The sequence below is a fragment of the Pavona decussata genome, unplaced genomic scaffold (genome assembly GCF_977016875.1).
Source record: "Pavona decussata unplaced genomic scaffold, jaPavDecu1.1 SCAFFOLD_198, whole genome shotgun sequence".
Classification (NCBI taxonomy): domain Eukaryota; kingdom Metazoa; phylum Cnidaria; class Anthozoa; order Scleractinia; family Agariciidae; genus Pavona; species Pavona decussata.
The window spans coordinates 1,763,183-2,051,540 of record NW_028145606.1 but is presented as its reverse complement, the minus strand read 5'-3'; the positions used below and the strand labels follow the sequence as shown (position 1 = coordinate 2,051,540).

The following is a 288,358-nucleotide window of genomic DNA, read 5'->3' as shown; positions in this document are numbered from 1 at the left end:
AGTCCGTCAAGACAACCATCGGCCGAAAAAATTGCCATCCGCCCCATAAGCTGCCGTGTGCAAGGTGTCAAATATTTCTTTGTTATTCTTAATGACCAAAAATTCCTTCAGCAACCATTTTTAAAGCCTGCTTAGAACTGGAGATTCTCGTCAAGAAATCGTTTATGTTCCGTTGACCTTCCGCCGTGATTAAACAATAAGATTGCGTTACAGAAACGCGCGCACATCCAGACGGGCTGGGGTGGGGGCGGGGAGGAAACAAAAATGGAACAGCTCCTTAATTTAAAAAAAAAAAAAGGGCCATTTAAGATTACTGTCAAAGCTATGTTGTGCATTTCGGGTATTGAATAGGAAACTGCTGTCCCAGAATAATGTGAAATTTGATAAGCCCCTGTGCTCTATTTCTTTGGTTGGGGCGTGGGAGGGGGGGGGGGGGGGAAGGCAAGTAAACACTAATTTACAGCATCAGTCGATCGTTGCTCTTCTGTTTAGGGTCCATACATGTTTACAACTATCCCAAGCTCACTGACAGCTATATATTTGTAATATTAGGTAACAGTGAGAAAGTTATATTCACCGGCACGTAAAATTAATATGAGGGTTTGTATGGGAATACATGCAAATAAACGGCTTACATAGAATTCCAATTAAAAGCGACTTACTTGCTTGTTATTTTGGGTGTGTGTGTATTACACTTGCCTGTTTGTGTTTTGGAACGTTGTCATAGCGACACTACTGCCGCTGAGGATCAAGCTGCCTACTCTTCAACCCGAACAAATATTCTCGAAACTGCCAGCTAATACACCCAATTGTTAATGTCTCATTCAGCATTTGTTCCTTTAATGCGCCAAACGGCTTTCAAACGCTAAGTGTAAATATGCTTCGCATGATGTGCGAATATTTTGATTTAGGTATTAACAAAAAGATTCCATTTTGCCGTGCCTCTGTACTCTGATAACGCACAGATGACGTCAAAACGTGGTGAGAGCAAAGAAGTACGCTACGAGCCGCAGGCGAGTAGCGTGACTGATGTTCTTACCACGTTTTGACGTCCTCTATGCTTTTTCAGAGTACAGACCCACGGCAAAATGGAATCTATTTGTTTTATACAATAACCAAGACATTTTAACACATTTCGTGAGCGAGCATCGCGTTGCCTGAGGTGAGTCAAAAAATTTTCCAGCAAACTCAGTTTTGGACTACTACACACATGCAATTGTGATCTTCTAAATTAGAGTATAATCCGAAAAAATTTCCCTAACAATATTGTCAAAACTAACCTTTATTCCAGAAGGAAATCCTGACCTCAAAATATTACTTCATGTAAGTCGCTTCACTGCAATTTGGAATCGATTAATCGCCATTACCGGATTTCTATCGGCGACATATTTCGACAAATATTTGCTTCCTTTTCACGTCACAACAAAGTTCTAGCTTTCCTATCCTGGTTGAGGTCACTCTCAACGGTCTTTGTCCAATTTTTTATTGAACAGTTTTCCTTTCCTGAGAAAATTTGCCTGTGTTTGTCCGCTACTCGCAAAAACAGTTTGCAAAACTTTGTTGACCAGTCGCTCTGGCTGGACTCTAGACTCTGATCATGTACGCCGGTCACACCACTCGATGACGTCAATCGTGCGTCTATACTCTAATCACACACTCCTCTAGACCAATCAAAACGCGAGTTTTACACAGTTCATAGTATAATTACAAATATCCCAAGATCGTGGAAAGCACCATACATGCAGCTGCTTAGCAATCTTGTGCAAACATGCAGCTGCGTTTCAAGAGGACATTAACTGCATGAGCCTCAGGCTCATGCAGTTATCTAATGCAAAAACAAAAGGGCAGCAATAAATATTTAAGGCATATGGGTTTTCAATAAAGAGGGTGGCAGAGGGGGAGGGGGAGTTTCAATCGCGCATCACGTTTAATGCTAAATTGAATCACGCAGCACTGAAAACCGTTTTAAAGCAATAACGCATCACGTAAGTAAGTGCACTAAGCTAATAATGTAAGATTCCAAACTATTCGAGGACGCATTATTGAAAATTGTATTGCATGCAACATCTTCTTAGATTGATTGCGTGTTAATTGATTTTGAGAGATATATGTATAAAAACGACTTACTTGTAGGAAAAAATGCTGAATGTACCCCGAAAGGTGAATCCTACGTTTTACTGTCTTATTCCCTTCTTGTCTATCGTGACTTTTAAGTCAAAGAAAGTTTACTTATCATGGAAATCTAATTGGTATATCACGCGTCGCGGCCCTATGCCCCACTGGGGGCTCAAAGGACTAAGGAGGGAGGGATATCACGCGTCACGCGTCACGCGCTCGTAAAAAAGAAAATCACGCATCTCGTTGTGATGTCAGTCACGCATCACGCACGGGTTCCATCACCCGTCACGCTGCTTATACGCGTCGCAAAAAAATCCTTTGCTACCCTCAATAAATGCCACTAACTATTAGCTGTTGTGCCCTATTTGTCAGTCGGTTGCGCTTCGTAACATTTGATAGCATTTCCAACGATGTTCAGATTTAGTAGTTTTTCTGGCTCCAAGTCCTCGTAATGGTAAACGCTATGACAACCTTCCAAAGCGCAAACAGGCAAGTGTAATACACACCAAAAAAACCAAGTAAGTAAGTCGCTTTTTATTGGAATTCTATGTAAGCCGTTTATTTGCATGTACTCCCATACAAACCCTCATATTAATTTTACGTGCCGGTGAATATAACTTTCTCACTGTTACCTAATCAGCTACAAATATATAGCTGTCAGTGAGCTTGGGATAGTTGTAAACATGTATGAACCACAAAGAGAAGACCAACGATTAACTGATGCTGTAAATTAGTGTTTTACTTGCCAACCCCCCTCCCCCTTCCCCCCCCCCCCCCCCCCCACACGCTCCAACCAAATAGACAGAGCACAGGGCTTATCATATTCCACATTATTCTAGGACAGCATTTCCTACTTAGTAACCAAAATGTATAACATACCTTTAATTGTAATCTTGAATGGCCCCCTTTTTTTTAAAATTAAGGAGCTGTTCCATTTTTGTATTATCCCCGCCCCCACCCCAGCCCGTCTGGATGTGCGCGCGTTTCTGTAACGCAATCTCATTGTTTAATCACGGCGGAAGGTCAACGGAACATAAACGATTTCTTGACGAGAATCTCCAGTTCAAAGCAGGCTTTAAAAATGGTTGCTGAAGGAATTTTTGGTCATTAAGGATAACACAGAAATATTTGACACCTTGCACACGGCAGCTTATGGAGCGGATGGCAATTTTTTCGACCGACGGTTCAGGGTTGTCCTGACGGACTTTGAAGAATTGAACTCAGTTTAACACCTGCAGTGTATTACAGTGATTTCGCACAACAAATCATCGAAAATGCGGCTATATCCGACTAAAACTATAATTTGATATATTTTGAAATATCCAGTTCTCGATATTTCACGAGGTAAGTGGAATTTATCATTAGTTTCTTAGTAAATCGTTATTTTCATGATGTTATGCTAATTACGAAGGCGGTGTTTGTTGACAAAAGTACAGTTAAAACTTCTTCTTTTATAATTTTCTCTTTTTAACTGCCCAAAAATTTTATTGCATATTCTTACAGACGAGACATTGCTCTTTAACCAGGATGCTGTTTTAGGATGCCAACTAATGTATCTTTAGCGATATTTTCCTTTAAAGTCGGCCATTTTTTTGGGCACCGGAAGAGTAGTTCAATAGGGAAGAAATTAAAAATTTTGTAAAAAAATCAGATTTCGATCAAATTCCCAAAAAAGCTTCTCAACACAACAACAAACTTTTGCTTGTCTCGAATAATGAGATTTTGTTCGGATTTGTAACGCTTTCTTTGTAAGGCAAATTCTTAAAAGTGTGGCCTAAAATGGCCGCTGAAAGCCCTCTCAGAGCGGTAAAACCAAGATGGTCGCACTACAGCTAAAATACGAATCGAACTTAGCTGAAAGTTATATTTATGTGAATCACTTGTATAGACCATTCTTCTGAGAAAGTTTGAGGGATTTCATTTTTTCTCGTCCAAACGACGATAGTCGATATTTACAGAGGACGGCTCTTAAGCATAATTAAAGAGGCTAGTGTAGCAACAAGCTATACAATATTCTTAAAACCGTCCCTGCTTATTGATATTTTCCATTGCTTGATTTGCCTGATTTTTTTGCATGTGGACTTACATGTAGCTTCTTCCAGCAAACGTTGACGTGATGTGTCATCTGCTGGTTTACACTTTCAATTTTGGAACACAAGTGGAAAATTTGTCATAACTACATGTATGATGCTTCATACAAAGGACAGAAAAGCTGAAAAATGCTTTCAATTTTTAAGGATACAGTATTTTTTAGATGATGTGGATTGGAAGTGCACACTACAGAGACGGTAAAAGTGAAGAACAGCTCACCTCCACCGACTGTCGGTCAACTGTTGGCCGACAGACTACCGACAGACTACCAACAGCTTACCAACAGCTTACCGACAGGTTACCAACAGTCGGTAACCTATGAAAAAAACTGTCGGCCGACAGTCGGCCGACAGTTGGCCAACTGTCGCCCGACTGTTGGCCAAGTGTCGGCCAACTGTCGCCCGACTGTCGGTCGACTGTCGGCCGACAGTCGACCGACAGTTGGCCAACAGTCGGTGGAGGTGAGCTGTTCTTCACTTTTACCACAGAGACAATAAGGAAATGCGCTGATCCCCTTTTGTTGTTTTCTTTCCAATTGCTGAAATCGAGCACTTTTGCTTCAAAAAGTGAAATTACTTAGACAAAGATAATACAAATGCAGGTGGATTAATTTCACCAGTTTTCATCTGCATCAGATCTACACTTCCACGTTTTCACATCCACATCTATCTGATGAATTCAACAACAGCATCCTATCGCAAAAAGTGTAATAAAATTATATTTATTGTGTCAGACTTAAAATTAAATGAGTCTGTAAGCCTATACATGTACATTGTTTATCACAAATAAGACTTTGTATGGGATTTTGTGAATTTCGTGGTGTGACAGTGGGAAACGGCTCCAGACAGAACAAACAAACAAAAAAGGAAAGATTCGGGATTCGTCTTAAATTCCTTGTCGTATGCTTTTCTATAGACATATATACGACCATGTATTTTAAACTAAACGTATTATATAAAGGAGTTGTACAGGCCTGCAAATGATCCCTGGACTGGAAATGATCCTTGGACGGGAAATGATCCCCAGACTGGACCGCAAATGATTTCCCCGATCGCCTCACCATGAATATAAAATGGAATGAACTCAAATTTGGACAGTGGATTTCAACTTTATACACTTCATTTTTTTCTTAATAACACCAGTTGTTATATTTTAACTATCTGCATGCAAATTTCACAACTTTAAAAATTACAATATAGCAGCACAGTACAACAGAACAATTTAAGGCTGGTTTCCATATGATCGCAGATCGCAATAAGGACTGCGATCGTCTGCGATCATAATAATGGAAACCAGCCTTTAGATAGAACATGGTTCTATCTTCCGCGATCGTCTGCGATTGCAGGATCGCAGACGATCACAGAAGTAGTTTCCATATGATCGCAGACGATCGCAGACCTTATTGCGATCTGCGATCCGCCATCATATGGAAACCAGCCTTTACCTATAAACTGTAACATACATGTATATGATTTACTAATATACCATTACAATGCCTAAAATGTGCAAGAATTCTATGAAACTCTTCCAAATCAAAGAGCGGGTCAGTTAAGACTTTCGCAAGTTTTTTTTTTTTCGAAGAAGAAAGGAGAATTGGTCAATGTGCTTCAGATGGTGGTCAAATCTCTCCTACTATCGTTGCCTTTATTCTTTATCCGATCTTAATCTTAAGCATAACATTTTAGCCGTGGTCGTCCAATACGCTATCATGTAACATGTTGATTTTGTCTTTTGTTTTTGTTTTGCCGTTGATTGGACTCCCAGTCTTTCTTTAATTTTTCTTACAAAACACACTGTCGTCGGCATAGAACTACAGAAGACCATAATGTCCCCCTCACAGACGCCTTGGGAATAGCTGTTAATTTTTTCCGCATTTTAGCAAATTTGATCTTCAGTAATTCGCCCTTCTCCATACTTCAATTTAATTTTTTTAGTACATCTGTTGTTTTTGCATCTATTTGCTGAAGGCTATGGAAGTTGCTTTGATGGACTTCATGGCCAACCAAAGAAATGCTGTCGAAATCAGCTTCTTCTTGACTACAGTATGTTCACTCCGGTAGATTACAGATAAGCCTTCTCCTAAGCTAGACACTGCACCGCGGCGACTGGAATATCAAAAAATGTTTACCAGCAGACCTAATAAGGCAACATAATAACCTCACTTGCAGGTAATGGACATCTGTCAAAGGTATGTCTCCCACCCACTAGGATTCACAAATTCTTTAAAGTGATTGCGTCCGGGATGGGAGTGGCTGGGTAATACTTCAGGGAGAACTCACTACATCAGTGCAAAACTGTGGTACTCTCTGAGGAGGCTTTCCCATTCGACTAAGTTGGTCTGTTCCAGTTAAGTATTTTTGAGTTGCACTGTCACAATTTGTTTCTTATCGTTCTTCCTATTTGAAAAAATGACGAATTTCATACTGATTAGTGCACATTTTAGGCATTGTAATGGTATAAGTAAATTATATACACAGGCATGTATGTTCCAGTTATAAGTAAAATTGTTCTGTTGCACTGAGCTGCTACATTATAATTTTCAAAGCTGTGAAATTTGCATGTAGCTAGTTTAATGTAACGACTGGTATTATCAAGAAAAAAAAATAAATGCAGTTAAATGCAATTTAACTAAAAATTTAATTTAAGAATTTAAAAGAAAAGCTGACATTCATTGGGTGGTCAGCGGCTTTTGGTAGGTGGCGCAAGCGTAGAGCACTGCATTGTGGTGGCATTTTTAAAGCGTGGTGGTGCATAGCAGACTTTTGTGGAGTTTCTTGTTGGATCATCTCGGTTTTTCTGCCCCTCCCTCCCTCTCCCCATGTTACCCCTTTTCCAGTGCTTACGCAGTGTGACGGGTGTCCAGATGACTCGGTGTGGGGGATCATAGCTGGGTTGTGGGGATTGCCGGCCATGGGAGCGTATTACTGTCTAGGGGCCGGATGGACACAACGAAGGCCCCTGGGACTTCCCGGGCACCCTTCTTCCACTCAGCTCAATGCAGTTGTTAAAGTGTATAATGTTGAAATCCATTTTCCAAATTTGAGTCTATTCCATTCTAAATTTATGGTATGGCGCTCGGAATCATTTGCAGTCTGATCTGGGGATCATTTCCCATCCGGGGATCATTTGCGGTTCAATTTGGGGATCATTTCCGGTCTGGAGATTATTTGCGGGCCTGCACAGAGTAAACAGTACCAGTCAAATAAAAACCGATGGTAGCAAAAGTGATCGATTAATATTGGAAATCGATGAAAATCACTGTTATTTAAGGACGGTGCCTACTAATACCCAAGTATTTTTGTGCGGCTTATGACTACGCGGGAAAAACAGATCTTAGCAAGGCCTCTTGGAATCCAAATTAAAAGAAAATTGGGGGTAACCACGCATTTTTCAGAGATAATTAAGCAATAATATCTCTAAAAGGAGCCAAAATATAAAGCAATGTATGGGATTTTTTCCTAAATTGAGGTTTAATTATCTCTGAAAAATGCATGGTTACCCCTAATTACCTTTTGAGATACCAAAAGCACTTGCTAAGTTCTGCTTTCTCCGTATAGTTTTAAACCGCGCAAAATTATCCCTGTATTAGTAGGCATCACCCATAGGAAACCCGAGTATCTCGAGATGTGCAGAACGTATGCGCAGTAACAATAGTAGGCACCGTCCTTAATTGATCTTTTTATTGATTACCGATGTAATGGATAATCAATGACAATCGATAATCACAAAAACTTGCGCAATTGATTGTCCATCAATTACCAACATCAATCCGGCCGACTTATTGACATCAATTGCCATTGTTGTCATCAACTGTCATCGATCAACGATTTCATCGATTGCCCAGGCCCTAAACCAAACTATAAAATTCTTACTGTTCTTGAATCTACATGTATTGTTACTTGCGTGTTGTCTAAGTTTGCATTATGTTGAAAATGTGATAATGTTACAGCCACACATTATTATCTGTAAAGTGATCACTTACAAGAGGTTGAAAACAAAGAAAAGGCCAAACTTTCTGCTAGATAAAAGTGGTCGGAGTCGCTTACATGTACAAAGGGTTCCAGCTAAACTTTGGAAACTTCTGGTATTTTAGAAAACTGGTTGCTTATGAGAAGTGGTTGCAAAGGGAGGTTCAACTGTAGTTACCCTAGGCTACTAAAATTTCATGGAAAGTTGTATCACTATAATTACATGTATGGCTTTGCTTTCCTCCTTTCTTTCCGTGGTGACTGCATGCACTGACTTATACTGAACATAATAGAGTAGGATTTAAAATAAAACACTTGGATCTTAACTCACCAAATTTGATATGTACATATACTATTCATTAGCCCTTTAGAGGAAAGAATTTTAAAACCCTCGCTGAATCTTTTTTGCACTCAATTGACCCGGTGTATAAGAAGTTTCATAATCAGGTCTTTGAACTGTTCTACATTTGTACAACACCAAGTACACGTCTTGAAGTTCTTCTAATGTTGATAATTAGATCAATTAAGCAAACGTAATGGAATCCGTCAAGCAGCCATCTCTCAATTAGTTGAAGTCCAAATTACAAGCCTTTCTTTTCTTGCAAGTCAAATCTACTTTGCTGCTCATGATAATTTGCATTATCATTAAGTTGTTTTTTTTTTTTTTTTTTTTTTTTTTACAGCTGTACATCCAGAATAACTACTGTAAATATGATTTACATGGTAGTGGCTTAAATGTTGCGCAGCCTACGTAAAATAGCCTTGTTATGTACCACATGTTTTTGTATCTGATCCTTAACATACAGGTACCAGTTACCCAGTTGCCAGTAATAACCAAATCTTCGCCTACAATATTAGTACAATTATGTCACTCTCAACTTAATGACATAAACTTCATTGGGTGTCAGTGCATGAACAGTATTAAGTCTCATCTGCTTGTGTACAATTATAAAATTAAACCTTTGGTGTACTATTCCTCTCACATTCAATTCTTATTTTACAATTATTTAACTGAAATTTATTGTTGTATAGATCTAGATATAATTCTTAGTCAAGTGTTTTTTTTTCATGAGCTGCCGGCTTGGGAGACTAGGCAACAACTCCCTACATTATTTTCTCAACTTTAATAAATAAAGTTACTTACTATTACTACTTATTCACAGTTGATAACTGTTGGCAGAATATTACTGTACTGGTATCAAAGAGGTCATGGGTCCATATCTGATTTCAGCATTTTTTTCAGCCTATCTTTTTGCAGGTGCTAATTAACTTTGTACACATTACTGCAATGGTCTCCCATTCATTAACTGATTACAGATTGATCGAGTATTTACATGTACACTGTTGTTCAAGAACATTTGAGGGATTATAAAAAAATATATTCAGTTAAAAAGTTATTCCAACATTATTGTTGCCTTGAAAATAGCCCATACAGCTGTTCTGAAACACATGTACATGAACATGTATGCCCAAGCTAAACCTGTGAAGTTGGTTTCCAAGTTTGTTGTGTGATTTGTATTAAGTACACATAAAAAAGGTCACAGCTTGCTAGACTTTCATGACTTTTTGACTACAGTCATGTATACTCCCCTCAACGTAAATTAGTCACTTTAGTGTGTCTTTTATTAACTTTAGAGGGTAAAATTGAGCCAAACCTTGGATGATTTTAGCAAGGCAAGACATTATTAGTAAACTATGCATGACTGACATGCCGATGCTTGACCTACTGAAATACGTTGGTCATTTTTTATAGCAATGGTGGCACATGCTTAACGTGACATCCATGTTTTTTTTATGCGAAGGTTTTTGTCGCGATGAAAGAAAACAAGTGAAAAAAAATATAAGAATATGGAAATGACAAAGAGAAACTTCTGTAGCTAACAGGTTACTCTGATCGAGTACAGATGTGCATACACACATCTTGAACACATACAGTACATGTAGTAAGCGCTAATGTACAGCTACTGTGATGTAAAAGTACATTGTATAGTAAAATTCAGCAATTCGTCCACTATAATTTTTAAATTGTAATCTCGAATTCATCCATCCGTGAATTTACAGATGTGTATTTTAACTAATTAAAAACAAAATTCAAAATGAGAAGAAATTTTACTTGGTTTTCAAGTTTTGTCCACAAACTCAATGTCGGGATATGCAAGAGCTAGCGCTATTACTAATTAAAAGGACTTGGTAGGAAGAGAACATGCATTGTATAAAAAGGTGTACTTAAAAACTCTCTCAGTGGTTATCCCTATTAATTTTACACTGTATTGTACTATTCTCAACATGTACTCTCCAATTACTACATGTACTATTAACACCCAGTAAACATTTAAGGAGCATGGCTACCAAATTTTAGTGTCACTTTGAAAAGCCTTTTTCTACATCTACAGATGAGTGTAGTCTGCCCAATATCATTACAGTAAAATCCGTATTAAGCAGATCCCTTGGATAAACATGCACGTGTAATAAACAAGGATATACATGTACATGAGGACTGTTTTGTGCAGTTCATCAGAACCTGTATAAAAGGGACACTGAATTAAGTGGACACTAGCAAGGGTCCCAAACATGTCCTCTTACATGTAATACAGGTTTCACTGCTATTTCTGGTGTATACTGATTCTGATTATGGAATTTTACTTTTATACATAAAAACAATTTCATCACTTTGAATGCTGTACTTGTTTCATTCTTAGATCAATCCTAGATGGTTAGTTCTTTGAAAAAAATATTTCCTCCAGAACTTTTGACTTACATACTATATACTACCTTATTTTGTGAAACAAAAATAACGTGTTTTATTCCCTGCCATTTTGATTTGCTGTTCAATAGAAAATGGTGCCAGAAAATAATAATTATTTGAAAGTGAAATCGCCGAAAATAATCTGGATGCTGTTGAAAAAATACATTGGTGTTATAATTTATTTCCCTAAAACTTAAAGGAATCATCAGGTTACACTGTATGTCATCAATTCCATCTCTTCTTTGAGTTCCAATAGAATACTGTATACTTGTGGAATACTATACTTGCGGCATAATAAACACTGACAAATTTTTCACGTCCATGTATCACAAAATAGGTTTATTTGTGAAGAAACACACTGAAGGAAAAGAGAAAGAGAGGGAAAAAAATGGTGGAGAAAGGCACACACAGGATTATACTGAGATCAATACATGTACATGAATAACTTAAAAGATCTGTCAGTGTCACTTTACATGTACATGTAGCAGTTTCCTCTAGAAAGATCACCTTTGAGGCACAGGTGTATTTCTAAATTTTGGCATTTGGAATACATGTAGACAGGAAAACCAACATGCCAATGCTCTATCATCTAGCGAGTCTAACCTACTAGTTATTGCAGATGTAAAACTACATGTTTGTTACTTTTTTGGTCAGCTGTAAATGGTTTGAACAGTTGAAGTGGTAAAAAAAGGCTTATTATTATGTACGTGTAATGTAAATGTCATTATAATTTTGGTAGAATTATGGGCTTTCCACTGTACATATGTGGCTAGATGTAATTTAGGCAAAGTTAACCTCGAAGCAATGCTGGTCAGCTGTTTTCCCCAACTATATTAGGGGTAGCCCGATGTCTCTAGCAGGGGCACCTCGTGACTTTTATACGCAGTTGCTTGCTTGCAGTTCTTCGCAAAGTGTTGTCTCAATTGCTTGCTGTTTGCGTGCCAGTTTGTGCTTTGTTTTTTCTGCTTGTACAATGACTGCTCGTCGAACCAACAACAGTTTGGCTGCTCATTTGGATGGGGAGAACTCGTCAGCGGATACCCTTCTGCCAACCGAGTCGCCAGGTCCTTCGTCGCTCGCTTCTGTGGCAAACACGGCGCCACAAACCTCTTCGACCGCTTCTGCTCCAGTTGTCACTGCTGGTGTCCACGATCCCGCGCTAATCGCGGCTATCGTCGATGCCGTGAAAGCCTCGTTAGCGGCAGAAAAAGATGCTGGTTCCAGTGCGAGCAATCTGCGTGGAAATGTTGCTAGCGCGGAGCCACAAGCAGTTTTGGGGGGCGTTCCCGCCCCATCGCCCAGCTTGTCACAGCAAACGGCGACCTTTCTCGTTTCTGGAGGCGCCTTTCCGGTGCAACAGGCGATATCCTCACCTTCAGCCACGCAAGGTAGGCCTAATTTTACTGTGCCATCCTTTGTTGCCACTTTTGCAACCCCGCGCTCGCCGATTTTAAGCACGTCGATCACGGCGGGCGCTTCTGTCCCGGTGCCACTCAGCGACAGCACGTTGGCTGCAAACCTGCCTTCGGGACCGCTACTCCAACAGCCGTTTGTTGTTGGCCCTGGTTTTTCGCCAATTCCGGCAAAAACGGTTAGCCAAATTGTTGCCGGCAAGTACGTGGATTTCGGGGATTTGCTGTCGGTTAACATCGTTCAGACTGAGCCGGAAACGCAAGCATTCCTGGACGGCCGGTTAGTGTTTTTGCCAAGCGCTAAAAAGCAACGTCGCCGCATCGAGGACATCGTGACCTGGTCCGAAGCCTTTACAATTTTTACGCTGATTCTGACGTCTTATTTTCCGCACCGGTGGAAAGATCTCACTTCTTACAAGCTTCTCATTCTGCGCACGTATCGCCAATTCAGTGGTCGTGTTTGGCTGGCCTACGATCAGGCCTTCCGCTAGCACGCTGCGGCTACGAAGCTCGTGGACTGGTCGACCATGAACGTTCAACTTTACAATTTTCACGCTGCTGGGGCCTCTGTGCGTTCTGGGTCTGGTGGCTCCTTGAGCGAACTGCCCGAACCATCGGGAGCTGACTCCTCCCAGGTCAGTTGCCGGTCTTGGAACAGAGGCCGCTGCTCGGCACAATTTGCTTCGTGTCGGTTTGCCCATCGCTGCAGCACCTGTGCAGGTTCCCACCGTGCCTCTGAATGCTCTCGTCGTTTTGACAAAACGTCGTCTTTCGATCGCAAACGTAGTTCGGCGTCTCCTCCTTCCGTGCCCTCGTCCACCTCGAAAACCAGGCGTTAATGGATGTGCCTTGTTAACGTTTAGTCATAGAAGTACTTCTTAAGTTGTGTTCCCCTTCTTTTTGTCAATAGTAGCTAGGTTGGGCCATATTTGCTGCAATAAAGTTGTCAAGTTGTTTGAGTTTGTGGTTTGTTGTTCATAGTTTTCTCTGTGGTTTGCCCCCCCTTTCCAGCCTGGCTTGGCCGTATTTTAAAATAGCCTTTTTTCTTCCCAGCTCATCCAGTCCTCCCTCCTGTCTCAGCAGTTAGCCCCCTTAAGGTGGAGGAGTTATCACAGGAATTGGCCAGTCATCCCGACCAGCTACAAGTTTCTTATGTCCTCCAGGGTCTCCAGCATGGCTTTCGGTTAGGCTTCCAATCAGCTCACAAGCTTAAGCCAGCTAAAAGAAACAAGCCTTCTGCTCTTCTCCATGCCCACGTCTTTGATGCATATCTGGCTAATGAAGTCTCCCTGGGCAGGGTTGCAGGCCCCTTCGCTTCCTCCCCTTTTCCTCGTTTGCATATTAGCAGTTTTGGGGTAATTCCAAAGAAGGGCCAGCCAGGCAAGTGGCGCTTGATAGTCGATTTGCCTTCCCCAGGGGGTGCTAGTGTTAACGACGGCATTGATCCTCAGGATTTTCTCTGCAGTATATTAAGGTTGATCAAGTTATTCGCATGGTCGCTCGTTATGGCCCAGGTGCCCTTATGGCAAAATTTGATGTGGAATCCGCTTATCGGAACATCCCAGTTCATCCAGATGACCGCTTCTTACTGGGCATGAGGTGACGTGGTCAGTTGTACGTTGATCTCTCGCTTCCTTTCGGTCTCCGTTCTGCACCATTTATTTTCAATTCGGTAGCTGATATGGTTGAATGGATCCTTCTCCATAAGCATCGCCTTTCCGATTTGTTACATTATTTGGATGACTTTATTACCGCAGGTCCTCCACAGTCCCCCCAGTGTGCTTATATTCTTTACACAGCAATCTCTGTTTGCCATCGGCTGGGGTTGCCTCTTCACGCTAACAAATGTGTGGGTCCAGCCACTTCTATGACTATCTTAGGAATTGAATTAGACTCGGTCAACCAAGTGGCCCGTCTTCCTGAGGACAAATTGCTTGCACTAAGGGAACTCATCCATTCGTGGATGCCCCGTCGCTGGTGCAGAAAGCGGGAATTGGAGTCCCTTATTGGCCATTTACACCATGCAGCTAAAGTAGTTTGGCCAGGGAGGGCCTTTCTCCGTCGGTTTATTGATCTACTGTGCTGCTTCCGTCACAAGGACCATCCTGTTCGGATTAACCAGGAATTTCGTCTTGACCTTCAGTGGTGGCAGCAGTTTCTCGCTTCTTGGCATGGCGTTGGGTTCTGGTTGTACCCTGGCATGTCTGCTGCCACAGATTTGGTGGTCACTTCGGATGCAGCAGGTGCGATTGGCTTTGGCGCCTATTCTCAAGGCCAGTGGTTTTATGGTGCCTGGTCAACGGCGCAGGCCAGGCAATCTATTGCATATCAAGAACTCTTCCCGTTAGTGATCGCTGCTCATCTTTGGGGATCGTTGTGGGCCAGGAAGCATGTCCTTTTTCGCTCAGACAACGAGGCTGTAGTCGCGATTCTCACGACCAGGACTTCGAAGGGTCCAGCTTTAATGCACCTTCTCCGTGATCTTCTGCTCTCGGCGGCGCGTTGGGGTTTTACTTTCACTGCTGCTCATGTTCCTGGGGTCGAGAACAAAATTGCTGATGCTATTTCTCGTTTCCGTTGGCAGGAATTCAGGCAACTGGCCCCGGAGGCTCATTCGTCCCCTTGTCCGATTCCGCAGCTCCTGTTGGACAGTTTAACACCTCCTCCCTAGAACAACGGTGCTTGCATTTCCTGGCCCAGGGTCTGGCTCCTTCCACCCGGAAAGCTTATGCGTCCGGTCAACGCAAGTTCGTGGAATTTTGCCGCCAAGCTGGAAAGCTTCACTCCAATGGCTCGCCTTGCCCAGCAGACGAGTGGACTTTATGTTTGTTCGTTTCATTTCTTGCAGATTCGATTCAGCACTCTTCTATTAAAGTTTATTTATCTGCAGTTCGCTCCTTGCAAATTGAGCAAGGTTTTCCTGATCCTCTGCTTAATTGCCTGCGGCTTCAACGAGTGTTGAGAGGGGTCAAGCGTTCCCAGGGTTCCCCGGCTGCTCAGCGCCTTCCGATTACTGACAGCCTTCTTTTGGTCATTCACCAGGCCTTGGATTTCAAGCTTTTTGACCATTGCGCCTTTTGGGCAGCCTGCATGCTGGGTTATTTTGGTTTTCTCCGTGCTGCTGAATTTACAGTCCCCAATTTAGCCAGCTTTTCTCCAGCTATTCATCTTTCAGTGGCTGACATCTCAGTGGATTCGCGCCAGTCGCCAACTTGCCTCCGTGTCAGGATAAAAGCTTCGAAAACGGATCCGTTCTGTCAAGGCTGCCACATCCATATTGGTTTGGGAAGGGCCCCCCTCTGCGCAGTTCACGCTTTGATGGCATACCTCTCCCTACGGGGAAAGGCCCCTGGCCCCTTGTTCCTTCTTGCAAGCGGTCAACCTCTGTCGCGCGCAATTTTGACCGATTGGCTGCGGCAAATTTTCTCTACCGCGGGAATTGAGGGCAATTTCTCCAGCCACAGCTTCCGTATTGGGGCAGCCACGGTAGCAGCTCGCAACGGCATTCCTGATCATCTGATTCAGGCTCTGGGACGTTGGACTAGCAACGCATACCAGCTTTATATTCGCACGCTGTCGGAGGCTCTTGCGGGCTTCTCTGGTCAGCTGGTTTGACATCGTGTGTCCTTGCCCTTGGTTCTCCACAGCTCCCTCTACGTTGCGGTCGAGTTTAGCACCAAATTGCTTGGGGCTTGCACTGCAGTGTTTTGGGTGTTGCTCTTACGGTCAGCTGCCTTCAATTGGTAAGTGTGTTTGTATTTGTCGATGCATGCTACGCTTGGTGCTTGGGGTTGTTGGAGTCGGAGTTTCCATTTCACCCTTGTTCGCTGGCCCCTCCTTTTTCAAGCACCAAGGAGATCCTGGTTGGGTGGGGGCCGCTCGCAGGGTTGCCATGGATACCTCCTCCTCATGCTAGAGCATTGCCCGGCTCCACCAACTTCAAAGGCACCAACTCCCAAGCTCATCTATTGGTGATGAGTTTAAATGTGGCTAAATGTAATTTAGGCAAAGTTAACCTCGAAGCAATGCTGGTCAGCTGTTTTCCCCAACTATATTAGGGGTAGCCCGATGTCTCTAGCAGGGGCACCTCGTGACTTTTATACGCAGTTGCTTGCTTGCAGTTCTTCGCAAAGTGTTGTCTCAATTGCTTGCTGTTTGCGTGCCAGTTTGTGCTTTGTTTTTTCCCATCCCATCCCTCCCTCTCGGTGGGGGCTAGGTAAGTATTGGGTCGGTAAGTATTCCACTGAACTGTTCAGTGTGACGGTGCTTGGTGGGGGCCGCTCGCAGGGTTGCCATGGATACCTCCTCCTCATGCTAGAGCATTGCCCGGCTCCACCAACTTCAAAGGCACCAACTCCCAAGCTCATCTATTGGTGATGAGTTTAAGTAGGTTTATTTCTTGTTGAAAAAGAGGGAAATTCAAGGTCAAGAAACCCAAATTTCTCTGTCACTGCATCAGCAAGAATGTTGATAAGGTAATTAGGCCATTGTAAATAGACTGGAGTGCTAGCACTTCCTCAGAAATGCTTGAAACATCAGCACTCAAATCACTTTACAGTGGACAAAATACATGTACAGCTGTACCTGTCTGTACATTATTAACTCTGGTCTGTTTATAAAACCAAGCAATTTCAAATAATTTTTTTGCTACAGCTGTACATGAGGGAGAATTTGCAAGGCTTACTTAGACAAAAAAAAAAAAGACTACATGTACATGACTGTACAATGTACATGCAAGCTCTTATACAAAACATGCAAATCAAAAGCACCAGAATAATGATAATAAGAACCCAAATTTAGTGTAAAGCCAGTCTTCTAACATTTAGAGGAAAAAAACACATTAATCTCTAGTGTGGTAACCATACAGGTCTAGTGAGCAATTATTATTTCAACTTTTCCACAAATACTACATACAGTACATGTACATCCCACATTCCCACAACAGCAACAAAAAATTTGAAAATTGAATTTTGACAGGTATCACGCTCTATACAAGACGGTTGGACCGTCTTTCGGTCTGTACAAAATGCAGACTGTAGACTGGGTAAAAAATGCAGACTGCAGACTACATGTAGACCGTATAAAAATGCAGACTGAGACCAAAACCGCGTCTTCGTCAAATACAGGATACATTTTGAATTTTTCAACTGACAGTGTAGCTTATGCTAGTGTCATACAATCGCCTTTCGAGATCATTTCCCATGAAATTAAATTCTTTTCGAAAAGCACCAACCTTAAAATAAACAACCCCAAAGCATGATGTAAGCAATCAGACGCGGACACATGACCTTTACTTCACACATGGTCGACCTCTTCGCCGTCTTTGCATCAACATGGCATTGGCAACATCGGTAAGTGACAATAAAATAATGTTTTTTGAATAAAATATGTATCCACGTATTGCTAGAATGCTGAAGGTATGCAATGTCTTTGACATTATTTATTCCAAGAAACTAGTTAAAATTTGTCGATTTCAAATTGCTTCCCCCCTCAGAAATCAAGTCTGTTTCCCTCATTATGATATGAAAACCGTCATGAGCGTCATTATGCGCCGATCAAATCGAAACTTCAACATCCCCCCCCCCTCCCCCCCGGGGCAAACCCCGGGCATTTAACTATTTTCTGTGCCCGGGAGTGGGGAATTTGACGGGTAAGGCCTTCCCAGGGGTGGGGAATTTGACCTTGCCTGGGTGGGGTGGGGAAAATTGAACTAGAAGTGTCAGGTTTCAAATCGCTTTTTTGGTGGGGCGCCGAAGTCGCTAACAGCTATAAACACGTTTTTGAACGAGATGGAAGAGTTAAAAGGAAGAGATACAGCATTACAAAAAAAGGTCTTCAAAAGTGAGAGTGTTTAAATATTAATTATTTTTATAGATTGTATATAAACGATGTAGATTTTTTATATAATGAGTCAAGCTACGACTTTGTCCCGCAGTGAATAGTGAAAGAAATAAACACTGTTGAATGGAAAACTGCTTTGGCTTAAATGGCAGAATATCCTGCCATTCGAACAACATTCTACGTAGCCGGCGAACTAATTAATATGTACAGTATTTCTAGTTTTTTAAACGATGTAGTTTTTTATGCAATGAGTCAAGCTGCGCCTTTCTCGGGCATTTGTGTCTGCAGAGGTTTTTAGAATAGCCATAAAACAGCAGTGAACAGTTAAAGAAAAAAACATTGTCGAATGAAAAACCGGCGCTTTGGCTTAAACTGCAGAATACCCTGCCACTCGAACAGTCTACGTAGCCGGCTAACTCATTTTAAATATGTTATTATGTATTTCTTGTTAAACAACCTTTGCCGTGTTTCGGAGTTAGAACAGCTTACACTTGCTGATTGACATTGTCCGACTTAATAAATGAATTTCCAATCATTAGTTTTAATCCAATCTTCAAAAGTTCAAATGCCCGGGGTTTGCCCGTGGGGATGTTGAAGTTTCGAGTTGATCGGCGCATTAGTTTTACAAACTAATGCAAAACGATTAAGCTCGAGTCTTTTTTGTGAAGAAAGGGCCTCAGGAAATAAAAGCTACCAAATCGAGATAAAGAAAACATACTGTTGAGAAATGGGTCAAAAACAAGGTCTGTTTCGTGGGAGATGATTTCGGAAATGTGATTGCGTGACACTAGGGTAAGTTGAAAATTGAAAATGTATCCTGTATTTGACGAAGAGGCGGTTTTGATCTCAGTCTGCATTTTATACCTAGTCTACATTTTATATTCAGTCTGCAGTCTGCAATCTGTAGTCTGCAGTCTGCATTTTATAAGTGACCGGACCGTCTTTACTATAATTATGGGGGACACCCAATCTATAAACAGGAATACCATGACTTTAATATGGCGGCTGGTGTCAGTGAACAGTCCAAATCAAGAAATGCCGATGAAAAAACTTAGCAAACATCCAGGAAGCCAATATTACTTGGATCTTACCTTAGGGATATACATCAGAACCGGCACAGCAACGGATGCAGCTACCATTGCCAATCCTTGCCTCGATAAAGCTTGCTTACAGAAGTCTGAGGAAAACGTGAACCGAAGCCGAACGGTGGCACGTTGTAAAAAAAAAAAATAATAACACACAGCTTTGGCTTCTCTGACGATGTAAAGCGAAAACCTTTCAAATCGGAACAAGGAAAGTACAAAATTCTTCTCTCCACATACGACTTGTCCCACAAAATCACAATCTCGTCCCCAGAGCCCGCGCACGTTTTAGGTCAGCGGTGGCCACACGTCCACGAGCTCTGGGCTAATCAGAAACCGGAAGCAGGGATCCTGCTTCCGGTTTAAAGGGGGATTCTGCTGACCGAGAGGAAGACAGCCTCTGGTAAAGAACATCAAAGGCCAAGAAAACGAGTGAAAAAGGTGACAACCTCCATCCCTCCCGTTTGTCAGTGATTGTCATTCATGTGAGACGTCCTTATTAACAAAACAACCAAAACAAAGGCTGCGTAAAATCTGGGTTTGTCGTCAATTTGCTTCTCTCAACCGCGACAAATTCATTTTGCACATTGACAGGTCGTTTTAGAAAAGCAAACATTTTCCATAGGCAGGGGCAAAAAAACATGTATAGGTTATGGCGATTAGAAACCATTTGTTGTACTATGCTCATTTGGAGTTAAATTAAGCTTGTTTTCGCCTGTAAAATGTAGTTTTTAACACTTTGAAATGGGGGTGAATATACGCAGTCTACGCAGTATGAGATAGCCAAGTTTTTTCATGACACTACGGTAAAGTTAATAGCGAAACGAAAATAGAGCCTGGTCGGAGGTTATATAAGCTTTAACCTAATTAACTAAAACAGGGTAAAGATTTTCAAACAACATTCGAGAAACTTCAGCAAGGCATCGTTCCTAACCTGATTGCCGTCGACGACAAATACCACCCATACCAACAAATGTTTACAAACGTAAGCTTAATTTTTTCCACCCATACCAACAAAGTAATCTTCAATAAATTCTGCTCCAGTCAGATCAACTCGCAGACTCCGCGGTGCCTAATGGATTACAAGTTTGCTTCTTTCAGTTCCTTTAACAGCACGAGAAAGGCTGTTAAACTCTTATCTGCTTTAGACAATGTTGAGAACGATTTTAAACGGCCAGCAATGACTATGAACCGCATTTCAGAGTCGATTATTTTTGGAGTTTTTCCGAAAATTGTCAGGTCCATCGTTAACCTCGACCGACGCAAGTGTCATACTGTCATTCAGCTTTGTCAAACGCTGCAACATATCGCAACGGTTTTCGCGCCTTTTCCGTTTAGTCATGTGATTTGACTTCTATCTTTTTCGTGTTTACTCACTGCAAAAAATAAGAAGCGTATGAAAATTTAGTTGCATTTTGATTCTATGGCGGTTTTTGCTTTGATATCTTTGACAGTCTATTTCTTGTCTTGTTTTGAAACCTCCGATTCAAAGACGCTTCCGGTAAAATGTAATATCCAATCAGATTTCGATTTGCTGGATTTTGACATTGATTAGCCCAGAGGTCTTGCTTCCTTGGTGCTGACCAAAAGGAACGCAGCCTCTGGGAACGAGATTGACAAAATCATTAGTTCATTGATTTCGTTTGCGCATGATCAATACCTACCCAGGTCCCCCCGGTCACAACGGCGAGCGCGAAACCAACCTCGTTCTCAGGGCCTTTTCCCTCAATCTCGTACCCAGAGTCCTCAGGCTTTTTGGTCAGCGGAGAGACTCTGGGATAATGGAATTTCTTATCCCAGAAAACGTGGGATTCCGGTCTTAGTGCGCATGCTTCTCTGCAAAACGGAAGTCAAATGTCCAAAAATGGCGGACATTGGAAGTGTTCGATAGAGCCAAAGTTGATTCTTACGCAAAATCAAAGGAACTGGATTTTTTTGAAGGAGAAATAATTTTCATTGGTTTTCTACAAGAGCGAGCGAAGGATGAAGTTTCTGAAGCTTTAGGAAAGTGTCTTTCTTTTATTGTATTTTGCATTCCATCGTGCATCTGTGTTAAAATGTCTTGTTCGGCGTGCATGATTTACCGCGCGCGGCAGCCGGCAGGTCAAGTGTGGGAAATGCTGTAGTTTCGAGATGGCTAGTAACACGGAGAAATTTCGCGTTTTCGAGCAAGCAATTTCCTTGACATTAAATGAACTAGGATTAGTAACGTTAAAAAAGGAACAAAGACAAGCAGTCGAAGCCATTGTTATGAACTGTAGAGACGTTCTTGGCGTGCTGCCGACGGGCTTCGGAAAGTCACTTATATACCAAGTTTTACCGGGAGTTTTCGATTTCATATCGGGTAGTTCTTGTAAGGATCGAGCGATCGTCTTAGTTGTTTCACCACTTAATGCCCTCATGCGGGATCAGATTTCTAAACTGAACGAGAGAGGGGTGTCTTCGTTGATGGTGCAGGGAAACTTAGTTCAGGTGGAAGATACCCGCGGCGAAGAATATCGTGCAAGTTTTCCAATGGATACATTAGAGGACCCCCGTTGTCGCTTATTATTTGTTCATCCTGAGGTGTGCGTGAATGACAAGAGGTTTTTTGCACCGCTTAAATCCTCAATTTTTCAAAGAAGAGTGAAATGCGTGGTTGTGGACGAAGCGCATCTCATCAAAGAATGGTAAGTCAATTTTGTTGGCTTTTATGAAAAAAATCAATCAATCAATCAATCAACGAATTAATAACAAGAAGAACAATAATAATATGAAAGAAACACGCTTTAATACAGTAAAATAATTAGAAATATAAGTTATAAAGGTGTGTTGTTATTATTCCACGGGTTTTGCATATTTTATGTTTGAAGTGATAAATTACCCTCAAGTCGCAATTAGCCGATTATAATCACCATAGAATTACCCTTAATTTCTCAATATATATCAGGCATTCAAAGATGGGTTTTGTCTATGATTTTGTGCAGGAAGGTCAACTACAACAGAGTTTCATTTTGGGCAATATCCCTTTGGAAGGCCTTACATGTGAATAAATATCACCTGAGATATTCAGGTTTAATTTAAATTTCCTTGGCAAAGCCTGAACTTCTGTCAAGAATTACATACGTACACACATACATACTTATTGGACAAATATGTAGTCCAGAATGTAAAATATGGCTGGCTAGCAGTTTTGCAGAGCCATCGGCAGCTTAGAAATTCAGCAAATAGGATTGTGTTTCACAAAATTTTCTGAGGCCTAAATTTTCAGGTAAAAAAATGCCGAAAACAGATAAACCTGTCTCAGCTTACACAAATATTCCTTAATAAGCTCTGAAACAATCTAAGAAAACATAAAATGAACTTTTCAAATATTTTGCTAATCAATTGCCCTAATCCTAAAGGAAATTACTTTTGTAAAATCCCAGTCCATTCTGTTTAAACAGCCAGACTTCTGAATAGTTTCTGTTCTCGTTGTAATAGAATAACATACATGCACGTACATTCACGTCTTCATTATACTTTGAAAAGTAACTCAATCAACATCAAGACTGGCTTTAATCTCGGACAAAAAAATAACAACCAGAAATTTTGTTTCTTTTGTTATGTATAGGAAAAGTTTTCGTCCCGCCTATGGAAAACTGGATGTTCTTAGCAGCCTTTTCCCAAACGTCCCTCATGTTGCCTTAACTGCCACTGCAACAAGAGCAACTCAGGAGTTTATAAAGGATTCTCTCAAACTTAATGAAGCTGTGGTGATTGAAGCCAATCCTGATCGCAAGAATATTTTTTATGAGAGTAAAGTTAGGCCATCAAGTGGTGAAGAAAAGGTGACTGCAGTGCTAGAACCTCTTGCAAAGGAGTTATTGGAGAAGAAAATAAACATGCCTCTGACTATTGTTTATGGCAGTCTTGCAACTTGTACAGATGCATTTATGTATTTTAGTCAATTTCTAGCTAAGTGTCAGTACTACCCTGCAGGTGCTGAACATGTATCAAAAAATCGCCTATTTGCACAATTTCATGCAGAATACCCACAACATGAAAAGGACCGTATTCTGGATGAAATTGTGCAAGGAGTGTGTAAAACTAGAGTTCTGTTTGTGACTGTTGCCTTTGGCATTGGTGTTGATGTACCTGATATCAGAAGGGTTATCCACATTGGAGTCCCGAGGACAATGGAAGAGTACTTTCAGGAGACTGGAAGAGCAGGAAGGGATGGGAAGGAGGCAGTTGCAACCTTATATTATAATGGTCGAGATATTGGCAAAGGGAAGAATCCAGTTGATGATGTCATGAGAGAGCTAGCCACTTCAAACAAGTGTAAACGAGGGATAATTCTATGTTATTTTGGACATGAACCTCCTGAGAGAAGCAATTTGCATTCATGTTGTGATTTCCACAAATCAGTATGTGAATGTGAAACTTGTTTGACAAGTCTCTCTGAGGGATTGGAGGGTTGTTCCATCAGTTCAGCTTCCTCAGGTGCCTTAATGATAGAATGTCCCTCAGATGAACAGCATGTGACTCAAAAACAAAAAGAAGGCATTCGCGCTGAACTTGAAGCACATCGTGTTTCATTGCAATTTGGAAAGTCGTGTGTAGGGGGTGTAACACTGTCAACAGGTTTCAGCCTTGAATTAATCAATCTCACCATTTTGCACTGTAATAAGCTTGACTCTATAGAAAAAGTTCAAGATCTTTTACCCACGTTTGGCAGAGAAAATGCTGAAGTTGTTTACAGTATTGTGTCAAAGTATATTTCATGATCATTGTAATGGAATTGTGATTACAGGCTATTATTAAATATGAAAGAAAAATACTATAAATTTAGAAAATAAGTTCTTGTCGTTTTTAACATACATTAGTTTAATCGATCATCCCAGATTTGGAGTAGCTGCATGCTTTCTGACTCTTGTTTTAGTAAGCCACTGATGTAAAAGTACAGGGTCACATTGCATTAGGGGCTTGTTTGAAAATTCTGTTGTATATTTATTATTAACACATTGAAGTGAACAAGGATTTGAAAGAATTTAGGCACTTGAAGTGGTATTTGAAGCCCAAAATTCTCACTGTACATGTATCTCCAGACTCCGGATGAAAATAATTGGTTTAGAACTTGGAGGTTTAAATTTACATTTTTTGTATTTTTCACATTGTAGTTTTAGACAATGTACCATAAAGTGTAGTGACAGCCCAGCTATATTTGTTTGTGCTCAAGGCAGAATCTGAGCATTGTCAATTCATAGATTACAGATGATGTCCTCATCATCAGAGTCTATTGATGAAACCTCATTTTCATCATCTTCACCATCTTCACCTTCACTGTCATCATTAACACAGGAACTTGCTGCAAGTTTCCTCTTGTGTTTTGTTAGCCACTGATCTAAGAGTACTGGGTCTAATTGGTCCAGCGGACTTTTAGTAATGTTTGGAAATGCACTGTGGTACCTGTGAGGTGTATATGTGAACGGCTTCAGTTTGCGCAATGACTCTACTACATCTTTCACATCTTCTCTGCAATCCCCATATGTGTGGGCGGTTGAGTCTTTAGAGATGTTACTCTCTTTATCAATCCTGTCTGCAATAACTTGCTGGCTGTAAGAAGTCGATGTGGATCGTGTCACCGCTTTCAAGGTTTTGTTTCCTCGCAGGTCATGAAGTGTTACCTTATGGTCCTTTACAATGTGTTCCTGTTTTAAGTCATTTGCATAGTTATTGCCTTCGCCCCCTTTAGGGTTAACAAACATACCATGGATTATTCTATGAGCCATCTTCGGTGTGTACAGAGCCCTACAATTTGTGATGAGGCGCATTGCTTCAAAGGCATACTTCTTCCCTCTCTTCCTTGATCGATTGAAGAGCATCAGTAGTTTCCAGTTCCTCATCATACGCTCACCATCCCCTTCCCTTTCTGTATCATCCATTTGCATCAGAAATACACCCAGCTGGATAACCTGTAGCCCATAATTAAATATTTGATCCTCACTGCTGCTTGGTGGAACGTCACTGACTGGAGAAGGCAAGTCAGGTTCATCTTCATGAGTTTCTTGTGGAGTGCATTCTGTGTGCTCAGCCTCTGTCTGAAAGCTGTTGACTGGGTGGGGAAGAACATGTTCAGCCCCCGGCGATACTTCTGCATTAGCAGCTTCTCCCCCAGAGGACCCAACAACCCTTAAAGGTTTGGCAGTTAATTCTCTTGGCCATAAGATGCGTTTTCCTTGAAGTGGTGGATTGGTTTTAAGCAGTGTCAGAATGACTTCTATCATTAAGCTTTCACAATTTTCACTGGCTTGATGACTGTTGTTTCCAGCAACTTTCCCAACTGCAAATGACTGCTTCCTATCTTGTGTTAAAAGGATAACACCATCTCCTGTTGGAAGAAATAATAAAAATCTTATTAGTAGTCACTTACACATAGAAAAAATGTAATTATCATAGCAACACGGACTGAATTGTAAATTTTATTACAAAAATTATTATAATTTTAAATGTTTTATCGATCTCTTACTGTCAATTGCCCCCTGAAATAACTATTGTTATAATAATGATAATGATAATGATAATGATAATGATAATGATAATGATAATGATAATGATAATGATAATGATAATATACCAACCCAAAATTGTGTCACTAAGCCTTTCTCCACTTCTCTGTAATAAACTCAGCCCTCTAATTAATAAGCCCCCTCCCCTTTTAAATTCTTCCCTGGAAGTTTTGATCATGTACATGTACATGTCATGCAAATAATGCTTGAAACATTTCTCCTTGACCTTCAGCTGTGAGGCTTCAACTGAATTAGATAAAACCTTCCTGTCTTTGACCCTCTCATTCTTAAATCACTGTTAGTAAAGCCAATTTATTGTTTAAAGCTTGCCAATTCACTTTTTTTTCTCGTTTCATCAGCTTTGTTACCTTGCTTGAAAGTATGGTGAGGGTCTGTTACAGCAACAAATGAAGCAAGTCCAAGAGTTTCTGCTGGGTTTCTGCTGACACTGGAGGGTTGGACAGGATGCTGAGCATCAGGGGGAACATCTTCTGGTACTGGTGTAGGTGGTGGCACACTAGAGTGGACTTGATTCAACATTACTGCAACAGACAAGTAATAGTAATTTGATTTTAACTGATAACTGTTTATACTTACAGATAAAGAAGTCATCATATAACTGTCAAATACAAGCTTGCACATTTTTTTATTTCAACAACAGCATATTTATTTGCTGTTGTCAAAATAAATTATTGCATTATTAAAATACATACCTCTCTGATTGTTTCTCTGTTCTGCCTTTTGCTATTGCTGAAGTCGCCACACCTTTTCGACATCAAACTCAGGGAGAACATATTCATCAACAAAAGTGCCAATGGTGTCATTCACAAATTTAGTTTTGCTTTCTTGGGAGGCATGCAGGCCTGGAACTTTGATGTTTGCAGGCTTTCCTTCTACTGTCTCCATACCAGACCACTCCATAAATGCTTCACAAAGATATGCCTTTGTGATTTCTGTCATGAATTCTGCAGCAGCTTTGTAGTTTTTCTTTGCATCAGCGTACACATTCCTTTTGCCAAGCTTTTGGCGAAACTGGTACAGAGTGCCAACATCTCGTGTGCTTTTTGTGCTGTACAGTTTCTCCCAGGCATACTAGAAATAAGATCAAGTAGTGTATAACAGTTTTTTAAATGCATTTCAATGCATGTTTTGTTTATTCAACTCAAATCCCAGTAGTGGGCAATAGTTATAACAAAATATTATTATAGTACCAAACTTTTTCACAGCACATGGAATGTGTAATTGTGACAACAGGTCATAAAAATTATAAGGTAGTGAGTTGTGTTTTGTTTTGTAAACAATTCGGCCTAACAAAAGAACATGAGATTACTGTATGGAGATTGGTAATCATCTGTAAATTGTTTAATGTGATTGTTGAGACACTGGTGATATCTTGTCTTTGAGATTACTTTAATAATGTTTTAATCAATTAATTTCTACAAAGTGCACATAATCTCCTTAGTCTGTTCTAACTTGTACATGTAATCAAGGTGGAAATGAATACTCTCTTATGTGAGTTCTCTTACAATTTTGGGTGTGTAGGAATCACAGGCAAGAGGTTAATACATTGAGGTTATTGTGTTCTGACATTATTTTGGCCATATTTTTAAAGAGGTATACACCTTGAATGAAGTAGAGGAGTTTTTGAGGATTTACTCGTTAAGAATAGAGTCTTTGGTAATGGGCACTAGTGATACCAGTGCAAATGTGGGAGGATAAAACCCTAACTTTATTTACAAGTATTAACCCAAAATGAATAAGAGAGAAAGGAAACCAGAATAATTTTTTCCCTGAAAAATGACAAATAGGGTCAACTAGTCATTATGTCCAGTATCTTTTTCATCGCACAAAACAACAGTATGTTGTAATAATGTTATAAAATTTATAGCTAGATTGAGACAGACATACAGTGTAAAAGAAATAAACCTACACACAAGAAGGACTGTTTGGCATGCCATACAGCTGGTGTTTCCACAATGTGTTCGAAGCGGTCGGTTCGGTAGTCACACCCTGCTCGAGTCTTCTTGGCACCTGTCACTCTCTCCCGTCCCAGGAGATCTCCAGCTAATGGAATGTGATGGTCCTTCAAGACCTGTGATGCATGCTCTGCCACTTCAGCTGCTGAAGCATTGGGAGGGGTTGGTACTTCATTCGGTTGTGACATGGACACTTTAACTAAAAGCTGCGTCAGATAGGTGAGGTACTGGCACACATCACCCAGTTTATTTTGATTGTATGGCACAACTGGTAAACTGATGATTTCTGACGGTTGTGTCATCTCTTTTGAGTAGTGGTGGGTGATGTGCTTTGGTACAACACTTTTAATAGACTTCAGGGAAGGGAAGTACTCAACCAATACTCTGCTAACTAGTGTGATGTAATCCCTTCTCTGATCTTGCAGCTCGCACTTTGACAACAGATAATTGCTATTGTCAAACTCCTTAATATCTCGGATGATTGGCACAGTGTCATTGAGACCTTTACTGGGCACTCTGTCAAAGGTAATGTACTGTGTGATCCAGTGCATGTCAGAGTTTTGGTGTCCCTTGACAATTATGTTGGCCAAAACCTGAAAATCAAAATTGTCAAATGTAACTCTTAATTCGAGCCCTTCCTTGACCTTTCCTCTGATGTGATCTATTAGGCCACCATCTAAGTCATCCAGCATATTCCGGAACGTTTGCCGGGACTGGGCCAAACCTAGTGAGCTGCATCGATCAAAGGTCTAGAACAAAAGAAATATACAAAATAATAATTTAGAATATTTTTTTATACCATCAGTTTCAAAACTTTATATAAGGATGTTTAAAATTATTTTTAAGTTGGCATAATAAGCAATAAGTCTAGTGATGTTTCTTTAAACCATGAAATAGGTTGTTCAGTTGAAAAATAGTTTGTTTGGGTCTAACGGCATTAGCTGTAAAACTTTGTTTCATGGTTTAAGTAAAATCACTGTCTGTGGAAATTTCATATTTCTGTTGTCTATTTAATAAATGAATTGTAAAGGGAAAGTTTGATTCTAGTGTCCTTTGTGTCAATCTTGTTATGATGTGTAGAAATGATAGAAGGGGTTTTAGTTCACTAATTGGGTAAAAAAGACTTGAATCCATCCTTTGCGTCAGCAAGTTTACCTTACGAGTGGAATGTCCAATACCAAGGATGAAGGTGATCACTTTCTGAACAAGGCTAAGCTCTCTCCACCTTGTATGCATCATCTGGCCATACGCCACACAAACTGGGGGTACTTGGTTTCCATTCTCATGTAAAACAGGTACACTCACAGTAGAAATGAAATCAAGCAAATCAGGGGCCCTCTCCTGCATTTCCTCAATAATGGCATCCCAACTTAATTCCTCAAGAGATGACTTCGTGTTGTTCCTCGGGACATGTAAGACAGAGGGACCATTGTTGCCTTGTTTTCGAACACAGAGGTCACGGCATTGCTCGTCTATTTGTTCCAAAAACTGGTACTTCAGGCATGATTTTACACTTGGTAACAGCATAACTGCTTTCGAAATCTCAACAGGAAGATTAGTTTTCAAGGCAACCCACAGTTTCCTTATCTCGTCCTCCTTCAATTGAGTATTTGCATGTTTTGTCAGCTGATGGAAAAAAAAAATTTTAGAAAAATTTAGAACGTTTTCACTTAAGTGTACAACACAACAGGGTACAATTTAACTTGAACTCAGGATACAATTACATTTTTGGCTACATGCAAAATCCAAGCAAAAACTTTTGTATTTTAAGACTTAGGGGGATGAATATTCCTCCCTTGGTTTCTTTTAAGCCTTCTCCTCACTATTTCAGTGTATTTATCTTTTGTTTGTTTGTTTGTTTGTTTGTGTATCTATGTGTGACTAATAAATAAATAAATATTAAATAAATAAGTAAATAAATGTGAAGATTTTAAAGTACCTCTGCATTTCGAAGTCCACTGAGCTTTCTTCAGTATCTCAACACCTGTTTTTTTATTGGTCAAGTTGGGTGGGTCATCACTGCCACTGTACATGTCTTGACTTTCTTGCAGAGAAGATGGCTGTAAGTAACAGACATCAAGTCTTCATTCTCAAGCCTCGACCATAACAGTAAACTTCAAATCTGTATTAGGATGTTATATTGTGCGGTTCCAGTAAATAAACATACTTCCCCTGATAATATTTTTTTGGTTTTGCAGCCTCCCCACCCCCCCCCCCCCACCTCTCCCCTTGGAAGCTTCATACTCTACTTTGCTTCTAAAAGTATGACTTTTAAGACACCCTCCCCCTAGGAATTTCCGATAACCTTCCATGGGGTGGGTAGGGATATTTTCTGGAACTGCACATTATATTTGAGATGAAAGGTCATGAAACGATTATCTGAAAGAAACCTCAACCATGGCTTCTTGCACTTCTTATTTTGATACAGTATTAAGTTAATATCTGAAACTTTAATAGGACAATCAACTGATTGTTGAGACTAATTGTAATTTTGCATGGAATGGAACAATGAGAAGAAAATACGACCACTGGGAAAAATGTTCCACACTCCACAATATAATTAATATAAGCTTAAGCTTAAAATAAAATAGATTACCTCCGTGTTTGGGTGGGAAGTATTATCTGAGTGGCTTGGCTTTGGCAGGATGGGTCGTGGCTGAAAAAGTGAAAGTTTCGCTCTTGTGTGGGACGTTTGCCCATCTAGTAGATGTCTTGAGCGTTTTACTTGAGGCATAACCGAAGGGGAAACGGCAGCCTGAGATGGGCTCCGCTCCCCAACAGATCTTTTCATCTCCAAATTTTCATCCAGGGAACCCCCGTCTACAGAACTTGCTTTACAGATGTTGGAGAACTTCTCTATTTTTTCTAATATACCTTTCACTTGTGAATAACAGGTTCGACATATTTTAGTAGAAACGACACCAATGTCCTCCTCTACCACATTAATGTTCCCATACTTTCGAACAGCGTCAACAATACCTTCTTCTACGGCTTTCTCTCCAAAAAGACTGATGTAATGATTTTTTTCTAAATCCAGTTTTTTACAACAGCGACAGTAATCAGGTTTAGCCGCTTGCATTTTACCTTGTTTACCGTCGAATGACGGTAGTGGTAAACTTAATTCCCGCGCTAAAACGGCTTCACGCCTGTCAGAGTCGGTTACAAACTCTTACACATAATTCAAAACCGGCCGTTTGATCTGGAGGTTTTTATTATTATTGGTTAATAGAAAATTGAAGCGATAAAAAATAAAATAAAATACACACACACACACACAAAAAAAAAATTACGAAACCCGAGTTTGACATTTCAAATCTCCCTCTAAAACAAGGAAGTTGGTCACCGAGTTTCCGGTTTTGTTAACTTCCGCGAATGACCACCGCACTTCCTGTCGGACTTCCATTGTTATGCAAAGGACCAATCAAAAAAATGATATTTTTCCATTATCCCAGAGTCTCTCCTGGCGCCGCCCCGCTGACCAAAAAGCCTGAGGACTCTGGGTACGAGATTGCTTTTCCCTAAATTAGAGATTTTCAACATTGAAATTATTCTCGCCATTTGCTCTTGTCATAGGAAAGCACAAGTTGCAAAAGAGAAAGTGCATTGAATTAACTCTTCTCTCGTCTAAATTCCGCAATTTTACCTCAGAATGGAGTCGTGACTAATGGTCCACTGTTACTGTACAGGTATGTGCCTTTCTTTCCAAGATCACAGAAAACGAGCAGTAAATAATATAAGTCGAAGAGCCGCAAACATAAGTAGCTAACAAGGAGGCTGGAATTCGCAATCCAGATGACTGGAATCCGGAATACAAAACCTCTAGGGGATTTCGCTACATCAGGCAAATTCCGTATTAGTGCTGATTGAAATAACCGCCTTACTCATGGAAAAAAAAAAAGTTAGTTCCCCCGTTACCTGAATAATTTTTTCCCAGTGTATAGCTTTCACGAACAGCAAAATGCGTCCCAAAGTCCTTTTTTATAACGGGTAAGTGCTCTTTGAACTTGATCTATCTTATGACGCTAGTCGCAGTTTGGCCTCACCTTTGACGTGTGTCAAACGTTTAAAGTCAGATTTTTTTTTGTCACATTTGATTTCACCTTCAGACAGATATTAAAAGTGTGTGAAGCCATCACAAATTTGACAACACGCCTAAAGTGAACGGGTAAAAAAAAAACGATATTAAATTATATTAGACATCAGCTTTGAAAGTATCAAAGGAATAGCAAAGCCGTTACATAGGATTTGTCGACTTTACCTTTGACGCACATCAAAGGTGCAGTCAAAGTTGCCTTGTGTCGTATTTCACTCCACCTTTGAAGAAAAATGGCTCTATATATTGTCTAAATTTTGACTTCACCTTTGATTCGCGACAAAGGTGACATTAAATTCACTTCACCTTTAATCGGTACATACCTAAGGTGAAGCGTATCCAATTTTTCGCAAGAACACACACAGCAGACTTGAAGGACTATGCATTTTGCGATTGAGCAAAAAAAAAAAAATACAAAAATATCTTCCTGTCCAATCAGGAGCCAGTATTATGCTGGCCTGTAAGGAGACTCTACCAGAGATCCTTCTTTCTGTTGGCCAAAGATTTTTCCTGCCCATTCGCTCATCTCCAATTTGTCCTCGTCCGGCACTGCTGCGAGGTGGGGGGAAGGGGGAGGGAGGAATTCTTGCCGCGACGACTTTGAAGCTCAGTAACAACTCTTTTTGTAATATTTAAGCATTTGAACAATTTATCTGGGAAATTTCATTTGGTCCTTTATTGTTTACTGCCTTTGATGTTACCATGGCAATCAATTTAAGAAAAAAACCCACTATAATTGAAAATAAGAACAAATTTATTTTTCTTATCGTAACTTTTATGTTTTTAGTTCATATTACTGTTCCTTTATTGGTTTTGATTACTTTCTTGATTACTTGATATGATTTGTCGAGATTCTCTCCGCCGAAAAATAAGAGAATCTCGACAGCTGGAAATACGTGTGCGTTCGCAGGCTAACTCAATCGAACCCAATCGTTCGATTGAGTTCGACTTAGTTCGATAAATGAAACGTTCGATTTGGCTCGAGTAGTTTCATCGATAGTTTCCCGTTTGGTTGTAGAGAAGTCTCTGTTTCAATTGAGCCAAGGGTAATTTTCACCGCTTGGCCTGTGACAGCAATGGTTGACTCTGGCTGAGATGTGCTTGAACTTTTTTTGGAAGTAGAATTGTTAACTTGTTAGTGCCACAAATCAGTCATGTCCAACACACACCACTTGTTCGAGTCTTTAAAGTGAAGATTACGCTGGTACGAGTCGTACGAATGGTGCAAGTGGTGAGTGTGATAAATGTCATGATCAGCCATAACAAGATTTCTACATTTGCCATGGCATAAGAGCTCATTCTCAAACTTATTAACAATTCATGAGGTGAAAACAAAGAAATCACTGCTGTGAAGGAGGTTTAGAAAAGTGATCTTAATTATCACAGAATTTGGTGAACTTTTGGTTTGAATTTCTCCAAGAATTATTAAGAGCAACTCTCTATAGGGACCGAGTGAGATTAAAAAAAATGTGGCACAAGGTTGGAAAAATGGACCCCTTGATATTTCGTCCAGAGATAACCTATGGTATGCTAAGAATCGTGATATAAGTTTTAGGTTCTAGAGGTTTTACATTTTTGAGAAAATTACAAAAAACCGTTGACAACCGGTGAAGCCGAGAAATCACAGGAATGAGGTCAAATTTCATGATCAGATAATCGAACTCGCGTGAAGGCGCATAGCAAATTATGTTTTTTTTAGTTTATACTGTTAATCAGGAGGTACTGCTAAGCTGCTTTGATGATAGTTTAGACTTACAATTGTAATTCCGAATTCCTGGGGAGCAAGCGAAGAGAACCGGAATTTGTAGACTTTGAAAATCAAAAATTCCATACCGTTTTCAAACATCTCAGAACATACTCGGTATTTAGTCTGAAATGTCAGCCGTCTCCTCTCCCCAACCCACAGGGGGCGCGGGAGAGAGAGACGGCTGACATTTCAGACTTACTCGGTATTATGTAGAATTCTTTCAAAATTCAATTCTAGCAAGTAAAAGAGCTGTTTGTGAACGTGATATAATTTTTTTCTTGGCAAAAGTTATTTGTGAGGCGAGCGGCCCCATGCAAGTTGACCCAATTTGACCTTTCGAAGAGATCTTGTTTAACCAGGAAATGTAAACAATTCTACTATCCTTAGCTCGCTTTCTGAGCAAACCATTGTAAAACCCTGCCATTTCCCATCAAAACTACCCAGTTAACCTGAGATAATACTTCGGTTACAGCTTACCTTCCAAATGGGTGTTTGAAGGCAAATAATTTTGATGTTCTTCGCTAATTTTCCCGTGTCTTGCTGCCGTGCTTAGCCACCGGCCTTTTCATCACTACGGCATTTTCTAAGCGTCACCTTTCTCTGGGTTGTGTAATATTTTTGCAGGACCTGGATCCATGTCTTGCACATGAAGCATCCTCTGGTTATCTACTGAGTTTTGTATTGAATATTTCTAATGAAAAGAGGCAAGAAAGTGAAGGAACTAATTACGCGGGATGCCCCGAGGGGGCATACCGTGTCTTAAAACGGGTCGATTTCTTTTTTACGCGGGATGCCCTGAGGGGGCATACCGTGTCTAAAAACGGGACGATTTCTTTTTCTTCGTCGTAGCTTCAAATCGGTACATTAATTTATTCATTAAACTCACCCCTCTCCTACTCGGGGTGTATTGTTCTGATTGTCTTCAATAAAGGCAGGCCAATCAAAATCCATTCTTGTCGCTTAATACCGTGAGGGAGGGGACCCACTCACCCTTACCTGTGTGACGTCGATGCATCATTTGATATATTTATTAATGACGGATTAAATAGTCGCGCCATATTGTTTTAACATGTTCTGGACTCAAGTGTGCCGTCAACGGAAATTTCACCATTTTGAAGCGGTAAATCGAAAGAATAACTTCTAAGAAGCACCCGACACGTAAAACGGTGGAAATTGTTTGACAGTCTTAGACCACGACGCGAGACTGAAAAGAGGTCATTGAGAAGCTTACGTTATCGTAATGGAATTTCACAAATTTTCCGTAGCCTCCCACGCAGACGTTCTTGGGGGTTCGTCACGCGTTCCTGCCCTAAGAACGTCAGCGTGGGAGGCTACGGAAAATTTGTGAAATTCCATTACGATAACGTAAGCTTCTCAATGACCTCTTTTCAGTCCCGCGTCGTGGTCTAAGACTGTCAAACAATTTCCACCGTTTTACGTGTCGGGTGCTTCTTAGAAGTTATTCTTTCGATTTACCGCTTCAAAATGGTGAAATTTCCGTTGACGGCACACTTGAGTCCAGAATTTCCGGTGATACTCTGAGTCGCGTAACACAAAGGAAACAATGTAACGCGATCGTCGTGATTTAAACTATTCCACTAGCAAGGATAGTCCTATCAATCGGCAAAGCATACAGTTGGAATAAATGAATCAGCCCCAGCATCACGCGTAATGCCAGTGTAGCAGGCATCTTGTTTTTTCTTCGTAGTGGCTACAAATCGGTACATTAATTTATTCATTAAACTCTCCCCTCTCCTACTCGGGATGTATTGTTCTGATTGTCTTCAACAAAGGCAGGCCAATCAAAATCCATTCTTGTCGCTTATATCGTGAGGGAGGGGACCCACTCACCCCTACCTGTGTGACGTCAATGCATCATTTGATATATTTATTAATGACGGATTAAATAGTCGCGCCATATCGTTTTAACATGTTCTGGACTCAAGTGTGCCGTTTTCAAACGGAAATTTCACCATTTTGAAGCGGTAAATCGAAAGAATAACTTCTAAGAAGCACCCGACACGTAAAACGGTGGAAATTGGTGAGTTCCTGGCGAAGGAATCGTGCTTTGTTTGACAGTCTTAGACCACGACGCGAGACTGAAAAGAGGTCATTGAGAAGCTTACGTTATCGTAATGGAATTTCACAAATTTTCCGTAGCCTCCCACGCAGACGTTCTTGGGGGTTCGTCACGCGTTCCTGCCCTAAGAACGTCTGCGTGGGAGGCTAAAATTTCCGGTGATACTCTGAGTCGCGTAACACAAAGGAAACAATGTAACGCGATCGTCGTGACTTAAACTATTCCACTAGCAAGGATAGTCTTATCAATCGGCAAAGCATACAGTTGGAATAAATGAATCAGCCCCAGCATCACGCGTAATGCCAGTGTAGCAGGCATCTTGTTGAACTGAAAAACAGAGGCAGTTCAATGTCACGCAATCTTTACATCCAAGTGATCACGTGCCGCAAATACATCCGCGTGGATATTTTTGTCTTGCTCTTGCTCATTTCTTCATTTTCTTCCTTACTAGCAGACAATGTTTTCCTTTTGATTTTCGTAACTTTTTTATTTGTAACCACAGGCCTATTTCGAAGGAGAGTTCTTTGTATGCAATACTTTGAGTCGGTGTATATGCACGCAACACATTTACTTTTCCCATTTATTTCGAGTGACTGTGCAACAAACTAGAAATCCTATCTAGTTTTAGCTCCAAAAGTCAAATGCCTGGGAAGGTCCATTGCTAATGATTTCCTAAAGCAGAAGAAAGGGAATAGTAATATATATCTGAAAAAGGGCTAGTTACTGGCCGCAAAGCGAGTTTTTGTAATTTGTATTAATTGTACTTACCAATTTGCCTATGGCACGTGTACACGCCAATGGGTCCCCTTCGTGGTGCATCTAACTTTTTAGGAGTTATATGTTCAACAAGATACCTTTTGATGCAGAATTAGACGCACGCTTTTATATGATTCTCCAAAACTATCCCTTTAGAAACTGAAAATAATTTGCTTTTGGGTTCGCACAAGACATGTTTCTTTTCGCACGAGCAAAGAGCACGTAAAACTGTTTTGAGAGTTGCCATCGAGAGAGATCTTTTTTTTAAGTTTAGAACCGATAATTACCGAACACAAATAGATCTGTGGCAAACGGTTTGTTTACCTCTACAAAAAAGATTCTAAATATAGAATTCTCACGGCGTTCGAGCTGTGATCTTCGATCGCTCGCCCGATAAGCGAAGCTAACACGCGCGAGGCTCCTAACTTTTTTTAAATTCGGCAAACCTTACTGAGCGGACAAACTCCACTGGATTAAAATCTTTACAACTTTACAAAGAAATGTACAGGAAAATGAGTTTAGGTCTTTTTAAGTGTATTGTATAACCTTGAGCGCTCACTTTGTCAAAAAAAAAAAATTGAAATCAAACATTATTTACAATTCGGCATTCCGAGTAATTAGGACGCATGTGTTTACTTCTGCCGAAATTGAGTCATCGGTTGAAAAATTTGAAGATGGAGAGAAATTGCTCGTTTCAGCGGCTAGTTGGTAGCCAAAGCGGTCAAAAGCAAATGACTCAATTTCGGCAGAAGTAAACACATGCGTCCTAATTACTGTTGCCGAATTGTAATTAATGTTTGATTTCAAAGGAATTTTTTTTTTTGACAAAGTGAGCGCTTAAGGTTATACAATGCACTTTAAAAAGACCTAAACTCATTTTCCTGCACATATCTTTGTAAGTTGAAAAGATTTTAAGCTAGTGGAGTTTGTCCGCGTAATAAGGTTTGCCGAATTTAAGAAAAAGTTAGGAGCCTCGCACGTGCTACGTAGCTTCGCTTATCGGGCGAACGACCAATAAGTGAGAATTCTATGAACCTTTTTAATAGAGGTAAACAAACCGTTTGCCACAGATCCCTCTCGATGGCAACTCTCAAAACAGTTTTACGTGCTCTTTACTCGTGCAAAAAGAAACATGTCTTGTACTGTGCGAACCCAAAAGCAAAATCATTTTCAGTTTCCAAAGGGATAGTTTTCGAGAATCATATGAAAGCGTGCGTCTACTTCTGCAGCAAAAGGCACCTTTACAGGGCTGTCAACCTCACACGTCTTCAAATATGGAGAATATGACTTCCCCGGACAGCAATAACACAGAGCCTTACAGAGGCGTCCCATCCAGGCCAAAGTCACGGGTTCAGTGAGCAGTGGGGGGGGGGGGGGGGGGGGGGGAGGACATTAAACACTAACAGAAACAACGCTAAACATTTTACATATTCTTGTCAGCAAATTCGAGTCTACGACAAATAGAAAACTTCGTCAATTATCAGGGAGATTACAGACATAAATCTGGAGACCAGAAGATACGGCTCAAAATCTGGAGATTACAGACATAAATCTGGAGACCGGGAGATAAGGTTCAAAATCTGGAGACTCCCGGATTATCCCGGAGAGTTGACAGCCCTGCCTTTTTGAAATAAATGTGATGCGGTATATTTCCAGCCTCGTGAATGAATGAGAATGATGAATTATTCTAGAAAGTGACACAGGCATACTCGGAAATAAGAAATCCGAGTGCTCCTATCAGGAGTCGAACCTAAGACCTTCCGATTAGTATTTCGGATGCTGCACCACTGAGCTACAGGAGACTCGTGGGAGCTAAGGCCATCAAACTAGGTTCACGGGAAAAACATCCTGCATACTGCTAGGATTTGAATGTCGAACGTGTCGTATATGAAATAAATGTGATGGTATATTTCCAGCCTGGTGAATGAATGAGAATGATAAATTATTCTAGAAAGTGACACAGGCATACTCGGAAAAAAGAAATCCGAGGAGCACTCAGATTTCTTTTTTGCGAGTGTGCCTGTGTCACTTTCTAGAACAATTCATCATTCTCAAAACGTACCTTGTCGAGCATAATCCTAAAAAAGTTAGATACGCCACGAAGGGGACCTATTTGCGTATTCACCTGCCATGGGCAAATCGGTAAATACAATTAATACAATTTACAAAAACTCGCTTTGCGGCCAGTAACTAGCCCTTTTTCAGATATATATTACTATTCCCTTTCTTCTGCTTTAGGAAATCATTAGCAATGGACCTTCCCAGGCATTTGACTTTTGGAGCTAAAACTAGATAGGATTTCTAGTTTGTTGCACAGTCACTCGAAATAAATGGGAAAAGTAAATGTGTTGCGTGCATATACACCGACTCAAAGTATTGCATACAAAGAACTCTCCTTCGAAATAGGCTTGTGCTTACAAATAAAAAAGTTACAAAAAATCAAAAGGAAAATATTGTATACTAGTAAAGAAGAAAATGAAGAAATGAGCAAGAGCAAGACAAAAATATCCACGCGGATGTATTTGCGGCACGTGATCACTTGGATGTAAAGATTGCGTGACATCGATCTGCCTCTGTTTTTCAGTTCAATTTAATAGTTCCTTCACATTCTTGCCTCTTTTCATTAGAAATATTCAATACAAAACTCAGTAGATAACCAGAGGATGCTTTATATGCAAGACATGGATCCAGGTCCTACAAAAATATTGGACAACCCAGAAAGAGGTGACGCTTAGAAAATGCCGTAGTGATGAAAAGGCCGGTGGCTAAGCACGGCAGCAAGACACGGGAAAATTAGCGAAGAACATCAAAATTATTTGCCTTCAAACACCCATTTGGAAGGTAAGCTGTAACCGAAGTATTATCTCAGGTTAACTGGGTAGTTTTAATGGGAAATGGCAGGGTTTTACAATGGTTTGCTCAGAAAGCGAGCTAAGGATAGTAGAATTGTTTACATTACCTGGTTAAACAAGATCTCTTCGAAAGGTCAAATTGGGTCAACTTGCATGGGGCCGCTCGCCTCACAAATAACTTTTGCCAAGAAAAAAATTATATCACGTTCACAAACAGCTCTTTTACTTGCTAGAATTGAATTTTGAAAGAATTCTACATAATACCGAGTATGTTTTGAGATATTTGAAAACGGTATGGAATTTTTGATTTTCAAAGTCTACAAATTTCGGTTCTCTTCGCTTGCTCTCCAGGAATTCGGAATTACAATTGTAAGTCTAAACCATCATCAAAGCAGCTTAGCAATACCTCCTAAATATAATTATAAACTAAGAAAAACCATAATTTGCTATGCGCCTTCACGCGAGTTCGATTATCTGATCATGAAATTTGACCTCATTCCTGTGATTTTTCGGCTTCACCGGTTGTCGACGGTTTTTCGTAATTTTCTCCAAAATGTAAAACTCTAGAACTTAAAACTTATATCACGATTCTTAGCATACCATAGGTTATCTCTGGACGAAATATCAAGGGGTCCATTTTTCCGACCTTGTGCCGCCCCTCACGCGGTGGTTAGGGAAAGTTGCTCTTAATAATTTGTTATGCACATAAAGGCAAATAAATGATGATGATGATGATGATGATGATGATGATGATGATAACTGCTTCGCAAACGTCATTGCAAGAACACTGACGGGTGGTTTGATACCAGCGTTATCAAACTCTATTTTTCATTTAATTTTGGTCTTGGGTACGCATTACCTAGATGTAAATTGATTAATAACTGAGAAATAGTTAAATTTGGCAGCGGCAATTTTTAAGAGGCTAATTCTCAGGAGCAGAATTTATTTTTATTGGTGTATTTTTCATGTTATTTTTTACATGGATTTAGAAACAGTGAAGCATTAGACTTACTACCAGGGTCATTTAAAATGTTTCAACAAGTGCTAATTTTTTGTTAAAATAGCAATGTGAGTGAACTCGAATTGCCTGCAAAATTGGATTTTAGTACTGAGAAGATGAGCAGTGGACTGAAGAATCATTTTAATTGTTTATTGAAACGGCACATTACTTTAAGCTACATGAGTCATTTGTTCAAACAATTTAGTCAGTATGGATAAGAAATGAAGAGATGAAAACAGCAGAAAATCTATATTACGTAGTCTGGCAGCCGTGAAGCATAGCACGCTGTTAGTAAGGATTGGGTGGACTTTGACTACGCTCCTAAAAGTCTGTTTGGGATGCAGCCTGTTCCAGGCTTTGATAGTGAGAATCCGGAAGAGGAAAATTGAGATGCAAGCAAACAATAAAGGCGAGAAGGACTCTCTCCCCAGTTCCTTCTCGTTTTATCTTGCTCGCAATATTTTCTTCGCCTTTGTTATCCGGGCGCATCGCAATTTTCTTTGCACCTCTCCCCGCTAACAGGCAATAAGATGTATTTATTACAATCAAAAATTTAAGTTTGTAAGAAAGTCTGAAAATTGGGTAACTTTTCCAAGGAGAGTTTTCGTGATGAATATTATATCTTTTGGTCTCCCAAACTCCGTTATAAGTAAAAAAATAATAGGAATAAAACAAGAACAGTCTGCCATGGCAGTATCGTAAACACCAAGGAGCAATAACATCCAGCCGGATATGTCAATGCCCATTTTCTCACTGTTGCCCTATTAAGTACCTACTGAACCAAGTGTCCCTCTTTACAATGATACCCAGGTGTAATGAATGTTGTTGCTGTACACCAGGTTAACCTGTTCTGTGAAGTCTCTAACCAGTCACCGTTTACAGCTCGAAGTATAACTTGGCTAGACAAGTCTGTGATTACTTCTTAGACCTCCTTCAAATGATCCCCCCCCCCCCCCCCCGGCTAAGTATCACAGTAAATTATTGCTGGTTGCGAGTGATGCCATTGGTGTTGCTCTTGTTGATTATATGCCAACTGCATTTTATAGTGTTGAACCCCAACGCAGTCCACCGAAATGTTCGGATGAGTTCTTGAATTTTGCATCTATTATGATTTTGATACATTGTTTTCCAATCGGAATGTGTCTGCCAGATATGTCTTATTTAATCTTTCTTTTGTCGTGGTCATCCTTCCCTTTCATATCTTTTTCTTTGGTATTTAGGTCTTGCCAAGGAAAGTGGGACTACCAGTTTTACAAATATTATTTGGGCGAGCAATGTTTTTGCAAGGTCCATATATAGAAGCTTGTGTAAGGAGTGATCTCATTACAATTTCCCCTCGTTAGGTTACCTGTGCAAACGTTCCTATATAAAAGGTTCCCAAATGTTACAATCAACAAGAAGCATGACGTGAAAGTTTGTATTCTAGTGCTAGATCTAGATAATCCGATTGTTTTTCCCCCATCATAATGGTCGATTGAAACCCAACAGGTTATGGTCCCAGTAGTGAACATCTTTCAGGATATGGAAGGCTTCTTTTCGAGGGAGTTGAACGTAAATACGAACAGTGGGAAGTTAAATTTCTTGGATACATGCGAATGCGAAAACTAAAATACACCATGTTAGCAGAGACCGAGGAAGGTCTAACTAAGAACGGAGAAGCTTTCGACGACCTGATTCAGTTTCTCGATGATAAAAGTCTTTCCCTCGTGATGAGAGATGCCGTAGATGATGGAAGAAAAGCATTGAATAGAAGATGCTAAGCCCATTATGCTGGTACGGGCAAGCCAAGAGTAGTCGCATTGTATGCTGAACTGACGTCGCTAGCAAAGGCAAATGAATCCGTGACTGACTATGTTATAACAACAGAGACTGCTGCTCGGCAGTCCTTAGAAGCGCAGGAGAAACCGTGACTGGTGGTCTTCTTATAGCCATGGTATTGAGGCGTTTTCCAGATGATCACAAACCGTTTCTTGTTGTTATTACCCAAAGCGAGAGGCAGCAAACATTCAGTAAGTTCATAGTCGCATTACAAGGTTTCCAAGACACAGAAGGAGCTAAAACAGCCACCGGAGATGACTCAATTATGAAGGCTACGAATAAGCATCTTTGTGAAATTTTGCTTGTCGAAGCCAAGAAAGTGTTACTCAACATCATAGTGATAAAGAAAAACCTCATTTGCATTTACTTTCAACACACTTTTACATTCGCGACTACAAAACTAGTTTCGTCAATAGACCTCGTCAGTTGGTAGCCACAGTTTGTTTTTAAAATACAGACGACTTCATATAATATAGCACGAGGAATAACCCTATCTAAGTAACTAAGTAACAATAACGCTATATGGATAGGGGGTTAAAAAAAAATGCAAAATACAAAATACAAAAACAACAAATAACAGCAAAATATATATATATATATATATAACAAAATGAAATAAAATCAAAAGATAGTCCAGTTCCTATTGTGCAATAGTCATATGAAGTAATGTTTGTAGCTTCTTTTCATGTTTGCGTGACAACAGCCCTTGGGATCCGGAAATACGTCCACTCGCCTTTCGTGTTGATCAATCGACCTTCGGTAACTTGATGAATGCTGACCGATTCAGCGATCTGTCCCAGCATCGCATCGTTTTGAAACATTCCTGTGACATTCATGATGAAGCCGGGGACGTCTCCCCCATGTTTGTCACAGGAGTGTCTCCACATCACTGACCCTTCTTCCCGCTGCTCCAGAGCACGTAAATGTTCCTTACCGCGAGTGTAAGCACTTCTAGATGTTTCCCCGATGTACTTATGGTGGCAAACCTGACATACCAGCTCATAAGTGACACCGGTAATGTGGCAAGATCCTTTTCCTCCAGTGCTGCAGACAAGACAGGTGATGTTGCGACAGTTCTTTTCCTTGAACGGGTCTGACCTCTGTAACATTCTCTTGAGGGTTATACCTGATTGCTCTACAACCTTGATCTTAAAAGACAAAACATGAAAAGAAGCTACAAACATTACTTCATATGACTATTGCACAATAGGAACTGGACTATCTTTTGATTTTATTTCATTTTGTTATATATATATATATATATTTTGCTGTTATTTGTTGTTTTTGTATTTTGTATTTTGCATTTTTTTTTAACCCCCTATCCATATAGCGTTATTGTTACTTAGTTACTTAGATAGGGTTATTCCTCGTGCTATATTATATGAAGTCGTCTGTATTTTAAAAACAAACTGTGGCTACCAACTGACGAGGTCTATTGACGAAACTAGTTTTGTAGTCGCGAATGTAAAAGTGTGTTGAAAGTAAATGCAAATGAGGTTTTTCCTTATCAACATGATACAAATAAGCACATTAAGTCTAACCAAAATGCGAAGGAAACCAAGAATGGTATCACCTGTTACAAACGTGGCTAATCAGGTCATATTGAATGCTAGTGTAAGAGAAAAAAAACTAAGACTGGACACTTGTGTAGCACTTGTCGTAGTAAGTCACAAAGTGACAGAACGCGTCGTCGCATGGCGAAGAACAGAGTAGACATGTACAAGATTAATCAGGCCTGTGAAACTGCAGATGATTCACATGTAATGAAGTAGAACACTTGTCCCCATTTGAACCCAACACTCATGCAGGCGAAGCAAATTCAAGAAAACCTAACACATTGCCGGAAGAAGAAGGCACATCATTGCTGATGAATCCAAGTTAGCCAAGTTTGACAACACGCTCAAGCCGGATAAACACTACATTGAACTAGCAAATGGATTGCGATCAGACAATGTTGCGCTCAAGAGAGGAGCCGTGAAAATAACCAGCAAGGATTCAACTGGAACACACACCAGGGCGACTCTAAAGAACGCTTTGTACATTTTATCATATCCTCAAGATATCTTTTTTGTCCAAGCTCCAACCGAGAGGGGTGCTAGTGTTACTTTCTAGCCGGATTCTGCTGAACTGATTTAGAAGGACGGTACTAAATTTAACATTGAGAAACATGGTACATTGTATTATGTAAGCACATATGGTGATTTGATTGATTCTGATTCTGCCAGCTACCACATGTGGTCTGAAGGACTGGCAAGAAATTCTGGGACACTAATTATGAGGACATTCTGAAATTAGAACATGCAGTAGATTGCATCTAGCTAAGTCAGAACAACACCAGTAAACCTAGCGATCGCGAGGTTTGTGTACTAGGGAAACTGACGCACAGTAGAAATAGGAAGCCTGATGCATGCCGACTGAATCATTGGAATAAATAAGTCTATGCTAACCTTGCTGGACCTGTTGATCCAGCCTCTAGAGAAGGTTATAGAGATTATTTAGCATTCACTGACGATTTCTGAAGAAATGAAGAAAGAATGAGAGTGACACCGTAGCTGCCACAGTGAGATTTCTAGCGGACTCGTCTCCATTTGCTAAGGTCAAATGCGTACGGTCTGACAACGGCGGGTAATTTACATCTCACGAGTTCTAGTCTCTTCTCAGAAATAACCAGATAAGGCAGGATACTTCTGCGCCTTATTCCCCTCATCAAAATGAGGCTGCTAAGTGCCACTGGAGAACTGTGTTTGAGATGGGTAGATACAGAGCAGTTTAACTAAAGAGTTTTGGACATATGCAGTCATGGCAGCTGCATACACGCAAAATAGGTGCCCTAGGAATCGTCTGTAGAAAACACCCTATTCTGCTTTGACAGGCTGCAAGCCTAACTTGTGGGGTTTCTGGCTCTGAGTGCTATACTTACAGGCGGAAGAAGCAGAAATTAGACCACAGGTATTTTCGTCAGGTATTACAAGGGGATCCCTTCTTACTTAGTGTATTTCGCAGGTATTGGCAAAGTATTGAAATCCAGGCAAAAGTTCCTCATTTGTAAAAAGAAAGTTCCCGGATATTACATCAAAAAGATAGCATGGCGTGAAAGTTTGTATTCTAGTGCTAGACAATCCGATTGTTTTCTTCCACCATGAACTCCGAGCCACTGAGTGCTGCCGCTCAGAAACAAAGTAAAATTAGATTTTACTGTCAGATTAGTAAAATATTGTTAATGGAACGTGGCTCGCGTGCGCAACTTGTTCTCAGCGAGCTATTCATGGCGGATCGCTTTCAGTGGAGCTACTGTGTAGTCATGCTTCTAAGGTCAGCACAATCAATAGTTTCGTTGTAGCTTAGCTCACAACATTATGGTTTTGTCGTTCTTAGCTTACTGTAACATTTATTTGCATTGGCCGAAAGTATTAAGGCCTCATTCATAACTTGATAAGTACACGTGTAAAGCCAAGCCGCTGTATAGTACAGCTTAAACTACTGGCTAAGTAAGCAGACACTTGCTAGAATCCCAAGCAAACTGTTCAAGGTTCAATTCGCAGTTCTGTTGTGCAGTGTAGTCAGTATTTGCTGTCAATTTGTCAAATGTTTTTCCCCTCCCACCCTTCCATTTGGAGATGGGTTGTTTGCGTTCCTTGCTTTAATAAACAAGGGTCACTCCCGCGTGGTGCGCTTAAGTCTGCACAAGCGACTTCCCCTAAGCTTGTTCACGTCTTTGCTTTTGTTTGTCGCCTGCTAACCAATACTCTTGTCCGATCCAACACGTGCTGTCTGCCATTCAGCTCGTAGTGCTGGGGGGATAAGTGAGGTTGTTTTTGTCACGCAAACCGGAAGTCGCATTGACTAACCTACTGCAAGGCAGTGTTCCCCTCAATAACGCCATTTTGAGTCGTCATCTTGTTTGTTAAGCATTTCGCGCATTCCTTTAGTGCATATTGCTGTTGCGGTACGTTCATCGAGAACAGTGACATTAAATGTTTTAAAGAGAAATTCCCCTTAAACAAGATAAGTTATGCGTAGAAAACATTTTGTGGCTAGAGTGAATTTTCGAAAGCAAAACTGGCAGTAGTTCAGCGATCAGTCATTTCAGTTCCAAGTCTTTTCACAGTGTATTGTATCCTGCTTGTTTTCGTCACGTGTCCAGGGGTAAACAGAAAAAAAATGATAACATTAAATATGTAAACTTTCACAAACGCCCATATAATTATGTGTTCAAATCTTGATCTCGAAGACTTGTGGTAGTCACAGGCAAAAGAACGTTTCATTTTGCTTTTAAGAGCCTCATATTTCACAGTGTTCTCTTTCAAGGCTAAACTTCATTTTCTTCAGCTAAATAAGCCTCACTTACAGAGTATCCAGCTTAGGATTGTTGTCAAATATCCCAGGAGGCAATTCTTGAAGTTCATTACCTTCCAACCATCTATACAAAAGAAAATAAATAAATAAAATAAAATAAAATAAAATAAGGCCAAGGTAGCAGTAAGGTCCATAAACCTTTTTGGAGTTGGAATATCTGATGAAGGATGGGAGTGTCTGAAAGAGTTGTTGCATCTGGCACCTACCAAACCTGCTTTGCTTTTCCAAACAGTGCTGTTAGAGCTACTTTCCTTACAAAAAACATACAAGTGACTGATGGAATGAGAAATACACCTCGGAAATAATGTTTTGTACATTTAACTGTTCCAGTTCAACAGCTTTTTTGTAAAGTTAATTGTCGCATTATCTCCTATCGTAAACTAAAAACTTTGTTCAGTAATATAAAGGTGTCCTGGTCGATACATTGGGGAAAAACGTTACGCGTTGTTAAAAATGCATTATATTTTTGATGTCGATATTTTGTTAATTTTGGAAAGTTAGGACTATTAATGTGGCGTAAATTTGGTTTTGCATGCCTCGTTGGGAGATGAGAAATTTGTTTTCATTGTTTGTTTGTTTGTCTTTTGTTTTTGTGTTTTTTTTTTGTTAATCATAACCAAAAATTGGGCTTTGAAGCGAAACCCTGTCCAAAGGTTTTCTAGAGAATTCTCGGGATCATAAATAAATAAAACAACAAAATTAGGAAGGAAGACATCGAATAATAAATGCCAAAAAAGTAGTAGTTAAATTAGAAAGACTTGTTTGGTTTTTGATGATTAGGTATCTTATTGATGGTATTGTCTCCGTCCCACTAGTGTTCATAAAAATTAATGTTCTGTAATGTAAGAAGGGCCTAACTTACAGAGTTGCCAAATTGGTATTGTTGTCAAACATTCCTCGCGACAAGTACCTCAATTCGTTGTTGGACAAGAACCTGTCAAAAATATGTATTTCAGTTTGAGCAGGGAAAATATGTTGCTTTTTAATTATCAGCTAAAGGAGAATTGTTAAGTACATCCACCTAAAACAAATTTTCTGATCAATAGTACCCGCCGTCAAAATACATAAGTTTGTTTGAGATTAACGGTTTTGAGTTATAATAAGCCATGATCAGTACCAATTGTTTCAAGCCTCTAATTATTCTCATTAAAAAAAATACAAAATGACTTAAGATTTCAACCTCGTTTAACTCATTGCCGGAAAAACGCAAGTTTATACACTTTGAATTAGACAAGGAAATCTTTGAACGTTTACTTACAGACCCCACAGGTCAGCTTTATCATCGAGGTATTCTGGAGGCACGTTCCCTGTACCATATTGCCCCTCTAACAAATCATAAAGCAGTTCCTCACGACGTAAACTATCAAGATATAATCGGAAGACGATCAGTGCGGTTGTTGCTAATTATTATATATAATTATCAATTATTCAGGGATCATTTTAAAGATAAAAAAGGTATGTCGACTTACGGCCGTCCCAGGTCAGTGTTTTTACCAAAAACACCTGGAGGCAAGTCCACTAGCTGGTTGTTATTCAAATTCCTATCATAGATATAATCTTAAATTAAAATGCAGTTGTTTCCAAATGTAAATTTTCTAAACAGATAGCATTCAGCTCTTCTTTTTATATTACAGTCGAACCTGTATATAACGGCCCTGTATTAAAAGTCCCGATTGTTCGCTCATACAAACGCTGTATTTGTTACCTGTATAAGGCGGCCACCTTCGTTAAGCGGCTGTGACCACCCTGTAGCAGTCTTATGTTTGTCTTTCTTTGTTACTTTTACCTGTATTAAGCGGCCGCCCTTGAATGGAAACTAAGCCATATGTTATTTTATGCGGTATTTTACTGTGTTAAAAATGCTATCCAGCCTGTAAGCTGATACTCGGCCGTTTAAGGTGGCCGAACACAGTTTGCGCGCAATCTACACATTCTGTTAGGTGATGCTATTAAGCGCGCGCTAGGGTTGTGGTAAGCAAATTACTATCGATCCCTCGATTTTATACCAAATGGATCACAAAGGTAATTTTTGCTCTTAAAATAACTTAGTTTCTCGTTTGTGAATCCTTCTTCATTTATCGCCGAACAAAGAAAGTGAGTTCACAATGAGCTAAGCCTTTTTGTACGCTTTTCATCTTTGCTGAGAAAACCTAATATTTAAAAGCTACGCATGCGCATTTGAGCAAAAAATTGCGACTGGTTGTTTTAATGGAAATGAACTGCTTTCTAAGGAACCGCTCGTAGTTTTCTAAAAGCGTAACTTGCCTACCAACTAAAAACAAAATCTAACAGAGGGTATCTTCAAAAAACATTAAAGTGCAAAACCAACATTTACAGGAGATCTGTCTGTTAAAATTACATGGAAGCAGCGCCACTATGTCAGTATTTTGTGAGTTTTTCTGGATACAAAAAATGGAAAAAATCTAACGAGTGCATTTTCTAAAAATTAAGAAAAACCATTATTTGTGGACAGTTAAAACTTGCTGTGTTGCCATGGCAACGGCACCTTGCTCAACAAGAAGTATCAAAATTTATTCCTTCTTAGTTAATCTTGCACCATACTTATTTCGGGTACTCAGAAGTACGTAGTTTTCAAATAACGTTTACTAACACCTGTGTACTGGATAACTGTGTTCAGCCACCTTAATAACGCTTTTCAGACGTCTGCAATGTGCTGAACTACGGTACCATATCACGAACGCTAAAAACATTGAGCATTGAGAGTAACAACTATGAAATGACGGAATGAGATATTTTGTTGTGAACTGTAAGTCATAGAAATAGAGCACTGTATACCGTAGAAGAGTAGAGGACAATTTATTTCATAGTACTTTTACACAATGTTATGGACATTATACCGTTAAGTTACAAATTGGCACTAAACTTTGTTTAGTATTGATTGCTTGAAAGAGTGTTGATTGTCCTATAAATATTGTTTCCTTGCATGGAGTGCTTTTGTATGACACGCCTTTAAAATTGACATTAGACAATGCTCAGAGAGTATTTTTTAGTGATCCTGTATTAAGCGGCCAGGGCTGAGTTGCTCGAAGCAGGGTTAGCGCTAACCATTGGTTAAGAGGTATTGAAACCTATAGGTTGTCATGGCATTTAACCCGGGTTAGCGCTAACCATGCTTCGAGCAACTGGGCCCCGTTCCTCAAGTCCCGAGGGTGGCCGTTATATACAAGTTCGACTCTAGGTGGTTTGCTTTTGTTTTTTTTTTTTGTTTTTTTTACAGTAGCAGAAGAATAGAATTAATAATCAAAATAAACGTTTCCCATAAGTAACTTTACGAATATTGTTTCTTTCTGAAGAAGATCATTGTTTGTTTAGCAAAAAATTAAAAGCAAAATTTTGAAAGTTCTGTGTTTTCTCAGTAAACATAGTCTTTTGATCTTTTATTTTTATATTCTTCTTATTTCTTTAGCCCTTCACTGGAGCAACAACGTTAAACCGCCAGAATAGTATCAAATGCCATTTTTTTATTGCATGATTAGTCATTTTGTAACAACGCACCTCTTTTTCAGATAAAGAAAAAAAAAGAAAGAAATTACTTACAGGCTTCTCAGTTGCATATTGCGGTCAAAAATCCCCGAAGGCAAGGTCCTCAGCTCATTGTCACTCAAGTTTCTAAAGAAAAACAAATTAAGCTTTCTAACCAATATATATATATATACAACTGATTAATACTATGAAACAGCTTCCTAAATAACCGATAACCCTTATTCGGCACGAAAACATAATTGCACGAATAGTTGTCTGCGGTCATTTTTTGTTCCAAGAAGGAAACAGCTTTCCAGAGTGAGGCTCGAAGAAAACTACGAGGTTCAAGGGAAACAGATGATGTCTGCGGACTAATATCCGTGCAGTTTCTTAAAGCCAAATAAAATCAAATTGCTAATTGTCTTTAGAACCTGATTATTTTCAATGACAGCATTCACAGGATCCTTCCTGTCAGACCGGCTGGGTTGTTTGTCTTTTAGTGTTTTCCATCACAGTAACCACAAGCTTGTCGTTGTCCTCTCGTTTGTATTGATTGGAATTGAAAACCCTCTACCATCTTGAAGTTTTAAACGAAATTTTTCCGTTAAATTGACGCAACACAGTAACTGCTTTAAAAACTGATAAATTATCTCTTGGGAAATTTTGCAAATATGTCATTTAATTGTTCTCCCAGTTTCTTATTTTTCAATCTCTCTCTTAGGGACTTTTTTTATTAATGTTAGTTCTAGGTACTCACATCACAATCAGGTCTTCGTTATGATCGAAAATTCCTTCACGCAAATACTTTAAATCGTTGTTATTCAACTTCCTACCAAACAAAAAACAGCACGGGACCATTGCATTACTTCTTTCTAACAAGAAGCTAAACTGTGGTAACAGATTCCTTCAGAATCCATATCCACCCGACAGTTTTGAATAAACAAGGAAAAAGGCCAGTCCAAGAATAGTAATCATCGCAGAACCAAGGTTTGGTTCATGCAAAATTTAATGAACAAGACGATCTAAGATCGTAATTCGGGCTATAGGTAGGCGTGCTGTTACGAATGTTGATCATTTATGGTGCGCAGTGGTTCTTAAAAGAAATACTTTTTGAGGTACCAAGGTCCTGGCTTGAAAATGTTTTTCACCCCTAGGAGGTACCAATTCTAAAACAACACACCATCATATCTTTTTGGCTCAATACCCTAAAACGTATCACAGAAGCTGCTGCCGTGGACCTTTTGAGGTTGAACAGCCAAGAGGTACCTAAAAGGTACGACGAGCACCCCAGTCCTTTTTATTAAAGGAGTCCCCCCTTCCCAGGGGTGATATGTACAGGCCAATAGATGCATGTGTGAAAAAAAATATTATGAAACTGTAATTGTACTGATATATATTTTATCGTGAAAACATTGCTTATTTGAACTGACCGACAGATGAAAGTGAAAGCTACTCGGTAATCGTATTGAAGTTGATCTGAGACATAATTTTATTCTACTTAGCTGAAACGCCGCGGTCCGCAGTCCCGTAGTGGATGCAAATTAGATGACAGCGGGACTGCGGTGGCAAGTTTTTAAGTTCTAGATTTTAGTGGCCGAGTATTCTAGAATCTAGCCGCTGAAACAACGTTTAGAAAAGTTAAATTTCGGTATGGTAACATAAACATATTACTTAATACTGTCAACGAGGTTTGACATGTCGGGAAAATTAACCCAACAGTCAACGCGTGGGAACAGCGTCCTCTGATTAGTTGACATTCTTGGAGGTATTTATGGCGAGCCAGAGAACGAGGGCTTTCATAAACAAAATTTGGATTACTTAAGATTTCAAGTTTAAGGAAACAATAAACAAGGTTAAAATAAACGTATGAATGTCTGATATCAATGTCTGATAAAGAAATATACTCAAAAATACAATGGCGAAAAACTCCCATTTACTACAATGAAATCAAGCAAAAGAAATGCCGAATACAGTGTTTGTGTTATTGACACGCAATTTAATACCTTTTGTTGTCAAAATAACTTCACATAGCTTGTCCTCATCTATTTCTTCTATGGTATCCGCTTCATTGTTATCTTCGTTGTACTTTTCAATAATACCTTCCAATGTGGAAGTTAACAATGAATACCATGTGGTTTGGTCACCTTCTTTGACCGAAATACGTGCTGTCTTAATTTTCGTAGAATTCTTGATGAAAAATCGTAACTGTTCATACATCTGAGCATTCGCGAATTTTCCTGAGATTGGACCTTCTTGGAGCAAGTCACGCAGTTGTAAAACACCATTATGTCTACGCTTTGGATGTTGTCACAGGTTACTTCGTTTGTTTTGAGTTCGTCTTCCGCGTGTTTGATTTGTTGTTCAGAGATGTCCGGCAGATTTTCAGTTAATTTGTTAAAGACGGTATCTATCACTGACGGTAAGTATTTTACGCCTTTAAACTGTGTGCTGACCACTGGTGTTTCGTTGTTATCGGTGGCATGGTTGATTTGCGTACCTGCGTTCACCCGTCCGTTCACCCAAAATTACATCTTCTTCTGTTGCGTGGTAGGAAAATTTGGTTAGTTTGCATGGTGTGCCACTTTCGGCTTTGATTTCCACATTGGCTTTATGTTTTCTCTGTGAAAAGCACATCATTTGTTAACATATTCGACATGGCCGCCATCGACTTCGGCATAATGGAAAGAAGGTTGCGCCTTTATGCGTGTCTGCGGTATTCCCCATTGCACGTGACGGAGCTTTGAGCAATCTCGTACCCAGAGTCTTCAGGCTTTTTGGTCAGCGGGGCAACGCCGGGAAGACTCTGGGGACATCGAATTTTATTACCGCAGGATTTCTGCGGTAAAACAATGGAAATCGTTACGGAACAGCCAATCAAAAAAATTGAATTTTTTCGATGTCCCCAGAGTCTTCCCGGCGTTGCCCCGCTGACCAAAAAGCCTGAAGACTCTGGGTACGAGATTGAGCTTTGAGGAGAAATACGAGGGTAAACCTATAGTCGGTTTGCCCGACTAATAAGATACAATATTTGAACTGTATTCCAGAGTCATAGTCATGTCGTGTCACAAGGATGTTACACTTTTTAGCAGTATTTATACCTAAGATAATTAGCAAATGGTAATTGATTTTCTTGCTGAGATTTGTGTAATGTTAGGACAGGGATTAATCATTGCTTAAGCTTTCTATAGTTGTTGTAATGCCGGGCCCGGCTATCACAGTTAGTTTTTGTCACACGGTGTTGTGTTTTTTGCCACGGCTATTTGGTTTTTTGGTTCTCTAGTAATCGTTGTAGCGTGTTATAGAGTTATGCAACGAGTCACATTGAATTGTATGTAAATCACGGCTGTGTTTTTGCAAATGCTTCGCTCCACTGTTATAGTGCTTTTGAATTATGGGTGCTCAGTGATTTCCTCCCTTTGTTTACAGCAGTGCATCGACTGTGTTTTAAATTTACCATTTAATGAGAGACAATGTTTAGTTCAAGCTAAACAAGGTTTTTATGCCATAAAAAGTCATAAAATTTAAGACAAAAAGCATCAGTGTACGTTTTTTTTTTTTCTTAAAAGGTCTTACAGGCAGCTTTTTGTGTATGGGTAAAAACAAAACGTCCAATTTAAATCCTAGGTACGGCCCTGTTCGTATCTTTTGATGTATAATATCATTATGACCGAATTAGAGGAACAGTTCGTTACTAAATTGATTTTTGATGGCACAATTAAGTTCTATATACAGTACATATGTTGACGACACGCTTATTTTGCTGAAGCGCTCTGACGTTAACCAAGTCCTTAACAAGCCAGGAGCCCATTACTCTAATGGGCTCCTGACAAGCTTAATTCTGATTCGACTAGAATTTACGGTTTACTGTAGATACTTTTCTTGATCATAAAGTGCATTTTCTAGACCTTCTAATCAATAAAAATATTATAAGGGAACCCATACTGGTCAGTATATTTCGATTTAAGCTTCACACTTTGGCGTTTAAAGACCGCTTGGTAAAACCTTTGTTTTCAAGAGCGGTTAAAATTTGTAGTAATTCTAAGCTTTTCCAGAACCAAGTCAAAAGGATCAACAAATTTTATCTTGGAAGGGATTCCTTGAGAGAGTACAAAAGTCCATTCTCAATCGCCTTAAGAGGCTCGCAGCAGTTTTACTGGACTTAGGGTGGAGGTTTTTAAATTACAATCTCGCATACAAGATAAACTTTTATTTCCTTCATACTACATCATCATTTCAACATTTGATCAAAGTTAATTTTCTCATCAGTTTGCAGGCAACAGCTATTACCATAGCAACGGAAGCGCATAGCCTCTCATTTTAAACATTGTCGATGATCTCGAAATCTAGTATGGGGGTAAATTCACTCGCATCAGTAAACTCTCTGAGTTTGATGCACTTAATTTGATTGATAGATAAAACAAGACACTTTATAACGAAACTTTAGGAATTTAAACTACTCCACCTACTAGACAATTTGCAGGCGAAATTAGAAAAAAATCGGTTAGAGCGTTTCCAGGTAAATAATGAATTAATTTTTACGGGATGATTTTGTTTATTTTCGTATTTTTTACCAATATCTCTGGCAAAATAAAACTTGACGCTTTGTCTTTTCTGTTAAAAGGTCTTTCCTCATAGCAAAACATTCTAAATGTATATTGAGCTTCATGGGTGTCCTCGATTAAATTAAGATATTTATGTTTGAAAACATTTAAAATAAAACACAGGTGAATGAAAAAGTTCCTATTTTGCATAAATCGAGATATCTTTAACATGCCCACGCAGATTTTTATGTTGAATTGCAAGCGGTTAGAGGAAGAATTGTTTTCGATATTCACGCAAGTTTTACCTGGGCTCAACTGAGAACCGAAACCGGCGTTAGATAAGAAGGCTGAATCTTGCTCAAGTTTCAGTCGTCATTCGCTTTCAGTTCTTCGAACAAGAGTTTTAGTTTGTTTGCCCCGGCCTTTTTCACTGCTATTCACGTTCTGTGAATTTTTATGATTATGTGAAGTCGTGTAAAACTTAAAATTAACATAAATATATGCTTCTGCTTCTCTTGCACGACTACACGCAATCATAAATATTCACAGCACGCGAATAGCAGTGAAATAGACCGGGACAAACAAAATAAAACTCTTGTTCGAAAAAGTGAATAACGACTGAAACTTGACCAAGATTCAGCTTTCTTATGTAACACCGATTTCGGTTCTTGGGTCTGAAATTTGCGTGGATATCAAAAAGAATTCTTACTTACTCTGGAAAAAATTATCATAACTTGGTCGCATAGGTGAAAGCCTGATTAACAAATCTATCAAGAAATTGAATAGGTTATTTAACGATAATGTTAAGTTTTTAACAGTTTATTCTACTTCCACGCTTTCTCATTATTGTTTCAACAAGGATCCAGTTCCTTTTTTTGCTGAAAGCTACATTTAATGTTATTTAAAGATTAACATGTCCTGTGTGTGTGTGCAACATTATATTGGCAAAACAGATCGTTCCTTAGCTTTTCGGTTTCGTGAACATACCACCAAACTTGAACAACCTATGTTCAGACACTTTTTATATTGTGATAGATTTAAAGAATTATTATTATTATTATTATTATTATTATTATTATTATTATTATTATTATTATTTTTAATTTTATTATTATCATTATTATTATTATTATTATTATTATTATTATTATTATTATTATTATTATTTTTGGCTTGCCTGATTTCACCAATTTTTGTATTGATATCTGTTTTAAGTACCATATTTACCAGTCAGTTTACAATAACTGTGAATAATAGATCTTTAAATGACAATTGGTCACAGCTTGGTTTTCTAGAAGCTTTGTACATAAAGAACTTGAAGCCTACAATTAATGAAGGCCTTCAAGCCTTCGTAGAATTAGACTTGTTCTAATAACTTTATTCATTGGTACCATATGCTAATTGTCTTAGGTATAAATACTGCTAGTGGAACATCCTTGTGACACGACATGATTATGACTCTGGAATACAGTTGAAATATTTATCTTCTTCATTAAAATTTTGCATAAACCAAAACTTGGTTCTGCAATGATTTCTATTCTCGGAGTCGCCTTTTTTCTAGATTCCGTCAGGCTCCAGTATTTTTTTTTTTTTGCTCGAGTAGCTGAAGTAACAAATATAGTTTTCTGACAAGTTCGAAAACATGTACCCGTAATATTTAGCCGGGCATCACCCTATTTTTACCACTGTCGACCCGGTTTTAAAATTTAATGCCGATCGGACTGCGAAAATAAAGATGATATAAAATAATAATAATAATAAGAATAATAATAATAATAATAATAATAGGAAACAGTAATTGTAGTCTGAAAGCAGGAAAAGATGGATGGATGTTGTGGTCAGCAGCCAAACGATGTAATAAAAACGAACAAAAATTTGTCAGTTGTCAGTAAAACCGAAGGTGACAACACTCTGAAAAGGTAAAGCATTGTCATATGTTGAAGGATCTCCTCTGCTAAATGCTGATCTCTTTGAACTTATCAGAGAAAACCAAGTTATGAATTCCTTTTCACTAAAAAATTTATACTTACGTTTTCGCATTTTTCATGGTTTTTAAAGACAGTTCGGCGCGTATACCTTTATTTACATTTTTTTGCTGTCTTTCGAAGGAAAACTTAACGATCCCATGAAAGAATTGATAGTAAAAGGTTGCTAGATCCGAAACTAAGTAGCGAGTGGTGATGCTTTTACTATTTACGGCCGGTAAAATACGTTCTCAATTCCAAATTCAAATAAAAAGCTAACTTGGCTTATAACCACCAAATGTTAAATCCTAATGACCCTAAATGGGAGGTCTGCCTTGTCTGTAAAATGTGGGCATTTTGCAACTGACACAGTAATGTAAAGGGCCGAAATGATATGGAATTTTGGTTGTAGCATTGAAATGAAGTGAGATACAGTAAGTTCAAGAATTGACAAAAAAAACCCCAGTATTTTCACTTCTAACGTTTATTTTTTTTTCCACGATTTGTTCGTCACAACCTGTAAATGAATCAGCCAGCGCGACTCATAGGATGTATCAAAACATAAGTCTCAAAACATTACCATTCGTGGTCACGTTATCAGGTTTGAAGGTCTGTCATAAAAGATTTATTTCCTGTGTTCGATTCATTGAGCAAACTTTGACGCAGTGAAGAAAGTGGACTGAGTGGTTTGGATTCTTGCCGAATACGGTACGGTTGGGCCGCCGTTTATTGTCGATGCTGTTTTTAGAGTTTAGGCTGGTTGGTCGGTCGGAATAAAAATAAACTTATGAAAAAAAAGATAAATAAATAAACGAACAACAATAGGTAGTGCAGGAGAGAGAGAGGGGAGGGGGGGGGGGGACTAAGGAGGGGGAGAAGGAGGTAGTGAGAAACCGGGAGACCGGGAGACACAGTAACTTAAAATGGTTACTAGGGAACAACGAAGACGCCATTAAGTATGCTTACTACTGTCTATAGATGATTACGGGCGTATGTTTTCACAATTTTCATGGTATTCGGAGCATATATCTTGCAACACAGTTAGCTACCTTGTTCAAAAGGAAGCACCCAAAATAAACAATCCCCTGAAATTATTGATACTTTCGATGTTTACGGTAAAATAATTCTGGGTTTTCAATTCTACACTAAAACTGAAATGACTCAACTGTGTAGCTTTAAGCTGTTGCTGAGATCGGAAACATTATGATAATATCACTGTCGTTCGTTTGTTTGTTTGTTTATTTTTTTTTTTAGAAAATCTGGTCTGTTGGGCAACGGAAAACGAAAAAAAAGGGGGATGATCTTAAGGACGGTGCCTACTATTGTTACTGCGCGTACGTTCTGCGCATCGCGAGATACTCTGGTTTCCTATGGGTGGTGCCTACTAATACAGGAATATTTTTGCACGGTTTAAAACTATACGGAGAAAGCAGAACTTACCAAGTGCTTTTGGTATCTCATAAAAAAATTGGGGGTAACCATGCATTTTTCAGAGATAATTAAGCCTCAATTTAGGAAAAAATCCCATACATTGCTTTACATTGCTTTTATATTTTCTTTTTTTAGAGATATTAATGTTTAATTAACTCTGAAAAATGCGTGGTTACCCCCAATTTTCTTTTTGGATTCCAATAGGCCTTCCTAAGATCTGCTTTTCCCGCATAGTCATAAGCCGCACAAAAATACTTCGGTATTAGTAGGCACCGTCCTTAAATGCGACATGGTCGATTGTTGAGTTTTTAATCTACTTTCGACTTTTTTGCGTCTAAATCACCTTCTTACCCGTATAAAAATATATATATACAAGCTGTTTATGTAAAGCCGCTACAATGTATACTTTTCATACTGGAATGAAAGTCGATCTCATCAGAATCTTAGTTGACAGAACCCACAATATTAACCATACGTGGCTAGACCTTTGATGAAGACAACATGCTGATACATGACCTACGAAATAGTGTTTTTGTTCATTTTATTAAACCACGAGGGTCATCAAACTCAGAACTCAGATTTCCCGACATAGAACTCCGACTCTGCTGCCGCAAAATTCTCTCACCTCGGCCCCTGTTTTAAAGTAGCACAGAACAGAACACGTAAACTGCTTAAATGTTATGGTACTTAGACCTTGCGCCAATTAAACTCTCTTCACTTGCTGTTCGTTTAATGTCATTTCGATCAACGGTATAAGGCTCCGTATGTTGTTGAAAGAAGCTGAAATTCATATTGTGTGTCCTACTATCACAGCGGAAAATTAAAAATACGAGGAGCTCAGAATCCTACGGGCTCATAAAAGATTGTAAGCATTTCATGAGATTAAGGTGGCTGAACACAGTTTGCGCGCTCTTTACAGATTCTGTAAGTGATGCTATTAAGCGCGCGCTAGGGTTGTGGTACGCAAATACGGCGGTCGATAAAGTGATCCCTCAATTTTACATGAAATGGATAATAAAGTTAAGTTTTGATCCTAAATAACTAAGTTTCTCGTTTCTGGACTCTTTTTCTTTTCTTTCCGAGCAAAAAAGTCATTCACCAAGACCTTTTGCATGCTTTTCATCTTTGCCATGAAACCTAATTAAAGCCACGCATGCGCATTTGACCAAAAAATTGTGACTGGTTGTTTTCGTGGAAATGAACTGTTTTCTAAGGAACTGCTCATTAGAATTCCCTGAAATTTGGCATGAAAATAGTTCCCTAAAAGCGTAACTCACCTACAAAGAGAAACCTAAATCTAACAGAGGGTATCTTCACAAAACATTAAAATGCAAAATCAATATCTACAGGAGATCTCTCTGTTAAAATTACATGAAAATAGTGCAACTGTATCAGTGTTTTGTGAGTTGTTCTGGATACAAAAAATGGAAAAAATCTAATGAGTACATTTTCTAAAAATAAAGAAAACCTACTATTTATGGACGTTTAATAGTTCGCTGCGTTGCCATGGAAACGATACTTAGCTCAACAAGACGTACGAAAATACATTCTTTCTTAGTTGGTCTTACACCATACCAATTTTGGGTGTCCAGAAATACATAGTTTCCAAATAACGTCTTCTAACATCTGTACACTAAAAAAACTGTATTCGGCCACCTTAATTACTGCACCGTGGCGTAAGCCAACTGAAGTGAATAGTGGTAGCCGTAAAGCAGTACTCCGGCATTAAACTATACTCTACAACTAAAGATTCGTGGACGCCATGCGGGAATAAAGTGTGACCTGAAAGGTATAAAACATTGTTCGCATTGTGTTTGGTTGGCTCAGAACTCGAAATAATTATAAATCGTATTAAACAAGAAAGATTAAGGTCTAATAAGGGGCATTTCCGCATTCTCCGCCGCTTAGCCGTTCTCCTCAGCAAAACTGAGCTCCTCGAATAGCTATATAATTTTTAAAGAAAGTTTTAATTTTGAAAATTGGTTGGGGCCTTTGGAGTGGCTGGCGTTTGGCTATTGAAGGCCAAAATAAGAAAAAAAAGGTGAAAAGGAATAACTTTATGTCCGTTACTTCGGGAATCGAACGCTGTACTTTCCGCTTGTGAGTCCACGCATCAAACCACTACGCCGCTACGCCTAACTATCTGGCACCCGTGGCGCTAAGATTTTAACGGTCAGATGACTTCGGACTGTTAAAGAAGAATAAGCGAATAAGTGTTCTATAGGCTATTTCTTTTAATTTCGAACTCCAGTTCTTCGTAAATGAAACTAATGTTGCGTTCGATTGACTGTATTCCGGAATAGGAACAAGCGGAATAGCTGTTAAATTTTTTCTTTTAAGTAATTTGAGAAGACATTTCGGTAATTATTCGCTTACACATGATATAATTTAAGAGCCATCTCGTACTCTAGTAACTCCTAAAACCTCTTAGGAGGGATTTCTTGTCATTGTTGCATGCATTCCTATACCGGAACAGGGTCAGTCGAACGCACCCTAAAGTTTCAAATGACACAACCCAACTCCCATCCCGTCCTAGAAAATTCGTTGAAGCTTGCAAATACAGCCGTACAGGCTTAACATGAATTAATCTACAGCCGAATACAAATCGAGACAAATGTAAAGCCTTTTTTCCATTATTCTTTGCTGTTGTCGTGGGCTCAGAATGTGTAACAACACATAGTAAGGCCACGAGAACTTTAAAATGCAAAAATTAGTGGATTTTATCCATTTTGGCGGACGAATGTTGTTTGTAATCTTAAAAAAAAATGCCCGTTTTCCCTTTTAAATATAAATATCTCGGTTTTTTATGAAACGTCACGGCTGAGGAACCGATTTCCATTTCAAAGTTAAAATCGTTGGTTATTGATAAAGCCTCACGGCTGAGAACCCAAGATTTTACCTATCTACAATCACTTATCCACCTCCCATAGTTTCATTGCACGGGATCCTACAGTCTTTTAATTTAATCTGAATCCAGCTTAAAACTCAGCGAATACTGCTATTTTTATAGTATGCTAGAGTAGAATGCACTAGTATTAACTAGAGTGCCAAAACATCCAGTGCCAGATCGCTGGTTATTTCTTACCAAACACATTTGCCAAAGAGATCACCCATACTTGCTAACGATACGTAATTACTGCAAGTAGGAAGAATATTTTGTTGGTAGCAATAATAAGAAAACACTAAAAGGTGTTGAGGCAGTAAGGGCCCGGTTACATGGCGAGGTTTTAGTAATAATAAAACATTATATTAGTCAGTAAAACAGCAATGGACCAAGGTTGAGTGGCTCTTGGGAGTATCACGCCATCTTTTTTGCACTGATAACACTGGATGTCTTCCCTGATAAGTGCATCACTTTCCACTTTTTTTCTTTTTTTTTAACATCTCTTTATTAAAATTTACCCGAAAATCGACTTTTTATTACAATTTAATAAACTTCATACAGCTCCTCCGGTGGGATTTTACATATTATGTCGGCATAGTTTTAATTAAGTATAATAGTGAGGCAAACGAATCTGGTATAACCCCATAATAGTAGTTAGAAAACTGCCAGATCTGGGGGTGGATAATTGTCTCCTCACTTAGCAGTGACTTTTTAAAATGGTGACTCCAGTTCTTCTTGCTGATGCAGTCCTCTCCTGCTGTATCAGAGCAAATTTTATATATATATTTTTTCATTACTAGAAAACTCGTTCCATGCTTACCAATATAGAAAATCATGCGAACATAATGAACTATAATAGTGACGGCTTTTCAGCATAAAAGTGACATTTTGTTTGCACCAAACATATGCATAATAGTAAAAAAATACGAACATAATAATAATTTAAGCATTACTTAAGCATTTCATTTCATCTCATTTCATTTATCGCAAAAGTTGATCAGATTCCATGAGCAGAAATGAACGAGAAATTTTGAATCGCTTGTTATTGTCGTTTTTCAGTGCATTACTGTATTGTTTCTGTATGAAATCCTCACTGAGTTGAAAAAAGTTACGGTACCAGAGCAGAGCGAGGCTTGGATTGGAACAGGTAAGGGTCGGCAGTAACCAGTTTTGAGCTCCATGAAACACTCTGTTCACAGCTTTTACGTCCATTAATTTACGATAAAGGATCTATCTCAGACATCTGGTCCATCAGCGCATGTTTTCATGTTTCCCTTTTGTTCACTCCTGAATAAATTTGTCACGTATTTTCCAAGTTATGATGGAGTAGTATCAGGGATTCATAACGCTATACGTGTTGTGGGCGCAATGGCGCATTCAGTGTCATACCGTATTTTTTGTTTGAACAGTTAATGTATGAGCTAGAAATTGAGCAACATTTCAAAACTATTAATACTTATTTCAGTTGGACTTTGCCAATTTCGTTCTCCGTCTCTATTAAACTATCTGATCTTTGATAAGATCACATTTCTGTAATAAAAAACTCCCACTTACAGCTCGAGCAAATATCTCTGATGATCAAAAATTCCTGAGGTCAAATTCTCCAATTGATTGTTATCCAAGTGCCTGAAAAAAAAAAAGGAACACATCGTAGCAAAAAACTATCAGTATATTGAATATAACTATTGTTAGCATAGTCATTATCTTTTATCATTATCATTTTCATTATAACTGTTATTAATCGATTAGGTAATGATAGACATTTTTGCTCCTTTTTTGTTTCATCGTTCGTTTCTGGTAGCATTTACGTTTCGTTTGCTTTGGAAGGGCCTCACTCACAGCTTTCGCAGCCATCTGTTGTTGTTGAACACTCCATTTGGCAAGGTTTCTAACTCGTTGTTGCCCAAGAACCTACAAACAAATAATAGCGTAGCCGTCGATAAAACCAGAAACATGGAACATTCCGGGACATTCCGGAACATCTCCGGAACATGAAAAAAAAAACATTGATAAATTTATAAATTAAGATACAAAATAATAAATAAGCATATAAATAAATAAATAAATAAATAAATAAATAAATAAATAAATAAATAAATAACAATAAATGAAAAAATGAAAAAAAAATAGGTGTGTTTATATTTATATATTTAAATAAAATGAAGTTACATTGTATCCGAAAGAAATTCATATAAGAAGAAGTACGGAGTAGGTGGGACGGTAGGATAAATTGGGTGTTGTAACTGACCACACTGAATGAAGGCGCAAGTACTTTCCGGCCGTTTGCGTCACGTGTTTATCGTCGCATAGTTTGTTTTGTTAGCACTTATCCACTGAATAGTAATTTATCCGGTGGATAGGGTTATCCACCCCTTGAACAACAGGGCCGTGAAGTTTACAAAGCTGTTCTCTAACTTATAACTATTTTTTTATGTGAACAAAGTTTCCTATTTGGCCTGCTTTGTTCTTAAGATAAAATCCATTCAAAAAAAAGCACGGAAGGCCAGAGAAGTGTTCGTGGCTTTCGTTCGAGAAACGGGTCCACGCTCCCAAACTTTAGTTCCAAGCGAGCAACAAAGGAGTGTATTGGGTTTTTTTAGTGACTGGAGTTTTGTTTTAGGGGTTGTTTTTTGAGCTGTGCACCCGTTAAAGATATCTCCATGAGAACAAGAACAAGAAAAAGAGAGTAGCCTGAAGAAGAGTGCTCAGAAGAAGATCACAAAACCCTTTCATCTGTAACAATGAAATTCATTTACTAACATTCCGTTTCATGAAACATTGTTTTCAGTCAGAAGTACATACGACATATTTTGTACTGCTGGGCAGACGAGTCACCTATACCTTAGATATGGAGCATCCGAAGCAGAAGTCATAGGTTCATGCTATGATAGATTCGTTTCCGACTGTCTTTCTGGGAATATATATATGTGCGTAACACTGACTGAAAACATACATCTTACAATATGCTGGTTAGCAAAACTCCCTCAAAATTTAAAACAGTTAAATTACAAGCTGGTTTTATGATCACATTTCGACTCGCCGTTCAAGAGAGCAAGAGCAAGCAGTGGTACTTTCACTAGACATCAGATAATCAAAGAAATTCTTGGTAGTTACATATAGACACCAGGGGCATATATTATAAGATCCTTTTTGGGGTTTGAAATTAGCACTCAGGGATTTTGGGGGGTCGAAATTTCTAGCGAACTTTTTTCGGATGGAAAGATTATGTATGAAACATTTTTGTGGCGAAAATATATTTTATTGGGTTACATTCTGGGCCTCTAAACTATTTTGAGTCCAGATTACCAAATAGTATTTTTAGGGCGTAAAAAAGGACCTCGCACAAACAATCCCCAACCCCCCCCCCCCCCCCCCTAACGTGCCAGCTACTTTTTCGCTCTTTATCTCGTTGAAAAGATGCAATTTTCGACTCTAGAAATCACTTTTTTCGTTTTTCTTTTTACGTACTTACGATAAGATCATCTTTTCGTACTGGTAGTGCAAATCGACAACCTAATTTCGTAGGGGGCAGTTGGCAAGAATATTGGTGAAAAGTGGTCGGATAAATATTCCGCTGTACTTGTGTGATTCGTACAAATCGGCAACCTTTCAATAGCACCTTTTAAATGTGTTGCCTTAAAAAAAATTGTTTGTTAACAATCTTTAATTAACATAATTGCCTGTAGCAGGCTAATCCGGTAATGGGCGTTCAGAACACGGATGCTCAGGCGAAGGTGAAAATAAAGTAAAATGAAAACAAAATTAACTTGATAACGATCAAACTATCCACGCACGCGGCATACAAAATCGAGTCCCCAAAATCTGACACATTTCAAGGATAGCGAGTTAATTAACTTGTTAACGAACGAACTACTAATACATTCGTTCATCTAATAATGAACAAATCATCATATTATAAATACTTGAATGAAACACTGTAACAGAGTCAGCATATACGGAAGAGGGGGACAAAGCATTCTAAACTGGGACAGAAGACCTATGCGCGTTAATTAACGTTAGACGAAAAACGTTGAAAGTGGAATGGATGCTGCGTACTAGCTTACGTGTCTCCAGGTCTTGCCACGCCAAGTTTGATATCATTGTATAAACACTACTGATTCGACGATAGTCGTTACAAACAAAGCGTGTCGCGGGACGCTGTACGGATTCCAAACAGTTGATATCTTTCTTTGTGTATGGAGACCAGGCGACGGAACCGTATTTACACACTGGACGGACCAGGGTCAAATAGGCCCGTCCTTTGACAACATGACAACAGAGATCCTTCTACGTGTCTCCAGGTCTTGCCACGCCAAGTTTGATATCATGGCATAAACACTACTGATTCGACGATAGTCGTTACAAACAAAGTGTGTTGCGCAACGCTGGACAGATTCCAAACAGTTGATATCTGTCTTTGGGTATGGAGACCAGGCGACGGAACCGTATTCACACACTGGACGGACCAGGGTCAAATAGGCCCGTCCTTTGACAACAGGACTACAGGGCACCATATTCCTTTGAAGTACGTCTAAAATCTTATTCGCTTTCTTTTTCACCTCTACAGCCTGCTTATAGTCCAATTGAGTGAGCTGGTAATGTAGACCCCTCAATATTTCTGGAACGTGACTCCCTCCAAAGGAGTGTTACTCAGCGTGTGCGAGTATGATGATGGCTGGCGCTTAAGGGTGATGGACATGATGTAGCATTTAATAGGGGCAAAGTTCATTTGTCACATATCCACCCATTCATAAAACTGCAACAGGTTCTGCTGAAGCGTATCGTGGTCAGCCGAGGACTCAACATGGCGCGGTAGTGCACACTGTCATCCGCAAATAACTTAACACTCGATGATACTACCGAGGTTAGATCGTTAATAAAGAGAAGGAACAAGATCGGCCCCAGAGCAGTGCCCTGGAGGACATCAGATAGTACAGGTGACTACTTAGATGATGAACCATTTACCATTACACGTTGTCTTCTACCAGTAAGAAAATCCCCAATCCAGTTATTAAACTTCCCAAAAATGCCATTTAATTTGGCCTTAAGGAGAGGCCTTTCATGAGGCACAGTGCCAAAGACCTTTGCCAAGTCAAGAAAGACGACCTGATCATGTATGTTAAGAATGCTCGCCCGCTCATGAATGACCGTAATTAATTGGGTCTCACACAAAAGTCCTTATTGGAAGCCGTGCCTGGTGCTAAGAGATGACTGAGTTTCCACTAAGATGGGTACAAATTTGCTTGCAAATAATGTGTTCCATGGACTTTGCGATAACAGGCCTGTAATTCTTAGGATCAGCGGAATGACCGCTTTTTAAGATGACAGTGATGTTTTCATCCTTCCAGGCAGAGGGTAGAGCGCCGTCATCAAATGATTGTTGGAAGAGTGAAACAAGGATAGAGACCAACTCGAATGCAGACTCCTTAAGAACACGACCAGGACTTTGATCAGGCCCACAAGCTTTGTAGTCTATTGTAGTCAATAGTCTGTTGTTAAGAAACAACAGTTATGATGAATCATAACTTTAAGTACAGCCTCGTGAATTTCCCCTTAGAATGATTTACCTGTTATCTGTTTTATTGTACCTCAGACACCAGCCAAACAAAAACTGTCAATTTCTTTTGGTGAGTGAAATGGTACGCTCAGTTGCGTCCATGTCAATTTAGATACCAAACTTCTTACGACGAAAATCATTTGTTCTCTGATCTTAACCTTACGCCGCATGCTTAGCGGGCGGAAAGAGGTTTTTTAATTAATTAATTAATTAATTAATTTATTTATTTATTTATTTTGCAATACTAAATAACTACTTAAAATACTAACAATACTTGCACTACTGACAGTGCTTACTACGCGTACAATACTTACAATGCTTACACTAAACAATACTTACAATACCTACATTACTGGCAGTATTCTAGCGGGGAGGGGGGGGGGGGGAAGTTATGTTTTTCGTTCTTCTTTAAAATGTCTATGTAGCTTGAGGTTGGTTTCGACCAAGAAAGGCCTAATCTTGTTTTGGTATTGGTTTGTTCGATCGTTACGATGTCAATTTAGCCCCATACCACTGAAGATGGTAACTTGTATATATTTTGACTTCGATTTAATTAAGCATTTCGGTTTCGCATTTAATCGCCGAACATGCTGCACAATAATGTTGTTTTACTGTCATTATTGTCGCCATTGTTAAACTTAATTGATTAGTCCCGGTTGTCTATCTGATTCAGACAAAATATGAACTAAGCAGTGGTTGTCTTTAGAGGCGACAAATTGTTCTCTTTAATTTCGAAGAGTTTATGGTGGTCTTGTTTTTCTTCTACTTTGTCGAGTAACGACACACGGGATATTAGTTACTATTATTAATACAGTATAATTTATGCCTTATGCCCATTACCTAGTAGGATTGGTTTTATAAACACCTTTACAAGCGTTGAAACTGAGGAAAAATGAATCTTGGATATGTAAATCAGGCCCCTTTCCTGAAAATACTAGATTACGCTTTTCTCGATTCTCAGTGGTTGAATGGTAAAAACGCACTTTTTCCAAAAGGTCTTGTTCCCAAAAATTGAGAGCTTTGTTATTAATTAAATTTTTTTTAAAAGAAAATGAGTGCAAATAGGTGATGAAGCAATGTCACCCAACGACCCCGACCTTTCTCAGTCGGATCAAAATTTATTTTAGGTATCCTTGCTAAAAAAAATTATCCGCATCCACTTTAATAACCTACAGGCTTTACGTAAACACATAATGTATTCTGGATCAAGTAATCCCTCCTTTTGCAGATTCTGTACAGCCTTGTCACGTAATTCTCTGTTGAAATTTTTTCCCAGCCCAGAAAGTAAGTTGCCGTCAAGGAAATTCAAAAATGCAAATATATCAAGCTGGACTGGGCTTTAGCACTAGAACTTCATGTTGTTGAAAACTGAGTGAAATACACTTCAAATGTCCCCTAAATATGTTGATTTCAGTGTGAAGTATCTACCTACACCCCTCCCCTCTCCCCTCGCCCCAAACCCCTGAAAAAGGAATGAAGTAAAAAAACAAATATTGAAGTTAAGAAGAAAAAAAAATGGGAAAAAAAGAAGGGTTTACCACATGTGAATAACTACCCAGTACTCTCGTAACTGCTAGTAGACTGGAACCGACAACTAATCAGCAGCCCTAAGTGACGCTACCTCATGTACTAGGGTCATGCAGTACTTTTCAACGGGAGATTGTTTGACAACAATTCAACTGCTTTGGTTCAGCGTTGGCTAAAGGTTCATTTTATTCGGCATATTGGCTGTGTTCAGTTTAAGTTGTTAGCTGAGTTCAGTTGATGCTGCAAGTGGTATTCTTTCAAGGTTCTCGATTTCTTTGAACGCATTTTCATTCACCAGTTATGATTTTCTGTAGATTCTAGATTATATAACGGTAGAAATGTAGTAAATCTTTCATTCTTTCAGAATTAAAAGGAAAGTGTCTTGATTCTGCTAAGCATCACAGCAAACAAAATAGACTAGCACACCTGTTTGTTGCGTTTTGTTTCGTAATTTTAACGCTTTGTTTTCTTTTCTTTTGTTTCCTTGTTTGTTTGTTAGTTTGTTTTTTGGCAGATATTCACAGCAATAGAACTGTTATCGATAATAATTCTAAAATGCTGTTTGCGGCGAAAAACCATACTGAACAGTTTGTTTATAGCGCAGTAAGACAGAAACAAAAAGGAAAATATTCTTAAATTTAGCGTTGTCTACACGAAAACCAACTCTTGTGCTCCTGTGCTACAAATCGAGGCTTGCGTTATCGCTGCGTTTGGACGCCATTACATTAAATTATTAAAGTAATGCCTTACTCCGTGGTGGATTTACGCGAAGAACCCGGGAGACCCTACCTCCAGCCCCCACCACCCTCCCCACCCCCATATTTTTGACAAACACCGACGCCCGTAGGACCGAGGCACATATAAATTTCTTTTCACGAAGATAAGCAAATCAATCGTTTGAGAGCGGGGCCGCCCCCACAGTACCCATAGAAGGTCTGGATTCGCCACTGTTACTAACCTCACTCGCCCTGGACCATACTGGGGTATACAAAATTTCTCATTGTCAGGAAATGCCAGTTTTTATTAATGTACATTTATCGCCAAAATGTATTAAATGGTAAAGGTATTATATAGTGCATTTTCTATATACATATTTCAAACGCGGCGTCCATTACTTCAGTGCAAGGGTGAGATCGGACATCAGCATAAATAGGCGCCGCTGGCAGCCGCAATCAGTAGCGACCTCACCCAACCCACCCAGCCAATGAATCATGAAATAGCACAAAGACCAGTCTGAGCACACCGGGAACTCCATGCCCTACTCTTTGTAATTAGTGTATGGGCTCTTTAACGTCCCACAGGGTTATGAACATTAAAGTGTTGTGAGACATGGCCTACGGTTTATCGTCCTTATCCGAGAAGACTAGAACGTCTAACCATTTGCAGATTAACTCGGATGCTGAACTTATAACTATTTCTTTTGTGCATATAATATTCAGCAATTACTCTAAAATTGAAAGTTCCCACACGCTGTAAGTTATGCAAATATGTTAGTTTTTGCTGTTAAACTGCACAAATATCAATGTTAAATTTATGTTATGAAAAGGATATATCTATAAATATTTTTTTTAAACAATAAATTGAGAAAGAAAGCGTTATTTGAGTTGTTATATCTAAAACTCCTGGTGTTCATATTATTTTGAATTCCACAAGTTCAGTTTCTGCCTCCATCGTCTCTTCTCTCGGAATTATGGGATTACTATTGATATTTTACAACAGAAGGGTTTCACTTACAGCCACTCCAGCCATGTATTGTTATCAAAGACACCCTGGGGCAGGTCCTTCAACTGGTTGTTTTCCAAGTGCCTAACAACAAATAACCATAACTTGGTGTTATTTTAAACTTCTACATGAAAAGATTTTTAATTACTAGATAAAACACGCGAATCGTATCGTTTAAAAAATATATTTTTTTTTCTTATAAAGCCTAGTTTGCACATGTCGAAAAAATCCCAGACGATCGGGGGCTGTTTCCCGACCGTTCCAGATTTTACCGAGATATCGGGGAATTTGAGGTACTCAGTCGCTGACAGACGCCATTTTTATTTGTCAGGGGGAAGTAGGAACCGGGAGCAAAGCAATCTAGAGGATCACGGGTAACGAGCTAAAACTATCGCCAACGTCCCCGACAGTACAAATTTGAGTTTTGGTATGTCGGGAATGATCGCCGACCATCGCAGAAATCTGGGACGCGTCGTGAAAATAGAAACACTCCCGATTTTCACAATTTGTCTGCGACCATCCCAGACGACCAGGGATGTCTATGATTTCCAGTTTTCATTAGTCGGGAAACTCAGGGACGGTCGGGAAACAGTGAAATCCACGGTCGTCTGGGATTTTCCCGGCATATGTAAACTAAGCTTTAAAGCCGTATTGGCAATTCGCGCAATCTCACGAAAAGACCAGTTCTGATTATAAGTGCAAATCTACGGCGTAAAATTTCTTCATAAATACGACTAGCATGCGACATAGTACTGTAATCATATTACTTCTAATTTTAAAATCATATCCTTGTTCCGACTTCATGGCCGTGGGCAATTAAGCCTCTAGACCGTAAAGAGGAGCGGGCGGGGGCGGGGGCGACTTTGAACCTGAACAACTTTTTTAATATTTGAACAAACTCCATGAAACTAAAAGTAATTATATTAGCCGTAGTCATTACATCAGCAATACTACGGATACTTCAAGGACTTTTTTTTTTTTGCCGGTAACAACATATCTAATTTGTTTTTTAAGCAAGTCAGAACCAGCTGAAAGTAAAAGAAAGTAGACAAGCTGAGTTATTTCAAACAACGCTTGTTCGGGCCGACAGAACACAAAATAACATGCTAAACGATTCGAGCTGTTTAGCTGCTTGAAGGAAAACTTGACCTCAAAACGAATACACTTTGACACGGTAGAGGCTTTGGCTTTGAAGTAGGTCTTGTCAAATCGTATGCAGAATTGCGTAAGACAATGTCAGAGAAATAATTATATTATCTCTTTTATCTCGCTTTCAGCTGTATTCTTTCTTATTAGCAGTGCTGCATTTAACATAAAAAAAGGCACAATGAAACAGACCACAAAAGAAACTGATAGAAACTTCCTGCATGTTTCATGTAAACATTCATGCCGATCTGAAGTCTCTTAGCAGGTCTCATGTAATCGCGTCATACTTTCAGACCGGGCTCATATGTACTTAATCGTACCAGTCCGAGTCGTACTAGCCCCAGTTGTTCAAAGGCCGGATAACTTTTTCCAGTGGATAAGTCACTATCCGACAGTTTCAATCTGTGCAAAGATTTCAGTATTTCCTCTTGTACAAGCGAATATGAACACTCTAACCACAGCTTAGTTTGGGAGTGTACGAAAACCTTGGACAACATTTAACGTGAAGTATTTTTTAGACCCTGAAAAGCGCCTTATCCACCGGATAAAGTTATCCGGCCTTTGAACAACTGGAGCCTGGTCTCGTGTAGTCAGGGCCTGAGACTAAAGTGGGCTAAAGAGTTTAGGGGGTACGGCAGACACAACGCCCGTTCCAAAGGTTTTCAAAGAAGAGCCACCTTTCCGCGTAAAGTCTCGCAAAACATCGTCAATTGGACTCCTCAAGTTGTGTACAGACGGTTCAACGGTTTTTGATCAACAAATGTTTTGACTGCTATTTAGCAAATGTTGAACAGTGAATCATGTCATGTTAAATGCTAACGTTGAAACAAGTTATTCAACAGTTTGAACAGAAATTGAGCAGGGTAATTCTATTTTGTTCAACAACGGCAACATTCAACGTGTTGAATGGCAAAAGAAAACAAGCAATTTATCACGATGAATAAAAAGTCTAAACATTGTTCACCACTTGTTAACCAAGAAATGGTTTAACGCTGTTAAACCTAGCTTGCGTGGCAGTCCTTTCCTCTCCAAGCGAGTGCAATAAACGAACTAAAGCTTCTGAGGAGAAGGAGCAGAAAAACACGGAGGAGCGGGGGAGGTGAGAGCGAAAAATCAGCCTAGAAAAAACGGGAAGAAAGGAACTCGGAACTTGATCGGTCTTTTGACGCTCGTTCGTAGGCCTTGTGAACTTATTTAACGCTGTCAAATTTATTTCTCAGCGCCTTTCAACCATGATAAAAGTATATGCAAAGACGTTTGTATCTTTGACTTCGCTTTCGAAGCGTTTGAAAGGTTTAGTCAATGTTCCTCACATTTGACCTCACCTTTGATAGATGTTAAAATTGTGGTAAATCCACCACAACTTTAAACATTTTTTTGAAGTACTTCTTAGGTGAGCGGAATCAAGGATAGAATCATATTCGACCTCACCCTTGAGAAGAATCAATTGAATAACAACCCATGCTACGTCTCCACTTAAAAGCGTTAATAAGAACCCATTTTAAATTACTGTTCTGTGGTGTGGCATTTCTAGAGCAAACATTGCTCTAACAAATTGCACTCGTTTCATTTTTATAATAACGTTCGAGGCCGAGATACAGTAAACTCAAACTTAAGAACATACTATAAGACCATTTCCCAGGCTGAGAGTCAGTACTAGTTAAGAACAATGTGGGAGCAGGGATGGCACAGTGGTGAGAGCACTTGCCTCCCACCATTGTGGCCCGGATTCGATTCCCGGACTCGACGTCATATGTGGGTTGAGTTTGTTGTTGGTTCTCGTCCTGCTCCGAGAGGTTTTTCTCCGGGTATTCCGGTTTTCCTCCTGCAAAAACCAACATTTCCAAATTCCAATTCGATCTGGAATCCGAGGGCCACAGGTTTGTCAGTCATCAGACTGTTAAGTGTTACCCTCGTTAAACAAAGTTGATTTATTTTATTTATTTAACTTTTTTTTTTTTGAACAAATCTTTTTTTAAAATGAACAGTAAAAACACGGATAAAATAACAGAAGTAAAACTTCATTTTACACAGTCCAATTAACCCAAATGATAGGTGTCTTGGTCCCGGGTAGCCTTCCACGCAGGCGTACCTCCAATACGAGACGAGTCCCCTAAAAACGCCTGCGTGGGAGGCTAGGTCCCGTGGTCTTCGACACGTCCCCACAGATTTATTTTAATACTATAATAGGTAACTTAAGAACATCGTAAGAACTTTTCAAGGTCAAATTACCAAAAACATATCGATAATAATATTAAAATAAATAAGAACGTTCTGCCTCAACTCCTAAATTAGGCGTTATTATATAAAAATAGAGTGCAGACTCGGTGAATAAGCCGTATATCACGGTCTTATACTAACTGTTTTCAGTTAATTTTCTTCAGTTTAACAAATACCCGGAATACTTGAAAGATATGTTTAGTTTGCGCTCCAGTAAGATATTTTATCTCTTCCTAAAGTAGCTATTCAGCAGCTAAATAGGTCTTATCAAGGTTTTCGACGCCATTTTGACGAGTAGGCAAACACGTCTGAAATTACAGTGTTTGTATGGGAATCCGATGTTAAATAATTTTCATAAAACATCGCTTCTGAAAAATTCATGAATTGGAAACTTTTGGCACTAGTAAAAGGATTTTAAGAAAAAAAAATTGGAGGGATGTAGGTGTGCCAGAAAGCGTCCAGTCGTGTTTTGAACTTTCCATACATTTGTCTGTATTTTTTCCCGCGAACTATTTTTAGTAGCAGTTCACGGCTGGTTCGCTGTACAGACAAATGTATGGAAAATTCAAAACACAACTGGACGCTTTCTAGCACAGCTACATCCCTCCAATTTTTTTTCTTAAAATCCTTTTACTAATGCTAAAAGTTTCCAATTCATGAATTTTTCAGAAGCGTTGTTTATGAAAATTATTTGACATCGGATTTCCATACAAACACTGTTATTTCTGACGTGTTTGCCTACTCGTCAAAATGGCGTCGAAAACCGTGATAAGGCCTATGCTGGAACGCACTTCCTGTCACTTAAGCTTGTTCCAAACGTCGTGCTACGGCCGTGCCGAACTTAAATCAATTTGACACGGCAGTGGTTTCAAACGTCGAATTTAATTTAGTCGCGCCAAATTCTAAAATACAGAAATGCGTAAAACGAGCAAATTAACATAAAATACATTAAAATAATTTATGAATTTAGTTCGGCAAATCAATAACACGCCCGGTTTGAAACCAAGTAGCGCTACTGGCGTGCGGCACGACAGGGCCTACCGTGCGAAATAGTTGTGCCGAACTTAATCCTGCCTACCGAACTAATTGGTTTCAAACGTCGCGCTACTGCCGTGTTCAAGTCGAATTAAATTCTTGAATTTAGTTGGGCACGACAGTAGCGCGACGTTTGGAACAGGCCTAACAGAACCCCCTCAAATTCCAATAACTGATTCTGTCCTATAATATACTGTATAAACATTATCTAGAAAGATTTGTGACTCTTTGTCGTAAGAAATCTTGATAATGTTAATATTAAAGGACCTTTTAAACGGTTTCAACATTTTCTTTAACATGCGTTCAATACTGTTGTTTAACCAAATGTCGGGAGCGTTTGAACCGGGTCGTTCAACATTGTTGAAAACGTAAAAAACATTGAAAGCTTGTTGAAAATGTTTCGGATATAGAGAACCGGGAGGAAACTGAAATTCTATCCCTGAGCAAGTGTAAACTACAAGTTTTTAGGCATATTTTCAAGATACAAAGAGGAAAGGTAATTTATTATAACGGGTCTTTCGTTGGCTTTTTTTCCAACACGGTTCAATGTAAAATCAGGCGTCTTACTCAGCGATTTTGCAACAATCTTGAGATTACACGTTTGTTGGTTTTACCTCCCTATAAATTAAGGAATTTGTTCAGTGCGAAAGAGAGTACACCCAAGTTACTGCGATCTCATGTTGGTTGCTGTGTCAAGCTGTGGTGCCTGTTATGTCGTCGAGACTAACCGGCATCTCGCTACACGAATCCAAGAGAACCTTTCCACTAACAAGAATTCCCACATTTTACAACACCTTGAAAGCTAGGAAAACTTTATGTTCTGAAAATTGTATTTCCATCTTGGAAACCGCCTCCCTCAAAATCAACGACGCCTTACATATTCATTGGGACCACACCAAACAGGCAAAGTTTTCATGTAAATCTTTCAATAACCACATGTATTTAGTTTTGTTTGTCTACTCGGTATGGATTTTTTGTTCCGTTCCTTATTATCGTCACGCCGTAATTAGCTATATAGATACTTTTCTAATCAAGCTGTGGGTTCTGTACTGAGAGAAGGATGAAGTTTCATCCGAAACATGCTTACTATAAAAAATGGTAACCTTCATAAAAGTTATTTCCTTCTTGCTCGCTGCACGGAATTTATGTTTTACTGATTTAGAGGTTGGACCCTTTTTAATCACATTATGTCAAAACGTATGCATTTAAGCCAAGTAAAATTAGCTTGGGCTTGAATTATGCGGCCTTCTCCGCTGCTTTGCTAGTACAGTCTTTTATCTGGAAAAGAAAAGAGTTTATGCTGGTTAGGTATAGCAATACTGTACAGCCCTCTCAAAATGTTGTGCTGTGGGGTCTTGAGTAAAGTTAATGTGAAACTGAAGTGAGAAATCGTCATCTGTGGGGCGTCTGAAAAATGTTGGCTGCCAATACAATTTGAGAGTGCTAGTTATGAGTTGTTAATACCAAAATACTTAGACAAGAGAAAATGAAGCAAAACTGACTGACAATGTGATATTGTACTTCAAAACTAAATGAGCATGACTGGTTAATATAACTGGATTGTAATCATTCAATGAAAATGAAAGGTACAGCTGTACATGTTTTGTTGCTTATTCTGACCCTACTGCAACTGTCCTTGTGTATCTGTCTTGGTCGTATATTGTTAAAATACAGTAAAACCTCTACGAAGAACCCCCTCTAATAAGCCCCTTATTTGTACATGTAGGTAAAATTAAAGAAGCACTTCAAAATAAGGTGTACCAATTTTCAAAAAAAGCCCCCTCCCCCCCCCCCCCAACATACACACACACCCTGTTTTTGAGTCCTGAAAATAAATACCTCCCCCCCCTCCTGGGTGGGGCCTAATAGAGCTGTTACTGTTGTGGATGTACATGTAGCTCCAGAGTAGTGATAAATGCAGTCCAAATTTGATTATCTAGATTATTCAATTCTATTGGCTGCCAATTTTGTCATGAATGTTATAGTAGGTTGCCACAATCATAGACCATAGTCTTAATTTTGAAAAACTACTGTTAAGGACGATGTCTACTTTTGTTACTGCACATAATTATGTTCTGCGCATCTTGAGATACTGAACTTAGCAAGTACTCTTGATAATTATCCAAAAATAAATTTGGTTGGTAACCATGCATTTTTCAGAGATAATAAAGCTTCAATTTTGAAAAAAATCCACACATTGCTTCATGTATTTTACTGTTTTTTAGAATAATTGTTGCTTACCGGTAATATCTCTGACAAATGCGTGGTTGCCAACCAAATATTCTTTTTTGATTTCAGTAGCCCTTGCTGAGAATAGAGATCTGCTTTCTCGAATACAGTCATAAACCACACAAAAATACTTCGGTATTAGTAGGCACCGTCCTTAAACATCGAAAGCTGAAATTAAAAGGCACTTGTTAAAGGCTGGCCGTCAGAAATATTGACCCAGTTGAAGTAATGCACCTCAAAGAATGACGGACGTACTCTGCTACATGTACATGTACGTTCTATTTTATTCTTTCAAACAAACTAACTTGCTTCAACATTTTAGCCATTCAGCTGTATCACGTAATAAATAAACACTTGTGGTGACGTTTGTAGCAAGATCAACTCTTTCCGAACATTTTTTCATAGATTATTTTGTGTAGGTTTCCACCAAAAAGGTGATTCAATGTTGCTTACATAATCTTTCTTTCACTTGTTCGACCCTTAATGTTACATATTTAGGTCTCCTTTAATATTCTCAAACTCATTAATAATTCATCAAGAGAAAACAAAGAAAATCACCACGGTGACCGTGGTTTGGACATGTGATTTCAATTACCATAAAATTTTGCCAACTTTGGCCTTGAATTTCTCCAAGAATTATTGATCATTTGAGAAGCCATATCAAACACTCGAAAGTGTGTTTCATCAAATATCCAAACACGTCGAAGTCGTTTAAAAAAAAACTCGGCTACGCCTCGTTTATTCAACCTGCTTCTCATTGTTTGGATATCTGATGAAACACACCTTCTCGTGTTTGATATATTACTTCAAACACTCAATTACATGTATCCCTGGCCTGAACTATTCCTCCAAGACCAGATGAGTTCGGACAATCCAGGTTCAACTATAATAAAAACTGTAAAACAAAGATTTTCTTACAAAATATTAATAACAAAATATAAATAAGGAAATATAATAACAAAAACAAAAAAACATAACAACATGTAATAACAACAACAGTAGTAACCTGTAGTTACAACAACACTTGGAGTTCTTCTTAAACAAGGGCACCTTTCATTAGTGAAAGAAAATAATTATGAGTTTCTCCTGGTAATAAAGGGCATGACTAGCAAAGCAACAAAAATTGAATATTTTGTGCATTCTTAGACCTCTGTTACTGAATCTCAGTTTGATGCTGATGCCAACCATCAACCTTAAGTGATAAGTAATAAAAATTTTTACACTTGTTTTCAGAAAAAAAATTACTGTGTGATGTTGAGATTCATCTTGAAAATAGAGTATGTGCAATATGGGTACCATTATGAATCTGCCAATTATTTACCTTGCAATCCACCCAACCAACTTTACATGGAAAAAGCGCAGACTGTTTAGCTTGTAATTACTTTAGAGAAGAAACCGGAAGATTTCTTACCTCCTTGGATGCAATTTTTTTGTTGTAGCAATGTCACTGATTTCTAAAAATATATTTGACCTTGGCACTTAAGTTTAATAAGTTTGACATGATTTTATACGCCTTATTCATGGAAATAGAGTTGCAAACAGGCATTTTATAAACTGAATGACTTTCCAGGAGGATTGCCTCCGTTTGTTCCTATTGCCGAAGCCAATTGGATTAAAATGTTCTGTTTACCGAGTAAGCTGCAGGTTTATAAACACTCGAATTAAGAAAATCATAATTATTGCTATACTGTCAAAGGTTAGATGTCATTAAATGCCATGATGGTGCCATGGATTGGATCAGTGTTATTCTGAAAGTGATAATAAGCTACATGTATCACCTCCAGAACGTCTTTAATTTCCGGGCTCTTCATCTGTACTTCTACATGTATACAGTCATTTCAACTAACGTTGTCGGTTCAAAGCATGAAGCTAAAAGACAAGACCGAAAATTTACGTGGGATTATCATGAATAAATTCATCAAAATCAGTCATGCCTGGAGAAAACAATAGGTTGTAATTAGCAGTACAATGACCTGCACGTGCAGGGATGATTTTGATGAAATTATTCATAAAAAATAACCCCAACAAAACATTGCGGTCTTGTCTTTTAGCTTTATTTTGATCCGACAACATTAATTGAAATAGCTGTATGGACTATGAAGGACCCTTAAGATTACTGTTTATCATTCTTATAGAGTATTATGTTATGGACTACAACTATGCAATGTTGACGGATTTAATAGTCAAGTTCTGAGTTGTGTTGAACCTCATTATGAAAGCGAGGCTAGGTCCAAAAAGTTTCTTGCAAAAATTATTTTTGTTTGCATACTAGCTGTACATAATTATAAGAATGAAAACTACTTTTCCTACACATAATAAAAACTGTATTCATAAAGGCTTGCTCTCAAAATTAGGTTCAAAGCAACTCAGAAATGGCCTATTGTTTGAGTGTTCCAGCTGCATCTCCTAGAGGAGTTCAGAAATGCGAACCAAACCCTTGACTTTCACTCGATGAGACTTTTACACAAAGCACTAAAGACAATTCAAGCACTTTGTGGGCTTAATATCTTTTGCTAGGCATAAAGATATTAAAATATATTGGAGCAAGAGAAATCAATAGGCTCCGATAGTTGCCTAATCTGATTTTCTTTGAATAAATTATACAAAGATTTTCAGGCTGAAGCAGGAATATTCTGATAAAACAATAAGACTGCAAGACTGAACAATAAGAAATCACATCATAAGAAGCGTTTCACAACAATAACAAGTGCACATGAGGCCTTCTGGCTGAAGATGGGCCTTAAGAAATGTTTTTATCATGTTAAATTGTTGCTATGGTAACCTATGAAGTGGAAAAAAACTACAAATTTATTCATCAATTATTTTAAAAACAAGGCATTTGTTTGATACAATATACCATTATGTATATCGATAAAGAGCATTGATACATCGAATTATAAGTACTGGAAAGTATTGAAACTGGTACCAGGCACCTTACATGTAAATCCTACTGTAGAGAAATTTGGATTTGAAGCCCAAATCATTCATTGATGCCCATTTGTGATACGAGCTAAGCATTATTGACTCAAAACACTAGTTACAATGTAGAAGTTTTGCAACATCCTTTCAATTATTCCTTTCTTACATGTAGCTAAGGATTTAAGCATAATTAAAGAGGCTAGTGTAGCAACAAGCTATACAATATTCTTAAAACCGTCCCTGCTTATTGATATTTTCCATTGATTGATTTGCCTGATTTTTTTGCATGTGGACTTACATGTAGCTTCTTCCAGCAAACGTTGATGTGATGTGTCATCTGCTGGTTTACACTTTCAATTTTGGAACACAAGTGGAAAATTTGTCATAACTACATGTATGATGCTTCATACAAAGGACAGAAAAGCTGAAAAATGCTTTCAATTTTTAAGGATACAGTATTTTTTAGATGATGTGGATTGGAAGTGCACACTACAGAGACAATAAGGAAATGCGCTGATCCCCTCTTGCTGTTTTCCTGCCAATTGCTGAAATCGAGCACTTTTGCTTCAAAAAGTGAAATTACTTAGACAAAGATAATACAAATGCAGGTGGATTAATTTCACCAGTTTTCATCTGCATCAGATCTACACTTCCACGTTTTCACATCCACATGTATCTGATGAATTCACAGAATATATTGACCTTCAACAACAGCATCCTATCGCAAAAAGTGTAATAAAATTATATTTATTGTGTCAGACTTAAAATTAAATGAGTCTGTAAGCCTATACATGTACATTGTTTATCACAAATAAGACTTTGTATGGGATTTTGTGAGTTTCTTGGTGTGACAGTGGGAAACGGCTCCAGACAGAACAAACAAACAAAAAAGGAAAGATTCGGGATTCGTCTTAAATTCCTTGTCGTATGCTTTTCTATAGACATATATACGACCATGTATTTTAAACTAAACGTATTATATAAAGGAGTTGTACAGGCCTGCAAATGATCCCTGGACCGGAAATGATCCTTGGACGGGAAATGATCCCCAGACTGGACCGCAAATGATTTCCCCGATCGCCTCACCATGAATATAAAATGGAATGAACTCAAATTTGGACAGTGCATTTCAACTTTATACACTTCATTTTTTTCTTAATAACACCAGTTGTTATATTTTAACTATCTGCATGCAAATTTCACAACTTTAAAAATTACAATATAGCAGCACAGTACAACAGAACAATTTAAGGCTGGTTTCCATATGATCGCAGATTGCAGATCGCAATAAGGACTACGATCGTCTGCGATCATAATAATGGAAACCAGCCTTTAGATAGAACATGGTTCTATCTTCCGCGATCGTCTGCGATCACAGGATCGCAGACGATCGCAGAAGTAGTTTCCATATGATTGCAGATGATCGCAGACCTTATTGCGATCTGCGATCCGCGATCATATGGAAACCAGCCTTTACCTATAAACTGTAACATACATGTATATGATTTACTAATATACCATTAGAATGCCTAAAATGTGCAAGAATTCTATGAAACTCTTCCAAATCAAAGAGCGGGTCAGTTAAGACTTTCGCAAGTTTTTTTTTTTTCGAAGAAGAAAGGAGAATTGGTCAATGTGCTTCAGATGGTGGTCAAATCTCTCCTACTATCGTTGCCTTTATTCTTTATCCGATCTTAATCTTAAGCATAACATTTTAGCCGTGGTCGTCCAATACGCTATCATGTAACATGTTGATTTTGTCTTTTGTTTTTGTTTTGCCGTTGATTGGACTCCCAGTCTTTCTTTAATTTTTTTTACAAAACACACTGTCGTCGGCATAGAACTACAGAAGACCATAATGTCCCCCTCACAGACGCCTTGGGAATAGCTGTTAATTTTTTCCGCATTTTAGCAAATTTGATCTTCAGTAATTCGCCCTTCTCAATACTTCAATTTAATTTTTTTAGTACATCTGTTGTTTTTGCATCTATTTGCTGAAGGCTATGGAAGTTGCTTTGATGGACTTCATGGCCAACCAAAGAAATGCTGTCGAAATCAGCTTCTTCTTGACTACAGTATGTTCACTCCGGTAGATTACAGATAAGCCTTCTCCTAAGCTAGACACTGCACCGCGGCGACTGGAATATCAAAAAATGTTTACCAGCAGACCTAATAAGGCAACATAATCACCTCACTTGCAGGTAATGGACATCTGTCAAAGGTATGTCTCCCACCCACTAGGGTTCACAAATTCTCTAAAGTGATTGCGTCCGGGATGGGAGTGGCTGGGTAATACTTCAGGGAGAACTCACTACATCAGTGCAAAACTGTGGTACTCTCTGAGGAGGCTTTCCCATTCGACTAAGTTGGTCTGTTCCAGTTAAGTATTTTTGAGTTGCACTGTCAAAATTTGTTTCCTATCGTTCTTCCTATTTGAAAAAATGACGAATTTCATACTGATTAGAGCACATTTTAGGCATTGTAATGGTATAAGTAAATTATATACACAGGCATGTATGTTCCAGTTATAAGTAAAATTGTTCTGTTGCACTGAGCTGCTACATTATAATTTTTAAAGTTGTGAAATTTGCATGTAGCTAGTTTAATGTAACGACTGGTATTATCAAGAAAAAAAAATAAATGCAGTTAAATGCAATTTAACTAAAAATTTAATTTAAGAATTTAAAAGAAAAGCTGACATTCATTGGGCGGTCAACGGCTTTTGGTAGGTGGCGCAAGCGCAGAGCACCGCATTGTGGTGGCATTTTTAAAGCGTGGTGGTGCATAGCAGACTTTTGTGGAGTTTCTTGTTGGATCATCTCGGTTTTTCTGCCCCTCCCTCCCTCTCCCCATGTTACCCCTTTTCCAGTGCTTACGCAGTGTGACGGGTGTCCAGATGACTCGGTGTGGGGGATCATAGCTGGGTTGTGGGGATTGCCGGCCATGGGAGCGTATTACTGTCTAGGGGCCGGATGGACACAACGAAGGCCCCTGGGACTTCCCGGGCACCCTTCTTCCACTCAGCTTAATGCAGTTGTTAAAGTGTATAATGTTGAAATCCATTTTCCAAATTTGAGTCTATTCCATTCTAAATTTATGGTATGGCGCTCGCAATCATTTGCAGTCTGATCTGGGGATCATTTCCCATCCGGGGATCATTTGCGGTTCAATTTGGGGATCATTTCCGGTCTGGAGATCATTAATTTTGCGGGCCTGCACAGAGTAAACAGTACCAGTCAAATAAAAACCGATGGTAGCAAAAGTGGTCGATTAATATTGGAAATCGATGAAAATCACTGTTATTTAAGGACGGTGCCTACTAATACCCAAGTATTTTTGTGCGGCTTATGACTACGCGGGAAAAACAGATCTTAGCAAGGCCTCTTGGAATCCAAATTAAAAGAAAATTGGGGGTAACCACGCATTTTTCAGAGATAATTAAGCAATAATATCTCTAAAAGGAGCCAAAATATAAAGCAATGTATGGGATTTTTTCCTAAATTGAAGTTTAATTATCTCTGAAAAATGCATGGTTACCCCTAATTACCTTTTGAGATACACTTGCTAAGTTCTGCTTTCTCCGTATAGTTTTAAACCGCGCAAAATTATCCCTGTATTAGTAGGCACCACCCATAGGAAACCCGAGTATCTCGAGATGTGCAGAACGTATGCGCAGTAACAATAGTAGGCACCGTCCTTAATTGATCTTTTTATTGATTACCAGTGTAATGGATAATCAATGACAATCGATAATCACAAAAACTTGCGCAATTGATTGTCCATCAATTACCAACATCAATACGGCCGACTTATTGACATCAATTGCCATTGTTGTCATCAACTGTCATCGATCAACGATTTCACCGATTGCCCAGGCCCTAAACCAAACTATAAAATTCTTACTGTTCTTGAATCTACATGTATTGTTACTTGTGTGTTGTCTAAGTTTGCATTATGTTGAAAATGTGATAATGTTACAGCCACACATTATTATCTGTAAAGTGATCACTTACAGGAGGTTGAAAACAAAGAAAAGGCCAAACTTTCTGCTACATAAAAGTGGTCGGAGTCGCTTACATGTACAAAGGGTTCCAGCTAAACTTTGGAAACTTCTGGTATTTTAGAAAACTGGTTGCTTATGAGAAGTGGTTGCAAAGGGAGGTTCAACTGTAGTTACCCTAGGCTACTAAAATTTCATGGAAAGTTGCATCACTATAATTACATGTACAGGTGTATGGCTTTGCTTTCCTCCTTTCTTTCCGTGGTGACTGCATGCACTGACTTATACTGAACATAATAGAGTAGGATTTAAAATAAAACACTTGGACCTTAACTCACCAAATTTGATATGTACATAATTATACTATTCATTAGCCCTTTAGAGGAAAAATTTTAAAACCCTCGCTGAATCTTTTTTGCACTTAATTGACCCGGTGTATAAGAAGTTTCATAATCAGGTCTTTGAACTGTTCTACATTTGTACAACACCAAGTACACGTCTTGAAGTTCTTCTAATGTTGATAATTAGATCAATTAAGCAAACGTAATGGAATCCGTCAAGCAGCCATCTCTCAATGACAATTAGTTGAAGTCCAAATTACAAGCCTTTCTTTTCTTGCAAGTCAAATCTACTTTGCTGCTCATGATAATTTGCATTATCATTAAGTTGTTTTTTTTTTGTTTTTTTTTTTTTTTACAGCTGTACATCCAGAATAACTACTGTAAATATGATTTACATGGTAGTGGCTTAAATGTTGCGCAGCCTACGTAAAATAGCCTTGTTATGTACCACACGTTTTTGTATCTGATCCTTAACATACAGGTACCAGTTACCCAGTTGCCAGTAATAACCAAATCTTCGCCTACAATATTAGTACAATTATGTCACTCTCAACTTAATGATATAAACTTCATTGAGTGTCAGTGCATGAACAGTATTAAGTCTCATCTGCTTGTGTACAATTATAAAATTAAACCTTTGTTGTACTATTCCTCTCACATTCAATTCTTATCAATTCTTATTTTACAATTATTTAACTGAAATTTATTGTTGTATAGATCTAGATATAGTTCTTAGTCAAGTGTTTTTTTTTCATGAGCTGCCGCCTTGGGAGACTAGGCAACAACTCCCTACATTATTTTCTCAACTTTAATAAATAAAGTTACTTACTATTACTACTTATTTACAGTTGATAACTGTTGGCAGAATATTACTGTACTGGTATCAAAGAGGTCATGGGTCCATATCTGATTTCAGCATTTTTTTCAGCCTATCTTTTTGCAGGTGCTAATTAACTTTGTACACATTACTGCAATGGTCTCCCATTCATTAACTGATTACAGATTGATCGAGTATTTACATGTACACTGTTGTTCAAGAACATTTGAGGGATTATAAAAAAATATATTCAGTTAAAAAGTTATTCCAACATTATTGTTGCCTTGAAAATAGCCCATACAGCTGTTCTGAAACACATGTACATGAACATGTATGCCCAAGCTAAACCTGTGAAGTTGGTTTCCAAGTTTGTTGTGTGATTTGTATTAAGTACACATAAAAAAGGTCACAGCTTGCTAGCCTTTCATGACTTTTTGTACTACAGTCATGTATACTCCCCTCAACGTAAATTAGTCACTTTAGTGTGTCTTTTATTAACTTTAGAGGGTAAAATTGAGCCAAACCTTGGATGATTTTAGCAAGGCAAGACATTATTAGTAAACTATGCATGACTGACATGCCGATGCTTGACCTAATGAAATATGTTGGTCATTTTTTATAGCAATGGTGGCACATGCTCAACATGACATCTATGTTTTGTTATGCAAAGGTTTTTGTCGCGATGAAAGAAAACAGAAGTGAAAAAAAATATAAGAATATGGAAATGACAAAGAGAAACTTCTGTAGCTAACAGGTTACTCTGATCGGGTACAGATGTGCATACACACATCTTGAACACATACGGTACATGTAGTAAGCGCTAATGTACAGCTACTGTGATGTAAAAGTACATTGTATAGTAAAATTCAGCAATTCGTCCACTATAATTTTTAAATTGTAATCTCGAATCCATCCATCCGTGAATTTACAGATGTGTATTTTAACTAATTAAAAGCAAAATTCAAAATGAGAAGAAATTTTACTTGGTTTTCAAGTTTTGTCCACAAACTCAATGTCGGGATATGCAAGAGCTAGCGCTATTACTAATTAAAAGGACTTGGTAGGAAGAGAACATGCATTGTATAAAAAGGTGTACTTAAAAACTCTCTCAGTGGTTATCCCTATTAATTTTACACTGTATTGTACTGTTGTCAACATGTACTCTCCAATTACTACATGTACTATTAACACCCAGTAAACATTTAAGGAGCATGGCTACCAAATGTTAGTGTCACTTTGAAAAGCCTTTTTCTACATCTACAGATGAGTGTAGTCTGCCCAATATCATTACAGTAAAATCCGTATTAAGCAGATCCCTTGGATAAACATGCACATGTAATAAACAAGGATATACATGTACATGTGGACTGTTTTGTGCAGTTCATCAAAACCTGTATAAAAGGGACACTGAATTAAGTGGACACTAGCAAGGGTCCCAAACATGCCCCCTTAATACAGGTTTCACTGCTATATATGGTGTATACTGATTCTGATTATGGAATTTTACTTTTATACATAAAAACAATTTCATCACTTTGAATGCTGTACTTGTTTCATTCTTAGATCAATCCTAGATGGTTAGTTCTTTGAAAAAAATATTTCCTCCAGAACTTTTGACTTACATACTATATACTACCTTATTTTGTGAAAAAAAAAAAAAAAACGTGTTTTATTCCCTGCCATTTTGATTTGCTGTTCAATAGAAAATGGTGCCAGAAAATAATAATTATTTGAAAGTGAAATCGCCGAAAATAATCTGGATGCTGTTGAAAAAATACATTGGTGTTATAATTTATTTCCCTAAAACTTAAAGGAATCATCAGGTTACACTGTATGTCATCAATTCCATCTCTTCTTTGAGTTCCAATAGAATACTGTATACTTGTGGAATACTATACTTGCGGCATAATAAACACTGACAAATTTTTCACGTCCATGTATCACAAAATAGGTTTATTTGTGAAGAAACACACTGAAGGAAAAGAGAAAGAGAGGGAAAAAAATGGTGGAGAAAGGCACACACAGGATTATACTGAGATCAATACATGTACATGAATAACTTAAAAGATCTGTCAGTGTGACTTCACATGTACATGTAGCAGTTTCCTCTAGAAAGATCACCTTTGAGGCACAGGTGTATTTCTAAATTTTGGCATTTGGAATACATGTAGACAGGAAAACCAACATGTCAATGCTCTATCATCTAGCGAGTCTAACCTACTAGTTATTGCAGATGTAAAACTACATGTTTGTTACTTTTTTGGTCAGCTGTAAATGGTTTGAACAGTTGAAGTGGTAAACAAGGCTTATTATTATATGTACGTGTAATGTAAATGTCATTATAATTTTGGTAGAATTATGGGCTTTCCACAAGTACATGTTGTTTTATTTCTTGTTGAAAAAGAGGGAAATTCAAGGTCAAGAAACCCAAATTTCTCTGTCACTGCATCAGCAAGTATGTTGATAAAGTAATTAGGCCATTGTAAATAGACTGGAGTACTAGCACTTCCTCAGAAATGCTTGAAACATCAGCACTCAAATCACTTTACAGTGGACAAAATACATGTACAGCTGTACCTGTACATTATTAACTCTGGTCTGTTTATAAAACCAAGCAATTTCAAATAAATTTTTTGCTACAGCTGTACATGTCCACGAGGGATAATTTGCACGGCTTACTTAGAAAAAAAAGAGACTACATATACATGACTGTACATGGAAGCTCTCATACAAAACATGCAAATCAAAAGCACCAGAATAATGATAATAAGAACCCAAATTTAGTGTAAAGCCAGTCTTCTAACATTTAGAGGAAAAAAACACATCAATCTCTAGTGTGGTAACCATACAGGTCTAGTGAGCAATTATTATTTCAACTTTTCCACAAATACTACATACAGTACATGTACATTTACATCCCACATTCCCACAACAGCAACAAAAAATTTGAAAATTGAATTTTGACAGGTATCATGCTCTATTCAAGACGGTTGGACCGTCTTTTGGTCTGTACAAAATGCAGACTGTAGACTGGGTATAAAATGCAGACTGCAGACTACATGTAGACCATATAAAAATGCAGACTGAGACCAAAACCGCGTCTTCGTCAAATACAGGATACATTTTGAATTTTTCAACTGACAGTGTAACTTATGCTAGTGTCATACAATCGCCTTTCGAGATCATTTCCCATGAAATTGATTCTTTTCGAAAAGCACCAACCTTAAAATAAACAACCCCAAAGCATGATGTAAGCAATCAGACGCGGACACATGACCTTTACTTCACACATGGTCGGCCTCTTCGCCGTCTTTGCATCAACATGGCATTGGCAACATCAGTAAGTGACAATAAAATAATGTTTTTTGAATAAAATATGTATCCACGTATTGCTAGAATGCTGAAGGTATGCAATGTCTTTGACATTATTTATTCAAAGAAACTAGTTAAAATTTGTCGATTTCAAATTGCTTCCCCCCTCAGAAATCAAGTCTGTTTCCCTCATTATGATATGAAAACCGTCATGGGCGTCATTATGCGCTGATCAAATCGAAACTTCAACATCCCCCCCCACCCCATCCCCGGGCAAACCCTGGGCATTTGACTATTTTCTGTGCCCGGGAGTGGGGAATTTGACGGGTAAGGCCTTCCCGGGGGTGGGGAATTTGACCTTGCCTGGGTGGGGTGGGGAAAATTGAACTGGAAGTGTCAGGCTTCAAATCGCTTTTTTGGTGGGGCGCCGAAGTCGCTAACAGCTTTAAACACGTGTTTGAACGAGATGGAAGAGTTTAAAGGAAGAGATACAGCATTACAAAAAAAGGTCCTCAAAAGTGAGAGTGCTTAAATATTAATTATTTTTATAGATTGTATATAAACGATGTAGATTTTTTATATAATGAGTCAAGCTATGACTTTGTCCTGCAGTGAATAGTGAAAGAAATAAACACTGTTGAATGAAAAACTGCTTTGGCTTAAATGGCAGAATATCCTGCCATTCGAACAACATTCTACGTAGCCGGCCAACTAATTTATATGTATTTCTAGTTTTTTAAACGATGTAATTTTTTATGCAATGAGTCAAGCTGCGCCTTTCTCCGGCATTTGTGTCTGCAGAGGTTTTTAGAATAGCCATAAAACAGCAGTGAACAGTTAAAGAAAAAAACATTGTCGAATGAAAAACCGGGGCTTTGGCCTAAACTGCAGAATACATGTACCCTGCCACTTGAACAGTCTACGTAGCCGGCTAACTCATTTTAAATATGTTATTAATGTATTTCTTGTTAAACAACCTTTGCCGTGTTTCGGAGTTAGAACAGCTTACACTTGCTGATTGACATTGTCCGACTTAATAAATGAATTTCCAATCATTAGTTTCAATCCAATCTTCAAACGTTCAAATGCCCGGGGTTTGCCCGGGGGGATGTTGAAGTTTCGAGTTGATCGGCGCATTAGTTTTACAAACTAATGCAAAACGATTAAGCTCGAGTCTTTTTTGTGAAGAAAGGGCCTCAGGAAATGAAAGCTACCAAATCGAGATAAAGAAAACATACTGTTGAGAAATGGGTCAAAAACAAGGTCTGTTTCGTGGGAGATGATTTCGGAAATGTGATTGCGTGACACTAGGGTAAGTTGAAAATTGAAAATGTATCCTGTATTTGACGAAGAGGCGGTTTTGATCTCAGTCTGCATTTTATACCTAGTCTACATTTTATATTCAGTCTGCAGTCTGCAATCTGTAGTCTGCAGTCTGTATTTTATAAGTGACCGGACCGTCTTTACTATATGGGGGACACCCAATCTATAAACAGGAATACCATGACTTTAATATGGCGGCTCGTGTCAGTGAACAGTCCAAATCAAGAAATGCCGATGAAAAAACTTAGCAAACATCCAGGTAGCCAATATTACTTGGATCTTACCTTAGGGATGTACATCAGAACCGGCACAGCAACGGATGCAGCTACCATTGCCAATCCTTGCCTCGATAAAGCTTGCCTACAGAAGTCTGAGGAAAACGTGAACCGAAGCCGAACGGTGGCACGTTGTAAAAAAAAAATAATAATAATAACACACAGCTTTGGCTTCTCTGACGATGTGAAGCGAAAACCTTTCAAATCGGAACAAGGAAAGTACAAAATTCTTCTCTTTGTCCCACAAAATCATTAGTTCATTGATTTCGTTTGCGCATGATCATTACCTACCCAGGTCCCCCCGGTCTCAATCTCGTCCCCAGAGCCCGCTTTTCTTTTGGTCAGCACCAAGAACGCGAACCTCTGGGCTAATCCAAATGAGGCCACCTTTGATTGGCTGGTAAAAGCATGTCTATTTCACGGACCGGAAGCTATTTTTCGGCGCGAAATTGAAATATGAGAGTTTACGCCTCCCGACACGACTTCCACGAAAGTTGCGAAAAAAAAAAAAAAAAAATTGCTATCGTTGTTGTAATGCGGTTGACAACCACCACATTTATATATACGGAGTAAAAGCAAAATCAGACGGAATTTTACAGCGCTTAAGAGAAAATGTCAGTAGAAATCGTGGCCACGGTTAAAAATATCGATTTCGCGCATACTCTGTTAGTTTGAAGGCCTTAGCTAGGTAAGTATGTGAAGGATATAAGGTTAGGTTTTTGAAATATTCTATATAACTGCAAGAAAAAAAAAAAAAACACGAGAAACGGTCACTCTACCCGAAGCTTGCATTTCATCATGCGAAAACCCGAAATTTTACACTTTCCAGCTTCTCGCTGCACAGACATTTACTTAACCGTGAATCTTTCTTTAGTATAATTTAATACATTGATTCTTCCTCAGTCAAAAACATTGATTCTTCCTCAGTCAAAACATAGTAATTATTTTCGTCTCTGCTCGTTTGTGAGCGAACTGAGACGCAACTGAGCTCGGATTAAGTAGACACACTTTTCTCTATCACGCAAAAGTCCAAAATAATCCAAATTCAGCGAGAAAAAAAGCTGACAAAAGACAGTACAGTCATTGAATTTTAGGTGTATGGTTTTTAATCTTTAGGATCTAGAAGAACGTTTGCACGAACGCCGATCAAAGTTTGAGAAAATTACAATTCAGCGTCATTGAAATGTACAACTCTACATAACATGGCATAATAGAATAAATTAACTTCTCGGCCAAAGTTTGTATAAAAAAGGCTTTAAACTCTTTTCAACGCTTAAAACGTTTTAAAAAATATATTGATGTTAAATATTGTCTACACGGGTACAACAAACCAACAAACACCACAACAAACAAAAGATAAAATTAAATCTCACTCGCTCCCTAATCTGTGTCACGCACGAGCGACTTGGCTACAATAACAAATTCATATTTTAATATATGTTACTTAACGATGTGCCAGATTTCCCGGTTAACTTGCTGAAGAAATAGAAAATAACTTGATAGCAATACAACCTGGAACATAAAAATTAATTCTATTAAGGATGAGAAGCTTTATAGTCCTTCGATAGCCAATCAGAAGTAACTGTTCCCACGAGAAGAAAATATTGCATCGTTCTCTAAATAAAGAAATCTACTTATCCATATCTCTAAAACATTAAATCTAAAACCAGAGTTGATTGTTGGGCAAGTTCACAGACATACAGAACAACGATGTCTTTTGACCATTGTTGGTGGGATTTGCGCGGGGATTTGCGGCGGAGACGAATGCACTAGCTTCTCAACTTCCGTCCAACCATTCAAGCAGTGTCACAAGCGTACAAAGCATCACAATAAGTCCTTGAAATTTTCCGGAGTTGAAACAGAAGTAGAATTAATTTTGGCAAGAATGCGTTTTTTTAAAATCCAACGAATTTATCGGAGATGGCTGCCTGCCCTGTTCATCTTGCCAGGTTCAGCATAAAAGTAATTTTTGCACCACCCGGCGGTTGTTTCGGGTCACTCTGAAGCAGCTGTGGAAAGAGGCCGCACTGGAAAATAAATATATTTATGCCAATCGATGAAGTTATTAGAACTTTCAAAACAGCACGTCCCAGTTGGCTCAGGTAAATAACCAGTTATAAGATGTACTACCAGGCAGGAACTGTATCCAATGAATTTTGTATTCTCTTCATTCTGGTGATACGGAAATATATGACCATATATGAAAGAAATCATTTATTCGAACGACGGAGAGAAATAATTAATGTTGGTTATCGTGAGCGTCATTTTGTTACTTATCTCTTCATTCTGTTGTCCAATCCAATTATCGTAACAACCTTGATTTCATGACTCTCATGTGTTATGGATTGCGCTTATATTATATAGAGGGTCGTACAGGGGGGGTCTCTTGCACGGTTCACGAACAGCAAAAATAGCAAATCACGGATTACAGAAATGAAAATTTCGTTTTCAAGCTCTTCACGGATCACGCAAAACCTTCAGGTCACGGATTACGAAGAATAATTTACTACATTCACGTTTCACGGGAAATAAAATCAGCTAATCACGCATCACGAAAATACCCCTATACGACCCTCTATATAAGCCAACATTCCGGTCGTTGTTTAAAATAGTTACGATGATCCTTGAGAATCCGAACATTTAAGTGTTTTGATCTTGCATCAACGCATTCAGGGGCAATCCCAAGATAATCGATGAAGAATCTTCTTCACTTGACAGAAAATAGTCAAATACATGCGGTAGAAGCTGATATATGAGTGATTTCCCATATCCTGTAGGAGGTATACAAATGGTATCCTTTCCTTCAAACACGACACTTTTTAAAGCTTCATACTGCGCTTCTTTCAGAGAAAGCTCACCTTTGCCCAAATTCTCTAAAGCAAACTCTAAAGCACAATGAAAGTGATCAGTAGCAGCCGCCATTCTCTTTTTCCATCAAACCTCACGCAGGCGCAATCAAACCGGAACCAGGATTTGGTGGTTCCGGTTTTGGATTCTGCCAGAGCGTCCGTTTCCCGTTCCGCTGGACAAGGGTAACGAAGGCTCTGGGTACGAGATTGCCCCGGTCTCGAAACCAACCTCGTTCTCAGGGCCTTTTCCCTAAATTAGGGATTTTCAACATTGAAATTATTCTCGCCATTTGCTCTTGTCATAGGAAAGCACAAGTTGCAAAAGAGAAAGTGCATTGAATTAACTCTTCTCTCGTCTAAATTCCGCAATTTTACCTCAGAATGGAGTCGTGACTAATGGTCCACTGTACGGTACAGGTATGTGCCTTTCTTTCCAAGATCACAGAAAACGAGCAGTAAATAATATAAGTCGAAGAGCCGCAAACATAAGTAGCTAACAAGGAGGCTGGAATTCGCAATCCAGATGACTGGAATCCAGAATACAGAACCCCTAGGGGATTTCGCTACATCAGGCAAATTCCGTATCAGTGCTGATTGAAATAACCGCCTTACTCACGGAAAAAAAAAGTTAGTTCCCCCGTTACCTGAATAATTTTTTCCCAGTGTATAGCTTTCACGAACAGCAAAATGCTTCCCAAAGTCCTTTTTAACTCATTCATTGCGGAGCTTGCGAAGCAATGGATGAGTTTTTGCAGAGATGGGCAAAACGGCGTTAGCAAAATCTGCGTAGACGGATGTGACGTCGTTAGCGAAAATAGCGGAAGTGACGTAAAACTTGGTTGGATTTGAGCAACCGCTGACCAATAAGTCAACTTGCCACGAATAGCAAACAAAACAAGCCTAATTAAAGATTGCAAAACACCGTGATTAAATGATTGCAAAACACCGTGAGGGAATTTATATTTTTAAGGTGGGTATTCAGTAAATAAAATTAGTCCAAGACATTCTTTTTACTCCGAAAATGAGCCCGCGTACGTACCGTCCCCTCCAGGGGCTGTTTTTGTCCATTGGGTCTCATCGCCTCGTGTTCCGTGCCAGAGAAGGAAGCCATTTTTGGTAGGAATATTTGACTCTCTTTCACACGTCATTTCGATAAGTAAATTCTCTCTGTTGACGATTATTTCATTTGCTTTAAAACTTACAACACATACATAAAAAGTGAAGCGACCTACAATCTGGCTAAATCTGTTTTTACAGCGCAAATTTCGATCAGGTTCGACGGTCGCGCGTACATGTGTTATACAGATTGCCGTACAAGGCCCTGCGATACAATTGCCGTACAGAGGCTGAGCTGGCCCAGTAACCGAGATCTCAGTTTTTGCAGCCCACATCACGGTAACCAGGATGAAAATTTTCCCATATGAGCACTCCAGCCCAGTGACAATGATGAAAGTTTTTAAACAAAATAGCTTCGCTCTCAAAACATAGCGGCCAACAAAGTGGCATAGTTTTGATCTTGGAAGTATTTCCACTTTACAAGTATGTGAATTAGCTTTATTAGTAAAGTTACAAGGGTAGAGAAAGCTTTGAAAGTTGCAAACAATACAAATTTATGTTCCACAATTTTGATTGTCTTTCTTGAATTCATCCCGGTAAACCGGGCTGAAAATTCCCATATGAACACACCCCAGAATTCGTCCCGGTTACCGAGCTAATATCAAGAGGCCCTTAGAATGTTACTATACTTGCAAAGTTTCCCTATCAAAGCACATGTCACAAAACTAAATACAAGCAAGATATGTGCAACACTTCTACCCATAAAGAAGATAAAATTTGCCACAGAAAAATTAACACTTCCTTGATTGTTGTTAAGAAATGCTGTGTTCTTGTTACTTACAGTTAAATAACAACCTCAATCTTGTAGTTGTAGGAACTGTATAGAGGTTGCATTTCCTTTTGTCGATTTCCACTATCTGTTGCAGATTACTGCTAGCATTTAGTTTCAGTTCTATGTAAGATTTGATCAGGTATATCTGAAAGTATGTATAATTGCATATTTTCCTATTTAATCACTGCATCTGAGTGTTAACTATGTTAATTTAATAAATAAAGTTAAAGAGCAACTTTCAAACATTTTGTAGATTAAGCTTGTTAACATTAAGTATTGTTCAATTTGAGGAAAATAAAGTTAGATGTTGTGTTAGGATATAGCATTCTACTTGCTTGAACAGGTTTTGCAGTGAATACTCTGTTTTGTGTCTCCTTCCTCAAACTCCCATTCATGGGACAAAAATAGCAAAATATTTTCTATCTCGTAAAACCCCAATATCAATTAATCAACCCAACAACAAACTTTTTTGTAATTACAGCTAGAGACCTTAATGTTAATCTCGATTTTGGTTGCATGGGATAAGGAGTGTAGCTTCAACATCTCCAACAACTGATCACATTTTCACCACAATTTTGGTTATATGGATGAATGAGTTAGCTCTTAGGAGCCTTTGATTTATAATGGGTAAGTGCTCTTTGAACTTGATCTATCTTATGACGCTAGTCGCAGTTTGGCCTCACCTTTGACGTGTGTCAAACGTTTAAAGTCAGATTTTTTTTGTCACATTTGATTTCACCTTCAGACAGATATTAAAAGTGTGTGAAGCCATCACAAATTTGACAACACGCCTAAAGTAAACGGGTAAAAAAAAATACGATATTAAATTATATTAGACCTCAGCTTTGAAAGTATCAAAGGAATAGCAAAGCCGTTTCATAGTATTTGTCGACTTTACCTTTGACGCACATCAAAGGTGCAGTCAAAGTTGCCTTGTGTCGTATTTCACTCCACCTTTGAAGAAAAGTAGCTCTATATATTGTATAAATTTGACTTCACCTTTGATTCGCGACAAAGGTGACATTAAATTCACTTCACCTTTAATCGGTACCTAACGTGAAGCATATCCAACTTTTCGCAAGAACACACAAAGCAGACTTGAAAGACTATGCATCTTGCCATTGAGCAAAAAAAAAATACAAAAATATCTTCCTGTCCAATCAGGAGCCAGTATTATCCTGGCCTGTAAGGAGACTCTACCAGAGATCCTTCCTTCTGTTAGCCAAAGATTTTTCCTGCCCATTCGCTCATCTCCAATTTGTCCTCGTCCGGCACTGCTGCGAGGTGAGGGGGAAGGGGGGGGGGGGGGAGGGAGGAATTCTTGCCGCGACGACTTTGAAGCTCAGTAACAACTCTTTTTGTAATATTTAAACATTTGAACAATTTATCTGGGAAATTTCATTTGGTCCTTTATTGTTTATTGCCTTTGATGTTACCATGGCAATCAATTTAAGAAAAAACTCACTATAATTGAAAATTAGGACAAATTTATTTTTCTTATCGAAACTTTTATGTTTTTAGTTCATATTACTGTTCCTTTATTGGTTTTGATTACTTTCTTGATTACTTGATTTGTCGAGATTCTCTCCGCCGAAAAATAAGAGAATCTCGACAGCTGGAAATACGTCTGCGTTCGCAGGCTAACTCAGTCGAACCCAATCGTTCGATTGAGTTCGACTTAGTTCGATAAATGAAACGTTCGATTTGGCTCGAGTAGTTTCATCGATAGTTTCCCGTTTGGTTGTAGAGAAGTCTCTGTTTCAATTGAGCCAAGGGTAATTTTCACCGCTTGGCCTGTGACAGCAATGGTTGACTCTGGCTGAGATGTGCTTGAACTTTTTTTCGAAGTAGAATTGTTAACTTGTTAGTGCCACAAATCAGTCATGTCCAACACACACCACTTGTTCGAGTCTTTAAAGTGAAGATTGCGATGGTACGAGTCGTACGAATGGTGCAAGTGGTGAGTGTGATAAATGTCATGATCAGCCATAACAAGATTTCTACATCTGCCATGGCATAAGAGCTCATTCTCAAACTTACTAACAATTCATGAGGTGAAAACAAAGAAATCACTGCTGTGAAGGAGATTTAGAAAAAGTGATCTTAATTATCATAGAATTTGGTGAACTTTTGCTTTGAATTTCTCCAAGAATTATTAATAGTTTGATAAGTTATACCAAACTCTCGAAAGAGTGTCTCATCCAATTTCAATTCACCTTGAACTTGGTTCAATAATTAACTGGCTGCTCGTCGTTTTTCCAACCTACTTCGCGGTGTGTAATCGGATTTTTCCTCGTGTTAGATATATTACATCAAACTGAATTTAACATTAATCGATCTCTTGTGATAAACGAAAGCCAAATTTATTATGTGGAATTATTATATACCATTCTGATATTTTTCATCCCACATTTCCATTTCCTCCATCTACCATCCACGCTTTGCCCAAAAATATGATTAGTGGTCATTAGAAGAGAAAAGGTGCACTTACAGGGGAAATAAACTATTTGTTGGCATCCGCTCATTGATAGCATTATAAATGCCCTTAGTTTATAACAATTTAGTGCTGTGCGCGTTGTAGAAAGCCACACAGATATTGTTATGCTTTTGTATTCCCAACTACAAAATGAACACATTGACAATGGCTGTACAAATTACAACTCCGGTTTATTCATTGGATCGAGGCAATACATAACCGCGCGAGCACGTGCTCTTATAAAGACTGGTAACTAGTATTTCACAACATCTCCCTTTTTTTGGCCAAACATGCGCCCAAAACAAATAAATGAGACTAAACAAAAAGAGCATCAAAATCAACCTTAAACTTAATGTTCATGACTTGCATCAAAACACTGTTCACTTAATATCAACACAATGTCTGGTAACAACTTGTAAAATGTTCTCTCTAATCGGTCACATAGTCTTTAAACCAAACAGGTGGTCGGATAATTCGACCCTTAGAACTGACTTTCTCAGAGCTTACTGGATCATGGACTGGACTTGTTGTGTTGGTTTCTAAATCTTCCGGTCGCTGCTGCTGATGTTTTGCTTCAGTTGTCTTAATCAGATCACGTCTGTTTCTTCTGTAGCTGGTTCCTTCTGAATTAACAACGTACGATCTTGGTGCATCGGCTACTCTGGTAACTACAGCAGGTGTCCATGTCTTCTATCCTGGCTTTCTGACTCGCACAGTGTCTCCTGTGTTCAGGGGTTTCAGAACTTTTGCATTCCGGTTGTAATACTGCTGCTGTATTTCTGCACGACGACTGAGACCGTTCTTAAAATTTCCGGTTGGATACTGCGGCTCTAGTAATGTAGGCGTGGTAGGTAGTTGGGTTCTGGTTTGACGCCCCATAAGCATCTGTGCTGGCGATAGGCCAATTTCCTCGATGGGAGTGTTTCGGTAGGCTAACAAACCAAGCTGAAAATCCTTTCCTTCAACTTTTGCTTCCTTTAGAATGTTCTCAGCTGTTTGAACTGCTCGTTCTGCAAGACCATTACTCTGCGGGTATCTAGGCGTTTGTCAAGTTCAAACAAATCAACAGCAATCTTTTGCCATGGTCTTTCAGGTAATTCATGGCTCTTAAGTGGTTCTTTTGCTTGAGAATTTCTGTACATGTTACAGGTATTGCACTTGGATACCATGTCTGCTATCTGTTGGTTCATTCCTGGCCAGTACAAGAGATCTCTGGCTCTACGTTTGCACTTTTCGATGCCTAAGTGGCTGCTGTGAATTTGACTTAGCATTTCTTCTCTGAGTGAACTTGGTACAATCAATCTGTCCTGCCTAAGTAGTAAATCATCACAAACAGAAATTTCTCCCTTAATGTTCCAATACTCACGAAGCTCTGGGTCTACTTGAGACTTCCTTTCTGGCCAACCACTTATCACTGTGTTCTTGAGCTTCTGCAATGTTAGGTCTTTTCTTGTAGCATCTTTACACTGTTCCAGTTTTTCCTCACTGACTGGCATGTTTTCAATGGTGAGTACTTCAAATTCATCCTTTGTGTTGGCTGCAGTTTCAGTGCTTTCTTCTGGAGCACGGCTTAGAGTGTCTGCAATCAACAAGTTTTTGCCTGGTTCATACTCCACTTGTAGGTCATAACGCTGTAACCTTAACATCATTCGTTGCAATCTCTGTGGTGCCTGAAATAATGGTTTTTTAAACAAGGCTTCCAAAGGCTTGTGGTCGGTCTGAACTTTTACTTTCTTGCCATAAACATACTGGTGAAATTTGGTACATCCATACACTATTGCCAATAGTTCTTTCTCTATCTGCGCATAGTTTCTTTCAGCAGAGTTGAGTGATCTGGATGCATAACACACTGGTCGACCCTCTTGCAGTAGACACGCCCCAAGTCCATAGGATGATGCATCTACTGAAACTGTAGTGGGCTTTTCGACATCATAATACTGGAGTGTTGCATCACTTGTCAGCTTTTCTTTAATGGCTTGGAATGTTTTCTCTTGTCTTTCGGACCAATGCCATTCTACTTCTTTGTGCAGTAGCTCTCTTAATGGCTGAGTTAGGTCTGCTAGGTTAGGTATGAATTTACTCATGTAGTTCACCATTCCAAGGAATCTTAAGAGTGCAGGCTTATCTGCTGGTGATGGCATTCCTTCCACTGCATGCACCTTTCTAGGATCTGGTTTCAATCCGTTTGATGTCAACACATGTCCAATGTATGGAACTTCAGTAGTCATAATCTTCATTTTACTTCTGTTGAGCTTCAGTCCAACTTTCCTTGAACGTTCCAACACTTGCTCTAAGCGATGGTTGTGCTCAGCTTCGCTTCTGCCCCAGACAAGAATATCATCAGCGATTGTCTTTACTCCACTCAGGTCCTCAAAGGCTTGAGTCATTCTCTTTTGAAAAATCTCAGGGGCTGAGTTAATACCAAATGGCATCCTGAGGTACTGATATCGCCCAAATGGTGTGTTAAATGTTAACAGCTCAGAACTTTTCTCATCGAGCTTAATGTGCCAAAACCCAGATGTGGCATCTAAAACACTAAACACTTTGGCATCACTTAATTCAGCTGCAACTTCTTCCACAGTTTTCATAGGATAATGTTCTCTCTGGATAGCTTTATTTAAATCCCTAGGATCTAAACACAGTCGCACTTTACCATTTGGTTTCTCCACAACTACTAAAGAACTAACCCATTCAGTTGGTTCCTCGGCTTTACGAATAACACCAAGTTTTTCCATGCGGTCAAGTTCTTCCTTGACTTTCTCTCTGTGTGTGAAAGGTATTTTGCGAGGTGGGTGTACCACGGGGCTTACGGTAGGATCGATCTTAATCTGATAGCTACCCTCCAAACATCCAATACCATCAAACACATCTTCATACTTCTTAAGGATTTCATCAACATCTTGACTGCATCTAGTACCACTGGACTGGTTTTCATCCCCTTAGGTATCAACTGAACTGACTCTCTTGACCAGATTTAATTCATGACAGGTTTGAAGACCAATTACTGGAGTGGCTGGATGCTCGATTATTTGAAATTCAACAGGGTGGGACTTCCCTCTAAGTTTTACCTGGAGTGTAGCTTTACCCATCACTGGTATCTTGTGGCCAGTATAAGACACAAGTTGGGTTTTTGATTTCCTTATTTTCTCACGTGTCAGTTTACAGTACAATGCATAAGGCAAAACATTGCATTGAGCACCAGTGTCTAATTTCATATTGACCTGGAGTTTATTGATCACAACACTTTGTATCCAATCTTTCTGAGTGAGTGGTTTGGTTCCCAAGACCACAATAAAGAACTCATCTGTATCTGAATCATCACATCTAAACTCACTTACGTGTTTAGAGCTGTCCCTTGGTTTGGACTGGCACATTTTCGAGTAATGATTCCTTTGTTTACATTTGTGGCAAACCTGACCAAAGGCTGGACATTTCTGAGGCTGGTGCACTTGTCCACATCTTCTACAATTGAACGGTTTTTTCGCTTGTTTGCGCTTTCCTTTTGCTCCTCTCGGTTTTCCGGGTGATTTCTTCATGGATCCTAGAAAGACCAGTCTTTCTAGGATCCATGATTTCTTTGAGTCGTCTTTCACATCGTGCACTTCTCTGTCATCCTGATCCACAACAATATTCTTCGCCTGGTTTTCAGTAATCTCAGATGACTTGCACATTTCAACTGCTCGCTCCAAATTTAACTCTTTTTCTCGCAGAAGACGTTTCCTAACTTCGTTACTTCTGATACCACACACAATACGATCACGAATTATAGAATCATGCAATTCTCCAAACTCACAGTTCCTTGCAAGCTTGCGCAATTCCGTGACGTAAGCATCGATTCCTTCGGTCGCTCCTTGTGCCCTCGTGTTGAACACATGCCGCTCGTAAGTTACATTCTTCTTCGGCGTACAATATTCCTCGAACTTCTTGATCACGACATCTATCTTCACCTTGTCTTCGTCGCTGAGACCGAAAGTATTAAAGATTTCCAACGCCTCCTCTCCTGCAACTGTTAGCAAAGTCGAACATTGCACTTGCGCTGGTTTCTTGTCGAAGCTCGTCGCGTTGAGATAAAGCCTAAATTGCTGGATCCAACGTCTCCAATTCTCTGCAACATTTCCTACGAATGATAGTGGCTTCGGTGGTGGCAGTTGATTCATTATTATCCGGTTTCTGACACCATGTTATGCTTTTGTATTCCCAACTACAAAATGAACACATTGACAATGGCTGTACAAATTACAACTCCGGTTTATTCATTGGATCGAGGCAATACATAACCGCGCGAGCACGTGCTCTTATAAAGACTGGTAACTAGTATTTCACAACAGATATGTCATCTCAAGAGCAGAATTTTCCTGCAGTCGGATTCTCACTGCCCGATTCCAAATCCGGCATCGTTTGTTTACCATAAAAAAATAGATAAAAGATACATAAAAGAAGAGGAAAAAGATGTAATTAATAATAAAAGTTCAAAATTCTATAAAATAAAGAATGCCATTATGCAGAGATATTAAGATCATACAATCGAATTATACTAATGACGGCTAAACCAGTGTCCATGAAAAGCCCTAAGTATAAAAGCATATAGACACGTATTTCAGATATCCGCACTAGCGACATTTATTTTACAGTCTAATGATTGCTCTATCTTGCTACGAAACGGCGTTCGCGAACCTCTGACGCATTCATGTACCGATCTTAAGAGTTCAAACGAGGTCTGTGTCCTTAGCCAAGTGATTACAACATGATAAGGCTCGGTGTCTTTCTGAGCTATCTTGTCTGCGAGATGCTTTAAGAACCGCTGACACTCGTTTCCCATTCTGCCATTGGTTCCAAATACTAAAGGCGTAAACGAACCCATTTCTACATCTAACACCCGCTGCTGGTACTTGCGCTTCTTTTCTTCTTCTTGCTCTTTGAACACTTCCGATGTTGGCTTGCTCTTGTAACATTTGAAGTTGACGTGCGTAACTCTAACATCAAAATATGCCGTAACTCCTCTTGCCCAGAAACCTCCCGCTTTGATGTTTAACCTTGCCTCAGAAATTGTAACAGCGCTCCTAAAACGAAATCGCTCGATGTCCAGGGGTTGAAGGCGTGGTTCGATTTCGACATTATTAGAAATCTTGTCGATGAATGTCGTTAACAAGTTTCGTACACCGGAATGTCCTTGCGCTACAAACCCCCCTTTTTACAAGAGAGGACGTGACTAACGGTGAATTCATCCCCACATATGCAATGACTTGGTAAATCGACTAAGGGCAAGTCATAACGCAAGCGTAGCGAGTCTCTGAACTCTTGCTTGTTGAGGGCTAAACCTTTCTCTGCGAGTGGCATCGAATTCAGCCAAGAACTTGCGCCCTTGTCCCTCGATTGGTTAACCAGACGCAGCAGGCCTGGGGAGAGGCTTGAATCAAAGCTATCCATTTTCTCTTTGGCACTTGCCGGCTCTTAAGTGATTGTTGGTGCCTCTTTAGCTCTTCCGTAGATCTTTCTCCTGGCACCATGATGGAACTCTGTGAAGTAATAGAATCTACGTGCGCGGTGGTTATTAGTCTCGAGGCAGCAAACTGCTGCGGTGCCTCGGATTTCAGATCAGAAATGCCTAGACCCCCTTGACCCGTTGCTAAGGTCGCAAGTCTGCGCACCTCGTTAGGGAGACGCTCTGATTGACCGAACAAAGTGGGGAGTAGTAAATCTTCAATCACTTCCTGGATTGGATCGACATAAACTTCAAACGATTCAATCGTGTGCATGAAGTAGTTAAACTTCGACTTGTAGCCTTTTGTGAAAGCAATATACGCCGCATGGGCTGGCTCGTCGCTATTTCAGAGAGACGTTCGATTTCCTCTTTCCATGCACGAACCTTCTCCTCGCAATACTGATCTTTGTATTCTTGCGACGCAATACCTGCCCCAAGATGGCGCTGCTACCTTCAGTCGTTATGTTGACTTCTTCTCCGCAATGCGCGGCCCATTTTTGAGTCGGAAATGCGCTGGAAGGATAGGTATTCATCTCTACTTTGATTCTATGAAAAAATTGGGACACTAGGGATGATTTCAACGGATTTATTCCGTTTCACGCTTCGGGTATGGCTGAAATAGAGTTCGGCCTTTCGTTACACTTAACAATGGAAACCCGAATGACGCCGTGAACTCGCCGAAATCGCTTCAAACCGGCTTGAAAAGCTGGTTAATGACAAAAAATACAAGAAGAAACAGAGTCAGTTGACTTTATTGACAAAAAACTGTTATTTTCTACCATTTTACACAAGTCCGTTGTATTCCCATATAAAGCTTTATAATTCAACGGTTCTCTGATATTGAGCTTGGGCTGACTGTGGCTTACAATGCTTACAATGCTACCCCTATTACAATTTATTCTCCTGACTTAAATATATATTTTAGAGAGGTAGACAACACAAAAGATCACAGACACAATGCAGATACTTCAATTAGAAAATGACAGTACAGAATTTGAATGAGCCGTACACATATTTTCTCCGCGTAATATCACAACAAAAGTTATTATAATAATGGTTCCCATCTTTTCCTAAAATCGTGAAGCTTCTTATTTCTCAAGACAATGGACCCCTTTACTCTCATTTTTGGCTTCTACTTTGTGTAGAAGCAAATCCAATTTTGGGATTGTTTTGTTTCTTCTACACTCCCATATACATAGTTTACCTAAAATTATCAGATAATTTAGTAGGTCATTTCTATTTAAAATGCCAACTATAACATCTTTTAAGATAGGTAAGACTCCGAAAATTAGACCACCAATTGCAAAATCTGTTCCAAAAGCTGCGCGTATAGGAGCAGTCATAAAAGAAATGGCACAAGTCTTCTTTGTAAATTGCGCAGAAAGAACACCTCCCTGACTCAATTAACCCAATTTTAAATAATTTGACGTTTGTAAACAAGATGTTATTTAATAATTTATGCTGGAAAGACCAAACATAAGTTTCACCTGTTGCGTTATACGGGATCGAGAACACCTCCTGCAACGGGTCTGAAATTTCAAAATCGGCTGACAAAGGTTTGAATCTATTCGGGTATTTAGCTTTATTAGCAATCAGCAGTGAGTAAAACTGTTTAGATTTAGCTGAGTGTGCATCGAATTCCGTATTATTATATTTGAAAGCCATAGGATCAAATTCCACCGGTAGGTAAGAGGATACCTATCCTTAGGCACAGACAACCGTAAGGCAGACCATATCAAAAAGTTAGAATCAAGCCCTACATTCTTTAGGTATTCAAAAGAGCGAACATTATCCAAACTAAGTAATAGATCATTTAAATAAAGAATTCCACAGTCTTCAAATTTTGTTTTATAAAAACCGGCAGATTTGTTATCAATTCTTATCTCTTTATTATTCTAGATTACATAATGGGCATAATTAATATCAGAGAAAGCATTTCTAAAATCTGCCCACCAGTCAAGTAGCTGCTGATAAAAACCGTTTAAACTTAAATTGAGATCTCTTACATCAAAATTGTATTTTAAGAGCAGAGTCCCTCCATATTTTTTCAAATGTAATATAAAATACGACTTCCATGGACCTACCCGCTCATCAAGAACCCGTGAAATCCAGGACAGCCTTATTGCTTTAATTTGGGTTTCAAGATCCGTAAGATTCAGGGCGAGGCCACCGTTCTTCAGCGAGTTATTACCTAGCGTCTAGTCACTTCATCCGGACCTTTCCACAAAAATTTATATACCATCCTCTCCATCTGCTTTATAATTTCTTGTGGGGTTTCCAATATTGTAGAAACATATAAAAGCTTTGGTATAAGGAACGATTTTATAATGGTCACTTTGCCAAACAAGGATAAACCCCTCGTTTTTTGAATGTCACTTAATCTTTCTTGAAAGTTTTGTTTTATGACCTCTCATTGGTCACACGAGAAGTAAATTCCCAGCGTTTTAACTCCAGTTTATACCACTCAAGGCCCCGAGGTTGCTCTGATGAATTCTTCTTTGTCCCAATCCACATCGGTTTAGTTTTTGAAACATTCATTTTTAAACCAGAGCATTTTTCAAAATTGTTCAAGATTTGCATGAAGGTTTCTACAGAAGAGGTGTTCGCCAGATCGAGTAAAAGTCATATCGTCAGCATATAGGAGTGTTTTTTATTTCGTCATTATCGATTGTTATACCTTCAACGAGGGTCTATTATAGTGTGGCGGTTTGGCGGCTTAAGCCAATTTTGAGTGCCGGTTTGCGGTTTCATTCACATTTATCTGGCGGTTTTCGGACTTATCAAGCGGTTGCGGGAAATCATAAATTTAGCTCGCCGTTTTCAGTTTTTGCGTGTTTTTGTGGCGGTTATTCAAACAGAGTAAAGAGGCTCAGAAGACTGAGCGGTAAAGGTAACGTAAATTTCACAAACTTGTTTTGTCCGTAAATCCACGTTAGAACGACCACATAAGAACAGACAACACACCCCGCCCTTAAAACTTGCACTTTTACAATTCGTTATAAACATCTCGAGCAATCTTTGTGTTTGTGAACAGCCCATCAGACGTCAAAACCTTTTGTTCGCTGGTTACTGAATAGAGTTATAGAAACAATTTGTTCTGTTCTTAAGATCTTGTGGTCTTTGGGAGGAGAAATACCATTATTGAGTTAACACATCCCAAAGAATTTGCTACGTGCTGTTAAAAGATCGGTTTTGAGGATAATCGTCTTACCTGTAGGGCGGTGTCCGTTTTTAGAAGAAAACGAAAGGGGTTTGCGGTTTCGAAGGAACGAAATATGGCGGTTTACGGATTGTAAGACCCTCTATAATAGACCCTCTTCAACGTGCTTATTTGTCCGAAGAGATATAGCCAAAGTTTCAATTGCCACTAAAAAATAGATAGGGTGACAAAGGGTCGCCTTACCTTACACCTCTTTCTAACTTAAAAGGCTTGGAAAATAACCCATTATTTATAACAAAACTTGAGAGATTATTGTAGAAGGTTTTAATCCGTCTCATCAGGGTCGGATCAAAATTAAAGGCCTCTTGTGGTTGATAAAGAAAATCCCATTCAATAGAGTCAAAGGCCTTTTCAAAATCTATAAACAGTAGAATACCAGGTAACTTTAACGATTCACTGTAATCTATAATGTCGAGGATTGAGCGAGCCACCTCTCCAATTAATCTACCCTTGATAAAACCGGATTGATTATAGTGGATTATTTGAAGAAAAACGGTTTTTATTCTGTTGGCAATGACCTTAGAAGCAAGCTTGGGGTCAACATTGACTAATGAAATCGGTCTCCAGTTTTCCAAAAACATTCGATCTTTACCTTTTAACCTAAAGTGGCAACGCGAGCGGAGTCTCGTTTATCTCTCAAAGTAACCTTTACCACATCGACTTCTTTATAAGTAAATTCAAGACCTTGCTTTAAGCCAATAATCTCACCCCGACAAGTTAGCTGTTATGGACTCGTGTTGCTAAAGTTTAACGCACAGGACATCATGGCGGCTTTGGCTATCTGTAACAAGCTTGTCGATTTTCCCTGCCAGGCTCTTGACCAATTAATTCTTCTAAATTGCTATTAGTCGGCATTTCTTCTTGTAAATCGGCTGCCCCTTTCCATGGCCATAAAGTTTTGCTCATGCTCGCCAGGATAAAGAAAAAAAATGCTTAGGAGCGGAGCGCGGAGTGTCACGTCCTCACGATTTGGGAGTCATGCGCGGCCCTCACTGTTGACTTGGCTGGAATTTCTGTGGTTATTAGCTCTGAGTTAAGGTTGACCACGTCATGCAGTAACAGTTCTGCTTGACGTGGTCTACATTGCTGTAAATCTCATGGGCGACCCTTACGGTTTCTGACTCCTGGCTGATCTTGGCTATTGTACTCAATGTAAGTGAAACTCTGCATACAGCATCTGTGCCTGACTGCATTCTACGTATCTCATCTAGCACTCGCGATCAGAACCCGTCCCGCATGTTTTTTGTAATTGTTAGAGCTGTTTTATGGCCATCTATGAACAGTTTTGAGAATCCTTATCTCTTCTCTTAGGATGCGAAGTTCGCAAGATTTGCCATTGAAGTGGAGATTTCCTCTGGGGGACTGGCTGGAAGGCTGCAATATTATAATTTCCATTCGTTAACTGTCTGTCACCAAGGTTGTGGGCCTCATCTCGTCATCTATTCACGGTTTCTGTGCTCATTAGTAAGCTGTGATTTTCCTGTCTGTCTATCAGTGTGACAGGCGATCCCTGTTGGTAATTATTTCGGGCCGCAATTCTCTGCAATTCTTTCTATGTAAGTTCTAATCTCTTGTGGTCTTCGCCTCGCAGTGTTTTCGAGGAAGACCTGGATTCTGACGTCTTGGACACGCCTTTGAAATTAGCCTATTGATTAAAGTGCTGAATCAGAATAAACCGTGTAAACCTTGCAGCGTCTTCAGCATCCGCGTTTTTATTTGTCTCTTTTCTCAAAACTTCCGCTTGACTATCAAGACGCAACTCTTGAATTAGTTAGCAAAGTTTATTCTCATCTCGGTCTCATCAGTTAAGTTCTTATTAGTGTCAACAAGGAAACTTTCTATCTATTATTTAGGTCCTTGGCGGCCTTTAGCTAATTCTTAAGCTTGTCGATTTTTTAAGTGGCGATGAGTCGGGAAGAAACGCTAAAATACGTTTCTACACTGAAAGTGCTTCATATTTGAGTTCCTTTTTTGAAACACTACAGAGAAATAGTCCTTATGAGAGTAAACGGAGGCCTAATTCGCGCCGATTTCGGACCAGTCCCCTGAGAAACTAATTTAATTCCTTTAGATCTTTAAACAATAATGTTTTCCTACCTCTCACGAACAACAAAATGGATTGCAAAGTCCTTTTTAAAGGGAAGCAGTGCGTTTTACACTTGATTTGTCCTTTGATGCTCAGTTCTTAGTGAACTTATAGTGAAGGCTCTCAAACTGTGTAGCACCTTTGCCGGCCAAGCGACAAAGATGATATCAATTTGACTTCACCTTTGATAATTATCTAACGTGAAGAACACCGAATTTTTCGTAACAGCACAGGAAACAGACTGGAAACATACTTCTAGCCGATTGGGCAGAAAAATACAAAACGATTTTTCTCTCCAATCAGGACGCAGCCTTGGCTCGACCTTTTGCGGCGTAAGGAGCTCGAGTCAGTCCTCAAGGATCCATACTTCTCTTCGCCGAATTTTTTTCCCGTCCATTTGTCCGTCGCCAATTTTTCCACGCCCGAATTATTTGATCCCTGGTCTCCGAGGATGTTAGTTTGAAGGAATGGATAATATTATAGTCCAACAGCTAAAACGATCCTTCTATACCCTTTGAGGAAGCGAAAGAAGCTGTAAGTTTAATTTAAAAGGCAAAAATCCTTGAAAATTCAAAATTACGAAAATATACGCACTAACGGATTAGAACGATAACTTTGAAACAGCATTTCGAATTTTCTCACTCTTCTCACTCAATGACTTACAAAGGATGAGCTTCTATTTTTTTGAGAGGATTGAGAAAAAATTACATTTAGGTGTAACCGTTTTCATCACAAGTAGGGCACAAGACACAAATAGCCAAGCAAAGAAATTCACATGGTAAATTTCTATTGATAAAAACAATTAAAATTTAACCTTCAAATGGGAAACAATTTTTTTCTTCGATACAAAACCTTATAATTTGGCAAACACGCAACAGTTACCGTGACGCTCAAATTTCCGTACATGGTTGCAGCATTTTAAAGGTCAATAGAGCTTGGGTTACCTGTGGTCTTACCCTACAAAAGCCACTGTCTTAGGCACTAAAACAAAGAGTTTCAGATCGTGTAATATATTCCAGTTATGTTGTTGGAAATGTTGCCTGAGTTACAAGCCGCCATTCTTTGCTTATCATCGCATTAATGAGACAAGTTACCTCACCGCGAAACAACCGCGAGCGATATGTTGTATAAAGGTTTAACTGATATCGTTTCGTGTTGTGGTTGTTGTTGCTTTCTGTTAAATAATTATTTTGCTTATATCTGTTTGTTCTTGTTATATCTGTTTGTTCATTTGGTTTGTTTTGGCTGTCTTGTTTGTTTGTTTGTTTGTTTGTTTGTTTCGTTCTTTCTTGCGGGCTCTTCTTTCTTCTTGTTTTGTTCTTCTAACTTGTGCCAAGAACTGTAGAGGTAGGGAGGCGTGGGTTGGGATGGGGTGTTTGTCACAAAAGGGCTCACAAAGATAAGAACTGCTATTGGTCACTGTACATCTACCAGAAAAGTAACTAAGCTTGGTTCTATACTTAACCACTTCGTACACCGAGAGACCACAGGCACACACTCAGCAAAAGCTGCCCAAACATTGGTAGAAGAATCGACCAATGTAAGTGGTCAGTCCAAGGATTAGAAACCGTCGATGTTACACCTCATCACGGTTAGCATAGTTAATATTTGGGCTCAGGGAACCCACATGGAACACTCATCTTGTTAAAACAAACCCACCCGATTAACTGTGCCAGCCCGGCTCATATAATCAGCCTCTAAACGGATTACATATAACACACTTCCATTCATTTTTAAATTGTATTGAATTATATTGTTTTACGTTAGAATTGCTGTAAATATGTTGATTTACAATTTCATTCCGTATGGAGCCAATATCGCTTACCAACAAGACAGCCTTATATATAACAGGAAGAGTCGAATTAAATTGAAACGGAATCCATTAATGTGGGCTACCAGTCTCGGACTTCGCGTCATAAATAAGGGCTGAGTTTGTTGTCGTACTTTGTCTGAGCGGTTTTCCTCCGGGTATACGTCGGTATTTCTTTCTGATCTCCTCAAAAACAATCATTTCCAAATTCCAACTCGATTCGGAAGCTAAGAGCCTTGTTAAACAAGGTCGATTTATTTATTTATTTCAAGGTCATTAGCTGCGGAAAGACAAAATTTATCGCATGGAGTTGTTACACACGGTAATATATTTTTTTAATTCCACATCCTCGATCATTTCCTCCACAAAATGCTCATATTATGATGAGTGATTTTTTGCTAAAGAAGAGTTGTACTTACAGCAAAAGCAGCTCTTTATTGTGATCAAAGATACCTTGGGGCAGGCTCTTGAGTTGGTTGTCACTCAAGTACCTACAACACAACAGAATTTCAACTTACTTCTTAACTATTTCTCAAAATGGTGAAGTACGTCGTAATTCCGAACTCTCGTTGGCTGAACAGATCTTCTACAAGCTATTTGTATTGTGAACACTGTAAGTATCATTAGTATTGTAAGTATAGCATGATTGTATACGGTTAGTATGGTAAGTATTGTAACTTTGTAAGTATTGTAAGCAATTCTTAGTACTGTATATATTGTATTGTGTGTCTAAGACAAATAAAAATCTATAAACTAAAATCTCCCACAAGCCAGGTCATATTTAACAGATCGCACTTCAATGCACTGCTGGAACCTTCTGACAGTACTGTTTTATACAAATGATATAACCTACAATCCTGCCTTGTGTCATTCCTTGTACATGTAAACATACATACTTCCCTAGGTATTTTTCCTTGCTAATACGTTGCTTTTGGCATTGCAAAGGTTCAGGTCCAACTTCACCTTCACCAATTTGAAGGCCACTACTCAGTTGAAGTACTGTCACGTGTTACCCTCTTTAAATAAAGTTGATTGATTGATTGATAAGTTCGACGTCGGTATTCAATACAAGCTGTATTTTGATCGTCTAACACGTTCTATCGGCCTCAGCTACGTGTGCAGGTTGTCTTTTGGACAAACGTCGATCTTTTCGTGACTCGAACTGTCAATGAATAACATTTTTCCCTTGAATTCTGCTCACCCAAAGATTTGTATTTTCTTTGAATTCGGTTCGACGTTTGATTCAACGACTGAACAGAAGGTAGTTCGGGTCGACCAAAATTGTAATTAAGCTCATCTCATGTAACGTTCGACGTTTCAGATCCTGGCCTAATTTTTTTTCTTTTTCTCAAACTTCATTCTCTTTTGTAAATTGGTCTTGTTCATACTTTTATTCAGACATCAGTTTTGGAAATGGAACTATTGTGCTCCGTTTTCAGTTTTGGTTAACACTATGAAAGGAGGGTAACCCTCCTAGAACGCTCATAAGATAGCCCTCCTTTAAATGTGTAGGGTTATCCTTAGGGCTATGTCTGCCAAAAAAGCCGCGGAAACCTGAAACCATCGCTTCAAAATCGACGCCGCTGAATTCACACTTCGTCTTTTACTCTTTGATACATTTGAGAAACAGTTCAAGGGTTTCGGGTGTTCATGGCAATTTCGTTGCCTTTTTCACACGAAGAACTTGGTTGGTCGATTGGCCGCTTTTCTTTTACCTTTCGATTTACTGCATGGCTGATCAAGTACGGCTCCGTCTCTCGAGCCTTCGTTTTTAATTTGGTCAAGAACAATCACATCATCAGGGAATGATATTTTCCAGTCGCCAATCTGTTGCCCTCGTTCCGGCTTGAATTAGCCGCTCTGTCAACATAGCTCACCGAAATATTTCTCCAGGTTTATACCCGTGCGAAGCCATGTAACAGTAATCTGATCGCTCTAAATTTGACCCTTCTAGGAGGGTAACCCTACCTTGAGCGTTTACATGGCTTACACAAACAAAAATGTCGACCCTCCTAGATGGGTGACCCGAGCAAGCAAAGAGGGTCCCCCCATTTCCTAGGGTAACCCTACCTTGCATGTAAACGAAACCGGAAAAAACATTAGGGAACCCTCCTGGAAGGGTAACCATTCCATTAGGGCTACCCTCCCTCCATGTAAACAGACACTAATATGGCATATTTCGGTTTAAAAAGGATGTTGTTCCACAAATAACCTGACAAAAATGACTCTTTTGATTAAACCTTTTCCCCTCTATAGTAGAACGAAAAAAGAAATGGCGTTTCCTAATACGCTTACATCACCCAAAGGTCTACTGTGAAACCTTTTATTTTAGTTTCAGGACAAATTTAAATCAAAACGGAACAAAAGTGACGTTTTTTAAAATCCCCGGACGGCAAAAGCCACTTGGTTAAATTCTTAAGTGTGCGAAGGCGAAAACTACCTTTCAAATTATATTCGTATAACGTTTTATCAGTTTCCCGCAGAACTTTAATTTTCTTCAGCATTGGCACAGACGTTACTGGTTTCTTCTTAGGATTTGAGTGTACTTTCCTTTCCTTTCTCCCCAATATTTTGGTCTACCTTGCATTTTTTGTTTTGATAACTTACTTACATAGGGTGTTTACCATAACCTTCAATGATAGCAAACATTTTGCGAAACATATTTCTTGGAGTTGGCTACCCGTGATCCGTTTCAGGCTTTAGTACTTGCGTACCAATTTGAAAACGACACACCATAGCATCGTATATTGTAAGCATTTGCCTTACATGTGAAGCCTATTTCCAACGTATGTTATCAGTTTCTAATTAGCTACATCTGACTCAATCAGTAAAAGGTAATCCATGATCTCTGCATTTCGACAAGTAGATACGACCGTAAAATAAAGTAATCCATTCGAAAATTGGGCCGGCGCACTTTCGATAAGTTGTAGAGACTTTAAATTTGTGGAATGGACAATATTACAGTCCATTATCTGACATGACCACTTCAAGCTAAAATATTTATTCTCGCGTGAATTAAGGCATGGGCCCAAAATTGTTCTCTCAAAAAGTGTGGGGGCTGTCTATCTCTTAACACTTTTAATGTAGGCAGATGAAACTTTGACAGATACATACATTATTGATTTGCGGTAATTTAAAACTTTTAAATTATGCAAATTAGGTCACGTGACTTCCATTGGCTGAAAAAGCTTTATCTTAAAATGGCAACACTTTTTCTTGTGTCCTTATTTTTTTTATCATTTTAATAATGTTAAGGGCGTTTATTATATCACTTCTGTGCTTGGCCTTCTTAAGATTTTTCTAAGCAAAGGCCTAACGGAGGGGGATAATTGTCTTGGGGGCCTGGGTACTAATCGAAAAATCCGTGTATTTTAAAAATTATTTAAAAATTCAAAAGGGGCCAAGCACAGTTTTGTAGATGCATCTATTGCAAGTTGTCTTGTACCAATCAGGTTAAATATCTCACAACGAAAAGTGTTGCCATTTTTGCTTTCATCATTTTAAGTAAATTGTGGCCGTGCAAAGTCACGTGACAACATTTACATAATTAAAAAACACCAAGTTGACACAACTTGTCAATATATGTATCTGGCAAAGTTTCAACCTTTTACTGCCAAAGTGTTCTGAGATAGACCACCCCCCTTCACTTTTTAAGTGATTAATTGGGGGCCCATGCCTTAATTTACCTGAGTTCTACAAAGGCCAATGTCTCAGGCAGGCACTAAAACAAATAGCTTCGTATTGTGTAAGTTTTATTTTATTTTATCAGCTGCTATTCCTTGCTCTTCATTGTTCCTTTCATGTTCTTGGACATGTGGCCGGGTTCCACCGGCTTGCAGAAAGAATTAATGAAAACAAAGTTCGCTTTAATATGTCCAACATATCGTTTCCGTTGATTTTGGTTCTGTTGTGCGAGTGAGAGTTTGAGGAGGGGTGGGTTGGAATGTAGGCGTTTCATTAGCCGGCATTGTATAGTAACTCGAGTATTGTTAATCACTCGTACAATTGCAGAACGAATGAAGCTCACCAGTCCGGAAACTTAGTGTAGATTGTTGCCATCTCAAATTTCATGAGTTTTTTATGTTCTGAATAATCTTGTATTTATCGAAATGCTGTATCTACGCAGTCGCGCGGCATGTTTAAGTCGTAAATCCCTAGAATGTGATGGAATTGAATTGAAAAACGGGCGTGGTTCCTTCCTTTCCTTTTTTAGTTACAAGAAGGAAAGAAACCCATTTAAGTGCAGCTGTCTTCTCGGCTGCGGTTAAGCCTGGTTTACACGTACCCCGCAAGCATAAGCATAAGCACAAGCGTAAGCACAAAAAACCTACGTGTAAACCGGTGCGACGCAAGCATAAGCGCCTCGTGCTTGCGCTTGTGCTTATGCTTGCGTCGTCCCGGTTTACACGTACGACGCAACGACGCAAGCTGACCACAAGCACAAGAGAATGGAACGATTTCCATTCTCTTGTGCTTGTGCTTATGCTTGCGTCGTTGCGTCGTACGTGTAAACCGAAACGACGCAAGCATAAGCATGAGCGCAAGGAAAGGAAAATGAAAAACGGTGACAAGCTGTCAGCGTACAATCTAGTTACTCATGCGCGGAGTTGCCATTCTCCGCCATGTTGGAATCAAATCTCGCACCAAAAGGCAGCCCGGCTGCACGATTGCGCCAAATTTGTTTGCTTCTGCGCTTACGTATGTCACGTTATGCTTATGCTTATCACACGTGTAAACATCCTTGTGCTTGTGCTTATTCTTATGCTTGCGTCGTACGTGTAAACCAGGCTTTAAAGATGAGTATTTTCCTTGATCAGGTTATTACAGCGGTTACCAATAACACGCGACCTATCGCCTTCAAAAGACTCCGATAAAGTTGCCTTTTGGTGGACGTCAATCACAGAAAAGCCGTTGAAATTATTATTTTTTTTAATTCTGAGAGCATTTCAAGGCAACAGAATCAAGAAATTGGTAGTTTTATCCGTTGACAGATAGTAAACTTTACGAAAGTTGATTTCCAAGCCAGTTTATCTAGAAGAATGGGCACTGTTTGGATGAAGCCGTATTTTTTGTAACATTTTAAATCGCTACCCGCGTCGTTAATAATTTTGCAAAATCAGCGATGCGTGCAAGTGAGCAAATTATCACGTGCAGTGAAAATTAAAATTTTCAATTTAAAAACACCTTTAATTTTCCCTTGATCTAGCTTGGAAATCAATTTAAATAAAGTTTGCCTTCTCTTAGCGAGGTAAAACTCTTAGTTTCTTGCCGGGTTACCTTGGAATCTTGTCAGAATTGAAAATAATTTCAACGGCTTTTCATTGATTGACGTCCACGAAAGGTGTAACTTTATCCGACTCTTTTGAAGACGGTAGGTCGCGTGTTATTGGTAACTGCTGTAACCAATGCACAAAAATGCTAACATTCAATAACTCGCCAAGACACACCAGGACAAATCCTACAGGTAAACTCCTGTTTTTGCCTGACTTTACATTCATGGCGAGTTTTCCAAACTAGATCTTAGTCGGCGCAGTAGGCTTACTTCGCCGGTCCTAGTTTCAGAGAAAACCTAAGGTATTTGGAGAAATTCTCGCAAGCTTCACCGGAAACTTCGCTTTCCACCATTTTTGTAATGTCTATACGACGCACGCGAAGAGTAATGACGAAAGCACCAAATTCAATATCCACCAATCAGCATTTTGCATCGAGTTTCTCGATGCAGATATTCAAATTCCTGAGACATCACTGCAAGCTTTCCTTCTTCCCTCCCCTCCTCCCCCCTAGAGCTTGCTCGCAGGCTATAAAATGGATATGGGGTCTTGTCAGTGTCTGGTCAGTTGATGTTTGGTTTACGAAGATGATGAACATCACAGAACTTCATGCTGTAGACATCTTCATCTGGCAGGTGCAACTGGTGGTTGAAACAGTTCTCAGTAATAAAGTACAGTACTCATCCGGTGATTTATAATGGTAATTGAACTGAGTGGAGTGCAATTTGGTCTGAAATCATACACGTGATTTCAAAATCGCGCGAGTTTGATTTGAACTCACAAGTATGATTCAGACCAAAATTGCACGACACAAAGTTCAATTACCACTTTATTACACCTATTGTGAAATCACAGAGTTTTATTGTCAATATTAATATTCTATTTTTGCTACATGTACTTCATTTCCATTTTGATGGGCTAAAGAAAGGATAAGATTTAGAGCAAAAAATGGTACAATTTGGGAATAAATTGCACTGTTGAGAGCCAATCAGATTGCAAGGATCATCAGTGATTTCAAAATGGGTGTAATAAATAAGTTTACAACGTCGGCTGCAGGTACTCTGATGAGTATCACATATAGAGTCCGTATTCAAGAAAGCAGCAACTCGACTATACTTTCTTAGTAAGCAACTGAAAACGTGCTCAACTACCATGCAATAGGCCTTATCACGGTTTTCGACGCCATTTTGATGAGTAGGCAAACAGGCTTGAAATAACAGTGTTTGTATGGAAATCCGATGTCAAATAATTTTCATAAAACATCGCTTCTGAAAAATTCATGAATTGGAAACTTTTGGCGCTAGGAAAAGGATTTTAAGAAAAAAATTGGAGGGATATAGCTGTGCCAGAAAGCGTCCAGTCGTGTTTTGAGCTTTCCATACATTTGTTTGTAAAGCGAACCGGCCATGAACTGCTACTAAAAATAGTTCGCGGGGGGAAATGTATGGAAAGTTCAAAACACGACTGGACGCTTTCTCACAGCTACATCCCTCCAATTTTTTTCTTAAACCCCTTTTCCTAGTGCCAAAAATTTCCAATTCATGAATTTTTCAGAAGCGATGTTTTATGAGAATTATTTGACATCGAATTTCCATACAAACACTGTTATTTCAAGCCTGTTTGCCTACTCGTCAATATGGCGTCGAAAACCGTGATAAGACCTATTATTTGCTGCTTTTCTATACCACCTGTATCCGGCCAGTCGTAGAATATGTATGCCCAGTCTTCCATCAAGGCATGCTTTTGCCTCAATATTCGTCTGATGACATAGAAACATTACAAAAGCGCGCGCTTCGTATAATGTGCCCGAATGCCTTGTGTAATAGGCCTTATCACGGTTTTCGACGCCATTTTGACGAGTAGGCAAACAGGCTCGAAATAACAGCGTTTGTATGGAAATCCGATGTCAAATAATTTTCATAAAACATCGCTTCTGAAAAATTCATGAATTGGAAACTTTTGGCACTAGGAAAAGGGGTTTAAGAAAAAAATTGGAGGGATGTAGCTGTGAGAAAGCGTCCAGTCGTGTTTTGAACTTTCCATACATTTCCCTGTATTTTTTTCCCGCGAGCTATTTTTAGAGCAGTTCACGGCTGGTTCGCTAACAAACAAGTGTATGGAAAGTTAAAAACACGACTGGACGCTTTCTGGCACAGCTACATCCCTCCAATTTTTTTCTTAAAATCCTTTCCCTATTGCCAAAAGTTTCCAATTCATGAATTTTTCAGAAGCGATGTTTTATGAAAATTATTTGACATCGGATTTCCATACAAACACTGTTATTTCGAGCCTGTTTGCCTACTCGTCAAAACCGTGATAAGGCCTATCCCAAACTTATTTTGCAGAAGGAAAGAGATCAGTAACTCTCTGTTTAGAGAAATGGTACATGATAAAAGTCACAAAATTCATAGCCAAGTTCTGCCCGTAGGAAACACCAGTACAGGCTGCACGCGCAGTAAGAAGTACTTTAGGGTTCCGCCTTTCAAGAATACTTTGATCATATAATTTATGAGAGCACTAATTTTTCTTAGTAATTTTTTTTTTTACATAATTTTTAGGCGTTTAAGATGTGTATAGTTTCATATTTTTTCATCAGTTCTATATGTTAGTATTTCGTGGTATCCTATTTTATGATATAAAGTAGACGTAATTCAGCCGCCCGGGGACTGCAATGATTTATCTTATTAAAACTATCTATCTTAGCAAGTTTCACTTACTGAATTGTTCTGTTTTACAAATGTGACATGTTTAACCAAGCCACTTTGTTCAAATCAAAAATTTTAGACCTTCAACTTTGAAGAAAAATAAAAATTAGATGACCAACATGTCAAATAAGTTCCCTTAGCTGCCCGAAAGTGCGTAAAATACGTGCGCCAAAACTCAAACAGCAACTAGCCGACTAATTTCGTGCATCGGCATTTCCTCTCACGACGCCATCTTTCATCTTAATTTCATCCTGTATTGTTTACGTGTGTGTAAACAGCTGTATCTTAAAGCAATCTGTAGAAACTCCCCTGGCATCGCGATGAAACTTTGTTCATGTAAACTCGACGAAGGGATAACATGACGTTACGTTCTACTCGGCTCAATATTCCGTGTGGGTGGCCGAAATTAATTTTTAAATTGTAATGTCAACAAACAAAAGCAGGAACTGATTGCGCTTGAAATAAACCAAATTCTGTTAGGATTACAACTTAAATTGGCATGGCTAGTACTTTCTGCCTATACCTTCGATTCGAATGCTAAAAAGAAAAGAAAAGCTTTTAAAATGCATTTTGCCTTTCAGAAGTTCAGGATTTTGGGGATCGGAGCTTTCAAACGTGCGTCTATCCACAATGAGTCATTTCCAGCCTCACGCTTTTCGGTCATATAAGTTTGTTTAATAGTAATGTTGGTTTACGATGTTGAGCCACAGCTGCTCAGAAGGAGTGGGAGGTCCAACCATTATCGAGCAATCAAAATGTCACGGGGAAAACATTATAACAAGATCATATTACAGTCCAACTTCTCCTTGCCAACACGTCTCTTTATATATGGACACCTGTGTTACGGAGAGTTTTCAGGCAGTTTTTTTTTTTTTTTTCAGTTTTTTTTTTAATTGAGTTCAATAACCACAAGCAGTTCAAAAATCACACATCAGTTCAGTGACAGTAGACCTCAATTGTAAGAATAACTATAAGTGAAGTGTCTTTTATTTCATTGGGACATGTAGGAAATGAGGAAGGGGGGGGGGGGGGGTCGGGGTCGGGGTCAATGAAAAATCAAAAGTTCAATAACCACACCATCAGTTCAATAAACACACACCAGTTCAGTGACAGTAGACCTCAGTTGTCAGAACAACTATAGAAGGAGTGTTTTTTTTTTTATTTTTCTTAATTTTCTTGCGACAAGTAGGAGAAGATGGGGTGAGGACGGGGGAAGGGTCCATATTTAGGGCAGGCAGAAAGTAGGAATAAAGGAAATAGAATCTATATATTCACAAAAAATGGTAACAGGCTTCTACGGACGCATTTAAAAATCCATTGTCCATTTATCCATCGTTTGTCATTATAATCATGTTTAGCATCAGCTGTCTAATTAGGCAGCTACTTCTTGTACTTGGCTGCTCTTCCTGCTCTTCTGTCTTGCTTGTGCATCAGACCAATGGAGCAAAAACTGAACAAACCCGAAGCGCAAACGAACGAACCAGCGGAACCCCAGCGAGTGAATGGATAGCCGAATGACCGAGATAACGATCAAACGGTCCACCAAACGCACATCGGCGAAAACGAGCGAACGAGAAACCGAGTGAACGAACCAGCGAAAGTAGATGAACAGCTGAACGACCGAATGGACAGCTCTTTTGTTTGCAGTCATAAGCGTTTCTAAGGATTGATTTTCTGATATTCTAAAGCAAACTTAAAAGCGCTTAACTTTCCGGAACGAGTGAGAAGCGATGTAGCTTTAGTTCTAATTACTTTAATGTTAAGTAAATATTGAAAATCTTATGCACGTATTTTAGTGAGCTCACTAAAAAGAGAATTAAGAAACAGCATAGACTGACAACAGCAAAACAAAGCTCCGTCTGCTCAGAAGATCTGTCATTCTCGTCAGGGGCACAGTGAACAGATCCGGTAGAGAGTTCAAGAAACGCCAAACAACGAAAAACACGAACGAAATATGTAAGCGTTACGGCGAGGAAGAAAATTTTGAAAAAAATTAGGGTGAATCTCTCTACTACACGTTTCTAACTGCGGCACCACAGCTAGCCCTACGTGCCTGAGTTGACAACTATCATTCTATGCAGCTTCAGATTTCAATACATTGATAAAACTAATGATTATTTTGTACCTGAATAGCCCGTTTCACGAAGATTTAGAGCCGCTCCCTCAATTAACTGGTATTAAATCCAATGGAGCACATCAATTCGCCATCGAATGCAGCTTGAGTAAAGTCTTACGTCCTTATTTATCAGTTCAGTTGACTGGAAGAGCAGTTTTTGTAACAAGAAACTAAAGTCTTAGGAAGAACGGTTTAAACATGTAAAGAAATAGGCGACAAAACAGTGACCCCAACCCCCCCCCCCCCCTCCCCTTCCTCCCTTTCTACATGTCCAAATGAAATAAAAAGCACTTCACCTACAGTTATTCTTAAAAATTTAAAAATCAGCCGTAACAGTGTTGATGAGATAACGTGCAATAAGAACTGCAAACATGTTATCATTAATGTGTATTGAATAATAATGGTGATCCTTGATTAAGAGTCGAATCCAGTTTAGCCTTGCAGTACACTTAATACAAGGGTCCAGGGCGAAAATATTTAAGGAAAACACCTCAAAATGTTATTTTCTGATTATCAAGACCGTTTCTCGTGCCTTTAAAAGGGATATTTTGTGCAGGAGAACACAATTTGATCTCTTTGATTTCTTTAACTGAATTTTTCGGTATAGAAAATAGTGTATGTCACCGAGCACAAACTAGAGCTTTGTTTAGTCACTGGGTACCGAGCACATATTTCATCTTGTACAGGCATGCGTCCTTCGTGATTACTGCTTTATCTAGCTTTTTACTTTTGTACTAATGCTGTGCTTGCACATGAAATACCGAAGAGGCGACACGAGTGAAGACGATAGGGGAAGATTAGGGTGGAATGTCGCAAAAACCTGTGTTGTGTTGGGTAAAATGTACTGGAGTAAACGTAAAACACGTGAACACAGGTAATCGGTGCCTCCTTCGGTGCCCGGGAACATGGTCCCGACCTTGTTCCCGGGCACAGACATCGTGCCCGAATTCTGGCGTGGATTCAGGACTTGTTAAAAGGGTGCGTTCACATTAGTGTCCAGCAGGAATCGTACTCGGGCACCTTGCTAGGGAACCAAGAGTAAACCGTAGCCTAACTTGCATCAGGAATTAAAGATAAACAAGGAAATTCTTGGTGATAACATAAAGACACCTAAGGCCATATTCACGAGTCCCGCTGAAGTTGAGGTGTATCCTTGTTAGTAATGGTCTATTATTAAAAAGCGACTGTTATCATCGATCGTAACTTAGGAGCGCCTCGTGTATTGGGCCCCAAAATTTAACCGTTAATCTGTTTTTTTTAATCCAGACACCAGCCAAACAGAAACTGTCAATTTGCTTTGGTGATCGAAAACACTGTGAATAGTTACTTTTAATTGTGACCGAGATACCATTTGTTTAAATATAAAAAATCTTACGACAAAAATCGTTCGTTTTCTGTTCTTGACCCTGCGCCAGATGCCTCACGACAGTCTTTTTCTTTATTTCTTTCTTTCTTAAATGCATATGCCAAATCAGGGTAACTTTGACTTTCACGTTAAAATTGTGGATTTTTCTTTCTTTGGCGACGAGAAGAAAACCTGAAGTCTAATCTTGTGTCGGGCAGAGCAATTAAAACATCTCTTGGTTTCTTGGAACGTCTGTACGGTGTACATTATGCAGATATGACAGTTTTCTTGCTATTAAACAGCAAAGCAATTAATTTTAAATTTATGAAAGCAAAGGCCAGATCTATACATCATTAAACTGATAACATAACTTAAAAGAAAGCGTTATTGAGAGTTGTTTTATCTAAAAACTCTCGATTTTGATATTATTTTGAATTCCACAAGTTCAGTTCCTGCCTCCATCTTCTCTGCTCTCGGAAGTCCTTATGGGATTACTATTGATATTTACTACACAAGGGTTCCACTTACAGTTCCTCCAGATTGGTATTGTTATTAAAGACACCCTGGGGCAGGTCCATCAACTGGTTGCTTGTCAAGTTCCTAACAAAAAGTAGCCATAACTTGGTGTTATATTAAACGTTAACTTCAAAAGCTTTTTAATTATTGGAAAAGGCACGCGAATCTTATTGTTCAAATATATTTGTTTTCTTGGAGTATTGGCAATCTCGTTGAATGACCAGCTTTGATTGTAAGTGCCAATGTGCGGAGTAAAATTTCTGCATTACCACGACTAGGATGCAGCATAGTAATTATATTATTTACTTGTAATTTTAAAATCAAGTCTTTGTTCCGACTTAATGAACTTGAACAATAAAGCCTCTCTAGTCCGTAAGGGTGGGGGGGGGGGGGGGGTGTAATGGGGCGGTGGGTTTATCTAACCGAGGTGACTTTCAACCTACATGAATAACTTTGTTAATATTTGAACAAACGCCATGAAAACTTCCTGCCGACTTTTTTCAGAAATTCATCTAGGAATAATTTGGTGTGGTCAGTTAGTGTTAATTGACTTGACATTGACGTTACCATGACACACAATTTTTAACCAAGTTATTTAAGAGGTTTTTTTTGGCCTTTTATTTTTTACTTTTAGCCTCAGTGGTTCTGATGAGTCGCTGTAAGAGTGAGGAAATGATACTGAAAGATGCTACTCAGTCAGTGTAGTGTGTCATGGTGTTTACCAACAAAGAAGCTAGATTACAGATTGGAAAAGCCGGTTTTCATGGCCGTTTTTCCCTCGTTCAAACCCAACGAAAACTGACCCACAGCTTAATTAACAGAGCAATACCCAGGAAACCTTCACTACTCTTCAAGTATTTCAGTTTCCTGCTCAGACTAAAGAGTGTAGGGTGCACGGCAGATACCAGACCTTAAACGCTTTTTTTTAGAAAGACCTAAAGCTTAAAGAGATCAAGCGACGCATCGTAAATCAGCATAGCGTTGTTTATTGTTTTAAATGTGATTTGTGTGATTCAAATTACGTCGGATATACGACACGCCATTTGTTTCTACGCATTGCTGATCATCGATAATCTGCCATTGGTCGCAATCTGAGAGATGCCCATGGGAACATTGGCTTAACCAATGAGAGCCAATTTAGAATGCTCAAAAAGTGTACCACGAAATGGGATTGTCTTGTTTATGAAATGTTGTACATAAGAACAATAAGACCCAATTTAAACACCCAGAGCGACTCCATTAGAGCCAAACTCTTTGTTTAACTTTCATTTTATTCATCTCTTTACTATATATACTCGATTTCATTATTTTACTTTCAGTTGATAATGACGTTCTGGAAACGTCCAAACGTTGTGCTATGTTTTGCACTATGTTATAGCAGATTTTTATTGTCAAATGTTTTACCAAGTCCTTTCTTATTCGTTACAAAGTTACAGGATTAAACTCGAAGCCTCAGTGGTTCTGATGAGTCGCTGTAAGAGTGAGGAAATGATACTGAAAGATGCTACTATTAGTGTAGCGTGTCATGGTGTTTACCAACAAAGAAGCTAGATTACAGATTGGAAAAGCCGGTTTTCATGGCCGTTTTTCCCTCGTTCAAACCCAACGAAAACTGACCCACAGCTTAATTAACAGAACAATACCCCGGAAACCTTCACTACGCTTCAAGTGTTTCAGTTTCCTGCTCAGACTAAAGAGTGTAGGGTGCACGGCAGACACCAGACCTTAAACGCTTCAGTTCTAAAGGTTTGAAAAGAAGAGCCACCTTTTTGCGTTAAGTCTCGCAAAAAATGGTCAATTGGACTCTTTAAGTCGTGTACAGACGGTTCAACGTTTTTTGATCAAAAAGTATATTGACTGCTATTTCGCAAATGTTCAACTGTGTATCTTGCCATGTTAAATGCTAACGGTGAAATAGGCTGTCCAAAATGTTGAACAGAAATTGTGCAGGGTTCTACTCCGTTCAACAACGGCAACATTCAACGTGTTGAACGGCAACAGACCAACGTTTCTGGGGACGATAAGCAAAAAAACACGGAGGAGCGGGAGAGGTGACAGTCATTACTGTCAAATTGTATTGCACAACGCCTTTCAACCATGACAAAAGTATATGGAAGGCCGTTTGCTTTTTTGAATGTCGTCTCAAAATGACAGTTTCTGATTGGCTCAAAAACTGTCGTGTAAGCATGGCAGCACGGTACTTAAATGGGGTCGGCTAAATAAGCGTATTTAACGGTTTAGCAGTGCTGATATTTGACTTTACTTTCGACGTGCATCAAGGGCAAAGACAAACTTGTATTCGTACTTCACGCTTGTCAAAAGTGTAACAAGAGGATTGACGCGGATATCAAGACACGAAGATAACTGCATACATGTTGCTCACCGATTGCGCAGGAAGTACAAAATTATTTTCCTGCCCAATCAGAAGGCAGTGCTAGCTGGGCTGTTTGGAACTAGTCTGTAAGCAGTCTGCCCCCTTACTTTTCTTCGCCTTGTTTTCCCGCCTATAGGTGTCATAGGTGGTTTTCACCTCACACACCGTCACGCAAGTGAAAAAATAAAATCCTCAACCAGTCAATAGATAAAGTCAAGAAATTGATATGTTGTAGAAGAGTGATATATAAACAACGTGTGAAAGCCACAGGGCTAGGCGATATCTCCTAATCGAGTTATTCGAGAAAATGTACCACGGAAAATTACAGAGTTTAGTATGGGACGCCTTGTTGGTGCCCCGTCTGATGGGCACCAACATGGCGGCCGGAAACCAGCAAAAACATCTGGAGTTTACCTTGGCTATTTCAAAGCCTTTCCTCTCTCTGCTGAACTTTCACACATTGACATTGACACTTCTATTACATGTTAGCTGATCAGACCTAAAAAAAACACGAGGCGAATCGATGTTTTCATGTACGTGACATGTTTAGAGCTGCAATCCTTCTGTCACGCGCTGCGCAAAAATCTAAAATTCAAACTGCTCTATTTTCAAAACAAAGAATGCTATCCTACTGAAAACAAACAAGCCGATGGAAATTTAGATTTTCTTACATGTGATGAAGATAAAAACCCAAAATTGTGTTTAGTTATGAATTTCAGTTTTTTATGACGTCATGTGAAAACCAAGAATTTTCACTTTTTTAAGCCCGCACTATCTGCCTCTTGGTTTCGAAGGATGTTGGATTCAAAGAATGGGTAACAATTTTTTTTTTTAATAAATTTTTATTATGCGTTATGTTACAATGTTACAAGTACTTACACCAATGACATTACTGTTACAATTACAACAGTTCACAACTCTACACCTGGACTACTTACGGTTACATTACGGCGCATTAAGCACAATTTACTACAAAATACATATAAACTTTTACATGTTCATTACCGTCTGTACTTTATAATAAATGAACAAAGTATAACCTGACATATCCAAAGAATTCTAATATATAAATTATAATAAATAAACAAAGTATAATCTGACATATCCAAAGAATTATTATACATTATAGTATACTAGAATAGATAATTCCAAATGAGTCTTAATATACATTTTTACTTCTAAGATTTATTTTAATCGTCTTTTTGTCTAATTTCATATAATTTAATTCTGCTTATCTTTGGTGAAAGAGAGAAATAACGAGAATAAAGAACAAAGTTAATTATACTGCTTATAGAAACACGATATTCAGCAATATCAGGCTTGCAAGTCAGCAAAAAGCTTTAGGGCCTTGTAAATGCGCACGATTCCGAGCAATGCAAACATATAGAAATGATAGTTTTAGCTATTTGTTGACGCTTGTCAGCGTTCCAGAGTCCTTCTCACAAAAAAAGCATTTTCTTAAAAATTCGTAGTTTTTTTTTCCTTCAAATTTTTTCAGGGCCACAATTGATTAACTTACTACCTGGATTCTGAATTTCATGGTCATCGCAAAACTGTGACATTATCTCCTATAAGCCCAAACTTGAGTAAACATTGAAGATTTTTAGCGTTTTGGCTGAGTTTGTGCTTTGGGAGTTTTCTGTTGTTTCTATTGTTTCTAGTCTGTCATGATACAGCATTCTTGTTCAGCACGCGTGCGATGTCCAATGACTGCATTCGGAAGTCAGGCAAGCGTTACCTTTGATGTCGCTGTCGAAATAAGTTAAATGACAAAAGCAAAACTTTCCTTAACAGGTACATGGCCAAATCATGTTAAAAGGTACAGCATATCGTTATATGCAGGATCTAAAGGAAAGGTTTGCTTTTCTCATTTAACTTATTTCGACAGCGACATGATATTTCAGTTATTTTGTTCATTGTTCGTAGTCACGCACTATGACGTGGACGGATGTCTAAATTTGGGCCCATCCGAAATCGGCTACCACGTGCATTTGGTAGACCACTCGACTCGCGTTGGTGTTCTACTTTTTGCTGTGAGTACACCGTGCTGACGAGAGCCAACCAGCTGGAAACAGCTCTCCGCCGTTGCCGCATTCTGTTGATTCTCGGTTTGGTCTCTATCATGTTGCTGTCGTATTAAGTTTTCTACGCAGTCCAGCCTTGCAGAAATTAGAGTCATTTATATCTTGGCTGATTAGATCTTTGACAGATCCTGCGTATACCTGCAGCATTTTCGTTGTGCGGTTCCTTGCTTATTGTTTGCTTATCAATTTTAAAATGATCACGGATTTTTTTTTTATCTTCTAGGCAGTCAAGCCGAAACTGTAGTAGACCATCCACGTTTTCCAAATACCCTTAAAACCCAAGCCTCACGCTATTTGGTAGAGCGCAAAAGTTATAAAATTATAATTCATCAATCTGGGTTTATAAAACCAATCTTGCGACAATTAAGTCCACAATTGCAAGATTCACGACCTCGGTACAAAGCCTGATATAAACACTGTTCAAACAAACGAAAAAATTTGCTGCAAACGTCAACTTCCCCCAAGCTCTAGAGAAAAATATTACAACTTTCGAAACAGCTGCGCTCTCAAATTAGCAGGGTAAAATAAGTAAGGACATAAACCCGCACTGACGCTTAAACCGGAGTACAAAGTGCAACCATTAGGCCACCGCTCCTTCTCAAACGGCAAAGTACACGTAATCAATATTCATGGTATAACGAACTTCATTTTGGTGTTGTACGTGAAGGACACGACAAAATGTGTGCGAACGTGTGGTATTTATATTGACAAATTTTGGAAACCGAGAAACAAACCAGTGGAACATCAATCATCAAAGAATTCACTCCGTGCTGGAATTATGTAGGCGATTTATTCCTTTGGCAATGAAGCTTGTGTAAGAATCAATGGGAAGCTGTCCACCCTTTGTTTATTCTTAATGGATAGTAAATCGTAAGACTGTAATTCGTTCATACTGCTTCAGATTATCACCCTTGGGTGGGTGTCTCGCAAGGGTCTGAGTGTCCCGTTCGTGCCTTTCCCCTTTGGGCAAACGTTTTAATATTTTATTATGTAATTATCTCTACCATTCATATCTGTGTGTATTGCCCAATAAAGTTTGGCAGAAAAACACACAAGTAACAACAAGGCCAATACAGAAACAAGGTCAATGGCTGTTCAAAGTTTCATTTTTCATTTTGGCAACTAATGCGCACTTGTTATATTTTCCGTCCAAATTCAAAGAAATACATATCATATTATGGCAGTGTGATAACATAAAGTAAGCCTGCGAAAGGCTTTGTATATGTGTTCTGCTGCCATCGTTTATATTAGCTCGGCTGCGATTGAGCAGTCTGTAAATAATTCCAGTGGAGTTATCAAGCAGTTTGAATATTGAATATCCAGGTTCTCGAGTAGATGTCAATGTTTCCAATGAGACGTTGCTAAAAAATTCGTTAAGGAAAAGATGACATACAAAGGTACAGACCCCTGTCAAATCTTCATTTGAGAAATGTCTATCCACAGTGAATATTTTTTACTTTTAATTCTTCGCTTTCAGAGAAAAAATGAATTAAGTAAGAAACGTTTGCTGTAAGGCCGACCTGTTTGTATTGGTAAGACACCACACCGGAACACTAGCTCTATGCCTTTTCCTCGATCACTACAAATGTCATCAATCTACCTCCGGCACCATTTGTTTTTAAAAAGAAACCTTAATGTCTTTACAAACAATCGTTTTCCACCGTTTCTGGACAATGTTTTATAGTACATTTAGTTAATTCCTTAACAACAAACTTCGTTAAAAGAAGTGTGAGACGCACCGAAGGTCAGCTTTTAGGCTCGTGTATTATCTTTTTTTTTTACTGACCCAAAAGCGAAACCTATCTTCATCATTACGAAATTTTATGTCTTTTCTGTTTCTGACAAAGGGGACGTTTGCATGAAGCCGTTAATTCAATAACTGGAATAATATAACATTAAATAACACTTTCAAAGTTTATTTATCGGAGTACTGCCACTTTAGACAGACAGGATTCAATTGAAAAAACATTACTTCCTTTAATGGTGCCTCCCTCCCCATCCACGATAAATCACAATTTCGGGCCTGATCAATTTTCATATAATTTACTCGATCGAAAGGTAGTATTGTTTCAGTTAGAGAAACATGCAACTAGACCAAAGATTTTTAATAATCCTTGATGACTCAGACTATGATAGAAATATTTAAGCATATCTTGAACAAACAAGCCTCATTCTTACAGGACTCTCAGTTCGGTGATATTACTGAAAACACCCGCAGGCAACTGTTCTAAGGTGTTATTGGACAAGTCCCTGAAAAGAAAATAAAGAAAATGTTATTTTGTAACCTCATGATCAGAGTAATTAAATAATTGCTGGAGAATTTTAAACGTACGTGGTTTCAGTAATCGGCCATTCGTATAATGTTGTAGTCAAATCACAATTCAAATTGTTAAGATCTTCAAAGGCGTACAAAATTGTGTCCAGTCCATAGACATTTGCTCTGCAAACGTAAGTCTTTAAAGAAAGTCGTCTTCCTTCAGTTCTCTGACCATCCTTTAGATATTTTATTTCCTTGGATTAATTCTGGTTAATTGTTTTGATTTTGTAAGTTTTCAGCGTCTTATCATTATTATCTCTTTTCAGTTTTCAGCTCTGTTAAAAATGCCGCGATATGTTTAATTTATAAAGTGGAGGCACGTCAAGCTGACATAACTATTTTTTATGATTTTTAGAACATTTTTAAAGAAGGAATGGTTAAGACAAGTTTACGAAATTTGGAAACACTGACAAAGGTTTAGATTTCAGAATGATTAAAATAAATATTAGGCTCACAAATAACAGATGGGCATCGGGGGCCCGTTTCTCGAAAGTCCCGGTAACTTATCGGGTCCGATAAGTATATTTTTAACGTGTTTTTGCGCCGATTACACAGTGATTACAGACATGATACTTGGCCAATGTTTTCATAGAATTATAAGGTTTTAAAATTTAGTATTCAAAGCTAACAAAAGTGCTTCTGCTAAGAAACATTTATCACCAAAGACACTTATCGGGCCCGATAAGTTACAAGGAACTTTCCAGAAACGGGCCCCAGGACAGTCTGCTGACACCCCGTAGTCCCATCACGTGATAGCGGACTGTCGAATTTTTATTCCTCTTTTATTTATTTCTTAAATCCCACCCTGTTGCATAAAATGCAATCACGATCTGTAATATGACATTGATCATTTAATACTATGTTCCTGTTTTAAACGATACCCAGAAGAAAATAGGAGTTATCAATATATATGTGAAGGCAATATCCTAAGTGAGCCGATATCTGCCATTTAAGTGTACTCTACCAGTTAAGATTTATTTGACAGTAATTTTATCCCCTCCTGCTCCCAGGTATTATAAATAACTCATATTATGGGAGAATGGTCCTAGTGATAACAAGTTTGCATCAAGAACACTGTAATGCTTTCAATAGTCAGTACCTCTTAGCCCACGTCGTGTTTCTAGGCTGATGCCTGTATAATTGCTGGTTTTCACATGACGTCATAAAAACTGAAATTCATAGCTAAACACGATTTTGGGTTTTTATCTCCATCACATAAAAGGAAATATAAATTTTCATCGGCTTGCTTGTTTTCGGCGGGATAGCATTCTTTGTTTTCAAAATAGAGCAGTTTGAATTTTAGATTTTTGCCCAGTGCGTGACATAAGGATTGCTGCTCTAAATATGTCACGTACATGAAAACATCGATTTGCCTCGGGTTTTTCTTAGGTCTGATCAGCTAATATGTAACAGAAGCGTCTATGTCAATGTGTGAAAGTTCAACAGAGAGAAGAAAGGCTTTGAAATAGCAAAGGTAAACTCCAGATGTTTTTGCTGGTTTCCGGCCGCCATGTTGGTGCCCCTCAGACTTGGCACCAACATGGCGTCCCATACTAAACTCTGTAATTTTCCGTGGTATATTTTCTCGAATAGCTCGATAATGAGACATCGCACAGCTCTGTGCCTGTCATACGTTGCTTATGGATCACTCTTCTACAACATATCATGCGTGACGCCGATGTGTGAGGTGAAAATCCCCACCCTGAGGCTAAGCTCCCCCCCCCCCCCAACCCCATCCTCACTTCCCTACAACCACCCTAAACCGCTGTCAAACTAGATAAAATTACCACAAGTTTATTCTGTTTAAGAGCAGAGTAATTGTCTTTTTTACTACTGCATGTATAACTTGTTTTGTGTTTTTATAGCTTTGTTAGCTTTTTTAAGGCTGTATTAATATTTCCGCGTGATCTCGTTGTAAAAAGATTCAAAGCGACAAAGTTTTTATTGATGGCAAGGCTAATCTCCTTTTAATACGTCAAACTACCTTAAAAAATTTTCTTCTAAATTGAAATAAATCTAGTTTTTTACACAAAGAAAAAGAGCTTGTCTCTAAAGAATTGAACTTGCTGCGTGTCGGGAAAATGAACTGTTTTACACTGCATTACTTGTTCAAGTAAAGGACACTCAACATAGTCACTTTTGTAAAACATCACACTTGAATAGTCTTTTTGTGCTTTTTTATTCTTGTTATTCTTGGTACAATATTATCAGCTGTGTGCTTTTTGTGTAATAAGTACATGGGTAGTACTTACAGTTGACCGGTATTCACTGGCAAAGGCCCTGGGACAGACGTCAGTTGCTTTCCTGCACAATGGATATTTGCGAAGGATGGACTCCACCGGTAGGGAGTACAGACACATGGCTTTGGACATACTGAAGAGAGATATCAAAACACGATGAAGTGAACTTTTTTCTACAGACGGAGAGGAAAGTACTGTGCTAACACTTGTCTGTTACTTCCTTACGGAACAACCCGTAGAGGTTTGTTTTATCATTACAATTTTTTTCACGCAATCCTAAAAATCTGATGAGAAACGATTTTGAGAAACATTTCAACAAGAAAATTAACGATAATAAACTAACATGACGTTTCGACGACTTCATATCGTCATTGTCAAATGAGTAAAAATGGAAATAACGGAAACGCATATCCGCTTGCGTGTTCAGTTTCGGTCTTTTGTTCTTGACCCACAGCATTTCGTAGACCAAACATTCAAATTTGTCACGGCATTTCTTTATGACCTTAAAGTTCTTAATTAAGTTGTTAGGTGTTAAACCATGCGCGTCCCTGAGGTGTTTTCCGATCACAGAATGTTTATGCTCCTCAACGCGTTGATGTAGGTGGCGGCAAGTGTACCCAATATAATTTGTATCACACAAATCACATGTGAATTCGTATACTACACTTTGCTGATTGATCAGGGGAGGCTTTTCTTCTGTGACTCTCAGATGAACAGCGATCTTTTTGCTCGTGAACACCGGCTGTAGTTCTTGATTAATTTTAGTTCCGAGGTCGCCAAGTTGCCTGCGAACCACGTCCGCCGATTTCTGAAATTAAAATATCCCGAAAAACTCATCGACTCAGCCATCAATCGCCTCCAGCATCCTATAGACCCAGTTCAAACACCTTCTGACCGCCCTGTTTGGATTACGTTGCCATTTAAAGATCAGAAATCGGCGGACGTGGTTCGCAGGCAACTTGGCGACCTCGGAACTAAAATTAATCAAGAACTACAGCCGGTGTTCACGAGCAAAAAGATCGCTGATCATCTGAGAGTCACAGAAGAAAAGCCTCCCCTGATCAATCAGCAAAGTGTAGTATACGAATTCACATGTGATTTGTGTGATACAAATTATATTGGGTACACTTGCCGCCACCTACATCAAATTTATTTTCTCACTTTCAATACCTATAAATATGCGTTTCCGTTATTTCCATTTTTACTCATTTGACAATGACGATATGAAGTCGTCGAAACGTCATGTTATTTTATTATCGTTAATTTTCTTGTTGCAATCCTAAAAAACATGCAAATTTACCAGTTACCCCCCAACCATAAATTTGCTTCTACAACGTATCAAGCATACATTCCAAACGGTGAGCTACATTACTAGAGAGAAAGACAAAATTAACATTCACCTCACTTCTTATTGTCCCTTATTCTCCCTTATTGTCCGGTAGATCTTTTTGTATCCTCTGCTTTGTTGTTGTTCTCCTTAATCTTCAGCCCCTAATCTATCGATATTATTTTGTACCTTGCTCTACTTAAAGACTTTATTGCATTGTCGTGCTTTGTAAGGTCGTGATATGCCAATCTTGTTTCTTTGTGTTTGTTTTAGTACGTGATAAGATGATGAAATAACTGTGAAAGCAGTAAATAGAAAAATTTACAATAAAAACCTCTTAGCAGAGCATGACATCACTGACCATTTCGTAGGCAAATGAGGTGGGGGGAGGGAGTGGGGAGGCAACGTGTCCGCTTTGACTTTAACATTCATAACTTTTTTTTAATATCGCTACCAAACCGTATGTGACTTTTACGAAAATTCACTATCACAATTTGTTATGATGTTAAATTGTTCAGATGACATGGCGTCTCCATAGGAACAATTAGTTTTTGGAAATATCTTTACACTATTTTGAATACCATTTCAGCTCTCTGCTTTAGGCCACCACACCAAAATCAGAGAAAGTGAGAAAACCTGGGTGGGAGAATGACTTTATCTTCGCTATTGTTTAAATTGGTGTAAAACATGCAAAATAAAATAAATGAAAAAATTATTATAAAATTATAGCCTTTTTTACGAGATGTTCGACAACACTCGCAAAACACGAGTAAGAATTGCATACGCCTTCCAGTACACACTTGCAGTATTATCGTTGAAAAGGAAATAACCCAAAGCAAATCTTCATGAAGTTAGTGTGTGGTACATTGTTATCCTACATTTGTGTTGTGGCTTGCAGGTGAGTAACACAATATAATAACTAATTTCCGCGTGAAATTACGGAGTCTCGCAACGGGGTTTTATCGACAGATTCCGGAGTTAGAATCACATTATGCAACATTAGAATGCAGTAGCAAAAGCAAGAAGAAGGAAAAGAAAGCACTATTAATTAACAAATCGACGGCAGTTTTCTATGGTCTATACTCTTATAGATCATAAAATGACGTCGAAAAATGTTCAAAACTCAAGTGGAACCACGAGCCGCAGGCGAGTGGTTTCACTGCCAGGTTTTGGACATTTTATGGCGTCATTTTATGGTCTATAAGAGTATAGACCATAAAAAACTGCCGTCGATTTGTTTTTTACAATAACATGGAAGAAGTACGAGCGAAATTGCCTATTTTTTTTTCGTTGAGAAAGCGCGCGCGTTACATCTGACGTCATTTTTATTGTCTGTACTCTTATAGACAATAGCTACGAGCCAATCAGCGTGCGGAAATTTGGGCAGTTATTGTAAAAATTGCTTTATGTGAATGGATAAGAAATTAGATTTCAACCGGAAACGTAAAAGATCACATTTAAGAAGGAAGGAGTCAAAGAAATAGACCACTTACAATCGATTGATTACTTAAACTAAACACGACTAAAAGTAATTAAATTAACCTGGTTTCGCTTACCATTGACTATTGTTCTCTCGTCCATTCCATACTTGCTAGTGGCCCGGCATTTATAGTTTCCTTCCTCATTAACTCGTATGCTGGCTTTGTTTGTTCCTTTCACCAGTGTTGTTGAGTTCCTTATTATCGATATGTTTATTGGAGGAGTTCCTATGGCTGAACACGACAGGTTGAAGCCCGGAGCAAGTGCAACAGGACCCGACCACGGCAATACCGCCTTTGGTGGAACTAATGATGGAACAATTTAACTTGCTCAGCAATTAGCAATACAAATAGAATCCACTTTCAATAAGGAAGAATAAGAATTAATTACCATGTACGTGAAATATTATTTTGTGAGTAGATGAATTCAAGGCGCTTTGCTGTTCCAAAGCAACTTAGCAACCAGAAAGATTTTTGCAAAATAAAGAGTGCCTTTCAACGCCCGGCGTCGTAATTAACACAAGATTCGAATGTCTTCGAACGTTTGAGCAATAACGCTTCCCATTGGTCAGTCAGCAGGGGCGATCCAAGTACTTTTACTGTCTTAACTCCCCGGGGGGGGGGGGGTACTTGGGTTCAGTTTTGCTAGGTATGTGCCGCTGGCCTCTCAGAGCCCCTGCCCCATTATAGTCTATTTTGTGGCCAGTTATAGACCCCATCGTAGTCACTTTTTGGGAAAATGTAATGTTCGCGATCCCAACTAAGTCACTTTCTATTTATGCATCTACTTTCAAGAACGGAATGTAATGCGAGGTGATTGTTACATTTAATAAACAACAACTTTCTGAACTTTTTAACCGAGACCATTTTGAATCCCTACTTAATAGAATTTTCTTACCCCAAAAATCCGAAAATGAGGGACCCCATTCCAGAAACTCTATTGAAAATGCAACCCCATTCTAGTCAACCCAGTCGTGAAAATGCGACCCCATCCAGCGGCACATCCCCATTAGCCTCTTATAGGGAAGTACCCCCCCCCCCCCCCCCTTCGGGTTAACTCCATTTTCTGCTCTTGCTGGACATGCTGACTCAAACAAAGTTTGAGTACCCTACATGTACATTACAACTGGGAGCGGAAAACCTTCTTCTTTCCCCCAGTCTTAATTGTAATGTAAGTGCAGGTCTTTTCCAGAGCACAGTTCATTCCTTCCCGTTAATTCAGTAAGCAAAACCGAAGCAATGCATGGAGCCTTCTACTTTAAGAAGGATTACAATACTAATTAAAATCATCGCCACCATATGAAGTGGTCTCTTATAACTAAACAGATTTAAATACAATTAAACATACAGGAGTGATATGTGCTGAGAAAGATGGAACTGTTATGCTAGGGGAACGTACACGAAGCAGAGCAACGTCATAACATGTTGATTGGGCTTCATTTGGCCGCGAAGCAAAAGCACGAGTTTAGCGGGGAACTCACAAATATAAATCGTGAAGTAATCACGTGCAAGAAACGCAACAATAACGTGAAATCTCCCCTTCTCCATAAAATAAATCAATAAATGAATATATTAAATTCATACACGCAGGTTATGAAGGTTGAGCCTCAAATAATGAAGCATTGATCATGAGGAGTGAATCTAATGCTCCTCAAAATAAAAAAAAATGATATGGCTTGCAGGTGAGTAACACAACGAGAAACACATTTTCATCAGCTAAGTGTGAAGTACATTGAAAGCCTTCATTTGTGTTGTGGCTCGCAGGTGAGTAAAAAAATTATAAAGGAAAATAAAGGATTTGTCCTTAAAAATAACTTATGCTGGCTTATGTACCAGAGTCATCAGGCCTTTTAATGAAGACTAAAGTCCTCAATTTTCCTTAGTTTGTGGATCATCTTGTTGTTTAGGTGCACTGGAGGTCATTGAGCTAGCTTAAGGCGAACTGGAATTGGTTTGGTGCTCTTGTGGTGTTGGTTCAGGGATGGGCACAGGCTAAGTGGTGTGATTTTCAGCTTAAGGTGGGCTCTGATGCTCATGGCTGTTCCGTTTGGTGAACAGTGGAGTGGTCTGGAATCACCGGTGCTTCCCACAGAATAGGCTGTGTGGGGTGGCGGCAGTGTTTTTGCTTCCAAAGGATACTCTGAGGAGGTGCTACTGGACGTAGCTTCGCACGGTTTGGGAGAAGGATGTGACTGCCGGTGTGTATGGCGAGCGAGGTGGGCTTTGGTGAGATTGACAATGGTGGTTGACAAGGTGTGGTCCAGTTGGTCTAACTCATAAAAATCATTATAGCTGCCTACTGTGACCAGGTACTGCTTGCGTTCGAGCTCAAGAATATCTTGTGATAGGAACTGTCAAGGCCGGGTCGGTTTGGGGTGTGAAACCATGGGCTTCTTGGTGACTTCACAGCTTTTCACACTGAGCACAGCATGCAGGTGGAACACGAATGGCAAAATATCTATGTGTCATTTTTGCAGAAAACCTAGGTCTCAAGATCGTTGGAGGTGTTGCCTTCGTTTAGGCATGGGTCTCTGGATAGGGAGTCCGCAAAGTGTAGTGACGAACCTTTCCTGTATACATAGTGAAGTTGTAACGCTGCAGGAAAAGCATCATTTTCTAAGGCCGCTTAGTTGCTGAGCGACGTTTTCCTGAAAAATGGACTGAAGAGATTGGTGTTCGGTGTGGACGGTGATGCATTATAACACGCAAATGACGAAATTCTCGGTGGCATGTTCAGCAACTGTAATATCCACTCGCTCTATGAGGTGAATAAGCCTCCAAGTACAAAGCAGAGAAGTGGTTCAAATTTGTCAAACTTTTTCTTTTAATTTAAGCAAGTTCTGAGATGGAACGAGTAAAGTTTTATTTTCCTTCAGGTTAATGGAGCCATTAGAAAAAAAAGGCTTGTTGGTGTAATGAGAGAATCGATGTTGATTGATTAAAATTGTACACAATTGCAAACAGTGATTTTGTTGTATAATTTTATTTGAAAAGGATAACGTTCCTTTTGGCAATGTGGATTACGCTGCTTGCCCCAAGTAACTATTTTAATAAGCATCAATACCTTTTATACTACTGCATAATAATAATAATAATAATAATAATAATAATAATAATAATAATAATAATAATAATAATGATAATACGACTCCCGTTGCATCCGCCTAATAGATAGATTAGGCAAAGACCATTTTAAGATTTTTAAAATTTTTTTTACTAATATTTTTTTAATTTTTAATTGATTTTCTTCGTTTATCACATGATTTTTAATATTGTAAATTTAGAGGCAGGGCTAGTCACGGGTTTCCGCCTAGCTCCTTGTGGGTTTTTTTATTTCATATCAGGCATCCAGATGTTGACATACTGACGACATAATTTATGCATTTATATTGCGCAGGTTTCATGGATATAGGATCGCCAGCACATTACAATAGTTAAAATTAAATAAAATCACATAAAAAATACACAAAGATCTAACTAATTTACATAGCAGATACTAGATTGTTAGTTAATATTTTATAAAAGAGAAAAACTTGTTCCTCGTGTATTGTTAAGTAATATGAGCACTTGGGATTTTTTAAGAACAGTCAAGAAGTGCGAGAAGCATTTGCCTGGGGCTCATGGTTCTTTACCACTTCTCTAGTAGCGTGTTAAACTCAAAAAGTCCCGCGCGCTTATATAACTCAACATTGCACTCGGCACTCGACACGTGTTTTTATTTCACTGCATTTTGACACCAGACACAGGCAGCCCAAGCTCACTATCAGAGAAGCGTTGAATTATAAGGATTTGTATGGGAATACAACCGATTGGTGTAAAATGGTAGAAAATAACAGTGTTTTGTCAATGAAGTCAACTTACCCTCTTTCTTCTTGTATTCTTTGTCATTTACCAGCTTTTCAAGCCGATTCGGAGCGATTTCGGCGAGTTAGCGTCATTCGGGTTTCTACTATTAATAAAGTGTAACGAAAGCCCAAACAGTATTTCAGCCATGTCCGAAACACGAAATAAATCCGTTAGCCTGCAGTGCAGGCGTTTTTCATGGGCGAGCGCTGAATGATAAATTTAGTTCGCGTATTTGAAGGAGGCTGAGGGGGAGGGGGATGGGGGCAGGAAATGAGTCCGCCGTTTCTGTAGAAGTTAACTTGCAAACTGAAATAACCGTGAGCTAGCACAAATGATATAAACTAATACTTTCAGGTTTTGCCGGTTCTCGTTGTCGGTAAGACCTACAAAGACGACGACGACCGCAACAAAGAAATTCAGAAAATAATAGTTTTAATTAGTAAAACACTGGCTCAGCACGTGCGTTATAAACTTCGGTACATTTGTTTGTCGTCCTCTGCAGACAATTACGGACGTACAATCACCACATTCAACGTTTTATGGAGAACGATGATGATTTATTTTCCTTTCTCTTTCTGAACTTTAAAGTCGCCCCTACGACGTTAGCTCCTGCCAGTTCGGCCACATTACACAAACTAAATGAGTAGAAATTATATCGCAAATTTTTAAATTCCGTTTTCGTTGACGACGTCGACGTAATCACAGTTAAAGAAACTGGTATTTCCAAATTTCCGGGTAAAAGGACACTGACCTCCAGAGGTAGTACAAAAGTTAACTTTGATTGGTCGATGGAGACAATGGTTCATCGACGGTCTTGGCAAAAAGGACACGAGGGGACCCCAGGAACATATCTGTTTGCCTGTGGACAACTGGCCGCTGTTTCCCCCGTGCCAAGGAACTTTTGTTACCCAGCGTGCTGTCCGAGCGTTCAATGTGTCCATGGCGTTCTGGCCGCGGGTCTTTCAAAATTTCAGAAGCGAGCCGACTTGAAAGAAAATCTTTCTAGCAAACGTGATACGGCTTCAATCGAGTCGGAAATGCGATGGAAGGAAAGCTATTTACTTCTACTTTGATCCTTTGAAGAAATTGGGACACCAGGGATGATTTCAACGAATTTATTCCGTTTCGTGTTTCGGACACGGCTGAAATACTGTTTGGCCTTTCGTTACACTTAACAGTATAAACCCGAATGACGCTAACACGCCGAAATCGCTTCGAATCGGCTTGAAAAGCTGGTAAATGACAAAGAATACAAGAAGAAACAGGGTAAGTTGACTTTATTGACAAAACACTGTTATTTTCCACCATTCTACACAAATCCGTTGTATTCCCATACAAATCCTTATAATTCAACGGTTTTCTGATAGTGAGCTTGGGCTGCCTGTGCACCAGACAACCTTTCTGAGTCTCCTGGATTCAAACCATTCACTACATATGCTAATGTAGTCTATTTACATAAGTTTGGATTAGGTATGCACAGAAGAAGGAAAGAGGGCCACAGGGGAGACAATTAAAGCTATAAACTCGAGGAAGGAGGAAAAATTCTAAATTGAAAGAAAGGACGGTAAAACGTCCTTCGTTTTCTTGATCTCGCTTAACACTTTCTCCTCGGCACCTGGTCATATTCTAACTCTCTTTATTGTGCATAGCGGGCACATTTACTACTTTCCGTTTCATATATTTACTTAGTTGCAACACAACTATACGTTGCAACAGGCTATCTCTCACTGAATAAACTGTATAAGTATTCGTAAATCGATGATAATAATTTGTTGATAATTATAATGTTGTTGTAAATGTTTGTACTTGCATTCAAAACAAAACCCAGGCTATCCAGCACATTTCCTTATGGGTATGGCCGTGCATCGGTTGACTGTGAAACTCCCGAAGAGCAAGCTATAGTTATGAAATTTAGGTGTGGGTGGAGGTTTGTGGTTAATTGTTATAAGATGAAGGAATTATCGTGTCTAAATAAAGTTAATTGAACAATAACACCTACAATGACATCTTACTACAACTTTGCAGAATCAAGTATTTACGTGCCACAGAATAAATGTTTTCAGTATAAAAACGAGAAACATAACGAAATCTCAGTACTCCCATAAACCCCAGCTGTTCTTAGAAGTGAAACATATTTGCTTTATCATTTTGTTATACAACAAACCAAGCGACAGTATGCCTTTGTTTATGAAAGTGAATACAGACACTGTGCTTACAGCTTTTGTTTAGTTGTGTTTTTCTCTGATAGAAGGCTAAATTATGCGAGATGACCCACTGCAAGTCACGGAAGATTTTGACGCTCCCTGATGTTTTAGTGACCAAGTGCCCGGTTGTTCGAAAGCCGATTAACGCTAATCCCCGATTAAAAATTAACCGACGTTTTCATCTCCCTTATTTTAAACGTTTTCAAGAGCTAATTTTAAGCTAATGGTAAGGAAAAGTCAAAGTCCAAATTAAAGGATAAAAATCTTTCGGAAGTATCTTTATCAATAAGTTATTAAACTAGAATTGAAGTTTATGTTAACCCAGGATTAGGTAAACCTGGCTTTGAACAACTGGGCCCAGATGTTTTATATGTAAATTTGATTTCAAGCAATACCTATTGTTGTCGAATTTGATTCGCTGTTCTTGATATGGAAAAGTATCCGAAATCCTTTCCTTTTAAAACCATAGTCTGAGTGGAATGTTATGACTGCATAGTCTCCAGTCACTTCAACCTTCTTCCCAGTCTTCTTACCACAGTGTCTTACGGACGACAGGTTTGTATCATTAGTGATCTTCAAATAGCCCCACCTGCAAAGAAACATATTTGTGCTTTGTTTGAGGAATTACATTGTAACAGGTTCAGTTGTTGAATTTAAGGACTCCCTAGAAATGATGTAGTTAAAAGACCTGATGCAAAAAATGTCTGACATTCTAATATTCTTTTGTCTGCATTCAAATTAGCGTCATTTGCCACGGTGAAATATTCTTTTGATTTTTGAACTCAAGAACGAGGGTAGTCAGGCTAATTTAAGGAAACCCTAAGACGGTATGGAATTGTAGGTCTCTTATCTTCAACGGAAAAGAGAGCAAGTGAAGTAACAAGGTCATGGAACGCAAGTCTCTTCATTAGCCTTCTTCTGCTTGGCTTTATACAAAATAGTACCCGCTGAAATTTTACGTGTTATCTTTAGCTTATGCTAGAGAAGTTAAATAACTTTTTTATTCAATCATCACCATCTAATGGCTGAATTAACATGGACATATATTGATATGGACTAATTATGTAAGTTCAGCGCTTAACCGCCGTACCTGTCGTGGCTATTTAAGTGGCCATGTTGGAGGACTAAAACAATAGAAGATATTTGCATAAAAATAGAGTATATTTCTGAAAGGAAAATCATTGTATTGTTTCGGTCCTCCAACATGGCCGTCGTGCACTCACACTATCGTTTTTGGGGCGTTGTCGTTGCCGTCGTCGTCGCTGTTGCTTAAGTTCCTTATTACTTTTCCGGGTGGGCTCCTCACATTGGATCTCATGTTTTATTCGCACCCTTACCCTTTTGGGTTCTTTGTTATATCTACCCTAATTAAGTTGTGTAACAATCTCCTCTCACAAGAACTGCGAGAGTATTGAGACTTGGACTTAGAAGGTGCATGGTACGTCTAGGGATGTTTCCTCCGTGGTAGTTAACGACGAAATGCATCTTGTATCGCTTATACTTTGGCGAAATCCAGACATGCAGGATTAATAACAACGCCACGAAATTGTCGAAGTCAAAAACAAAACAAGATTAAATGATGGGATTCTGCCCGCGGCGACTTTGAACCTGAATAACTTTTCCTAATATCAAACAAACAAACAAACAAACTTTAATAATCACTCCTCGCAAGGCTTTTCAGTAATTATATTTACAATATGAATTACTAATACTAATATCAGTACAAAACCAATAAAATATACTTATATCTACATATCTACTAATTGACTGCTAATCATCTGACAAATTGTCTCTTTCATTCAGCATGTTGGTTTTCAGAGAACATTTGATGGCCTTGACTGAGGTGGAGGATTGTAAACCTTCGTCCAAAGAGTTCCATAGAGAAACTGCTCTATAGGTTAATGTGCGTTGACCGCTACAAGTCTTATATAAAGAGATATGAAGCTTATTCCTCGCGAAGCGAGGTTAATAAGTTTGTCGGGCCAAAGGCCCGCGCTCGGGAGCCAAGCCGCGCGACTTCGAGCGGAAAATATATGTATATATCTTTGAAGGTGTCCGTTTTGTTGCCTGGCAACAGTGCGCAAACAAAGTATGAATGACGTCAGACAAAGGGAGGCCAGACGCAATTCGTAGTTGCTATGCAACACGACCGAGGAAAACCGCTGCCTCACAATGGCGAACTCTCATGTTTCATCTCATTGAGTGCCGAACGCGTAATTCATCGAGGAGTAAAAAAATGTTTAGTATTGGTGAAACACGACCAAATTGTGATGCAAATGAACCACAGGAGCACGCACAAGGGACAAAACATCCTTTTTCCTCTTTCCTTTGGAATGCAGGATTCTTTTTTCTACATTTCCCTTTTGCACAATTTTTCTATTGGTTTGGAGCCCCCCCCCCCCCCCCCCACCCCCTCCTTCACTTTTTTAATGGTGCACCCTAAGGTACTGCTAATTACAGTGTCTGACTCCCAGCGTCTGTGTGGATGAGATCACACAGAGTGGGTGTGGTCAAACCACTGGAACAAGGGTGGGGTTATTCAAAGGGCACACTATCCTCTCAGTCAGCTGTCCTAGCCCATTCCTTCACTCCAAATCAACTGTCCACCCAGCCCTAGCTTCGCGAGGTTTTGCGAGTCACGTATTTCTAGTTGTTATTACGAGTTGTGCGATCATGAACAGCTGATCTTTTTAAAAATTTTATACATAAGTAGTCAGGTGCCAAGTTGTTTGCGCATTTGTATGCCATGACAGAGTCTCTAAATTGGAGCATCTCATTTATTGACAGCCAGTTTAAAAGTTGTTGTAGTAGTGGTGTTACGTGGTCATATTTCTGTGAACCAGTAATGATTCTACAGGCAAAGTTCTGGATAAGTTACAGCTTTTTTATGTTGTTTTTGGGTGTATTAGACCAAACTGACGAGCAATAAAACATTTTACTGAATACAAGAGATGATATAATAAGCATCAAAATGTCTTTGTCAGAACTTTTCTTAACTCGGTTGATCTGGACTAGCTTTGACAGGCACGAAAAGACTAAGTAAGAAACGTGGTTGTCATAGGTCAGGTAGGAGTCCATGATTACGCCCAGGTCTCTTGCTGAGTCGACAGGGGTGAGAGTCCTTCCCATGAACGAGACGGAGAAATCAACTGAATGACTACTCATCAGTTGTCTGGTGCCAATCAACATAAACTTCGTTTTATCGGGGTTGATGGGTAATATTAGAGCAAACGGCATAAAACTTAAGTACTTTTTCAAAAATTTATCTGGGAAGATTTTGATGTGATTGGTTAGAGATATTAACTTTGTCGTTACTACATGTACAGCGACCAATTTTTGACACAGTTTTTCAAAAAAATTAAAAATCCTTTTTTTAAAAAATGAAGAAAAATTACTTTTTTCACTGTAACTTTAATGTTTTTTTTTTCAAAGTATTGTTTCTTTATTTTATTTTAGTTTCTTTTCATTTAATTTTGGAGCTTTCCAGAAGATTTGGAGAAATACAGAAATCCAAGGCGGCCGCCATTTTACAATCGTGACGTTATCACCACGTCATATGACGTCATTACTTCCCGTTTTGGACCTCAAAGGAAACATCTTTGGACGTACTATCTATCCTCCAAGCCTTATTGTTAGAGCCCTTATACTTGCGACATAAAGGGGGTTCGAAATCCGTCCCCACCCCAGAAGACAAGAAAAAAGTGGTCTATACATAGGGTTAAAGATACCGTGAGAAGGTACATTCGCTAGAATACTGTGTAACCAATATAATGGTAAGCGTTATCTTTGTATTTACCAGCATGGATATGGATCTCCAAGTGACTGTAAACCCACTTCAAAGTCTTCAAAGGTAACTATCAGCGTTGTGCCTTTTGGAATTGGAACCCAATAGGTACAGTCCATCTTGAGTGGGTAGTCGTTTGGATACCCAGGACTTGTTAGTGAATTGTTTACTACTGCACCACATTCTATAAAAAGGAAAAGTACTTAAAATCAGTACCAAACTAATATTACCAACACACGAACAAGCAAACAAGTTTAAAAAGCACTTTAATGAAAAGAATTAATCATCACCACAAGCAATAAGGTGGTCTTGTTACGAGAGGATTGTACAAAAGTTCACCGCAGACCGCGTGCATTCGATTTTTGTAAAAGTATAACACAGGTTTTTTGGTTATGCAACACATTCGCAACGGAGTGTGAATGCACTTAAAAACATTACAAATATGTCAGCGGTTTAGGATCACCGTAGTCCTCCTGACCACGCTTAACGTAAACATTGCCCTGTTAAAGGAGAGATTCTGAATAAGGTAATTTTATACAAAATTTGAAAAGCGAAGAGGGTCGTTCAGAGAGGGTCTCTTGCACGGTTCACGAACAGAAAAAAAGCAAATCACGGATCACAGAAATGAAAACTTCGTTTTCAAGCTCTTCATGGGTCACGCAAAACCTTTAGGTCACGGATTACGAAGAATAATTTATTACATTCACGTTTCACGGGAAATAAAATCAGCTAATCACGCATCACGATAATACCCCTGTACGACCCTCAGCGAACGATTGTGTGACACAGCTGGTCATTTCCTAGCTTGTCCATAGGTTGAAGACTTGTGCAAATACCAAGGTTATATAACATTCTGCTGAATCTCTTCCCACAGTAATTTTGAAGTTGGCAACATTCTTGAACACTAAAACATGTCTCAGTTGAAACGTCTCGCATGGTTAAGCAACTTTGCAAATGCGATAAACTCTATCAGACCTGGCATCACTGTAAGACAAACAACTTTTAATGGTGGACACAGATCTGCTGATACCGTTTAAATTTCAGTTGTCTGTCTGTAACTAAGATCAAATTTCATTAATGGAGCTCTTCCTCTGGGTGTCTATTCTGAAGAGATTTTAGATTTGTACAGGCCCGCAAATGATCCCGGCACGCAAATGATCCCCAAATTGAACCGCAAATGATCCCCGGACGGGAAATGATCCCCAGATTGAACCGCAAATGATCCCCGATCGCCTCACCATAAATATAGAATGGAATGGACTCAAATTTGGACAGTGGATTTCAACTTTATACACAACATAAACATTTACACCATTTACACCAGTCGTTATATTTAATAATTTTAGTCAGTTATATTAAACTATCTGCATGCAAATTTCACAACTTTAAAAATTATAATGTAGCTGAGCTTAGTGCAACAGAACAATTTAGTTATAAACTGCGGGAACATACATGCCTGTCTACATAATTTACGTACACCATTACAACGCTTAAAATGTTCACGAATTGTACGAAATTTGTCATCAGTTTTCAAATACGGCGAACAATACGAAACAAATTTTGACAGTGCAACTCAAAAATACTTAACTGGAACAAACAAACTTACTCGAATGGGAAAGTCTCTTCAGAGAGTACCACAATTTCGCACGCACTAAATAGTGAGCTTTCCCCGAAGTAAACCAGCCACTCCCATCCCGAACGCATTCACTTTAGAGAATTTGTGAAACATAGTGGTTGGAAGACACACCTTCGACGGATGTCCATTGCCCGCGAGTGAGGTGCCGGATTATGTTGCGGCTTATCAGGTCTGGTGAACATTTTCGATATTCCAGTTGCTGCGGTGTCTAGCAAAAGAGAAGGCTTATCTATAATCTACCCAAGTATAACCATAGACAAGAAAAAGCCGATTTCGACAGCATTCTTTTAGTGAGCCATGAAGCCCATCAAAGCAACTTCCATAGCCTTCAGCAAATGGAGGCAAAAATAACAGATGTACTTGAAGAATTAAAATTGAAGTATGGAGAAGGGCGAATTACTGAAGATCAAATTTGCCTAAAATACGGGAAAAAATTGACAGCTATTCCCAAGACGTCTATGGGAGGGATAATGGTCTTCTGCAGGTCTATGCCGACGACAGTGTGTTTTGTAAAAGAAAATTCAAGAAAGACTGGGAGTCCAATCAGAAGCAAAACGAAAACGAAAGACAAAATCAACATATTACACGATAACGTATTGGACGACCGAGGCTAAAAAGTTATGCTTAAGAGTAAGATCTGATTAAGAACAAAGGCGACGATAGTGGGCGAGATTTGACCGCCATCTGAAGCGCATTGACCGATTCTCTTTCCTTTTTCGAAAAAAAAAAAGTCTAGCAAAAGTCTTAACTGACCTGCTCTTTAATTTTTTAATTTGGAAGAGTTTCGTACAATTCTTGGACATTTTAGGCATTGCAATGGTATAAGTAAATCATATGCATGCATGTTACAGTTTATAGGTAAATTGTTCTGTTAAGTATTTTTGAGTTGCACTGTCAAAATTTGTTTCGTATTGTTCGCCGTATTTGAAAACTGATGACAAATTTCGTACAATTCGTGAACATTTTAGGCGTCGTAATGGTGTACGTAAATTATGTAGACAGGCATGTATGTTCCCGCAGTTTATAACTAAATTGTTCTGTTGCACTTAGCTGCTACATTATAATTTTTAAAGTTGTGAAATTTGCATGCATATAGTTTAATACAACTGACTAAAATTTTTTAATATAACGACTGGTGTTATTGAGAAAAAAAAATTGTTGTGTATAAAGTTGAAATTCACTGTCCAAATTTGAGTCCATTCCATTCTATATTTATGGTGAGGCGATCGGGGATCATTTGCGGTTCAATCTGGGGATCATTTCCCGTCCGGGGATCATTTGCGGTTCAATTTGGGGATCATTTCCGGTCCGGGGATCATTTGCGGGCCTGTACAGATTGCTTTTGACCAGGAAACAACAACTTTACAATCGGCTTCTGAACGGCTCCGATATCTTGTTCTATGCAGGCCAGAGCAAAAAATTGTTGCTCAATGGAGGACATACTGAAGGATTCCGGTAGACTAAAATTGTGAAAATGAAGCGAATACTTTGAAACATGTATTAACAAATCTAGCATTTACTGTGGGCGATTTGTTAAATATGACACACGAATCGCCTGTTATGTTCCCGTTAAAAACTGATTCACTGCAGCGAGATTCTTCTGTGGGTTATCTGCTTATCAGGATATAATTTAAGGAACTTTTGGTCACTTGACTCGAATCAAGTGGTTTGCTTACGAAGTGGGGAAAAGTACAGTAAAAAACGCGTAATTTTTCGATGGAAACATTTTTCAATCTAGACTTTCTAAAATTTCTATGTTTGACTACTGAAAAGAGGCCTAGATTTAAAAACCACGACATTTGAACAACGCGAAGGAAAGTCGACTATCAAACTAAAGAAACATTTTGTGTTCTTACCTTGGCCAAAGGCACCATCGATCTCATTCGACACCAGCACAGATAGTAAGAAAAACACTTCCGCTCTGCAGAAGCGCATAATTGCACAAATGCTTGATCTTTGCTATGTAACCATCATTCCTATAGATAGAAAGGGTAACGAAGAAACATGACTTCATGATTAACCGCGTGTTAACCAATACTAGTAATTTTTCAATCACTCATTACTTTTTTAAATTATGCAAACCTCGACTGATCAGAAAAGTACCTCCCATTATGTAACAATACGAACAATTCTGTTGCAAGATTTACGAAATAAATTTTACATGTAGAAGGACGTGCTATGTATTCAAAATAAACCATCAACCGAATCCATTAATTTCCATGAACTAAGTAGTGATATAAAGTAGTGGTACAGGAATTCTTTTCTGATGCAATATTTGCTGTGATCTGGTGCGCTTCATGTTAATCCATAGAATGTCAGTAACAAGTAAGTGAAAATTAAGCATCCGATTAAATTATTAATTTCGTAGTCAACAATGAACAACTTTACAGACCATGTGAATGACAGCCAACTGGGATTTATGTGAAACGCTTTCATCAGCATCTTGAAAAAATCTCTTTTAAAAGCTGTGGGAACCAAACCTGGGGGGGGGGGGGGGAGGGTACTTCCTTATAAGAGGCTAATGGGGATGTGCCGCTGGATGGGGTCGCATTTTCACGACTGGGTTGACTAGAATGGGGTTGCATTTTCAATAGAGTTACTGGAATGGGGTCCCTCATTTTCGGATTTTTGGGGTAAGAAAATTCTATTAAGTAGGGATTCAAAATGGTCTCGGTTAAAAAGTTCAGAAAGTTGTTGTTTATTAAATATAACAATCATCTCGCATTACATTCCGTTCTTGAAAGTAGATGCATAAATAGAAAGTGACTTAGTTGGGATCGCAAAAATTACATTTTCCCAAAAAGTGACTACGATGGGGTCTATAACTGGCCACAAAATAGACTATAATGGGGCAGGGGCTCTGAGAGGCCAGCGGCACATACCCAGCAAAACTGAACCCAAGTACCCCCCCCCCCCGGAACAAAACTGACTAAAGTTTGAATTATGATCAGGCAAACGTCCAGAAACTCTCAAGTGTTTTCTCATATGTCATCACTTGTCATTGTGGTTTGCAATTCTTATAGATGTTTCTTGTACAGCATATCAAAACATTGGTTGAGAAAGTATGAAAAATTAGTAGAATTCTTTAATATATTTTTTGTTTTGGTTTGTTTAATTATAGTAGATGGCGCTTTAAAACAGAATGATAAAAACGCTAAAACGTCCAATGAAGCTGTCATCGATTAGAAAATTCGTGATCTTGAATTCCTCAATATTTCCGTCATAGATTTGTATTTCTTTCTATGCCGCAATGTAGCATTCAGGGAACTCAGTATGTGCAATATAACAACAGTAAATGACACTTACCCAGGAAAGGCTAACTGGCTACATGGTGATTATGGACAGTAACACACTACATCGTAAAGTGTTCCTGAAACAATAACAACAGTGAAATAGCGGTCACAAATTATTTTTTCCCGAAAATATAGCATGATCCTATTTCTTAATTTTAATTTATTGACTTTTAATGTAAATTGATAATTCCAAACTGGCTCGCAAAAGAATGTTGCATGGCATGGGGCCTATTAAAATCCAATCAGTATTTCATAAGTAATGTATTAGTAAAATGATTAACAGGGTAGATTAATAAGCCTGTATAATACAACTCAAATTTCTTCGCCAATAAAATATTACAACAAGAACTAATAAACGTAACAAACTTACGACAAGTCCAACAGTTTAGACAGTTGTTTCTCAAGTAATAATGAACCTAGAAAAGATAACAATGCAAGTGAGGCAATTGTTTACAGAACTTAAAGTAGCACAGCTAAATTTGCTCTGAAAGTGAAATCTATGAAATCCATGTATTTCAACTACAAGTGAAAGATTAACGAATAAGAGACACTACAAACGTAGATATGCACGCAACTTAATCAGGGGCACCCAACGGATCGTTTCGGTAAATTATCTGTTCGGAAGGCCCTTAATCCCCCACAATTTTCTAAAGGGAATTTTCACCTCGAACGTTCGTGATATGGGAAATTTAAGGCCTAGTGTTTTCGGATTGATACAAATTTGGTTTCAGGTACCGAAGAAAGGTCAGCTAAGATTTTCGGAAAAGAAATAAGACCTAAGGTTTTCGAGAAATGGACAAAAATGCCCTTGTAATTTCGAAAAGACTCAAGTTCCCCTAGAATAACCGAACAGATAAAAATATTATAGTGCGGCCTGAAATGAACCTACAGAGCTTTAAAGGCACTCCAGATAGCCTAAAATTGCGTTTCAAAGGATTTGAGAGAAAACTGTCGTTGGGTGCCCCTGCTTAATCAGCTGCATGACCTCTGCTACACCGGTGCACGTGCAGTACTCTTCTACCGTCTGAGCTATGATGCCATCTGGGAGCCGGACATTTTGTGGATTCGTAATATAACCATAGATGCGATGAAAGTTCAAATAATTATATGAAATTCAAATATTTAAACTGCGGATGGAAGAATTAATAAATTGAAGATGAAATGAGAGACCATCGCAGTCATGTACGCAACTTAAACATATTAACAATATTTCAGCGAGATCATGTGCTATAAATTAAGAATTTTTGAAAACATTGGCTGGTATGCCAGTCATGTCACTCTCAGCTAACACTGAAGAGCTAAACAACTACCTCAATTACTCAATGTTAGAAATTGTTGCCATTTTAGAGTAATAACTACAATTATAACACAAAATAGTAGGAAGAACAACAAAAACAATTATAACAGGTAACATTTATATAGCACTAGTTCTGTGTAGTACAATAGCATGCACTTTACAACTGTAAAAGAACTAAAATAATTATAGTACATATATAACTTATCACATTACGTGCGAATAAAATGAACTCTCCATTGTTAGAACTGAGTTGTTAGTTTTTCCATGTTCATGTGAAGGAGAAAAATGTAAATTCTAGATCGTGTGCAAAGAGGGCGGGAGAAAGAATAAATTTATTTTAACCAAAGACCATCGAAATTTTATTTCTTTATGTTCTCGTAAACCAACAAATCTTGCTGAGCTTGTTATAATAATTTAATCCAAGTTCTTTTGATAAAATGCATAGCTCGCATAAACAACAGCTATGGGAAAATAACCAGCACTGAATTATATTTATGCTGGAATAAATTACATCTGCGTTATAACCTCTAATTCAATGTTATCATAACAGATCAACAAGCAGCTCACTTTAAAAAGTCAAGTGTGACACTTTTAGTTGCACGCGGTAAAAATAATCGAATCCGTAAGGTTTAGATTTACCTCCGGTAGAAATTGTCCTCTTTAAAGGCATTCATCAAGATGTGAAACAATTCAAAAGTTCTTGTGTTGATAATTTCGTTCTATTTTTCCCGCTTTACAGAGGAGTCAATAACGGAATGAATCAAATCGAATAAACCGATTACAAATAAATTACTCCAGGATAAACTAGAATGTAATAACTTACTTGAATAATAGCGACTGATTTTCTCCTTTTTAAAGTTGATAGCGATAACCAGCGTAAGCAGCACCAACTGCACACACAGAGAGTAAAGCCCTGTGCAGCTGTTTTTTAATGTCTTCGACAAGGGAACTCCAAGGAACGCATTAATTCATCGCACGAAATGTTTAATCGACTTTTAAAGTAAAGTTATTCAATTTGTTGGATAAGTTTACTTGATGAATAATACCGTTTACAAATACCAGGATTAACAAAAGAGACGCTTTCTTCGCTTTTTTATCTCCGAAAAAAAATAACAGCTGCTAGCGTGTTGTAAACATCATTTCTAATCTATGACATTTTGCTTCCCTGCATTTACATGTTTAAAATACGCAGAAAAATGGTGTACGTGAAGTTATCTTAGACATACGTTTTGTTGATCATGTAAACCAGTGACTAATTTGTGTTTTCTGTATTTATGTTTGCAGTTGTTAAAAAGTGCGGCGAGGATTAAAATACTAATTATAGTTTATACATATTTAGTTTCAACAAATTACGGGATGTTCAGTTGTCATTCAGTTTTTTAGTTTTATTTCATCTAAGAACAAATGTCTTTATTGTTCTTTCTTTGCTTATAAGTTTCTTTCTTGTTTCGCTTTGCTTTGAATGTAGACTTAAGCATTTAAGTTTAACTTTCAGTTCGGCATTTCAGTCTTGTGATCGTAATGTCAATTCCCATTATGGATTAATATGTTTATTACAATTTTACTATTGAGAATCTGCTTATCCATCAAAACAATACAACAATAGTTGATGATTTGGCTTATTCAAATTACTTTAAATATCTGTGTCCATTAATAAGCATTTTGAAGCAAGAAATAACGAGCCGGTTACTGGTCCTTATTGATCAGGACGAGTTTGCAATGGTGATTTAAAATATACTTAAATTTATCGTGCAATACACAAATTTTACTCTTACTCCTACTGAAAAGCTTATGAAATTCAAGTTTAACGTCGAACAAAAATATGCCGAAATTTTCTTGCTTCGACATCACAGCCCGTGACAAAATTTAGCAAAATCATGGATGTCGTACAAATTAATATTCAAATTACAGTTCGCAGACTTTTCTAGTTCCGAATGCACTAATAAATGTCTAATAATAGCCTCGCCACCTTTGTGCTTGAGAATGTGTTAATATTAATCCAACAAACTAGATGCTCATTATTTTCCCTTTCAAACTAGCAGTGGGTCTTCTGGCCATCGTCTGTAATCATGACGTAGTTTCCACGTCATATGCCGGCATCACTTCTCGTTAAAGACCTCAAAGGAATCATCTTAGGCGTACGATTTATTTTTTCAAGATTCACTGTCCTGGTTTTAATAGTGGCGGAGTAATGGAAGGGAGTGCCCCACCCCCCACCCCGGTCCCCAAAGACGAAAAATGCCCGATCTGTATACTAGCTAGGGTAAAAATAATAATAGACTACAACGCCGATGTTACTAGCGTATGTGTCGTTCATTTCCTACGTTGGAGAAGGGAAGGAGTAGCATTACTCCTAGTTGCTTCATGCTCCGGGCTAAGCTCTGGCCGTGTGAGCCAGTTATGCTCGTGTGTGAGTGAACCTTGTACGAGGATGTCAAACAAGCGAAAACGTAGACTAAAGACCTGATATGTCTGCTTTTGTTTTGCAGCACAGACAGCCAGCTTTCGTTGACTTTTCGGGTTAAATGTTACTAAAACGGGGAATGAGGAATGGGAAATTAAAAAGGGGAAATGAGAGATCATGACTAGTTTAGAAAATATTGAGTTCAGTGGTGATTCTCAACGAATTATATAATAGCTGTCAACATTAATGTCACTAAAGGTAACGAAGTTGAGGAAAAACTGAAAATTCCCATGTTGCTCAAGCACCGTCAGAACCTGGAAGTGGAGGGGACAGGGGGGGAGGGGCGGGATCCCGGGAAAAAAGTGGGAGGAAGGGGTATGGGAGAGATAAGGGCGGGAAGCGGGAGAGCAATACAAAACGGTAACGTTATTTATTAATGCGTTAGAATACTATCATCAAAAACAAGAACCCAATAATGTTTTACAATTTTATTTGTCTTCCATTTAGTGCCCTCCGAAGCTTTAAACCAAGTGTTGTATCCGAGCACACAAAAATTCGCGTTCGGCTTTAAACAGAGTTACTTCCGGTGAAACAGTAAACCCTTTCACGGTGGTTACGTCATGGGTCATGAAATGTTAAGCGGCATGTGTCACTCCCACATGCATGTGTTTGTGTAGCATAAGCTGTCAAAAGTTTCAAAAAGAAGTGTGCAAGACAAGCAAGTACGTACCTTGAAATTAAGTACGATAGAAATAAGAAAAAAGTCGATGTCGTTAAAGCCCAATTTAGTTGGTCTTATTATTTTCGGTGACGTATTCAAAAACCTGTACATTTGCGACCTTCTTGGATCCCTATGATCGTGAATCGGAACGGGATGTGTCAAGGAAATGCTGTTTCAATGAGCGCACTGGAGAGTGCGGAGTGCGGCTTCATCTCACGACCAAGGTTTTTGTTTTGGATAAGACGAAAACGATTCCCATTAGAATAGCCAGCCAAACAGCATGCGAAGCAGCCAGGAACGACTTCATAGAGAAAAAAGACAACATTTTTTCTAAAAATTACGAATTGCATGTTTGGTGTGTTTTCCTGTCATTTTGAGTTCTCTTGCTGTCTCTAACAGTAGTACACATTAATTCTCTCGACCAAAACAGCATCAAATTTTTCAGGCGTATCATTAATTAAAGGTCTGGAACCAAAGGGTGTTGAGATGCGATGGAAGAGAAGGTTTAGGAGAAGGAGGTATGCAGCTTGCGGGTCCTTACTTCATATGCCATCATGATGGGTGCGATAAATTATAACTGTACGGGTTCTGCATTTATGGTGCGATAGATGGTAATATAGTCGATGCATATTATGGTTCGAAGATGGCTCTACAAATAAAGACCCAATGATCACCGTTCAATGCTTCATTGACTGTGTTCAACAGTAATGTGGGCTCCCACGAACGATTGCGGAACTGAAAACATTCATATTGCTGCAGTTCAGTGGTTTATAAGAAAAGAAGAAAAGAAAAGAGGAGATAGCCACGCATGTTTCTGAGATAATTAACAAACATTATTACAGAAACGCTTTAAAATACATAACAATGTACAGCATTTCGCCCAAATCTTTGAATAATGCGTGGTTACCTCCTGTTTGTGTTAGTAGAAGAAACCCGAATTTCTCGGACAATACCGAGATGCGCAGTAGCATAAGTAAGTAAGGTGCACAAATTGAAACAAAGGAGGATTGCTACAAACATCGAACTACTCCTTCGCTGTGGCGAATGAACTGAACTCCCTCCCAGGAAAGATAGTGCGACAAGTTGGATGACAGCCAAAAAGACGGGATACAGGATTTTACTTTTATGATTTTCATCCATAGCATCAAACAAAAGTTAGAACCATCTCGTACAGTATACTAAACAGCACCACAGAAAAGTACGGCTCAGTAGCTTTCATTTGAATGGTCACAATTTAGGATTTCAACCAGACTTAAACTTTGTGATTTCCTCGACAGACTAAAAAATTATAAACACCTTGCACAACATACTTAACACTACCAAAGTTTTTAAGGATTTCACCTATAAACTTATAAGTTAGAACAACCAGAATAATAAACAGCACAAGATGATTACATGATAAATTTTATTTCATGCTGAGCCCTAACTGAAGGAACCTCCTTAAACATGTTTTCCCACCAATAACAACATTTCCCTTCAGACTTGATCTATTGGCTGTTAAAATAATGCCTTTGGTTATCCATCCCCTCCCTCCCCTCCCCTCCTGTTTTTCTCTTCGTTTAACATTGTCCAACCGACCCAGATTTTAGCGGTATTGCACCAAAAGAGAAAATTCAAACAACATTTATTATCAAGATTAAGTTCCCCAGCAGTGAGGTTACAAAATTCACTTTCACTAGAGAGTGTTATAGTGATACGATACTTCTTTTGCCAATTCGAACCACAACAATGGTGGTTGTGCAACTTGGCTTTGTGACAGTAACTGTCCATTCCATATGATCTTCGGTTCCTGCACCTCCTGGCTTCAGATGTCCCTTTTTTTCAACTCCCGGCTGATCAGACTCCAAGGTTTAGGATCCATGCCCTGTAGCATGTTTTCAGTTGATTGTATCTTGCTGTTGTTGTTGTTGTTGTTAGTCAAAATAATCAACATGGGACCCGGAAGAGAAAGTGTTCTCCTTCAATATGCTGATCAGTTTCTGTGCTGAATCATCTGGTGAAAGGATTTTATTCTGAAAATGAATTTTTTATCTTTTAACAACAATTTCATGTATAACATACACCCTGTACTAGTTTTTGAGACCAAGGGGCAGGTAGTTACAGCTGTAAGGTGGGGGAGGGGGGGGGACTTTGCCTTGCCCCCCACTATATGCCCCTGGGTCTTCCGGAATGCCCGGCCGTACTGATTGGCTAGAGGCCAGTTTATACGCTACGATTTGCTGGCCAGATTCAAGAGGCCATTTGGCACGGGCTGTACACTGTACTTGAAAGCTCAGTCCAATGGTCCATGTTACCCCTTGCTGTCCCTTGTTTCTTTAGTTATCTGACTCACTGACTAGCCTGCACTACATTGTACTTGTTACCCTGTGTACCAGGGGTTTCTTTTATCTATCATCTCATATCGAATGCTCGCTCACGCTCACTGAATAATTGTTAAATAAAAAGAGGATCAGTGAACAGGCTGCCAGTTATCTACTAAATAATAATAGTACTTACTTGCTGTTTACTAGCCTTGAAGGTTTCCGCGATTTCTCGATTGCCACACGTGTCGCATATTTCCTCGTACATGTCTGTTTGCAGAGGACCAGGAGCATAGCTCAGAACTCGCACATTCGCCTGAGGAAAACACAATGACAGGTGAATTGAGTGGTTCATGAAAATGGTGCAGCTCATTATCGCTTATTCTAGCCCCGTGGAGATTCTAGAGACTTATTGAGAGGCCTGTGGAGTTTTAGAACGCACAAATGTTGGGATCCCTATGGAGAATCTGGAATCGGTTTCTGGTAAGGGTGGGCTAAAATCGATACCAGATATGCGATACTGGAGCTTTCTTGAAAAATATCGATTCTTGTGAGAAATATCGGCTGTTTCAATCCCTTTGGATGCTTCTCACATGACCGCTTACTTGGATACTAAAGGTTGTTTTAGTGCCATAAACCAATATTTTTCTCTATGAAAATTAAAAAAAAAAGACTACCTCCTCTTTAGCCAGCACCTGACACATCATATCCCGAGCTGCTTTTCCAGTGCAGTACAAAGAGAAATAAGAAAACGACTCGACTGCCATGAGTGATGACACATTCACTACAGTGCAGCTAGCATCTTTAAATCTCAGCAGAAACTTTGATCTGAGGAAAGGATGTACAAGCCACCACACCAGTAAGCATAATATCTTTAAGGACAATTCACTAAAAGAAATGTTACGATACTCGAAGGGCTGAGAGCAGATATTATATTGTCTTATGTTAAATTCTAGGTCACCTGACTTCTTCATTTTGCTCAAGTTTAGCAAAGAATTGGAAAAGTTAAGTGAAAAGTGTTTGTAAAATACTATGTACTGCAAATACACATTTGTATAACTAGTACAATATATTGCCCAATGGTGGGGGTGCTAGGGTATACTTGGGATGGGTAAGTGTAAATGAGACCAAGTTACAAGTTAGACTCAAAAAAGTCGTGTTAGGCTTCAGCTGGACTCAAAAACCCAACCACGCAGAACACGATTAAAAAAGTCCATATGAAATGACTCTATACATTCTGTAAACCACATGTCTCTGCTAAGCCCTTTCCTGCCAAAACAAGTCCACCAGATAATTTCTAGTCCAAAACAGTAATTATTATTGTTTCCTGTTGCTATAAATTTTATTCCAGTGGGAAATTCACAAGGCACACTTGGGATTGCATTATGTGCAAAATAAGCAAATAAAAAACCATTGATTAATCACAATTAAAGTGGTGTGTTCAAAAAGGCCATACGTGACTCTTGATCGCACATCTTGAAAATCCCCCCCCCCCCCCCCCTTGATCTTTACAACGAAACACAAGGTAATTTGGAAGGAGAATCTAGCAGTTTATCAGTCACCAGGGGCTCTTTTCCAGGCACTCCTTCAATTGTGAATTTTGTTACATACACTGTACAGTACAAATAATGATAATACATTGTAAAATGTGGTCTCCTCTGAGATTAGCCATCCACAGGACAATCAGATACATGTAACTGTCTTGTGTAGAAAAATTGAACAACAACTTTCCCACAAATCAAAAACAAAGTTTCATGGGGAAATGCCAGAAAGTGTTACAAGATAGATGTACATGTACTGTATTTACCAAACAAAAAATCTTACATTAAAAACATAGGAGAAGAAATATTGAGGTTGAAATAATCTTGAAGGGCCTCAGCACTGCCTGACAGATCCTTAATACATTTTGATACATCACCAAGTGATCCAGCATTATTCACAAGAATGGCATGAGTGAGTTTAGATGGTTCAACCTAAACACAAAGAGACTGCCTGAACATTGAAATTTATTATTCAACACAAGCAAATGTACACTGTAACACTGCCCAAAATAAGGTCATAGTGCAAAGAATAAAATATTCATCATGGACCCAGAGTCAACAGATATCCTGTGATATACGCAATTTCTTGTAGGGTGGAGAAAATCAAGATCATCCCAATCTCTTCTGCAATAAAATTGAGAGCTCTTTGGTTTTAATGTGTTGAATAATTAAACAGTTATCCTGCTCAGTCTTTTGATTTCAGCAAACTCAGTGACTACAGCCTTGTCGGCTAAGTATCAGGTGATATTCCATTTCATTTCACAGGATAATCTTGAGTAACAAATCTACTAACTTGAGGCATTATATACTGGTAACCAACCTAAAGTGCATTTAGATAGGGAAGTGGGAGGGGGGAGGGGTGGTTTGTAAAGAAACTGTGGTACTACTGCATTGGTGGGGAGTGGAAACAAACGTTTGGTGTATCAACAGAGTTGATAACTAAACTTAATTTGGCCACCATTAGGCTCAATTTGAGTGGCGATGTTTCAAGAATGGATGCTGACAAAGGGCTAATTAATGCTCTAAACATCAGCACTCAAATTTCTTTACAAAAAAAATTAATACCAACTGTGTTGATAAAACCAAACATTTGTAGTTACGAAAACAAGGAATGACCTAAAATGATCTAAAATGATCTAAAATAAATCTGAAATATTCTAAAATGATCTAAATCTACAGTGGATAAACATCTACAGTGCGCACATGCGAACATTTAACCTTTATCCACAATTTATTTAATTTACCGGATACTTTAAATAACATCACTACACCAACTATTTCTGGAAACAACGAAGATGCAATCAATGTAGTTCAGAATAACACCACGGTGTTAGATTATTATCTGCTATTTTATAAAGAGGCGTTCCACATCAAACGCCAATGGCCATCACTAAACAAAGAATTGAAATCCAGAAGGGAACTCTGCCTGTTCTCAAGAGTATACATATTTAAGCTCCTAATTTTGTATGCATTAATTTTTTAGTCTGATGACGGTATAGTTTATACAAAATATAACTGTCACTTGAGATTTTGATTTTGTTCATTTGTTGTCAAAATTTAAAGACACGATGAATCTACTCTTTCAATTGTTTATCTTATATGTCCTAAAATTATCATCAGGTTTTGGCTTTTTCATTTATACTGTATGTACGCCCTGAGCTTAAGCTTATAATTATTTGGAATAACAAATATATTTACAAGTAAGATTTGAAAGAATGAAGAGTATGAATGTATTTATAATTTAATTACCTTACTGAAGGCATTATTTACAGTTTCTTCCAATGTCTTCATCTCACCAAGACTGGCAACAATAACATGAACTGCAACAAAAATGTAGCTTCAATGAAGTCCACAATCATTTGAGAATTACTTGTCATTGATTACATGCAGTGTAACACACTATCATAAACAAATCTAAACACTCATGAATGAAACTTTGAACTGGGATGGAGATACACAGTTTATGACTCAAGACAGCTACTGCATGTACAGTAAATTATTTCTCTAGCACCAATTGTACCATATTTCTCATTCTCACCCTCGCCATTGTGATGCCAAATGTACTCGTTACTCTCCTTGCTGTTCACCCCTAAGTTCTGTCTGAGTCTGATTGGCTGACAGTCAGTCTACATTATGCATGACCAGTATTTCCAACAATGAAATGAACATTCAAATTTTCCTTTGTAATGTTCGGCATTTGAATGGAATTTTGAAGATTTCTATTGAAATCATTCTTTCCAAAAAAGATCCATTAACTGTATAAAAAAAATTCAAAAATACTTTGGAAATAATAAATTTATTGTTAGTTTTGAAATACTTGATGTTGTAATGTAAAGAATTCATGGCTTTATACCTCAATAAGCTAGCCAAGGGAATTTTCTATGCAGGGAACTCTGAAATCTCACTGGCAATGTTCAAAACTGAGTTGTAAATTTCAAAACTCCATTCAATTTCAAAAAAATACTGGTGGGTCATCATGTAGATTGACTGTAAGTAGATCATGTGACATGATATAGTCTTCATCTGCAGAGAGATCAAGTCGCTATCCATACTAGCATACACGCCAACCCACGGAGTTCAAAAATCGAGAGACGTCCAGAAATCTTCAGGGGCAGCCAGCGGAACCGTGTTAGCAACAGTGAAGAGCCTCCGAGGGCTGTTCAATCTTTCACTAAGTATTCAATATTTAAAGTAGACATAAAAAGCTCTAGGGAGATTTATGTACCAAAGCAGGAGCACGGGAGATGAGGCAAAAAAGCATAAGTCTCCCGCCAAAAGCGCGAGAGTTGGCATCACTGTACTAGTGTCAGCCATCCAGTGAAAATACCCAGATGGATATACATGTACATGTTAGTACTTACAATAATGTCCAAAAAAACCTCTGGACAACTCATCTTCCAGATCATTAAAAAAATGGGTTGTTAGCTAGTTGCTTTTGTGCACTCCAAAAGAAAATAAAAGTGGTGAACAATTTAAATCACTTTATTTGAACTGTCCGATATTGAATCTGACACAGTTAAAACTGTGGGCCCCAAAATTATATCACACAAAGTATGTCATGCCTTGCCGAAATCTACCGCCTGTTTCCTAGACGCATTACCGCGGGGTTTGTCTTTCCTATATGCAATTCCGTAGGTGTGTTTTTACGAAAATATGTAAACTCTAAGCATGAGTTAGGTATATATACAGGCACATCATGTTGTATTGTTAAACTCCCTGAAGAAGTGTGCGCTAGTCACACGAAACGCGTAGGAGAAATAAAGAAGTTATACAACTACAGTTCGCAGAGTGCTGCTCACTAGTTTAGTTTTTATTAAATTAGCAAAGGCTAATTCAGGCAGATTACTAATGAAAATTAATAAAGGCAACAAGGAGTAACATGGCCCATTCAGCTGAGTTTTTAATTTTAGTCAGTGCCAAATGGCCCCTTCAAAAACCTAGAGTTTCACAAAATTTAAACAAAACCTTCCAGTCTCCAATGTTGTGGACCAGGTCCTGAAAATGTCCTTTTCTGACCTTCCTAGCTCCATTTGCAGTGAATATATGGTCACTGGTTCAATTTTATTCTTGGTATATTTTTTATTTTCCTTTGTGTTATACTCATTATCATACATTACCATAATTATACAAAAACAAAGGAAAACAAAAATGGAACCATGGATAAAATTGAACCACTGCAACAAAAAAAAATATTATATTCTGCAGCAGTTTTAAAAGCTTTGGTCTCCTGTTTTTGTGTTTATTCATGCATCATTTTCAATGAATGTCAAAATTTCAGTCTGCTGATTGGCTCATTCTGTAGGTATTGTCTCTAAGAATACAGACAATGAAAGCGATTCCAAATGTAATGCATAACATATACACGCTTTCTCAACGGAAAATAAAACCTTTTCCGGTCATACTTTTCCCTTGTCATTGTATAAAACAAATCAACTGCAGCTTTCTATGGTCTATACTGACTCTTATAGACCATAATATGACTCTCAGATAAAGTGTTCAATACTTGGCAGTGAAAACACAAGCCATCCGTTGAGTTTGAACATTTTATGACATCATTATATGGTCTATTTAACAAATATTCCATAAGCGTATTGGATATGAGATGATAGATAATTAAGTCATATCCAAAAGTGTCAGTGGAATAATAATTGTTACAGTGTATATTGAAATTGCTATACCTTGCTGATTTCACATTGCAAGAACATCCAGAAGACAATTTAAGACAGTGTAGTGGCTTTTCTAGGGCATGGTATAATGGTTCATATACCATGGCTGCTAAGCCAATCAAATCCCTGGAGTTGGCCTTATGCACGCTACTGGTGTACACAAGTGTAACATGGTGCTTAGGCACAAAATTCGTCCATTGGTGAATGAACAATATTGGTGAGTAAGAAAATTTTGATGCACAGTCTTGGCACATTCTAGGCACAGTTTTGGCACAGTTTAAGCACATTTTACGCACAGTTTTCAGCAATAAAGAACTGGCATCTGACGCTTTTAATTTGACAGCTAATAGTTTTTCATCACCATGAAAAGGAAAGAAAAAAATGGAAGCAAGGAAAACAAACAAGAATTGGATTTTTTTTTTGGTGTGTGTAAAATAGAGCTTGAACCAGTAAATTTAACACTATATAATATGTAAATATTATGGAAAATGCAAACACTTGCGCTTTAATTGTTTACATTTTTTGGCTTGCGCTAAGTTTAGTGAAGGCAAAAAAATTCAGCTCTCGAGGTTTCTGATATTTGCAGGGATTGAGTTATAGTGAAGAATTAACCCTAAAATAACAAAAGAGGCAAAGTTATTTATTCAGCACAAGTCCTTGCCACAAGTACAAATTGTACATGCACAATGAGACAGCACATTTTTGAATAAATAATTTAATTTGATGAAACAGCGATTTGGAACTTGGATTTGTGTTTTTCGATATTAGGTAAAAACAATTTAACATTTTTAGAGTCTGAAACACAATTAAAAGAAGTTTGAAAATACAGTACACAATTTTAATGATGTCTTCTTGCACGCGCTTATTCATTTTAAGATGTTGTTTTCTTGCGAGGATAAGAAGATGAAACGGTTTTGAAAATGTCTCATCAGTCTTTTAACAACTTAGGTACAATGTAAATATGTAGCATTGTAGAACTTATCATGCAACATGAACACACTGTGAAAGCAGCAAAAGAACAACCACAAAGCGAAACTCGCAAGCTCAACCTTGGCACAGTTTTGGCACAACCAGAGTTTGGCACAAATTTAAGCTTACTTTAAGCACAGCTTGTGCACAGGTTATGCACACTTCTGGCACACTCAGAAATTTGTAATCCGCGCTAAGGCATGCCCAGCTGTATGTTCAGTCTCAAAAAGCACAGTCTGATCTTGAAAACAATAATTGCAATTTTAGGGCAAGCTCTCCAAATTAAAAACAATACCCCATATAGGATGGAAGCTCAACTTGTGAGCATTTGGAATGTCTTTTATTTGCATCTCAGTAAGGACTGAAAATTCAGAAAGACGGTCTAAAAGAAATTGACCTCGTTACTCACAATGAAGGTAAAATATTAGTCCCCTTGCTGTTTGTTACTATAACTTACTTATTTTTTTAATTCTTAGACACAGTTTTCAAGACAACAAAAACTCATAAGTTTTTTTCAATTAGAGAGAAAGCAAATTATACTTTGTGTTCTGTTACTTGAAGTGGAGAAATTCAAAAATGTGCCAATCAGACTGCAAATGTTATGTGTGGCCTTCAAAATACTCATATTTTTCACCATTGTGACGTTATTTTCTCTTTTCACAATACCTTTCAGAATAAAAAGTAGCGATATTAAAACATGACGTTTCGGCGACGACATGTCACCATTATCAAATGTAAATTATAATAAGATTGGTAACGTTATATAAAGAAAGGAAGGTGGGAAATTACATTAGAATAAAACGAGATGGAGTAAAACGAAAGAATGTGCAAAATTAAATGAACAGTTTTGCTGGTATGAAGTCTTTTTGAGTGTTAAGAGTTGGTCTCTTTTTCCTTATTAGAAGCACCTCGTAAATAAGGCACCGACTCTTAACACTCAAAAAGACTCCATACCAGCAAAACTGTTCATTTAATTTTGCACATTCTTTCGTTTTACTCCATCTCGTTTTATTCTAATGTAATTTCACACCTTCCTTTCTTTATATAACGTTACCAATCTTATTATAATTTACATTTGATAATGGTGACATGTCATCGCCGAAACGTCATGTTTTAATATTGCTACTTTTTATTCTGAAATGTTTTTCCAAATCCTTAGTTATCACAATACCTTTCAATGAAAACACGTTCCTCCAACCAGAAGTTGTCTAGAAACTTGAAATCTGTGGCAATTCTCAATTTGATCGAAGTTCAAATTATTTCACAAAAATGAAATAAACCTTGATTTTTGGTTGTGTACACCAGTAGCGTGCGTCAGGCTAGTTGCATTGTACAATTGTTAAGATTTTAATTAGAGAGTATAGATCCTAGAAAACTGCCATTGATTTGCTAATTCAACACTCCCCCCCCCCCCCCCCCCAACCACCCCCCGCAGTCCTGCATCTTTCAAAAGCTCTATTTTCACTGGGCACTAATATAACCTGCAGCTGCACTGTTTATTTTTCTTTTTCTTTTTCAGTTGAGAGCGTTATTCTGTTTTTCATTCTTTTTCCTCTCGACCAACCATGCCAGACATTGTAAATGGTACAGATTGTCCCACCGCAAAGGTTCAAATGTGGACGAGTTCACAAAACTTAAGCTTAGTTACGTACATGTAGTCGACTTTGTCGTGGACACGTAAAAGGTTTCATGGGCATCAATCAATTCGTGTATTCAAGAAGGCAGTACAGAAATAGTCTGATGTAATATAACTTACAATATAAGCTTACCTTCAGCGGCTGAGCAAATCTCGATGATTTTATTCCTCGTTTCTTGGAGTCCTTCCTCAGAACGTGACACCAGAATAAAATGTCCCTCAGTTTTATGATCAGCACACTGACGCGCTAAAGCAACAGCTACGGATCTTCCAAAGCCACGACTAGCGCCAGTAATTACACAGCAAACTCGAGAACCAGGGACAAACAACATCTTCGCGCAACACCTTATCTTTCTCGCAGATAAAAACAAGATGGCGACAAGTGAAAAACAACCAGGCGTTCCTACGCCTTAGCATCCGCGCTAATCCACACGTTATCCAATCTGATTGGTCAATAAAAATGATCACGAACTCGCGTGTTTTTGTCCAGTCCCTGCGGCGTGAGTTGCGTGACAGAGACCGAAGGGGCCACTGGACGAGGCCTGCATGCAAGGCCTATGAATCATTTGCCTCAACATGCGCTCAACATGTTGTTGAACCAAATGTCGGGGTGTTTGAACAGGTCGTCTCGAAAATGTTACATGGCGTTGAAGCCGTTTGAACACTCCGTTCAACATTTGTCCAACATTTGTCCAACATTTGCCCAATATCCGTTGTTTTGTACCCGCGACGACTGACACTTCTGTCCTTCTGAACGTAACGTTCATTAAACTGCGGCAGGTTCTTAAAAACAAACATTTCTTTCTTGCATTGTCTCTCCGTACAAATATGTAACTTGTATCAACACAGTGTTGCTTGTATGCGTAAATTGGCCAACATCTTCAACAAAGCTTTTATAGCGGCGGCTTTCTTCTTTCCCAGAAACTTGATTTAATTGATTTTTTTTTCCTGAATACAGCCAGGTCAAAAATTACTGACATTTATACTGACAAACTGATCTTTAAAATTCATATTGGCCATGTACCAATTCTTCTTTTTGCTACAAATGTTGAGCATGCGCAGTTGTGCTATGTGTCGCATTTCTGACACATGAAAAGGAATTTTACCACATTTTCTCTCCTGAAAAGTGAGTGGATCTGGGTACGAGATTACGTCCTCGCCAATTTATATCTGTAATTTTATTTCATTGTTTTATTTCATTTCATTGTTGAACTCTCGCTAAGGTGGACGGCATGCACTATTTTATCTTTAAACACCAATATTTACCATAGGGGTTTTGAAGACGACTGACAAGTTTAGTGAAACAATTCTAGCCAAATTAAATTTGCTCGCATGAGAAACACACACGAAACACAAAAACTGCTGACCACAAGGTGATTGTGAAACGGAAATTTACCGTTTCATGTTCATCCTACCTCCTCCCTACACACCCCTCCCCTCTCCCCCAAAAATCTATAGATAGACTCACTTTTTTGAATGATTATTTCAACCTCGTTTCTAGGGTCTTTCCACTTTCCGTCCTCTCTTACTCCAGGGAACGGCAAGAGAAGACACCGTTAGAACGAGGTTGTGATTTTTTCAGTTATGTTTTCCTTATCCATGCTCATTGATTTCCTTGCTCAGTGAGCAGAAACAGTACACCAGTGAGGTGATGTTATATTACATACGGGACGATTTTTAACGAAACGTTGCTCTCGTGTAACAGCGCGCACAAGGTTTAGCGAAGCGATTGTGTTGCGACAACACTTGTAAGTTTTTGATCTATCTTCAAAACGACGCCGCAACGCGATGCCGCAACTAAATTAATGTTGCATTAAAAATCATCGTTAAAAATTTTCTCGTGTAAAATCACATTTAAAAAGCACTATCGCCTTATGTTGTCATTACGGTTAAAAAGCACCCGCAAGCAACCTGCTTAGACCACCAAAGGAATCGCGCGGGAAGTCCCGAGTGTTCTTGGCCGGTATAAGTTTTGAATCGCCTCCCAGCAGTCTTTTTTGGTTTTGGGTGGAGTAGTAACACGATTTCTCTTATAAAAACATCTGTGAAAACTCTCTTCTCATTCAGGTAATATATTATAACGCCAATTTCTGGTTAAATTGATAATCTGCGTTTACATCATACTTTCCGAGCTGACCCTCTATTGTCAGATCGTCGCTCTTTCCACGCGCACACACTCAGTTAGTGAAGCAAGTTGAGCTTTATGGCATTTTATAAGGTCTCTTGTTTTAGTTTTAGTTCAGTTTCTTTGGATTTTAATCATATAATTAAATGAACCTCAAAGGCATCCATCGGTTGGTCAGATTAAGTGTATTTAATTAAATGTTTTCAATTGATATCATTTCTCTGCAGTGCGTTACAGATCAAGACAAGGATGAAAGCTTCATTGAGCTAACATTAACAACATCTTTGAGGAAAGAAATGTGATATTATATTTTAAGCCTGGTGAAATAATAGACGTATTTTTTTCCGAAAGTGACACAGGCATACTCGCAAGGAGAAAATCTGAGCTCTTCTCCACAGGAGTAAGACCTATAGTCTTCCGATTACTAGTTCGGATGCTCTACCACCGAGCTGCAGGAGATTCGTTACTTCTATCAACTTTGAAGACGTTCATTTTAAAAATAGTAAGATCCGATCACCTTAAATCTTTCATTTCTTCCTCAAAATCTTAAATCTTCCTTAAAATTGGCATGAGTGCATGATGGTAAAACGCTGAAAGCAAACTCGGTATCAAAACGAGGCACATGTCGAACTGAGGATCTGCTTTGGATTCAACGTTGTTGTTGTTGTTGTTGTTAATGCACTGGAAGAAAAGAGTAAAATAATATATTAAATTAGGAAGTGTTTCAATAAATGAATCGTTGTTTTGGGTGATTTTCTTTTGCTAAAGTACTGAGAGAGATGACAGCCATAAGTGCGGCAACTGCAACCAATTTGGTGAAAAACAAACCAAATCAGTTCATTTTAGAAACATGTTAGACCAAAAACAAAGCCACGGTAAAAAAAAAAAAAAACTTTCATTTTAACAGTTGAATGGTTGCATGATTGAGGATTCCGTTCACAGACGCGGAAGAACTTCCGAGTAGTTTTTACGATTTTAGACTTTCACGCTTGCATAGACTCCAAATTAAACATAACCGAAGTTATAACTACCTAATAGATTACGCAAGACAGTTGCGAGTAAGTGCATTGTCGTATCTTGTTGGAGCCACAGTATGGAATATTTCAAGGTGTGAGATAAATACCAAGTCACCGAGCGTGGAAACCACGCCTAAAATAAAGTCGCTTAATATGTGCATGCATCGTTGGGTTCCATTTGTAAAATTTTGCCAGCACTAACGTAATGGCTTAACAACATGACAAAAGTTACACGGGTGAGCGAAAAAATGTAAAATTAGCTGCAAAGTCGGTGATCCAAATCGTCTTACGTAAACGAAACAGATAACCTAGACATTAGCTTGTACGGTGACGACTGCTGGGAGAAATTGGCCATGAGTAACATGATAATTAACCAGGTTTACTAACGACCTGTTTTTGCCACATCTTAGAAGGGCCACAGCAGGGAGGGGACGAATTTTTTTATCAGAGAACTAAACCGTACTTGTTACAGAGGTGATTTCAAGTCACGAAGCGCGGAACACACGACAAAAGGAAAAAAGACAAGCACGAACTAAATTATAAAACAAACTCTAAATACAGAGAAATAATCAGTGTATGCATCATTGGATCCCATTTGCAAATTTTTTGTGAACGATAACGTAATCGATCGCTTGAAAACGAGACGAAGTTACACGGACCAGCGATCAATGGAATACTTTGGCAAAGTCGGTGATCCCAATAATTAGGAGCACCCGTCGGAACATTTCGGTAAAATATCTGTTCGGATAGAGGGTCCCCTAAAAATTTCGAAAGTTTTCGCCTGGTGATCCCCTAGACTTTTCAAGGTTTTTTTGAAAACCATCAAGTTTCCCTAGAATTTTCGGAAATGATGTACTCTCGTTTGATAACTCACATGATTTTGGGATGGTGTTTTCGTCCGCTAAAATTTTCGTCCGTCGTAACTATTCCAAAAGCTGCTAAAATTTTCGGTGAGGAATTGAGGTATCATCAGGAATTTACATTACTTAGGTCTGACAGAGCGTATAATTTTATCCCCTAACGTTTTTGGATGAATAGGTTATACGCCTATAATATTCGGATGAGCCTTTAATTCCCTAAGATTTCTCTTAATTTTCGTAGCCACAGGTACAGCCAAAAACGTCCCCTAAAATTTTCTCATGAAACTACGGCTACTACGTGTCCTCGAACTTTCGACAAGATCCATCAGGATAGCTAAAACTTTCGGATGAGACAAAAAAGCCCCCTCAAACTTTCGACACGACCAAAGTTCCCCTTACATATCCGAACACATAAATATTTTTTAGGCCGGGCAGCTCCAAATTAACCAAACAGGCTTCTTAAGCATACAGAAATCCGTTTTAGGCACTTCTGACGTATTTAGGAAGATTTAGTCGTTGGGTGCCCCTGAATCATGAACATTGAACAAAACAAATTGGTTGGATATTGGATTTTTTACGATGGGGATTTTGAGCTTAAACTCGTAGAAATACAAGATTATCGATTATGATTATAAATTAATCGACCCCTTTTCTCCGATAATTAGTCACTGATTGTAAGTAGTTCTGCGGCTACGTAAATGTAATCAGTGAGTGAAACGGCGAAATTCGAAAATTGGAAGGCGTACGATTAAGCAAAACTGTCTACGCGAATGAAGACAGTCTCTTTCCTAAAAGCGATATCTGCATGCTAATATTAATATTATACAATGCTGATGCTATCTCAATTTTGATTGGCTAAAAGCACCCCGCTAATTCTAGATGGCGCTGTGTCATCGCGTCACATCTACAGACACTGGCGTTTATGCATGTAGGTATGACGCGTTTTTGCAGACAATGGTTTTCGTCACCTGACAAGCTAGCCGGCGGTTTGAGCAAGATTGTCATGGCGGAGTCCGCTCCAAGATTCGCGTCAGTCTCAGAAGCGGATTTAGGACGCCTTGTTGACGACAAGGACGCAAAGAACACCAAACGAGCTACCAAGACAGCTCTTAGAGTTTTACAGCAGTATTTGAAGGAGAAGAAAGTTCCCGAACCGCAAACCAAAGATGGCATCAGTAACGTTCTCAAACTATTTTATGCCGAAGCTAGAAAAGTCGATGGAACTTCTTATTCCAAAAGCACTCTCAACAGCCTGAGATTTGGACTGGGCAGACACTTCAAGGCGACTCTTGGCTTCGATATAATAAACGATCCAGCATTTGCCGAGGCAAACAAAGTTTTTGGCGCCAAGTGCGTTGAACTAAAACGACAAGGGCTCGCCAAAGTCGAACACACGCCACCGATCTCCGAAGAAGATCTTAAAAAGCTGTACGAAAGCGATGTTTTTAACCAAAACAGCCCGGAAACGCTTCAAAACAAAGTTTTTTTCGAGGTTATGTTGTACTTTTGTCGCCGAGGAAGGCAAAATCTTCGTGAACTCAAAAAAGCTGATTTTTCATTCAGCACGGATGGCAAAGGTGCAAAATATGTGTGCAAAACAACAGATGAACTCACAAAGAACCGACGAGAAAATGATGAAGGATTTGAAGGAGGCGTGATGTTCGAGAAACCAGGACCACACTGTCCTGTGGCTTCATTTGAACGGTACATACAGCACCTGAATCCCTCAAACGAATTTTTGTTTCAGCGGCCGAAGAAAAACGCCAGCATATCTGATCAAGTATGGTACGATAACATGGTTGTCGGAGAGCGTTTGCTCGGTGAAAAAATGAAAAGGATCTCTCGAGAAGCCAAACTTTCAAAGTGTTACACCAATCACTCGATCAGGGCAACGGCGGTTACAATCCTGGACAAGTCCGGGTTCGAAGCAAGGCATATCATGGCGGTGAGCGGGCACAGAAATGAATCCAGCATTCGGAGCTATAGCAGGACTGGCATTTCAACCAAGAGAAAAATGTCGGAAACCCTTACGACAGAGTGCGAGGTGAGAGGTGAGGAAGTGGCTATTAATCCGCACCAGTTATCTCCTGTTATTAGCCTTTCTCAAGAGGAATTTATTGTACAGAACTCTCATTCAGAGATAACGAAAAATTTTAATTTCTTCAACTGTAATGTCAACATTCATTAAACGCAAATCGGGAACATTTTTCATAAGACCGTACAACTTAACTTTAGAATTTTGTTCAAAAGTTTCAGTTCGATTCAGTTTTTCCTGAAACGTTTTCAGATGTTTTAAGCTTAAATCTTTTCTGTAAACCTTTTGAATTCCGCTTTACACGTTATTCACGGCTGTCATTAATAAAGATGTTTACACTGAAACGTGTCATTGCGTGGCTTACTTTGTTGTTGTTCTGTGAAATGTCTCAACGCTTGTACATTTATAATTGTATAATAAAACAATTATTGGATTCGGTTTTCGCATGATAGCGAAATTATCAAGGCCTTGGTTTGTGTTATCCGCCTCAGCCTTCGGCTTCGGCAGATAACACAAACCTCGGCCTTGATAATTCTCGCTATCATGCTCAACCTCATCCAATAATTGCTTATTATTGTACATGGCTACATCATCATTATCATCATCATCATCATCATCACCATTGTTATCATGATTATCATCCGTCATCATCGTCATTATTACTATTAGATTATAGCTAGTGAAGAGTACGTCAGCCTGTCTTGAATCTTTATTGAATATACAAGTATAAATACATACCTATATTTACATGTTTAACATTATTAGTTAAAAAGTAGAAGTGTATTTAAAAAAGAGTCTATTAATAAAGCTAGCTTGTGTTGCTGTTGAAGGAACTGTTCACTGAGGCGGTTCTAACTTCTACTTCTGTCAGTGGCGAACTACTAAAGGATGATTAATGATACTGTGAAAACTTTCCTGTGGTACCTATAGTATGGTACCGTAAAATGTTTAAGACTTTGGGTGAAATTCTAAGTTGTGACTTTTCAAAACGGAAGCGATTGAAGGGTGCTTTAATCAGTTGCATGCTGTTAAAAATTATTTTATATATTGGAAGTAAAAGAGTTTGTGACAACTTGTCAATGTTTGCCCGTTGTTGCCTTGCAAGCAGAGATCCGTTAGATCTTCCTTGAAAAAACGGGAAGATGCTGAAGAGGAGGTGATCTCTACTTAAGCAACAAATCGTAATGATTAAACGAAATACTCAGTGTTATTTAATTTCAATGTCGCCGTTCGCTTGTTTACGGAATCTATTGACACATATAAATCGCAATATCACATTGTTAATACAATTCGCAATTCTGGGGCTCTAACTGCTTATAGGGAGAAATTAGCGGTAGATATAATCCTCCAGTATACGATTCGATGATTTTGAGATCATTTCGAGTCAGTATACTGGCAACTAACATTTGTGCTTTTATCATAGTAACGGAGTTTGTAACAAAAATTCATTAATTTGTTTGTTTGTCTGTTTTCCTCTGTAGCGGGGTCTATAGCTAGAAGCATGTGGAATGAGCGAGCTCAATATTGGCATCCTTTAGCTGCAGACTTCAGTTATATTAACTGTGTTGATACGCGGAATGATTTTTAACGCAACAGTGTTGAGTTATTTAAAGTTGTTATCATGAAGCAGCGCGGGGGCAACTTTTAACGAAGAAATTTGTCGCAGCAATTGCAAGCTTTTTACACTCTGCTTTTTTTTATAAGATCGTCTAATTTTGGAGCTGAGGCTGAACGTTCTTATATTTTTTTGGCGATTTGAGGCTGAAAACATTCTTATGATGCTCTTAAATTACATGGTATACCGTCACTACATGTATTTCGGTAAATCAATGCGGACGTGACCAGGAAACCTATCAAAGTGCATTGCCTGTTGAGATATGGTATCAAGAACTGCTGATTATGACAAACTGAGATGTGTGTCACCATTGTTAATGTTATACAAAACATACCCTTAAGTATATTGGTTAATTTACATTTGTTACCTTGATCTTACATACAGATTAGCAAAATAAAAACGTTCTTAATCGACTCTCAGCCTGAGGAATGTCCTTAAATCCTTAATACGTTCTTAAAATTTTGGTTAATCTCAGCCTCGACGATCTCATAAAAAAATGTTCTTTTAAAAAAAACCAGAGTGTATCTGTTTTGAAAAAATCTACGTTAAATCGGCAGCTCCATATAATATCCCCTTTTTTGAATAGGCAACGTACCTCATTTCTAATTGATCATAACTAGTTTAACCCCACCCCCTTCCCCCACCGTTAAGTCCAGGACAAGAAATCTCTACGAAACCATCCTAACTGAAGCTGGACCATTCAAGGCCAATGAAGCAATTTTTAATAGCGTCGTTTATTTCTTCATGAAATTTTCAAACTGAAACGGTTATGTCTGTACTGGGCCATTCAAATTACCTCGGGCGTTTTCTTACGAATACTGCAATCGATTAGCATACAAGAAAGTGCTCTACTCGCGTATTAACGACCTGATAAAGAAAAATTAATCACGATTGATATTAAACAATATTATTGTTCGACCTCCGGCTATTTCAATGCTAGCGGCTGTGCTCGTGTCTCCGCCGCTATTGGGCAGCAATTTTTAGAGATGTTGTTTATTTTGTAATTAACTTTCCAAAAAAAAAATCTGATTTTGTAAGTTGGAGAAAGATGTTATCTCGGCCTTCTGTTAGAGTGTAAAGGAAATGTAGCTTTGTTTTCTTGTTCGTGTTTCCAGATGTTGATTATACTAAAATCGCTTTTTGCTAAGTGTTTCTGCTCGATCGAGCATGCCGTAGCAAGCACGTCATGGTAGAATGAACGCCGTGATTAATTCATCGACTCGACGTGTGTCCCTATTCATAAACGAATCCTTTATGTTTTGTTATCCATTGTACATGTTGTGTTATCGCCGAAGCAAGCTAATTCGAACTCGTCCTTGTAATGCGATGTGAAACAAGCGTCCGTAATTTGTGGTTAATTTAATTCCCTTTGGAACTGAGAACACATCAGAATTTGGGCCGAGCGCGTAAGCGAGGGCAGTCGGTTTGAAATGACGGAGGGAGGGGGGAAATCAAAAACGGCGAGCGTTACTCGGCTAGCGATTGGTGAACGAGAAATGGGCGAAGGATTGGAATCCTGTGAGAAGAATATCTTCGAGGAGTTTAACTACAAATGCGGAAATGCCCCGGAAGTGGAGTCTCTTCTACGAGAGACTATCAGTCAACTAGAATCTGCTTTGCGGGAATCTACGAGGTTGCTCTCCCAGCGAGATAACGAAATAAACACTTTGAGAAATGATCTCGGACTAAGCCGTGGAGATCGTGATAGTAATGTGAGTGTTACGTTGGAAGAAGAGGTAAAGAGCTCTCAGAAGCGTGTGATTGATTTAGAGAAGATTGTTCAACAACTTCAACAAGATATCTCAATGTACAAGGCTGAAAGAGACAGCATGTTGATGAAAGAAAACGCTGGAGACGAAGGAAACGTGGCCGGCCAAACTTGTTATTGCGGGTCTCTGTGTGGGGCCATGAAGGAGATGGTGGAATTGAAGAAGAAACTGCAAGTTACGGAGCAAAAGTACAGTAACCTAAAGAGGGCGTTTAAAACCTTAGAACGCAGCAAAGTTCGAGTTGGAGTGGCGCATCGAGATAGTCCTTGTACGATAAGTTGACTGGTGTTCAACTCGAGACAAAGAATCAACGGGCATGAAAATATCCCGTGACATAATATATTGGGAAAAAACACATTACATGTTTCATATTTATCGCTTGAAAAATTCAATAAGAAACATCGAAGAACATAGGACACTTTTATTAAGCTTCATTGTAAAGGGGTTTGAAGTTTGAACTCAAATGGTGTTTGTACACGCCGGCTGTTGCAAGTCGAACGAAAATTGTGACCTCCCAGCGATTCAGGTGATTTTGGCGGGAAAAGGTGTCAGAGGGTGCATTTTCCCGCCACCTGCCGAGACAAGTTGTGGTTATAACGATAAGTTGCTATTTATAATTATAGCATCATAATACCACAAATATAATACAGTTCTTTCCTATTTCACTACCGCACAGTCCTGAAGCTGTAGTCATTGAAATTTATTCCTACATCAGACCGTATGTCGACGAAATCTTGAGAGCGACGTATAATTCATACACCATAATCAACTTACATTTCAATCTACTTTTTTTGATCATTTTCTGATCATGACATGCAATTTGTTTTAAAACATTATCTCGCAAAGCAAAATTTGAACCTATTTTTCCGCAGCCATTAGTTCCCCGGGGGACCAAAAGGTATACCTGCCGATTAAATTATAAAAAGCTAAATTGTTGAAAGAAAAATTTTGAGATTTATATACATATATAATTTGAAACGGGTATCACAAAAGGCCATTGCATAAGTCTATGCAAAACGCGGCACCTGAATAAAAGGCAGTGTAAGAGAAATATGGTGTCTATTGTCCAGTTAAGTCAGCGATAGTTGTAAGAACATGACTGGTATGATATTTCATTTCAGTGAATATTGCCTGATAGGTGCAAAGATATTATTGGTAAAGTTCTCCATTAATGGAAATCTTTTAAAGCAACGAATAATATAACAAGTGTTTTAATAGTCAAGCCATTGCGTGTTATTGACATGAAATATATTCGATTGTTAGCAACAGATTAATAAATATTAATATAAGAACTTTGTGGGTACATGTTTGATATTAATATCAGTTTGAGAAATACATAGATGCAAAGAAATCAGTATCTCAATAGTGATAATTGCCGGAAAGCATAACCTACGGATATGTCAAAGAAAAGTTGACTGTATTCATCCTTATTAATATTATCTTATGAGACAACAATAACTAACTGCGTTGATAAACAAAACAAATACAGGTTATTTATCCACCACAAATAAATATAGAGCAAAACGTCAACAGTCGACAAAGAAAACAGCACAAATTGGGCTATTATGTAAATTTGTTGATAAAACAACCCGACCGGTGATCGAGCGCGTGATGTTTTGCCAATGCAAGGGAAAACGGTGAAAGGTTTGGACATTTTGTCTGTGCAGAACTCGACCCTGGCAATGTTTATTGCTTATATGTAGCAACAGATTATAGTTTTCTCACTGGATACACGTCGTAGTTAAAAAAAAAAACTATTGAAACAGGGATCAGGGATAAAATGTTTATTTTATTAAAATTTTTCTTCTCATTCTTAAACAGGAGCACTCAACGGGGACATTTACAGAAAATACTTTAAAAGTTGTCCCCTGTCTCCTCAGATCGTTTGATGGCCTTCTTGAGACATATTTGTTTAAGCTAAAACAATTTCAATTGTTCAGATGGTTTAGCTGGAAATTTAAGTAACGAAACGGAACTTTATTCCCCGAATTCATGAGCTGTTGTTGGTTTTACGAAAATCAGATAGCTGACATTTTTGTGAGTTTTTACCAACACATTTGCCCCTTCGAAAACGAAAAGAATTAGTTTTCCAGTGTTACAAAAGTTCGAGCACAAATTTTGTTGAAGAAAAGTTTAGATTTAGTTCGCAAAAAAAATCCGAATTCCTGAGGCGATCGATTAATGCCTTCCAAAGACCCTACTTGTTGTTTTACAGCCTGTTCCAGGCTCTCGGTGTACCGCGTGAGGCGCAAAGGAGTGTGGGAGAGCAACGGAAAAGGCGGTGGGGGTGTGGGGGGGGGGGGGGGGGGATGTTTTCCCTCTCGCCCACTCCTCCGCATCTTCCGCGGTACACCGAAAGGCTGGAAATAGACTACTTGTGTTTTTCCTTCAGTTACACACATGCACTCAGTTCCTTTGAATATCTATTACGGAGAGCAAAAATCGTTTGAGAATCCAGCTGTGGTTGTTAATTTAGACACTACAGTTTTTCTTCTGCAAAATTTCTCCTAAAATTACATAAAAGCAGAGAACTAATTCCTCTTCCAGTTAGTATTCTCCTAGCCGACAAACATCTCGTCCAATTTTGAAAATACGATTCCGTTCTCTGAAACCTCCGCAACTTAAATTTCCAGCTAAATTATCCCAACAGATTCAACTACAGTCGGACCTCTATTAAGCGGCCACCCTGGGGACTTTGAAAACTGGCCGCTTAGTAGAGGTTGGCCGTTGAATAGAGGTATCGAATACAGCACTTTACTGACAAAATAATAATTCGGGACTTTGGAAAGTGGCCGCTTAATGGAGGGTGGCCGCTTAATAGGTGGCCGCTTAATAGAGGTCCGACTGTATATGCCTTTAAAATCAGTAGCTCTATTTTCACTGGACCCTGAAAACCTGCAGCTCCACTGCTGTTTTTGTGTCTAGGCTCATATATTGTTTTTCGGTTCGTTCTTTTGTTCTCTCGACCAATAATGCAAGACGTTGCAAACGGTGCAGGTCGCCTTTCAAAAGGCTTCGAAATGCTACAAAATGATTTTGGATCACAAGAGACAACGTTTCAATCTAACTGTGGTCCGTTTTTCAAAAACTCCCGCAACGTTTTCGAATTCGTGTCCGATGGTTACCTTTTAAATTATTTTTAATCGATTTTTTTTTATCCATACTAGACCAATGTATTTCTTGATAAAGTTCCCAACATTTCAGGGTGAGGCCCGAATAACTTTTGCGAGAGTTTTCATAAACGATACGCATGGAACTTTTAAAACGTTCGAAGAACGTACGACTTTCGCACATCATTTGCTGTTCAAAACAACTAAAAAGCAAGTTGCCTGAAGTTCGAAAGCTTTCACAACATATAAAGAAGTAGCAATGTTTAGGATAGTTTAGTTTTCAGCCATAAAAAGGTCAATTAAGGACGGTGCCTCATAATGCAGAAGTATTTCCACACTGTTTATGACTATGCGGGAAAAGCAGATCTTTGTAGGGGCCACTGAAATCCAGAAAGAAAATTAGGGGTAGCGGGGCATAATTAAGCAACAATTATTCAAAAAATTAGTAAAATACAAAGCAATGTATGGCGTTTTTTTTTCTCCAAATTGAAGCGTTATTTCTAAAAAAAATCATGGTTTCCCCCAGCTATTTGGATACCAAGAGCACTTGCCAAGTTCTGCTTTCCCTGTATTAGTAGACTATCCCAGCCTGTAAAATATCCCTGTATTAGTAGACACCACCCATATAGGAAAGCCGAGTATCTAGAGATGCGCAGAACATATGCACAGTAATAAAAATAGGCACCGATCATAAAAAAACTAAGTAAGTTCTTAGTGAAGGATCTATGTGCCCGTAGAGTCGAACCGCCAAGATATTACTTTAATGAAGATAAGCTAGCCGGGCGTTCGAGAGCTGGCCGCCACTTTCCTGCAGTACTAAGTCTGACACTGGTTTTATTTGTCGCCATAGTTAATTAGACCACATGTTTGTCAGCTGTTCTAGTCTAACCCGTTCACACGGGCCAAATTTGCCAACGCGAGTTTGTCGCGTGTCGAAGGAGCCTCTGGATTACATACCTCTTACTAACTTCATTTTCTAGGTGCGTACTGTAAATTACGAAGCGAGTTTTCTTCAAGTTGATTTGTGGCCCAAATGCGAAGCACCATACATCAACTGAAGGAGACGAGGATCCGTAACTTACATTACGGACCAAGAAAACAAGGTTAATTAGTAAGATATTTGTTATATCTCTAAGACTAATCGGGATGCGGGAAAGGAATAACTTTATTCTAATTTAGCGGGCCGTACACTGAAATCTGGCCCGCAAAATCCACCAATCACACCACGCGTACTTACTGAGAGATATAATAAAAAATATTAATAAATTAATAGAGTGAGACGTATTAAACTTTGGAACCGAAGTCATGTATTGTTGCCTTGTTTTCACGTGACTTGATTTCCTTGCTTTTACTTATCATTCCGTTCCAAAGACTTCTGTGGTAAACACAAACTGTGACTGGCTCTAGTTGGCTGAATCATAACTATCTATAGCTATCGGCCCGTGCTACTTGAAAAGTAATGTTTTCCATTGTAAATGAGTTGATCAAAACATCGTTATTTTGGCGGATTTCCACCCAGACATTTTGGTCTGACGAACCCGTAACGTCACTCTAGTAGGTAACTTACTTAATTAAGCAGCAATGCCGATGCGAACGCCAACGAAAACATCACTAAAAAATACATAATTTTATTTATGTTCAACGTACTTTGCGATTATTTCAAGTCATTCAACTTCTTCACGAAAAAGCGAAGTGTCCAAGAACCAAATTGGTTGGAGTAATGTTCAAGTTAAGGAGGCTCGAGGCAGTTCTTTGGACTTAGGGTGAAAGTTTTGAAATTACATTCTCGCATATAAGATAAACTTCGATCTTCTTCATACTACATCATCATTTCAACATACGATCAAAGTTAATTTTCTCATCGGTTTCCAAGCAACAGCTATTACCATAGCAACGGAAGCGCATAGCCTCTCATTTTAAACATTGTCGATTATCTCGAAATCTAGTCAGACACTTTATGACGAAACTTTAGGAACTTAAACTACTCAATCTAGATAACTTGTAGGCGTAATTAGAAAAAAAATCTGTAAGAGCGTTTTAAAGTAAATAATGAATCAATTTTTACGGGGTGATTTTGTTTATTCCAGCATTTTTCACCAATATCTCTGGCAAAATAAAACTTGACACTTTGTCTTTTCTGTCAAAGGGTCCTTCCTGATAGCAAAACATTCTAAATGTATATTGAGCGTCATAGGTGTCTCCGATTTTAAGATATTTATGTTTGAAAAAAGTTAAAGTAAAGCGCAGATGAATGAAAAAGTTCCTACCTTTTTTTTTTTGCCGCTTTACAAGCGATTAGAGTAAGAATTCTTTTCGATATTCACGCACGTCTTAGGCTCAAGAACCGAAACCGGTGTTAGATAAGAAAGTTGAATCTTGGTCAAGTTTCAGTCAACCAATCATTGTCACGCATTTTATATTTTAAATCTTTATTTGTAACGATCCTTTTATGTTTCTCACTTTTCTTTTCATTCAGCCCTCGACTGGAAGGTTTGTATTGCAAACCGAAATATTGGGCAATTTTGTTTTTAAACAAATATATTTTTTTTTATTCTAGCCTTTGTTGTTTATTCTATCAAGCTCGTCACCTCCGCTTTTGGGATCAGTCTGCCGTCAATATTTTGTATTTATCTTTCTGATCCAGGTCTACAAGTGATCCGGCACCACTCATCGGTTTGTCGCTGTGGAATTGCAGATTTTATTGTATTGATAAAATGTATTCGTTCGAGGACGTTTTATCTGCTAGGGAGCTATTTATCTACTGGATCATGAAGTTATCACCTCTTTGATCAACTGGGGCCTCCACTTTGAGGAAGGATGTATGCCTCTCAAGATGAAATATTTATCCTTTGACTTAAAGTTAATGGGATCCTGACTGCTGAATGCAAACACAGGCATATGATTCATGGTGTGTTAAGAGGGACTGTATGGACGGTTAGAGTTAGGGTTAGGGTTATGAGGGTGACTCTATGGTACCTTACCAGGCACTTATCTCGTACCCAGATCTCCCACGGTCAGGCAACCGAACCGACTGAGATCTGGGTACGAGATTAACCAGGCACAAGTCAGAGACTTAACCTCGTTCCCAGGGTTTTTCCCGCGTAAATTGATCTGAGAACGAGGCTGGTCAAAGACTAGAAAACAGCATAGTCTCCTGGTGCAATAGGCCATTTCCCAGTTGCCGTGAACCTCACTATGAAAGCGAGGCTAAGTGCAAAACCTCTTCATTTGAAAATTAGTTATATTTGCATATGAATGAAAACTAATTTTCATAACAAAAACTTTGCACTTATCCTCGCTTTCATAATAAGGTTAAAAGCAACTCGGAAATGGTCTATTGAATATGGCCTGGACTCTACTTTGAGTGGTGATGCAGACTATGATCTAGGCCTCGACTCAGGTGACCGTGCGCGGTCGAAGAAACCTTTTACGAGCAGGAAAGGGAAATGAAAGTATCAAACAGAAGTACCGGCACAGTATGGCGTTGAACAAACGGGTGACCGTTGTCAGCCATCTTTCTTTAGAACAGGTATTTCCGGTATTAGGTTAACCGCGTGCAGTGAACTTGTCCATGTCTATTGTTCTTTGTTCAACCTCAAAACATAATTACGACACGTGATTTTATGTGTTTAACCAGATTACAATTTCAACACCGAGGATTTCTTGTTGACTTCGATGGAGGATTCTACAAAACAAAGTCAGGGAGCCAAGGTTGCCAACGGTAGGCTCAACCTGGAAGATTTTGAGATTGACTTCTTCGACGATGACTCAGAAAAGGATGAGAATGTCACTAAGCGAAAGAGTATAAAGGATTTTATCTCAGATTCTGTTTCTGTGACGTCGAATTCGTTGCTGAGAGCTACGATTTGTGAGCTGGAAAGAGCTTTAAAGGACACAAGACGTTTACTCTTTGAACGAGACAAAGAAAACAGCGTCTTGCGTCAAGACCTCGAGAAAGCGCGCAAAGATCTTCACAAGGAAACACAAACACGGAAAAAGTTCGAGGCGGAAAACGAATCAAGGGCAGAGAAAGCTAGAAAGGAGGACAGCGAGAAAGCAAAATTACGGGAAGAGATACAAGAACTCAAAGAAAAACTTTGTGAATTTGAAAATCCACCAGACAGCGGTGATCCAGACGAAATCGTTCCTTGTTGTTCGTCCATGCATGAACTGGTGGAGTTACAACGCAAACTGAAAGAGACTGAAAAACAACTGGAGGAATTTAGAGTAAATAATCAGGCGGCCGGTAACAGTGCAATAGATACAAGACAAACCGTCGGGAGCACCTCGAAGACTCACAAACCGACGCAAAAGGAGATTCAAACTCAACTTAAAATGAAATTTCTCCGAGATGCGTTTTTCTACTATATGATTGATTTTCACGCTGACGAGCAAATGAAAGCGATTTTAGCCATTTTGGATTATGAAGACAGAAGAGCAGATATTATCATTGAATCTCATAAAATGAAAAGGCAAGGGAAGAAGTTTACGGTGACGGAAGTTTCTAGTCGATCGCTAACATTTGTTCAAGAGGAGAAACTTTAACCGGGCTTAGTCCGCTCCAAATCCACTCGGAAATAGTTAGACGGCAAACAGTCCGTTGCGAACATGTAGGATCTTTCAAAGAGACGACTGCAGGGAGAGCGCGCAGAACAGGACTGAGTGTAAGACAACTCGCTTTTGATGTTTTGAATTTCGTCGATTTCAACTCCTTCCGTGAATTTTAAGATAATAAAATACGACTCTTTTGTAGTCTTCAAGAGGGAGAACCACGGCACAATAAGTACATACTGGAAAATGGAAAAATACGCCACAAATGACAGAAAAGTACTGTCCAATGACATTCGTTTGCATGTAAGACTTCACGGAGAATTTCTTCTAAACCGTCGAAAGTTAGGATGAGTTTGAAGAGGAGGGTAATGGAGTTTACACTTTAACTAGACGAGTTCTTTATTTTATTCTTATAGAAATTGCACGATATTGTTTCGTTTCAATCAAAGCAAAATTTTCAAAGCTTACGGAAGTGTACTATACATAACTGTTTTTGTATAACTTACGTTGATGTATACTAATTCTTTTCCAAAGAGAAAAGCAAGAAGATATAACGGATCAACAAATTCAAAAGCATTGTCCTTTCCTCCCGTTTTTCTCGTTTATGGCGTTTCTCGTTTTATCCCATACTCCTGTTAAAGAGGCACTCACCAAAGCTACTCAAATATTGAACATAGAACATTTTCTCTGACATGAAATTATTCGTAGACCACCGGGAGTAAAATATTATGTGATTTGTCCAATGAAAAAAAGTTTATAAATCAGGTTTTAGTAATTTGTCCAATATACCAAGGAATAACTGAAAAAGTTGTAATCCATTTCCATCCAAGCCATCCGCAGCAAGAGATAACAAATCCTAGCTTATCTATACTCGTAGGGTTGTTGTTAACAATACTGAACCATTATTTTAACATTTCCAGCGATACAAATATATACATTTTCGTTATTTAAAGGTACACCAAAAATCGGTGGCACTGCCTCTTTAATTTATGCCGTTTTGTCCACTTTGAATTTGAGCAAAAAACATAGGAGACCCTTTTTAGCGAGTTTACGCAACAGGACGGCTGATGTGGTGGGACAGCAAATTGTCCTTGTGTGACCAACGCCCGGGGGGGTACTCCCCTATATAAGGTATATAGGTATGTGCCGCCCCAAAGGGTATGGTTTTTGAGCCGTTTTGGTCTGAAATAGGGTATAGATTTTGACAATTACGGTCTGAAATCGGGTCGGGTTTTTGGGGCCGGGAACATTTACGAAAGCTTACCAACATATTTTTCTTCTCAGTACCTAACTGGAACGACTAACGGATAGCGAGAAAAAGAAATAGATAAACTATGTCATTCCAGCTTACTTTTACTCCTTGCGTCAACTTCCGTTCGGCACTGATGCATAATTATCAGGTCTGAAAACGGGTATGAATTTTAGAGGTCAGGTATGAAAACGGGTGTGGAAAATGGCATGTTTAGGTCTGAAATAGGGTCGGGATTTGAAGACCCGGGCGGCACACCCCCACCAAGAATTCCGAGGAGTACCCCCCCTGGGACCAACGCGACGGCCAAGTTTTCATGACTGTAGATTGTCACATTCCTACCACTCGTGGTTTTCGCGTCGTCACAGATAAGAGAACACCAGTTTTAGTAGAAAATCGCCCAAAAATGTGAAGGTACAAAGATGTCATGTTGGTCACACAACGATACTTCACCGTCCCCTTCCCTCAGCCGTCCTGTTGCGTAAGCTTACTGATGTTAAACAAACCGCACGAGGTATAAAAACAAAGGACTATGACTATAAACTATTCTTGTTATTTAACAGCCTGCGCCAGTTTTGGCCGCTTGACGTGCGGTAGGCTTTCCCTTAACAAGTTTATTTGTGCATGTTTACTTTGACAACTTTTCCTCCACGGACAAAAAGGAGATTCCTTGATAAAATGGTTGTTTTCTCTTCCAAGTTTCCTCGCTTTGTGTAAAAACGTTTAGACAATCGAGACTCCTCTGAATGACACTTGTGACTGAAAACTTGTCAGATTTTGTAAGGTAAAATATATTTCCTGTACATTATACGACCACTTATTTCAAAACTATGACACAGTTGAAGTTCGCTGTGTCAGTCCTACTGAAGACATTCATAAATAACGACTTTGGTTAACCACGGTCCCGACATTGGCTCACAATCACAGTGGGCACTATACTAAAACAAAAACAAACAAAAAACTCAAATAAACGAAGACATGATGCTGCAAAAGTGGATAAAACTTGTTTTTGACTAGAGGCACATTTAAGAGGGCCGGACTGTAACTTTCGAGAATCGGTGGCCAAGCTTGAAAAATCGAAACTCCTGATAATTTGCCTGAAGTTTACTTTTGGGGAACCATCTTCGAAAATATTATTTGAATGTTCTGGAAATTTTTAGTTTTCGAGAATTTTGGAGAAAACGAAATAACGGGTTTTGCCTCATTAATTATGCAAAAATCTTACTTAAAATTAGCCAAGTGTAATACGATTGTGTTGAAACAGTACGCAACGCTAGAAAGCGAGGTCGGTTATGAATAAGAGCATAACTCACCTACTTTCTATCAATGGGACCTATGTAAACTTTTGTAGAACTTTGGCGGGTTTTATGGCTCTTTGAAAAATTGACATTTTGAGGACTTCGCGATGAGGCGAAAATTGAGTAAGTTTGAAGGTTTGATGCATCTTGGTATGTCAGGTATCGACTCGAGAGGAACATTGTGATAAAGCTTGGGTCTTCGTCTTTAATAATACGAAATAAAAAATCTGGGCAATCAATGCACGCGCTGACGAAAACCAAAGTTAGCGAGGCTTCGTTAACAAATTTGCATAATTCGCAACTGTTGAGAAAATGCTATGTTGTGGCGACTCGGTGAAAACATTGACCCAGGCTATCTTCAAATGGTTATTTTAACCCACCTTGCATTTGTCTGTTTCTCTTTCTTGTTTAATAACGTGGTAGAAAAGGTCTGGAAAAAAAATGCGTGATCGGAAAAGAATATATTCGTCAAATTCTGGTGGGAAATTTGCATAATGCAAATCTTCCAATAAATCTTTCTGCAAAGGAATCTGATTGGGAAGGTTGCATTAAGAGACCATTTGACCGAAACACCCCACATATAAGGAGTCAAAACAAAGTTTAATAATTCAATTTTAACCAATTATTGTCGAATCTTAACCTTTAAATTAATAGTGCCAAACTGATACTCGCTATTGCGTTACCTGCGTCACGTCAGTAGCTGTCGATAAGTCTTAGAATATAATGCCCACAAACCAACTTGTGCTGCGAAATTGCCAATTACAACAACTAGAAAAAAGACCTTTATTTACTGGCATATAAGTGGTTTTGATAAAAATAAAACGTTCACATGACACTTGAATCACGTTTGAAAGATACATGCTTGTCAAATAAGATGCGAAAGTTGGACACAGGGTCGGTCAAAGTGAATATTTTTAATTAAATCAAGTTTGTTTACTGGAATGCATGCTTTTTCAAATAGCTAGTCCAACCTTCTTCAGTGGCCTTCCAAATAATGATCACCCGGAATTGGGTCAGTCAAAAAAACTCTCTGTTCGTGTTGTTTGATACTGTACCTTCGCAAGTGACTGAAAAACAATGTCAGCTGGCACGCCATATTTTAACGTTATTACTGGTATGAGATATCACACATGCACGGATACGCACTTCAAAACCTGTGTGCCAATTTCCGTTTAACAAAATAATAACCTACCTACAGTCCACATTGGCTGTAGGGTATGCATTTATCTTTGTCGAATGTCAACAACAGAAACACGGGTATCTCAGTGACACTGTATACACGCAATGTCTACTGCATACATCACAGGTAGCCGAAGCTCTATGACCTTTGTTTGACCTTTATATTTTGATGTCACGATGAGTGTTACGCAATGGCGTAAATCATTTCGGTTTGTATGGGAATTTACGAACGTGTTTTGGAGTCGAAAATAAAGGGCATAAATTGAACAAAAATTGCTTACCTTGTCTCCTTGATCTCTTGCCAGTGTTTGTTCGCCATATTTTGGCCATTTTAGTACGATTCCAGTGGGTATACAAAGGTTTGCTGAACATTTTCCTAGCTCTATATCCTGCTATATATCTCCCCAAAAGGTTGGTCACTTCAGTAGCAATAGTTTTCGTTGCAACGTCAACAATGAGGTCAGTATAAAGTCTGAGTCGCGGACAAAGGATTGCAGACCACGGACTGGGTATAAAAGAGAAACTAAAGTAAGCGGGCGACTTCGGACTACGGACTGGGTTTAAAGGAGAACTGAAGTCTGAAAATCATATGTTTCTTGTATTCATTCTCAGTAAGTTTAATATGTATCAAATCAAGTTTCGGTAGTTGTTTTTGTCCCTTTATTGTTTTTTTTTTGTTTTGTTTTTTTAGAAACAAAACAAGGACTTGGAATGAAATAGTGAGGATCGACAGTGCAAACATAAAATCTTGCTTTATCTCAGCGAAACAGCTGGATTTTTAATACGCGCTGAAGAGAGCCGTCATTTTAGTTTTAAGCATTCATCTCAGGGTTTGATATGGTGAAAACTGGCGTGATTAAATTCGCAAAAGGATGTTTGATGATCATGATCGTGATCAGCCGATGAGCCCACGTGCACAATCATGTAGATCTATGTCGTATATAGACATGTATGCAGTAGACATTTCGTGTATACAGTGTCACTGAGATACCCGTGTTTCTGTTGTTGACATTCGACAAAGATAAATGCATGCCCTACAGCCAATGTAAACTGTAGGGCGTGCAGTCAGTCCACAGTCCGTAGTCCATAGTCCTCCTATCCTAATACGAACTTTATGCCCACCCCGTCTTCGTCTGCGACTCGTGTTTTATAATGACCGCGTTGTTAACGTTGCAATTTATTTCAAAGAATACTATTGCTACCAAAGTGACCACGATTTTGGGGATATATATCTATAGTAGGATATCGTATAGAGAGAGGAAAATTTTCAGCAAACCTTTAAAAACCCACTGGAATCGTACTAAAATGACCAAAATATGGCGAACAAACACTGGCAAGAGATCAAGGAGACAAGGTAAGCAATTTTTGTTCAATTCATGCCCTTTACTTTCGACTCCAAAACACATTCGTAAATTCCCATACAAACCAAAATGATTTACGCCATTGCGTACTAAAATGACCAAAATATGGCGAACAAACACTGGCAAGAGATCAAGGAGACAGGGTCGGTCAAAAGTGAATATTTTTAATTAAATCAAGTTTGTTTACTGGAATGCATGCTTTTTCAAATAGCTAGTCCAACCTTCTTCAGTGGCCTTCCAAATAATGATCACCCAGAATTGGGTCAGTCAAAAAAACTCTCAATTCGTGTTGTTTGATACTGTACCTTCGCAAGTGACTGAAAAACAATGTCAGCTGGCACGCCATATTTTAACGTCACTCATATGCCAGTAAATAAAGGTCTTTTTTCTAGTTGTTGTAATTGACAATTTCGCAGCACAAGTTGGTTTGTGGGCATTATATTCTAAGACTTATCGACAGCTACTGACGTGACGCAGGTAACGCAATAGCGAGTATCAGTTTGGCACTATTAATTTAAAGGTTAAGATTCGACAATAATTGGTTAAATCGAATTATTAAACGTTGTTTTGACTCCTTACATGTGGGGTGTTTCGGTCAAATGGTCTCTTAACGAAACCTTCCCAATCAGATTCCTTTGCAGAAAGATTTATTGGAAGATTTGCATTATGCAAATTTCCCACCAGAATTTGACGAATATTTTCTTTTCCGATCACACATTTTTTTCCAGACTTTTTCTACCACGTTATTAAACATGAAAGAGAAACAGACAAATGCAATGTGGGGTAAAATAACCATTTGAAGATAGCCTGGGTCAATGTTTTCACCGAGTCGCCACAACATAGCATTTTCTCAACAGTTGCGAATTATGCAAATTTGTTAACGAAGCCTCGCTAACTTTGGTTTTCGTCAGCGCGTGCATTGATTGCCCAGATTTTTTATTTCGTATTATTAAAAACGAAGACCCAAGCTTTATCACAATGTTCCTCTCGAGTCGATACCTGACATACCAAGATGCATTTTAAACCTTCAAACTTACTCAATTTTCGCCTCATCGCGAAGTCCTCAAAATGTCAATTTTTCAAAGAGCCATAAAACTCGCCAAAGTTCTACAAAAGTTTACATAGGTCCCATTGATAGAAAGTAGGTGAGTTATGCTCTTATTCGAAACCGACCTCGCTTTCTAGCGTTGCGTACTGTTTCAACACAAGTGTATTACACTTGGCTAATTTTGAGTGAGATTTTTGCATAATTAATGAGGCAAAACCCGTTATTTCGTTTTCTCCAAAATTCTCGAAAACTAAAAATTTCCAGAACATTCAAATAATATTTTCGAAGATGGTTCCCCAAAAGTAAACTTCAGGCAAATTATCAGGAGTTTCGATTTTTCAATCTTGGCCAGCGATTCTCGAAAGTTACAGTCAGGCACTCTTAAATGTGTGAACATGAAAAAGATGTGTTACAATGGAACCCCGCTTTTCGCCGGGACACCCTCTTATTACGGACAGTCGTGTTTGTCCGGATGAAAAGTTAATATATTTTCTCTTGAATTAGCCTTCTCAATACGGACAACGGACTATCCTCGATGCCCTCGCTTTGCGGACACTGGTTATCTGTGCACGTCTGATATTCAGCTAGTCTGAAATGTCAGTCGTCTCCTCCCCCTAACCCACAGCCCCCTGTGGGTTAGCCACTGGGTTAGGGATGTGGGTTAGGGAGAGGAGACGGCTGACATTTCAGACTAATATTCAGCTCATCTGGCTGAACCACATTCTGAAAATATCAGTGCAAAGGAAGGTCACGGACTCAGTTAAGTGATTACGTTTCAGCAGTTCACGGTTGAAGCACTGAGACTATTGAACGAGCATAAGGTGCCTTCCGACTTAGAAGATAAGATACAGTTTTAACTGCAATATGTTTTGAAAAGATATCATACATCGTTCTGTTGTTTTTAAATTGTATGCTTTAGTCTTTGTGTCGATAAAAGATGTGTCCGTAATGTTTGTTCTGAGAGCCCGCTTAATCCGGACACTTTTGCGTGTCCCTTTGGTCAGTGTCCGTATTAATCGAGTTCCACTGTACGTATCTTTAACATGTACAGTACCGTGCAAATGTAAGTTGACAGTCCCTCGAAACTCGAACTTCGCGACTCGATCCTCGATCCTCGAAACTCGAAAGCTTCGAGTATCGAGGCTCGAGTCGAGTGCATCGAGTATCGAGTCGAGTGCATCGAGTTTCGAGGCAGGGAAACAAAGAACTTCTCGCGTGATTAGTTTTTCACACATCTTATCCGAGGCCACAGTTCAGTTCTTTTTTACAGGAACCAACTCCGCGAGACGGCCAACTGTGTTTGCGTTTTTGTTGGAGCGATGTGCGCACGTGTATGCTCGAGCTGGAAAGAGTTAGCTCGTCAAGCGTTTTCTCGCGGTTCCTTGCCGAAGACAACCTAAAGTTTCATACGTCCCTTTTAATCAAGGAAATGCTGTTTTTGAAGTTTTGATTCGAAAGATTAATGGACAATCAAGCATAATTATGTGCAGCGTACTACTTAGCGAGGCTAAAAGCGATCGCGCGTATTTCCATTTTCAGCTTGTGAAACAGCGGCCGAAAAAGTCGCAATCTTTTAGTTTCGCTTCCTTCACTGTTAAAACTGGGTTTAGTAAACAAGTAATCCAGTCATCTGTCAGAGGAGGACACGGTTACAATCACAGTTGATAGCAAATGAAGAAAACGTGACATTGCCTTTTGAGATGATCTTGATAATATTTATGCAAATTTGTAACGCTACGCCACAAATGTAAACATTCGCGGCGGCTTTCAAAGTCTGCTTAAAGGCAAGCAAACGGCCACGTTGAAGTTTCCCCGGTTCCTTATCGAATCTACCGTAAATGTTGTGCGTTTTTACATAAGGAAATGTTTTTTTCGAAGTTTTCATTCGAAGGATTCAAATACAATCAAGTATAATCTTGCGCAGCGAAGATATTTCAGAAGCGATCGTGTTACATTCCGCGAAAAAGCCGCAATCTTGTAGTTTTAAGCTCGCTTCGTTGAGTTTGAAGTTTGATTAAAAAGAATTGGTGTAGCGTATGAGAAAATTTAAGCATGTTTTAATTTCACAACAACGACGAACGGATGTGTTTTAAATAATACGCGGAAGGAAGAAACGCGCCGAAACAGATTTATCGAACACTCACTGCCGCTGATTTGAATTACTTCAACTTTCGAACAAACTAAAAAAAAAAAAACATGCAAGAGCCATGGGAAAATCGCTTTTGTTCTCTCTTATTGTTTGAGGTTCGAGAAATTAATCGTTTCCTCGAAAGCTGCCATCGAGATCCTCGAAAAATTCTTCGAGCGTCTCGATACTCGATACTCGAAACTCGAGCCTCGATTCTTGATAGCTTCGAGGATCGAGGATCGAGTTTCGAGTCGAGACTGTCAACTTACATTTGCACGGTACTGTATTTACACGTACATTCGAATCCCATTCACTGAGACACTGGTGGGACCACTGAAACTGTCCACATCAACGGGAAGTCTTATTTTAAACGGATTCACAGTGAATGACGTAATTTGCCCGTTCTGTTACTTTTAAGGAAACTGAAGTACTGTATTTCCTCGAATAATAGCCGGGCGCGATTATTTCTTTTTTCACACCGAAAGGGGGCGATTATTCGAGGGAAGGCGATTATTTCAAATATTTCAACAGGACGTCGTGCCCTAAATTTTATTTTGTCATTAATAAAAAAACTAATCACATCAAAAATAAACCGAGCATGGGCTTTTTAAGTGTTTCGAATTTGTTTCGTTGATTATCAATGTTCAATGTCAATATCTTCGGCGCAAGAGCCTGAAAAAGTGAAATACATGAACATTACCATAGAAAAAACTGTATAAAATACCGGTGCTTGTGTAACCATTCAGTTGGGACGATTAAATGAAAGCTTGTTTGTTACCCAAGATGTCAATTTTTAACTTGAGCGGGAGGGGATTAAAAAAAGAGAGAAAATGGCGAGGGGGCCGGGGTGGGGGGAAGGAGATTATTCGAGGGATGCGATTATTTTAAATATTTTCGTCAAAGGAGGCGATTATTCGAGCTGAAGGCGATTAATCATCCCATCCCATTTATCATAATAAAAATCACGATTACACCAAAGTAGACGATTAATTTTCTTTAGCCAAGGTGATAATATTTGGGAGGCTGTCTGGCGTTGCATATTTCACAGGATTTTAAAACTTAGAATCAGCCAAATTGTCGCTGTTAACGAGGAAAACTTTGTGTGAGATTTGTTTCAGTCTGGATCAGAAAGATTGTCTATTGTCTACATTAAGCGGATTAATTTTTGAGAAAATGCGTGGCCTGTGTGGCGGCAAATCTGTCTGTAATAACTGGATGTCTTTACCAGCGGCCACAGGTGTCCTTATGGCGGGATCCATAAGTGCAAGTATAGTTCATTCTGACATTCAAAATATAACTCCACTGTTTCCTTCTGAATGAATGACTTTAGAGAGCTTTAGCAACGAGGAACGCGACGGCAGCAAGAAGGTCACTATTAAAATGAATCCGCGTTTTTTTAAACGTCGTCGCGATTATTCTAACTCGCTTTAAATGTCAAATGTAGGTGGAGCTTCCCGGAGTTGAATTCTTGAAGATCACACCCAAGTTAAGATAGAAAGAAAAATTCGTCTCCGTGTGCTTACGTCCTTCATGAAACGTCCTATCAGGAAATTTCACGTCTCAGTCGTGTAGCGACGGCAAAGAAATGTACCAAAAGTGTAATCAACGTCGTCGTTGCTAAAGCTTCCTATTATCTTAAAGGGGAAGTGCCATTGAGCTTTTGACCTCTGTTGTTTAAAATGGTGAAAAACTGTAAGACCCTCACTAAGCTACAACGAGAGGAAAGAAATCAACTCAATTCTTAAAAGGAACAACTCGTGATCTGTTCTAGCGCATTTTGAAAGCAAAAACGCGAGATTTTGAAAAACATTAGCCTAACATTTTTCAAGCCAGAGGCAATAATCGACAGTTTTATTGCACTGGGGTGATAATTTATAACAAAACTATAGCGAATTAATTCTTTACAAGTTTTTGTTGAACCTCTCCTAAACGACCACCTCTCATAAGCGACCACTTTTTGACGTGACGGCGTTATAATTTTTCATTGTTTTTAACATCTTGTAAGCGACCACTTGACACATGGTCTGATCTCCATGTCCTCTGCATGTACTTCGCTACTCAGAGTTTACGAGGAACTTTTAGTGACAACCTAGCACTGCTCGTATTATAACTAGGAAAATGTCTGAAATAATTTCTCTTCGAATATGCATGTCAGACCCGTTCCCAGAGGAGTCTCCCTCTGGTTCAACTCTCGTAAGCCAGGGTTTTCGGTAGTATTATAAAGTACCGGATTCAGAGGTTAAACGGGCGGACTTCCGACTTGAGCGCCAAAGGCGTTAGCCTCCCATGCAATCGTTTTTAGGGGACTCGTAGCCCTAAAAACGACTGCGTGGGAGGCTACAAAGGCGTAAGCAACCACTAAATCTTGGTATTTTGGGTGGTCGCTTGCGGGAGGTTTCGACTATACTTGAAAGAAAATGCCCGAGAGAGAGACGAGAGGGTAAACATTGTTCCTACATTTTGATCTACAAACGCGTGTAAGGCATGTCACATGCACTACAGTTGGAACAACTAAGGCTTTACTGTTAGCTCGGTTTCACAGCCATCATTGTGTTAACATCCCACATTAAGGTTCTCAGCTTGTCAATCAGGTCCTTTATTTCCTTGTTTTTGCTCCTGAGTTTCTGTTAAAGAGAATCAGAGAAAATGTCAGAATACATTTGAAAACCTTCGTTTAAACCATGCTACACTGAAAATGATCTAAAACTGACTCACTGGATAACGCAGTTCCAGAGTTTTGATTGGCTTAACGGGCATGGTATATTATACACTTAATGTATGGTCCCGAGGGAAACAGTTCGTTTTGTTTCCCCGAGAGTCCTGATGTTTCCTGAGACGAAGTCGAGGGAAACATCAGAACTCGAGGGAAAACAAAACTAACTAGTTTTTCGAGGGACCATACATTAAGTACTTTGTTATATGTTTAGACTTTCCCTTCAACAATCACAGCACAGCAAACAAACAAACAACTGAGGAATTGTACCCCGGTCGGGATACATTTGTATTTGATCAAGGGCACGTGACCAAGACTCGACCAATCACAGTGCTCGTTTTATTGAGTGAAAGTCTAGGTATATAACGAGAGCCAATATGCCATTCCCCAAAGTCAATGGGTGGTATTGGAAAAAAAAATTGGAGAGGTTTGAGAAAATACATGGACAACTCCTGTACATAGACCTCTTTCGTAACTGGCGGCCGATGAATTATTGTTTCATTTACATGAAAATTAGCCTTACTGTCCTCGTTAGCATGTGCAGAATTCAATAGAATTTTTACTCTATAATGAGAATACTGGTAATAAATGATAATAAAAGAAGAATAAATCGACCACCATTTAATGAAAAAGGTCTATGCTGTGGTTTGAAATCAATTTTTTTTAAAACCACTTAGATTTTTATTTATTTATTTATTTGTTTATTTATTTATTTATTTATTTTAGGTTACAAGTACATGTATGCAAGGTGTGGAGACCTAAAACAAAGGAAAATAAAAACTAAACTGTTTTGAAAAATTCCAAACTATAGACAAGTTTAAACTACAACATGAATTGTAGAAGGCTGTATAAGGCTTGGGTTACATATTCCGTTAAACTTCACAACCATGACAACCTTATTACTTGTTACTTACTACAAAAGCAAAGATCACGGTCAAGGTCCCATTTCTAGTATTTGGCTGTAATGGGTTATGGCCCTTATATTACCTTTAAGCCCTAACAGTGATCAGCATCAAATTTCTCCTCGTAATATCAATGCTTATTCAACCCGTGAGGTCATGGGAATTAAGAATATGATCACCCAAGGTGAATTTTCTTGATATTTTAATAACTTCCCCCCAGTACGTTAATAAGAAAAGTATGGGGACAAGATAGGAGAATTTGTTCTTAGATATAAGGGGTTAAAGGGGAACTTGACCTAGTTTGTGAACATGGTGCAACAAAAACTTCGCTTGGTTTCAAAATAATTCCAGAACATTGAGAGAGAGAAATCAACCCAATCCTTGAAAGGAACAACTTGTGATCTGTTCCGGTGCATTTTGGAAACAAAAACAACAGTTTAACCTAACTTTTTATACTCTCTACTCTGACCTACATCAGGGTTTTATTCTAGAGTGTGGCTTTGTGAGATTTCTGCAATTCGGAAAAAAAAATTCCGCATACAAATTACCATGGTGCGTACAAAATTATGCCAAAGGATAAGTACCTATTTTCTGAAATAAAGTATCTGAAAGCATCACTGATGATCAGATTGATATAACTGCCGCTTGATATAACTGCCGCTCTATAATTTGAAATTTACAGCCTCTTACTGTCTCAATTGCCTTTCTCTTCTTTATTTGTTTCTGTGTTCATATTCTGCAGTTTCTTGAGTTGTTTCTGAATAGACTGTACAAAGAAGTTTAAACATTTTTTGAAAGGTCCCCTATCTTGGGCCCCTTTTCTTGAAAAAGCCCCACCCCATTCCCTCCCCCCCCCCCCCCAAAAAAAAAAACATTACAGAACTTTAACCAATTCCTAGAATAAACCTTCCCTACATGTGCCTTGTGGTCCATCAATGGCCTGAGAAACTCGTCATAGTTTTAGTACACTGGGCTGATATTAAACATTAGCATAACTCAGTGACCGACTATCATGTAAACGCGCAATCTGATTGGCTACATAGGTGCCGTCTGTCGATCGATAGACGGCAGTTTGTCGGAGCACGCGCGATCTAGCATGCATCATTGCACAAATATATCAAAATTTATGAAATTAAAAGATTTTTTTGCTTCATTGATCGATCACTGAGGTCTGCTTAAACAATTAGACGGCTTGCTCTCGGTTTCTATTGCCTTTGATAGTTGGCTCGGGGCGATTAGCCGATAGAAACCTCGAGCTCGCCGTCTAATTGTTAAATAATTATCAATAATTAAAATTATCATTCAATGCATGTTTTCTTCTTTCTCATTGGCCAAGAGCAAACCACATGACCTGCAAATAACTGCCTACAAATAATGGTCTGTTCACGCGCAATACTGTCCAATTGTGTTTTGCTACAAATAATATTCTGCTCATGGGTAATTGAAACCATGTCATGTGTTAAATTGCAGATCTCTTCCCTGAGCTATCAGAGAGAAAATAATTGTAAAAAACAAACTCAGTGATTGAATGATAAAACAATTTTTGAACTCCAAATATCGTGATTTGTCAGTGGCGAGCAGATTAATTATTTGCCGAAGCCGAAGGCCGAGGCAAATAATTAATCTCTGAGACACTGACATATCACGATATTTTGCTCAACCTTATCCAATAACTGTTAAATATTATTCCAGGACCATGCATTGGATATGAACTAATAGATAGCCAACAAGGCATGGAGCACCAAATTGGCTATAATCATCTCACATCCAACAAACAATTATTGTTTTAGTAAAAACAATCTTGCTACCAGCTTAAGCTTAAGTTTTGTTTTGTTTGGTGTTTTCGTTTTTGTTTTTACCTAAGTATTTTTTTTTCTTTCTTACATGTTTTAAAGTTGTTTAAGTGGTTGCACCTTGTATGGGTCTTGTTCCCAGGGGGGGGGGGGGGTACTCTGGATTTCAAGTGACGGGAATGAACGCAGAATTTTTTGGGGTTTGATATTTCGATTCCGTGATTTTTTTGAGTAGGAATATTTGGCAAGTATTTTTTTGGGTGGCTTGATTTAAGTAGTGATTTTTGGGGGTAATCAAAACAATCTGAAGATTTGTGGTAGTGCCCACATATCCCGACCACGTTGCCATTCTGCATAATGTTATTGTTGAAACAGAAGATGTTCCTGGGTGTCTCGAGTGTTGTTAGAATGACTACCGGATGCGGAAAAGATAACTCTAGATGGTATGACGAATAAACAAACACAAACATTAAATTTCCAATGTTTTTTTTTTCGTGTTATGTCATTTAATGCCTTCTAAAAAATTTTTAAGGCTTGGAAATTTGGCATGGGATTTTTTTGCGGTTAACTTTTGGTCCAGGGATTTTTTTGGGTTTTGATTTTTCCCCCATTTGATCATCCCCGTCACTTGAAATCCAGAGTACTCCCCTGGGGTCTCATTGTCCCCTTTTGCACCACCCCTTTTGTGGTCCCTATGGACCACTCATTTTGTTTTCTTGTATTTCTGTTTTGTTTGAAATGCATTTACACTGTACATGTATTTTGATTTGTCCAATAAAGCCCGTAAAATGAATAAAATAAAATAAATAGCAAATGAAATACAGTGTTGCTAGATTGTGTTGATTTCGCTCTGCAAGAACAACCAAAAGACAATTAAATGGTCACCAATTCTCGGGAATAGTATAATGGCTCATATACTGTACCATGGCCACTAAGCCAATCAAATCCCTGGAATTGCATTATACAATGATCCAGTCTTTAATAATAATATTTATAACTCAACTGAACCATCATCCTTAGCTTCAGGATTCTTGATATAATACCAAACCACTGTGGCACTTCCCAGGCTTTAATAAAAGCTCAGTACAGAAAGCAGAAATACCTCTTGAAGAGTATCGTGTTCGATTTGAAGCGCAGTGGAATCTTTTGGAGCTTCTTTTTCAGATTCCTGTTGTTCAGAAATCAAAGGAACCATGAGCTGAAAAGAAAAAAAAACTGCAGATAAGATTAAAATAATAATAATAATAATGATAGTAATAACAATATCAATAACAATAATAATAATAATAAACAATAACAGCAAAAAATAGTTAATGATGATAATCATTATTGTCATCATTATTATTCAGTAATATTGGCGAGTAAAAATTACAGATAATGTGCTTCAAATGTGATGCAAAAACTTCATCAGTTAAGAAATACACTGACATTTTATTCAGTTATGTGCCAATATGGCGCAAAGTGCTATCTATCACTTAGAAGCTACAGGTAGAGTTGCTCTCAGATGAAGTAGGTCTCTCTGGTCTGAGGATGCAAATGCGCACAATTTGAAAGGATTTAAACATTGGATCATAATGATAATGATGATGATGATGATGATGATGATGATGATGATGATGATTACAAAACAAAGCCTCAACAACAAACAAGAAATTAAACTCTTCGCCAATAGATGAGCTTGGGGAAAGTGCCTAAGAGAAGGTAGCACCAGGTGAGATACGAGCAACAAGCAGAGCATGTGGTATCCATGGCATCCCTGCAAGCAGTAACCACCCAGGCACCATCATACTGAAAGAACCAGTGGAGATAATCACCAACCCACATACTTACCATGACCAACAGCATGGAGGGAGGGGGGGGGGGGGGAGGGAGCAAAAGCAGGCCACAAGCAGATTCAATGCTCAAAGCAACTTCATGTCCTCACAGAGCTGGAATGCAACACATGTCAGTGCTGCAAAACCCCGTAAGAGACCCCAAATGCGAATGACTACTTAAATGCCTCAGAACAGCATTAGCTCGAGTCTAACTTAGCCTAAATTACATTAAGCCACATTAAAAAAAGTTTAGTTATTACAAAAAAATTGTGATATCAAGTTTTCAAATTATCAAGTTTTTATTTATTTGTTTATTTTTTGAAAGTGAAATACATGCTTGTGATTTTTTTGTGTTTCTTCAAGAAAAAAAGGGTAACCATGTTCACAAGAGAATAATATTCAACTGTCGAATCACTAAAAATCTGCAATGCTGCATTCTAGAACATTAACCTTCTACCTAACTAGACTAAGTAGTGAACTGATTAATATTTTGTTTCAGATCGTGCACATGAGCAGCAACGTACAGGGCTGTAGTGTCTAGTAATTACGCAAATCAATGGGCAAGCAAAAATGAGAAGCAGAGTTTATTCTAAAGTGTGGCATTACAGCATTACAACAAATAGAAATAATGCTGACACAAAATTTGCTCTAGTGTATTAAACACGGACCAAACATTTCACCAAGGAAGGCAATTTGCCAATTATACAGTAATACGTATTTACTCGAATAAGCGCCGTGGCGCTTATTTAATATTTCGTGTCTCCTGTGCAACGCTTATTCAAGGGCGTCGCTTATTTGTGCAGCCCCCAGGCACAATTACACGGTCAACTTTCTTAAAATTCAATGACTCGGTGATTTTGTCTTCCATGTGACATTCGTAGGAATCCCAGGCTAACAGCCTTCGATTGAATGCAAATGCTCCAACAACAGAGTCAATCCAGACTTGGGTTAGCTCAGCATCCATCCATCCGTTCGCAGAAGTTGCAACAACTGCGCGATTTTGAAATTCTTGTTTTAAAGCCGCAACTTCTCAGTTTCCCCTTTTAAAAACCACCATAGGTTTCAGTTAAGTTCCGTCAGCCTTTGCTGCTAGACAAGCCAATACTCGCGATTTTTCGTGACCGGTCGACTTCAGAGTATTGTTTTCTTTCCCGTTGTGTCAACATTTGTTTCCGAAATCATATCACACCAAACTGGGGTTTCATCCATTGCTATTATGTCAGATGGTCTGTACTTGTATTTCTCTTGTAGCCTTCTAACCTGGATTACATACGATACAAGTTTAGCTACCATTCTTTCTGGATCTTGCTGGGCGATGGAGGTTTTTCTTCTCAGTGACAACCCATTTCGCTTCATAAATCTGCAAAGCCATCCTCGGGAAGCTTTGAAGTCACCGCCGTCCACAAGGTTGTTTTCCGTCATATGGCCATGCGTTATCTCTGCTTTCTTCTTTATGAGCTTACATGAGACTCTTAACCCTTGAGAACGCCTACTTTCTATCCATTCTAGCATGACGTCTTCAAGTTTTGCGCTTAAAGGTTTTCTCCCACCTCCACCTAGTCTGCTTGTTTGCTTTGCTTTGGCGGTTGTCCCAAGCATACCTTCGATATTACTCTTGGTAGCTTGCCATTCCCGTATTCTCCTTTCATCAACTAACAACCGCGTGGAAGCAGGTCGATTACCATTAATTTCAGCATAAGCAATGACTTCTTTCTTGAATGACAGATTGTATTTCTTCAAAGTTTTCCCCTTGTGGGAAATTGCCTCCTTATTCGTGTCTGACATCCTCTCAACCAAGCACGCTCGACAGTCAAAATAATATCATTCGGTGTGTGGTAAGTTATTTTATCTGTCATGGGTCAAATTTCCTGGATGTATGTGGCTTGCCGTGGTTGGTTGGATTTAATAAAGGATGTCAACAGGGTTTCTCTGGTGCTTTGCAGTGTCCGATTTGAGCGCTTAGCAAAATAATATTTCACTCTAAGAAACATCGTAAAAATGGCAAGAGCCTTGCCAGTTCAATACAAGATGTATTATGTAGAGTATCTTTCGAGACAGTCATCAGAGGACACCATGAGTATAAACAGTCGTGGAAACCAGAAATCAACCAAGTATTACACTGCGAAGAAGATAAAAGGGCCGAAGCCAAAGAATACGACACTAACGCAATCGGCGTGTACGTGACACATGAACGACCAGACGCTGAAAATACTCTTGCTGGCCATGTACCGATCGAACTATCGCGTTTGCTGACCTTCTTCTTACAAGCAAACGCTGACAATCTCCTTACTGCAACAGTTATAGGGAAGAGAAAGAGGGAGGTTGGGCTTGCCGTACCGGCGAAGTTTACAGCCTTCACGCAAGAACTGAAGAACACAAACATTTTGAAGAGAGAACTGAATGAAAGAGCATCAAGATATACTCACTTGGAACTGAAAAACATCACTATTGATGAAAATAAATTCCCATTGCTGGCTGAGAACCGCATTGCAGTGATTACAGTGTATTTAGAGGTGCAGCCCTTATTTGAGGGCGGCACTTATTTTATCATTCCGCTCTGTGTGCGGTGCTTAATCAAGGGAGGCGTTTATTCGAGTAAATACGGTATGCATAAAAGAAATTTGACAACATTGCATAGCTTTGTGAACACGGTTATATTTGAAATTATTAAAAGCTGACTCATTTGATAACTCAGTTCCAGAGCTTTGATTGGTTTAGTGGCCATGGTATATGAGCCATTATACCATGTCCCACAAATATGGTAAGAGTACCCATGAGGGGGAAAAGAAAATATCACTAAATCAGCAACATCTAGTGATTTCTCATGGTTGTCTTTAATAAAACAGTTATTCCACTCACGCTGTTGGATAAGAGATGACCATCGCCAACTATTGCCTTGCTGTTATCTATTATCCCGTATCCAACACAAGCTCACGGAATAACAATATTGTTAATTTTTCTGTGCTACACACACCTGAAAATGCTGTGCTACAAAATGTAATCTGCTATCTATTATTTATTGTGAGCAAGTTATAAAAGGTTCCATGGCTCAAAATAATAATTTAGACCACCAATTTATCATCAATTCATAATATGATACATGCATGTGAGAGAAGAAGAAATATGATGGGCCTCGAGTTGGTGAAAAAAAGACCCAGCTCTAAAATCGCAGAAGGAGCCTACTTTGTCCTTCGGCTCCTACCTTTATAACCACAGAAAAGCTCACACGTTTCCCATGGCTGGTGACTTTGCTGCTCCCTGGATATTACGGGTGGGTACGTAAATAAGGAGAGAAAAGAAACTGCTGGCAGTGGATACATGTATCGCACCCGCCCCAAAATAGAACTGGGTATTATTTAAAACCATTTGACACACCCTTAGCAATTGACATGGCAAATAATGATGACAATGCAGTGATTTATAGCAACTAACCAGTTTTTTGCGCGCATACAATGAAGAAAAACCTGTCTCACTGGAAGAGATAATCCCACTGTATATGGCACAGTCACCACAGCTCAAAGCAGCACTAACTACATGTAGTAGTGGCTCAGTGGTTAGAAAATCAAGCAGCATACTTACTAGAATAGAGGTAACTTGTTATTGCATTTTTTTACAGGTTTCTTGTTGATATCAGACTACCTTTATTACCTATTAAATCTGTATTTGTTATGTGAGATGATTATACACTGTAGCAACATATGCATCCTTGACCAATGAGATCAAGAGAATCTTTACAATCACCTGAGTAATTGTACAACTGTAATTGTATATCATTTTCTTTCTTGCACGTAAATACTTCACATTTGTATATATTCATTGTTTATTCGTCTTTTGATGGGGCATCACTCAGGTGCCCCACACGTTCCCACTTGTAACTGAGGTCTTTTTAGTTCAGTTATAGTTGGTTGGTGTCCTCCCATTTGGTCTGTTTTCACCTATAACACCAATGCCTCTTGCCCACACATCTCCAGTCTAAAAGAGGTGATGGGTTTCACACACCAACACAATTTTATTTTTACCTCTTAAAAAAAATTACCGTAAAAGATATTTAATAATAAAAAACTAAAGTTTTTTCCGACCTAAGACCTTTTTGCCACGAAACCAACACCATCAGCCTCTATATCCACACCACCCCAAAACATTAATGGGCAATTCCAGAAAATATCCATACCCAACCACGGACGGCTTTCATGTTTTAACCCCCCCTTGCCTTCGGAAATTCCAAAATGCGTGACCCCCCCATGCCCTCAGAATTCCATAATCGTGAACCCCCCCTCCCCTTCAGAATTTCTAGTTTTTAGACTTTAGCAACGCCTATATGAACAAACGAACATGAATTTATGCCTCCTCAGGTCTGTGATCTAGCGGCGCTAGGGGACAAACTTTACTCTTCAGCGACAAGAAAAACCTACCGCTAGTGGCCAGGCTGTGAAAACTTCTTTTTAAGTCCGAATTTGGCAATAATAATAAACACCATTTACGGCAGTTTTACTCCTCTTTGTTTTCTTGTGCTGTTTTGACGTTTACAAGGCAGAATAGCTCAAATTCAGACAGTTATAATCTTTCAGCGGTCATCGAAGCCGTCGAGGCTTTGTTGCGTCCTTTTATACGTCATGTAGTGTGCACAAAAAGTGTTCTCAACCCATATGAGTCATGTAGTGTACATGAAATGTATCATGATCTATCGATGTTTGTCTTCTGCTTCCGCGGTCATATGTTCGTGGATAATTTTATTTACGAGCTACAAAAGTCCACTACAATAGCGTTTTCAAGAACCTCACTCTACACTTTCTACTCCAGAAATCCCACCTGTGAAATCCACCAGTGCCTTCGGATATCCAACCGTAAATACCCCCCCATGCCCTCAGAATTCCATAATCGTGAACCCCCCCTCCCCTTCGGAAATCCTAAAAGCCGTCCGTGGTATGGTATGGATATTTTCTGGAATCGCCCAATATTCACCTTAGTCAACATTTCCCCCCCCCCCACCCCCCCAAAAAAACACACACAAGGTCGATCCAGCCGAATGATGCCACACTCTTGGCCCCAGTCCTTGCACACCGCATGATGTCATCCTGCCACCATCTTGGGAGGAGGAAATAACTCCCAAATAAGGATAATTTGGCCCCTACTTTACCACAGCTTAGCTCTATTGGGAGGCATCCCAGGGGAATGGGTAATTTGATCTTTGGTATAGCGGAATACAAGCATGGGTTTTCCATTGCTTGTAGGATTAAGGAGTTAGAAGGACAGGATTTTGCCTTTCTAGATGAATGGCTCACTTGAAAGGAGACATAAAAGATTTGTTTTTTGAAGGTAATAATAATTTTTAGCACGAAAAGCTAATGATTGACACACCCCAGGCTGCATTTTTTGTAGGTGATGCAGGAGATCTTGTGTAGGTCTTGCAAATTTATCACTTAGAGTACTGGTACATGGTTATGATCTTTGGCATATTTAACAAAGTAACACAGTGGTGGAGACTGGCGTGTACATGTACCTCATACAGTAGGCATGGCATCAAGAAAAATTACCTTCAGTTGGCTTTTGAAAACTTCTCCCATTGAAATGAACTGTTGTTATCCAAAATTATGCAGGATTTCTCTCCAACTCCCTATGTAGGATTTAGAGGCTAAATGTACAGGTAGGGGAGTGGGGACTTTGGGGACAGCATGGCCGTAGCGGTCAAGGTGTAGGCACTTTGGCGGCTGCTTGGCATAGAAACTTCTAAACTCTTGCCGTTACGTGTATCTTCAGTGTAGGACATACATGGAATGCACCCTGGTTGACAGTGAAGATTTGTGCTTGAATAGAGGCATTTCACCTCTTAAGGTGCAGTTAAGGGTTGGGTATTTCAATGCCTTTTTGGCCCAAGAGGGAGACAATATTAGAACCAGCATATCTTCTGAAGTTCAAAATTATATCTGGAGAACTGCCCAGGGAGGGGAGGTTGAAAATTCGAACTTTTAAGAATAGTGCCTACTTTTGTCACAGTGCACACGTTCTGCGCATCTCTAGATACTCGGGTTTTTTGTGGGTGGTGCCTTCAAATACAGGGATATTTTTTCACAGTTTTAAACTACGCGGAGAAAGCAAAACTTCGCAAGTGCATTTGGTATCCAAAAAGAAAATTTGGGGTAAGGGACTGGTCATAAAGTACCGGGGGGGGTGGGCTGGAAAAATTCATTTTTACGAAGGCTAGTTTTGTGTGACCCACCCTCATATTTTTGCAGAATAATGCATGGCCCACCCATATTTTTCAGGTAAAAAATGAAATGACCCACCCCTAGTAAATAAAGGTAAGACTATACATAAAACTAGACAAATTAGAGGACAAGTATGATAGAGGAAGGAGCACACATGCACAAAGTCTTGTTTTTGAAGTTTATCATTGCATGAGATCTATTTTTGTTGAAATACCTGAAATGATTTTGAGAAGATAATGTGCATCTAATATGTATCATTAATAACCACATGGAATCATAGTTGTTCATTTTAATGGATGCGAGTGAACTTGCCCTTTTCTTGATAGAATGTGTAGTTCCAGAAAATATCCTTACCCCACCCATGGAGGGAATTCAAGATTCTGGAGGGGATGGTGGTAAGAGAAAGAACAAAATTACAGAGATTGTATGAAAGAAACTTGGAAGTTCCTGGCGGTAGGGCGTCCTTTTATAAATTCCCTCTGTGATGGGGGATGGATATTTTCTGAAACTACACAATTATAATTTGTGCTTTTACTGTTAATACATTTCACAGTTTTACTGGCAAAAGGCACCATTTGATGCAAAACATGTGCAAAAATATTATGTGCCCCACCCCTTTAATGATGCATGGTTTTTGCTAGCCCACCCCTTTTTACATGCATGAAAACAGTGACCCACCCCCCCTTTTTTTCCAGCCCACCCCCCCCTGTACTTTATGACCAGTCCCTAACCATGCATTTTCAAAGACAATAAAGCTTCAATTGGCAGCAATTGGGAGAAAAACGCCATACATCGCTTTGTATTTTGAGGTTTTTAGAATAATTATTGTTGCTTAATTATCTCTAAAAAATGCATGGTTACCCCTAATTTTTTTTTTTTTTTTTTTGGGGGGGGGGGGGGGTTCAATAGCCCTAGATCTCCTTTCACCGTATAGTCATAAACATCACTTGAAGGGGTGCGCAGAAGAAGGCCCTTAGTGACTTTTGATGTAAGGTCAAATTCTCCTTTTATTTCACAAGAAAAAACAAGAAAATTTGGAAGGAGAATCTAGCAGTTTATCAGAGGTCACTTAGGGCTTTTTTCCTCATAATTTCTAGCTAGTACAACAAATAAAATTTTGGAGCCCAAAAACTAACCTCTAAATTTTCGCCGTGAGGGATGTCTATACGTCGATTACTCTCATCATAGATAACTCTAAGGCGAGAGAAGAGCTCTTTCAATCCACTCAAAGTTTCTTGTATTTTCTTGTTGTTGTTTCGCGCCTCGGCTTTCGACTTCTCGTCGACCACAACTTTCGCTTCCTCCAAGTACCGGAACAGATTCGTAGCTCTGCTCACAATATCTTGCACAGTTTGCTGTCCTTGTATTTCTAAGGATATTTCGTTGAGCTGTTGTAAATTTGATTGTCTGCCGCTCGGTTTGTCGTCTCGCATAGAAAGGTTAACAGAGTGACTCCACTTCGACGCCATGTTTCTTTGGGGCTCAGTATTATGGTCAGCGATCTCTACGGTAGTGCCAATCCCCACCCATCTCATGCTGACAACAAAGAAAGGGTCAACCATCCTCCATCCTCGGCCTCGAGCTACACATGGCAAACAGTGAAATATTGGTTTATGGCACTACCTTATTATAGGAAATTAACGCGATACACGCCAGAAAGGAAAAATTGTTGTTTTATCAGGGTGGAATCTGCTGGTATCATATGGCAAACAGTGAAATATTGGTTTATGGCACTACCTTATTATAGGAAATAAACGCGATACACTCCAGAAAAGAAAAAGTGTTGTTTTATCAGGGTGGAATCTGCTGGTATCATGGACACTGCATATGAAGAACGCTCAAAGTGGCTAGTTTTCTTCGCTTAACTCCTGTATGTTTAGAGACAATTCCAAGAACATTGCTTGCATTTCGGAGTTTTACACTTAGCTAGTGTTAAAATAATTTTTTTTCCTGTTGCCTCGACAAAATCGTTTTCTTTGTGTAGTCCCGTTAATTTCCTTCATTTTGAAATTTTAACACCTCTTTTAATTTCCTTTGTTGGGAAGTAATTTTTCTTTCAATTCGCGTCAATTACGTACCGAACAAAAGGCGGGGAAAGTGACCGTAATCACCAGCTAATCCTCCATGATTTTTTTACCTCCCGCACGGCTAAGTAGGCTAGGCTAAGCTATATTTAAAACGGTTCGCTAAATCTGATCAGCATGGAGTGTTTAGCTATTAATTACTTTAAGCCTAATCTCTTACCAAAATATTTTTACTGTGTCTGCAAAAACTCGGTTGGTTGCCTAACTGACTCAAGAGGATTAGTACAGTCCCACTAATACTTTAGACTTGGGGAAGCCATTGCTGCGGTGGCCAATGTGATCAGACCAAAGCCGGGCCGGAAAAGATCTTCCGCTAGTTACTATAAGAAATATTCTTGAACGACTAACTCGAACACCGATTTTATGAAACTTCCCTTTGTAGCTGCTGTTTTAGGCGTTAAGCGTGTAAAGCCAATGTGGCTCCGGTTCGATTCCCAGACTAGGTGTCATATGCGGGTTGAGTTTGTTGATGGTTCTCGTCCTTTGCTCTGAGAGGTTTTTCTCCGGATACTCCGGTTTTCCCCTATCCTCAAAAAACAACATTTCCAAATTTCAATTCGATTTGGAAAGTGTCCTCAATTGGTGCTCTGCGCTAAATACAGTGACACATTTAAATGGAAGTGATTTTTACCCATGCAGAGTCCTATATCGTATTACCCTACCTTAGAATGTATGAAAGGGAAAATTATAACCGGCAATTAAATCAATAGTGACGAGCCATAGCTATAGAACGGCTGCGAGGGAGACTAATAAATCAATAGATAAATAAATAAACGCATGAACGAACGAACGAACGGACGAACGAACAAACGAACGAACGAACGAACGAACGAACGAATGAATGAGTGAGTGTGTGAGTGAGTGAGTGAGTGAGTGAGTGAGTGAGTGAGTGAGTGAGTGAGTGAGTGAATGAATGAATGAACGAACGTATAAATTAATAAATAAATAACTACACAGAGAAATAATGATTAAAAAATGCATGGATAACCGATCATAACCATTTTCAGGCCTAAATTTGATTTCCCTTACTCAATTCGGAGCCGGAATCTAGGGTGGTGGGAGGATGATAGAAGCGCTTCAGAAACATTTACATAGGGAGGCTCCACCGGAGGCTAAAACCCTTTCAACCCTTCATGGTACCGCCTTTCACATCCATACAACAAGAACTTATACATATATACGTATTTACCTATCTTATTGGCTCCCCGGTATAAGCCAAAGGAGCTATTTTCGTTTCTTTTTCGGCAGCAAGTCAGTCTTTGCGTTACAATTTCTGTTTAAATTCTGATCCTTTTTAAGAATGTCCTACAAGTTCCTTAGCAACATTTTGGTACCTTTTCGTGTTTGGAGCGACCTGTTTTTATTTATTTATTTATTTATTTATTTATTTATTTATTTATTTATTTATTTATTTATTTATTTATTTATTTATTTATATCTATTTATTTTTTTTAGGGGGAGTCAACTTTCTACTTCTGAGCAACCTCTTGTCATTTGACCTCAGTAGTGGTTTTCAGTTCTAGTAAGCCTTATATTGAGCTGACACCGCCGACCGCCTTTTCAATATCCAGCTTACTTACGTGTCCTCGACTCGTTTAAGCCCAGACATTACCTTAATTAGCATAGCCTGTTAACAGACTCCCAAGTGGGGTATATGGTGACTGAGAGAAATATCGGCAAGCCGGGCGACCTCAGTTTTGTTTTACCCTCAGAAGGGGAAACACGAGCTGAAGAAGCTAAGACGTCTGCTCTCGCAGGCTACAACGGAGAATAATTTTGAAATAAGCTTGGGACTGACTGTTTACCATATGTATTCAAACCAACGCATACTGGGCTAATATTGTGAGTGAGACATCATATCAGAAAAAATGACCGGCCGGCTTTATTGGGAACTGAAAGTCATCAAAACTCGAGGAACTATACTTGCAGAGTACCGGAGTGCGCGACTAGCTAACGGGTGTAAACAAAAATATAAAATTAAAACAAAATAAACTGGCTGAAGCAGTCGACAAGTTGCTCGTAATTTCTCTTAATGCTTCTCAAAATGTCTGAAAAAATTGCGACTCAAAATTTGCTCCAAAAGTCTGGAAAGTTGCTTGTTCCCACTTTATATTTGCTCGAATAACGATAAACACTGATTCCCTCATGACAACATAAATATTCTGCCTACACTTAATAAAACTCAACACCGATATTATTTCGCTTGAATTTCTAAGTTTTTGACTCTACACTGTATGAAAGTAAAATTCTAAGCTTTCGACTCTCTTTAGAAGATGTTATTAGACTATACAGTCGAACCTGTATATAACGGCCACCCTCGGGACTTGAGGAACTGGCCGCTTAATACAGGTGGCCGCTTAATACAGGATCACTAAAAATACTCATTGGGCGTTGTCTAATGTCAATTTTAATGGTGTATCATACAAAAACATTTCATGCAAGGAAACAATAGGACAATCAACACTCTTTCAAGAGATCAATACTTTAAACAAAGTTCAGTACCAACTTGTAGCTTAATGGTATAATACACGTATAACATTGTGTAAAAGCACTGTGCAATAAATTTTCCTCTACTCTTGTACGGTGTTCAGTACTGTATTTCTAACTCACTTACTTACGTGACTTGCAGTTCACAACAAAATATCTCATTCCGTCATTTCATAGTTGTTACGATCGAAGTGGAGTTATAACGGTAATGTTGCTAATTAAAAGTACACAATATATAACAAAATTCTTCAAGTTAAAATAGGAATAGGGTAAGAATTACAGCGACTTAAACAAGTGGGACACGTGCGTTTGGCACCTCAGAATTTGAAACTTTTGTTTGTAGAGCAAGTCGTTGACTGTCGGCACTCCCAGCGACAATTCCTGCTATCCATGGTACTGTGTATATGGCTTTTCCATTCAAGGGTGGCCGCTTAATACAGGTAAAAATAACAAAGAAAGACAAACATGGGACTGCCACAGGGTGGCCGCGGCCGCTTAATAGAGGTGCACAGCGTTTGTATACGCGAAAAATCGGGACTTTAAAAAGTGGCCGCTTAATAGAGGGTGGCCGCTTAATACAGGGCCGTTATATACAGGCTCAACTGTATTTCAGAGTTCATTTGAAGCTCAAGATCTCCAGCTGGAAAATCGAAGGTACATGACTTTGTATAAACCTCTCTTCAGTATAAACATATTCAACAACATCTGAACCATTTACGTCGGTTGCAACAGAAGTGGGAACTGTTTTTTCGAGCACGACATTAACCAATATTTGGTATATATTTTAGATACGGCAATATCGAATTGTGACGTTAGTGGTCAAGACGGTATCTTGTGACGTCTTGAGCCGGAGGAATTCAATTAACTGAAACGAAGCTAGTTCAACAGTATAACGTTTCTTCGTTGTTCATTATTCCACTGATGGGATGGGGACAGTCTTTTCTTGGATTGTAAAGTAACGGTACGAGGTAACGGAAGATAAACTGACAATTCGCTACCATCACTCCTGGAATACTTCATAAGACACCCTTGAAAAAGGAAATATTCAGCAAAACATGCGCAATTTTCAAAAAACAAATCGACGGCAGTTTTCTATGGTCTATACTGTTATATTTATTTATTTATTTATTTATTTATTTATTTATTTATTTATTTATTTATTTATTTATTTATTTATTTATGCATTTATTTATTTATTTATTTATTTATTTATTTATTTATTAAAGACCCAGGAGCAGATGGTCGTGACGGGGCGAAGATTTCATGAGCGAATTTGGACCACGCTATTCCCAATTACGCCCATGAAATCTTCGCCCTGTTACGACTATACCTGGCCCCAGGGTTTCCGAGGAAGAAGAACTAATGATTCAATGGTAAACACTGACGAGCTAGCTCGCGATTTTTGTTGTTGTTGTTGTTAAGCAGTTAGGGAGATAGGTCAAGAGGACTTTTGCGCTTTTGGGTCAAAGTTGTGTTAAAATTGAAACTCACTAAGCATTTTTTCTCGTGAAACTTGACCTCCTAAGTAATAACAAGAGCAAGTTTTCAAAGAGACTTGGCAAACCATAATTAGCTTTTAGCAAGAGAAAATACATGAAAATAATTATGGTTTGCCGAGTCCACCGTTACAGAAAACCATTTGAGTTCACTCGTAGCCAAGTTTCACAAGAAAGATTGGCTCAGTTTTAATTTCAGTTTAGTACAGTTTTAACCCCAAAACGCAACAATCCCCTTGACAAAGAAGTCACGAACTAGAACTGTCAGTATGTATCACGCTGAGCGCATTGAACCATTGATTTAATTTCCCTGCTGAGTTTTTTGTTTTTTCAATTCTCCTGTTGGCCGGGCTATTGTTCACATTGCACATGACAAGAACGACAGCATCTGGCACGGGTTTTGGAGCCCCGAGAAGATTCAGAATGATGTAAAAGAGAGAAGTAAGGAGAGAGAAGAGAGAAGAAGCTAGTGCCCGGGTAGGGGGGGGGGGGGGTTACTCCCATATATAATATGAGCTATATAGGTATGTGCCGCTGTGAAGGGTATGGTTTTCAGCGAGTTTACTCTCGAATAGGGTATAGAAATCGGAGAGTTTTGGCCTAGAACAGGGTATAATTTTCTGTGAAACTAATCAGTTGTTTAAAGAATTTAGTCTGAGAAAGTTTCCCGGTAAATGACATTTAAAAATCGGAAATAGGTCTAGGATAGAGTAGGGATTTTCGGTGTTTACTCTAGAATAGGGTTGCAAACCTCCTCCGGAAGCTAGTAACATCATGTGGTGACAATGGTGGCAAAACCCTTTGAACAACCGGAGGCAGTCATGACAGACTTTCACTTTTTAGCCAAATTAATTATTTCCCAGTTCCCAGTTTGTATGCCAACACTACCGATGAATGTTCTAAGATTCTAACTTTGGACCAACCATTAGCGTGTTATTTACGTTCAAACTCTAAAAGCAACATTCCTCTCCCCTCCCCACCTTCAACATGGCGTTTTCCCTCCCAAAACGCTTTTTCTAATAGTGGTAATTATTCAAGATACACAGGGTACTCTTAGAATCTAATACGGTCACCAACCACCCTCCCCTCCCTTGTGTCTGTCAATTCTCTTCGGTGGGGTAGTGCGGTTTATCAGGCGCCACAGGTAATAATAACAGCCGTTCCCTTGTCAAAGGCACTTCCGGTCGCGTTGGCAATTTCCGGTGGAAAAAATTCTCGTGTTCAATAACTCAATTTGTTTCCTATTAAACGTCTGAGTGTTATCAGCCGCAAACATTAATATTTGCAATCTCTTTTATGCGATAACAAAAGGGTAATAAATATAGAACAAATGGCAAGAGTCAAAAAGTCAGTTTAAATATGCAAGGATTGATGAAAGAGCGCTTTCACGTTGGTTGAGTGGTGACTGATACATTGTACCCCAGTTCAAGCTGTTTAATTGCTTTGCATTCCGCTTGACCGACGGTTTACAAGGCGAAATATTTTAGCAAATCGATTTATTTAACTCTTGTCTTTGAGGGGGTCTCGCCTAGGATCAAAGACCTTTCAAAGCTTTTGAAATTAGCACCCTTGTTGATTCTTAAAACTTTGTATGAGGCACTTTGAAAAAAGCGGCATGTAGGTTCAAAGGTCTTCAAAAGCTGCTCATTCTCTGTTTACGTCAAGAATTTTCAGTTTTGGAAACGGTCTGTTGCTCGGGAACCGTGTCATTTAATCAGGAGATTCAATCAACAAGGCTTTTATCACTCAATTCTAACAATGCATGGGCCGAATTTTTTTTAGGTGCCATTCAAAGTGGTAATTAGCTGTGACATTAACCCAGCAGAAATTGAAAAACGATATGCTTCTTGAACAAAAGCGCCGTGACGTGATTGGCTAAAAAGTCAGGCATTTGTCAACCAGGCGGTAATTTGTAGCATTTGATTGACAGCCAATTGTTCTGGAAAGTACACCGACCTTAGAAATATTCTCCTGAGCGCTGGAGTCTAGTTTCGTTCCAAAACATAACATCGTCGGCTCGGCATATCTTATAAATATCCGCCGTTTACTCTGCAAATTTGACAGGGAAACATGACGGGCTTGCACAGATTACTCGCGGCGGCCTTATTAGCTCTGTTCGTTTCACCAAACAGCGATGACTGCACACAGGCGTCGGCAGTGAATCCTATCAAAAATGGAACCACTTCGAAGAAGCTCCAAAATGAGATTCTAAATAATCTTCCATCACCCCGTCGACAAAGACATAATCCTCGTGCTCACAACTCGGCAAAGAGGCAATCATCAGCTTCTGAAGCCACATCGGTAAAGAATGGGACCACTTCTACAAAACTTCAGCGAGAAATCTTGAATCTGCTTGGCTTGCCGCGTCGTCCTCGACTGAGCCTCAACACTCGTTTGCACGGTCGTAAAATGTCTGCTCCTCGCTATATGATGGGCTTGTACAATAGCCTGGAAATGAATGGGACTGCTCCCGATGGGGGATTTTGCTGCAATAACACGATCACCGATTCAAGGGCGGTTGGAGCTGATACCATTATGAGCTACCTGAACCACGGTAAGTCCATAAAGTGAGTGTAGAGTCCGAATTGACTTTTTCGCTGCGTTTTAGTATGGTTGATTAAGATCGGAAGATAAACAGTCCAAATTGTATAATCTCTGACGGGATTTGACGGTTTTATGTGGTCTGGTTCTTTACATTATCGAATTAAAAAGGTAGGCGCATACGGTTAAAAGCCTGGAAATGATCGGTCTTAAAAGCTTACCAATCGATGTAGATAACCAACAAAGTGTTTGTTATGAAATTAACCAACGCGTGCATACAATCGTGGATATGTAGTGAAATGTACAACCGGCTTCGTGAATTTACCCGTTATAAACTTTAAACGTCGTCGTGGTAGCATGTCGCAGTAGTTCGCATAAAAACCAATATCAAACTCCATTTCCGACCCTAAAAATGACAAATGTAATTTATTTATTGTGCCTACTTGAAAAATCTTGTGGTCTCTTCGTCTGCAGCGGAAGAAGTCACCCTTGTCAAGTGAGAATTAATTACCACTTTCCAAGATACTTCTGAAAGATCGCACTTCTCCAGTGCTTTTTGTATTTGTTAACAATATTTGCATCACCGACAAAAATTTTGATTTCAGGATCAATATTTCCCACTAGAACTCTGCAGAAACGTGGAACGCACGACATGAGAAAAAAAACTTCAAAGTCTTTCTTGTTGTACTAGCGAAGATTTAAAGGGCGGAAAGTAATGCGATAATGGAGTCTGGCGTGGCCATAGTTTTGTTCGGAATAATGAAATATAGCGATAGTTCATGCAGAGCAAGAAAAACGACATATTCCTAAAGAAATGAATGAATTAGAAGATTATTATAAAATTATAGAACTGTTCGCCCGTACCCTGTGAATATCCTGGGCTTTTTCCCCCCGGGGGGGGGGTATTGGGAGGGGGTGCTCTATACAGTAAGCATCACCCTCCTAGTATGCGAAAGGTTAGCTTTTAGCGAAGTCAAAAATGTTAGTTATTTTAAGAGGTCGCAAAAGAAAAACGTGAACCGAGTAGGAAGCATTGGGCAAATTGTGGGGAGAAATAATAAATGCGACTGCCGTGTACAAATAACTTCGGGGATATTTATCTGTCTTTGGGATATCTGTGAGGCACAAGAAATTTGCTGTATTTATGTGAAAGGGGAACCATTTGGGTAAAAAGTTTTGATAGGAAAACGGGTTCAACCTCATGGAGAAGCCTCTCCGTGTGGAAATTTTTTGGTACCCTCCCCCCCTTCCCCCGATATTCACCTGATTACGCAATTATTCCAAAAAATTCCATATCCCAGGATTTCCACAAAGAGAGAGAAGTGGTTTTGATTTCAGCCAGACAATTCGTGGAACAAAGTAAATATTATTATTATTATTATTATTTTTAATAAATACATTATAGGCGAGACTCCACTCCAGTGCTTATTTATAGCTATATTTTTTTAGAAGCCAGAAACTCATTTAAACGGCTCGATGTTAGTTCCTGATAAGGAAATTGATGTTGGCTTGGTCGCTAAATTTAGCTTTTCAATTGAACTGTTTTTATCGTCTTTGTGTATTCAGATTTCACAGGGGCATACAAGAGTTTTCTGTTCGGATGCCAAAGAAACTCAACGAGGACATGTAGGGGAACGAATACTGTAAAATGTTGTCTTCCATGTTGATTGTTTTGTGTCCTAATTAAAAGAGAAATTCGGTTTTGTAAACTAACACAGATTGATTTGTCCGAATATTTCAGCTGAAATTTAAGTTGCCGAAAGTTTTAGGAAACAGAATTTTATTCCCCGCTGTTGTTGGTACGAAAATGCTATGGCGGACATTTTTCGCATGTTTGACGACACATTTGCACCGTCGTCAAAATGAAAAAGAATTAGTTTTTCCAGTACGGAATTATGAGCTGCCATTTGCCGAAGAAAATTGTTTAAAAATTGTTACGACTAAATTGGAATTACCCCCGATTACAATTATTGTTTAATCCACGCTATTCTGAATAACATTTTAGCGCCGCTGTGGAAACAGCCTATTCACTCTTTCTCAGTAATACTTAGAAACCTTAAAGCTACTCATTTTGTTTTTTTATTTTTTTATTTTTGGTCTGCAAGCGCTGTATCAATATTATGAGATGTTGGCGATATTTGGTATACACCTTAGAAACGCTTTCCCGCAATGGTGAATTTTACGCGGTTATAAATAATCGAAAACATTCATTCTCACTGTATTTTGTAACCGATTGTTTGACAGAAAGATTTATGATCGGATAGCAGAAATTACAAAGTTCATCAAACTTGAAAATAGCTCCCTTCAAATCACTGAAGCGTCGTCAACACTCCTGCTTTTTGAACCGGATGCCAGTTTTTCGTGCACAAGTCTGACATGCCTTGTCATTCGTTTTGCTTTAAACATTGTAAACTTTCCATTTACTTTTATCGACACGTCATCGTGTTAGAAATCTCCGTTTTTGCCATACAAACGTAAATGACAACTCTCTGTTCTTTTCAAAAATCTGCTCTTTGTATGGGCTGTGTTGTCCGAGTGTTTTGAATCGTTTTTGTTCGTACAAGTGTGCACGAAACAATCACGAAGGGCCAAACCGGGTTTAAAAATCGCCGTCTTCAATTTAGAAACGTTTTAAAACGACACTGTTTGGATGGGGACTGAGTCAAAAGATTTTATTTGTCTCGTCACTCATAACTTTATATTACAATTAAATATTACACCCTACACAGACAAAGGAGATGATGAAAAGAGTACTCACGCTATTTTCGGCCACACGCACCCGTTTTCATCAATTTTCCGTTTTCCCACAAATTCCAACACGTCGACCTTTTAAGAGCGACCAAATTGCGGAACTTTGACAACGTCTAATATTGTTTCTCCGAGCGCGCAAGGCTAAAGGCCCTTTTAAACGGTTTCAACTGATTTGCTTCAACATGCGTTCAACACTTTGTTGAACCAAATGTTGGGGAAGTTTGAACAGGTCGTTCAACATTGTTGAAATTGAAAGCTTGTTGAAAGTGTGTTGAATCAAATATAAATTGGTTTGAACTCTTCAACATTTCCTTTGTTCTTAAAAATGTTGATTGGCATTGAAGCCGTTCGGAACACTCCGTTCATCCAACCATCATTCAACGAATGTTGGTCAAATGAAACCAATCTAAAACGCTCTTACGTTTTAGTAACCTCTTCCGGTTCTGCTTTGCGATTGTTTTTGGAAATCTCCGTTGTTTTTTTGCCTCGACATCACAGTTCTTAGGTCTAAAAAGCTTTTGCTCCTGGAAATTTGGCGCGATTAGAATCATCCTGAAGTGTGACCATTGACTCGGAAGCTTTTACGAAGTACTCGTCGTGCGGCTGTTTTTAAAATATGCTGTACAAGACCGTACAAGGTGGTTCTATATTTTCAAGTCCGTTGATAAATAGCTTGCAGAATACAGCCGCCGTAGCCTAGTTGATGAAATCATGCAAATGAAAGCTACTGAGCAGTACTTTCCTGTGGTGCTGTTGATTATGTTGTACAAGGTGGTTCTAACTTTTGAGGCTGGATGAAATCCTAAAGTGCGACCATTGGAATGAAAGCCACTGAGTAATACTTTCCTGTGGTGCTTTTGATTATGTTGTGCAAGGTCAGGTGGTTCTAACTTTCGAGTCTGTGGATGAAATCCTACCTAAAGTGTGACCATTCAAATGAAAGCTACTGAGCATGCAGTACTTTCCTGTGGTGCTGTTTATTTTTCTGTACAAAATGGTTCTTACTAAATGTGAATTTGTGGATGAAATCCAAAAGTGTGACCATTCAGATTAAAGCTTTTGAGCCGTGTTGTGCTGTTTATTTTGCTATTTTGCTGTACATGGTGGTTCTTACCTTTGAGTCAGTGGGTGAAATCGTTAATAAGTGTGACCACTTAAATGACAGCGATGCGACAGGTCCATGTTTTGATGGTGGTTGTTTGTAGTAGGTTCGTTCTGGAATGTATAAGTATACGGAGACTTAAATACAACTGTAGTTGTAGATGCAGACATACTGTGTAATATTGTTAAGCCTATGTATAATTTGTTTTCTGCGTGGCTTATGTAAACCTGTCTGCGCCCTTAGCGAGGGTCCAATTTCCGTGATCGGACGTTTGTATAGTCCCAAATAATGGTGAGAAGTATGCGATGCAAAAAGTTAATCTCCAGTATGTAGTCATTCCACGGTCACTTTTTATAATCTAGCGATAAAAATAACATTTAATCGTCAGGCCCGACTTATTATGCTACCTCTGCACTGTTTGTAAATTAGGAAAACAGTGTTTTTTGGACGCTGTGAGCCAAAAGACGCCAAGATGTCAGACTGAAAGACGATTACTTTACTGCTTGGAAAACGAGACTAAGAAAGTATGCTTTCCGGAATTGCTTCTGAGATTTCGTTTTTAATTTCGGTTATTATAGGAAAACATATTTGGCTATTTCTTGGTGGCGCGCGCATTCTTGAAATAAAAACAAACGAACGCACCCTTAGTTGTAGAATATTGGAAAGCAAAGAAAGGCACTCGAATGAAAAGTTTTTCTCACTACATGTAGCTTTTACTCAGTTGAATGGTCACACTTGAGAACTTCATTCCCATATTTATAAGTGAGAACCACCTTGTACTGCATAATAAACAACACCACAGGAAAGAAATGCTCAGTCGCTTTTATTTGAATGGTCACACTTAAGATTTTCATCCACAGACTCAAAAGCTAGAACCACCTTGTACAGTATAATAAACAGTACCACAGGAAAGTACTGCTCAGTAGCTTTTTCATTTGAATGGTCACACTTTAGGATTTCAACCGCAGCCTAGAAAGTTAGAACAATCTTGTACAGCATAATAAACGGCATCACATGAGAGTACTGCTCAGTAGCTTTCATTTGAATGGTCACAGACTCAAAGGTTAGAACCACCTTGTACAGCACAATCAGCAGCACCACAGGAACTTACTGCTCAGTAGCTTTCATTTGAATGGTCACACTTGAGGATTTCATCCACAGACTAAAACGTTACAACCACCTTGTGCAGCATAATAAACAGCACCACTGGAAAGCCCTTCTCAGTAGCTGTTATTTGAACCGATTTAATCACCCCAACATTTCAAAAAACAAATAAATAAATAAATAAATAAATAAACAAAAAAATCATGAAGCAAGGTGAAACTATTCTGAGCGTGATATGCGAAAGAGTCCAGATGCCCACTTTTGGGACAAAATCACTGAATGTTCACCTAATCCTTTAAACGTTTTTCGTTACGCCGGATGTACTTTTCGGATGCTCGGACACACACAGGACAATCCGGTTCTAATTGTTGAGACTGTGAACTGGGACATGATCATTTGAACAATGAAGGTAATTAGACGGCACTCTTATGAGACAGCTGTTTATTCGGAATTGCAACTGCATAGTTGTCTGTTTTTTCTTTGAAAAAATAATCTCCTTAGTCAGCTTAAGATAGGCTGTCTTTTATTTTATTTTATCAGAAAACCAGATTTTATCCACTGGGGAGCGGACCAGTTGTCTCTTTTCGTGAGTCTCGTCACTGCGCTGGTGTCCAAAAGTAATACGAAAGTACAATCAACTCTCGCCTTGCGGACACCTCGTTATTACGGACATCCCGATAATACGGACAGCAGCTAAATCCCCGGCAAAAATAAATTACCGACTTTTGACTGAAATAAATTCGCACTATTACGGACTCTCGTCATTAAGGACACTAACCCGCGGTCCCGAGGGTGTCAGCAATAAAGGGAGTTGACTGTAGTCACTATACAGTCGCAACAAACCAATCACTGAACTAAGCGGGATCCAAACGCGAGATTGGCTGTTTTATTTTTCGTGTTTTTGACAGATGCCAGTGATGAATTGCGCACAGCCCATATAGGATTCGGTATAGCCTTCGTATCAAGGGTTTCAGTGTGGTCTTGTGTTCTTTTCCCTTTTAGTGAAAAACGTACTAAACCGTACCGAAACACTTGCCACGCAGGCTACATTCGGTATTAGTATTTTTCCCACTGCCCCGTTCGCAGCTCTTCAGTAGCATTCCTTAGCTAGCCGTTGTTTTAACAAGTATTCCCGATGTAAATATCGCGTTTAAAATCTCTGAAAAACGTTTTCCCTGAAAGTGCGATACAATAGCGCACACTTGACTAAAAAAAAACGTCTTGTGGTAGAACGCGGTCCTAAATGTACTGTTTGCCCTGTGACCGTAACAAGGTGCAACCCAAGCGTAGCAAAATTTGACTTCATCGTTTTTTCGATACTCCCCCCGTTTTTTTTTTTTAATTTCTTTTATGTTATTATTTTTTTTTTTGTTTGCCACCAAATGTAATTTATAGAATCGTTTCCTTTCCTTCCCCGCCCCTCCCCCCCGCTCCTACTTTTTTTGCTCCTTTTTGCCAAATGCCCCCCGCTTGGCTTGAAGGAAACGGAAACGACTGCTACGCAGGCTAACTAAATAAAGGAAAATTGCGAGGAAGCACAAAGAAACCACGAGGTTATGCAGCATGTACTTTCCCGTCATAATATGTTGGGGAAATTTGGCCTCTCCTGCCTCAGGCACGTGTGAGTAAACATAGAATACTTCCAAACTATTAGGGCCAGTTATTTAAAAAGAGCCTAACTTAGGCCGCGGCTTAAGACAATCAGTGGGTCTCCAAATCTTTTTTTAAGTGGTGTATCTTAAGTAGATAAATAGTTTTCTAGTCTGGGATGCAAGCGTTCTTGTTACCGTTGGCAGTAGACAATGTTTAGGTATGATTGTTGGCAAAATTAAAAACGGCTTAGAACTTGGTTTTATTAAACACCGTCTATTAAACTGTCTTTTAATAACTGACCGTTAATGTACAGTGATGAGAAGCCTATGAGCTATTTGTTTCTGGACGCTGCTATATCTGACAGTTGGAGCATTGCCGGATAACCATATACTTTTGATGGGTTAAAGTGCGAAATAAAACTGTCAGACTGATCGGTACTGGCAAAACTGGAAAATGTGGTAAAAAGAATATAATAATCTACAAACAAACAGTGGACGAATAGTCACTTTGCGGAGGTGCCACTGAAATTCCCATTTATTTATTTATTTGTTCATTTTATTTTATTTTTATTTATCTGACCTCGACTCGGGCTCGAACTTGACTAGTGGTATGAGTAAACTTTTGGTAAACATTTGTCTTAGCTTTCTCCGTAGGTCTTGACAAAACAACGATCTTTCTTCAAAGAATGATTTCCACCGTTAGGCAGTCGATTTTTCCTGGGGTCTTCTTTCGATTGAAATCGTAAAAAGATATAGACACACTTCGAAACCTTTTGCCTTGGTACAGTGGGCACAGTCTTGACCTTTGGTTTACCAATAGAATTAATGCGTGCACTATAAAACCGGTTTGACAACAGAAAGTCAAAGTCCAGCAGCACCGATACACGAACGGGAAAATATTGGTTTATGTCAATGAAACAGCCTTCAATATAATAAGCGGTCACGTGAACAGAATCAAAAGGGATCCAAACAGCCGATATTACTCACATCCCTGGGCGCTGACCATTTGGCCAAAAAATCCTGAAATTTCGGTTTGAAGTCAAATGGTAAGGTAATTTTTCGGAAATTGTGGAGTACCTATAGAGGTTCTCCTCTTTTTCCATTCAGAACGGAACGGCGGAAAATTACTTACCATTTGAATGAATCTGCCGTTTGCAGGCCTTTTCCGGCGAGAGCGGGACGAAACGCCTGATAGATTGATAGATATTAAATGGTAAGCGCAATCTCATCCGGTTGGTCGGTCGAATTCTGAAAATCCCTCACCATTATGCAACGGCTACACCAACCGAATGTTCCCTACAAATGGTAAGCACACCCAGTTTCGATGATATGAAGTATTTGGTATCGCAGCTATCGAAAATCATCGCTCACGCTCGCCGGGTCCGCATACTTTTTTTTTTGAAAGTGTTCGAGCCTTTTCGGATGTTTATGGTAAAGTAGATTGCATGTTTGTTTACAAATTTATATGGAATTGTTTTTTTCCTTCAGTTGAGCGATTCGTGGTTTTCAAAATAGTCCGTTTTCGCGAAAGGATTGTCAAAGAGAGAAAAAAATCTTGTAAATAAATTAATGCCCTTCCAATGACTCGCACAACATTTAGAATGGCTTTCTCGTAGCTTTTTTAATACCTCGAAACGAAAACTGAACGTGTTCGGTTTTCAGACTTATTTTTTGTTTGTTTACGTATTTGTTTGATTTGCCTGAAGGCAATCTTGAAAAAAAAAAAAATTTACAAGATGCATTTCAATCTTGATCTCCTTGATCTTGTGTACCAGGATTCTGAGACAAAGAAACTAAAATACGTGCTCGTGTCATATTGTTTCTATTTCCGCCTTTTTATCGCCAGTCTGTACTTCCTGACGTTTCCCTGAAATGTCTACAAGCGATTGTTAAACCTTGTTAATATATTTCCTGTTTAGTCGCAAACACGGCAAATAGATATGAATTAGGATTTCCATTAATTAATCGCATCCTTTAGGTCATATTAGAATTCCTGAGGTAGGCGAGTTCAAGGAATGTACTGACATTTTTGATATCGGTGTTTTTCGCTTTAAGCAGCTGTTCTTATCTTAAATACTGCAAATTGTCTCTTGATTATCTGCCCTTTGTGAAAAATATTCCACTTTGTTGAGACAAGTATCGTTATTTATCAAGGGAATCCCAGGGCGCTGACCATTTGGCCAAAAATCCGGAAGTTTCGGTTTGAAGTCAAATGGTAAGGTAATTGTTCGGAAAATGTGGAGTACCTATAGAGGTATTCCTCTTTTTACGTTCGGAACGGAACGGAGGAATTTGAATGAATCCGCCGTTTCCAGGCCTTTTTCGGCGAGAGCGGGACGAAACGCCTGATAGATATAAAACAGTAAAGGCAATCTCATCCGGTTGGTCGGATGAATTCGCAAAATCCCTTACCATTATGCAACGGCTACACCAACCGAATGTTTCCTCCAAATAGTATTGGTATCGCAGCTATCGAAAATCATTGCTCACGCTCGCCGGGTCGGCATACTTTTTTTTTGAAACTGTTCGAGCCTTTTTGGATATTTATGGTAAAATGAATTGCATATTTGTTTACAAATTTAGAAAAAAAAATTTTTTTACTTCAGTTGACCGATTCGTGGTTTTCAAAATAGTCAGTTTTCGCGAAAGGTTTGACAAAGAGAGTTAAAGCCCCTTCAAATGACTCGCACAACATTTAAAATGGCTTCCACGTAGCATTTTTAATACCTCGAAGCGAAAACTGAACGTGTTCGGTTTTCAGACTTTTTTTTTTCACGCATTTGTTTGATTTGCCTGGGAGCAATCTTGAGAAAAAACATGTTGTTACAAGATACATTTCAGTCTTGGTCTCCTTGATCTTGTGTACCAGGATTCTGAGACAAAGAAACTAAAAAAACGTACACGTTTCATATTGTATTCCGCTTCTATTTCCGCCATGTTATCGTCTGCACTTCCTGACGCTTCCCTGAAATGTGCCGAGACGATCTTCCATAAACTGCAAGCGATTGTTCAACCTTGTTAACATATTTCCTGTCATTCAGGTTTTCATCTTAATTAATCGCATTCTTTGGGTCATATTAGAATTCCTGAGGTAGGCGAGTTCAAGGAATGTACTGACATTTTTGATATCGGTGTTTTTCGCTTTACGCAGCTGTTCTTATCTTGAATACTGCAAATTGTCTCTTGATTATCTGCCCTTTATGAAAAATATTTCACTATATTGACCGCGATTTGGAAAGTGGAGGAGGCATGGCGTGGAGCTCTGTGAATGTGCATCCGATTTGAAACAATTTTCGTATGATTTGATCTGTCAAAGCAAAACAAATCTACATCTGGGCCAAATTTGACGAATTTCGTAGGCGGTCGCATTTTCAGTTTTTAATATGCGTCTTGGCAGATTTGACCAGCAGCATATGGGCTCTTGCCAGCAGATTTAAACCTTCCAGAGTTCAATTCGTTTTTTGGCTCAATTTCAAGATGGCGCCCGGTGATGACCGTCAAATCCATTGTGGTATTCAAAAAGAACTTTGACTACGCTTCATCAGGTTTCACTGTCATTCCTGGGTGTGCCCGTTATAACCACGCGTATTTTACCGGCGTATATAACGTTGTGATGTTGCAGAATTAAGTTATAAGTGCGAGAAAAAACACTCACTTTCTAGTTCAAAAAAGTCACTTAGAATTCATGTTGTCTTGAAGTGGGTGTGAGTCTTCATATATCTTGCAAGGCTGTCAGATTAAAAGTTCAGGCCTGAAATCATGCTCAGTAGCTTTCAGTTAATGACCACTGCACTTAAGATTTTATCCACGGCCTCTAATGTAGTACCGCCTAACATACATTTAGCATCATGAACAACGATTCAGTTGCTCTCATTTGAATGGTTAAAGACACTTTAGCAGTACGGCAATGGTACCCAAGAGTTAGTGCTATTAGCGCTATCTTGTAGAGCATAAGCTGCTCCACAAGGAAGTTACTTCTCGCCATACGAAGGTTAAGCCCGTAAAAAACAGTCAAAACTGGTTTTTCATACGCCATCGACGTCATCCAAAAAATAACAATCAGTTGTAAATCTAAATGAACAAAATAACAATAACTTCGTGCCATGCTTCATATTTTCGTGCGCTCTTAATTTAGATTTTATGTAACATCCCTTTTTAGCACAAACAATCACAGGGCGCAGACATCAATTTTTGATGACGTTTTTATCCGCTGTTGACCTCTGATTTGTTGATTTAAATTTTGGAGGCGGAGTGGGTTGTATGGTAGGTTTACTGTCGACAGATTTTTAGAGGGGAAGTGGGGTGGGGGGTGGGGGTGTAGGGGGCAGCTTTAGCCGTCCGCCTCATAGAAGTGTAGGCTTTGAGAGTGTTACACTCTTCAGCTTTTAGTTTTTATTTAAACTTAGATTTTATGATCCAAGTATGGCTTTAGAGGTTAGGTTGAACAAGATATTTCAAGAGTTTTACTTGTTTTTTTAATCCGTAGTTCGGGGTGCCCGACCCAAGATTTCCAAACGACATGCTACATTCCGCTTCAAGATGGAGACGCCCAGAGGGGAAAAGATCACAGCCTCGGAATTCCGTATTTATAAGGAAGCGATCTTTCACGGACAAAGCGCGATATCTTGGCAAAACTCCACTTACATCGTCAAGTTGTTCCAGGTACGTAAGATCTTATTTTTCAGTAACTTCAGTACTTTTCCATTGTCAGTGCAAATTATTAGGCAAAAGAATAGACTGCAAGCAGTCCCTTTCTTGATACATTACTTGCAAAAAAATTTCGGACGTTTAATTTTTGGACACTTTTTTCCTCATTTCGGACAATTTTCGGACAAAAATTTTGGACACTGCCCTGAAACATGCCTAAAGTAAATTTACGACTAAAAAAACATGAATTAGACTGAAATAAAATCTGTGAAAATGATAGTTTTACTCTACCTTCAAGGTTTTACAGCCGGATACACCAACGAGAAAATAACACATACTCAATCAAGCTTATGCCTCAAGCAGTGTCTCAAATATTTTCCTTTCCAGTGATAAAAAGAACGACTGAGCAAAGCCGCCTAGTCCGAATTCTATCCATACCATGTATATTGGCTTTGAATATGTGATGCCGTCGCCCAGAAAGTACTTTTAAAGTTTTATACCATACTGTAAAAATTTCGGACGGTTTTATTTTCGGACACTATTTTTGTCCGAAATTAAAATCGTCCGAAATTTTTTGTAGTAATGTAGTCGAGAGGTCCCGCGAAATTGCCGAGCGCGAAAAAAACTGGAGCGAACAAGCGGAGGAGGGCTTGGAGAGAGGCGGGAAAAAGGGGAAAGGAAAAGCCCACCTCTCCCCCAGTCTATTCTAGTTTATTTCTCCTCGCTCCAGTCTCGCTGCGCTGTGAGCGCGCCCTCTCGACTAACCAGAAAGGGGTTGCTTGCAGTCTAGCAAAAGAAGGACTCGGTTTTCATATGAAAAACAGTGAGGTTTGTTTCAAAACAAAATCAACTTCAGCCTGTATTTGGGCTATTGTTGTGTGTTGCAAGGGATTTTTGTTTTAAAGTGGACAATTTTGGGTTCTTGAAATAGCTCTATGGACCTTATGGCGTTTTTTGCCCAATCCCAATCCCTCTCATTTCTCACTTGTTTTTACTTCACCACTAAATTTTGTCCGAAGCCGATGGGCTTAAATTAATCACGTGACATGATTGATTGTGCAGGCCTGTTTAAGCGGTTTCAACATTTGCTTGTTGAACGAATGTTGGGAAAATGTTGAACGAAGTGTTCAAACAGCTTCCACACCATTCAAGATTTTCGAGAACAAACGAAATGTTGTATGGATGTTGAATGAAAGTTTAAACCGATTTAAAGTTAGCCTCCCACGCAGTCGTTTGTAGGGAGTCCCCTAAAAACGTCTGCGTGGGAGGCTAATTTAAATTTGGTTCAACAAGCTTTCAACAAGCCAAGGTTTCAACATTTTTTACGCTTTCAACAATGTTAGACGACCTGCTCAAACGCGCCCAACATTAGGTTTAACAAAGCGTTGAACCAAATGTTGAAACCGTTTAAACGGGCCTTTAGGTAGCTTAGTGAGCAGCTTACTTGTGCTAGTCTAGCTAGCATCCCGTCTGGAAATAGGAAGAAATGGGGGTGGGGGGGGGGGGGGAGGGGGAAAGGGTGGGTGGTAATTTTACTGTTTGCTACCTTATTGTGGTTGTGTTTTCACTAGGACAATTTTAGCTAGATAAAGCCGGAAAAGTCCGGAAATACAGTGAAAACAGTTTGTCTTTTGTTTAGCGAGTTAAAAATGCAAGCTGTTTTCACGAGAGAAAACAAGAGATTATCTCGCCTTTAAGACCGGAAAATCACGTAGAGTTATACTACTTCGCGAGATGGTATAACTTGTCCTGGTAAATACTGCAGCCAATCACATTGCACGTAGTGACAGCCGCCTGTCAAGTAATTTGGCAATGTTATTTACTGGACGCTAGTTTCGAGTTTCAGTTCGCCTCGTAGTTCACTTTGCAAAACAGAAAAACGACGGATGACTTCAACAATACCTCAAAACCAAAACGGTCGTCTTGCCGGATAAGCCCACACGGCCTTGCACTTACGGCGATGAATGTTGTTTTGCCGTTGGACAACACTTCGTCGCATCCTCCTCATCTGTAGAGACGTTAACCGCATCCTCTGAGAGAAACTCCTCCTTTTTGGCATAAATATAGTGAGAATCAACATAAAAGAAGTTATTAAATTAAAAGCGGTTCGTCTGCTGCAATTTTTGAAAGTAGCGCGCTTTTGTAATTTGAATATTTAATTTAGCGGCTCAAATTCCGGGTTAAATTGCACAATGGAAATAGATACCATGTTTAACTAGTTAATCTCAGTCTGTAAACAACCACCAAGAAAGAATGTTCAGCTAGTAAATTGGCCTAGTGAAAACACAGCCTGTGTTATGCTTATTCTAGATCTGACTTGACGTGGAGACTTGTCTTGTAATTTTAGTCCTTTGCTAAGGGTGTTTTCCATTTGCCAGACAGTCTGACTGACTGGCCGGTCAGATTGGCCAGTCTGTAAATCGAATGCGTCACGATGGGATGGTACTGCAAAATCTTGAAAAATGATTACTTCGAAACTGGTGCGCGCTATTTTGAAGAAATCTTAAGGACTAGGATAAAACTTATCCTTTAAATTGGAACATGCTGTTTACGAACTGACTGGTTTGGCCGGCCAGTTGTGACAAATGGAAAGCGACCTGCAGGTGAGTCACTCATGCAGGGAGGTGAGTGGCAGAAAGACTTTGACTTGTTGTGGACTAAGCCGGGCTAAGAACTCGAAGTGAGTTGCAAAAAGTGAACTATTATTTAACCAGGCGATTTTGTTTTTATCTTTATAGGTTATTCAGCCTGCAAGAATACTAAAGTTATTGCACGAACGCGTGTTTAGAAGCTGGGATTCAGGTTGGGAAGCCTTTGATATAACACCCGCTGGTCTTTCGTGGGCTAAAGAGCCAAGTAAGAACTTTGGAATAGAGCTGTCGGTGCACACTCTAGCAGGAGTCGAGTTAAACACATCTAGTGTCGGCTTTGTCGGTTTTCACGGCCCTCAGGAAAAGCGACCATTTTTGGTGTCGTTTTACCAGCAAGATGGCGAGCAAGACGTGACTTATCGCCGATTTTACCCACAGAATTCTTTTCTGCCTCGGTCGCGTCGCTCCCCACGCTCACTGGGTTCACAGTTTACCAACGTTGGCGGTACAGGACACCACAGGAGTGGCAACCCAAAGAGTTGTAGTCGGAGGATGCTGTACGTGAGTTTTGAGCGGCTGGGATGGCAGGATTGGATAATAGCTCCTGAAGGGTATGTGACACATCACACAACACTGTAATGGACCACGTATCGCGTCACGCAATACTCATAACGGCTGTGTAACGCGTCACTCAACACACACACATCATGGGCATTTTATGTACCATTCAATACATTGGAGGGCTACAGTCGACTCCCGATAACTCGAACCTTCAAGGGAAATTGAAAAAGGTTCGAGTTATCGAGGGTACAATTATCTAGAAAATGACCTGAAGAGAAAGGAAAATTGGTTCGAGTTTTTGGGAGTCGACTGTATAAAACGCGTCACACAACACTCCAGAGGGATATGCAATGTGCCACATGCATACAACTTACCAGAGACCAATTCCACTTGTCACACAACACTCTTAATACTATGTATCGCCCGCGGCGACTTCAGTGAACCTGAATAATGTTTTAAATATTTGAGTAAACGCTCAGAAACTTTAGGACTTTTTCAGAGATTTATCTGGAAAAAAGTCGATGCGGGTCGGTTAGTGTTCATAGACTTTGATGTTTCCATGGCAATCAAGACAGGCAGTCTTTTCAGGGAACGTAAAATCCCTTTGTAAAGTAAAGAAAAATGACTTTTCTTCCCGTAATTTTTATGGTTTTAGCTCATAATACTGTTTCTGTATTGGTTTTAATTACTTTTCGTTCAACTTCGGCGCTTTCCTGAAGTATTGGGAAAATCCAGATATCCAAGATGGCGGATCTAAAATGGCCGCCATTTGGCAGTCATATCCTTACAACATACAACAACCTAAGTAGGTTACGTAACGCTTAAGACAACCACAGTTAGATTCACATTTCACGTTTCTGCGAGAGAATCAGTAAAGAGATAATAGCGCAAAACAATTCTGTCCTTTGATACTAGGACCAAACTATTCAAGTTACTAAGAAACGAACAACGGCGAACGGCAAACGTAAGATACTCGTGGTCACGTGGCCATTTTTCCCCTTTGCCGTTTGTCGTAAACGTGTGATCCTAAATTTCTCTATTGACTACATCTCCACAAAATTTTTTAGTTATAGAGCAATACCACAAGAGTTCAACCCCACTCTGGCCAGAATAACGACTAATTTTCACTTAACAATCCTCACAGGTACTCTGCATTCTTCTGTTATGGCCAGTGTTCGTTTCCGCTCAGCGCACACATGAACGCCACCAACCACGCTATAGTACAGACACTGGTACATCTCATGAATCCAAGCACTGTTCCTCAGCCTTGCTGCTCTCCGACCAAACTCACAGCTATCTCAGTGCTCTATTTCGACGACAGCAACAACGTTGTCCTTAAAAAGTACACCAACATGGTTGTCAAGGCGTGCGGTTGCCATTAGCTACCTGACAGATAACAGACTATAATCGAATCGGTCTCTCTTTTCGCGCGTGGATAGCCTCGCGGGAACGGAAAGACACGCGATTGCGTGCACACAAAAACTGAGAGCTTAAAAGCTGTAATATATTCCATACTTTCAGAAATTTGGTGTCTCAGATAACACCTGTAAGTTCTATACTTAGAAAGGTTGCTACTTTTTGTCTTAACAGCCGTCTGCACTGTTAGATTGGGCTGTGTTTATTTCTGGTGGTCAACAGCAATAGTTTACTTTTAAGTCTGCTCACATTCTTCCATTTTCCTGTGTGCTGATCAAGATCTTGAGGAAGCACAATGTTACCTACGAGGTGGGAGTAGTGTTCAAGAAAAAGTAGTTCAAGCTATACCCTCGCCCATCCCCCACCCTCCCGTCTAATGGCCGTTGTACTTTTTTCAGGTTTGGCTTTCCGTGTCGCTAAAAATAGCAATAGAATAAACTTCTTCAGCACGTTGAGTGAAAGTCCGAAAAAACGAATCCCCTTACAACGAAATCCCCGGAATAACGAGGGATTCTCCTCAGCCCGGTTAAATTTACAGTAAAATGTATCGAACGGAACTCCGGGATAACAGACTACAAATTATAACGGACACAATATCACAACATACACAAAAGCCCAACCCTAAATTTACTTGATAATGAATATCTTTCAACAGGCGAGTGAAGTTAAATGTGAAGCAGATCAAGGGAGTTTGAAATTTTTAATCCTTTTATTATTTCATTATGAAAGACTAAGTTCCATTTACAGCCATTTTATTGAAGAGTTTTCTTATCATTTGTATCAACTAGTCAGAAAGGAACAAATTAAATATTAACCAAATCTCGATACAGTCAACTTTCGCCTTGCGACGGGACACCTCGCTATTACGGACACCCCGATGATACAGACAGCAGCTAAATCCCCCGCAAAAATTAATTATAGTCGTTTGACAAAAACAAATTCCCGCTATTACGGACTTTGCGGTCCCGAGGGTGTCCGCAATAAAGGAAGTTAACTGTATTGAGAATTTTGCAATAAGAAGCGCGCAGATAAAGAATATCTGTGTTCACTATTGTCAAAAAATCCATATAGAATCCCCCTATTTGATATCCAATACTTCTGTTATTTCCACACAAATTCGTTTGAACGGGGTTTTGTTTAAAACGGATCCCCGTTACAACAAATACTTCTCCCATAACCCTTAGCAATTCGTTATATCGGGGTATCACTATTAAGTGAAACTTGTATTAAATGGAAATCTCCGGGACCTTAACTAGGTGTCCCTTTAATACAGCCTCTGGTAAATTATGCAGTAGTAGTTAATTGTTGACCCAGTATACCCGTCCTTTATTATTCGCGCATTTCATTGTATTTTAGTTCATAATTTGGAACTAGTGATGCATTATAGTCAACAAAATATGGTGTACAAAAAGTCGTAAAGGACGCTTTTGGTTGAAGACCGCAGTAATCCGGTAATTTAAAGATATATTCTAAAAACACTTGAAAGTGTCCCTTTAAGGACGGTGCCTAATAATAAAGAAGTTTTTTTTGTGCGGTTTATGGCTTTGCGGGAAAAGCAGATCTTAGCAAGGCCTATTGGAATCCAAAAATAAAATTGGGGGTAAGCACGCTTTTTTTTAGAGATGAGCAACAATATTTCTAAAAAGTGCCAGAATATAAAGTAATGTATGGGATTTTTTCTAAATTGAAGCTTAATTATCTCTGAAAAATGCATGGTTATTCCCAATTTTCTTTTGGGATACCAAGAGCAAATGCTACGTTCTGTTTTCTCCGTATAGTTTTAAAACGCGCAAAAATTTTCCTGTATTAGCAGGCACAACCCATAAGAAACCCGAGTATCTCGAGATGCGCAGAACGTATGCGCAGTAACAATAGTAGGCACCGTCCTTAATGTCACTTGGAATAGCCAAAAAAAAATACAGGTGTTGATATAAACATCAAAATAATGGTTCAGCTTTGTTAACAACAACCCTACTAGTGCACAGAAACTGGTTCCATTCTTCTTTGGCTGCGGATGGCAAGGATTGAAGTGGATTTCAACTTGAAAAAATTGGCCATTTTTTTTCAAGTTCCTCAAAGGTTTATTGGAAAAATGGCTGAAAGCTAATCATAGTTTATTCTTGGTCGGAGAAATCATTTCATATTTTCTTCCCGGTGCTCTAACAGCAATTTCATGTTAGAGAAGAGGTTCTTTGTCAAATATTTCAGCATTTTTACTAACATACAGCAAAATCTCCGTGACAGTTCCCCTTTACAAGAGGGGTCCACTGGATATAGGTTCATTTTGCAGTAAACGTGGGGAAAAAATCAGAGACACAAGCTGGTGTCGGCTTTGTGGGCCTTTCCGAAAAATACCATAATATTCTGCGATGTGCGGGGATTGCCCCGCATTCAGGAAATGTGCATAAATTTGCATACTGACAGTGAAAGAATTCAAGAAAAAAATTCTGCGGTTTAATACCAGTTCCCAGTTATTCAAAGCCAGATTAAGCTAATCCTGCGTTAACGTGAACTTTGATTGGAGTTTAATTACTTATCATTAAGCATTTTTCCAAACGAATTTTTCCCTTTGGATTTTTCTTTAAAAGCAGCTTTTAAAAGTATTTTAACGCACGAAATGAAAACCTCGGTTAACTTTTAATCGCGGATTAGCGATAATAGGTTTTCGAACAACCGGACCAACATACAGTCGAACCTTTATTAAGCGGCACCGTATTAAGCGGTCACCCTCTATTAAGCGGTCAGTTGTCAAAGTCCCGAAAATTACTTCCCTTAATTACTGTAATCCTGACCTGTATTAAACGGTCACCTCTATTAAGCGGTCGCGGTCACCCAAAACTAAGTCCCAACAAGCTGATTTCTAAATATCTTGACCTGTTTTAAACGGTCACTTTGTAAAAGGAAACCACTTAAATATGGTAAAAAAATAGCGTGCCAGGCAATTGAGTTTCTAATGAGCTGCACAATCGTGGCGTTAATGTTTTACTAGTCCGTTTCAATACCATGCTCTCCTTTGTCATACCATTTTATCGCCGAACTTTCATAATCAAGTAAGTGATGTATTCTGTACAACCTGTATTAAGCGGTCACTTAGGCATTCCCCGAGGGTGACCGCTTAATACAGGTTCGACTGTACCACGGTGTAAGAATGATGTGTTATTCAGTGAGTGACACTGGCATACTGGGATAAAGGAAATCCGAGTGCTTCTATCAGGAGACGAACCTAAGACAATAGCCCGTTTTACAGTTAACAAGTTTTCATTTACATGTCAAAAGCCCTGAGGTTTCTATCAAAACAAAGTCAATTCCACCCTCGCTTTCGCTCAAACGCCAGGTTACTAAGCACAACTGTAGAGTGGGATGCTGACACACGTGTCGCGTGTGAAAAATTTCCTTTGAGCGGAGAACTACAAATGATTGTAGAATTACATGATCCTTGAATACGAGGCTTAACTTGCTTGTTGAATATTATGGTACTTTTTTGGAGACGCCCATGCAGTTGTTACTGTACATAGAATGATAGAGGAGACGGTGAGTAAAGCCGCCGTTACACGTTGAAACTTTTAGCTGAAACTTGTGTGCAACGGCGCTGCGAAATAAGTTTCAGCAGGCGTTGCGCTGTGTAACATGGTCGGTTTCGTGAAACTTTTTCGAACTTCCGTTGCGAGACAAGTTTCACGAAAAGTAGAACCGCTTTCTACTTCTGCAACGGCTTGCAACGGTCTCAGTGGTGAAAAAACAAGAGTTTCACCGTGTAACACCACTTCGTGAAACTGGTCTCGTTCGCCGTTGCACACAAGTTTCAGCTAAAAGTTTCAACGTGTAACGGCGGCTTAATGTTCGCCTCCAACGGGCAGTTATATGTACATCCTACATGAAGGATAAAATCAAGGCGAATGTGAATACATACCCACAAAAATATGTAAGCCTTTATATTTTGTCTGTCGATTGTTTAATAAAATGAAAAGTCCCTTTGGGATTGCAATAAATGTCTTCTTATTTTGTACAGTGCAGTGTTAGACATTCTCGTCCCCAGAGCCGCGTTCCTTTTGGCCAGCGGCTCTGGGGGGTGACAATGAGTGTTAGTAAGTAAACATTTGATATTACGCATGCGCGTAACGCCTAACCAAAAAAGAGGCTGAAAGATCGAGGAACCTTGGTAATGTTCGAATGACAATGTTACTTTATACATTGTTATTATAACATTTTATGTCCTAACTGAGAAAATGGGTATTTTTTCATGAAATTCCAGATCTGATATGCAGCGAGGTATCGATCTTGCAATCAATCAATCAATCAATCAATCAATCAATCAATCAATCAATCAATCAATCAATCAATCAATCAATCAATCAATCAATCAATCGATAAAATTCGGTAAATCTGATTTGATTGATACCAGTTGTATCGATTAATCGGTAGAAATCGATGACACACTCGTTTCGTTTATCGCTTTGCCGTATCTTGATTTTTCCAGATTTCATCTGTTTATATTGAATGATTTTTTTGGTGCCAATGACATCAGCTCATCATTGATTTTTGTGCAAGAAATGACAATTGACTTCACGCAGACAGTACCTTTTTTTTCAACACGGTGAAGTCAATCGAAAAATTGATAAAGTTTGGTAAATCTGGTTTCATTAATATTGATTGTATCGATCAATCAGTAGAAATCGATGACACAATTCGTTTCGTTTATCGATTTATCTTGATTTTTACCGATTTCATCGATTTGTATCGAAGATTTTTTGCAAGACTTTTGAAGATTTTGTGCAATAAATTAACGCGAATTTTTCGATAAGCATCTTGCTTTATTTACTGCGATTTTCAAGTTCTGCAAACTCGCACGTCACATTTCTGAATTTCAAACCGCGTTTTGGCTTCCGTCAATAAAACCTTCCTTGTTTCTAAGTTTTTTTTTTAAAGCCGAAAATTTGGGTTTGAAGCCTAACTAGACCCTATCAATTCAAAAAATAGTGACTCTGAAGAGCCAATAGAGGAGTCATGAACTAATAAGGTTTTGTAATGAAATAAAGGTGCTTTAAAACAACAATGTGAAATAGCGTGCATTAAATTTACATTTAATGTATCTTAATTAAAATTAAGATACATTAAATAAACGCGAATTTTGTAAAATCGCGTTAATAAAGTGCATTGTTAATTTCCTATAATAAGGTATATTTACTCTTCCATATATAGATATGTCTCGAGACGACCAAATGTTCAGTGTCTTTTTAAGTTTTGGCAATTTTTCAAAGAATATTTTTTTCATCATATGAAAAATATACACCCAAGGAGTAGACAGGCTCATCACTTAATTTTAGATTTAGAATGGAATCCTTTCTCTGACTCAATGATCCCAGCCAAAGTATTTCTGATTTAGATTGATTTATTCGAAGACCAGAACAGTTTTTAAATTGTTGCAGCACTGAGATCAAAGAGCTTGTGAACAGACCGAATATCTTTAACAAAAACAGTTGTGTCATCGGCGTACTGGGTTATTTTTACAGATTTATTTGGATCAATTTGAATACCTTCTATTTCCTTTGAGCGTTTAATTACTTAAAATTTCTACACCAATAACAAACAAGATCCCAGAGAGTGGTCAACCCTGCCTGACACCTCTGCTTAGATTAAAATGTTTGGTGGCAAAGCCATTATTCAAAACACAACTTGATATGTTATTATACAAGACTGTGATCCATTGTCGTAATTAAGGACCAAAGTTAAAAACGTCAAGGCATTTTTGAAGGTAGCACCATTCAAGAGATGGGAAGCTTTTTCAAAATCAAGAAAGAATGCTATGCCTGGAATGTTTTTCTCTTTAGTAAAGGACATCACGACTGTTATGATTCTGATGCTCTCACCTATATATCTTCCCTTTACATATCCTGTTTGATTCGGGCTAATTTAATCGTGGGTAAGACTTTTTCCAGGCGTAAAGCTAAAGCCTTTGTGACAATTTTGTAATCGTTGTTCAATAGGGAGATTGGTCTCCAATTTTTGAGGTATTTTTTGTCTTTGTCTTTCTTCGGTATTAACGATAATACCGCGTTTTTGTGAGATTAACATGTTACCATTTTCAAAAGCATAGTTAAAGCTATCAACCATGATGTGACCAAAGGCATTCCAGAAGTATCGGTAAAATTCAATACTAAAGCCGTCGGAACCAGGTGTTTTATTATTCTTAAATTGTTTCAGCGAACTGGTAAATTCCGCAACGGTTAGCAGCCCTTCACAGGTTTCCGCTTCTTCAAGTTTGAAAGTATTCAGACCGTGAAAAAGGTGCTCGAGATTGGCAGATTCCGCACAGACATTTTTAGCTTGATAAATTTCTTTGAAAAAACGTTCCTCTTCTTCTAAAATTTGTTTAGGCTCCTGAACTACGTTACCGTCTTCTTTCGTTAACGAGGTTATGTGTTTGCTCTTGTGGTTTTTTTTTCCAGGTTGTAGAAACATCTATTTTTCTTTTCCCCGAATTCGTACCATTATGCTTTACTACGTGTCATTGCTCCTTGTGTTTTCCTGGAGGGAATTTTTGCTAGTACGCCGATGCCGGCCTGAACTTCTCCTTACCAGAAAGCCGGTCATTCTTCCGCAGATAAACCATGATCTACACTGAACCTCGATACTGTTTCAACAATTGTGTCCAGGAACGCGCAAGTGGCAAGATTGTGGCATGTAGGTTATAGCAAGACTCAGTCTGAAATGTCAGCCGTCTCCTCCCCCTAACCCACAGGGGTGCCCCGTGTGGGTTAGGGGGTTTTAGTGTTCTAGTGTGGTGGTCACGTTTGCTACGACAAATAATCGGTCAATTAAATGCAGAAAAAAAATAGAGATAAAACATGGGGATTTGGCCAAAGCGAATTACACAGAGCCAAGAATAGTGTTAATTTTTTCATTTTGTGTAAAACAAGGGATCTCTTTCGTTCCTAATCATAAATATACGTTAGCCTTCCAAACGGCCTTGAATAATTAATTGCTTTTGTAAATAGAAGTTAAAATAGTGGTTATTGATGGGGCAGATCAAAGGGGCAGTCTGGTTGAGTTTTAATGACGTAGCACTTGTTTATAAAAGATAAAATAATAACTCCAAAAACTCGTCAATTTCCTTTCCATTTATCTACGTTATAACTATCCTAAATTTCACCCAAAAAAAATCTAAAGGATTTGTCGGGCTTCTAATTACTGTACACGGATTTTAATGCCTTAAAACCAATTCTTTCAACAAGACTACCCCTTCCCCCCGTTACGTTAGATAAAAAATTAGCCAACGCAGCTCTCATTTTAAATCTGTGAATGAAACCACTGTCTTCAAAATGCAACTACTCAAAAGAAAACTCATTTGCAGTTCTTCCCTACACTGAAATTTTGCCTGCTAAACAAACATGTGCTAGGCGTTCCAACTTCGCCCACCGACTAAAACTCGCTCCCGTCCCAGGCTTCGTGCGGACATGGAGACTTCGCTTCAGGCCTCTCGCGGTAAACGAGGTAAGAGGGAACGCGTATGTACTACTTTGAGTGGTTCTGTAGGCGCAATACTGAAGTGCAAACATTCAGTGGGAGCAGTTGAATAGCACAAGACATTTCAAAGCGTCCATTACACAGGACGTCGAAGTTGTTGACTTTTCTCCGTGATCCTGTTCTCTATAAATATTAACATTACGAGAGTGAGGTGCATGTTCTTCCTCTAAGTAAGCTATCTCACTCCATGTTGCTTAGTAAAACTAACGGCTAGAAAGAATCAGAGAGGATGGTCAAGTACGCGATTGTCTTAACTTTAACAACACATTACAGCACGCCTACACCTAAGAAAGGCTCCATGGCTCGTTATGCCACAAGACGGACAAAGACAAGACAGACAAAGATTCCCAATGGGAATCGCAGCATTACTTTGGCACAGCAATCATAACGACTGTTGCTAACATTTGTTTTGGTCGACTCTTCCTAGCCTTTTATTGTTAGCCAGGTTGTCTTCAGGAGCCCCAAAAAGTCCAAATATCCGAAGTCTGTCTGCACTGTGGCGCTATTTTGATGCTTACAAGGCGGTTGTGGCTCTTGAGTCTGTGGATGAAATCCTAAAGTGAGACCATTCAAATGAAAGGTACTGAGCAGTACTTTCTTATGGTATTGTTTATTATGCTCACAAGGCGGTTCTGACTCTTGACTGTGTGAGTGAAACGGTTTGGTATGGCCATTCAATGAAAGCTATTTATAGCAGAATGTTCCTGTAGAATCAGGGTTTATTCTAAATTGTGTCATTGCGCACTTACCCGGCAAATAAAAATGTATCAACGCGTACCATTTGCAGTCCGTTAATCGAGCCAAAGGTTTCACCAGCGTAGTCTATCTTCCTTTCACAGAAACAGTTAACAAGTGAATGGCTTTTTTGCTCCGTAGTTTCAAACAAACCTGAGAAAGGTTGCACTACATATTCAAGCTACTATCGCAGCAGCTTGTAAAACATTTCACGCCATTAACCTAAAAGCATTGCTGCAAATAAAGCCGTGTATATCTTGGGAAGCCTTTTGCGGCAAGACGCTGCCTAAAATCTCCGAGGAAGCCAATTTCTAGAATGAACCCTGACTAGTGAAAATTACACTGCAGAAAGCAGTTATAGTCTGTGGATGAAATCCTGAATTGGACCATTCAGATGAAGGCCGTCGAGAAGTATTTTCCTGTGTTGCTGTACAAGATTGTTTTCATTATAAAAGCTTAACATATTTCCATTCGCATAAAAGGTATTGAACAGTACTTTCGGGTCATTGTAAACGTTTTACAGTATATTACAAACGAAAAAAAAAAAAAGGAATTTCTTTATCACTGTCCCGTTTTGGCCACTCTGGTGCATAAACAATGACCGTAAAAAATTCTGAGCCAAGACTAAAAATTCTGTTGTCTTCTCTTCTTGGCTTCCATGGCGTCCAGAATTGGCTGTCTTTTTGCTTGATATCTCGCCCTAAGTCCTTCAATTTCTTTTTCCATTTCCATATCCAGGCTTTGCATTCGACTTTGCAGTTCCTCACATGGTAGGGAACGCAACTATGAAGCGAAACGAGAACACAGTTACAAATAGCAGACGTTCCTATTCTCACTTTACTAGAACAACACCGACCCCATCCCTAAGATTTTGGTCTCGTCTGCGGTTGCGGTCCTTGGAATAAATGAACACTTTCAGGGTTACCACATAGGAGCAAAAGTTTCCTAAGTCAAAATGTACAGGATGATTGGAACTTTCGATCACGTCAATGCAATCCACTCAAATAAAAATATCAAGAGTGCTTTGTGATACTGCATTAGATGTCGTGCAACTGAACATAGTTCTGTGATGTGGCTATGGATGAAATCCTAAAGGACCCTAGTCAGCCTCCACCATTTTCGATGCCATCGAAATTATTGATATTGCATGGTGAAGCGAAATCTTATTGCTTTACGGTAAGTTATGTTCCTGAAAGTATGTTTCATTATCTTTAGTAGTTTCACAGTGATTTCGTTCATTTCGACATGCTCCGAATAAAATACAATAGCCAAACTCTCGCATAAAACAAAGGTGTGGCTGACCAGGGCACTGTGACCATTCAAATAAAAGCTACTGAGCAGTACTTTCCTGTGGTGCTGTTTATTATGCTGTACAAGGTGCTTCTAACGTTTGAGTCTGGATGAAATCCTGAAGTGTGATCATTCAAATGAAAGCTACTGAGCAGTACTTCCCTGTGGTGCTGTTTATTATGCTGTACAAGGTGCTTTTTGAGTCTGTGGATGAAATCCTGAAGTGTGGCCATTCAAATGAAAGCTACTGAGCAGCACTTTCTTGTGGTGCTGTTGATTATGCTGTACAAAGTGGTTTTAACTATTGAGTCTGTGATTGAAATCCTAAAGTGTGACCCTTCAAATGAAAGCTACTGAGCAGTACTTTCCTGCGGTGCTGTTTATGAAGCTGTGCAAGGTGGTTCTCACTGTCAAGTTATCTCTAGAGTGCAATAATTTAAATGAAATAGTTCTTGTGTTGTTTCGTTTTGTTTGTTTGCTTGCTGTTGTTGATTTTTTCAGTAAAAATAAACATGGCATTTTGTTTTCGGGGCTCTCTTTCGTAACGTGATTTCGTACTTACAAACTCGAAATCAGGGGGGGCTCCCTTCTTGAGCTTAAAAGGATCCTCTTGTTTCGCACCCCTAAGAAGCCCCCCGGAATCTTCCTCCGAAGAGCCATTGGGACCGGAGTCACTTCCTCGTCCTCCTGCTTCGAATATTCTGTCAAAATGATCCATGAACGACGGACGGTAGTTTTGCTTTGCGTCGCTGTCCAGTCCTGTTGAACATAACAAGTCATTTATTGTTTATTACCTTATTATAGGAAATTAACAATGCACGTTGACAACGAGAAGAAAATTTACGTTACACTAAATTAACGCGAATTTTTCAAAAGTTAGGTTCACATACATTAAATTAACGCGAATTTTTCGATAAGCATCTTGCTTTATTTACTGCGATTTTCAAAATTCTGCAAACTCGCACTTTACATTTCTGAATGCCAAACTGCGTCTTGGCTTCCGTCAATAAAACCTTCCAAGACAAGTGCACGGATGTTTCTAAGTTTTTTTTTTAAAGCCGAAGATTTGGTTTTGAAGGCTAACTAGACCCTATCAATTCAAAAGATAGTGACTCTGAAGAGCCAATAAAGGAGTCATGAACTGTATAGGGTTTTGTAATGAAATAAAGGTGCTTTAAAATAACAATGTTGTAAAATAGGATGCATTAAATTTACATCGACATTAATTAAGGTACATTAAATGAACGCGAATTTTGTAAAATCGCGTTAATAAAGTGCATTGTTAATTTCCTATAATAAGGTAGTAACATTTACAGAAGCTCTACATGAAGTACGAAAGGTTCACACGGAAAATATATTTTCACCGATGCAGGAGGGACGGGTTGGATTATACTTGCATTTTCTTTTTTTCCCGTTTATTTTTAATTCTCTGCAGGAAGTAGTGGTCATTTCACGTTGTTGTTTTGCAGAGGACGGAAAAGAAATGCACCAAAATATAAAGCGCACGTGTAGAGCGATTGTTTTTGCTCATTAAACCTGTTGTGTTGCGGCGTTGTCGTTGCTTATGCTCCCTACTACTACAAACGAGTGGAGTCGCGGAGGTGTAGTTGTTGGCGTGTCGGACTTTTGATCTGACGGTCGGAGGGTCGGTGGTTCAAGCCAATTGCTATTAAACTTAGTTGACTACAAATAGTTACTTAGGCTCGTAGTGCGACTTTATGCAACAATAAATATATATATAAAATTGTCTGTTTGTCTGTTTGTTTGTTTTCCCCCCAAAATATGGGCCTTGCGAGAACTAAAGCCTGGTTTACACGTACGACGCAAGAATAAGCATTAGCACAAGCATAAGTACAAGGATGTTTACACGTGCGATAAGCATAAGCATAAGGTGACATACGCAAGCGCAGAAGCATAATAACTTGGCGCAATCGCGCGGCCAGGCTGCCTTTTGGCACGAGATTTGATTCCAACATAGCGGAAAATGGCAACGCATGAGTAACTAGAATGTACGCTGACAACATGTCACTGTTTTTCAGTTTCCGTTCCTTGTGCTTATGCTTATGCTAGCGTCGTCCCGGTTTACACGTACGGCGCAACGACGCAAGCACAAGCACAAGCACTAGAGAATGGAAATCATTCCATTCTCTTGTGCTTACGCTTGCATCGTTGCGTCGTACGTGTAAACCGGGACGACGCAAGCATAAGCACAAGCGCAAGCACAAGACGCTTATGCTGGCGTCGCACCGGTTTACACTTAGGTTTCTTGTGCTTGTGATTGTGCTTATGCTTGCGTCGTACTTGGAATCTTTGCGCGGTCATGACGCTAGTACAAAAGAAAAATGCCCATATTGATATGATTCGTCATAAACCTCAAACTCAAGAAGCAACCCATACTGAAGGCGCGCGACACGGAAGGAGGAGGGGGGGGGGGGGGGGGGCGTGGTTCGCATGGCTCCCTGAATCCTTAACCTGATTTTGAGCCCAAATACGGCATTTTACAAACACGTTTTAAACCTGGGGCCACTTTTATAAAACGTTTACACCTTCTGTGCCTTGCTATTACACTGCACATGCAAAAAAATGGACTCGGTAATAAACATTCTTTGAAGTCTCAACGAAGATGATATTGAAATCGTTTTTGAACTCTTCACGGAGTCTCCTGTCGTGTGCGCATGTCAGACTAAAGCCCAAGTCTAAAACTTTTATTAAATTGACCCCTGGGGCCCGTTTCTCCAAAGTCCCGGTAGCTTACCGGGCCCGATAAGGGTCTTTGGTGATAAATGTTTCGTAACAGAAGTCCATTTTTGTTAGCTTTGAATACTAAATTTTAAAATCTTATAATTCTATGAAACCATTGGCCAAGTACCTTGTCTGTAATCGCTATGTAATGGGCGGAAAGAAATTTAAAAATATACTTATCGGGCCCGGTATGTTACCGGGACTTTCGAGAAACGGGCTCCAGGGTCACGAAAATCTATAACCCTGTTTAGAGCTCTACTTTCAATGCGTTGCAGAAGCGTCATGATTTGCTTCTTTTCTCTGCGTTTTAGTTTGTTTGGGGTTGGACTTGTTCCAGGATATCACATCTAAGAGGGGGGGGGGGGGGGGGAGAACTGGTTAACCCTTTCAGGCCCTAACAGTGATAAGCATCAAATTTCTCCTTGTAATATCGATGCTTATTCAACCCGTGAGGTCATGAGAATTAAGGAATATGATCACCCAGGACTCTTTGATCATCATCCTCTCTTGTCTTGATATTTTAATAACTTCTCCCCAGTACTTTTATAAGAAAAGTATGGGGACGAGATAGGAGAATTTCTACTATGATATTAAGGGTTAAAGGGTTAAGAAGGTGCCTACCAATTCAAAGGTATTTTTTTTGGTTTACGAATATGCGAGAAAAGACGATCTCAGCAAGTGCAATTGAAATCCAAAATTGGGGGTAACCATGCATTTTTCAGAGATAATTAAGTTTCAAGTTGGAAAGAACTCCATACATTGTTACGTATTTTAAGGCTTTTTAGAAAAACTGTTGATTAATAAAGGAAGTAAATGGAGATGTTAAGAATCGACCATAAGAGGACACAGAAAAAATCTGAGCCCCAGATGGGATTCGAGCCCTCGACCCTCCGTGTTCTAGATCGGATGCTCTAACCTCTGAGCTACTGAGGACTTGTTGGCGAGCAAGGGTCATTTTTGTGGGCTGCGTGACTGCACGATGCGGTTCGTAAGTCCAGCCCACAAAAATGACCCTTGTTCGCCAACGAGTCCTCAGTAGCTCAGAGGTTAGAGCATCCGATCTAGAACACGGAGGGTCGTGGGTTCGAATCCCATCTGGAGCTCAGATTTTTTCTGTGTCCTCTTATGGTCGATTCTTAACATCTCCATTTATTTCCTTTATTATAATATCATGCAGTAACTGTTGATTATCTCTGAAAAATGCCTTTTGGATTTCAACAACACTTGGCAAGAGGTTCTTTTCTCGTATATTCATAAACCGCGCAAAAATACCATTAAATTAGTAGGCACGCTCCTTAAAGGCCCGTTCAACACTTGCCCAACATTCGTTGAACAAAAGTTGAACGGGTGTTGGGCAAATGTTGGATGAACGGAGTTTTCAAACGGTTTCTACGCCATTCAACATTTTCAAGAACAAAGAAAATGTTGAAGCGATGATGAATGAAAGTTTAAACGAATTTAAATTTGATTCAACACACTTTCAACAAGCTTTCAACATTGTTTTACACTTTCAACAATGCCGAACGACCTGTTCAAACGCCCCCGACATTTGGCTCAACAACTGTGTTGAACGCATGTCGAACCTACTAATACTGAAGTATTTTTGCCCGGTTTATTACTGTGCGGGAGAAGTAAATCTTAGCAAGGGCTGTTGAAATCCAAAAAGAAAATTGGAGATAACCACGCATTTTTTAGAGATAAATCAGCAACAATTATTCTAAATACACAAACAAGTAAAAACTAGCGATATCATGTTCCGACGTTTCGGCGACGTCATGACGCCATTCTCAAGGAATGAATAAAAAGCCGTAAAATACAAAGCAATGTATGGCGTTTTTTCAAAATTAAAGCTCTATTATCTCTAAAAAAAAAATGCAGGGTTACCCCCAATTTTCTTTTGGATACCGAAAGCACTTGCTAATTTCTGCTTTCTCCGCATAAACCGCGCCGAAATATCCCTGTATTAGTAGGCACCACCCATTGGAAAACCGAGTATCTCGAGATACGCAGTAAAAAAAGTAGGCACCGTCCTTAAATCAAAAAGTGAACGCGAAAATAAAAAGCGCGGGAATAAGGGAGAGAAAACATCAATCACAAACTGGATAACTTACTTTTCATTGTAGCGTCTTCATCGTCATCAGAATTAATTACCATCGTTCCCAGGTCACTCTCGACCAGAGTCCCCGCCTCGCTGTTAACAATCATCGTGTCCTGGCTTTGAACACTAGTCGCTGTGTTTACTATCATCGTATTGTCGTTTCCATCTCCCACTTTCACCATTGTCCCCGAATCTACTTGTTCCTCTCCGTCGTCTTCTTCTTCTTCCTGAACAAAGCAAAGATAAAGCCAAGGACAACACGGCTTACTTAGAGGATTCGCAACTGTTTAAACCGGATTCATAATAGAACACAACCACGTTTTCCTTTAACATGTTTGGAACTGCAAGGTGTTGCTTTCAAACGCGTTTCACCACGGCTTTTATTGTTTTAACGAGGTTTCTGCAACGCGCATAAAATCTTTGCAATTACACCTAATCGGAAAATAGAGCTCGAATTTGCTGTCGTCTTCATGCTGTGGTTAAACCTCACTTGTCAAGCCCCTTCGGGCAACCTCGTCCTCTCTGTGGCTAGGTTTCGAGTGTTTTTTCCGGCTTTAAGTCCGAAAATAACTCTTGAGACATATGAGTTTACTCATGCTCAGAATAAAGTTTCGAAGACGATGCCGGCACAATGCACCACCTGACGGGAACATTTTTTCATACTAAACCATTTTCACTGCCAAAACACCACTTGCTGCCTTAGCGGAATTAAGAAATGGGAGGCAAAAGTTAACTCTTGGCAGGAAGTCGCAAGACAGTGAGCAAGGCAAAGCGGAATATTGCCTAAGGGGAGGAGGGTGGGTAAAAAAATCTACCAGACGAGACAGAGCGTGTAACTTGTCAAAAGACGTAAAAAGAACTAGAATAACTTAATTACACAGACGGATCCCTAGAGAGCCATCCAGTAATAAACTATAAACAGAGGTTGTTTTAATGAGGTAAAAAAATTCCACACGACTGGTTTCGTGAGTATTTTAGCAGTGAGAACAGTGAAACACATTTCAGTCGTGATCAAACTAAACAGGTTTTGGTCTAGTATGAATCGAATAACATTCGACTACGAGAAGTCCTTTAATTTTTTCTTTGAAATAGAACATCGAACGGAACACGCGAATGCGCACGAAAATTGTCCGGGGCCGCGAACACACGCGTGGGAAAAATAAGGCAGTTCTCGTAATCCACAGTGCATATGATAGCTTATCTGGTAGCACTAAAAAAGACAATTAGGCCCAGTTATTTACACAAAGTCTAACTTAGGCCACGGCTTAAGTCAATCAGTGGGCCTCCAAATCTGTTTATAAGTGGTTTATCTTAAGTAGATGAATAGTTTTCTAGTCTGAGATGCAAGCCTTCTTGTCACCTTCGGCAGTAGACAATGTTTAGATATGATTGCTGGCAAAATTGAAAATGGCTTAATAACTGACCCTTATAGTCTCACTTCACTAGAACTGAATTGTCATCACTTCGTAAAAGTGCTTCCATTGATGTAGATGTGTCTTGGCTTTTTAAATTGGCACTGCCACGGCTATTTTGGAAAAAAACTGCTCAACTTTTCCTCTAATATGAAATTGTTCTTACAGCACCGGAATATTAAGCGACTGTTCCGAGGAACGGAACAAACTGTCATCAGTTGTTAGCGATTTCTCTGAAATACACAGGGAGAACTTGAAAAAATTGGCCAACTTTTTCAACTTGCAATCCACTTCCATCCTAGCCATCCGCAGCCAGAGATAATTAACTCAGGTCTCTGTATATTAGTAGGGTTATTGTTAACAAAACTGAGCCATCATTTTAACGATTCCATCGATTTAAATATGTTTTGGCCATTCAAAGTAACACTAACGTGATGCAAGAACTAAATCCACGATTCGATGACGAGGTCTCGGTTAAGTCCCAATACGGATCAACCCATAATTTCTCCTTACAACATCACTACTTGACCAGACAAACAGGTCATGAGAATATAGGAAATGATCAACAAAGAGAATGTCTTGATCAGTAAACAAATTCCCCTAATAGTTCTGTAAGAGATACATAGAGAACAGTCAGGAGAAAATGCATGCGGATACTCGTGCATCAAAGCTTAAAGATTGCGATTCCGTCGATTCAGCACTCGAACTCGATAACGTGCGGCCAAATGGAGCACTTGAAAGCTCCACTTATGTCCAGAAATGCACCTAACCCTGAATTTGGGTACTTCATCTAAAACAGGCCTTTTTGTCGTTTTCACATGACTTCGTGTTTGACAGAATTATGTGTGTTTTAGTGAGAATTAAGGTTAGGGGAAACCTTGTGGTGGCTATCAAACAGTTCATTAATCTCATTAGCGTGCATTCCTAGACATATCTTCCTTGAGAGGTATACTTCCTGAAATTACTGCTGAAATTACCTCATTATCTTCTCTTGTGCTTTCTTCCTCCATAATGATCAGCGCTTCTTGAATCATGTTGTGGAGAATACTAACAGATTTTGCTGCCTGGATGAACGAATGCTGCAACAAAAACAACAAATAGGCGGTACTTATATCCCAGACCAACAACATTCAGATCAGAGGTGTTGAGGCCCAGGAGCGCTTCCCGTTTCGCCCAATTGTCCGGTTGAAGTGCGAGTTGTACGCGAGGATATAAAGACAACTTTCCGGAACAAACGGAGTTCCTTCGGAGGTACACTGTACTTCTCTATTTCCGTTCTAACTGGTTGAAACGGGAACTAATTATTGTTTAAATTTTTTGTTGGCTTCTCGTACCATAACGTAAGTTTTTTTTCTTTTACCTACCAATGAGATTGCACCTTTGGAAATGAAAACAAGGGTCTACCCCTGACGGAAAAAAATTCTTGATTTCGGTTAAACGCCCCTGATTTCCATGTGATAGCAAACAATCGCGGGAACGTAGATATCGGCTACTTTCTCGATTGTAAATAGCTGTATGAAAGGAGCTGTTTCCATACTTTATTTTATGAGGGTGAAATCAATTACTGATGAAGTCCTCTGGAGTTTACATAATGGCCCTCCCTAAACTATCCTTAAACTAAGGCCCAGTTCAGACGCCGAACTTTTCATAAGCCGAACTTAACTCAAATAAAGGTCGGCCCAAATCACGAAAATCCCGCCTTTTTATTGAGACACCGAACTTAACTTACTTGAAGCAAAACATGCTCTCTACGAGAGACTGTATCTGAAATACGTTATAATAATTTATGCATTGGGTTCGGCTCATGAAAAGTTCGACGTCTCAATGAAAACCGTTCCAAAGCCGAAATTCCCGGCTGAGCCAGGCGGGAAGAACGGCTGAGCCGTTCCAAATAGACCTCTTTCACAAAATGGAGGGCTTAATTGTTATTCTCTTGTATGCATTTAAATTAGCCTTCCTGGCCTCGCTAGCATGTGTAAAAACAAAAGCATTTTCACTCAAAAGCGAGGTCAAGAAGGCTTATTTGCATGCACATAAAAGAATACTAATTATGCCCTCCATTATGAAAGAGGTCTATTGAAGCAGCCGTTCTCAACTGATTCAGACGCCGAATTTTTCATGTACTTAATTCAAGGTATTAGGTTCGGCTCATGAAAAGTTCGGCGTCTGAACCGGGCCTAAGGTAAGTTAAACTTTTGATACAAGTTAAAAGAAATTTTAAAAGAAATTTTAATTTCTTTTAACAGTCTGTGAAAATTCCTGATTTTGGCTAAATGTATCTCTTCACAGAGGCCAAGTTATCCTATCAACTCAATTGGTAGAACCAAATACTCGTTTCCATTCCCCCACCGACACAGCACCATAGTTTCTTCTATTTGTTTCTGCGATCGCCTGCGACCACAGGGACGCCAGTTCTGAGTGAATCACCTACCTGCAAAAGCTGTGTGGCGGTCGCCCTTTCTTCGGGATTCTTTACCAGACATCTACTTACAAAGTCTTGAAAGTCCTTACTCCACCTGTCTGCCTCTTTAAATGTGGGAGGCGGCTTTGTTGGAATCATAAATATCGCCTGTAGGAAAAAATGTACCTTGCTGTTGTTGCATAAGAAGAAGGAGATTAGGTGGGTGGGCGGGCGGGCGGGCGGGATCTCTCCACGATCGCGGGTGCAACAGAAGCGGTGTAACAGTGACAACGCAAAACTAATGTTTACTGCGATTTCTCCACGTGCTCTTTACGAGGGATCAGCAGCGCTAATTATTTTGAATTTGCGAAACTAAAGGCCCGTTTAAACGGTTTCAACATTTGCCCAACATCCGTTCATGTTGGGCAAATGTTGGATGAACGGAATGTTCAAACGGTTTTAACGCCATTCAACATTTTCAAGAACAAGGGAAATGTTGAATCGATGTTGAATGAAACTTAAAACCAATTAAATTTGATTCAACACACTTTCAACAATTTTTTTACGCTTTCGACAATGTCGAACGACCTGTTCAAACGCCCCCGACATTTGGTTCATGTTAAGGCAAATATTGAAACCTTTTAAACGGGCCTTAATCATCCCAGACGGCGTGTATGTTGTTTCGCTGACCCCCTTTTTACCCTTATCCATCGACCAATTCCAGCGGGGCCCATCTCTACCCTCCCGGGCATTTTTCCGTACTGTTCGTCCAGTGGGTCGGTGATTAGCCTCCCCGGGGCATTTTACTATTTCTTGATTTTTACGTCGTAGCACTCTCACTTCCTTTAAATGATAAGCTTTGGTTGAACTTTAATACTCTGTCTCTGTGATTGGTTTGCGAAGTTCGCACCATTTTCTCAACCAATGGGAAGCAAACCACCACCCCCTCCCCCCTGGTATTATAGGGTCATTTTACCGTACTGTCCATCCGGGGGGTCGGAGATTAGCCTACCCCGGGGCATTTGATAATCTCGCAATTTTTACGTTATAGCACAGTCTCTCACTTTCTTTCAATGATAAGTTCATCAGCTAAGAAAATAAATCCTTGATGACCCTCGGTCAAGGAGGACAAAAAAGATGACATGCAAAGATGATGCCTAACAGGAGCACCCAAGAAAATGCTCTTGGCGCCTAAATTTCTTGCATCAGCACCTAACACTTTACATGTTGCGCTCCTAACTTCTCGGCGTTTGGCCTTGTGGGTTTCTTGAATTTTTTCTTAGGCAACATCCTTGACATGGTAGATCCACTAAACGAACGGTCACTGGGTCGGTGAGAAATGAGGCCTAGAGATCGGCCCCGGGAGTGGGGTTGGGGTGGGTGAGTGTAGGCACTTATGGATTGACTGTTGCCTTACCGACTGCGCAATGTAGCTACCTGGGTACATTGCCCTGCATTATTTTATAGCTACTTGTTATAATAGCCCTATCAGATAAAGATAACACGTAACACTTATCAGTATAGTTTGTACTAACCCTCATGGGATGGATATCAGCATATGGGGGTTTTCCTTCCGCCATCTCTATCGCAGTTATTCCTAATGACCAGATATCAGCCAGGCAATCGTAACCTATTTCCTGTAAATACACAGCAGTAAAAAAGTTTCTCATTTATATCGACAGAGGATGGATAACGGAAACTGCATTTACGCTCAGAGAACGGTTTTCAATTGAGCGCCGAAAGTAATTTTTGTTTGCTTTGATGGTTTTCCTTTACTGTGCTCTGTGATTGGTTGGCAAAGTTCGCGCCATTTTCTCAACCAATGGGAAGCCAGACCAAAACCAATCGTGACTTATTCACACGCGTTTTCCCGCGCTTGACGACGGTTACATAAATTTGCTTCGAAGTCTGATTGGTTGATAACACTGTTTACGTCCGTTATGATTGGCCAGAGTAATAACCTTGGTTTTGGTTTACTTCATTCAATCAAAACCGCTCTAAAACCAGATTACGCCAATACAGTAGAGCGGCCTCCTACAAGTGACTGCCGCTTAAGTCAGTGGGTTAACAACCTGTAAATCTTTATCTAGAGTTTGAACTACAGTTACATGTTTCACATCAATGGATGAAATCTTAAAGATCACTATACAAGCCAAACGGGACCCGTACTAACTTTTAAGTCTGTGGATGAAATCCTAAAGTTTAACCATTCAAATGAAAGCTACTGAGCAGTACTTTCCTGTGGTGCTGTTTATTATGTTGTACAAGGTGGTTCTAATTTTTGAGTCTGTGGATGAAATCCTAAAGTGTGACCATTCAAATGAAAACTACTGAGCAGTACTTTCCTGTGGTGCTGTTTATTATGTTGTACAAGGTGGTTCTAATTTTTGAGTCTGTGGATGAAATCCTAAAGTGTGACCATTCAAATGAAAGCTACTGAGCAGTACTTTCCTGTGGTGCTGTTTATTATGTTGTACAAGGTGGTTCTAATTTTTGAGTCTGTGGATGAAATCCTAAAGTGTGACCATTCAAATGAAAGCTACTGAGCAGTACTTTCCTGTGGTGCTGTTTATTATGTTGTACAAGGTGGTTCTAATTTTTGAGTCTGTGGATGAAATCCTAAAGTGTGACCATTCAAATGAAAGCTACTGAGCAGTACTTTCCTGTGGTGCTGTTTATTATGTTGTACAAGGTGGTTCTAATTTTTGAGTCTGTGGATGAAATCCTAAAGTGTGACCATTCAAATGAAAGCTACTGAGCAGTACTTTCCTGTGGTGCTGTCTATTATGCTGTGCACGATGGTTCTAACTTTTGAATCTTTATATGAAATCCTTAAGTGTGACCATTCAAATGAAAGCTACTGAGTAGTAATTTCCTGCGGTGCTGTTTATTATGCTGTACACGGTGTTTCTAATTTTTGAGTCTGTAGATGGAATCCTTAAGTGTGACCATTCAAATGAAAGCTACTGAGCAGTACTGTCCTGTGGTGCTGTTTATTATGCTGTACACGGTGTTTCGAATTTTTTAGGCTGTGGATGAAATCCTAAAGTGTGACCATTCAAATGAAAGCTACTGGGTAGTAATTTCCTGCGGTGCTGTTTATTATGCAGTAGAAAGTTCTAACTTTTGACCCTGTGTGACCATCTGGGCAGAACTTTCTTGTGGTGCTGTTTAATGCGATGTAAAAGGTGATTCTACATTCATTTCTGAGGTTGTGCTTCTATTGCCCAAAGGATGACCATTCAAATGAAAGCTCTTGAAAATAAAAGCTCTCTCCTGTCGTATTGTCAATATGAGAAGAGAGATGATTCTTGCACTTCACTTCGTGTGTGATATCTTTAAACCTGTACGATTCTGACTCATGCAAAACCCAGTACTGACCTGTATCACCTCAGGGGCCATCCAAAATGGAGTTCCTATAACGGTATTTCTTTTAGCCATTGTATCCTGGAATTAAATAAAAACAACAACAACAAAGAGGCGGTAGATGCTTCGTTAGCATCCGTAGCAAACGTTTCCACGGGGTTTTGTACATTTATAAATAAGAAACCTTTATTTTAATATGGTAACTCCTTCAATTTTTGTACAAGATAAAAACTGCTATCCATAGAGGCCCTATATAATAAACTAAATTGAGTGGAAATAATAATGACAATTAAGTACAATAAAAATAGCTATAAAATGCCATATAAAGTAAAAACTAAAAATCTAAACCTGATTAAAAATTCTGATTAAAAACTACACAGCCATGATAAAAAAAAGCTTTTTTCGTACATTCTAATTTTACAGACGGCAGTCAAAGTTTATCACTGCTCCTTGTCCTTCTGGGCAGTACATCCCTGTTATAATTAAAATAGTGTATAAAGAACTGTGGACAGCGATTGCTTAAACATTTCCTAACTAGATTGCGTACATGGCTCTCACACCTTTTCTCCAGAGTATTGCTGCTTGAACGTGCGAAAATTGGGACAAGAGCGAGAAAAAAGAGCTCTTGTCCTAATATTCGCCTGGTCAAAAAGCAAAAAACGAACAAACTTGCCACGGAAATGCTGGCTACGCAGGCTAATGCTTCATTAAAATTTGATGTCTTTTTCTTGTCCTGACAAATAACACGAGTCTAGAGGGGGGAAAATAATTCGAGGTGGCACTTACCCCTGTTTTTCACAGAATAGTAAACTACGATAAATCAAAGTTGTTTAAAGTAGCTGCTACTTGAAGACTTCGATGGAGTGCTTGTCTATTACAAGGTCGCTTGCAGAACTTTAGTAAAAGGTTAACCCTAAAAGTTATACAAGCACTTGTTTATATTACTCATTTTATTGACTCGCAGTAGATGAAGAGATGCAAATAAAATGTGGGAGACTGAGGCAATGTTAGTCTGCAAGAGCAAACCCCTTATATTAATGTGGAAAGAAGTTTCCTATGCTAAATCAATGCAAGGAGATTAATTTACAGTGTATTTCAGTTTGTGTTAACTTCCCTAAATTTACTTATATTACGGAGCTTGCTATGTAAGGTTTTAGCAACAAGGGTTTTTCAGGTCCAGGCATTTTTTTTTTTTTGACAAATTGTAACTTAAAATTCAACTAATATTCTAGTCTTTTAAATACAGCATATTGAACGAAGGACATGCACCTTGGACACCCAGTTTCAAACTTGGCTACACTTTGAAAGCTTGTTGTTCATAATATAACTACTGTAGCTTCTAGACGAGTAATGGGGGATGTTATATGACACTTTAACACAAAACGTCCTTTCTTCTCTAAATAACACCTTGAGAAAAGGCCCTGCTAAAATCTTTCGAACACCAAAAGATCCACAAGAAAAATTTAAACTGAAAGAAACGTTCCCATCTCTTTATTTTTAAACCCATAAAAGGTCTGTATCACCTCAACACTATCTACAGTATGCTCTTGGATTACACTCCCATGGACACCTTAAGGTCAAATGCTAAACCAATGCTAAACATTATGATTGCATTTTAACTTAGAACTGTAAAGATCAACTCACTGTCAGTTGTCCAGCGACCCCAAAGTCTGCAAGCTTTGCATGACCTTCAGCATTTAACAGAATATTTCCTGCTTTGATATCTCTACAAGTGGATGAAAAAAAAAAGGGGGCGATTATCAGTGTCAAAGGGGCTCACATGACTTTAATTGATGTACTACGCTTTAAGAAACAGACTGGGATAGAGTCATGCAGTAGCTTCTACAAAGTCTTCTTCTGTTGGTTTGAAACACTTTGAGAATACACTGTGTCCACACAATACCAATAAACAAAACTTAGCCATAGTAGGTATACACATGCATGTAAACCAAAGGCCAATCCGTGTAAATTTTGTTATAGACCCAAACTGGAATTGCCACAGTGTGAACAGAACCTTAAGGATGGTGTCTACTTTAGCTACTGTGCACACGTTCTGCGAATCTCGAGATACTCAGGAAACTTTCATATGGGTGGTGCCTACTAACAGGGATATTTTTGTGTGGTTTAGAACTATGGGGAAAAAGCAGAACTTAGAAAGAAAAAGAGAAAAAGAAAAAAAGAAAATTGGGGGTAACCAGAGATAAAGCTTCAATTAAAAAAAAAACCAAAAACAAAAACAAAACAAAACAACAAAAAGAAAAAAAAAACCAAACATTGCTTTGAATTTTATGGCTTTTTTAGAATAATCGTTGCTTAATTATTTCTAAAAATTGCCCCGCTACCCCCAAATTTCTTTCTGGATTCCAGTTGCCCATAGTAAAATCTGCTTTTCCCACATAGTCATAAACTGTGCAAAAATACTTCTGTTTTACTAGGCACTGTCCTTGAGTACTAGACCAATTCAAATCATGGAGTCCTCTACGGCACTTCACACTTCAAATCAAACATCTACCAAACCCTGTATAATTTCTCTTCAAATGAAGATAATTTAGACATAAACATGCTGAAGTACCATTGTTTACCCACCTGTGTATTTTTCTTCTTAAATGCAGGTATTCAAGACCTTTGAGTGTGTACTTCAGTATACAAGCAATCTCTTCTTCTGTCAACTAAGAGCCAGGAGTATCAAATGAATGAAGTCAACTAAGAGCCAGGAGTATCAAATTAATGAACATGTATATGCTGTCATTAATAAGAAACTTATTAAAAAGAGCCCTTTCTTTTGTACATCAATGTGTACACTTGCAGAATTTTTCATGAAACCTGGTGAGTGAGACCCCACTGTGTTTGTCATTATGCTAATTCAAATTTTACAATAACTGTCCAAATTCCCGCGCGCTGATTGGCTTGTAGCTATTGTGTATAAGAGTACAGACAATAAAAATGACACCAGATGTAACGCGCGCGCTTTCTCAACGAAAAAAATTGCCAATTCCGCTCGTACTTTTTTCATGTTGTTGTAAAAAACAAATCGATGGCAGTTTTCTATGGTCTATACTCTTATAGACCAAAAATGATGCCATAAAATGTCCAAAACTTGGCAGTGAAACCACGAGCCTGCGGCTCGTGGTTCCACTTGAGTTTTGAACATTTTATGATGTCATTTTATGGTCTATAAGAGTATAGACCATAGAAAACTGCCATCGATTTGTTAAACATCTGAATGATCTTTCAGAACTTTGTTTATCAAAAAAAAAAAAACACTGTAGTCAAATGAGTAATATTGTATGACACCTACTGGCTATTTAGCCTGTTTTTTGGGAATTTTTTGAGCCTGAAATTCTTCCTTGTTAGGCTGTGCATGATGAACTTATGCAGCCAGAGTCACATGACCCTCAGTACTCTATACATTATCACCCAGCTTTTTTGAGGAAATATTTCATTGTGTGTTATGTACAAATTGTACACACTACAAGGAAAAAATAACTCAAAATAATCACTTACAGTTTTATTTCTTATCTTCATCAGATCTGAGACAGATCCGGCACCACAAAACTCCATTACAATCTGAAAAATTATGGAAAACCAAAAATCTGAGAATCAGTACCACAACTGACTCTATTTTTTAAACAGACAGATGACCAACTAATTCATGTTACTAATTATTTTACAAAATTGCCAAGTGACCAAACATTTATAAGTCTTCTTTCCACATGATCATCCAGATAAATATATTAATAATCCTGATCATGCCAGTCATCTCAAGTAATATTCAAGTGATCGGGGCAATTATATGGAAACACCACTTGCTCGACCACTCACAATCTGGCCCTTTTTGTTGAAAGGGCGGATAACTCTATCCAGCAGATAAATTGCTATCCAGGGGATAAAATGCACTCCAACAAACACATTTTATCTACTGGATAGCAACTTTTCCGCTGGACAAAGTTATCTGCTCTTTGAAGGGTGCCTGCAAAAAAGTACCAAGTGACTTCTGATAAATTGCTAGCCAGATTCTCTTCCAAATTGCCTTGTATTGGTTTGTGAAACAAAAGGAGAACTTGACTTTGCATCAAAAGTCACTTAGGGCCTTATTTTATGCACCCCTTCAACTGGGGCTTGGATGATCGGGGTGATCACAAACACTTAAGGTAGATAGAACAGAGTTCTATCTTGAGTGGATGATTAGGGCGATGGTGAATAACCTATCCCCGAGTCTATCCTGCAAAGTATTACACTGTATTTCAATGCAGGATTCATTGCTCTTTCTACATTAGAAAGATGGCAGCAACAATGACTGAGCTGAACACCTCACTCTTCATGGAAGAAATACAAAAGTACCAGGGTCTTCATAACAAAATTAATTTTACAAAGAGCATAAGAACAAATTATTTGTAATAAATTATAAAAGCTTGAATTGCTGGAGAAAGATCGGAGAGAAATTTGACCTGGACATGGCTGCAGCTCAGTGAAAAAAATTATCTGCAACCCATATGTTTGGATGCCTGATAAAGAGAAAGGTTTGCTCTATGATTGAAATCTGCTGTTCTGTTTGCGAAAGTCTGTTGTCAGACCCAGGAATTTTACAGATGACTGCATGCTTCATATCTGCTATTATATAGAAACCAGAAATCTCTCTGATTGTTGCAAAATTATTTGACATATTATTGGAGTAATCAGGATGATAAAAATTACAAAAATCAGGATTTATTGATACAGCAGGGCAGTCAAACTTCTAACACCCATTGCAGCTGAATACCGTTAAAAGATCCTTGATGATAGGGGTGATCTTCCAGATGATGATTTCGGTTCATTTTACCCATAAAACAACAAGATTGGTACAGGCATGAAGCTCGATACAGCATGTGGCCAAAAACTTAATGAGAACTGTGATACAGTCGTGTACATTGTACATAGTCCTACAGAATGTTTCCATAATAAGTTACTTACAGTACTTTATACTTCTCATGGCAATGAGATTTTGACAGCCATATTTTTGAATTCTTTTTGTGAGAAACTGTCTTAAAACTTCACTTCTACACCATTAACTAGCATTACAGTCGAACCTGAATTAAGCGGTGACCACCCTTGAGGAATGCCTAAGTGACCGCTTAATACAGGTTACACAGAATACATCACTTACTTGGAAAGTTCAGCGATAAAAATGGTATGACAAAGAAGAGCATGGTATTGAAACGGACCAGTAAAACATTAACGCCACTATTGTGCAGCTCATTAGAAACTCAATTGCCTGGCACGCTACTTGTTACCATATTTAAGTGGTTTCCTTTTACAAAGTGACCGTTTAAACAGGTCAAGACAATAGAAACAGCTCGCTGGGACTTAGTATAGGGTGACCACGACCGCTTAATAGAGGTGACCGTTTAATACAGGTCACTGGACTACTGTAACTAAGGGAAGTAATTTTCGGGACTTTGACAACTGACCGCTTAATAGAGGGTGACTGCTTAATACGGTGCCGCTTAAAACAGGTTCGACTGTATTTTCGTAGTTGGTTTTGGTAATGTTTGAGTCAATTTGGATGGTTTTAAGATGGTGGATCCAAGATGGCAGCTGCACAGAATAAATGACATAATTCTTAAGTGATGTGATGTCATTGTCTCACTAAACAGACCTAAAAGAAAACACTGCAGGATGTCCTTATTCACTTCCAGTTTCATTTTCAATGCACATACATGTAACGGTGTTAAAGTTATGAAGGGTGCCCCACCAATTAAGGTTCGGGAGCCCACCCCCTATCACCCTCACCACCATAGGAGGGATTGAAAATTCCAGCAGGGTGGAGAGGGGGACCAGGGGGAGCCTTAAAAAGCCAAATAAAATACAGTTCTGTAGAGCATAAATATAAATTGCAATTTCCAGAAGGGTAGTCTGGGGTTTTAAAATAAAAAAAAAACCCTTCTGTGGGGGAGGTATTGCTAAAAGAACATGACATGATGCAAAATCTGCAGTTCTACAAAAAATTCATACCCACCCCATGGAAGGTCACTGAAAATACCTAGGGGAAGGGGGTCTAAAAAGTCAAAATTTTAGAAGCAAAGTATGCAGCTAAACTGGAATTTTCTGGGGGGACAGGGGGTGCAAAACAAAAAACTTTCCGTGGAGGGAGTATGGATATTTTCTGGACCTGCAAAATGAAAAGAAATAAACCAAAACCAATGAAATTAATTGAAACTCCAAATTATGCATACCCAGAGGTCCGTGTTCTTGAAATAGCTTCCATAATACTTGACAACATAAGGGCTGTAGAGAGACAGAATAAAACAATGTTTTATCTACAAGTAAGGTTTATTCTAGAAAGACTGGGCTTTTTTTCATTAATGAGGACCCTTAACGATAAATTAAACTTGTAAAATTGATAAATTTATTTAGCCAATAGGCTAGATAATCTCCTTCAACTTCTGTCACTAACATTACATAAGAATGTAATGTTTAAAAAACAAGCAGGCTGCGCCTCGTGGTTTTAAACCTGATAAAACACGTGCTGCAAATTTTTGAATGGCTTCAAAAACACTCCTGGAAAAGTGTGTGTCAATAGAGTTCATAACAATGATGCTTTTGTGAATGTTGGAAATTAGCATACAAAAAGAACACTGCATACTAATGAGGAGTGTTTTATCAGCTGATAAAACACCGCATACTAATAAGGAGGATGTTTTTTGATATAAAGTCACTGCACATGATGTATTATCGACCATTAATTTTGATAAGTCAATGGGCTTATGAATTATTAATGAGTTTCATACAGTACCTATCACATTGTTGCATCATGCTTATTTCTTTGATAATCTCCTGTAGATCTGTATCGACTGGCACTTGTTTGATGGCAACAACTTGGCCTGTCTCCTTGTGCATTGCTTTGAAAACCGAGCCATATGATCTGACAAGAGAAAGAAGCATAAACTTGAAGTACATTGGATAGCCATGACATACTTAGAAGTGGTTTCATTTTGCCAACAGGAATATTTTGAAGGCAAAACTGATCTTGTGGGCTGTGTTTCAAGATTACCAGTCTGATCTAGTTGGATTCTTTAGCTAAATCTAGTTCAGGTCACAGAAAGTTTAAAGAAAGGCGCTTGTTGCTACTACTGGCATTCTGAAAAATGCTGGCTCAGGCTTACTCCATCCTTTAAGCGACATACATCAAGACTATTGCTTTTATTTTCAAGGAGCCCACAAGGCCAAAACCTGAGAATTAAAGTTACAGCTGTAGGAGCCCAACCTGTGAAAATGTTAAGTGCTGCAGCCGCAAAACATTTAGGTGCCCAGAGCATTTTCTTGGGTGTCCCAGGCTACTGGATGCCTGTTAGACAACAGCCTTGTAGATGCAAGGTTTGTACTAAGATTTGAAAAAGGAGGTTACCGTAATAAATTTGCTATAGCAGGTGGACACCATCTCATTAAATGTCTCCAAGGAAATGATGGGGCCACAGGAAGAATGGAAACCAAACATGGCAGAGCTTGAAGTCAGCGTTGTTTTTGACAAAAGAAAATACTCAAACCAAGAGTGATTTCTTTACAGGCGATGGATTTTCAACATGATATATATAGATGTAATATCTGCTGGATGTTTTAACATTATTTATGGAAAGGAAATTCTCAAAACAAGGGCACGTTTTTTTCAAAATACGATAAATTTTGAATGTGGTTTCAATAATTTCGGATAGCCGGTAACATAAACACGAACAGACGGTAAAATTACACTAGTTACTGTCTTCTAACAAGAACCCTGACATGTACATGTACTTTGCCTCTCTGAAAACATTTTAGGAATTGGTTTTCAGGACAGTGTTTGAAGGCTTATGGCAATACATACAGTACCACTCATTCGAGAAATGGGATTCTCATCTAAAGAGACGTGACTTTTGTCTCAAGAGACAAGACAACCCTTGTGAGAGCCTTAAAAAACTGCTTGTACGAAAGCTTCACTTTCTTGTGAGGTATAACATGAGTCTTGAAAACACCAAGAGTCCATATTGCATTTTGATTTCTTCGATTTTCAAGGTACAACTAATTAACTGCCATTTCTCTAAGAAAAGAAAACGCTTTTGTTTTCATCTCAGTTCAGTGTTAAGAGCGGCTGCCTGTAAGAATCGAGAACTGCATTTCAGCGACCACTTGGTCGAATTTCTGATATTTCGTCTGAAGACACCCTTGGATTAACTATTTTCGAAAATCATATTTTAAAGTTCCAAGGTATTTTATTTTTTGAGAAAATTGCAAGAGTTTGAAATGCGGCCTAGATGCGGTCACGGGCCGATGAAAACCGCGAAAATTTAGGTCAAAGGACGAAGCCCCGTTCACGGTGTAAAATAACCCAATGAATTTGAAACTTTACACAAACCTAGACCAACCATCTCACAAGAGAATTAATACAACAAACATGCCAAACTCGCTGGCTGCTTTCTAAAGCATGCAGATTTGTGTACGCTACTCAAAATGACCTTGAAACTAATGCTTATTTTCATTGAAATAAAAGTGTTTCTGGTATGTCATTTTCTCTAAATTAAATCTCATATATCGAAAGACGAAGAAAAGAACTTTATTTGTACCAAGTTTCAAGCTCTGATTCAAACTCTTTCCCACTCAAGGAAGATCGAATATGCGTGCGATACTTGCGGCTCGCAATTCACGTCACGAATTATGAGATCAGAACCGATTCACAAACACTTGACATCTGGAGCCCGTGAATGTTTCCAAACATCACGTATTGGGCCCTAAAACTAATCAGACGGACTGAAGACAGCCATTCAATGTTTCTCGATCCGAGATTTCTTTCCTACTCTGCTCTAAAATAATATAGTTATTCCGGTCAATTAGCCTACGAAACATGTGCAACAAATTTGCATACCATTCTGACCATTGCAGGAAAAAGTAGTGCAAATCATACTTTACAGCTCCTTTATCTTCTTAAATGAAGAAGTCGATCAGTAAAATGGAGAAAAGCGTGTGACTTTGTTCCTGTCGTGTTGTTTTGAGTGTTCGTGTTTAGCAGCGACGGCTCAAATCAATAAGCCAGTGTGGCACTGATCAACTGTAACTCGTCTTTCGATATATGAGATTTAATTTAGAGAAAATGACATACCAGAAACACTTTTATTTCAATGAAAATAAGCATTAGTTTCAAGGTCATTTTGAGTAGCGTACACAAATCTGCATGCTTTAGAAAGCAGCCAGCGAGTTTGGAATGTTTATTGTATTAATTCTCTTGCGAGATGGTTGGTTTAGGTTTGTGTAAAGTTTCAAATTCATTGGGTTATTTTACACCGTGAACGGGGCTTCGTCCTTTGACCAAAATCTTCGCGGTTTTCATCGGCCCGTGACCGCATCTAGGCCGCATTTCAAACTCTTGCAATTTCTCAAAAAATAAAATACCTTGGAACTTTAAAATATTTTTTTTTTTTTTTTTTTTTTTTTTTTTCTACCTACAATACATGTTTACTGGTTACTTACGCTACTGAACAAAACAGGACTCTACTTACAATTTAATACAGATAGCCTTAAACATAACAGTAACTAGATTACTTACAAACTGCGGGTTACACGCTACTAAAAAAAAAAAAAAAACAGGAAAGCAGTAAGAAAAGGATGAAATTTTGTCACTGGAAGAAAAAAAAAAAAAAAAAAAAAATTGTGCGTTTTCGTTAATTTAAATTAATTTTAAATTTCCCATTTTTCAACTTTCCATTGTAAGATTAGCGCTGACTTCAATTCTAGAATATTTGGAGGTTTTTCTAACATTTTACATGAGTAGTAATATTTCTGAGTTTGTACAGTAAGGATCTGGAATTTCCGCATTAATTTTGAGTTAGTACTCGGGGGTGGATCATAGTCTTTAAATAGGTACTGTTGTTTAGATGGAGTAAAATTTACTTTGTGCTTATTATTAAACCATGTTAAGGCTTCTTGAAAGAGTTTTTGGCCTGCAGGGCACTCCAGAAATGCATGTTCCAAGGAATCAGCTGAATTACAGAAAAAACACTCCTCATTATCTGCTATTTTAAAACGTTTGAGTTCTTTTTTGGTCACTAAAATACGGTGTAACATTTTAAAGGAGAATTGTCTCAGTTTGTTGTTAGTAGAGAGGCGAGGTATATTTTGGAATAATTTTTGCCATTTACATTCTATATCGGGGTATTGTCTGGCCCAAGTTTTTATGGCTGTTGGTGTAACTTCTGCTTTTTCTTGAAAGAGATGATAATAGTCTTTACATTTCATTTTTGAAAGTTTAATCGATTTGTCCCTAGATAAGTCAAATGTATCACAATCATCGAGAATAAAGTTCATGGGTCTGGGTGTAGAAGCTGCCTTTGATTTGAGGTTTGCTGGAATTGATGCCAGGATTTGAAAATAGTTTAGAAAATTAATTTTTATTTTGTACTTGCGATTAAATTCTTCATAAGTTAGGAATTTTCCATTTTCATTCAGAATGTCTTGAATGTAGTAAATTCCATTTTCGGTCCAACTTTTCCAGAACAGCGATTTACCTTCAATAGTTATGTCTTGATTGTTCCATAAAACAAGGTCACTTTTGTATTTATCTTGGCGATTTAGACGTAATTCCTTAAAGTACTCTAGCATTTCTAAGTAGAAAGACGGTAAATTTTTGTCTAGTTTCTTTATATGATAATTACACTTGAGCAAGAAGTTAAGACCTCCATATTTTTCAAAAAAAGCATTTGGAATAGCTGTCCATGCATCGGTAGTTGGACTGTTAAGCAGTCTACCAATCCAACTCAAGCGGAGTGCTTTAACTGACGTTGCAAAATTTGGAAAGTTCAGGCCACCTTTACTTGTTTCTTGAAAAAGAACTTCCCTTTTTATTTTATCTTTTTTGTTTTTCCATAAAAAATTAAAGAGCTTGGTTTGGACTCTTTTAATAACTTCTTGAGGAACAGTCAACATTGAGGCTGCATACACCAATTTAGAGACTCCTAGAGTTTTAGCAAGCAGGGTTCTTCCCATAAGTGTAAGGTCGCGAGACAACCAGATATTTAATTTAGTTTCCATCTTTTGAATTTTTAGATAAAAATTCAAATTGCTATTTTTGTCTCTATCGTTTGAAAGATAGGTTCCTAAGGTCTTAATTGGGTCCGCTGGAACATCTATCTCTAAGGGTTTGGTTTTGTTGTTTTTCAAAGAGCCTATCCACATAGCCTTTGTCTTTTTGCTGTTTAGCTTTAAACCTGAAATTTCACCAAAGCTCCCCAAAACTGACATACTTCCACGTAATGACATCGTGTCCTTACATATTAATGTAGTGTCGTCAGCGAACTGGCTTAGCTTAGCTTCAATGGAATTAGGTAGTTCAATACCTGTTATTTCCGGATTTTGTCGTATTTTTTGTGCAAGAAGTTCTACACATAGGACGAATAATAGAGGGCTCAGCGGGCATCCTTGCCTTACGCCCCTTGATACTCGAAAATAATTAGTCATGTATCCGCCGTTTATAGCTCCGCTTTCAACATCGCTATAGAGTACTGAAATCCATTTTTGAATGTTCGGGCCAAAATTGAAGAATCTTAAAGTGTGATGAATAAAAGGCCATTCTAATGTATCAAAGGCTTTTTCGAAGTCTATAAAGAGTAGTATTCCTGGGACTTTGTTTAATTCGGTAAATTCCATAAGGTCATTTAAAAGCCTCACATTTTGACCGATGTATCACCCTTTTACGAACCCTGTTTGGTCCGAATGAATCAGTTTGGGCATCTTCGTCTCTATTCTTTTTGCAATAGCTCTAGCCAATATTTTATAGTCGACATTAAGCAATGTTATTGGACGCCAGTTGCTTAAGACCATAAGATTGTTTTCATCTTTTGGTATTAGCGAAATAATTCCTCTTCTCTGAGATATAGACAGTTTGCCTGTTTGAAAGGCTTCATTGAAAGAGTCGAGGAGGTTCCTCCATAGCAATTCGAAGAAGATTTCATAAAATTCTTTCGTGAAACCGTCATCACCTGGAGTTTTGTCAGGTTGGAAACCTTTTAAGGCATTCAGTAGTTCATCTTTTGTCAGTTCTTGCTCAAGTTCGCTTGCTTCGTCTTGAGCTAGTTTTGGATTTTGTAAATCAGAGGAGAAGCGGGCAAAGTTGTCGTCGAAATTATTGTTCTCGTCTTGTGGGATTCTAGCAGTCAGGAAGTTTTTGTAATAGTTTTCTATTTCTTCATTTATCATGCTTAAATCCGTGATTATTTCTCCGTCTATTGTTTTAAGCTGGGTTATAATCTTTTTCTCATAATTCCGTTTTTCCAAGTTAAAAAAGTATTTCGTTGGTTTTTCACCATTCTCAATCCATCTTATTTTTGATCTGAACATCGCCTCCTTTCCCTTTGTATGATAAATTTCGGACAGGTCTTTTTTAAGGCTCTCGTACTCCGTTAGAATATCATCGTCTAGATTTTGATTATTACAAATTTCCTTATCTAGCTCTTCTAACTTACGTTGGATGGCTGTTTCACGGTTTCTCAAATTGAACCTTTTCTTCTTGGAGAAGACAATTGTCATACTTCTTATTTCCATTTTTACCAATTCCCAATACAGTTGACGGCTTTCAATTTCTTTGTATTTCTCTTGAATAGAAGAGTAATTGTTTTTAATTAAATTTATATATTCGTCGTCTTTCAGTAGTGTGTTGTTAAATTTTGGAACTTTAAAATATGATTTTCGAAAATAGTTAATCCAAGGGTATCTTCAGACGAAATATCAGAAATTCGACCAAGTGGTCGCTGAAATGCAGTTCTCGATTCTTACAGTCAGCCGCTCTTAATTTCTGACTGAGATGGTTATGGCACTTCTGAGATGATGTTCCACTAAAGCGAAGCCTTGGGTGCCGATCCCAGTTAGTAGCCAGCTATTGAAGGTCTGTAGACATTTACTTGAGCCCAACCGTTATATGAACATGCACATTCTCCTAAGTCAAGATCACTGTTCTGCATATAGTACAGTATGCACACATACTGGTTAGGAGAATTTGTTCGAACATGCAGACATTTTTTCTTTGGTGATCATTGCTTTTTTTTCTCATGGTGTACATGGTTGATTAAGTAGTGATTATTGTAAGGAGAAATTACATGTGGATATCAAGGAAATACATGTGACATTATATTTTAAGCCTGGTGGATAAATGATGGAAGGATGTCTTTTTTCAGTCATACAGTGGCACAGGTAAACTTGGACAAAAGAGAAATTCAAGTTCTCCCGAAATCCAAGGAAATCCCACTTCTTTTCCAAACTTGTATGACCTGTGTCACTGACTAAAACAATACATCTATCATATAATTTTATTCCCCAGGCTTAAACTAAAACATGACAATTGTTTTCACGTATACATGTACCACACATCAACATTCAGATCCTAGCATACAGGATGTTTGTCATATGAACCTACATGTAGTTTAATAGCCTAGCTCCCATGAGTCTCCTGTAGCTCAGTAGTAGAGCATCTGAACTAGCAATTGGAAGGTCTTAGGTTTGACTCCTGATAAGAGCACTCGGAAATTTTCCCGAATATGCCTGAGTGTGTCATTTACTGAATAATACATCATTCTCATTCATTCACCAGGCTTGAAATATACCATCACATTTATTTCATATACCACACGTTTGACATTCAAATCCTAGCAGTATGCAGGATGTTTGTCCCATGAACCTAGTTTAATGGCCTTAGCTCCCACGAGTCTCTGGCAGCTCGGTGGTAGAGCATCTGTATCTGCATCTTAAATTAGGGTTTAAGGGTTAACAAAACTTCAAGCATATAGAAAGTACAAGAACTATTAAAAAAAAAACAAGCTTTGTTTACCCATGCTTTGTGGTAAAATTGACTGGTAAACAGGAGTAGGGCAGATATTAAATACCAAACAAGGATTTATGGGCACCCCAAACATTTGTACCTTTGTGATTTTGTTTTTGGCTCTGAAAACAACCAGGAATAAATTGTAAAACTAGACCTTGTCTTGAAAATGTTTTCAGTTTTGATTTGACTTCTAAATATTTATATTTGTAATAAAACACTGTACAGTGCTAGTATGGGTGGGTTACTGTAGATCCTTGATTAATCGCCCACCATTGATCTAATAATGCATGCCTTCCCTTGACAAGTGTCTCACTTGGTGGGATACTACTTATACCATCAGTCCCTTTACGTAGATCTTTAATAATAAAGCAAGCTCTAAAGAAAGGATCCCCAAAATAGCTATATTAGGGAAACGTTTAGTTGATTTCCCCTTGCAAACGACAAAAAGCTGAGGTAACTTAATAAGGCTTCCTACATATAATGCTTTTTCAACCAAAACCGTAAAAAGCTGCTGTTTGATATGATTAGTTCAGCAGGGAATAAGATTTTATTTGATTTTGAAAGAACAGCACAATAAACAATTCTCTGAAAGGGCTGTTTACAAAATCCAATTTAAGGAAGCAAAAATTAGGACGTGGCCGACAAAAAACATGGATGAAAACACATCTATTAAAAATATTGAATGTCGAATAATGATTTTAAAAGTGTGGCATGTCATAGCCAAAAAAAGAGACCAAACACAATTAATAGCTCACCCTTCGCCGAGTTTTTCAAGAACATCAAACACTTCTTCTGGCGGCCTTGTCAAGCTTTCTTCGCTTAGCTTCCTAAGTTCATTCCTGAACATTGACAGAAAAACAAGAGTCAATATTTCTTGCAGTTTGACAGAAGATTGTAAATTAAGCTAATAAGCTTAACTTCAACACAGGGAAATGTCATCTTTGCTGGAAATAAAAGAAAGTTACCCTTTCGCAGACATCTTTTAACTTCACGGAATAATCCAAAGTTTAGCTGGTCAGCTCATGATCGTTGAAAGACTCCTCTGAACCGCCTAGATTCCACAAAACCGAAGTTAAATCACTCCTCTTTCGGTATTCTCCGCAAGGCGACTATCGAAGGTATGACTTCTGTGAGCCCGCAATTTGTTAACGATGAAAACATACCTCAATCCCCCCTCCCCTAAGATAATTTTTATGTAGAGTGAAAAAACTAAGTTTTTCAATATGCAAGGTTGTTGAACATTTTAAATGACCATTGCATGAAAATTTTAGAAAAACTTTTGATCTGGGTCTATTTTTCATAGCTACTGCTGACAATTATTGAGTTGAAAGTGCATGATTACATGATATCGAACGTATCCACCCTACCCTAGAGGAATACATTTGCGAGCTTCGGCGTGGTTCCGCAGCTAAGCGTGAACAAGAAAGTTAAAATGGCGGACCTCGAGGACGCTGTTTATCCAAGCGGCGGACGCCGAGACGATTCTCCCGTAGATACGGAATCCAGGAATGAACGAGAAGGTAGCAGAGAAAGTGATCACGACGACAGAGATAGGCGGCGAAGAGGAGGTGGCTACGAGAGAGATTTGAGGCGGGAAAGTCGGCGCTATGCGCCTTATCCTTCGCAAGATGAAAGGTCAGGCAGACGACAATCAGGAAGCAGCGGAAAGGAATGTCGTGTGTACGTTTGGAACCTTCCTTACACTGTGAAGTGGCAGGACTTAAAGGACTTCATGAAGAAAGGTAGTTTTGTTGCTATATTAAAATGTTATTATTGTTTTTGGGGGGAATGGCGTGGCATACAGGTGTACACAGTGTTGTTAAATTTAAAGCTTAAAGCTTACAAACCCTGGTCAACTACAAAGTCGTTTCGCTGCACAGTTAAGTATGAAAATGTGTTCATTTCTCGTTCTTAAAGTGAGTTCGTGTGAAAAATTATCTTAGCTGTTTCTACGATTCGCAGTGATTGCATGAGAAGTAAATTGAGTCAATTTTAAAACGTAGTGAAACGACTTTGTAGCGAGACGACCGGTAAGCCAAACGGTGCATAAAGGTTAGCAGTGCCATGATAATAAATGATTATAATAGTACTGCTAACCTTAATTAAGATCAAGCTTATATATATAAGTTTAATACATTAGTCTCCTGTAATTATTATTTTTTTTTTCTTAGCATTAATGTTTTATTAGCCCACTTAAGTTACTTTAGGTGACTTATTTAGTTTTCATTGTGATATATATATATATATATATATATATATATATATATATATATATATATATATATATATATATATATTTTCAATCTACCTTTATTCCAGTCTCCTTTAATTATAATTTGGCGTTTTCATAGCGTACCGTAAAATCCCAGTTGTAAACCCTTTGCTTATGAGCCCCCTGGATTAAAGGCCCATCTATTTGTAAACCAAAATTTGTTCCCATTACATGTATAATCCCCCCCCCCCCCACCCTGTTATAAGCCCTCCCAATGAGTACGAAACAATGCTTTTTTACTATCATAAATAATCGTTGAAGAAAGCACTTAATGTTTGAAGAAGATGTGGAGTTTCATCTTGAGGCAGATGAATCAGGCGATGGCTTTTACAATGATGAACAAGACAACTTTGACAAGTAAAGCCTAAATTAACCTTGTGAAGAAGAACTGAGATCAAAGTCTGATCTTGTTTCATTATGTTATGATTACAGTTAAAGTTAGAGCTTCTTACTTAGAATTGTAGTGAAATAAAGTGTGTTTTTTTATCAGCTTGTTTAAAAAAAAAAATTCCATGTACAGTGCATAAGTCCCCCTCCCCTCCCAGATAAAAGCTCCTCGGGATATAAGCCCACCAAAAACCCCTCACAAAATAATTATTGTATAAGCTCATAGCCTTATAACCAAGATTTTATGGCATAATGAAGATTTTTTGCACCTGCATGTACAAAATTATTCACATGCCTATAAACCATTGAGTGAGCCTAGTGTGCGTGTGCCTATCAGGTGTGCATAGCAAGAATTTTGTGCCCTATTTATAATAATTTATTGGTGTTGAGCAGCAGAATAAACACTTTTAATGTACTCTTGACTAGTTGGTGATGTTGCACATGCTGACATTATAGAGGACAGCCATGGGAAATCAAAGGTAAAGTGGAAAGAGCTTTTATTCTGAGAATGATACATATATCAGTGTTAAACTGCTAGTGATCAAGGTTGTGGAAGGGGTATTGCATGGGTATTAGTTGGGGATATGACTGGAGTTTCTGCTGATGATAGTGGCGTATTGATTGTAAATAAATAAATAAATAACTTTAATAGTAACATCCTCGTGAGGTTTTTCAGGAACTATTTACAAACTTTTTCCAATTTATAAAAGCAAAAATGACAATAAAAACTCGAAATCACAATTTATGCTGGTATTTTACTAAAATTTAAAGCTTATGAAGGAAATGTCTGCCTCAATAGTGTGTCTTTCAGGGTGCGTTTGAAAGATGCCAATGAGGCACTTTGCCTAAGTTCATTATGCAAGTTATTCCATATGTAGGCCCCTCTATAGGAAAATGTGCGCTGGCCTATAGCCGTTCTGTATAGCGGAATCTGCAAAGAGTTCCGTGTACGAGTGTTACGAGTATGTATATTTGAGCGCTTGGTAAACTTGCTCGTTAAGTATTGAGGCGCAAGATCGTTCTGACATTTAAAGGTCAAAACGGAGTCTCTATAGAATAATTGTTCTTTAACAGGAAGCCAGTTTAGCTCTCGAAGCAAAGGTGTTACGTGGTCAAACTTCCTAGTGGACATAGCCATAGTGGACCTTGTAACAAATAATAATAATAATTATTGAAGGGTTTTATGCAAGATAGGCATATGTGACTTTTTTTGCTTCTAAGGACGGTGCCTACGTTTGTTCATGTGCATACATTCTGTGCATCGCAAGATACTCTGGTTTCCTATAGGTAGTGCCTACTGCCTAGGGATATTTTTGCACGGTAAAAAAAAAAAGGGCGGAGAAAGCAGAACTTAGCAAGTGTTACTGGTATCCGTAAAGAAAACTGAGGGTAACCATGCATTTTTCAGAGATAATAAAACTTCAAGTTAATAAAAAAAAACTGCTATACATTGCTTTTTATTTTACTCTTTTTTAAAGTAACTGTTGCTTAATTATCTCTGAAAAAATTAATGCGTGGTTACCCGCAATTTTCTTTTTTTTGTTTTGATAGACCTTGCTGAGATCTGCTTTCCCCGCATAGTCATAAACTTCCCAAAAATACTTCTTTATTAGTAGGCACCATCCTTAAATTGAAATTGTTCAGACTATTAACCCCTAGCTGTTTTGGCACAGGGACTTGTTGTCATGTAAGAACTAAGTAAATTACTAAAATGCAACTGTACTGTTGTGTTTTTAATTTTTGAGCAAAATGCTAAATGAACAAGACTATACAATGAAGCTTGTAACACAGACTGTACTTTTCTAGAAAATGCAAGTAAGCTCCATAAAAGAGATACTGACGGCTGACTCAGTTCTTTTGTATGAGCCTGAAACAAGTCAAGCAAAGCATTGGTACAAATGTAGTTATGAACAAAAGAGAACAGTTGAACGTCCTTATCTCCTCTGTATAGGTTCCCTGCATTTTCTGGAAAAAGTAATAAGCTATTTCTTGTTTGTAAACACTAGCATTTTGCTTAAAACTACATACATACATGTACATGACAACTGGTCTATGTGCACAATACCGATATGAGCAATTTCAATTCCAATTTTAAGGCAAAAAAGTCAAATACAGTGTATGCCACTTTTGCAAAATTTCTTTAATTATTAATTTTCAAAGACATGTAGTGAATCTTTGGCCCATTTACATGTATGTACATGTACATGTGTTAATTCCCTGAACAAAAAATTTACCTGTAGGAACACTGTAAGTTCAAATGTCACCCTTGGCTCTGTAATTAGGGTTTGTATTTATTACATTGTATGTAAAGTACTTGTAACTTAAGCTAAGGATGGATTAAGTCACCCCAGCAAATAAACAGTTCATATTAACAACCCTCTACAAAAAGGACTAGTGCATCTGTTCACAACCCCAAGAACTGCGAAGTGGAGAAGTGTGGCCAATCTGCGAGCCAGCGAGCCAGCGAGCCAAACGTGCGAGCCATGCGAGGCAGACATGTGAGGCATGAACAAAACATGCGAGGCATGAACAACTCCCAACATAAATGCTAACTGTTAAGCTAACCGGGGAGCTATTTAAGCTAACCTGAGTGCTATCTAGGCTAACCGGAGTGCTTTTTAGGCTAACCGGAGTGTTTTTTAGGCTAACCTGAGTGCCTCGCACGTCTGGCTCGCAGATTGTCAAGACCCGAAGTGGGGGGTGTAGATTTTGAACAATTTCCAGGGCAAGAGATTAGTGCACCTAGGCACTCGGCAGGATAGTTAACTTGGATATGAAAAACTCTGAAAACCTTGGTCAAGGTGTTACGTGTACTGTAAGAGCAGCCAGGTGAAGTCATGTTTGCAGATGTTGTGTTTGTTCATTTTCAAAATTACACTGCACATGCATGTCTTTGCTATCACTGTTATCTACATTTAATGTACATGTACATGTATGGTTACATTGTATACCATCCAAGCTAACACCAGATCTTTTTTGTTTTTCTTTGCAGGGATGTGGGTATGTGCTTCCAGTTTACAATGTATCTCCTCTTGTTAAATAAATAATGCTTCTTAAGAAAAGAAGTAGAAATATCCTTTTTTTTTTATCACATGTAGATCTTAAAAAAATGTCTTAGGACTGGTACAAAGACCCGTATTTCTTTATCAGCTCTAGATCAATTTGCCATGTAAATGTACATGTTATTATTTGTAGGAATGCTCAGTGTGCTATAGTTCTCATTTTTTTTTTACCAACACATTTACTGCATCATAGGCCTTCTTGTTTTTTGGTCATAATTTTATAGGGTATTAGCCAGGTTTTTTTTATTTGTTTTAATTTTAAACATTAAAGGTGTTGTCAAAGATGCAAGGGCATTTTCAAGGAAAAAATCTCATTTTGATAGATCAAACTGAAAAACATTTAGGGCAACAGCGAATGCTAGAAATAGCAGACACTGTCTGGCCATAATTATTATTTTTAAAATGTTTGACTACAGTGTAATTCTTAAGTTTGCTTGGGCATGTTGTCTGTGCAAAAACATGACTTGGAATTTGTCTTTAAAAACTTGTTAACTGGTTGCATTGTCCACAAATTGGCACTCAATATGCCGAGTTACACATCTTCATCTTTACTTTTGCAACAAAATGTCAACATCTTTTGAGTTTGCCCTCAAGTCCATTGCAAAACTCTTCTTGAAGTGCATCATGTATTCCAATGGATTGTGTCTGGAGTAAAAATCCAAGATGGGCAGTACCCAGGCAATTATGTTTGCAATGTCTAGTGAAAATAAAGATGGAAGGTCTGACACATTTCCTTTCGCAATGTACCTTTTACTACCTGAGTTTGAGGTCCATACTGTAAGTTACGGACCAAGTTTTTCCCCATCCATTTCTTGCTTGGGCCAAATTCAAAAGGAAAATACGAGGATTTGTAACTTACAGTAAGGACAGAGAAAATAAGGTTAGGAAAATATTTTTTATATCTCTGAGGTTAAACTTCAAATTTAGCAGGCCTTACAATGACATATGGCCCGCAAAATTGACCAATCACATTTTGCGTATAGTCTACTGATAGATATAATAAGAAAATTAACAAATCGAATGTGGTTTAGCGTTGTCTGCACTCTTATTGACAATGATATTCGTCGTCATAGTGGTCAAAATGTTGTGCGCCTCATGAGTCCACAACAAATTTTGACCACTGTGATGACGAATATCGTTGTTGATAAGAGTGCAGACAACTCTAAAGCACATTCGATTTGTTTTTTACCACAATATCAACGTCAAAGAAAATTTTTATAATAACTGTCAAAATTTCTGCGCGTTGATTGACGTGAGCAGTGTTGTCTAGACTCTTATCGACAACGAAAAATTTGCCGATCAGATTGCAAGATTAGAAACAATTGTGGTAAAAAATATATTTTTTCTTGGGGTAATTAACAGGTATTTATTATTTTGGAAAGAAATTAGTTTTAGTCACCATGTGATGCAAATCAAAGAAAAACAATGTAAGGTGTGTAAAGTTGACATGGATTAAAAGGGAAGTATCATGGTGTTTTTGACCTCTTGTTAAAAATGGTGAAATAAGACCTTCACTTTGCTACAAAATAATTCTAGAACAACGAGAGGAGAGAAATCAACTCAATTCTTGACAGGAACAACTCGTACTCTGTTCTAGCGCATTTTGGAGACAAAAATACGAAAACTTGAAAAGCATTAGCCTAACATTTTTCAAGTTTCAATCCATTCTGACCTACCCTGTCTCTGGCTAGAGGCACTAATCGACAGTTTCATTGCACTGGGGTGATAATTTATAACACAGCTAGACAATTATTTTTTGTTTCTGTTGTCAGACAAACATTTTTGGGTTTTGAAATTACATCAAATTTTCGTGATATTTCCCCTTTAATGCTTCCAACCCATCAATTAGTTTCTTTCTCTGTCACGTTTTGTTGGAAGAAACCTTACATTGTCATTTAATATCTCATTCATCTTTTTGTTAAAGGATTGTTGAGTTCCGTCACAAAGAGGATGCAGAAAAAGCAATCAAAGAACTTCACGGCACAGATTTCAAAGGAAGGTCAATCCACATTCGGGAGGTGTGTCTATCATGCGTGCATGTACAGCTGCTGTACATGAACTGTGGATGAAATATATGTCATTAATAAATGATAGACCATCACAGTTTATATGCAGTAGATGGAACTTCCTTAAACAGAAGTGTTTTTGCGCAGTTTATGGCTTTGTGGGAAAAGTGTAGTCTTGAGGAGGTCTATTGAAGTCCAAAAAGAAAATTGGGGTGATCTGTTCTAGCGCATTTTGGAAACAAAAAGGCAAGAAAAACATTAGCTTAACATTTTTGAAGTTTCAATCCATACTGTCCTACTCTGTCTGTGGCCAGGGGCACTAATCGACAGTTTTATTGCACTGGGGTGATAATTTATAACAAACTCGACAATTAGCTTCAATATATTGTTGTTTCTGCTGAGAAACAAACATTTTTGGGTTTGGAAATGACAGCAAATTTGTGTGATACTTCCCCTTTAGGCGGCTAGAAAAAGAAGTTGTCATACATGTACATTACATGTACTTAACCCAAATACTGCTGTACAAAGGAAATTAAAAAATAATTATTGAACGGTAACATAAATGTATATTGCCTTGTAGGATCGTATTGAAGAAAGTGAAAGTCAGAGACGTCGAACCACATCATCCAGAGGACCTGACAGTAGTAGTTATGGAGGCGGCCATGGTGGTAGCGTTGGTGGCAGTGGGTCCCTTGCCAATCTAACTGGCCTTCTAGGTTTAGGAAACCTTAACTTTGCTCAAGGACTGAATTACAAGACTGATCCATTGTCTTGCACAGTGTTTGTCAGCAATGTGAGTTATGAAAAAGTTACTTTCTTTTTACCTATAGATTACTACATTTAGCCTATGGGGTCCCATTCATTAACATTTAATTTACTGTTTAGACCTACACCTGTATTCAGCCAACAGGTACATGTATTATCTTGTTACTGTATGTCTACTGTACATCATAATGGCAATACTAATTATAGGAATGGTGATTAACAAATAATTCTTTTCTGCCGCAAACAGGCAGTTTTCATTGATGAAGATGTTCCAGAATGTTTTCTGTTGTTGTTGTTGTCGTTGTTTTTAATTGGCCAGCAGCTTTTATGAGCACAACGAGCAGCTTATAATAACACATCCATGATCTGAGTATGTACATACATGTATACAGTGTATGTAGGTTCATTTGCTGACTGTATATATATTTTCAGCTGCCAAAATTTTATTGTTTTCCATTGTACTTCATCAGAACTGCAACATGTCAATAGTCCATTTTAGCTGCATGTACACTGTATGTGTTTATTGACCTGGCCTTCGAGTGGAAGCAGGGCTGTAGTTGACTCTGTTTTGGTACAAACTACACTCACTGCTTTTCACACTCCAGCCTCACTTCCACACAAAGGCTTGGTTACTAATTTTAATTGAGAAGTGGTTTTCTCAACTAATTTGAATGATATTTGTGCTTGGATTTTAGTATATTTTAGGATGTTGTTTAGTTTAGTTTTGATTTAGTATTTTATCTTTTCTCTCAAAGATACTAGCTTATCTTAGCTATTTTATAAATTCCAGTTGAAAATAAAGGTTTATGTATGTATGATATGTACACAACTACAAAATGGGTTATTGCCATAATTTTATGTGGTGGGTTAAAGAGTACAAAGACGACCAGTAAACTTGTAGTAATAATGATTTCAGTTCATACAGTAGTTCAATTTTCCTTCCAAAATATTCTGGGACAAATCCTCAGATAGCATAACTTGTATAATACCAGTCAAGGCCCCTTGTCAGGCAATCAGATTGTGTGATATTCCAGCCAGTTTAGTAGCCAGTTTATGCACGATGAAGAATGCTGTCCCATCCAGAATCTTGATTTTCAAGATAGTTCTGTTATTCCTTGAAATGGTACTGACCCACTGACACTTAAAAAGTATTAAAAGTTTGTTCAATCTTGGATTGATTGGTTGATAAATACAGTGTACATTGTTGCTTGACTGATTGATTGATCAACGAAATGATTGATTTAGTGATTGACTGGTTTGTTGACAGACTGACTGACTGGCTGATTGATTGATTGATTGATTGGTTGATTGATTGACTGACTGACTGACTGACTGTCTGCTTGACTGACTGACTGACTGACTGACTAATTGACTGATTTATTGATGGATTAATTGATTTTGTTATTGATTGATTAATTTTTTGTTAGCTTGACTACAATGTAACCTGGCAGAAGCTCAAAGACACATTCAGAGGAGCTGGTAAGCAATAACAAAGTACTGTACAATAATAATGATATCACAGTAACAAAGAGCCCCTGACTCTCTCTGAAAATATCATAGGTGCCAGATATCCTGACACTTTTGCAGTGGCTGATTAAAAGAAAGATAGATTTGCTAGCCAAGGACATGCCCCCTGCATCAGTGAGAAAATTAAAGGTCTCAGTGCATAACCCTCTTATGTGGAATTTAGACTAATTTTTCATTTCACTCAAGAGTGTTTATATTACATGATTTGCATGTGGCTATCAATTTTGTCAGAAAACATTGCTCTGTTTCCCCCCTCCTCCCCCGCTGGTGTGGTTTATGTTTAGTTTTCAAGAAAACCAAGGTCAAATTTTGAGTCAGCGAAATTATGCATTATTTTAACAGGTAATGTCATCCGTGCGGACATCAATCTGGACTCGGAACACAAGTCCAAGGGTTTTGGCACCGTACAGTTTGAAACAGCGACTGAAGCTATCAATGCAGTGTGTATCCTTTGTAAACATGCCACACTGTTGGTTGTATTAAAATATTTCTTTTACAAAAACTAAATTAAACAAGCTTATCAGAAGACTTAACAAACAAATGGGAAACAGTTGTTCCATTAAAATCCTGAAAAAGTTTAATTCTTTATACCATTGGAGCAGCTTATCAAAATTCTGATAATTTTACAAAGTGATATCAACTAGTACACCACCAGTGTATCAAAACGAAAGCTGCATACGAGAAGTCCAAATATCTTAGATACCCTTTTGTCACTAAACTCCTTGAAAATCTGGAAAATGGGCATAATTACCTAGTAGATGAAACCACGTGGTATGTTTAAAGCTATAAATAAATAAGAAAAATCGTGACACTGTAGTAATAAATGTTGTGATCAATTTGGAATTGAACGCACTGTTTGAGGCGCTCTGACAATCATCAGCAAATCCTTCAAATCTTAACCAGCACACTGCAGTAAAATTTTGCAAACAAAAATCAACAATTGAAAATAAGCACTGCATCTGCACCAAACTCTCTTAGATATACAGACTTGCCCAACCCAGAACAAAAGTATGTAGACAAATGTTACACCTTAGAAAAAGGTTCAGAGGTTGTTGCTATTTCCATATGCAGATTATGACTCTGTCAGTTTTGAACCCCCAACTTCCGCTTCCTTTGAATTCACACATAAAACCTTGGCTTTGGCTACCTTCTCTTCAAGAAGCAAGTGCTTCAAAATCCAATGGCTTATTGCCGGTTCTGAAGTTCATAAAGGGACTTAGCCCTTGTTCCACATAATGACGGTTCAAATTGTGCCATATGAAGAAAACAAACCTCATTGCTATAAAAATCGTATAAAAATTAGTAAGTTTACAAAGTTTGGTTATGCTTCATTGCGTAGTAACCAGGCTGACCTATTTGTCAATTATTATTAAACATGAATGTATGGCAATAATTATTTGGAAGAAATGTGGTGTTATTTTTATTATTATTATTATTATTATTATTATTATTATTATTATTATTATTATTATTATTATTATTATTATTATTGTTATTATTATTACTATTGTTACTTTTATTGTTATTATTTTTAAAATTTTTTTTAGCCTGGTAAATAAAATAATAATAGACTGATGTATTTTTTCAGTTAGTGACATTACAGCATCTTCTTTGATGCAGTGACAGTTATCAAGTTATTCCTCTGTGCAAGTTTTCCTGGTATGCTAAATGATGCTTTTCTTTTAATTCTTTCATTGTAATCTCCTTGACTTGCATGCAATATAGCTATGCTTCATGGTCAGATTCTCAGTGACAGAGCGATGAGTGTCCGATTGGTATGTTCACCTACGTGTAGCTTTCAGCTCCCATTTTCATAATGTTCACATTTGTTGAGTCTCATGATAGCTTTCATCTGATAGTCATACTACAGGATTTCAGCCACAGATCTCAAAGTTAGAACCACCTTGCACAGCATAATAAACAGCACCACAGGAAAGTACTGCTACTAATAACTTTTAGTATATACCACACAAGTGAATAGTACTTTTTGCGCGAGCTGATTGGCTAGCTCGGAGGTGATTAGCCAAGAACTATTCACCTCTGAGCAGCCGAAGAAAAACAAGATGACTTCCTGTTTCACCATGGTTACTGAAGAGAAAATTATTTTGATTAACCAGGTGGCTGTTAAAAAAAATACTTAAAATTTAAGTACAGGTCTCCAGTGCCAGTTTACTGTGACAGGCTTCAGTATCTCCTGCTTGTAGCAGAAATTATTTTTTAAGTTATTTAATCTTTTCAGCCTCATATTCTAAGGTGAAAAATGAAAGTACAATCCCTTTTTTACGAAAACTGCCGAGCACTAAAATTACAATGAAAACAATGAAACATCAAATATCTTTTGGGATGGTTTCAACAACAAGACGAATTTCACAAAAAAAAAATGAAGAAATGACACTGTAGGAGCTAAACAAGTACATCTCCAAAAGTTTTATTTGTCTGCAAGAAAGCGAGATGGAACTTTCTACATTAAGAAATCCCTTACCACGTGGCGCCTGAGATTTTAAAATTTCATACCATTTGTCGGTATATTGTCAGAAATAAAATAATTTTTTGGTTCACTAGTTATTCAGCTTGTGTGGTAATATAGTAAAACAATTGTTCACCTCAGTGTCGGTGAATAATTGTTAACTATTTAAATGGTCACACTTTAGAACCACATGTAGTACATGTATACACATCACCACAGCAAAGTACTGCTCAGTAGCTTTCATTAATTTGAATTGTCCCACTTCAGGATTTCATTCACAGACTCAAAAATAATGTAGAATCCCCTTGTTTAGCATAATATAATTACTGCACCACTAAAAGTACTACCCAATAGCTTTTATTTGAATGGTTGCCTTGAAGGATTTCAGACTTCACAAGCTGAAAAGCAAAATCAGCCTGCACAGCATGATAAACAGCACCACAGGAAAGTACTTCTCAGTAACTTTCATCTGAATGGTCACACGGACAAGGTTTCATCCACAACACCGACTCAGAAATTTAGAATCATCTTGTTGTACAGCATAACAAACGGCATGTCTGAAAAGTAATGATCAGCAGCTTTCATTCAAATGGTGGTCAAACCAATGTCTTTCATCCACACAATCAAAAAATTGAATCACCTCCCAAAGTTATTAAGAATTCAAAGTTAAAAGTTATAATCATTATGATGGTTTGGTTGACTGCAATGTTCTGTTTAACATATTGAGCAATGTCCAGAGTGATCTCTTGTATTGCCGTTACATGCAAGTTAATGTTTTGCCTGAAAGGCAATTTTCTGGCAGCTTACCTTGCAAACATTGACTGTGAGCAACTGGGGTTGATTGGGGCATACACAGAGATTTATCAGAAAAGAATTAGCCTATCTTGCAATTGTTGCAAGATAGGCTACAGAAAGGGAAAAGCTGAAAAGATTAATTTTGTATTTTTCTTTTCTGTTTTTGTTGTTGTTTTCCCTTTCCGAGAACCTTCTAGAAGAGGCTTACAGGCTTATGAAATCATTCCAGAAAGTAGAACTGGAATCCTCTTTCTGTAAACATTACAAGAACAGTTGGTTTCATAAGTAAGGCTACTGTAAGGTGTCTTTGCAGCTTGTATTGTAATGCTATTGCAACGCAAGCATCTTCATCAAGAGGTTAGCCTGCACAGCAGGAAAATAGCAACTGGCATGCAACAAAGGCTACCAAGAGGTATGACCAGCATGTCACGGAATATAAAATAATAATAATACTGAAAGTACATGTATCATAAGTTTGCATCAATCATATTGGTCTATTTTTAATTACTCCTATTTAATAAAGGATCGGAATGCGCCAATTATGCAGCAGCTCAGCAATGCAGGTATGAACAACCCAAACATGGGTCGAACAGGAGGTGCCATGAATCCTGTAGCCGTGCTTCAGCTTCTCCAGAGTCTGCAAGGTCTCAGCCAGTTGGCTCAGTTGACCAGTAATCTTGGTGGTGGTGGCGGTGGTTTGGGTCCGTCACTTGGAGGTCTGTCTGGAGGCGGCGGTATGCCTGGTGTAGGGGGACCCACTGGAATGTCCGACCCCTCTGGTGCTAATCCTCTTGCTGCTCTTAGTGGACTTGGAATGTTGGGGAGCAATCTTGGGCTTGGTGGAAGCAGTGGAGGTGGGCTTGCACCACCACCCCAGGTTGACAGTGGGACCTCGGGCCGGCAGGTTTTTGTAAGAAATGTAAGTATGATACTGCTCTGTAAGATCAGACATTGTAATTTTAAACCTATGTAATTCCATCATTTTGACCGCAAGATTGGTTTTAATATGTAACGGACTCATCATCATCATCATCAGTTTTCTCACTTAGTTTTACAAGTGTCGTTTTATTTATTTACCTTTTTTTTTTTGCAATTTTTTCTGGTTTGGTTTCCCTTCTTAAATTTTTTTTTTTTTTTTTTTAACATAGAACATAAACATGGAAACAGTTTGACTGTGGATTTTTTGAAATTAATTAAGTGCCCAGGGTTGTAGCAATCTGATTATTGGCTTATGCTCCCACGTCTTTAACAAAAATAAAGCAAAGGAGGCTTAAACAGCAAATTTAAAGATGATTTCTTATTGCTAAACATTCCTTAAAGGAATTTTGGTCAACTAAATACTTCCAAGACCAAGTCTACATGTTAATATGATGTAGGTATTCTTTATGCACAGGCGCCGTGGCTGAGCACATTTCAAAAATGCATCTAGAGTTTAGGCTTGTCCTCAGATTCCATGCCCATAAACAGGTCTTAATCCAGGGGCGGTGCCTCGCATGGGACGTTCGTCCCGTTGCACTTCCCCCTTTTGGCTCTTGCTTCTTTTTTCTTTCCTTATGTTATATACTGTGAGTGGAGTACCCAATACAGCTGTTAAAAAAAAGATGCAATTGATGAATTGATGGGGCTTTACATGCATACTCTTTTTTTTTTTTTTTTAATAACTTTATTGAACTTAGACATAATACAGCATAACAAGATAGAAATGCGAGATATAAATACAAGTACATAATAATATAAAATCACGCTTAAAACAAAGAATCACTGAGTAACACAGTACGGTACCTACAGTACACTACCCACGATACTTACACCACGGTACTTACACGGCTTACAGTACAATGCTTACTTGCACAACTTACAATACAATCTTATTAATTAATCTTTACATGCTCTCGATGAAGCATGATCAATCTTTACAGGCTTGTGTCTTATACATTTACTTCAAATAATATAATGAATGTTTGAAGGTCAGTAGTTCTAGCGAAAAATAAACAATTTTAAAAACTTAAATAGTCTAAAAGCATTCTTTGTCATATCGTAATAAGTGAAATTTAATTGAGGGATTATAATATTATCTTGACAGCTTCCTTGGCGCTACACCTGGCAAGACTTGAAGGACAAATTTAAAGGAGCTGGTGAGGGATACATTGTAAATGGTTGTAATTCACTATTTAAAATCTTTACAATTATCTGGAATCTTACAAGCTTCTTCTGCCCTTTGACTCCGGAACATAGGTAACAGCATCCCGCGTCCCGACTGTTGGCTTTTATAACCAAGTTTTTTGCATGTACAGGTGATAGGTTAGACCACAACACCAGAAACTCTATTCTGTAATCTTTGCGAACAGTGTGTTTATTCTTCCAAGTCCCCTTCAAATTCTGAGTAGGTGAAGCAGACGAGGCCAACACACACAGCCAGCATGATCTTACCAGTTGTTGTAAGACCTTGGGCCAGATTCACAAACCCTCCCAATTAAAGATCATTTTTCTTTATCGTAGGGATTGTTTCTGAACAATTCTTTACTGTTATGAAATAAAAGGCTATTGTAAACAAACAGTACTTTAATAGGAAACAACTTAACGTAGGAGGCTCTCGTGAATCCAGCTCCTTGTTTGAGGTCCATCATTGGTTTGAACCCACCACCCCTTCGGTCAGTAGTCTCATTCTAAATACCCAAAGACTGAATACTTCTTGCAAAAAGCAGGAAGTTGAAGGGACTGCATATTTGTCTTGAGTTCATTTCCTCCAGGATGAAGTGTCAGTCAATGGCAAGCAAAGAAATTAACATAACATATCAAAGTGTTGACCATTTGTAACAATCCTGCTCCAAAATTGGGCGTTGTTTGAAGAACACTACTTGTATGTAACATTTAGTAAGAAGACATTTCCAAGTTCGTTTTCTCGAATAAAAACTAGTGACAAATACATTCCAGCCTGTAACTGTTGCTTCGTATGCTGTACAAGTTGCTTCTAACTTTTGGATTTGTGTAGATGAAACTTTGAAATGAGAAATCAACATTCATTGTTACTGTTGGTTTTGATGGTTTGTTTCACGTTTCTTACTCAGGAAGAGTGGTCCGTGCAGACATTATGACAGAATCTGGTGGACGATCCAAGGGCTGCGGAACAGTGCTGTTTGAAACTCCCGAGGATGCGGCTCATGCAATTAGTATCCTTTGTTGTGGTAACTTGTCTGAACAAGGTAGTTGGCTCTCTAAGCTGTTTAACGTACAGAGGCAGCTGATAAAGAGACTTCATTCTTTACCCTCGTCATTTGTCTTGAGCTCTGCATGTTCATAAAGGGATTTGAGGTGTTGTGAGAGGCAACGCTACCCTCCTTCCATCGTGGCCCATCTTTTGATTCCTGGTGTTGACGCCAAATGAAGGCTTTTCTCCAGTTTCTCGGATTTTCGTCGCTCCACCAAAATTAACATTTCCAAATTCCAATTCGACCCGGAACGCACGGACACCTTTGAAACAAGATTCTAGAGAGCTCTTTAGTGCTCCATGGGTAAACAAATTACGTTTACGTTTTGTAACTCCAAGGGTATAGAAACTATGGTAGCGGAATTGGAGACCAAATAGTACGGGCAGAAGTTTTTCTACTTTTTTGAGGCCTGTAACAGTAGTTAAAATGACGTCATGATCCCCTAAAGGCTGCCAATTCTTTGGAGGCAGCGTGGTCGAGTCGTTAGGGTGCCGGACTTGAAATCCGGAGGCCCCGGGTTCAAGTCCCGCTCTGACCGCTAGCTGGAGTTGTTTCTCGGAAGCTCCAAGTTCAACCCCTTGGACGCGCTTGTAAATAGTCAGCTGGTCTGCCTCCTGCCATTTGGGATTTTTAACCATGTTATTTTCAATTTGTATTATTTCTTTGTGAAGTTTAACGCTCAGCCCCACTAGCACTTGTGCTATAAACACTGCCGAGGGTAAATAAAGGTTATTTATTTTTTTTTTTATTTTTCTTTAGAAACATCTTATGAAAGCCACCAAAATTGACTGAAAAGTTACCAAACCCAATCAAACAACTACTGCAAAGTCTTCAAAAATTAAAAATCAGGAAAATTGAAATGTTGAAAAATGTGCCATGCAGTATCTGGTTGTAATAAAAATTCATGAACACAGATCATAACAAAATTTTCCCAGATTAAGTTTCAGGAAAATTGGCAGTGTTGTGGATTTTGCTGGTATATTACCAAAAGATTTCACGTTGTTAAACATCCGAAGTCTTTGCACACACATTATACTTAAAGCCTAAGTGTGCATAGGATTAAACTTAGCATATAGCATACAGTGTATGTAATCGAAAGTTGATAGCCCTTAACAACTCGCCAGACATGTTCAATGGCGCGTTAGTTGATGGACGGGAAATTGATGTAAGGATGGATCGGTTGGGCTGATGACTTAACAAGTGGACTGGGCGGGAAGGCTTTGTGAGAGGACGAGTGCCATTTTCTTTGTCGGAGTCGTGTTTCTTACTTTCAGTCTTCTGATTTTGGACTATGCTAGTCATCCTGCAGAGGGATTGTGTGGTTGTCACATAGCTGCTGTCCATTGAAAGGAGATGTGTATTTAAAAAGCGCAGGAGTCTTGGATGGCCGCTGATTTTGAATTATTGTCAGTATTCCCTTTAAGTAGGATGGTTTCTAGCTGTCCCCAATTCTTTTTCTTAAGTCTGAGACTTGTAGTTTTTATTCGCTTGTAATTCTGTATGTCATAGACGTTTGGCAATGCCCCCCTTGAAGAAGTTCAGGTCAGTAAGGGCTTTGTTTTTGAGTTGGGGCTTTTATAAGGATTGAGCTCGTTTGTCTTTCCTGGTCTATGCTTGTACTGTCAACATTCACCACCCCGAACAAACTCTTTTCAACCTGCTTGCGGAAATAAGGTCTTGATTTGAAGAATTGCGTTTTTAGTAGTAGCTTTTACTATCATGTCCATTTTACCGAATTTTGGAAAACCATCACTTGGTATTTGTTTGTTTGAAATGTTCAAGCTGTACATAGCTCATATGTAGTTATATGCTCGTTCAAAAATGGAGACTTTGTTGTTGGCTTAGCAATAGGTCCTAACGTGTATTTTAGTTGAAACGAAGATACTGCTTGGTAAAATGAGATTGAAACGAAAGGTTTGCTGTTGTTGTTGTTGTTGTTGTTGTTTTCTTGGGGGAAATGGTGTTTGTGGTAGGGATGTGGAGGGGTTGATTCCTGAATTGTTTTCACCTTGATACATCTCTATAATTACTTTGGGGTCATAATATCGGTGCAGCATGGCCATGAGATACTGCAGTACATTCCGTTAACACGTGCTATGAGGTCGTGATATGGATATTGGTTTCATGTAATCATGAAATGGGTGTTATGGTTACCACAATGTGGCTGCCACAAAGTCATGATATGCGTGCAGTGCAGTCATGGTGCGGATGTAGTGTCGTCATGTTATGCGTGATATTTACTCCAGGGAAACATGTTATGGTTGCACTGTGGTTATGACATGGACATGATTGGTCATGATACGATTCCCGGCGTGCTATCCAGCATGGCAGACGTCATGAAGTCTTGATATGGGTCCCGTGGGGTCCAACTATGGGCGGTACTTGTTTAATGATATGTAATAAGTACAGTGCAGTCATGATATGGACATCAAAGTGGTGATAATATGGAGAGAGTGGGATCTTAATCTGATATGGATTCCATAGGGGAGTGATAAGATAACTATGGATTTCAAAGGGTCATGATATGGGCGACAACTGTTTCATGGCAACATTTAATGAGTGCAGGGCAGTCATAATGTCGTTATCAATGGTCATGACATGGATACAGTGTTATCTTGATATAGGTTCTGTAAGGTCGTGATATTGGTTATACGCTGTGACTACGTTACAGTCATATATTGGTATGATTGGTCATGATATGAGTGCTTTTATGTCAATATCTATGCAATCTGGTTGTGTTATGGACACACTACAGTCGGGATATTGGCCCTGTAAGAGCGCTATCTATGGGTGATGCTTGTGTTATGATATGTTATGCGTATTAGTGGTCATGATATATGGATTCTGAGGGGTAGTGATTTGGTAGCATTTGTTTCATGGTAACATTAGTAAGTACAGTGCAGTCTTAAGTTGGTGTTGGTGTTCTTGATATGGATCCAATGCCATCTTGATATAGGTCCTGTAGGGTCGTGATATTGGTTTTACTTGTTTCGTGATGTCACGCAGTGATTGCAGTGCAGTCATGATATGGGTTTGATTGGTCATGCTATGAGTACTGTACAGCCAAAATATGGGGGTCTTGATATGGGTCCCCAGCAGGGTACCAACGAGATATGTGGGTGATTTGCTAATGATATCTTGCAGTGACTTCAACACAGTTATGATATGGGTTTGATTGGTCATTACACCAGTACTCTTCAGCCACGATACGAATACAGCATGGTTATGTTATGATTGATATGGGTCCCTCGGGTAGTGACATGAGGAATAGTTGTTTCATGTTATCATGCAGTGACTGAAGTGCAGTCATGATATGGGTACGATTGTTCATGATATGAGAACTTTGCAGGCATGATATGGATGCAATGTGGTCATGTTATGAACGCTGGACAGTCTTGATATGCGGTGATTTTTTCATGTTATTATGCAGTGATTGTAGGTCAGTCATGATATGGGTTTGGTTGTTCATGATGCCAGTACTCGTCAGCCACGATATGATACAGCGTGGTTATGTTATGATTGATATGGGTCCCTCAGGGTAGTGACATGAGAGATAGTTGTTTTATGATATCATGCAGTACAATCACGATATGGGTACAAATGTCAATTGTTCATGATATGAAAACTTTGCAGGCATGATATGGATGCAATGTGGTCATGTTATGAACGCTGGGCAGTCTTGATATGTGGGTGATTTTTTTCATGATATCATGCAGTGACTGAAGGTCAGTCATGATATGGGTTTGATTTGTCATGATATGAGAACTTTGCAGGCATGATATGGATGCAACGTGTTCATGTTATGAACGCAATGCAGTCTAGATATTTGGGTGATTTCGTGATATTATGCAGTGACTGTAGGTCAGTCATGATATGGGTTTGATTGGTCATGATATGAGAACTTTGCAGGCATGATATGGATGCAACGTGTTCATGTTATGAACGCAATGCAGTCTTGATATGTGGGTGATTTTTTTCATGATATCTTGTAGTGACTGTAGGTCAGTCATGATATGGGTTTGATTGGTCATGATATGAGAGCTTTGCAGGCATGATATGGATGCAAGGTGTTCATGTTACGAACGCAGTGCAGTCTTGATATGTGGGTGACTGTAGGTCAGTCATCATATGGGTTTGATTGGTCATGACATGACTACTATACAGCGAAGATATGGATACAGCGTGGTTATGTTATGATTAATATGGGTTCCACAAGTTAGTGACAGGAGGGATAGTTGTTTCATAATGTCACGCAGTGGCTGAAGTGCAGCCATGATATGGGTATGATTGTTCATTATATGAGAACTTTGCAGGCATGATATGGATGCAAAATTGCCATGTCATCAACGCTGTGCAGTCTTGGTGTGGGTGATTTTTTCATGATATCACGCAGTGACGGTAGGTCAGTCATGATATGAGTGCCGTGCAGTTTTGTCGATTCAGTGTAATGGTATGGACGCAGTGAAGATCTGGTATTTGACCCGTATGTTGTTGATGCTTTTTTCATGATATCGACTGCTCTCAAGTCGTGTTATGCAGATTTCTTTATATCAGGATATGGATGCAGTGGGGGTTATGATGACATATATCGTGATATGGGTAGCTTGTTTCATGATAGCATGTGATTCGTGCAGTGCAGTCGTGATGGGGATTGGCCATGATATCGACAGAGTACCATCGTGACAGAAGTCCCATACTGTCGTTGTTATATAGCTGGCACTTGTTTCATGATATCATGTATTGAGTGGGGTGCAGGCATACTCTCTGATTGGTCATGATATGAGATGTGTCAGTAGACATGATATGGATGTAGGGTGACACATGCAGAACACTCATGACATGGCTGACATGGATTGCATTTCTTTCGTAATAGCGTAATATTTCCAGGATTATGGTATGGCACCAGTGGTTATGATAGTAGGGAAGTCATGGTATGGGTTCCATAGCGTCATCATATGGGTCATGTGATGGGTGCATTGCAGTCGTACTGATGTTGATCTATAGAGTCTTCGTGTAGGTGATTCCTTGTTAGAATTCCGTTTGAACTTGTGATCCTCATTGGTCATGATATTGTTCCCTTTTGTGTGAGGTTCATGATTTGGAGTTTGGTTTTGGTTTATCAGATATCATGAAATTTAAAGAATTCCTTCGGCCTTGATTCAGTTTGACAGTCTCCCAGCCTTGATGCAGGTTAACGATTTCTCGCAGTTTTAATGTAGCAACCACTAATTAGCAAAATTGAAGGAATTTATTAATATCGCGGAGAAGGGTTTAGGAAAAAATGACATCTGAGTATTTTGTACTAAGGTGTTAATAAGTGAAACGTTTGGGAACTGGAAGCATGTCTAATATGAATAATTACGGACAATGCTGGCAACACTATTGCATAAAAAATCCCGGGCAGGTTCTATCAGAAAATCAGAAAAGTTTTCCACTAATAGAACGATTCAGCACTAAGGTTTTGCTACAAGTCAAATCCTTTCATCTTTTGATCTCTGTACGCGTTCATGAGTTGATGAACGCTGTCCTAGAATCATTTTTGCACTCCCAGCAAATCCCGTTGTTATTTTTTTGTTGTTGTTTTGTTTGGGTGCGTTGCATTCAGCCATTCATTACTATTCCAACCGAATACCCCAGATGGAACATTGAGGGGTCAAGGTTTCTTCCCTAAAGGCCAAGCTACCAATCATTCAAGTCAGTTACGGGTGGGAGAATCCTAGCGTGAAAGGCGCATGCGGGGATGCATCTGAGAAGCGCGACTTAAATATATGCTGGATATTGGATCTAGCTTGTATGCAGTAGAATCGGTTATTTTGTTCTTTACTGGGAGTTTGTCGTATTGGGGATTAGTGCTGGATCTAGCTTGTATGCAGTATGATCGATTGTTTATCGATTGGTTGTTTTGCTCTTTACCGCGAGTTTTTTTTGTCATATTGGGGATTAGTGCTGGATCCAGCTTGTATGCAGTAAAATCGATTGTTTATCGATCGGTTGTTTTGTTGTCTACCTGGAGTTTTTTGTCATATTGGGGATTTGTGCTGGATCCAGCTTGTATGCAGCATAATCGATTCCTTTATATCGGATTAGTGTTTTGGTGTTTTCCTGTCTTTTCGTTGTGTGATAAACTTTGTTGAATGGTGGGTGTTTGATCATCATAATTCAATAGCAAGGGACGCCATTCAGTGTTAACAGGTACGTGTTAAAGGTAAGTCTAAAATGAATAACTTGTGTACGGTGTAGCAATTTTTTCCTCTCCAAGCGAGCGTGAGAAACGGACAAAAGCTTCCGGGGAAAAGTTAAGGGGCAAAAAAAAAAAAAAAAAAAATGCTGCAGTAGGGTCTCCCGCACTCTCGGAAGGGAAATGAGTTAGACTGCGAGCAGTCGCACTTTTTTTCTCAGATCACACGCTCAAAGCGACTGTAAAATTATGCAATTGGAAAAGTGAACGAGGAGGGATTGAGGTGAGAGAGATTAAAAAGTAGAAATCGCGCGATTATAACAGAACTTAGGGGAAGAAAGAGACTGTTCGCAGTCTGGAAACGACTGCTAGGCGGGCTAAAATGCAAGACCAGCACTTAGATTAAAATGTTTGATGCCCTCTACTGTAAAGAAGTCCTTGAACTTGTCAGGCAGCTACGAATGCATCGTGAAGACCTCGTACAGCGAGTTTATCCCAAACGTGTAGTTGACCCTCTTAGGAATGATTTTCTATCTTTCTTCCTTTCTTTGTTTCTATAACTATTGTTTTAGGGGAACAAACGAATGTGCATCAGTGCCTGTTCTTCAAGCCTATCCATGTTGCCAAGAGATTAAAGGGCCCTAGTCAGCCACACCTTTGTTTTTGTTTATATGCGAGAGTTTGGTTTATATTTTGTTCGGAGCATGTCGAAATAAACGAGATCACTGTGAAACTACTAAAGATAATGAAACATAATTTCAGGAACACAACTTACAGTTAATCAATAAGATTTCGCTTCACCATGCAATATCAATAATTTCGATGGCATCGAAAATGGCGAAGGCTGACTAGGGTCCTTTAACAGTTATAACCCGTGTTAACAGTTTGACGATAATTTGCGAAAGATATTGACTTGGGCTAGTGATATTCTATGTGACGTGAGATGGCATTAAAAACAATTGATACCAACATTGAATTGTTGTCAATGGGTTTGTGCAGGATACTGTGTTTGATGGGGGGGGGGGGGGGGGGGGGCGTCGTTGCACCTTAAAATAGGTTGATCCACGTGCAAGGTTGTTCAAAAGTACACAACCTAGTTCCAAAATGCGTCTCTTAACAGGATGAGTAGTACTCCAGACACAGGGCGCGGGAGTCAAAATTTGATGTAAATTCCGGCTAAATTCACTGCGAAATTGCGCGGCAAATCGAGTTTATTGATACCAGGACGTGATAGTTATCGCACAAAGCGTCATGAGATCTTATTACGTAACCCACAGTCATTGATGAATGCGGCGTGCGTCTTGGGGATAAATTTCCAACAGACGCGTAATAAGATCCCATGACGCTTTGTTCGATCATTTTCTTGTGTTTTTCTTTATATAAAAATCAACAAATTCGATTTGAGCCGCAATATCCCAGTGAATTTAGCCTGAATTTACATCAAATCTGACTCCTCTGCGCCCTATGCTCCAGACTCTTGCATCTTGAAAGAATAAGTAGGATTTTAAAACATGTAGAACAAGCGATCCAAAAAGTACCTAGTTGGCCACGTGACCTGATGCATTTCTCTCCCTTTCACTTAAGGTGGGGGTAAACGTGAATTTGAATGGAATTTTAAGAGGTTTAAAGAAGGGATAAAAGAAAGAAAATGATTTTTGGAACACTAACAGAAAGTCGATAACCACGCAAGAGCACCCCAGGTTTCTAGTGGACTAACTTGGTTTCCGTCTATTAATTATTAACTACAAATTCTAATTTTAAAACTTCACTAAATCTTCAATATTTCATATTTCTCTTAATTTTACCAATCCTGCTAGAAAAACTATCTCCTCCCAAATATAACAAAAATCACCCAAAAATTCACAAAACACCCCACAACATAGATTGACGGGATGAGCAGAGAGTTTTTGGATTGCTTGAAACGTAAACGAGATATTTTCATTGAACCGATTTTAAGTGGCGTGAAAACGGCTTTCAGGTTTATCCCCGCCTTAAAGGAAGGGGTTCACATTTCAGTGCATGTGCATGAATCTAAATGCTTTATTCTCTTTCTTATCAACTTTATGGCCTTAAAATCCTACTCACATGTACTTCAGTAATCACATTCTATAATTAGTCCAAGCAAAGTGACTGATGACCAAAATTCACGGAAAATGCTAGTGGATTGTACTCATATTGTCGATATTGAATTTAGCGTTGACTCGTAGGATTTATTCCACGGTTGATGTGTGTACAGTTATTTGTATGCGAAATAACGCAATCATTAAAAAAAAAAAAATTATCACCCGAGTTACCTATTCCCTTCCGAATGGTTCATAAACAACGAATGAAATTAAACAGGCTTGGATCATAGCGAGCAAAGGCGAAATAGTATTTTGATTCATGGACATGCGCAGAACCGTAAACCCTTCCCTTTAAGGTCTTTACGGCGGCGAAATGCAAGACTTGCATTTTACCGCCGGAAGGATCGTGAGTCCTCGGTTCAGGCTCTTTGGCGAGCGGTAATATATATCTTCTTTGTTATGTCCTGTTGACGGGTTTTATTTTTAACATGTTTTCTGCGGTTTCAAAATTTGCCTCAGAGGCGGTTGTTCGAAAGCGATTAACAATAATCAACGATTAAAAATTAACCGCGGTTTTCATGTTGTTCATTAAAAATGTTTTCAAAAGCTAATTTTAGGCTAGTGGTAAGTCAAAACTGAGGGAAAAAATCTTTTTGAAGAGTCTTCTTTGATTAGTAATTAAACTCGAATTGAAGTTCACGTAAACCCAGGATTAGCTTAATCGGGCTTTGAACAACTGGGCCCTGGACTAGAGCCTGTGAACTCTGCACCTCCCCCCCCCCCCCCCCCCCCCCTTCAAGGAGGGAAAGAAAGGACCTGGGAAGGAGGATTGAACTGACCATTAAAAGAATTGCGGAAAATTTGTTGGTTTATTTCTTTTGTACAAATTACACAAGAGCAGTTTAACTTAAAACACAACTGAGTTGAGCATCGCTCCGAGGCACTGTACAATGTCTGATGTCATCAAGATTTCTACACTCTCTTCAAGATGGCGCTTGGGATCCTAAAAAAAGAAAACGGACGGAAATTAACTTTATGCCACGCCAACACAACTAAGAACCTACCACTTATAACGTATTTTCGATGTTTCCAACTTCACACGTAATTCCAAGACTGCATTGACAACATTTTTAGAGGCGAAGGGGGGGGGGGGGGGGGGTGTACCGATTCTAAAACGCATGGACTCATAGATACACACTTACTCACGCCCACAAGCTACAATCTTGGACAAATTAAACGAAAAATTAAGACCACATGTCCACCCCCCCATTTGAATAATGAGAAAATGACGCTATTTCCTTTGTGCGTGAATTCACCATTGTTTTTTTTGGGGGGGAGGGGGGGGGGGGAGGGGGGAGGGATTTTTTTTTATTCTGTCCAGATTGTAACTGTACCCATTATCAGGTATGAAATTTCATCCTTCTGAAAAAAGGGTCTTTCAACCTGATGAAAAGACATAGCCTGGCAGATTTCATGGCGTCACTGTTTAGTAAGTACCTGCTTGCCAACATTTTTTATCGCCCGTTGTTCTGGGGTCATTGTATCTTCCTCCTCGACTGCCTACAAACGCAAAGGAAAAACGTTAGGTAGTTCTTGAAACTGATAGCGTCATGGGTGAATAGTAATTTAAAGGTGAGCCGTACACAGCGCAGAATAAAAGAAATAATGACAGGTTTGTATCACAAGGAAGACGAAACTCGGTGTCAAATAATAGGCCTTATCACGGTTTTCGACGCCATTTTGACGAGTAGGCAAACACGTCTTGAAATAACAGTGTTTGTATGGAAATCCGATGTCAAATAATTTTCATAAAACATCACTTCTGAAAAATTCATGAATTGGAGACTTTTGGCACTAGGAAAAGGATTTTAAGAAAAAAAATGGAGGGACGTACGTAGTTGTGCCAGAAAGCGTTCAGTCGTGTTTTGAACTGGACGCTTTCTGGCACAGCTACATCCCTCCAATTTTTTTCCTAAAAACGTTTTCCTAGTGCCAAAAGTTTCCAATTCATGAATTTTTCAGAAGCAATGTTTTATGAAAATTATTTGACATCAGATTTTCATACAAACACTGTTATTTTGAGCCTGTTTGCCTACTCGTCAAAATGGCGTCGAAAACCGTGATAAGGCCTATTTACTTGAAACTTGAAAACTGAACAAAATAATAGGGAATAGGCCATTTTCGAGTTGCTTCGTGCATAGTTTTTATTATGAAAGTTAGGTTTGATTCCTTTGCAAGCAAAACTAAGTTTCACTCTTACCCTCGCTTTCGTAATGAGGCTCAAAGCAACTCCAAAGTGGCCTACTAGAAACGACACAGGTACAGAATTAATTAAACGGAAAGTTGATTTAGTTAGAAAGCATGCAAATGCTTTTTTAACTTGACCATACTTTTGTAAAAAAATACGCGAATAAAAAAAAAGAGGGGGAAATACATTGAAAATATAACGATATTACTCCTTGCTGTCCTCGTAACCAAAGCATGGTAATAAATTCCCGGTAGTTGATATACTCATAGTTTTCCCTTATTT

The 288,358-nt window shown here is 38.8% G+C and overlaps 15 protein-coding genes and 1 long non-coding RNA gene across 23 annotated transcripts in view; 8 read left to right on the top strand and 8 right to left on the bottom strand.

Moving 5' to 3' along the window:
* Positions 1-140,143, bottom strand: part of LOC146461512 (uncharacterized) — a 190,709-nt gene extending 50,566 nt beyond the window's left edge. The window contains exons 1-15 of the mRNA XM_085086896.1: positions 140,049-140,143; positions 139,221-139,414; positions 132,854-133,081; positions 129,983-130,103; positions 127,592-127,663; positions 120,968-121,039; positions 109,423-109,494; positions 69,588-69,659; positions 62,609-62,680; positions 62,324-62,395; positions 50,707-50,778; positions 50,025-50,096; positions 47,936-48,007; positions 47,725-47,826; positions 47,329-47,400 (exon numbers count right to left, since the gene is read on the bottom strand). Of these exons, the coding sequence (XP_084943022.1) occupies positions 47,329-47,400; positions 47,725-47,826; positions 47,936-48,007; positions 50,025-50,096; positions 50,707-50,778; positions 62,324-62,395; positions 62,609-62,680; positions 69,588-69,659; positions 109,423-109,494; positions 120,968-121,039; positions 127,592-127,663; positions 129,983-130,103; positions 132,854-133,081; positions 139,221-139,414; positions 140,049-140,143 (1,460 nt within the window). The remainder of the gene's footprint in view (positions 1-47,328; positions 47,401-47,724; positions 47,827-47,935; positions 48,008-50,024; positions 50,097-50,706; positions 50,779-62,323; positions 62,396-62,608; positions 62,681-69,587; positions 69,660-109,422; positions 109,495-120,967; positions 121,040-127,591; positions 127,664-129,982; positions 130,104-132,853; positions 133,082-139,220; positions 139,415-140,048) is intronic.
* LOC146461515 (uncharacterized) lies at positions 21,029-24,006 on the top strand. Its single transcript, XM_085086841.1, has 2 exons — positions 21,029-21,927; positions 22,851-24,006. Exons 1-2 carry the CDS (start codon positions 21,392-21,394, stop codon positions 24,004-24,006), a joined length of 1,692 nt encoding a protein of 563 aa, XP_084942967.1. The 5' UTR covers positions 21,029-21,391.
* Positions 24,028-26,640, bottom strand: LOC146461514 (uncharacterized). 2 transcript variants are annotated; one of them, XM_085086845.1, is made up of 3 exons: positions 26,502-26,640; positions 26,157-26,330; positions 24,476-25,610 (listed from the first exon to the last, which is right to left on the bottom strand). In XM_085086845.1, the coding sequence occupies exons 2-3, from the start codon at positions 26,326-26,328 to the stop codon at positions 24,481-24,483; spliced, it is 1,302 nt and encodes a 433-aa protein (XP_084942971.1). In that variant the 5' UTR covers positions 26,329-26,330; positions 26,502-26,640; the 3' UTR covers positions 24,476-24,480. The 2 variants fall into 2 exon arrangements, with proteins under 2 accessions (XP_084942970.1, XP_084942971.1); XM_085086844.1 differs by lacking the exon at positions 26,502-26,640 and having other exon boundaries at positions 24,028-25,610; positions 26,157-26,430.
* Positions 26,444-30,992, bottom strand: LOC146461513 (uncharacterized). Of its 2 annotated transcripts, XM_085086843.1 has the most exons (5): positions 30,361-30,992; positions 29,704-29,824; positions 28,920-29,390; positions 27,719-28,513; positions 26,444-26,880 (listed from the first exon to the last, which is right to left on the bottom strand). In XM_085086843.1, the coding sequence occupies exons 3-5, from the start codon at positions 29,289-29,291 to the stop codon at positions 26,533-26,535; spliced, it is 1,515 nt and encodes a 504-aa protein (XP_084942969.1). In that variant the 5' UTR covers positions 29,292-29,390; positions 29,704-29,824; positions 30,361-30,992; the 3' UTR covers positions 26,444-26,532. The 2 variants fall into 2 exon arrangements, with proteins under 2 accessions (XP_084942969.1, XP_084942968.1); XM_085086842.1 differs by lacking the exon at positions 30,361-30,992 and having other exon boundaries at positions 29,704-29,950.
* Positions 140,144-142,429: 2,286 nt separating the features above from the next.
* Positions 142,430-149,749, bottom strand: LOC146461511 (CUB and peptidase domain-containing protein 2-like). Of its 2 annotated transcripts, XM_085086930.1 has the most exons (5): positions 149,659-149,749; positions 147,909-147,954; positions 147,552-147,615; positions 146,102-146,221; positions 142,430-142,793 (listed from the first exon to the last, which is right to left on the bottom strand). In XM_085086930.1, the coding sequence occupies exons 4-5, from the start codon at positions 146,178-146,180 to the stop codon at positions 142,618-142,620; spliced, it is 255 nt and encodes an 84-aa protein (XP_084943056.1). In that variant the 5' UTR covers positions 146,181-146,221; positions 147,552-147,615; positions 147,909-147,954; positions 149,659-149,749; the 3' UTR covers positions 142,430-142,617. The 2 variants fall into 2 exon arrangements, with proteins under 2 accessions (XP_084943056.1, XP_084943057.1); XM_085086931.1 differs by lacking the exon at positions 149,659-149,749 and having other exon boundaries at positions 147,909-148,105.
* A 3,599-nt stretch (positions 149,750-153,348) lies between these two features.
* Positions 153,349-163,137, bottom strand: LOC146461510 (sepiapterin reductase-like). 2 transcript variants are annotated; one of them, XM_085086838.1, is made up of 6 exons: positions 162,706-163,137; positions 157,551-157,621; positions 156,085-156,233; positions 154,938-155,088; positions 154,457-154,576; positions 153,349-153,953 (listed from the first exon to the last, which is right to left on the bottom strand). In XM_085086838.1, the coding sequence occupies exons 1-6, from the start codon at positions 162,902-162,904 to the stop codon at positions 153,933-153,935; spliced, it is 711 nt and encodes a 236-aa protein (XP_084942964.1). In that variant the 5' UTR covers positions 162,905-163,137; the 3' UTR covers positions 153,349-153,932. The 2 variants fall into 2 exon arrangements, with proteins under 2 accessions (XP_084942964.1, XP_084942963.1); XM_085086837.1 differs by having other exon boundaries at positions 153,349-153,972; positions 162,706-163,129.
* A 4,234-nt stretch (positions 163,138-167,371) lies between these two features.
* On the top strand, positions 167,372-169,095 carry LOC146461509 (uncharacterized protein KIAA1958 homolog). Its single transcript, XM_085086847.1, has one exon. It carries the CDS (start codon positions 167,496-167,498, stop codon positions 168,759-168,761), a length of 1,266 nt encoding a protein of 421 aa, XP_084942973.1. The 5' UTR covers positions 167,372-167,495; the 3' UTR covers positions 168,762-169,095.
* A 2,362-nt stretch (positions 169,096-171,457) lies between these two features.
* LOC146461508 (uncharacterized) lies at positions 171,458-180,753 on the top strand. The gene is made up of 2 exons (XM_085086883.1): positions 171,458-172,226; positions 178,760-180,753. The coding sequence occupies exons 1-2, from the start codon at positions 171,654-171,656 to the stop codon at positions 179,645-179,647; spliced, it is 1,461 nt and encodes a 486-aa protein (XP_084943009.1). The 5' UTR covers positions 171,458-171,653; the 3' UTR covers positions 179,648-180,753.
* Positions 180,754-181,498: 745 nt separating this feature from the next.
* Positions 181,499-202,925, bottom strand: LOC146461507 (mediator of RNA polymerase II transcription subunit 30-like). 4 transcript variants are annotated; one of them, XR_014857394.1, is made up of 4 exons: positions 202,481-202,924; positions 194,427-194,522; positions 190,390-190,540; positions 181,499-181,840 (listed from the first exon to the last, which is right to left on the bottom strand). XR_014857394.1 is itself a non-coding variant. In XM_085086854.1 (3 exons), exons 1-3 carry the CDS (start codon positions 202,904-202,906, stop codon positions 190,442-190,444), a joined length of 621 nt encoding a protein of 206 aa, XP_084942980.1. In that variant the 5' UTR covers positions 202,907-202,922; the 3' UTR covers positions 188,885-190,441. The 4 variants fall into 4 exon arrangements, 1 of the variants encoding a protein (XP_084942980.1); XR_014857395.1 differs by having other exon boundaries at positions 181,499-181,835; XR_014857396.1 differs by lacking the exon at positions 181,499-181,840 and adding an exon at positions 188,450-188,588 and having other exon boundaries at positions 202,481-202,925.
* Positions 202,926-209,295: 6,370 nt separating this feature from the next.
* On the top strand, positions 209,296-227,003 carry LOC146461506 (bone morphogenetic protein 7-like). The gene is made up of 4 exons (XM_085086925.1): positions 209,296-209,965; positions 220,988-221,163; positions 223,887-224,350; positions 225,445-227,003. The coding sequence occupies exons 1-4, from the start codon at positions 209,482-209,484 to the stop codon at positions 225,680-225,682; spliced, it is 1,362 nt and encodes a 453-aa protein (XP_084943051.1). The 5' UTR covers positions 209,296-209,481; the 3' UTR covers positions 225,683-227,003.
* A 2,253-nt stretch (positions 227,004-229,256) lies between these two features.
* Positions 229,257-234,597, top strand: LOC146461505 (uncharacterized). Its single transcript, XR_014857414.1, has 2 exons — positions 229,257-233,973; positions 234,028-234,597. It is a non-coding gene; the product is annotated as an uncharacterized LOC146461505 (long non-coding RNA).
* LOC146461504 (serine/threonine-protein kinase 3-like) lies at positions 232,601-262,231 on the bottom strand. The gene is made up of 14 exons (XM_085086924.1): positions 262,063-262,231; positions 261,853-261,936; positions 254,057-254,185; positions 253,497-253,548; positions 250,789-250,851; positions 249,871-249,953; positions 248,929-249,010; positions 247,300-247,365; positions 245,454-245,555; positions 243,949-244,086; positions 242,495-242,596; positions 240,119-240,332; positions 235,828-236,024; positions 232,601-234,758 (listed from the first exon to the last, which is right to left on the bottom strand). The coding sequence occupies exons 1-14, from the start codon at positions 262,074-262,076 to the stop codon at positions 234,600-234,602; spliced, it is 1,485 nt and encodes a 494-aa protein (XP_084943050.1). The 5' UTR covers positions 262,077-262,231; the 3' UTR covers positions 232,601-234,599.
* Positions 262,232-262,488: 257 nt separating this feature from the next.
* On the top strand, positions 262,489-266,818 carry LOC146461503 (uncharacterized). Its single transcript, XM_085086929.1, has 3 exons — positions 262,489-262,839; positions 264,183-264,235; positions 266,749-266,818. The coding sequence occupies exons 1-3, from the start codon at positions 262,530-262,532 to the stop codon at positions 266,797-266,799; spliced, it is 414 nt and encodes a 137-aa protein (XP_084943055.1). The 5' UTR covers positions 262,489-262,529; the 3' UTR covers positions 266,800-266,818.
* Positions 266,819-267,481: 663 nt separating this feature from the next.
* LOC146461502 (myelin expression factor 2-like) lies at positions 267,482-271,622 on the top strand. Its single transcript, XM_085086895.1, has 5 exons — positions 267,482-267,537; positions 268,743-268,836; positions 269,405-269,617; positions 271,017-271,068; positions 271,459-271,622. Exons 1-5 carry the CDS (start codon positions 267,482-267,484, stop codon positions 271,620-271,622), a joined length of 579 nt encoding a protein of 192 aa, XP_084943021.1.
* Positions 268,695-279,514, top strand: LOC146461501 (uncharacterized). Its single transcript, XM_085086927.1, has 9 exons — positions 268,695-268,836; positions 269,405-269,617; positions 271,017-271,068; positions 271,459-271,560; positions 272,842-272,891; positions 274,902-275,297; positions 276,462-276,513; positions 277,447-277,548; positions 278,712-279,514. Exons 5-9 carry the CDS (start codon positions 272,844-272,846, stop codon positions 278,774-278,776), a joined length of 663 nt encoding a protein of 220 aa, XP_084943053.1. The 5' UTR covers positions 268,695-268,836; positions 269,405-269,617; positions 271,017-271,068; positions 271,459-271,560; positions 272,842-272,843; the 3' UTR covers positions 278,777-279,514.
* Positions 279,515-286,678: 7,164 nt separating this feature from the next.
* Positions 286,679-288,358, bottom strand: part of LOC146461499 (ubiquitin C-terminal hydrolase PSMD14) — a 20,516-nt gene continuing 18,836 nt past the window's right edge. Inside the window, exons 12-13 of the mRNA XM_085086926.1 lie at positions 287,326-287,388; positions 286,679-286,831 (exon numbers count right to left, since the gene is read on the bottom strand). Coding sequence (XP_084943052.1) covers positions 286,736-286,831; positions 287,326-287,388 — 159 coding nt within the window. The 3' untranslated portion in view covers positions 286,679-286,735. The remainder of the gene's footprint in view (positions 286,832-287,325; positions 287,389-288,358) is intronic.

Coding starts and splice junctions, on each gene's coding strand:
- LOC146461515 (XM_085086841.1), top strand. CDS start 21,392: ATGGCTAGTAACACGGAGAAATTTCGCGTTTTCGAGCAAGCAATTTCC. Junction 21,928..22,850: donor GCGCATCTCATCAAAGAATG/GTAAGTCAATTT, acceptor TGTTATGTATAG/GAAAAGTTTTCGTCCCGCCT.
- LOC146461514 (XM_085086844.1), bottom strand. CDS start 26,430: ATGTGCAAGCTTGTATTTGACAGTTATATGATGACTTCTTTATCTGTA. Junction 25,611..26,156: donor TCACCATACTTTCAAGCAAG/GTAACAAAGCTG, acceptor TTCTTCCAACAG/GAGATGGTGTTATCCTTTTA.
- LOC146461513 (XM_085086843.1), bottom strand. CDS start 29,291: ATGCTGTTACCAAGTGTAAAATCATGCCTGAAGTACCAGTTTTTGGAA. Junction 28,514..28,919: donor TTGGACATTCCACTCGTAAG/GTAAACTTGCTG, acceptor CTTTTGTTCTAG/ACCTTTGATCGATGCAGCTC. Junction 26,881..27,718: donor CCAAACAGTCCTTCTTGTGT/GTAGGTTTATTT, acceptor TCTTATTTCTAG/TATGCCTGGGAGAAACTGTA.
- LOC146461511 (XM_085086930.1), bottom strand. CDS start 146,180: ATGCGCTTCTGCAGAGCGGAAGTGTTTTTCTTACTATCTGTGCTGGTG. Junction 142,794..146,101: donor CGATGGTGCCTTTGGCCAAG/GTAAGAACACAA, acceptor TCCTTTTTATAG/AATGTGGTGCAGTAGTAAAC.
- LOC146461510 (XM_085086837.1), bottom strand. CDS start 162,904: ATGTTGTTTGTCCCTGGTTCTCGAGTTTGCTGTGTAATTACTGGCGCT. Junction 156,234..157,550: donor TAAATAATGCCTTCAGTAAG/GTAATTAAATTA, acceptor CTTTGTGTTTAG/GTTGAACCATCTAAACTCAC. Junction 154,577..154,937: donor AGGTGCTGGCTAAAGAGGAG/GTAGTCTTTTTT, acceptor TGTTTTCCTCAG/GCGAATGTGCGAGTTCTGAG.
- LOC146461509 (XM_085086847.1), top strand. CDS start 167,496: ATGCATGTAGGTATGACGCGTTTTTGCAGACAATGGTTTTCGTCACCT.
- LOC146461508 (XM_085086883.1), top strand. CDS start 171,654: ATGACGGAGGGAGGGGGGAAATCAAAAACGGCGAGCGTTACTCGGCTA. Junction 172,227..178,759: donor AAACCTTAGAACGCAGCAAA/GTTCGAGTTGGA, acceptor TTCAACACCGAG/GATTTCTTGTTGACTTCGAT.
- LOC146461507 (XM_085086854.1), bottom strand. CDS start 202,906: ATGGTTGACCCTTTCTTTGTTGTCAGCATGAGATGGGTGGGGATTGGC. Junction 194,523..202,480: donor CTCACGGCGAAAATTTAGAG/GTTAGTTTTTGG, acceptor TTTTCTTTTCAG/CTCATGGTTCCTTTGATTTC. Junction 190,541..194,426: donor AACACGATACTCTTCAAGAG/GTATTTCTGCTT, acceptor TCTCTTTAACAG/AAACTCAGGAGCAAAAACAA.
- LOC146461506 (XM_085086925.1), top strand. CDS start 209,482: ATGACGGGCTTGCACAGATTACTCGCGGCGGCCTTATTAGCTCTGTTC. Junction 209,966..220,987: donor TATGAGCTACCTGAACCACG/GTAAGTCCATAA, acceptor TTTAATCCGTAG/TTCGGGGTGCCCGACCCAAG. Junction 224,351..225,444: donor TGGATAATAGCTCCTGAAGG/GTATGTGACACA, acceptor CAATCCTCACAG/GTACTCTGCATTCTTCTGTT.
- LOC146461504 (XM_085086924.1), bottom strand. Junction 249,954..250,788: donor TGAAGATAAGAAATAAAACT/GTAAGTGATTAT, acceptor CCTGGCTCTTAG/TTGACAGAAGAAGAGATTGC. Junction 245,556..247,299: donor TGGCCCCTGAGGTGATACAG/GTCAGTACTGGG, acceptor GTGTATTTACAG/GAAATAGGTTACGATTGCCT.
- LOC146461503 (XM_085086929.1), top strand. CDS start 262,530: ATGGCGGACCTCGAGGACGCTGTTTATCCAAGCGGCGGACGCCGAGAC. Junction 262,840..264,182: donor AAAGGACTTCATGAAGAAAG/GTAGTTTTGTTG, acceptor ACTCTTGACTAG/TTGGTGATGTTGCACATGCT. Junction 264,236..266,748: donor ACAGCCATGGGAAATCAAAG/GTAAAGTGGAAA, acceptor TTTTCTTTGCAG/GGATGTGGGTATGTGCTTCC.
- LOC146461502 (XM_085086895.1), top strand. CDS start 267,482: ATGGGCAGTACCCAGGCAATTATGTTTGCAATGTCTAGTGAAAATAAA. Junction 268,837..269,404: donor GGTCAATCCACATTCGGGAG/GTGTGTCTATCA, acceptor ATTGCCTTGTAG/GATCGTATTGAAGAAAGTGA. Junction 271,069..271,458: donor AGACACATTCAGAGGAGCTG/GTAAGCAATAAC, acceptor TTATTTTAACAG/GTAATGTCATCCGTGCGGAC.
- LOC146461501 (XM_085086927.1), top strand. CDS start 272,844: ATGCTTCATGGTCAGATTCTCAGTGACAGAGCGATGAGTGTCCGATTG. Junction 275,298..276,461: donor GGCAGGTTTTTGTAAGAAAT/GTAAGTATGATA, acceptor TTATCTTGACAG/CTTCCTTGGCGCTACACCTG. Junction 277,549..278,711: donor GGATGCGGCTCATGCAATTA/GTATCCTTTGTT, acceptor ACAACTCGCCAG/ACATGTTCAATGGCGCGTTA.